The 288,358-nt window shown below is 41.6% G+C and overlaps 3 protein-coding genes across 3 annotated transcripts; 2 read left to right on the top strand and 1 right to left on the bottom strand.

Annotated features, from left to right (window-relative positions):
- Positions 1-37,503: 37,503 nt before the first annotated feature.
- Gpr143 (G protein-coupled receptor 143) lies at positions 37,504-62,878 on the bottom strand. Its single transcript, XM_005085902.4, has 9 exons — positions 62,518-62,878; positions 59,901-60,010; positions 58,840-58,934; positions 52,722-52,814; positions 49,966-50,075; positions 47,774-47,882; positions 45,383-45,500; positions 44,607-44,844; positions 37,504-37,930 (listed from the first exon to the last, which is right to left on the bottom strand). The coding sequence occupies exons 1-9, from the start codon at positions 62,765-62,767 to the stop codon at positions 37,836-37,838; spliced, it is 1,218 nt and encodes a 405-aa protein (XP_005085959.1). The 5' UTR covers positions 62,768-62,878; the 3' UTR covers positions 37,504-37,835.
- A 9,232-nt stretch (positions 62,879-72,110) lies between these two features.
- On the top strand, positions 72,111-223,515 carry LOC101841673 (protein Shroom2). Its single transcript, XM_040744027.1, has 12 exons — positions 72,111-72,441; positions 146,529-146,680; positions 163,406-163,537; positions 164,903-167,366; positions 169,808-169,908; positions 183,157-183,171; positions 193,988-193,994; positions 204,373-204,542; positions 207,391-207,936; positions 209,658-209,820; positions 218,596-218,868; positions 220,658-223,515. The coding sequence occupies exons 1-12, from the start codon at positions 72,277-72,279 to the stop codon at positions 220,922-220,924; spliced, it is 4,455 nt and encodes a 1,484-aa protein (XP_040599961.1). The 5' UTR covers positions 72,111-72,276; the 3' UTR covers positions 220,925-223,515.
- Positions 223,516-239,184: 15,669 nt separating this feature from the next.
- LOC121139949 lies at positions 239,185-278,851 on the top strand. The gene is made up of 3 exons (XM_040744026.1): positions 239,185-241,604; positions 242,013-242,124; positions 278,067-278,851. The coding sequence occupies exons 2-3, from the start codon at positions 242,096-242,098 to the stop codon at positions 278,737-278,739; spliced, it is 702 nt and encodes a 233-aa protein (XP_040599960.1). The 5' UTR covers positions 239,185-241,604; positions 242,013-242,095; the 3' UTR covers positions 278,740-278,851.
- The last annotated feature ends 9,507 nt before the right edge of the window (positions 278,852-288,358 follow it).

Here is a 288,358-nt window from a genome sequence, read left to right as displayed (position 1 = left end):
GGATTAATTTGCATTCTTCTGCATGCAGACAGATGCTTCCTTTTTCCAGTGTGTATTTCTGGCTTCTTTATCAAAAAGCAGGTATCCACATGTGTATGTATTTATGTCTGGGTATTCGATTCCATTCCATTGATCATCATATCTGTTTTATGTCAATACTATGTAGGTTTTGTTGGGCATTTGTTTTTTAATTCTGGACTGATCAAGTTTTGTTTTGGTAAGTATTTTATTTTGTTTTATTTTTCTTTTATTTTAACAGAGGTTCTTGTTATGCATCCTAGACTAGCTTCAAACTTACTCTGGAGCTCTATTTGGTATCAAGCTTCCAACAATTCGTCTGCCTCAACATTCCTGTCATGGAATGGCAAACATGTAGTCGTACATCAAAAATGTACACTACTTTGTTTAAATAAACACAAGATTCATATGGCACTGTCATAGTAGCACCGCCCTAGCTAGTTCCCCTCCTCATGACAGTGGCCCCTATACTGCTTTCATCAGAGCACTGCATCTCTTCATGTTGGCATCTCACAGGACAACAAAATCTGTAGAGGATTTAGTCATTCTGCCTTCTCTTGCTTCAACCTGTTTTGTTTTATTCATCTTTGCTCATAGCTATCCCCCTGTTTTTTCTTTCTTTTTTTCTTTTTTTTAATTTTAATTTTAAATAGCTTGTTTTACATGTCAATCCCAGTTCCCTCTCCCTCCCCTCCTCCCGCACTCCCCTTACCCCCCAGCCTCCCACCCTATTGCCAATTCCTTCCACATAGGGGATATCTAGAGTGTGTCATTTCACTCTGGGTAGGGTCCAGGCACTCCCCTAAGAGTCCAGGCTGAGAGAGAATCCCTCTTTGTGCTATGGGCACACGATGACTGCTTGTATTCCAGGGATAGACACTGATCCACTGCTCAAGGCCCCATAGGTTGCCCAGGCCTTCTCACTGACACTCACATTTGGGGGGTCCAGATCAGTCCCATGTTAGCCTCCCCGCTGTCGGTCTGGGGTCCAAGAGCTCTCCCCTGTTCAGATCAGCTGTCTCTGCTGGTTTTGCCAGCCCATTCTTTGCCAATTTGCTCATCACTCCTCTCTCTCTGCCACTGGGTTCCTTGGGTTCAGTTCAGTGATTAATTGTGTGTTTGCTTCTGCTTTCATCAGTCACTGGATGAAGGCTCCCAGATGGTTATAGACATCAAGTTCATTATCAGGAATGGGCATTCGAGGTGGTCTCTCCACTATTGCTTAGTTTGCCAATTGGTGTTATCCCTTTAGATCACTAGAGATCACTCTGGTGCCTGATCTGTCTTCTAACCTATGATTCCCTCTTCCCCCTATTCTACCCCCACCCCCTCAACTTCCTGTTCCCCCATGACCTACTCTCTCTTTCTCTTCTCCCCCTCTCTTCTTCCCAGCTCCCACTACCCCCACCCCTCACCATGTTCCCCATCTATTCAGAGGATCTGTTTTTTCTTTCATTTCACCATCCATTTAAAAAATGTTGGCCGGGCAGTGGTGGTGCACAACTTTAATCGCAGCACTCAGAAGGAAGAGGCAGGTGGATCCCTGTGAGTTCTAGGCCAGCCTGGTCTACATAGTGAGTTCCAGGATAGGCTCCAAAGCTACACAGAGAAACCTTGTCTTGAAAAACCAAAATGAAAATTGTCAATTACTTTTCTAAAATATAAATTATCTTTGCCCAGAAACTGAAACATGAAATTCATCAATTATATAACATAATATTTTTAAATCCATATGTGACAAAATAAACTAAGTAACATATTGAAAATTGGCAAATGAGAAAGATGTTTTCAGGAACATGACAAAATCAAAATTTAAAAGTACATGAAAGATGAAGATGAAGATACTAATTGAAAACTGAATCAATTTTTCCCAGTATTAGGGATTTCTTTTTTCTCAATATATATTTTTATTTAAATTAGAAACATGAATGTCAATCCCAGCTCCCTTTCCCACCCCTCCTCCCTTGTCCATCCACAAGCCCCCAAACCCCCCACCCAATCCCCACATCATTCCCCAGGGAGGGTGAGGCCCTCCTTGGGGCGATCTCTAAAGTCTGCCATTTCATCCAGGGCAGGACCTAGGCTCTTCCCCATGTGTCCAGGTTGAGAGAGCATCCCTCTATTTGGAATGGGCTCCCAAAGATCGTTCAGACACCATGGTGAATACTGATCTACTACCCAAGGACCCGGTGATTTCTGTGGCCTCCTCACTGGCACTACATTCATGGAGTCTGGATCAGTCCCATTTTGGCCTCTCAGCCATCATTCTGGGATTCAAGAGCTCCCCCTTATCTGGTCAGATGCCTTTGTGGGTTTCACCATCATGGTCTTGACCCCTTTGCTCATTACTCCTCCATCCCTGTCTCTAGGTTCCAGGAATTCAGTTCAGTATTTAGCTGTGAGTATCTGTCTCTTCTTCCATCAGTCACTGGATGAAGGTTCTAGGATGGCATATAGGGTAGTCATCAACCTTATCATCAAGGAGGGGCATTTAATGTAGTCTCTCCACTATTGCTTAGTTTGCCAGTTAGTGTTATCCTTGTAGATCTCTGGAGATCTCACTAGTGTCAGGTCTCTGCTCAAAGCTATAATGACTCCATCTATTATGGTATCTCAAATCCTGCTCTCCTCTATTCTTATCTCGACACAACCTTCCTGCTCCCCCATGCCTTCTTCTATGCTCCTCTTATCCCCCTCTCTTTTTCCTGGTTCCCTCTCCCCTCCCCCAATGTTCCCAATCTGCTCAGGAGATCTTGCTTCTTTCCACTTCTCTGGGAACCTCCTTGTTTCCCAGACTCACTGGCACTGGGATTATAGACTGACACTCCGCTGGTCCATATCTAAAATCCATATATGAGGGAGTACATACCATGTTTGTCTTTTTGTGACTGGGTTACCTAACTCAGGATGGTTTCCTCTAGTGCCTTCCATTTGCCTGCAAATTTCAAGATTCCATTGTTTTTTTCAGGGTTGTTTTGATTTGCATTTCCCTAATGGCTAATGATGTTGAGCACTTTCTCGTGTGTCTCTCAGCCATTTTATACTCCTCTATTGAGAATTCTGTATTTAGTTCAGTCCCCCAATTTTTAATTGGATCCTTTGGTGTTTTGGAGACTTGCTTCTTGAGTTATTTGTAAATTTTGGAGATCAGTCCTCTGTAAGATGTGGTGTTGGTAAATATCTTTTCCCAATCTGTGGGGTGCCTTTTTGTCTTGCTGACTGTGTCCTTTGCCTTACAGAAGCTTCTCAGTTTCAGGAGGTCCCATTTATTAATTGTCGATCTCAGTGTTTGTGCTACTGGTGTTATGTTCAGGAAGCTGTCTCCTGTACCAATTCATTCAAGGGTACCGCCCACTTTCTCTTCTAAGAGATTAGTGTGGCTGGATTTATGTAGGGGACTGAGAAATGAGTACTTATGCGTTGTGGGAACAGTATAAAGTGATGCACCTTTCTAAAGGATTGTGTGACAGCATCTATTAAAGCAAGAACTTACACAGAATTTAATTTATATGGTAGAAATATTTATTCTGCTACTCTACAGAAATAGCAAATATTAAATTCTGTATTTTAATGTCCACATAGCATTCTTTCATTATCCACAGGATGGCAGCAAAAGTACATCAAATGAAATACAATCAAAATAATTTCAGTATTTCTGTCTAGATCATATTCTTCCATTTGTCTACAGGATGGCAGCATAATAAGTCTATCAAATACAATAGAAAAATAATTTCACTATTTCTACAAGAAAGTATTCTTCTACTTCTCTGCATAACAGCAAGCTAAGTCCCAAGTCCAGTTAAAAAATGTTATTTCATGTACATAAAGTGTTGTCCATTTGACCACAAGATGGAAGCCTAAGCTCATCAAATACCAAAGAATATATTTCAGGTTTTTTTACATTGATAAACTGTCCCTTTGAAAGAAAAAAGACCTTGTGACCAAAATGATCTCCTGGCCAAAACTCAAAAGGACAATCAGAAGACAAGACCAGCCTGAGACAGAAGAACCATTTGCCTAAATAGTCAGGAACTGTAAGCCACTCTATAGCTGCTTTCCTCCACTTAAGTAAAATTAAAAGATCCTACTTGTTCCCCCTTCAGGAAACACTCCTTCAAAAGGAATTGGCATGGAGTGAAAATAATGATGGGGAAATTCAAGAATGAATTTTAAAACTTTCTTAGCCAACATTGCAGTAGCTGACAACCCCTGGAGGCATAGGGCCATCCTCTGACCAAACATTCGAATTACTTTTGCAGATATGCTACATGTTCTTAAGAGCCCTATAGTGATCTCCTGTCTTTTGGTGACACCCAGTTCAAAAGGCACTTAAACCCATTAATACTGACATAATTCTTTTTTAAAAAATTTATTTGTTTCTTCCTGCATGTATGCCTGCACTCCAGACAAGGGCGCCAGACTTCATTACAGATGGTTGTAAGCCACCGTGTAGTTGCTGAAAATTGAACTCAGGACCTCTGGAAAGGCAGCCAATGTGCTTAACCTCAGAGCCATCTCTCCAACCCAGTACTGACATAATTCTACTTCAGCACCCATACAGTGTGGCTATTCCAACAATGCCCTCAACCCTTTTTTTTTTACTTTTATTAAACATATATTCTTTTCTCATACAATATAATCTGAGTAGTTTCTCCTCCTTTTACTCTTCCCATGAATTTAATCACTTACCCTATTATCATAATGCATTCCCCATTTATAAAAAGGATGGCAGCTAAAATAATTTCCAATATTCTAAGTTCATACAGTGTTCTTCGATTCGTCCACAGGATGGCAGGATAATCCCATGAAGCACAGAGGCAGCAATATAATAATCTTAGTTATTCTATATCCTTAAATTAAATTCTGGTACTCTACAGAATAACAACAGTACAAGCAAAAAAATGAATTCAGTCTTTCAATGCCCAAGATTACTGACAAAGAAAATGAATCTATCTAGGTAATAAAACTTAATAGTTTTAATTTTGCATTTTAATATTTATTTTCTATTGTATATCATAATTACAGTTTTCTCTCTCCCCACCACCACCCCCAGGCCTATCCATTCCCCCTCCTCTATTTCTATTCAGAAAAGGGCAGGCCTCCCACGGATATCAACCAAACATGCATATCAAGTTGCAGTGAGACTAAGCACCTCCCCTAGTATTAAGGCTGGGCAAGGAAATCCAATATGAGGAATGGGGTCCCAAAAGCCAGCAAAAGAGACAAAGACAACCAGCCCCTGCTCCCACTTTTAGGAGTCTCATAAGAAAAACAAGCTACACAACTGTCATATATGCAGAGGACCTAGGTCAGTCCCATGCAGGCTCCCTGATTGTCAGTTCGGTCTCTGTGAACTCCTGTGAGCTCAGGCTATTTAATTCTGTGGGGTTTCTTGTGATGTTCTTGACCCCTCTGGCTCCTACAATCCTTTCTCCCCTCTTTTGCCAGATCCCCAAGGCTCTGACTAATGTTTGGCTGTGGGTCTACATCTGTTTCCATCAGTTACTGCATGAAGCCTCTCTGATGACAATTGGGGTAGTCACCAATCTATGTATAGCAGAATACCATTAGGCATGATTACATTGACATGTCTTTTCCCTAGTCGTGTTTGGGTCTATCCTAGGTCTCTGGATCCTCAAACCTCTGGGTCCTAGTGCTCCATAAAGTGTCCAGGGTGGGCTTACTCCTGTGTCATGTGTCTCAGGCTGGACCAGTCATTGGTTGGTCACTCCCACAAACTCTGTGCCACCCTTACCCCAGCACATCTTGTAAGCAAGACAGACTGGCTGTAGGTCAAAAGTTATATAGATGGGTTGGTGCCCCAGTCCCGCCACTAAAAGTCTTGCCTGGTTATAAGAGATGGCTGTTTCAGGCTACATATCCGCTATTGATAAGTATCAGCTGGGGTCACACTTGTAGATTTCTGGGAGTTTCCATTGCACTGTGTTTCTACCTCACCCAGAAATGCCCAGTCGTCTCTCCAGGATTCTCCCTTTTCCCCCATGAACCCCCATACCTGATCCATCCCATTCCCATCCACACCTGTCCCCAGTCCATCTATGAAATCTATTCTATTTTCCCTTCCCAGGGAGATCCATGCCCCCCACCCCCTGTTTGTGCCCTCCTTCTTACTTAGCTTCTCTGGATCTGAAGATTGTATAATAATTACCTTTACAGCTAATATCCACTTATGAGTGAGTACAAACCATGTTTGTCTTTCTGAGTCTGTGTTATCTCATTCAGGAAGATCTTTTGTAGGTCCATCCATTTGCCTACAATTTTCATATTGTCATTTTTTTCACTGACTAGTACACCAATGTGTAAATGTACCACATTTTCCTTATCCATTCTTTGGTTGAGGGGCATCTATGTTGTTTCCAGGTTCTGGCTATTATGAACAAGCTGCTATGAGCATAGTTGAGCAAGTGTCTTTGTGGTATAATGAGGCATCCTTTAGGAATATGCCCATTTATAATATAAAAGAAAAGAGCACAGCATAAAATGAGTAGGATATTTGACAAAAGTACTTATTCACAAATCCTTTTAAAATCTTCAAAAAATTAACTAAAACTAATATTCACGTCAGAACCCTCATGATGGTCTGAGAATGGCATCACTACACTCATTTATTCCTCTCAATTTGGTCACATTAAGTAAATGGCCCCTCTGCTTTTTACTATTACTTATCTCTTGAATTGGACTATCAAGGACAGATGACCAAGCCTAGATTGTTAGAGCTGACAGAGTCCAAGCTTTGACCTTAAAAACTCCAGTTACAATTTTAGCAGGTCAAGGCCAAGAGAAAAGACAAGTTGACTTCAAATGAAGACGCAGGATTGAATGGTCCCACAAGACTTTGGCAATCACTTGCATCTCCTCTTCGTCCCACTTCAGTCAGCATCAACTGCTCTCTACCTGTATTGAATAAAGCAGAGAAATGAATATTTAGGCTCTGGTTTGGATTCTCAGTACCTTTGGCACTTTAGGCTTTGCTTTTCTTTTGGTTAGTAAGACCCTTTGAGCTGTTCTTTCCAAACCACTTTGGTAATTTGAAAGCACACGCCTACTTACCAATGTGACTTTAGTTTGAATGGTACATGAAATTCACACAAAACTAACTTCATAGAATTATTGAAAAATAGACAAATTTGATTGGCAAAGTAAAGTTTAAAAACATTTTTATTTTTTAAAATCCTGAATAATGGAGGTGGGCAAAACTCTTGTTACTGGCCAGATCACTGCCTCTTGCAATAATCTCAACAAACCTGTTTTCTTCCATAAAAGAAAAGAATAAGGGCAGAAATTGCTCAGTAGGTATAGTACTTACCACAGACCTGAGTTCAATACCCAGAACTTATGTAAAGATGAAAGCAAAAAACTAACTTCACAAAGTTATTCACTTAGTAGCCTAGTCACAGTCACATGCCATGGCATAACCATGTGCACACAAGCAGCAAACAATAAAATAAAAAATTTATTAAAATTCTGAATGCTGGAAATAATTGGTTCAGTTGAAAGTCAGTTAAGTCAATATAGGCAGGTGGAGCAGTAGAAGAGCACTACCCGAGAACATGCTCCAAACTTATGCTTCAAACTCAACAATACAAACATGCCCAGTGAGTGCAGTTCAATTTAAAATAATGTCTTGATATATCCAAGTTCTCAAATATTAAATGCTACTGAAGTTGAAAGGTATCATACCATCATTGAGGAAGCACTCCACCACTGGGCTACCTCCTCTACTAAGAGGTTACTTTTTATTTGTTTGTTTCTTTGTTTGTTTTTGAGACAGGGTTTCTCTGTGTGACAATCCTGACTGTCCTGGAACTTGCTTTGTAGACCAGGCTGATCTTGAACTTATAGAGATTCGCCTGCCTCTGCCTCCTAAGTGCTGGGATTAAAGGTGTGCGCCACCACCACCTAACAAGAGGTTACTCTTAATCCCTTGCCACATTGGGTAGCTCACAACATAAGGCATTCACTCAATCACAGCCAGATAGAGGGCCAAGAGGTAGATACCTCAGTACTAGAGTACTTATTAGCATGCACAAGTTGCTGCTGGCTTCTGTGGAGTACATCACAGTAATTTTTCACAGCTATCTGATGGGGCAAGGCAACTGTATGGTTCATATTCTACTCCTGTCTAAAAAGTCAGAGAGTGCAAGCTGCCCATGGAGGCAGAAGCTTAGAACCCCAGGCTGAGTTCGAGATGTAACGCCATTGGGGTAGGAAGCCCGGAAACCTCTCCGGTAAGAGACATACTTAGATTAACAATTATGGGGTAATTACTTAAGTCAGAGCTAGCCAGTAAGAAACAAGCAAGGCCAACAGCTTCATAATTAATACAGCCTCCTGTGTGTTTATTTGGGGACTACAAAGCGGCAGAGCCCAGGCAACTGGCGGGAGATAAACCAAAGCAGCTAGCAAAGAAAAAGCTTCTCTTTACACTGATCCTTTAGAGTAGTCCTTACATCCAATCATAAACTAGGTGGTTACTCTATAACATTAGTACCACTGTTGCATATATTGGTAAATATTCCCATATTGTTAATTACTGTAATTGCTTACTGGATAAGACTGCTGTTCTCTTTTCCCCAATAGTGTTATAGTACTTCCCAACACTCTGAGGGCAGATTGCAGGGATTTATCTTCCTATTCAGAACCAATGTGATTGGACATGGTTTCTCTATGTACTATGACCACAGTGTGATATCTTCAGTAAAATGGTATTGACATTTATTACTGGCCAGTAACTAAGTCCAATGACATTAACTTCTATTGCTATATCTACTTAAAATTTTTTCTAGTTTAATTTTCTTTATATATAAATAAAATTCTGTGATGTGTAAGTACCATATTTTCATTGTTTATTCATGAATTAAAGGGCATCTGAGCTGTTCTTATGCCCTAGCATTTAGAAGAGGGCAGAAATCAAGTCAGGTGAGCATATGTCTGTATAGTAAGAAATTTAATTGTCTTTGTACAAGTTGAGCATAGGGCTTATTTTCTATCTCCAATACTTGATGTACAGTTTGTCCAGCACCATTCATTGACATGGTTGTCTCCTATCATTTGAAGTAACTTTTGATGCCATCAATGATAGATAATTCACTGGCTGCAGGAACTTAGGTTCATAACCATGCACTCCATTATATTTTGTCATTCTATAAGACTGAGTTTATGCCTATATAACAGTATCTTATTACTTTGGTGCAGGAACAATTGAAAAACTCAAGAAATATAATTTGAAGTCAGATTGTGATACACCAAGCATTTATCTATTTTTTTGCTCTCAATTATTCTATTTGAGGTCTTTTATGCTTCATGACTTTCATGTTTGTTTTTTTGTGGTAATATGGAAAACTCATGGGTATTTTGATGAGTATTTTATTGAATCTTCAAACAGCTTTTGATAGTATGGCTATCTGAACAACATGACATGAACAGGAGAGCTCTTTCTGTTTTCTGGTGTCTCCATTTTAAAACTATCACTTCAGTGTTTCTTCATCAAATGTGTTTATTTGTATCTCTTATATTTGTTTATCTCTGGATTATTAAATAAAACATTCTTTACATGGGAAAAAAGAACCCCAGGCTGAGGGTCTGTGTAAATACTCCCAGGCTGAGTTCCTGCCATCTGATGGAGTGAAATGTTAACGGGATGAAAAGATGACATGGATGAGTACTGGCAGCACTTTTTGCCCTTGAATCCTGCATTCTGTTTAATTAGCTTAACCTTAACCTTATGGACTACATAAAATGCTAAGGTCCAGCTGCAAAACTTCAGAGGCATGCCAGGTATGGTAGTGGTTTGTACCTTAACATTTAATCCATTTCTCTGCTCCTGGGGAATTTCACAGCTCTGCAAATAAATACGCCATACAAAGAATGGGTTTTAAATGTAGACTTGAAACCCCCAAACCAATGGGTTTTACTTGTTGCACAGTAACTTCACTAATCAAGTATGAACATCATGAATCTCTTAAAAACAAGAATCTATGCATTGAGAAATGATAGATACCTCAGTAATGAGTTCATGAGCTAAAATGATGCAACATGAGAAGATAGTAACAAATAAAAGACAAGAAGGGGAAAGGAGAGAGACAGGTGAGTCCTGAAGAAGGATGGTGACACCATTATGGGGGTACCTTACATCAGAAAGCAACATTTACATCTTCTTGCTCAACTTCCTATTCCTTCCCTTAGCTCCACCTTTGATCCCTATTTTACATAGGAAGCTCCATGGGTGAGATAAGTTGTCCAAGGTAACTAGGTGCTAAAGTTAGGCCAAGTCTAGCACGTTCGGATTATTTCTCAAGAGGGTAGCTGGATATTCATGCCTCTGTCCCCATAGGATCTATAAGCTGTAAGACTGGGAAATGCACCTTCTCATCCACCATCTTAAAGCAACACAGTCCGGTTTTGAGATACATAGGTGGGTTGCAAATGGCTGAATTTGATGTCTCATTGACTATAACTGTTTCCAAGGGAGTGTGCACATGAGTATGTGAGAATGTGTTGTGGGGAACAACTAGGTTAGGTACATACATACACCTATGACATATTTCAAAATCTTGTTCAACCCTTACCTAATGTTTCATTTTGCAGTATGTCATTCAGTGAAATGAATTTGAGAGAGGGCACTTTGGGGGGGGGCTATATGATTAAATGCTACTGTCACCAGACTGTCAAATTTAACCATAAAGTTGGCTAATTTGTATGTTTCTCGATTTACTAATCTTTGGTCATGGAGAATGAGCTCAGAGACTTGAGTGCTTCACAGGCATTCAAATGGCTCAGAGAAGGAAATAGGAAACCCACAAGAACCTTGGCACTCAGGTTGTGGTGTGTGGCTAGTGTGTGGGCAGAAAACATCCTTTTCTTCAGCCCTTAATACACACTGCAGAAGCATTGTTGGAGGCACAGGCTGAAAAGGAAACCAGTACATCTCAGAACTGAGAGGTGCTGATACACAGCATGTGCATAAATTACTCCTCTGTAATTTACTCCTCCTCTAAGGGCCTATCTGTAATGGACCTAAGTGTAGTGAAACCCCCAATGTGTTTTTTCCCTGCTCTGTCCTTGGCCAAGAATTCAGAGTGGAGCAACTATGTAACACACTCAAGACACTTCTGTGGTCTATCTCATGGGCTGGAAAAGTTTTCCTTAAAGGAACCAGATGGTGTCAGATATGGTTGCAATGTCCTAGCACTCCAAACTCAAAGGCAGGCAGATCTCTGTGAGTTACAGGCCAACATGGTCTACATAGCAAGGGGATGGTTCAGATTGTAGTCTTTCCAAGTCACATGGTCTCTGCTGCAACCACCCAATTCTACTGTAGAGATCAGCCTGGGTTACATGAAACCCTGTATAAAAAAAGTCCAAATTTTTACTAAAGACCATCACTTCCTCTTTACAGGAGTTATAAATTCAGGGGTAGACATTAAGAATTTGTGAAGCTAAAGAGATGGCTTGGCTGTTAAAGATCACTGACTGCTCTTCCAGGGGACCTGTGTTCAAATCCCAGCATCCACATAACAGTTCATAACATTCTGTAACTCCAAGATCTGACACAAGATCTCACATAGGCATGCATGCAGGCAAAACATTTAAACACATACACACAGACAAAGGCCCATAAAATAATAAGTTATTTTTTAAAAAATGAACTTGTGGTACAATTCTATGAAAGCCCAAAAGAGTAGGAACTGAATGGAAAGGCTTGCTGAACTATGGCAACAGAAGAAACAAGAAGACACTGTTTTTTAAACTTGCTGCTGCCACATGACAAAAATTGAAAGAGGGTGGGAAGGCCCTCAAATGAAAAGGTCTGGAATCCTTTCCACCAGGAATGAGGACCACCCCACCGTTCTCTCTAGGTTTCTCTGAACACAAAAAACTGTCTCCTCCCCTACCTCAGCTGACTAGGCAATAGCCAGTCTGCATGCCAGGTCTTGGCAAGAGTAAGAGTCTGACCTCCGAGTTCTCGGAGAACTCTCAAAGATTTTGCTGGTCCTGGAGCTGGCCCTTCGCAGCTTGTCCGTGGAGCAGTCAAAGGCATCTGATAGATGAACTCGAAGTAGCAAAACCCCAGTGCACGCTCGACTGTCACACCCCCACCCGAGCACCCCGTCCCAAAACGATTAGCGCATGCCACGCCCCCACTGCGACTCATGCACCGCCCCCTTAGTTTGGTCACAATTTTTCAAGTTGCTTGCAAGAATATGCAAGGCCCTGCTAGCCTTGTGAAGTGATACTGAGAGGTGGCGCCCCTGGGACTTCACTAGGAATGGCCATGAACCTGGCCTTGGTCATCATCAAAGTAAAGTAACCTTGGTATCTGCCTACCCGGTGACCCTGGTATGTCATATGCCTGAGCCACCGGTGGGGATGTGGGCTCTGGACAGGTATAGCTGTGGAGTTGCAATGCCATCCTGACTCCAGGAGACTCTGGCAGTTTAAATAACTCATATTCTTAGGTTCCCTTTCTCTCCTCTCCTTTCTCTTCTCCCCTTTCTCAACCTTCCTAATGCTGTGACCCTTCCATACAGTTCATGTTGTGTGATCTCCAACCATAAAATTTTTTCATTGCTACTTCATAACTGGAATTTTGCTGCTGTTATGAATTGTAATGTAAATATCTGATATGCAGGATATCTAATATACGCTCCCCCAAAGGGGTCATGCCATGCAAGTTGAGAACCTCTGCTCTAGTAGTCTGTCATTCTTGGTTACTTCATCGGGAAATCTACATCAGTCATGCTGCCTGGAGTGAAGGGAAGAAAATTCCTAGGAGCCAGAGATAGACACAGCTGTACCCAATCTGTATGGCTATCTAGAGTCCCTGGTTTTTCAGAGGTGGACCTGTACTTGTTTTCACTCAAATCCAAAGTAGCAGCTGCCAGCAGCCCAGCTTTTCTATTTGGGGAAAAATATGACAAGTGGACACAACAAAAATCAAAAGCCCAGGAGGTGAAACAGAAGCATGACAAATTAGAGGGAAGCCTGGGGTATGCAGGGAGACTCTGTAAAAAATGAACATAGGACCATAGTCAGTGGTATATTGCATGCCCAGTATTGAGGGAACCTGGGCTTGATTCCCCAAGATCACAAAATAATGGTAATAAATTGAAAAAATAAATAATAGAGTTTGATGTAAGTGAATCTCAAAGCAAAGGTATCATTACCTTCATTTTCACTAGTGTTACCACTGACCCTCCCATTGTCCCTTCTTTGTTAGTATAACAGTAACTCACACTTATTAAGCACTTTGTAAATGCCAGGGATGATTTTTAAGTCCTTGACAAATAAAGCTAGTCAAGTAGAAATCACTCCTCTCATTCATAGGTGAGAAACCAAGATATTAAGTATTGACTTGTGCCAGGTGTGGTGGCGCATGTCTTAATCCCAGCACTCAGAAGGCAGAGGCAAGCTGACCTCTGTGAGTTCAAGGCCAGCCTGGTCTACAGAGTGAGTTTCAGGACAGACAAGACTCTTATATAGAGAAACCTTGTCTCAAAAAAATAGATAGATAGATAGATAGATAGATAGATAGATAGATAGATAGATATTATAGAGCCGTTTTCTCAACTGAAGTACTTTTCTCAATTTCTTCAATATCTCAGTTTCAGATATCTCTAGTCCAAGCTGCCATGACAAAGGGAACTGGGATGCATGAAGAGTAGCAGAAATAGCCAGAATCTAAGTTACAGCAGATTGACACCAGTTGAAATGTTGGAACGTGTTCTTGCATTTGTGAAATCTACATCTGGAAGTCTAGTGAGTAAAGGATAACCTATTTACTCAATGAAACTTAATAACAAAAGTGAAAAAACAGACAGCATTGAAGAAAATGCTTATTCTGCATTAGGATTTTTTTTAAATTAGGGGCCCTTAGTATAAAGTATTCTAGGACCATGAGGATTTAGTAAGAGACTTTTCTCACTGCTTTGACAAAATCATCAAAATGGGGGGTATTTTGCCTCATAGTTTCAGAGGTATCTTAGTTACTTTTCTATTTCTGTGAGAAAACACCATAATACCTCCTCCAACAAGGTCTTACCTCCTAATCCTTCCCAAACAGCTCCACCAACAGGAGACCAAATATTCAAGCGTAAGAGCCATGGGGGGACATTCTCATATGAGCCATGGGGGTTATTCTCATTCAAACCACCACATTCTATTCACTGTCCTCCATAGGCTTGTGTCCATGTCATAATACAAAATGCATTTACTCCAACTTCAAAAGTCCTTATAGTCTTCCATAGTCTTAACACCATTTTAAATCCTAAGTCTCTTCTATGACTCAAGGCAATCTCTTAGCTGTAAATCCTTGCAAAATCAAAATGCAAATTACTTATTTCCAATATACAATGGCACAGAATATACATTACCATTCCAAAAGGGAGGAAAGTGGGCATACTGAAGAAATACTGCATCACAACAAGATGGAAACCCCGCAGGGCAAACTCCAAATCCTGTAGCTCTATGTCCTATGTCAATAGAATTAAATAATAGAAGGAAAGACTTTCCACTATAAACACAGATTGACTTTCTTTATTGCAGAGTTTGGGACCACTGGCCTTCTGTAAATCTTTTAGACACAGACACAGATTGGATATTGATAGTTTATAATTGCTGAGACCCTAGGAGGTTTTGTTTTCATAACAAACAAACTCCCCCTTTTCCCTTCTACATTTTATTTTCAACATGACTATCACCAAGTTATGTAGAGGATTGCCAATATATATCATCTGTCTTCCTACTCTGATCAAAATTTGAAATCCCCCTATCCAACATAATAGTTTAAATGAAGCAGAGAAAAAAAGTTACCAGAGAGGTGAAACAAGGGCAGATTCAATATTCAAGTCTCTTCTGAAACTGAAGTCAATCTCTTAATGATAGCCCCTGTAAAATAAAAATGCAAGTTACATATTTCCAACATACAGTGGCACAAATATAAATTACCATTACAAAAGGGGAAAAAAGGGGAACAGTAAGGGAATACTGGATCAAAGCAAGACCAAAACCCAGCAGGGAAACTCGAAATCCTATAGCTCCATGTCTGATGTCAGAGGGCTTAGATGGCTCTACCCTTCCAGATTTGCTGTCTACAAGATACATCTCTCTCTTTGGCAGTTCCAGTCCCTGTGTACAACACCTCTTGGCAGATATCCCATGGTCTTGGTATGTCAAACATCTTGGGGTCTCCAGCACAATCCAGACTTCACTTTCACAACCTCATGCAATAGCCTCTCAAGGTCTCTATGCCACACACTGCCTTACCTCAATGGTTCTCCTTAACCACAGAGAAAGATTCCACAGCCCCTTTAGCTCATGACTAGAAAGCCAGAACCATGTGAACAGCATTGTCAAACTTGGCTGCCCTCTTGGAATGGAGCCTGACCTCCTTGAATCACATTTGCAGAAGCTTTCTTTCATTTGTTGTTTCTTTAGGAACAGGAAATTCCTTGGGCCTTTTCCCTTCACAAGTTGGAAGCTTAGCTATGTGGGGTCTTGTCCTGAGGTCACCCATCCCTTTATTCCATTTTGCATCAAGCCTCTTAATCTCTTTATCTCTTTTCATCACAAGACTTTTTGTTCCAACATTAAATTTCCTATCGCTTTTTTTTTCTTCTCAAACTGTACATTTAGTCATTCTTTTTGCCCTGCTTTGTCATTGGTTATTTTTACTATTTGCTCTTTTTGGGGGCCTGTACCAGATTCCAAATAAATCACACATGGAGGCTTATTCTTTCTTATAAATGCCTGGCCTCAGCTTGGCTTGTTTCTTGTCAGCTTTTCTTAACTTTAAATTACCCCATCTACCATTTGCCTGTGGGCTTTTACCTTCCTCTATTTCTATATATCTTTTCTTTCCTTCCTATTCTGTATTTGGCTGTTTTGCTGGGTAGCTGGCTCCTGGAGTCCTCCTCTCCTCCTTTTCTCATTCCTTGATGTCTTTTCTCTCTCTTTCTCCTATTTATTCTCTCTGCCTGCCAGCACCACCTATCCTGTCTCCTGCTTTGCTATTAGCCATTCAGGTCTTTATTTGACCAATCAGGTATTTTAGGAAGGCAAAGTAACACAGCTTCAAAGAGTTAAAAAAATGCAGCATAAAAGAATGCAACACATATTTGCATGATTCAACAAATGTTATACAGCATAAACAAATGTAACACATCTTAGAATCTACAACACTGCTTGTTCTTTTTCACTGTAGAGCCCCATAGGAGTGATTACTAAGAACCACATGACAGAGTTAATAATAAGCTTTCTTGTAATCTGCTCCACCAAACAAATCAGTTCACTGTTTTTTTTTTATTTATCCTTAGGCTAATTCTTGGGACAAGAGCTGAAGGCAGCCACATTCTTTTTTTTTTCTGTTTCTTTTTTTTTCCACTTTTTTTTTTATTTTATTTTCCAGTTTAAATTTAGATAAGAATCAAGGTTGCTTCACAAGTCAGTTCCAGGTCCCTCTCCCATTCCCTCCCTTCCTCCCGTGCCCTCCCCTCCCCTCCCCCCCCCCGTTATCCTCTCATTTCTGCAGGGAGGGTGAGGCCCTCCATGGGGGTGTCCATAGTGTGTCATTTCATATAGGGCAGGGCCTAGACCCTTTCCCAAGAGTTCTGGGTGAGAGTGCACCTCACATTGTTCTATTGGAGACCAAAGTCCGTGTGTATACTTGGGATGGGTACTGATCTGCTGCCCAAGGCTCAATAGATTCCCTAGGCCTCTTCACTGACACCCAGATTCAGGGGGTCTTGATCAGTCCCATGCTGGCTTCCCAGGCTAATGCCTGGGATTCAAGAGTTAACCTTTGTCTGGTCAGCTGTTTCTGGGGGTTAAACCAGCCCAGTCTTAATCCCTTTGATCATCAGTCCTCCCTCTCTGTTACTGGCTTTCTTGAGTTCAGCTCAGTAGGCAGCCACATTCTTTGTCAAGATGTGAAAATGGTCTCCATCCCAGGTGCTTATATTGTTCCCCTCTTGAGCTTGGCCTCCATAGTCCAAATAATTTTCAACGGTACTGTTTTCCAAGCCCCTGTTAAGATGCCCCCATTAAGTTCCGGTTATATCATTTAACTGTCTTTCTAATCCAAGGTCTCAAAGTCTTCCACATTCCTCCAAAAACACCATGGTCAGGCTTTTCATATCAATAGCCCAACCCAACTTCTGCTTTGTTACTTTTCTGTTGCTATGATAATATACTATGGCCAAGGCAAGCTTTTCTAAAATAAAGGGTTTATTTGAGTTTATGGTTCCAGAGGGTTAAAGATTATGATGATGGAAGGAAGCCAAAGTGACAAGCAGCTGGAGCAGTAGCTGAGAGCTCACATATTTAACTGTAAGAAGGTGTGAACACTGGGAATAGCACTAGTCTTTTAAAACTTCAAAGTGTGTCACCAACAAAGCCACACCTCTCAATCTTCTCAAACAGTTCAACTATCTGGAGTTTAAGTATTCTCAGGGGAAGGGGGATCAATCTCATTCAAGCATTATCAGTTGAGGGCCCAGCATTCCAAATGCCAGCCCATGGAGGCATTTTCATACTCAACTATAACAAAGAATCTTATAATTACACATGAAACTTAATGCAGATACAGGAAAGTGACTTGAGGAAGTTCCCCAGTGTGAAACTGTTTTATTGTGACTTATTCCTTTCATTATCCAAGTTGCCTTTTCTATTATTACCAAAATCACCTTTTAAAAAATTTTGTTTTATTGTTTTCATGCTTATTTGTTTATTTAGAGTTGCATATGCCACAGCATACAAGTGATGGTCAGAGAACAACTTGTGGGTGTTAGTGCTCTCTCTCTTTACAATGTATGTCTCCAGAATTGAGTGCAGATCATCAGGTGGCAAATGCCTTGATCTGCTGAGCCAGGTCCCACGCTAATTATTTGTGTGTGTGTGTGTGTGAGAGAGAGAGAGAGAGAGACAGAGAGACAGAGACAGAGACAGAGACAGAGAGGAGGGGTTTATTGCCAATCTCAAGTTCTACATTCATAACACTATTTTCCAATATCCAGTTTTTTTCCCAAACTTTCAAATATTTGAAGCTACAGGGAAATGCTCTAGTGTGAAATATTAGACTATCTATTCCCTCACTCCTAGGCTGATAAGCAGGGCCTGAGGATTATGCTCACTTTGCCTATGCTAACTTCTCAGTTAGTGCTCCCAGGAAAGTGGTATCCACCTCCCACGTAGCAACCCAAAGTGGCCCCTGTGTGCAGTCTCCTCACCCCAAGCCCATGACTGGTCTAAAAAGAAGTTGTACCCTTAACTTACAGCCTAAGTGATGCTTACTCCTGCTGGATGTTCTCCATGTTTAGAGGATGTTGAATCTTGGCTGTGATATTGGGTCTCGGTCATCAGAATTCATGTGAATCAAGGCCAGACACTTTAGGTATAACCCTATTTTAACAAGATCCTTTTGGTATTTCTTTTGGCTGCTATCCAAGGCAAGTCCATGTTTCACTGCATGCTGTGTTATGCCAGTGCAGGTCACCTGGAACCAGTCTGTACTTCATAAATCCTCTCCTTGCACTTCATTTCTATATCAGGCAAGGGAACTGGGGTGGGAGTTGAGACCTGAACTGTGAGGATTTTTTTTACATGTCCTTATTGAAATGGAAAGCCGTTGTAACCATGTTCCATGATTTATGCTGAAGAATAAAAAATAATTCTCAGCATATTTTGGTACATTTTTATATACTTGGTATAAAACAAGTTTGTGTGTGGTAAGAATTGAGTCTTGAACAGAAAATGCAATCTTCTTGAGAAACTAAATAGAAGTGGGTCAACAGTGAGTGATCCTCCAAAAAGGATAGGATTGCTGTCCCTCGTCTCTGGGCTGCAATTGGATGGTATTATGTGTACATGTGCATGAGTGTGTGTGTGTGCACGCCTGTGGGTCTGTGTTCGTGTGTCTGTGTCTCTGTATATGTGCACGTGTGTGTGTGCATGTGCACACACGCGTGTGTACATATGCATGTATATGCATGTGTGTATGCATGTATTTTTTGGCTTATTTGACATATCTTATACTTGATCAGTCTTTCTCTCGTTCTAGTCTTACTTTGCTCAACGCCCTTCCTCTCCCACCACCTTACATCACCTCTGCCTCTCAGAGGAGAAACCTTGATAAAACAGGAAGAACCAGTGGGGAAAACTGAGGTGACTTCGTTATAACTCTAAATGTTACAGAAATATCAGCACTTGCAGAAAAAAAAGTGTTGCTACACCCCTCTCTTCAGCCTCTTATGTTGTGTGGATGTGTGAAGCAAAGTTGGTTATTTATCCATTGGCCATAGGGTCAGACCAGCAGCCAAAGAAGCTGTCTCAAAAAATGTTTTCCAAAAGTTTACCATGGAGCCCCAGCCATGAACTCTTTATGTCTTGTCTAGTGTGCACTGTCCCCATCTCCTTACTGCCCTTACAACTATCTTTGTAAAATCAAGTTCCAGCTCCCCTCTCTCAGGTCCCTCCCCTATATGTGATGAGATGGGTTTATTTTGTTTGGTTTGGTTTCGGTGGGTGGTTTTTTTTGTTTGGTTTGAAATGTTTTATGGGAGGTTTGGCCTTGCAACTTGGAGTATGGATAAATCTTTTAAGTAGATGACCCTCTTTTTGTCATCACTCAGTCCCACCATATATTAACATCCCTTAGGTTTGAGTGGGATATGGATGTAAGTTTTGTACTTGGTTCTCTCTCTCTCTCTCTCTCTCTCTCTCTCTCTCTCTCTCTCTCTCTCTCTCTCTCTCTCTCTCTCTCTCTGTTTGTTTTATGCCAAACAGGAACAGTTCTGGTTGTCCAGGAACTCGCTCTGTAGACTAGACTGGCCTCGAACTCACAGAGATCCACCTGCCTCTGCCTCCCAAGTGCTGGGATTAAAGACGTGTGGCACTACTTCTGGCTTGGGGATGATTTTTTAATCAACATATAATTTTAGCATTGAAGAATACTTTGTATATGAGTGAATTCCACCTTCCCATTGGTCAGAGGAGTTGAGTAGAGAAACTAATGACAGACCTAGGCTTCAGAACCATAAGCAGACACAACCTGTAGCAAACTCTTCAATTATTGCATCTGCTTTCATTTGTTCCCTGTCTTGGTCACTCTGGTACTGAGGCCAGGGCTCACTCTCTGTCCTAAAAATTAGAAAGAATTGGGTTTCATTATGATAGACATAGTGGCACACACCTGTAATCCCAGAAGACAGAGGCAGAGGGATCTCTGTGAGTTCCAGCTTAGGCAGGTCTATATAGCAAGTTCCAGGCCAGCAAAGGATACATAGTAAGACCTTGAATGGTGATTTGAATGAGAGTGATCTTAGTCCACAATTGAGAGAACTGTTTGAGATCAGGAGGTGTGTCCTCATTTAAGGAGGTGTATCCCTGGGGGAGGACTTACCATTCTCAGTGACCTCTGTCTCTACTTCCTATTTGTGGGTTGAAATGTAAGCTCCTTGCTACTGCTCCAGTGCTGTGCCTGGCTGCCTGCTGCCTTGCCCCCTGCCAAGATGGTCATAGACTCTACTCCTCTGAAACCGTTAGTTTCCAATTAAATGCTTCTTTTATGATTTAATTTTATTTAATTATTTTATATTCTGACCACAGTTTCCCCTCCCTCTTCTCCCATTCCATCCCCCACCTCCCCTCTGCCATCCCTCAATTCATTCCTTCTCTGTTTCTGTTAGAAAAGGGCAGATCTTCTATGTGTATCAACAAAGCATGACATATCAAGTTGCAGTAAGACTAGACACCTCCTCTTGTAGTAAGGCTGGGAAAGGAAATCCAATGTAAGTAATAGATTCCCAAGAGCCAGCCAAAGCATTAACAACAGCCCCTGATCGCACTGTTAGGAGTCCAAGCTACACAACTGTCACAAATATGTAGAGGGCCAAGTCAGTTCCATGTAGGCTCTTTGGGACTGAGCCAGGATAGTTGTTTCTGTAGACTTTCTTGTGATGTCATTGACCCCTCCCCCCCCGTTCATACAGTTCATCCTCCTTCTCTTCCACAGGATTCCCTGTGCTTAGCCTAATGTTTGGCTGTGGCTCTATGAATCTGTTTCCATTACTTACTAGATTAAGCCTCTCTGATGACAACTGGGATAGGCACCAATCTGAACATAGGAGATGGCCAGTTCAAGCTAGGTATACACTGTTAAGAGTCTTAGCTGGGGTCATTCCTGTAGATTCATGGGTATTTCCCTTGCATCAGGTTTCTATCTGACTCTAAAATACCCCCTTTCCAGTCATCCCTTTCAGCACTCTTCCCCCTCCATCCACTCCTCAACCTGATCCCCACCTGCCTTCAATACAACCAGGAGATCTCTTTTATTTCCCCTTTGCAGGAAGATCCATGTGTTCCTCCTTGGGCCCAAATGTTTTATATAAGTTGCCTTGATCTGGTATTTTGTTACAGCATTGAAAAAGTAGCTAAGACACCTTGTCTCAAAGAAAAGAATATAAATAAATATGCTCTGTGTTGGATTATTGTCTCCAACCATAGACCAATATAGGCATTCTATGCTTCTTGGAGAGAGAGCAGGCTAAGCTCTGGTGTTGAGCAGGTTAGGTGTTACATTAGCCTTTTAAGATGACAAAATACCTGAGATAAATGGAAAGAGCAATTTATTTTGGCTGATGGTTTCAAAGGTTTCAGTCCAGGGTCAGCTGGTTCTGTTACTGTGAACCTGTGGGGTTCACACTAGTAGAATGTGGCACAGAAGGCTGCTTACTTCATGGAAACAAGGAAGCAAGAGGTGAAGGATAGGTTTGGAGACAAGCTATACCCTTCAAAGGCCTGTGCCTGCAATGAGCTATTTCCTTTAACTAGATCCTACCTCCTAATATTCCATTCTGCTAGGGACTCATGAACAGATTCATCCATTGAATAGGTTAGTATCCTAATGATCTAATTATCTCTCAATAGCACAACTAACTAGAAACCAGGCACTCAGTTAGGAGCCCATAGGTCTTTTTGTTATTTTATGTTTGTTTTTTGAGACAGGGTCTTTTTGTATAGCCCTGGCTTTCCTAGAACTCACAGTGTAGACCAGACTGGCCTAGAATGAGTTCTGGGATTAAAGTGTGTACCTCTATAACTGGCTGTGTAGGGGACATTTTTACATTAGACCACACCATGAATATTAAATATATGTTAAAGCTGTGATGGGTTTATCGGGATGTGATCCCTTCATTATATGCGGCACATCTGTAATGCTAAAAATACTCTGCCACCTGAGGTTGTTTTGAATCACACACCACCAGTCTTCCCTTGCTTCTCTGTGTCTCCTGTTTTCCCTTTCTTCTCAACCCTAAATCAGAAGTTGAGCTGCTAGTCTTCAGCTTTGCCTAAGTCCATTGACACCCCACAGTGCCATGCTCACATCTCCACACCTTCCTCCCTACTCAGCTTTCGCCCACTTGTGCTGCCCTTCTTATGCAGATTTTTCCTACTTGCCTCCCCCTCACTGCACATGCCCTTCCAGAATCCTGGAGAATGTGTTTGAGTCCAGCACCAAAGTGAGTCTGGCACCAGAGGAAAAGTGAAGGTGACAAGCAAGCCAAAAGCAACAGCAAGCTTTGAGTGCCCCCTTGTGTGAGTTTGCAGATTCGCAAGGTGTTGACTGTTGAAAACACAGACTTTGAACAGCTATGGACCAGCTGCTTGCATGCAAGAACAAACTAGCTTTCTGATTTCCCAGAGCAGGTTGACCAAAGAGAGACCTTATTGTATGCTCATGTAGAATCCACACTTTGTATGAAAGTGACAGAGAATATATATAACCAGGGGGAGATTTGACAGAGAGAGGATGAGCCTTGTGTGGAAGAGGGTGGTAAGCACAGATTTTTATGATTAAACAAATTGTAGAGGGGACAGGAACAAAGATGGAGCAATTACTTGACCAAAATCCTAACCGTTCTCTTATATCCACTCCCATCTTTTAGATGGAGGCACAGTGAGTCCTAGTACCAAGTCTGAGAGTTTGTTACTTGGGTTCTATGTAACTCCTCCATCTTCCTCTGCAGTACCCTCACAATGTTCTCCAAAAACTTCCCTGGGTTTCCTGGGATTCCCACACTCTCTCACCACCTTCCGCTGAAACTGTGTTGTTAATTTTACACTTCTCAGGCCCTTCCTCTCCCAACTTCCTCCTCCTTTGAGACAGGCCTACAACTTTATCCCTGTTCTTGGTCAAGATCCATGCATGACCTGCTCCGTTTCCGACCTGGGCAGGTTCACCCCTCCTTAGGCAACCTGGTGGCCCCCCGCTCCCGGGAGGTCACCATATTGATGCCGAACTTAGTTCGGACACCTGATCGGCATAGCACACTACAGCCCAGAACTCCTGGACTCAGAACTTGGAAGCAACCTAGATGCCCCTCAACCGAAGAGTGGATAGAGAAAATATGGTACATTTACACAATGGAATATTACTCAGCAGAAAAAAACAATGGAATCCTGAGATTTGCAGGTAAATGGATGGCACTAGAAGAAACCATCCTGAGCGAGGTAACCCAGTCATAAAAAGAGAAACATGGCATGTACTCTGTCATATATGGATTTTAGACATAGATCTGGGGAGTGCCAGCCTACAATCCCATGGCTAGAGAGTCTGGGAAACAGAACCTTCATTCAGTGGCTGATGGAAGAAGAGGCAGCCTCCCACGGCTAAGCACTGAGCTGAACTCAAGAAATCCAGTGACAGAGAGGGAGGACTGGTGACCAAAGGGATTAAGACTGGGCTGGTTTAACCCCCAGAAACAGCTGATCTGACAAGGGTTAGCTCTTGAATCCCAGACTGATGCCTGGGAATCCAGCATGGGACTGATAAAGACCCCCTGAATGTGGGTGTCAGTGAGGAGGCCTAGGTAATCTATTGAGCCTTGGATAGTAGATCAGTATTTAACCCGGGTATACAAATGGATTTTGGACTCCCATCCAACAATGAGGGATGCACTCTCACCCTGAACTCTTGGAGGAGGGTCTAGGCCCTTCCCTGGATGAAATGACAGACTATGGACACCCCCATGAGGGCCTCACCCTCCCTGGGGAAATGAGGGGATATTGGGGAGCTGGGGGAGGGCACAGGAGGAGGGGAGGGAAACGGAATTGACATGTGAAGCAACCTTGTTTCTAATTTAAATTTAAATTTAAAAATAAATAATAAAAAAGAAATAAAAAAGATCCATGCATGGCATCTCTTTTCTTTGAAACTGGTCCTGTTCCTACAAACTTTTCTACTTATACTATTTCATACTACTTTCTTTTTAATATTTAACAACAAAAAGCCTTTTAAGAAAATAAAAGTAATTTTCAGTTTATGTGTCTCATTTGCTGTATAATCATACCTTTATGATGTTTCTTCCAGTGCCTCACATTCTTGTGTGTCTAGGAATAAATAAGAGATCATTTCGTTTTCCTAAGTTTCCAGGCATTAAAAAAGAAAAAGAGAGCCAGCTGGTAGTGATGCACACCTTTAAACTCAGCATTCAGGAGGCAGAGGCAAATGGATCTCTACGAGGTTGAAGCCAGCCTGGTCTACAAGGGCTAGTTCCAGACAGGCTCCAAAGCTACACAGAGAAACCCTGTCTGGAAAAATCAAACCAAAAGAAAAATAAGATAACATCCTTTGAGAATTTAAAGGTGGGGTTATTATGTAGTCAGTGACTATGATTTGTCACACAATCTCCCATTTGAGATGGGACTCATATGAAAGTAAGGTGACATGGCAGGATCACGAATGATCAGTCTTGGTCACTCCAGAGCCAAGATAACTAGTGAATGGCATTTATTTCTGTGTATTTTTTCTTATTTCTCACATTGTATTATAATAAAAAATCATCTGGATGGCATGTTGTTTAGATAGTACTCAGATGAAACTTGTGTCTTTATATTCTTCCTCATTTCTAGGGCAATTCAAGTGCAAAGCATGTGAAAATGTCTTTGTTCATCTAGCAGACACGGCCCACAGATATACAGGATTCAAATATTTGGATAGTTTCCTAAGGGAAAAACACTTAAGATCCTCCTCTTGTGTATTTAAAGACATGCGGAAATGTTTTCATGGTAGGTTGAAACAGAATCAAGGGATAATCAAGAGAAAATATGAAACCAGGCATGGTGGCACACACCTTTAATCCCAGTACTCAGGAGACAGAAGTAGTGAGATTTCTGTGAGTTCCAGGCCAGACTACTCTATCTGGTGAGTTCTAGGTCATCCAGAGCTACATAGTGAGACCCTGTCTCAAACACACACACACACACACACACACACACACACACACACACACACACACACACACCAGAATCAAGCAATCCTGTTACCTGTTACATCATGGCTATATTTCATCTCTACACTCAGCACAGGGAGTCAGTACAGAGTACATCCAGTTGTTGTTTTCTTAAATCTTGTGGACATGAATATGATAAACTTCTTTCTGTATTGGAATTAGGCTCCTAAGAAGTTACCCCGACCTTATCAATGGCATGTGTTCGCAGAGATGCCACTCTGGTGGTAGCATCCAGGCAAAGTAGTTCTCAGTCTCAACACTCCAACTTTAGGGTTGAGTAATGAATGATCTGACAAGATATCCAGTGTACCCAAAGATGTTGAGTTGTACATTTGATGTCTATACTCTGTATGGCAGTCTTACCTCACCCTCCCAATGTAACTGAAAATGGCTCTGCACAGTGAGAACTACCCTTCAAGAATCCTGTTCTACTGGTTGGATTATCATTACCATATCAGTAGTAGTTGGTTTTGTCATGAGATAAAGTAGACATGTTCAGATACCCTTAATAGCGAAATTCAGCTTCACATTTATAAAACATCATGTTTCCACTAAAGATAGTCTTCACCCAACTCTTCATGAATAGCCCTCCTCCCTGCCTCACCACAAAAAATCCCTTACATTTCTCTCCTGTTTGGTACTAGCTTCCCCATTGATCCATGCTCCATGGGAGCTGAAATGATAACTGTCATTTGGCTTGCTTTCCTAGGATGTTATCATTTTAATAGCTTCTCCGTGGGGTCCCTGTCCCTATAGATGTTGTGACGGCCAGTGTGGTGTAGACAGTCTTCTGTGAGAAGTTCTCACAGCAAAAACCCAGAGCAATAGCAGCCATGATAACCCTAGCATATAATTCTGTTTCTTTAGAACCACTCCAGTATCACAATCTGTATTAGTCAGGTTTCTCTAAAGGAACAAAACTGACAGAAGACAGTGTGTGCATGTGTCTGTGATGTGTATGGGTATTTATTAAGGTGATTTAAAGGCTGTGGTCCAGGTAGTCCAACAATGCCTATCTCCTGATGGAAAGACCAAGGATTTAGTAGTAGTTGTTCAGTCCTTGAGATGGGATGTCAAAGTAGTCTCAATCTTGCGTTGGAATCTTAGGAAAGTCCTAGACAGCTTCTGGTCTTCAGTCATCAATCTACATTGGAATCCCAGAGAAGTGGGTTCTAATACCAGCAAAGGAATGCCTCAAGAACAAGATAGGTGAACTTTCCACCAAGAGTGATGGCAAGTAAGCAAAAAGCCCCTTTCCTCTTCCATATCCTTTTATTCGGGCTGCCATCAGAAGGTGTGGCCCAGATTTGAGGTGGGTCTTCCCACCTCGAAATAATCTAATCAAGAAAATCCCTCAAAAAAAGGAAAATCCCTCATAGTTTACCCAGTTACTTGGCTTTTAGTTGATTCCAAATGTAGTCAAGTTGACAATCAAGATTAGTTATCACAGTTGCCCAAGGGACAGGAATGAAGACCCTGTAGTTAAGAACACTGGCTGTTCTTCCAGAGGACCCAGGTTGGATTCTCAGCAGACACATGACATCTCAAAGCTGCCTGTAGCTCCAGTCCTAGGTGATCCAATGCCTTCTTCTGGCATCTGCAGACATCAGGCAATAATACAGTACACAGACTTACATGTAGCCAAAACATCTATACACATAAAAATAATAAACATTGATCACAAATTGTTACACGAAATAAAAGTCTATCAAATGGGAAACTAGAAGAGGAGGATTAAATGGAGAGAGGAATAAGAGTGTAAGGTGAATAAAGGAATATGGGGAGAGACAATTAGCACTAAAGGCCATTTGAAGAACCATACTGAAACCTATTACTGTAGAAACTTCCTAAAATATATACATATATGAGAGGAATATAAATGGAGTCATCAAATAATAGGAGAGAGACTGCCCTAACTAGATTTTTAGGCACCAAGTAAAACATGAATGCTAGGAGTAAGTTACATCTTATAGAGTTGTTGGCCAAAGGGGCCCAATGGAAACCCCCAACAACACAGGCAATTGCCAAGGCTACTGGTTACTCTCCACAACCTGATGGTAAGGCCTTCTTGTTGAAGACAGCACTTACATATGTCATCATACACAGAGAAGTTGAACTGGTACCTAACTAGGACCTTCACTCCTAATGACTAGCAGTCAAGGTGCTAGAAGGTACTCTGCACACTCCCAGAGGACAAAGGCAATAACCAAGTCTCCCAGCCACAATCTCTAAGACCTACAGCAGTGACTTGCCTACAAGATATACTGGTACATTACTAGCACAAATGTTTAGGATCAATTTGTTTTTCTGGTTTGATCTTACTGTTGACTTAGAACAAGGATCCTATCATAATACTTTTTACCACTCTAGACCTTCACACAGAATGTCCCCTTACAGCTCAGTGATGGAAGAGGAAAATCTCCAAATAGAGTTTGTCAGCACAGGAAGCAACACATTGGTATGTGGTTTTCTCTGCACTGATTTTCATCAACTGAGAAATTTTAGTCTCAGACTGTTTTTCCTCCGAGGGCTCCACCTTTCCTCATGTGATAAATCACTGCTTCCCATTGTAGATGGCAGAATTCTCTGAAACCTGATACAGGAGTAAACTCCTCTGAAGCTCTTGGAGCTGACTTAGTGTTTGTTTGATCTATACTTTGGATTTAGGGGGTTACGAATGCTCCACACATTCCCCCAACTCACTCAGTGATTAGGGATATTCAGAAATATTCATTTCTGTAGCATTGTCTTTGGGGAAATACCCAAATATCATACAGATATTCTCCGTCAGTGTTCTATTGCTGTGAAGTGACACCATGACCATGGCAACTCATAAAAGAAAACATTTAATTGGGACTTGTCTATACTTTCAGAGGTTTAGTCCATTGTCATCATGGTAAGAAGCATGGTGATAGGAAGGCAGACATGGTGCTGGAGAAGTAGCCAACAGTTCTACACACAGATCTGAAGACAGCCCCAAAAGAGAGACTCTGGGCTTAGAATGGGCTTTTTGAAACTTCAGAGCATACCTCCAGTGACACACTTCCTAGAACAAGGCTACACTTCCTAATCGTTTACTAATAGTGCTACTCCCTGATAATCGAGTATTCAAATCTATAAGCCTATAGGGGCCATTCCTATCCAAAAAAAATCATATTCCACTCCCTGACTCCCATAGACTTATAACCACATCAGAATGCAAAATGCATTTACTCCAACTTCAGACGTTTCTATAGTCTATAACAGCTTCAACACCTCTTAAAAGTCAAAAGTACATAAAAAACACAAGTGACCAAAACTTAAGTCCAAATGGATCAAAGACCTCTTAGAGGAGAAAGCAGGAAGTTCCCTGGAATGAACTGGTACAGGTGACCACTTCCTGAACATAACACCAGTAGCACAGACACTGAGATAGACAATTAATAAATGGGACCTTCTGAAACTGAGAAGTTTCTGTAAGGTAAAGTACAGAGTCAACAAGATAAAATGGCAACCCACAGAATGGGAGAAGATATTCACCAACCCAACATTTGACAGAAGGCTGATCTCCAAAATATACAAAGAACTCAAGAAGCTACTCTCCAAAACAACAAATAATCCAATTAAAAAGTGGGATACAGCACTAAATAGAGAATTCTCAATAGAGGAGTCTAAAATGGCTGATAGACACTTAAGAAACTGCTGAGCATCCTTAGCCATTAGGGAAATGCAAATCAAAACAACTTTGAGATACCATCTCACTCCTAAACTCAAAAACTCAAAAAGAGGATTGGAGAAAGGGGAACACTCCACTGCTGGTGGGAGTGCAAACTTGTACAGCTACCTTGGAAATCAGTATGGCAGATCCTCAGGAAAATGGGAATCAGCCTACCACAAGACCCAGCAATTCCACTCTTCAGCATACACCCAAAAGATGCCCATTCATACAACAAGGACATCTGTTTAATTATGTTCATAGAAGCATTATTTGTAATAGCCAGAACCTAGAAACAACCTAGATGCCCCTCAACTGAAGAGTGGATAGAGAAAATGTGGTATATTTACATAATGGATTACTACACATTTACACAATGGAGTACTACCCAGCAGAAAAAAAAAACAATGGAATCTTGAAATTCGCAGGCAAATGGATGGAACTAGAAGAAACTATACTGAGTGAGGTAATACAGTCACAAAAAGACAAACATGAGCCTTCATCCAGTAGTTGATGGAAGCAGAAGCAGAGACTCACAGCTAAGCACTTAGTCGAATTCCTGGAATCGAGTTGTAAAGAGGGAGGAGTGATGAGCAATGGGGTCAAGACCAGGCTGAGGAAACCCACAGAAATAGCTGACCTGAACAAGGGGGAGCTCGTGGCCCCCAGACTAACAGCTGGGAAAACAGCAAAGGAGAGAACCAGACCCCCTGAACATGGGTGTCAGGAGGCCTGGACAGTCTATGGGGCCTCAGGTAGTGAAACAGTACTTATCCCTACTGTACAAATGGACCTCATAAATGGATACTCTCTCATCCCAGAAGCATGGGGGCAGGAGAGGGTAAGTCCTGTCCCAAATGATATGACAGACTTTGATGATCCCCCATGGAAGGCCTCCTGGGGAGTGGATGGGGGATGGGATGGAGGTTGGTGGGGAGCATGGGAGGATTGGAGGGAGAGGGAACTGGGATTGATATGTAAAATAAGATTTCTAATTTAAATAAAAAATATAGAAAAACAAAACAAAAACACAAGTGCCAACTCGTGCTGGAGAGGATGTGGAGCAAGAGAAACACTCCTCCACTGCTGGTGGGAGTGTAAACTTGTACAGCCACTTTGGAATTCAATATGGCAGTTTCTCAGAAATTTGGGAATAATTTACCTCATTACCAACCTATACTACTACTGGGCATATACCCAAAGGATTCTTCACCACACCACAAGGACACTTGTTCAACTAAGTTCATAGCAGCTTCATTTGTAATAGCCAGAAACTAGAAAAAACTTAAATGTCCCCCAACTGAAGAATGGATAAAGAAGATATGTACATTTACACAATGGAGTATTACTCAGCTGTTAAAAACAATGATATCATGAAATTTGCTGGAAAATGGATGGAACTAGAAAATCATCCCAAGTCCCATACCTAGAAAGACAAATATGGTATGTACTCACTTATAGGTGGACATTAACCATAAAGTAAAGGATAATTGTGCTGCAATCCACAGACCCAGAGAAACTAAGTAACAGAAAGTCTCAAGGGGAATGCATGAATCTCACAGTGAAAGGGAAATAAAATATACATCACTGTTGGATGAGGGAGAGGTCTGGATGGGGAGCGGGGATGGAAACAGGAGTGATCAACTAGGGGGAGGGTGGAGGGAGAGTGCTAGGAGAGACAACTAGAATCTGGGAGCATATTTGGGATGAGCTAGAAACCTAGAACAATTGAAACTCCCAGGAATCTATAAGGGTGACCCTAGCTAAGACTGCTGTCAAAGGGGGATATTGGCGTATGAATTGACCATCTCCTGTAACCAGGTAAGACTTCTAGTGGACAGATTGGAACACCAAACCAGTCACAAAACCTTCAAACTACAATTTTTCCTGCCTACAAGATGTGCTGGGGGTAAAGGTGGTGCAGAAATTGGAGTGACCAACCAATGACTGTTCCAGCTTGAGTCCCATACCATGAGAGGGAGCCCATTCCTGAGGGCCAGGACTCAAAGGCAGGATAACCTGTATGACAGAACCAAATACAACTGGCAAAAGTCAATGAAATGATTCCTAATGATATTCTACTATGCTCATAAATTAGTGCCTATCCCAACTGTCATCAGAGAGGCTTCATTCAACAACTGATGGAAACAGATGCAGAGAGCCACAGCAAAACATTGGGTAGAGCTTGGGGAATCCTGCTGAAGAGAGGAAGAATAGTAGGAGCCAGAAGGGACAAGGGCACCACAAGAAAACCCACAGAACCAACTAAGCTGGGTTCATAGAAGCTCACAAAGACTGAACAAACAACCACGGAGCCTGCATGGGACTGACCAAGACCCTCTGCATATATGCTACAGTTTTGTAAACTTGGTCTTCTTGTGTGATTCCTAACAGTGGGAACAGTATCTGTATCTGACTCAGTTGCCTGCTTTGAGGACCCTTTCCTTCTACTGGGTTGCCTCGTCCAGCCTTAATAGAAGAGGAGGCGCCTATTCTCACAGCAACTTGATATACCATTGTTGGTTGATATCCATGGAAGACCTACCATTTTCTGAAAAGAAACAGAGAAGGAGGAGTGGGGGAGGGTCAAGGGGGGGAGTTGGGGGAAAGAACTGGGGGGGAGAGAAGGGAGGGGAAACATTGGTCAGAATATAAAGGCAAAAGTAAATAAATATGAATAAATGAAGTTCAAAGTCACTTCTTAGACTCAAGGCAATCTCTTAATTGTAACCCCTACAAAATCCAAATCCAAAAGCAGATCACATACTCCCAACATACAATGACACAGAGTGTACATTAGCATTCCAAAAGAGAGGAAAGGGAGAATAGTGTGGAAACATTGGACCAAAGCAAGATCTAAAACCAGCTGGGCAGACTCCAAACTTTGTACCACTATGTATGACGTCAAAGTGCTCTTCACACCTTCAATTCCTTTCAGCTTTGTGCACTGCAGCACATTTTCGCTCCCTTGGACTGGTTCCACTCCCTGTGTACAACTCCTTTAGCAGATATCCCATGGCCCTAGCATGTCAAACATCTTGGGATCTCCAACACAATCCAGTGTTCACTTTCACAGCGTCACACATTGGCCTTTCTGGACTTCCATGCAGGGACACCCTGACACATGCCAGACCTCAGCCACTTTTCTTAGCTGCTGTGGTGGTTTGTATATGAATGGCCCCCAGAGGCTCATAGACTTGAATACTTGGTCACTAGGGAGTGGCACTATTTGAAGACAATAAATGAGTATCAATCCTGAAAAATGAATTATGACCAAGGTAGAATGTAACTAATCTTTTCTACCCTCTTTATAATTTTTCTCACAGGAAACTAGAACAATTTTTTAAATTTTTATTAAAATGAATTATGTCTTACAAACATTCATGCATGCTTCACATGTCAATCCCAGCTCCCTCTCCCACCCCTCCACCCTTGTCCCTCCCCCAGCACCCCACCCATTCCCCACATCATTCCCCAGGGAGGGTGAGGCCCTTCTTGGGGGGGTCTTCAGAGTCTGTCATTTCATCCAGGGCAGGGCCTAGGCCCTTCCCCATGTGTCCATGTTGAGAGAGCATCACTACATGTGGAATGGGCTCCCAAAGTTCATTCGTTCGCCATGGTAAACACTGATCTACTACCCGAGGTCCCAGAGATTTCTGAGGCCTCCTCACTGATGCTACATTCATGGAGTCTGGATCAGTCCCCTGTTGGCCTCTCAGCCGTCAGACTGGGGTTCAAGAGCTCCCCCTTGTCCGGTCAGCTGTTTTTGTGGGTTTCACCAGCACAGTCTTGACCCCTTTGCTCATCACTCCTCCATCTCTGTCACTGGTAAAACAAATATTTTAATAATGACTTTTTATCATTTTAATTAACTAAATAATGCTTTGTGTGCATATCAAGGTATCCATCACCGAATCAGATGGCCTTTGTTTGCATCATGTCATAATTTGATGCTGATCTCTTTTTAAAAATAGCAGTAGAAGAACAAACCAGAAGACAGAGCCTTTTCTTTTGGTTTTCCTACGGGCATAGGAAGACCTGGGAAGTTGGCCATATCTGTGAAGCTGTCAGTGAGTTGGCAATAGGTCTACAGATGAAGGAGGTAGTATTCAAAGAGAGGTGTCTGTCTGCAGAATCAAGTGCTCTGTTGCTGTGTTAAGTGATGTGTACAGGCTCTGACACTAAAACACTTCACAGAGGAAGTTGTGTGAAAACTCCAGCATTACTTTGGTCATAGTAATTTTCCCTGAATAAGTGAATATCAAATTCCTTGCCCATGAGAATGCATTAATTTGGGAATACACTTTTGGAGGGGTCCAGATAAACTCCATCTTTTTCCCCCAAAATAAAAATCTGCTCATCTTTACACAAGATCATTTGTCACAAGTTAGCCGATTGTTGTGGTGTGACATATTTAACAAGTTCCCCATTGCTATGGGGGGTGATGGGTAGTTGAAGCTGATTCATTAGAGAGTGTCTGGATGTCCAGGATCAGGCTGAAGGTTTGGCTGCACCCCCTAGGTGAATCTAAGCCAAATCAGAATTATTATGCAGAATTCAAAGGCTGAAAGGCCAGAACAGAAAGGTTCAATATGCACAAGAGGAAGCCCAAGGAAGACCACACACTTCCTTGGCCTCCCAGACAGCAATGGGCAGGAACTGTGCTGGCCACAAGAATCTCTGCAAGAGAATGCAGCCCACACCCATTAAGCCCATCCGCCCAAAAACAATCCAGTGGACAGCTGTTTCTGGAGCAGCCAGCATTTGCATACCATCATTTGCCCTGGTGCTACAGCAGGTACTTCATCTTTGTGATCAAGGGTTAGCCCATGTGTAATGCTGTTTCTAACATTGTTACAGCTCCTAAAACATTGTGAGGAATGGTTAAGTCTTGTGACTAAATTCAACCTTGAAAGCACTGTAGTCATACAGAAGCCCTTCATGAGATTTTTCCTTGGGTTTGAAGTAACTACACACCCATTCCTAGAACATCCGGGATGCTACTGTAGAGGAACAAAGGGCCAGATGAATATTACAGTGTTCAACTCTGACCCCACTCAACATCTTAGGGCCTTATGTTCTGTCTGGCTAAAGAGCAGATCATGGAGTCAAGTTAAGTGCAGTTTGTCAAATGTTAAAAACTGCTTTGTTCTCTCTCTCTCCATCTTTTCTCTTCATTATATTTCCTGTTGAATGCAAAAAAAATGTCTAGCACAAAACTTGCTGGCTTCTGCAGTTTTTACTGTCGGTGTCAGGTGTAGTTTGTCAACATTGTAAGCAACATTGACCCTCCTATCTGTTCTCTATGCCCCCATTCCCACTCACACATCATACTCTTAAAAAGAAAAATCACCTTCTGTATCTTAGCTCTTTTGTTTCAAAAGAGAATCAATAGGTGATATTCAGTGTATGAAATACAGCTATTTTTTAATATTAGGGAATATGGTGACTTTTTGTTGGTTTTGTTTGGTTTGTTTGCTTTTGTTTTTCTTTTTGTTTGCCTGGGAACTCCTATTGACAAATGAAAAGAGTACTCTATGTATTGAATACTTTTTTCATTGCTATGAGTGAATACCTGACCAGGTGACTTAAGGGAGAAATTATTTATTTTGTCTAAGGGTTTAAGATATGACAGTCTAGCATGGTGAAGAAGACATAGTGACTGAAGCTCCACCTATGATGGCAGGAGTATGAGGCAGCATGCCTATGTCTCTCACACATCAAGATCAGGAAGGGACATAGGCCTGAATCAGGCAGGCAGTAACCAATAAGTTCACCTGAAAAATCTCTCCCCATGTCCCAAAATGTCCCACAACTTCCCAACACAGCATTGCCAGCTAAAGACCAGATGTTCAAACACGTGAGCTTGTGGGGAACACTTCAAACTCTTATAGCACTGTCTCCTCAAGAAGAAAATAATGTAGACACCTCTTTCTAGACTTGCTTTGTTAAATATGGAAAGCAGACAGACTGTCATAATGTGGAGTTATTCACAGTAAAGCATCAGAATAGTCCTCAGGTGCTAAGACAGCAAAGAGTGACAAACAGAGCTAGCATCACACATAATGCCACATGTTGAAGTATGTGATGATAGAAGGGAGGTGCTCAATGGTAGTAAGACCAGTTGGATCTTGCCATTTGGGTCAGAAATGGGTATAAGGGCCAGAACAGAAAATAACATCCCAGTTGGGATGTACATCTTTCACTCTCTGCCATCTCTCTTACTGGTAAAGGGAAACATTTCAGGGTGGAATAGAAACCTGATGCAATGGAAACGTCTACAAGGGCAACTCCAGCTTAGCAAAAGAGGATATGTAGACTGAACTGGCCATCTCCTGAAACCAAGCAAGTCTTCCAGTGGAGGGACTGGGCGCTAACCAATCCACATAACCTTCAACCTACAATCTGCCATGCCTACAAGATGTGCTGTGGTAAAGATGGACCAGAAATTGTGCGAGTGGCCAACCAATGACTGGTCCAGTCTGAGACCCATGACATGAGAGGAAGCCTACCATTGACACTGCCTGGAGTTCCAGGACACAGAGGTTGGATAGTCCAGAAACCTGGGATAGAACCAAACACTACTGGCAAAAAAAAGTCAATGTAATGGTGCCTAATGATATTTTCTATGCTCATAGACTGGTACCTAATCTAATTGTCATCAGAGAGGCTTCATCCAGCAACTGATGGAAACAGATGCAGCAAGCCACAGCCAATCATTAGTCAAAGCTTGGGGAATCCTGTGGGAGAGGGGGCAAATTGATATACCATGTTTGGCTGATATGCATGGAAGGTCTGCCCTTTTCTGAAGGGAAATGGAGGAAGAGTGGATCTGAGAGTGAGGAAAGGTCAGGGAGACAGGGGTTCTCTGCAGAACAGGCTAGAGTTAAACCACACAGAACCAGCTGAAATCAAGTGGCAAGGCAGACCCCATGAAGGCAGCAGACAGCAAGAAGCAGACCCCTTGAAGCACAACCAGTGTTACCCCTCAAAGCATCCCTGTCTGCTGCCAATGTCTTTTGCAGAGGTGCCTCAAAAGCCCATTTCCGGAGAACCAGCTTGCACCTCAAGAATGTGGAGACACCTGAGATTGGTTCTGTTTACATGTGTCTAGCCACAATGGAGGCTGGAACACCAAATACTTACCTCTGTGCTTTTATAACGATGTGGGAGAGAATACCCATACAGCAGGGACTCCTGATGCTGGGAGAGTCAGACAGAATTCTACTGAGATTAAAAATGCAGTTACCCCCTAGGAAATCTCTCTTTGGCATCTCCTCCAGAACACTGAGCAAGGTGAGTGTGGTCTCTCAAGGAAGATGCCTCATTACCGAGAAATCACTAGGTAACAGCTACCAGCACCATGGTTACACTGAGCTGGGAAACTACCTACACTATTGTGACCCCAAAAGGACAAATACCAAAGTTTCACCATATTTTTTATCATTTTTTATTTTAATTTTAAATAGCTTGTTTTACATGTCAATCCCAGTTCCCTCTCCCTCCCCTCCTCCCGCACTCCCCTTTCCCCCCTCCCTCCCACCCTGTTGCCAAATCCTTCCACATAGGGGATATCTAGAGTCTGTCATTTCACTCTGGGTAGGGTTCAGGCACTCCCCTAAGAGTCCAGGCTGAGAGAGCAACTCTCTTTGTGCTATGGGCACACGAATACTGTTTGTATTCCAGGGATAGACACTGATCCACAGCTCAGGGCCCCATAGGTTGCCCAGGCCTTCTCGCTGACACTCACATTTGGGGGGGAGACTGCAAAGGGGACCTAATATAAATAGCATTGGAGATGCTACATGACAGAACTGTCTGTGATGTGCTGAGAAAGTATTTGTTGCTTTTCTATATACATACTGGAGTGGTTTGTAACCCTAGTGCATGCTGCAACATCTCTGCAAAGAACAAAAGAGAAATCGCATATCTGTGTGTGTGTGAGACTGTTGTCTGCATACAGATAGACAGATTATTGGATTTTTTTCCAGATAGATGGATGGCTAGATGTTTTCATCTTTTTTTTTTTGTTTGTTTGCTTATTTGTTGCTTGGTGGTTGTTTTTGGTTTTTTTTTTTTTTTTGCTTTTTTGTTTTTGCCATGAGGTGTTAGTAGCCCAGGGCTGACCTTAAACTCCCTAGGTTGTTCTGAATGTCTGTGAACTCAGGAAATACTCCTGTCTCAACATTTCTAATGTTACATGTATGAATTACTGTGCTCAGCTACATTATCATCTTAACTGATGGAAAGGTGGGCACACGGCAATGATCATAGCTCCAGGGAGTCCTTAGGCTATGTCCCTACTTGACATAGCACAGGAGGGATAGCTATACTGAAGATATGATGCACTCCCATTCTAGTGGGACTAGAGAAAGGCTTGCTTCATACCTCCCAGTGCTTCATTCCCAGTCTGTCTCCTACACTATTCAAACCCCCCCAGGAGACCACTGGCTAGATACTGTTTGGACAGAGTCCATGTCAAAATGGAGTTAGTCACAAAGACTTTATTTAACTACTTTCTCAAGGACATGGATCTGGCACTTAGCATTACAGCTGGCATCAGAAAAAGTCCAAATGGTAATTGAGAGTCAGGAGGTGACCCTGAACATTCTAGAAGGAATTTTCCATTTCCAAGCTCTGGTGTGTTGTTTGTCCTAGCATAGAGCTCATCTTCAGTGAATTCCACTGTGGTGACAAGAATTGGATTTGGAGGATGCTACATTATGGCAGCACTGTGATAGGAAGGTAGGCAGGAATACAATCCAAAATGAAGAGACATAGAGTCTGAAATGTAGGGGTGTCCCTGTCCCACCTCCTCAGAGGTCCCCCTTGGCTTGGGAAATGGAGTCAACTTCCTTTATGTTGCGGGACCCAGTCGCAGTATGGATTTCAATGGTGCTGGCATCAGAACCTGCAGAAGAAAAGAGCAGGCTGTGTTAGAGCTGAGGTCCTAGAAAACTTGTTTTGTTTTGTTGGCACAGGGTCACATGTAGACCATGCTGGCCTCAAACTTCCAATCCTCCTGCTTCCCCTTCCAAAGTGCTAGATAACAGATATGTACCATCATATTACTTTTATATAGTGCTTGGGACTGAACCCAGGACCTCATGATAGCTAGCCAAGCAGTCTACTAACTGAGCAATGTTGCCAGTCCCCTAGAAGATCTTCCTTCAACTTCAGAAAATGCTGGTAGTAATCAACAATAAAATGAGATTCTTGTCTTTCTTTTTCTTTAAAGAAGGAAGGAAGAAGGAAGGAAGGAAGGAAGGAAGGAAGGAAGGAAGGAAGGGAGGGAGGGAGGGAGGGAGGAGGGAGGGAGGAAAACAAGAAAGAAAGAAAGAATCTTAGTCAAATCTTAGCATCTAAGGTCTAGGCTAGCTGTAGTAGTGCACACCTTTAATCCCAGCACTTGGGAGGCAGAGGCAAGCAGATTTCTGAGTTCAAGGACAGTATGGTCTACATAGCAAGCTCCGGGACAGACAATCTGTCTCAGAGAATAATTATCATGTATATTGCCTCCGTGTGTGTGTGTGTGTGTGTGTGTGTGTGTGTGCGTGTGTGTGTAAAAACAAAGGAAAATAACCCTCTATATTATCCCTTACTACATTTAATCCATTCATTAAGAGATAAAATGGAATGAATCCTAAAGAGTCATTTCAGGCAACTGACACATGGTTCCTGAGGAAATGTGACAGTTGAATTAAGGTGGCCCTGGAGCCCTGGATGTGTCCTGTGGGATGTACAAACAAAGGACAGAGTCCATCCACAGGAAACTGTGACACAGAGAGTGGGTCCTCCTGCCTAACTACCTGCACTCGGCTCCAGGAAGCCCCAGAGTGAAGGAATCTATGTCCTTTGTAAAACTCCCTCTTGTTCTCACAAACAGTGTCACCAGCCTTCAGTTTGCAATTCCTGTCCTTCAACACCTAGATGTACCCAAAACAAACCCTCCACCTTTAAAGGACTGGGATTTAAACACACATTAAAACCCAAATACAACAGCACGTGCCCAATAATGCTTTGCCAAGACAGTTTCTTTGTTCTAATCATAAACTGGGGCCCTAGATGCAATGACTAAGTGACAAATGATGCTTCTCATATGGCATAGTGCACACATCCAAATAAGCTCCAAGTTATTTGGTATTCGTTTCATGAGAAGCTGAAGGTAACCTTTCTCGCCGGCTTTCATGTCTGAGACCTGTGAAAGTGTATGCATGAGCTCACATGAAGGCAAGCTAGGTGTATTTTGCTTCTAAGAGTGCTATATTGTCTTCAGAATAATGAATTTTGTAGCGGATAACATTCTCTCTACAGTTATTGGATCTCAGCATTGTTCTATGGTCTGATCTATTTTCTTACTAGTCAATTTTTCCTTTGTTTTAGAATTGTCATGGCTTACAGACAGCAGTTCCAACACATTAAAATGGTGGGGAAGTGAGCTCAACAAGCACGATAAAATGAAACATTCTCATCAAGGGTCACCCTGCAGGTCTACGTAATCACTTGACTAGCACTCCTTCCTTCCGGCTAGTAAAACCCTTTGGAACAAACAGCAGACTTATTCTTTTGCTCCTAAAATACCCAGGAGCACTGGCTCTAAGCCAGGATATAAACCGGGCATGGAGAATTCAAAGACGGAAGTCATGAAGCCAGGAGGCCTTTCCCAGTATGCACGGGACAAGTGACTGCCTTCCAATGGAGCTTGCTTGCTTTCGCAGCCTCAGCTGTCACTCCTATCAACAGTCAGGCATACTAATAATCTACCTATCCTGCCCCTCCTCTTAAAGACGCGGTCCTGCAAAGGGTCTTTCCACAGCTTTTTCTGCCTGCAAAGCATCTCTCAATTTTCTCATGACTCTCTCCTGGATTTTATTTGAGGCCTCAATTCAAATGTTACCTCATCCATAGAGAAACGGTTGGGTTACCCTATTAAAAACCAGTCCCCCTCTTCTTGCCCTGAAAAGTGATTCCTATTCTTAACAAGATGGGTATTGAACTCAGAGCCTTGCACATGTTAAGCAAGCTCTTTGAATCTGAGTTGGATCCCTTACACCCTGATTAGTTCTGGTTCATAGTATTTCTCACTACTTGGATACCATATTACATAAATTACTATGGATTTCTGTAGTTATTTTCTTTTTTCCACTAGAATGGAGTACTCAGTAAACATATTGAGTGGATACAGTTGGGTCAATGCCTCAACAGTAGTGAGATGAGCCCTTGGAAGCTGGAACAGCATTAAGAATGATGACCTGAGGAGGGTAGAAAGAATAACAATTTGAAAAGAGGCAAACACCATACTGTAGGATTACTCTGATGAACACGGGTCTCTCACTGTGGCCTGTTGGGGGAAACAGCAGCCAAACCTTCCCCCAGGGTCAGATACAGATGAATCTGGAAGGTTACAGGAGTGCAGAAGACAGAGCAAATGTGATCCCCTCAGGGAATCTAGAGAAGGGAACAAAGGGATGATGTTTGGCCATAGACCCTACAGCTAGGCCCTGATTTGAGTGTGGGTGCCATCATGGATAATGGAGGACAACCATCTGGCTAGAGTGGCCAGGCACCAGCTGGGAAGGCTTTTACGAGCTTCCAGAATAGCACTGCTGTAGGAGGAGCTGGCTGAAGGCACTTGAAAAAGATTTGGTTCTCACAGGGTCACCCTGGTTATGAACTCATCTTGAGTGCATGAGAACTCATGTGGGATTTTTGTGGTTTTGTTCAAAAAAACCCAGCTGAGTATTATAAGGTGGCTTGTGATCAAGGTCTTTGCTGAGGATACTCCCCCATGACCTCACACTTGAGGACAAACTGTGAGTCCCACAGCTTTGTAGAGTGTCCGGTCTTTCACTCCCTACCCCCATCTCCATGGGGAATAGTGAAGCATAAGAACTCTCTCAAATCCAAAGCTGCAGGAATAAAGAAAGCCACCTGAACCTAGCTGCATCTGCCCTAAGTTGTGGACTCTAACAAGCCTAGCTGGTCTTAGGGCATCAGATGACCATGACCTCATGATATCAAACAACCAACCCCCAGCAATGGTGTTCTGCATCATCACAGACCCAGAGCAATGAGAACAAGCAATGGTGGACATAGTCCTTTTTAAAATGCAATAATGTTTCCAGAAACCTTTAAAACTCAACCAAATTAAACCTTTCCTCTTAAGAGTTGTTTGCCTCGGAATTTTTGTTACTGCACAGAGAAGTAACTCAAACATGGCTAGACCATACAGGACAATAGCAACCAAAAAGATGTGGAAATCTTTTAAAACGCACAATAGTATGCTAAGAAGCAAAACACTTAAGTGACTTAATTCCTGCATACCAGCCCTCTTTGTTCTTTGCAGATACATGTACACAATTTCCTCCACAGAGTCACCATACAAAATGGTGGTGACTATCTTAGGAGTCATTTTAATTTTGCTATTTTCAGTGTCAGGAAGTATAAACTTAAGACTTTCGCTGCACCCCCACCACATACTCTTCTAGGAAATGTGTTTGGTTAAGTCTTCCAACTTACTCTGTATTTGAAGAATGTCTTGCAAAGCTTATCTGACCCAGCAGAGAAGCAAACAATATTATCACTGTGGGTTCTAAACTGACAGCTGTCTTTTATTCCTTTTCTTTTAATTAATTAATTGGAAAGGTTCCATTACTGTTACTTTCTTCTGTATATTTATAGTACTGGCAATGGAACCCGGGGCCCTATACATGCTAGGCAAATGCTCTATTATTTAGCTACACCTCCATCCTGATAACTGGTATTTTTACAGAAAATGTTTTGCTTTCATTTGTTTTCCTTTTCTTCCAATTTTTCTCAAATCAATATGTTCAACTATTGTTCTACTAATTCAAGAAAATAAAATTTTTAACTGTTTTAAATTTGTGTTTATGGTCACTGCTGCAAACCCATGACACCATTTATAATACACAGCCTGGTGGAGTTCTTTACAGTCAACAGTAGTTGCTAACAATAAAAAAATTATAAAATGAGTATTTTCATACTGTGAATTATTACTCAGTTATAAAAGAACTGTGGCTGATCTTTTCTACTGGGTGAACCCTCAAAATTTTAGGCTAAGAAGTCAGACAGGAAAGGACAAATACTGTGTAACATGGTTTATGTGAAATGCACAGAACATTCATATACGTAGATTAATTAGTGGCTGCCAGGAATGGAGAGGGTTGAAGTTGTAGCTCAGTTGGTAAAGTGATTGCCTAGCATGCATAAAGCCCCAGATTCAATCTCAGAGCCATCTAAACTGGGCGTAGTGGGGGTACTCTCCTAATCTCAGCACTCAGAAGGTAGAGGCAGAACGATCAGGAAAAGTCAGCATCAGCTGCATAGTGAGCTTGAAGTCAATTTGTGATGCATGGGACCCAGTCTCAAAAAAAGTGTGTGGGGGGGCATATTCCTAGCCTCCCAGAGATAAGCACATTCTGATTTAGATAGTGGGAATGGCTACACAACTTCATGAATATAGCAAAGTGCACTAAGCCCTTTAAAGGATAAATTCTATGATATTTGGGTTATGTATCACAATGGACTCTCCTTTTTCAGACCATTTAGAGGGGTTCTGGACTTCCTTAACATGCCAGAACCTCTTTCTTTGCTTTGAAAGGAGTTGAGGTAGAACTTGGGGGTGTGGTCCTGTAGAGTGCCAATAATCTGGCATTGGTAACTCACAGGGTACCGTTCGAAGCACTACAGAAAAAGGAAAAAAGATCAGCAAAGAAGGGATTCTTAAAACAGCAGCCATTATGAACAATGGCCCTGTTTATTTTCCTGTTGGACCTTTGTTCATTTTAAAAGACTCAGAAAGCTTTCAGCCTATGAGCAACAGTCCTGGGCAACAGCTGGCTGAAAGGAATAGAAACAAGGAGGGCCTTGTTAATTCTCTTTGAGGTAGGAGAGGTAGGGAGCAGGGACCAAATGCAGTGGGATTTATTGTTTTTGGAAAAATTTTATTATAGCGTCAAAAATGGCTCAGTGGTTTTGAGCCATCAGGATGGGAATTCAAATACACACAACTAATTCTAGATGCAACTTTTTGCCTGCTGCTCTCAGTTGTATCAGTAACTCGACATGATCATAGCAGTTTCAACTTGTATGTCTCTGTCCTTCATGAACTACTGGAGCTATATCAGAATCCTATAGGCTGGGATGTGACTGAGGTTTCAGCAATAGCCCATCATGGATGAGACACTGGGTTCCATTACAGTACTGCCAGAAAAAGAAAAAGTAAGACCCAAATACAAGGTCTTTCCATTTTGCAGGTCCAGCCAGAAGGACTTCTCTGTTTCCTCTAGAGCTCCCCAATACAGCCATACAATACCACATCTGGCCATCACGTTGTAGACTTATCTGCATGTTTTCTCAGTCAGATTTGTCCCAAGAATGATCCTCCCTCCATGTATTTGAATAGCAGGAAAGGAAAAGAAGATACAAATCCATACATCTTTCCTCAAAATAGTACTCTCTCTAGTTTGGTATATACCAAAGTAGTTTTGTGGGACTGTGTGTTGTCTTTGGATGTGTGTGTGTGTGTGTGTGTGTGTGTGTGTGTGTGTGTGTATACAAACATGCAGGTTTCTTTAATCTTTGGCAAAGGAGACATTTTCTGACCCAAGGGACACTATGCCCACAAAAGACACTTGTTGATTCATAAAGAGATTTTATTGTCACACTCTAGTGAGCTGAGATCAGAGAAACTGCTAAACACTCCAAAGTGCACATCACGGCCAGCAGAATGTAGAAGCAGCTAGCCAAGAATAAGGGGTGCTCCTCTGGAAACAGTATGAGATAAGGAGTTTAGTATCTAAACCAGCTGTTTCTACCCATTCTCTATGGATCAGCTGAGAATGGGCAGGATTGTTCTGATGTACCTGAGTAGGTTTGTTATTTACATTTATTTGTATTTATGTGTACCTATGAGTACATGTGTTAAGTGCCCACCCAGACCAGAAGAAGGCATCAGATCCCCTAGACCTTGAGTCAGAGGTGACTGTGTATAACCCAATGTGGGTGCTGGGAACTAAGGCCCTGAGTGTTTTTTAAACCTCTCTCCTTAGACTGCTGGGAAATTATAGAACTCAGTAAGCTGGACATGGGGGTATATTCCTACAATACCAACTAAACAGCTGAGGCAGGAGGATTGAATGTTAGAGACTAACTTTTCTCTCATATGGAGATTCTGCTGTAAAAGAAATGAGGGACTGGAGAACTGGCTTAGTGGTTATGAGGACTGGCTGTTCGAGAAGAATCATGTTCAATTCCCAGCACCCACATAGCAGCTTAAAACCACCTGTAACTCCAGTTCCAGGGGGGAACTGACTCCATCTTTTGGTTTCCATGGGCACCAAGTACTAATGTGGTGCACAGACATACATACAGGCAAAACACCCATACACATGAAATAGATTTCCAAAAGGGGGTGGAAAAATAAATAAAAAATGAAAAGAAGTGGAAGAGGAAATGCAAGAGTGTAGTGACATATAGGTTCCCACCTGCACCTCCCTCCTTAATAAAGGACTCCCAGGGAGCCCTGGGGGCTCTGCAGTTCGCCTCCTTCACCAACAAGGTATTACCTTCAGACAGAATGCTCAGCACCTCATCAGAGGTGTGTCCCCCAACACACACCACCTTCCTGCGGTTTTCATGGGGCACACAGGAGCCCACAGGGGACTGATACGTGCCCTCAGCAGCTGAGGCAGTCATTGCTTCCCACTGAATCACCATCTTGGAAGGATGGACATCCAGGTTGCATCCTGTCCAGCCATAGAAGGCTAGTGACAAGAGAAGTCCTTGAGCTGGATTCAGTATTCCCTGGGAAGAAGGGCAAAATGACACATGGAGGTCAAAGGAAAAGTGACAACCTTTGGTCACCATAATATTAAGTCCCATCCTGGTATGCCTAGTGGGCTGGTCTTCCTCTGAAACACCCATACACATAAAATGTCTAATTTAAAAACAAGCAAAAAGATTAACAGTTTGATACTATAAGTTAACTACAAATGCTTCATACTCTAGGCCAGAGTGACTAAACAGAGATTGTCTCGTTTTTTTATTCGTTAATTTATCCATTCACTTACTCACTCACTCACCCACTCACTCACTCACTCATTTTGCAGTGCTGAAGATCAAACACAGAACCCCCTGAATGCTAGGTTCTGCCACCAGACCACATCCCAGCTCTGAGCCTATTCAATAATAATAATGACTGAATCTAGCTTGGCAGTGCACCAGGATGATGGAGTCAATCCAAAAATCTTGCACTTATTATATATTTATACATTGTACTTTGAATTTTTTCATATTGATTTATTTTTTTACAAGAAGAAAAAATAAATCTAGATTGGCCTACCATAATAAACCATGTGGTCCTGGCTGCATTCTGGATGCGTTTCAGAGAGCCTCCATGGATATCTGGTTGCATTTCAAGGTAGAACAAAAGACTTTCATTGATGATATTGGACAACCAACTGATGGAAAGAAAATGGTCCACAGGTAAAGAAAGCACCCAGTGAAAATTATTGTGATTTTCACCATGGTCAATATGTACCAGTTTTTGGTAGCAACTTAACCACTTTTGTGAGAAGGAATTGAATTGGTATCAAGAGTTTAATTGAAACACAAATTATTCTCTTGATCTAACACAGACCTAATAGTCATCTTGATAGAAACACTACACATCACATCAAGGTGTAAAGTCTAACCCTGTATCAAACCAGAAATCATTTGCCATAAGAGAGATAACCTAACGACGACTTTCTTTTCTTCATTCCTTTTCTTTCTTCCTTTCTTTCCTTCCTTCTCTTTTTTCCTTCCTTCCTTTCTTCCTTCCTTCTTTCTTTCTTATTGAGAAGTAACCTAAACTTTTGATGGAGACCAAAATGCTATTTTGATATTTTATGTGGAATTTGTGTACACCTGAGAGATGGTGCATGTGTGCTAGGGGAGGGGGAGTCAGAGGACATCTCTAGGAGTCAGTTCTCTCCTGCCACCTTGTGGAATGCAGGAATCAATTTCAAGTAGTCAGGCCCGAGCATAAGCACCTTTACTTGCTGAACCATCTCACCAGTTCTGTGGTGGTTTAAATGAGAACGGCTTCTCTAGGCTCAAATGTTTGAATACTTGATCCCCAGTTGGTGGAATTGTTTGGGAAGTGTTAGGAGGTGTGACCTTGTCGGAGGAGGAGTGTCACTGGTGGTGAGCTCTGAAGTTTCGAAAGGCCACAGTGTTCCCAGTGAGACTCTGCTTCCTTTGTGTGGATTGAGAGGTAAACTCTGAGCTGCTGCTCCAGGGCCATGCCGACCTGCCTGCTGCCAGGCTCCCTGTTATGATGGAGACGAACTCCTATCCTTCTGAAACTGTAAGCCCCAGGTAAACCTTTCTTTCTATCAATTGCCTTTGTCATGATGTTTATAATAGCAGTAGACAAATACTTAATACATGTCCTTATGTGGATTTTTAAAATGTCAATCTAGGTGGGTTCCTGGAATGTGAAATAACAAGGCGAATATATGACAAGCAGTAGATAATTTAGGCCTCTCCTAGGAGGGCATTTAAAGAAATATCCTCATGTCAGGGAAATTAATGCCACAAAGAGTTGCCATATTCTGTACGGTACTGATTCATTACTGTTTGGATAGCAATCTTTTTACATAAGCTTTTTCTACATGTTTTCAAAGCATCAACCACAAACACTTGTGCAATGGCAGGCACAAAGGGGGATCTTTGCTCAGTTTCTTCTCTATCCTCCAGTGAGCTGAAGATGTGCTCTGACCCTTTTCCTAAAGACACAGGTATTGTGGGCACAAGAGTAAGACGGATGGGCACACTCATGAAACATGGCCAGGAAAACGACTCATCAGTCAAAAGCACTTGTTCTAGAGGAGGATCCAGGTTCAATTCCCAGAGCCCACAAGACAGTTCACAAATGTCTGTACCTGATGAGCACATTGGCACATATCTTTAATCCCAGCAATCCAGAGGCAGGCATATTTCTGTGAGTTCCAGGCTAACCAGGAAAACTTCATGAGACCCTGTTCCTGTCTTTTAAAATATGGTAACTCCAGGGGGATCTGGGCATCCTCTTCCGGTTTCAATGGGCACCAAACACACACATAGCACATACACTTCCATACAAGCAAAATACTTTTATACATAAAATAAAAACATGACTTTCACTTTATTTTGGTTAGCCTGGCAATGAGACAAAATACCAGGTGCATATGGCTTAAATATTTGAAAACTGAACACATAGCTGGGCATGGCGGTACATGCCTGTAACTCCCACCACCTGTAAAACAGAGGCAGGGGAATCACTGCAAATTCAAGATTACCTGGGTCTACATAACATGTTCTGGGTCAGCCAGGGGTATATATTGAGACATTCTCTCAAAACAATAACAAAGCAGAAAGAGAGAAGAGAGGAGAAAGAAAAGGAAAACTGGTTGAATCTGTCGAATCTGTCTTTGAAAAAAAAAGAAAACAAAAACTTGAATGCTTAGCTTTTTAGTCTTAAGATTTGATACATAACTGTCATAAAGGTTTTACAACAATATATGAGTTCTAGACTTGCTGACATATGTTTTGTTCATTCCTTTAGGGGATATCTTCCATTGTCTCAGGACTTCCCTTCCAGATTCTTTCCTTTGGAACACTCAAGTCACATTTGGAAAAGTAAAGTGACAAGTTGGCATATCCTTCCCACTAGCACAACCAACAACAAAAATACTCGAAGAAAGGTTACCATGCAATTAACACCAGCATTATTTTGAAAAACCGGGTCTTGATCACAGCTCCCATCAGTCTCTCATTCTCTGTGTAAACGCCTTTTCTTCCTTTCAGTAAAGAGGCCACTGTAGGAGTGGAGGGGAATGTCAGACAACATTCATGACTTGCATTAACTCCATACCAGATAAGAAAATCAAAGCAGATATGAACTCTTCCACATTGCCAGAAGGGCATGAGACAACGCCCATTACTGACAATCATTACAGTGTTGCACTTGGAGTCCTCATAGACACCAAGGCATACATACATATACTCACACATGTACAAGTACACATATATACACACATACATAGAAACTTACACTACACACATACATAGAAACTTACACTTCGAAATAACTTTTTATCTGTGTGATACTGGCAATAAAACCTGGGCCTCATGCATGCTAGGCAAGTGCTCTACCACTGAGCTCCATTTCAGCTTAACTTACTGAGCCCAGAAAATTGCTGCGTATCTGCAGCTTCTCCTAGATTCTCCCATTGTTAACATCATGCACAAATGCAGAACTTTTGTCACAACTAAGAAATTAACACTAAGCATTTATTAACTGAACTCTTGATTTTATATTTTATTACTAAATCAATCAAGTACTGTGTTTTAAAGGCTTGTTTATCCATTCTAAAATAATATACACTTATTATTTTAGAATATTGCAAAACTAACAACTCTCTTTACAGACACGTTAGAACATGTGTTTAGAAAAGAATTAACGACCTATGGTACCTCTACACAAATATAACCACTGGAACATTATAGTGTTTGACCAAGGCATTTCCACTGCTTTGACAAAAAGCACTACTTGCATGTAATTTTTAAAACAAAATTCCCATATTTAAATGCAGATAAGAAAAATTCATCCAAAGACAATAAATTCCTATTAATAATAACAGACTTTAAAATTTTTAATTCTAGAATTAAGGTCTGGAAAGATGTGTCAGTGGTTAAAGCACTTCTTGCTCTTGCAGAAGATTGAAGTTTGGTTCCCAGCAAACACATGACAGCTCACAACTATATGTAACTTCAGTTCCAGGGAATCTGATGCCCTCCTTTGGCCTCTGTATGCATGTAATGCACATAAACTCGGGCTAAGCACACACACATATAGTAAATAAATAAATGTTTTTCAGTTAAAGCAACTATTAATACTGTAACATAAAAAGTACAGGACTTAGCTGGGCGTTGGTGGCTCACGCCTTTAATCCGAGCACTGGGGAGGCAGAGGTAGGTGGATCTCTGTGAGTTCGAGGCCAGCCTGGTCTACATAGTGAGTGCCAGGATAGTCTCCAAAGATACACAGAGAAACCCTGTCTTGAAAAGCCAAAAAGAAAATTACAGGATTTAATGTACTATATTTAAAAGCAGGTAGAAGAGATGCATCTTAAGTGTCAATAGTTTATCACTCATGATAGAGACTTTAAACACTCCCTTTAGAAATTTCTACTAACAACTGCTGATCCTTAAATGACCTTTCTGTGAAGATCAATGTGCAAATGCCTTAATTCATATTCTACCCAAGAGATGCACAGAAGCATCAGACAGATGGGCACTCTCTCCAAGTCGTAGCTGCTTGAGGAGTTGGTAGGACTGAGACACAGGTCCGTAGTTCTAGCTGTAAGAGGTATATCCCTCTGCTGACTCACTATCACCCTCTCGTCAAGTTTGTACCATTGCAATGGATTCATTTCCTGTTTTCCACATCCTGTTCCCTGTATATGTGAAAAAATGCATTAGTCAAGTGAGTGCATAGGAATGACTAGACTCTGAGTTCGTACCTCATCCCTTCCCTTATCTGCTCTTGCTCTATCTACTTCTATGTGGCCTCTACAGCTTTACAAAGTCACTTTCAGGCCCTCCATACTAGAGGCTGACTCTGGAGGAGCACAGCACAGAAGTGAAGCCCCAACCAAAACTGTGGTCTTTAGCTAAGCAAATAGCAGCAAAAACTCGGTGTAGTAAATAGGCTTTCACATTTTCACATATTGAACATGGTCAGTTTGTCCTACTGTTCTGCTCACGTCTTTGAAAAACGATAAATAAGGTCAATTGTTATGTATAATTCCAAGAGGAACAGCTGTATTTTTATGTAAGCCCAAGGCATGCAGATGTACAGAGTGTCCATATACCAAGAGTACTTCCCCCCAGATTTACCTGCAGTCACTGTCTTGTGAAACAGGATAGGGTTGGCCACAAGGACAAGCAGTAGTGGCAAGTACGTGGTGACATAATGGGGGATGGCATGGTCCAGGCCCCTCTCACACCTTAAAAGAGGAATATCAAAACATTCTCCTTTAAATAATAGTTTCAGCTCAGTTGGCCCACTTACCTGGAAGCTGAGATAAGAGGATAGAGAAGAAAGGGAAATACATCAATCTGCTCTGGCTGTGTTCAAAGGAAATCTGACTCATTTCTCTTGTCTGAAAATGAGTAATGCATTACAGGATGGTGAAGGAGATGGGTCATGTTCCTGTCTCATATATAAGAGGAGTGATAGAGCATCTCACTGGGGGAACATTTTAAAGGCCTGCTGGGAAAATGTCAGATGGAACAAGCCCTCTGCAGTAGTCAGTTCTCTGCATTGGGTCTCTTCAAGGTGAAACAAAGACACCCATTTAAGTACTGGGCTTCGAATACTTGCTAGATGGCCTTGCAAAGTAACATAAATAGGATCCACTCCCTATCCTTGAGCAACTCAGAATCTCAGAATGAAGAAGTTTAAGATTAAAAATAAACTGCGTATAGTGGTGCATGCCATTAATTCCAGCACTCGGGAAGCAGAGGCAGGCAGATCTCTGAGTTGGAGGCCAGCCTAGTCTACATAACAAGTTCCAAGATAGCCAGAGCTATGTAACAGAGAGACCCTGCCTCAAAAAAGATTTAAAATTAAATACGTTTTCATTATTATGGATACAAAAATCTCAGCAGTTCTTTTCAAGGCAACTAATAAGGATTTCTACAAATTAATCACAGAAATTATTGGTCACCTTAAGATGTAGTGAAAGGCTGTGCACTCATGTTACAAACATAGGAACTGAAGCTGACAGATGGCTCAGAGGCTAAGAGCACATGCTGCCCTCACAGAGGACCTGGGTTCAGTTCCCAGCACCCACACAGCACAATCATCAAAGGATCCTGTGTTCTCTTCAGACCTCTTCTCACACCAGGCATACACATGGTACACGTACATACATGCAGGCAAAATGTTGACATAGATATATGATGTTTTTAATATAAACAAGGTAATAACTATCAGCTAAAACACATGTAATTTGAGACAAGAAAAATGGCTGTGAAGTAAGAAATGAAGGCCAAGTAAGATACAGGACAGCTCAGGCACAAAGAGGCCAACAAACCACTTTAACTACTTCTAACAGAAATAATGTTCTTCTACAGCTTTGAAGGCTAAATGTGATCTAGAAAAAGTCCAGGCCAGTCAGGGAAATAAGAATGCAGAGAAGTAATTCTGACAGAAAGGCAGAAAGAAAATAACAGATGAGAATGAGGATGTACTTAAAGAATGCCCAGGGTTTCAAAACATGGGTAGCACAGGACTAAGACACAACCATGCATCAAAACTTTAAGTCTGGGAGCACTGACTGTTCTTCCAGAGGATCTGGGTTCAATTCCCAGCACCCACATGGCAGCTAACAGCTTTCTGTAACTCCAAGATCTGACACCCTCACAGAAACATACATACAAGCAAAACACAAATGCAAATAAAGTAAAAATAAATAAACATTTTTAAAAAAAGATTTAAATCTTAGCCATCTGCCAAAGGCATTTGAACACCCAGGGACTCCTTGCAAACCCTGAATCAATGGAACTCTCGGGCTCAATTTTTTTCTGGGAATTTCCAGGTCCCAGATGGACATACATAAGAAAAGAAAGGATTTCCATTTAAGAGTATTCTACTATAACAGCTATAATGCTGTTGTCTGTCCTTTATAAGTTCTTCAGAAAGCAGTGGACCTGCACAGAGCTTTGGGAAAATATGCATAGTTGGCAAGGTGTAATGGTTTAAGTAAGAAATGTTCCCAACAGACTCAGGCATTTGAACAGTAGTCCCCAGTTAGTAATGTTGTTTATAAGGTGCTATGCAGCCTTGCTGTAGGAACTATATTACTGGGAGTGGGCTTTGAGAGTTTATAGCCTTGCCCTACATCCAGTTCATTCTCTTTGTTTTGTGTTGTGGTTGAAGATGTGATCTCTCAGCTTTCTGATCCTGCAACCATGGCTCCCACTTGCTGTCATGCCTCCCTGACATGTCTCTGGAAGTGAAAGCCCAAATAAACTCTCTCTTCCTTAAATTCCATTTAGTCACAGTGTTTTATCATAGTTACAGAAAATAATTAATAAGCAAGGCAATACCCAAGTGGAGATAGATATCCAACAAAGAAACTGACAGTAGTCAAAAAAAATTACACTATGGGTCAGCAAACTTATCCTGTACAAAGACAGATGGCTCAAATACTTCAACTTCATATCTGCTGCAACTTCTGAATTCTGTCTCTGTAAAGCAAAGGCAGCTACAGATAGCACAGAAACAAGTATGGTTGTGTTCCAATAAAACGTAGGCAAAGGGTAAGATTTGTCAGGAGAGTTATGCTGTACTGAGCCCTGGTTTACACATTCCTGAAATCACAGAGACACTGCCTTACCTCTGTCTGTTTTCCACTTCAATTTAGAATGTTCATCCATAGGTCTTGAGGTTTTATAACTATCTCCATTTTGCAGGAGGGGATGGTTCTTAAGGCCTTGATCAAGCATGTTGGAAATTTTTCTACCACTAAGTTACCTTCCCTAGGTCCCTCATCTTTTTCCAGTTGGATTTATCTACACAACTTTTCATTCCCTTTTAGAGACATACCAGGGATCTGGGCACTATATTTCTGGGTGACCTGGCTTACCTGGACACAGAAGGGTAGTAAAGCATGACTGCCCCCTCAACACAGAGCAGCACAGCCAGGCCCCAGGCCATGATGTGGTACAGCAGGATGGTGCTAGGAGAAAACAGAAGAGGGGTGGCTACAGTTCAGAGCGTCACAGGCCTGCCCAGTGGAAAAGACCAGATTCACTTCTGTGCTTCGAAGAGATTCCTGTGCTGTTTGTGAGAGGGTTGTTGGGTGGAGGTTTTTGGTTTTCTTTTTTTCAGTTAAAGTGAAATTCAAATCACATAAAATTTGTTCTTTGCACATTCACAGTGTTGCTCAACCATCACAACCACCTAGTTCCAAAACACTTTGATCACCCCAAAAGGCCTCATTCACCTTAGCAGTCACTATCATTCCTTCTTGCCCTGAGAGCCACTAATATGCTTTGTTCTGTGGAATTATCTGTTCTGGATATTCACACAGATGATAACACATTGACTGACTTTAGGTATGGTATTTTTCACTCATCATGGTTTTCATGGCTGTATAATACACCATTGTACTGACAGACCCCATTATGCTCCTTCATATACCCACCAATGGAAATTTAGACTGTTTCTATCTTTTGAATGCTATGAGCAGTACTGTTGTAAACATGTATATAAACTATCTGAGTTTCTGTTTTCAATTCTTTGGTGTGTGTGTGAGAGGGGGGAGAGAGATGGAGGAGGGAGAGAGAGAGAGAGACAGAGAGAGAGAGAGAGAGAGAGAGAGAGAGAGAGAGAGAGAGAGAGAGAAAGAGAGAGAGAGAGATTTTGCTGGGTTAAATGGTATTTTCATGTTAACACTGTGTACATCTTCATCAATGGCAGTCAGTAGCTCTATGACTAAGCTGCACCCCAGCCCCTTAATATTTAATTTTGAAGGAAACAAATTCTCGTTGTCTTTGATAACAGTGAACACTATGGTTTTTTTTCTTTTCTTGGTTTTGGTGTGTGTGTGTGTGTGTGTGTGTGTGTGTTTTAAAAACAAACACAAAGTGGGAGTTCACTATGTTGTTCAGAGTGGCCTTGAACTCCTCAGTTCAAGTAATTGTCTTCCTTTAGCTACAAAGTAGCTGCAACTACAGATACATACCATTATGTAACTCCAGCTCTGATGACAGCCATCCTAATGCCCCCATTCTGAGATTTGTTCTCAACAACAAAAAAAACATAAGAGAAACAATTCCATACGTAGACATTCTCAGACAGCGCCGTCCAGCTCTCACTGTTATGATTTGACTGTCAGCAGGAAATTCTAATGTCAAAGTGACAGTGTTAAGGCATGAAGCCTTAAACAAAAGTGGAGCCTTCTGAAAAGTGTTCAGTTTCGTTGTGTAATTAGTTGGCCCCATTGCTTTGACCCTGTGGTAATATATTATGATGATAGTATATGGCACGGTGAAATCACTCTCTTCATGGACAAGAAGCAAGAGAGAAAGAAGGCAGGGCCACGGGTCCATGATCCCCTTGCAGTGCAGGCCTCAGACGACCTGAAGACTTTTCAACAAGCCACCCCTTACAGGTTCTACCACTTCCAAATTGTACTCCGCTACAACTAAGCCTTAGCACATGAGCTTTGGAAGGACAAACAAGATGTAAACTGCAGCAGTCAACCTCATGCCTGTTTCTCTTGACCCTCCATACCCACACATGTGCAGAACACCATAACATGTCCGTGCAGGTAAGAGGACAACTTGTGGAATTAGGTTCTCTCTTTTCCGGGAATCAAACCCAGGTCATTAAGGCTGATGGCAAATGCCTTTACCCACTTAGCCACCATGCTATCTAAGTCATCTGATGGCATGTATTTCTTCTTTCTAAAGACTTCTTTTTATTCATTTTATTTCATGTGTATGTGTGAGTGCCTGCATATATCTATATCTATATCTATCTATCTATCTATATATATATATATATATATATATATATATATATATACCGCATGCATGTCTGGTGCCCTGCAAGGACTCTAAAGCTAGAGTTATGGGTGGCTGTAAGTTATATGGAACTGTAATAGTATAATGAATTTCAATTTTCAGTGGCCAAATGTTTATGGAGCAAAAGCTGTAGATACAGAAAAATTTAAGGACAAAACAAGTCTTTTTACTGAATAGGTGGCTACAATTTCAAGTAGATGGCATATAACACCCCTCATAAGAATCATACAAGTAATTGCACCCCCTAAACACTAACTAGGGAAACAGGAACAGAGGCTGAGAAATCAAGTTCAAAACTGAGATTTCCAAAGCAGAGACTAAGTTTATAAGTTAAGTAGCTGCACAGTGTGGTAGCCAGAAAAGGTCCCAATGATGTCCATGTCCTGATGTCTAGAAGCTGGAAGTAGTAAGGATTTTTGAGGGCTCTCAGTTTAGATTACCATGGTGGCCCAATATAATCATAGGAATCCATAAAAATACATGTACTTTGGGCTAAAGTACATAAAGCCGTAAACCTGTTTCAAAGATAGATAGACAGATAGATAGATAGATAGATAGATAGATAGATAGATAGATAGATAGACAGACAGATAAGCCAGGCAGTGGTGGCACACACCTTTAACCCCAGCACTCTGGGGGGGCAGAGGCAGGCATATCTCTGTGAGTTTGAGGCCAGCCTGGTCTACAGAGTGAGTTCTAGGACAGCCAGGGATACACAGAGAAATACATTCCTGAAAAGCCCAAATAAATAAATTGTAGAACTAGAGGGATGGCTCAGCATTAACAGCCCTGGCTGCTCTTCCAGAGTACTCAGGCTTGATTCCCAGCACCCACATGGCCACTTCCAACCATCTGTAACTCAAATTCCATGGCATCCAAAACCTTATTCTAGCATCTGCAGGCATATAGTGCACAGACAGACATGCAAGCAAAACATCCATACATAAAAAGAAATAAAGCTGAAAAATTCAAGATACAATAAAGTAAGTGTTAAAATTTAAAACAATAAAATCTAGAAAAGAAAAAAAGGCTCAACTATAAACTGGGGGTGGGAAACTAGAGAGATGCTTCAGTTAAGAGCACTATACTGCTCTTGCAGAGGACCTGAGTTCAGTTCCCAGTACCCTTGTCAGACAGCTTCACAAATGCCTGTAACTCTATCTCCAGTTAATGCCCTCTTCTGACGTTTTCAGGTACCTGCAGTCACATTCATAAGCCCACATACAGATACACAAATATACACATAACTAAAAATAAATAATAAATAAAAGGGGGAAGATAACAGGTGGAAATCAAGCAAAGGGTGCAATCTGAAGGCTCACACAAAAGCTGTGTCTCAGGACCTGGTGGGGATTAGACATCCCAAGTTCTGCAGACAAACCTGAGGGTTTTCTTTTCTTTCTCCCTCCTCTGCACTCCCCATTCCCTGCATAGCTCACATTCCTACCATATCCCTCCTTTATCTTTATGCTTGTACATGCTCACCCAGTTCTACCCTTGTTACCCAATCCCCCAGATTTTAGGACATGGCTTCTCAGATACTGCCAGTAACTCTGTAGAGCCACACAAAGCCAGCTGATCCCATATAGTAGTGGACAGCATCAAATGATGCTTCTTTGTGATTGGGTGGGCATGTTGGGCTCTATCAGTCACACACACACACACACACACACACACACACACTGTCATTCAAGATTCAGCAGGAAACCTAGCAAATGGCACCCCATGTCCGATTGGGATTCTGACTTTGAAGATCGGCCATATGAACAGAAAGCACGCTCCTGCATCAGCTCAGGAAACCAGGACCTACACTAAGCAGGAAAAGAAGCAGAGACTGGTACACAAAGCTTCTAGAGAAAACCACTTTGTGCCAGCTGTCTGGGAGAGCACAAGGAAATGACTCCAGCATTTTTTGCCTCCCCCATTGTAACCAGTTCCTGGAGTATCCTTCCCCTGGCCTCACAGGGGCAGGAAGCTGTGAGGAGCATGTCAATAATGTGAGGATTGCCAGAGGTCTAGGCTACATGGAGGAGATTCAGCTACCCCAGAGCAGCTCTTTCTGCTGGGAGCTGTATTGTCATTGACACCAGAATCTGTTCATTCCACCACACCCTTCTCTCATTTGGGACCACACCGGATGCTTTTACAGAGTGGGGAGTGAGCAGTCCAGGAGGCGAGACCAACCAAGTCCAAGACTGAAAGTCACTGAAGCCTGGACAAGTGTTTCTTCCTCCTATGTATCAACAGCCATATCTGGACCACAGGATACAGGAGGCAGCTGTATTAGTGACCCAGCCAAGTTATGTGCCTGCACCCCAACTCAGTGGCAACTCATGGCAATCAGGCCATAACTGAACCCCCTCGTCTGAATGTTAGATGGTTTCCAACTACAGACATATGTAAGTCCCCACACAAACTTCCTGCAGCTCACATTTTCATTTCTTTTTGCAACAGGTTCTCACTTTTCAGCCAGATAGTTGACCTCCAACTAAAGATCCTCCTGACTCAGTCTCTGGGGTGCTTGAGATTACTCAAGTGTGCTCCATGGAGAACTATACTGTCATTTTCTTACAATAAATTGTAATTTTAGCTCAAGGCCTTTTTCAAGATCTCAAGCCCCATGTGTATTCCACACTGGGAGGGAGATATAGCGAAAGTTGAAATTTAAACTTTACATCTATCTTAATAACCTTTCTTGGGATGGGAATTAAAGGAGAAAATACTTCCCTGCCTGCCAAAGAAAGCAGGTAAGTACTAACCAGATCTCAAAGGACATGTGAGGTTTAGCCAGCCATGTTTGCCAAGTTGGGTCCCTGCCCTAGAATTCAGCAGGATAGCTCCCCCCAGGATCCTCAGTCTCTCAGCTACACCCACTACACAGGAAACCAGCAGCTTCTTCAAAGGGAGAAGTCACACTCCCAGCTCTGGCTCATTCCAGCCAGTGGGGCCACACCCACACTTTCCCAAGGCTCCAAGAAGGAGGCACCAGGGTGAGACTCAGTCTCCATGGAAACTGAGTATTTTGTTAGCTCTGCTGTGTGCCTGGCTTCTCTATGATGGGGAGCCCAGTTCACTCTTCACAAGCACATAACTTTGTTTTCCAAAAAGTCTTATTCTTCTTTGTATTTGTTTGTTTGTTTTGTATTTACACACCTACCATCATTTCCCCTCCCTCCTCTCCTTCCAGTCCCTCCCTACCACCTCCTCACTCCTCCTCTTCCTTTTCTCTTCAGAAAAGGGCAGCTCTCCCATGGATATCAACCAGGCATGGAATATCAAGTTGCAGTGAGACTAGGCACCTCCTCTCCTATTAAGGCTGAATGAGACAACGGGGTAGAAGGAAAGGGTCCCAAAAGCAGGCAGCGGAGTCAGAGACAGCTCCTGCTCCCACTCTTGGAAGTCCCACAAGAAGACCAAGCTACACAAGTGTAACATGCTTGAAACTTGCCCTTGTAAAATTTCTGGGGTGTCATATCCCAAGCATTAACTTTCTACATGATAGCTTATCTTGAGAAGCCACACTCTTCCCAGAACCATCATCCTGCCTGCTAAAATGAATGTTTACTTCATAATTAATACCAAAGCCCCTGAGTAACAGGGGACAGGATGGGAGTCCAGATGATAAACAGAGCATAAATCAGTGTGGGATGACATGGAGTGAGGGGGCTCTCACATAGTGTTCACTTCCAAATCATCTAAATGTCTGTTCCCCTGCCCCCTTTTAGTTTGTTTATTTTGGTTTGGTCACTGGAATTAAACCAAGGATCTTGAGTGCATATGTTCTTCACTTGAACTTGCCAGCAGCCCCTAACTATTTAATTTCCCAACTTACTTATTTGCAAGGTTGCAAGAATCTTGATGTTTTGAATTTGCCATTGGTGTCTTACAGAAATGAGCTGCCATCTGGGAATAGTGGCAAATCCTTTAAATTTGAACACTCAGGAAGCAGAAGCAGGAGGATCCTAGGTTCAAGGGAAACTCCCGTGGTGAGACCGGGTGTCCGAAAGAAATGTTACTATAAAAATGAGCAAGCACAAATATGTCTGGATGGAAATACAATTGGCAGGCTGTGAGCCACACTGCGAAGAACTTTTGAATACCCAATAGCAGGTCCAAATTTTACTCACGGAAGCAGAAAAGGCATCCCTGTTCATGTTCCCAGTCAATAAATACCTCAATCCTGCCGATCGCCTGATCACCAAGTACACATCAACTGCGTAACAGAAAAGCCACCAGAGGCAGGCACTGTACAACAGCTGGATCCACATCTATAATCAAGAGGAGCTCAGCATCAAAGATTCTAGCAGCATGCAACTCACGCCTGAAATGAGGGGAGAGACCCAGGTGTGCCTGACAGCATGGATGAGTTATCCCATGTGGACACATTCTCTGAAACTGGTGGTGGCTGTGACCCAGAGGTATATATGCATGCATTTCTTCTCTGTTTATATAGTTGGATTTGATGTGGCAACTCTGTCTCTGGTGTGCTTACAGAAAAAGCACGTAGAGATCCCTGATGCCAAGTTTACAGTGGTAGAAGGACTACTGTGGTTTAAGGTAGAAGCTCTGTTTCTGAGAAGATGTGGGCCTGAGAGACTCAGAAAGCACTTGAGTGGAAGGGGATGACAATAGCGGAATCTGGGTTGCAGCAGAAAGTCAATGTGTCTTACTAAACTTGGTTGAGACAAGGAAATTTCTGGAATGCAGTTAGGAAACCATAGAGAGTGTAAATGGAAGTAAGCTGGGAACTTTGTAGAGGAACCGAGACTCCACATAGCATTCATGCCTTCTACACATCATCCCTATGAAGGTCAGTGCATTGCAAGAAGCATAGCATGTTTCTCTGTGGGAAATATGAGCATTTACTGAACATTTTATTTATACAAAAATTTCATATGGAATATTAAATGTATATTGAAATATATTTTGTTTAGAAAACCACACCAATCTTCCTTTCTTTCTCTGTAGCTGGCTTTGATTGGAGCTGTGTACTCACTATAGAAAGTGTGTGTGTGTGTGTGTGTGTGTGTGTAAAGCCGAGGCTAAGGCACTGGATGGGGTCATTCTCAGGCTTGTGTGTCCATCTGCACCCCAGGTAGATTTGGCTTCACACTGACTCCTGGTCCTTAGCTCCAGGGCATGACCTGATAATTGCATTCATCGCAATTCCCAGTGTTTGCTTTGCTGACTTGGAAGACCACCACCTGGAGGATGAACAAAGGAAAATAACTTACCGCACTCCCCACACAGAAAGCAGCAGGCCAAATGTCTGTCCCATTCACATTAGAGATGTTTTCGATGAAATCTGGGTATGCTATCCACACTGTGGACCTGATAACGATTCCTGTATGAGATTAGATAGTAAAAATATATTTGATTTTAATTCAAATATGAAACAAGCTGGTTGTTTTGGGGGGTATAAAAAAGAGAAAGAAGATGAAAGAGAAAAACAGACATATTGGTGTGTAGCAATAAAGAGGAAACTGAAGGCTGATTGTTGAGTTGTCCCAGGCACTTCAGTGTGGTGCTATCAGTGTCTAGTCAAACCAAAAGCAGGAACAACATTGTCCCTGTTTTGTTTAATGCCTAGGAATTACAGCCCCGCTAGCAGATCTGTATTTTTCTCTTGCATCTTTTAATATCCCTGTTACTTACTCATCACATAAGGAGCTGGGAAGATGCATATGTACTACTATGTAACACACTACTTCACACACACACTGAGTAATGTGCTACTGAAGGATTAGTGTGGTCCCTAAACTCTTAAGCCATATCTTCTAACTATCAAATCACTGCTAATAAAACATAATAGCTTTTCCGAAAAATACTTTCTAATTGTCAGCAATCCAGCTCTCTGGCTATAAGAGGAGCTAGGGATAGTGGTGCCAACCTGTGAGCACAGCACTCCAGAGGCAGTAGCAGCATTAGCTTCCCATAAGTTCACTGTAGCCACATAATGAGCTTGTCTTCAAAGAACTAAAATTGGGCCACAGGGCCGGTGAGATGATCACTCGTATTTCATAGCTTTCAGAAGGGTCAATCCCTCCCTGGCTTCTGTCTCAAGTCTACAACTTCATCTACCTGATATTTTTTTGATGGATAGTGTTCTTTTGCTAGTCCTCAAAATATTTAGGCCCAATTTTATTTGGAAATATTCAAGTTACAGGACTAAATTACTATTGATACCTATCCTGAGAACATACTTAAGGAATCAAGGAAATCCCAATTTAACTGAGTTATCCTGCACCAAAAATGATTCATCCCTCATGGAAAGGAAATGGGTTTTCCTGTCTTAGTCTCCAAAGGGGAGAAAGTGATTTGGGATTACAGAGTATCTGTGTGAACTCAAACTCTTCAGTATTTCCAATAACATTTTTGTGACTCTTGGCAATGGGGTAAAACAGGTCTGGGCCTTGGCACACTCAGCTACCTGTATCCAGGGACATTCTCAAGGGGAAGCACACGGGAAAATGAACACAGGCCACATAACCCTTAGCTCAAGGACAAACAGCAATGATTGAAAACTGCAGTTACCACGTGGACAACTATATCAGAAAATGGCAAGTCCCAGACAGAATTTTGGGCCTTATTTTAACAGTCCCACTATCATAGAGCATTTAGGAGACAAATGAAAACAATCTGATGATATGGAGAACTTGGTTTCAATTATTTAAAAGCACAAGTTGCATTGGTCTTACCTGCACAAAATTTTTAGTTTTGGGTGATTTGTACTGGAAACTAACAGACAAAAAACACATCAATTCTAGGATTTGCTTCCAATTAATCCAGTCAGGAGGGAGAAAAAAGGGGGGGCTGCAAATGTGGGGGACATCTGGGAATTCAGGATACTTCTTTATAATTACAGACTACCTCCACTCATACTGAACAATTTCCACACTAGGCAGATAAAATAAAAAGTCTATTCAGAGTTCAGCAACCTACATCATACTCTAGTTGAAAGAGGAAATTGGCAAATTCATTCAGTTAAGGGCCAGGTAGTTATTGTTTTGTGGGTCACGGTGTCTATTTCCAACCTTCTACTCCGCCCTAGCAGGGCTAAGACGGTCTCAGATCTGGAGCAAATGCTGGGCAATGCTGTATTCCCACAAAACTATATGTAAATCCATGCAGCACTCACATGCCATTTATCTTCTCTGGGATGTTGAAAACATTTCAAAATGTTGTGTCATTTTCTTAACAAGTGCCACAGAACATGCACCAGATAGAACTTGGTATACCTGAGATTCAAAACCATACCGAGGGGCCCCTAGATAGGGCTGCTTGGTGGAACTTTTTTACCCAGCATGCACAGGGCCTGGTGATTTCAACAACAGCTCAAAAGTTAGGAATTTCAGATTGAAAACAAAACAAACAAACAGCAACAGACACATAGGAAAGAGCATGGGCACAGATGGTGTTGACTGTTTCTCTTTGTTGAATTAACCAAGAACCCACTTTAGTTCTGGTACCTTGTTTCTGGATTTTAACTGCACAGTCTGAGGTTTCCTTAACAAGCTCCACTAACAAACACAACACGATACTTTTGTTAAAAGTTCCACAGACTTTAATTTTACCAACCACTCAGCAGAATTCTCTAGTACTACCCAGTCACCAAGTAAATGAATCCAGCCCTGCTCTGGACACAAGGGCTAGTCACACACCTTAGAACACTTAGCTGTTCCCAAACCTGACCTGGCACCTGGGGCCACACATCCTGGCCAGAGCAGGTCCCAGCCAGTGGATTAGGTACCATCCTCAAGCGACGGCAGATCCCTCTGTGTAGAATCCTGCACATTCCACCCTGTGAACTGCATATTCCAGCTCCAAAAGGAGCTGGCTGCACGCCCTTACCCAGGCAGCCAAGAAAGTCGCAGACAGTGGCAGCACGGAGGATGTGGACTGAGGCCGGTGGGCATGTCGCAGGCGCCCTGTGGCCAACAGACCTGCGCCCTGGTAGGAGCTGAAGGAGGCCAAACACCAGGCGGAGAGCGCCGCTGCCCAGGCACAGGGCATGGAACACCAGCGGTTGGAAGCTCAGCACCAGCTGTGTGGCTGCGTCCCTCGTAGGACAGCAGAAGATTCCCAGGCGTGGGGAGGCCATTACTCTTGCTCAGGAACAGGTCTCCGTTCTGCAGAACTCAAGGCTTTTCCTGGTCAGGTGCTGGGCTGGTGAGGGAGATTGGGCATCATGTGCCTTTGCCTCTCCCCTACCCCAGCCCCTTAGGCTGCAAAGGCGCCTGGCTCCGTGGGGGCGGTGCGCCCTCCTCAAAGGCCACGAGGTCTCACGAGGCTAATGCTGGATCTTCAAAGGGAGGGATGGGGGAGGAGCGCCAGAGGTGGGCAGGGGTCAGCAATTTCCCCATTCAGCAGGCCTTGCCTGTACCCTACCTTCCCAGAACCTACGGCCCCTAACCTGCCATTTTCCTTTAACTGGTCTGCCTGGAAAAATATATTCCACTAATCAGACTGCTCCTATTTCTGACTGTGACATCTTCATGTGATGCCTGACAGTCAGGTTCATCCACTAAGACTCGTTCCTTTGAATACATATCTCCTAAACAGAAACAGTCTCTACAGCCTACTTTCTCTGTGGTCCTGTCCCATGGAAACAAACCCACAGGGACCTTCCTTTCAAATAAAAGACATCTTTAATTCCAGCACTTTGGAGGCAGAGGCAGGCCATCTCTATGAGTTCACATCCACCATAGTCTACATAGTGAATTCCATACCAACCAAAGCTATACCAGTAAGACCCTATCTCAAAAAACAAAAAAACAAACACCAAATAAACAAGCAACCCACCCTCATGCACCAAATAAAACTAAATGAATCACCAGCGCCAACTTCATGGGTTTTGCTTTTATGTTTTTGTGACAGGGTCTGAATGTGTAGATCAGGCTGACCTCAAACCAACAGAGATCCATCTGTCGCTGCCTCCAGAGTAGTGGTATTAACGGATTGTGTTTCCACCCCAGGCCAACTAACACCTATGTTCATAGATGGTAAAACAGGACACAGGTGATTACCAGAGGACTGGGAATTTTCCAATATTTAGAGTTTCAGTCCAGCCAGGTGTAGTGGCCCATGCCTTTAAATCCAGGACTTCTGAGAGGCAGAGGCAGGTAGGCCTCTGTGAATTTGAAGGCAGCCTGGTCTATATAATGAGTTCCTCCACTGATAGGGCTACCGAGAAGTCTTGTCACAATTTTTTTTTAAAAAAGTATTACTCCAGGGTTCCTCCTTAAATCCCACCCTGTACCTGGTAGGCCAGGCACATTTTCAAGCACCACTCCACTTAGGCCTTGTCTCTCTTAAGAACTCTTGCACTCAGGAGGCAGAGGCAGGCAGATCTCTGTGAGTTCGAGACCAGCCTGGTCTACAAGAGCTAGTTCCAGGACAGCCTCCAAAGCCACAGAGCAACCCTGTCTCGAAACACACACACAGACACACACACACATCACACACACACACACACACACACACACACACACACACACACACACACACAAACCTCTTGATATCTATCACTCCAAAATGGCGCAAGGTGTACTAACAATGGTGTTTACTTGTTCTCTTCATACACCCCTTTACACAGCAAGCTCCACAGGACAAGACACATGGCTTTGATCACACCTGTATCCTCTGACTGTGATGGGAAATTCAGCAAATTTCACACTTGAACCATATACAGAGAGGTTTCAGGTAGAAACACTATTGTGCAGAAAATATCCACAGGGTCCAGAACAGTATTTTCAACCTCTTTCATTATGCCAGAGGCAGAGGCAGAGGCAGAGGCAGAGGCAGAGGCAGAGGCAGAGGCAGAGGCAGAGGCAGAGGCAGAGGCAGAGGCAGAGGCAGAGGCAGAGGCAGAGGCAGAGGCAGAGGCAGAGGCAGAGGCAGAGGCAGAGAAGGAAGACCTGAGGTTCCCTGGGTCAAAGATGACTTCAGAACAGTCCAGAAGCAGCCTGGGTGACCAGCAGGCTGGTGAGAAGTCCCCTGCTAGGTTTCCTGCTCAGTCTTCTGCTCAGATGCTCATGTCTGGAAATAAAAGACAGGGCCAGCTTGAAAACAGATGACACAGGATCTCGACACTGTTTGCTCCTTTTGTAGTCTGAGACCTCAATCCATTTCTCTTTTCCTTTAGCACCCCCTTTTTAGCGTGTCTTGGAGCTGGGCAATTAAACAGGCTGTCTGAACTCAGAGAGACAAATATTGGGCCTCTCACAGGCCTCTGGGATCCAAGGAGATCCTTGGCATTCTTTGTGCTGGCTCATGAGCAAAGGTGTACTCCTTGACCAGATCTGTCCTCAGGTATATCTTCTGGGGAAGCCTCAGGAGCTGGTGTCTTCAAGTCAGCCATGCTCTCAGGGCTCTGATGTTAGGAATGTGGATTTATATTCTGAGGACTGCGGACACTGTTGGAGGGGAAATTCCCAAGAACTGACTGATGGCTGGGCTTGGTGCACCAGCAAAGCTATACGAGGCATTCAGAACCTCTGTCCTTGGGTCTCACATGGGCCAGATCCATGCCTGCAGACACAAGGCACAGTGGCAGCCATAAGGACTTCATGCTCTCTGAATAACTTGGATACTTAGCAACTTTTGTTCTCAGGTTGCTCACAGGCTAGGCTCATGCTTGCTGACATAAGGCCATTTATGGGGACAGCAGCATCTGCAGGCGCCCCCATGCAGCATGGAACATAAGGGGTATACAAGAGGACCCTGCGACCTCAGGATCTGCATCAGCAAGGCCCCCAAGTTTTGACACAAGGTTACTATGGATGACAAGGAATTTTCATCCTTTGTCCTTCCCATTGTCTTTCCAGACACAGACAAAAATCAATCTGTCTTCTTTCACATGACAGTGACATAACATGCACAAAATAGAAGTTAGTACATATAGCTGTTGACAGAAGCCGTCAGCTTTCATCATTGTATCAGATGTTTTTAAAGGAAAAATAGCTACTCTTCAGAAAAGATGATTGACATATGTTGCATCTTTGTCAGATGGATGTCCATGACACTTTTCATATTTTTTACACACATTCTGGATATGTAGCCTCGGCTGGCTTGGAACTCTTTAACAACACTCCTGGCTCATCCTCCTGAGGACAGGAATTATAGGCATGTAATCACTTATTAGTATCATGTAATTGTATTATCAATTTTTTGCAATTTAGCATTTAATTAAATAACAATATTATCTAGGGTTTGTTTTAGCACTATTGCTGCTTATGTAATAGGGCTGTCTATAATTCTCAGTCTTTATCTATTCACATGGGTGACTTCCTATGTGGACAACATCAAATTCAAGATTTGATAAAAGACTATGCAGATTATCAAGTCTGAGTGGTAAGGGTGGTAAGAGATTAATGAAAAAGTGACCAAAAGTTATGATTTCATCTGGTCCAGTGTTTTGAGATGCAAGGGAGGTTCGGCATTTGATGTAGAGCAATTAGATCACTGGCACAGCCCACTCTGATAAATTCTACTTAGAAGCTGATTCCTCAATCTAAGGATGGTTCCTAACTAAGAGATTTTGAAAACATATCTTGAAGGGTGTTATCTTTAAGAGATAGTTTCATGATAGAAGGTGCTTTTCACACATAGTGGAGATAGATAACAATGTCACCAAGGGTGAGAAGTCTATTGCCATTGGGTATGGACTTCTTATAGTGTGGTCATGTGTTGCTTTCCCCACAATATCTGTAATGTAAGTTTTTGAACTCTCCAAACTATCCCCCATCTGGCTGGCTCAGATGGAAGTTTCTCCTTTCCTCAGTCAAAAAGCTTGTCATTGCTGGGGCCATGGCGCACACCTTTAATCCCGGTACTTGGGAGGCAGAGGTAGGTGGATCTCTGAGTTTGAGGACAACCCGGTCTACAGAGTGAGTTTCAGGACACCAGGGCTATGCAAAGAGAAACCCTGTCTGCAGAAACAAAACAAAGTGTAATCCCGGACTTTAGTCACTATGTCCAGGCTACACCTTCATCATTGCCACTCCCCAGTTTCAAGGTCTCATCCTCATAGACACTGAATATATTATGGGCCCAGGTCCTACAGATTAGATCTACTATTGTGGCTCTAAAAACTGTTATACCAACAGAGACACTAAAGGAGTCCCTTTACCCACTGGGAATGTGTTCCTATACCCAGGAACCTTCTTGCAAACACAGACACTTCTGGAATATCAATCTATCTGATGATCTTTTCCATACATGAATGTGTATGATAAACTTCAGTTTATAAGGTAGGCATAAGAAGAGATTAACATGCAATCATGACAATGTTAATAATAAAAGTTATGTGATTGAGGTCTCTTGAAATATTGTATATGTGTATTTGAATTTCATGATAGCTGAGACTACATAAATGGAATCCTTACATATGAGTAGACTGCTATTTTTAGAGTATTGTTTGTACATGTGTCTTAGGGTTTGTATTGCTGTGAAGAGACACCATGACCACAGCAACTCTTATAAAAAAGTCAAACATTTAACTGGGGTGGCTCACTTACAGTTTCAGAGGTTCAGTCCATTATAATCAGGGCAGGGAGCACGGCGGCATGCAGGCTGACTTGGTGCTGGAGGAAAAGCTGAGAGTCCTACACCTTGCAGGCAACAAGAAGTCGACTATCACACTGAGTGAAGCCTTAGAAAGAGACCTCAAAGCTCACCCTCAGTCATACACTTCCTTCAGCAAGACCACACCTACTCCAAAAAGGTCACACCTCCTGATAGTGCCATCCCCTTCGGGGGACATTTTCTTTCAAACCACCACAACTTGAATAGTCCTTCATAATCTGACTCTGATATTAGCGGGGAACTTCTATTGTCATTAAAAGATTTCTGTTTTCCGATCCTGGAGCCCCTCTACTATCCCATGAAGGCCATTTTTGTCCGTGTGTAACCTTTATTCCAGACTCCTCACCTGACAAACCCTCTAAGGATCACCTAGTATCCTGTGATATTTTAGGAGTAAACATACCCACCCAGAGAAATCTGTCTAGTGAGACTACCTAATGCTGGCATCATGCAAGGCTTGTTGTGTTCCCTTGATAAAATCATGTCTTTCAGAAGAGGCCTGGTTGCTCTAGCCATGACAAGTTATATTAGCCCTCTGGATCTCAATGTTTTCATGTGTACACTGGGGTGACAGGTATAGTCACATGTTTGCTCAGAGGACTTGTGCATAATGTGCTTGACACAGCATGCATCCTGTGAAATAGAAACAGTTTTTCCTTATGGCTGCTTTCTATTTCAGCACAAAGCTGGGCCTCATATAAACTCAAATGTGAGGTGCTATAATGGTTCCAGTCATGGGCAGGCTACATGGACCCTCTTCAGTTCACTGCACAGTTCTTTACAAACAGAGATCTATAACTATTGCAACTAACATGATTCTGTGTGAAACACTTTCAAAATCTGATTGGGTAGATGAGGGAATATTTAGCATTCTGTTTTATTACTGGTAGATCTGCAGCTAAGTTAATTCTAATGCTTGCAATGATAGCTTATATAACCCTTGAATAAGGTGACAATGATCAAAAAGGATAAGTTCATGTTATTAAAGTCTTCCTTTGCTGGGCGTTGATGGCACACGCCTATAATCCCAGCACTCGGGAGGCAGAGGCAGGCGGATCTCTGTGAGTTCAAGGCCAGCCTGGTCTACAAAGTGAGTTCCAGGACAGCCTCCAAAGCCACAGAGAAACCCTGTCTCGAAAAACCAAAAAAAAAAGTCTTCCTTTAACCACAAGCCCTCTCTTTGATTTTGACAGCTCTCTTGCCACTCTGAATTCATAGGAATAAAATAGTTAATACTGTTTTTTATCTGTTTTTGGTATTGAGGCTTCATGTTTTCTATCACAGAATTACATTTCTAGCCCCCTTGCCTTGTTAGATTTATTTTATGTGCATGAGTGTGTGTCTGCATGTACATATGTCTCCTATGGGCATGGTAGGTGACTGAGGAGGCCAGGAATAGGTATTGGCTCCCCAAAACTGGAGTTACTGATGGTCATGAGCCTCCATGTGAGAAGCCTCCCTTGTCCTTTGGAAAAGCAACAGTGTTGTTAACCACTGAGATATCTCTCCAGCCATTATTTTTGAAAAAAGAATACTTAATTAAAAAGTCTTGCAGATGATGTAGTCACATTCACCAATTTACCACTGATTTGAAGGACTTGTATGAAAATGTGGCACTCTATCCTAAAAAAATTTTATGAGTATAAATATTTTTGGTTAGAAGAAAAACTAAAAAAAACCTGAGCTCTACTTCATAAGGATTAGCTACTTTTAAATCATTAACATTTTATGAATGTATATTAATTATGCAAAATAAATTATGACATTGAAGTACAATAATGGTGTCAGTCACAAACAGACTACATGGGCCCCTCTCTGTTCCCTGGACATCACCGTACAAACAGATATCTACAAATAATGCAACTAACAAGGTCCTGTGTGAAATCCTTCTGAGATCTGATTGGGTAAAAGCAGGTATTTAATATGGTGCTCTATCAATAGTATATCCACAGCTAAATCAATTCCCATGTTCTCAATGGTAGCTTGAAGGAACCCATAGTAACATGACATTTTTTTTTTCAGTGTTGGTAACTGATCCCAATATAGTGCACTTGTTAGGAAAAGACTCTACCACTAAGGTATATTTCAGGTCAATTATCACATTATCTTACAGATTAGCTATCGATTAAAGCCTGAAAGTTGGTTAGGCTACCTTCTATGCAGAATTACTTTCGATTTCACCTCTTTCTTCTCTTACAAAGAAAACAAATGACATATATTATACAAATGAAACAGACACCTGTAGCTCTTGCATTCATGAATGTAGAAGCTCCTAGGTTACCCCTAGCAGTCCAAAGGAATATACACTTGTGCTCACGTTTCTTGAGTGAAGAAGCTGTATATCCAACACAAGGAGCAAGAAACCACAGAGACAAAATGTATCTCTGCCTTTCCAAGAGGAATCAAATACATTCTAACTTTAGGAATCTCAGTGAAATTGTGTGTCCTGGGAGGAAAAAGCTGCCAGGCAGTGGTGGTGGCACACACCTTTATTTTTAGCATTCAGGAGGTAGAGACAGGTGGATGGATCTCTGTGAGTTCCAGGCCAGCCTGGTCTACAGAGTGAGTTCCAGAACAGCCAAGGCTACACAGAGAAACCCTGTCTTGAAAAACAAAAGGAATAAAGAACCGAGGAAAAAGGTATGATCCTTTAAAGTGGCAGATGGGCAACCTGGCAAATAGTATATAATGGACATGGAATGTTAAGGAAACTGGGTGTGGGGGGCATTCTTCTCATCCCAGTACTCCAGAGGTAAAGGCAATTGGATCCAGAGTTGGATGCTAGCTTGGACTGCCCAGCAAGCTCCAAGGCCAGCATGAGCTACAAAATCCTATGTCAAAAGAAGATAAATAGGTGGAAGAGGAGGAGAATGAAGATTTTGGTGTCTTCACACAGTAATGATAGATTTATATAGAAAAAACCCACTGAAATCACTGTGGTGGTTTGGATGAGAATGGCCCCAGAGGCTCAGATATTTGAATACTTGGTCTTGGAGGTGTGGCCTTGTTAGAGGATGTGTGTCACTGGGGACAAGATTTGTGCCTTGGTCATGATGTTTTACAACAATAGAAAAGTAACCAAGACACTCTGTCTCTGTTGTGTGATGCATCTGGTCTTATGAAAAAACTCTGACAGAGTTGAGCTTCCCTATTCAAGCTTCACAGTGGCAGAGTCTAAAGATGCTCTTGGTACAGTGTTCTCCTGGTTGTCCTTGCTGTCACCTCCAGTACCATCATGTGCTAAAAAGTAACAGAATGGAGCTGTCTTGGGGAACAAGTACAGCCTCCAGCTACACATACAAGCACCAATGAAAAAAACTTCTTTTCTACTCTGTAAGACATGTAAATTCCTATCAGTGTATACATTTCTTTCTTTCTTTCTTTTTCTTTCTTTTTTTTTTTTTTTTTTTGGTTTTTCGAGACAGGGTTTCTCTGTATTGTTTTGGAGGCTGTCCTGGAAGTCGCTCTGTAGACCAGGCTGGCCTCGAACTCACAGAGATCCGTCAGCCTCTGCCTCCAGAGTGCTGGGATTAAAGGCGTGCGCCACCAACGCCAGGCCAGTGTATACATTTCTAAGGTGGGCTAGTTTCATGAATATGGAAACCCAGCAAAGTATTAACAGGGATGGTGGCTCACATCCGTAATCCCAGCACTTGGGAGATACAGGCAAGAGGTTAGGAAGGAATTCAGTTATCCTTGGCTACACAGATTTGGAGGATAGATAATTTCTAAAATTAACAATATTAGTTAAACATTTAAAAAGTAGGGAACTTTCGTTAACTTCAGACTAGTTCCTCTTTTAGGAAGGTAAGCACGGAACACACTTTAAGAACTTGCGGCAAGTGGGTGGAGAGGAAGCTCAGCTATGTTCGGTTCCCAGCACCCACATGGTGACGAGTCACAAGGATCTGTAACTTCAGTTCCAGGGGATCAGATGTCTGCTCTTTCTGGCCTTTAGTCTGGCCTCGGCAGGCGGCACACAAATGGTGCTTAGACATACATGAAGGCACCCCCACCCCTGAGAACTTGAGGCACAAGTAAAGGGTAGGAATTGAAAGGCCTACACTGTGACAAAAAGTGCCACCAAGATTCCCAGTGCTACGCCTGCTGGTGCCACAGAGGGGAATTTGCAAAGGAATGGGAAGACCCTCAATGGATCAGGTCCAGCGTCCTTCCGCTGCAAAGAGTTGCCCGGAGCATTAACGGCAGGGCCAGAGCTTTGGGGTGTGCCGGCGCGTAGCCCGGGGTCAGGGCCAGAACTGCATCCCGGTGTACTGATGGCTCTCAGGACAGCTTTTCTAGAGTCCCGGCGCTGGAGCAAAGGTGCGGCCATACAGGACGCCAGGGCTTCGTCTTCACCTGTGTAGTCGCCGGCAGTTCGGTCCACCGGCTCAAAGGAGGAAGCGTTGAGCCGACTCCGCTGCCAATCGGAAGGTGCTGGACTGCCCCTTCTGGTCGCGGTCGCCTCCAGGTCCCGCCTAGTCCGGTATGGACACTTCCGCCGCCTCACCTGTTGCAGCCGGCCTCCGCGGCGGCGCCTAACCCTCTCTCCAAGGCTCTCAGCGCCTCCAGAGCCAGGCGGAGGGACCGTGGGATCTCAAGCCTGACTGAGACCAGTCCGGGCAGGTTACGCTGGTCCCGGAGCGCGCGCCTCAACCACTATTCGCTGAGCGCCCCTGTAGACCTTCAGCGCAGTCAGTGGGAACCCCCCGTCTGCGCGATCTCGCCGGTGCCGGCTCCCGGGTGCGCGCCTGCCCCTCCCCCTCCCCTGCCCATGCCTGCGAGCAGCGCGCCTGCTCCGCCCCCTCCCCGTGCCCCTCCCCGCGCCGTTTTCCGCGCTCCCTCCTGGCCCGGCCCGCGCTGCGCTTTTCCAAGTTGCAAAGCAAGTTCAGTGGTGGCCGGCGGCGGCAGCGGTGGTGGCGGTGGCCTGGACGCCTGGAGGCTCCTTGGTGGTGGGCCAGCTTGTGCTTCCCGGAGTGCATGGGCGTGGGCCTTAGCGGCTGGAGGGGCTGAGCGCCCCGCATCATGGAGGGCGCCGAGCCCCGTGCGCGGCCCGAGCGCCTGGCCGAAGCTGAGACGCGGGCGGCCGACGGCGTCCGCCTGGTGGAGGTGCAGCTAAGCGGAGGCGCCCCTTGGGGCTTCACCCTGAAGGGCGGCCGCGAGCATGGTGAGCCTCTGGTCATCACCAAGGTAAGGCGACCTTGGAGTCTGCCCGGTGACGGTCCTGGGGTGATCCCGACCCAGAAGGATTGTCGGGGTTTCGTGGGGCGCTGGATGTGTGGCATCCTGTTCGCGGCCTCGCTTTCTGGGGCGCATCTGCCCGAGTCACCTGTGGATACTGGGTTCTGGGCAGCCGTAGGTGTGCGGTTCCGGCTCCATCCTGGCCGCCCTCGGGCTGCTCCGAACATTGCTGGTAGTTTCAATGGCTCCTGTTCCGGCTCTCTTTCCCCTCCCCCTCCGAGAAAGGGCCTGGGTAGTCCCCTGAAACCCCTGGCCTGTCCAGCGGTGGACCTACACCTGCGAGGCTGCCATGAGTTGAAGGGAAAAAAGTCATCCAGGGACTGGGCACAGCCTTCCCCACTTTTGTTTGCTTGTTTAGGGCCCATGGTTGTCACCCTTTTGATCTGCACCGGTTTTCAGTCTGTAACCTATACTAGAATCTTCTGCCAGGCAGCTTCACGATTCCCAGGAACTCATCAATATTTGCTGACTTTCGGCTTCCTCTCCTACATCCACGCGCTCTGGATACCTACCAACATTTATTGGAACTTTTCGGCGTGCTTATAAAATAGAATTCCGATAGTAAGAACAGTGAGCGCGTGTGAGGGCTTGCGTGCAAGGCGGCTGTGTGTGTGTGTGTGAGTAGGTTGCTTTAGAATTGGAATTCTCTTAAAGTGCAATCCATCTTGATACTTTCCAACTAAACGAGTATAAACCTGTATAAACACACAACTAGCCAATCTCTCAAGTCTTCTGGTTAAAAGAAACTCGGGGGCCTGTTCTAGGCAGAGTTGAGTCTTACCAGTTCTAAGGGTAAAGACTCTTTTAAAATGCAAATATTCCTGGCTCCTGGAGGTGTTTGGAGGTGTGAAGGTGACTTACAATTTTCCTTATCTTCCCACTCTCATTAAAGCATGAAGAAATGAGGTGACTCTTAATTCACCCCACTGGTCATGAATTTGGAAAATGAAATGGTGGTGGTGTTTGTTGAAACAGCAAATACGACTTCAAATAAATCACCCCCGCCCCGTTACAAATTTAGCCAACATGTAATCCTTTATATCAAGCTGGATTCTTTTTGTTTGATTGTGCCATTCTGGGGAATCAAATCCAGAGCATTGCGCATGCTAATTGTGTTCTGTACCCCTGAACTACATACAGAGTCCTAGTCTGTGTCCTCACCCCCATTTTCTTAGTTCTAGCATTGAACTCAGCATTGCTAATGCCAGGCAAGTGCTCTTCTTCTACTGAGTTACCCACAGCCCCATTTTTATTTTTATTTTTGAGACAAGGTCTTACTAAGTTTCACAAGCTGGCCTTGATCTTACAGTCCCTCAGCCATCTGAGTGCTAGTATTTCAGGAGTATACTACCACAGGGAATTTCATCTGTGGCTTTTTAAAGAACATTATTTTTATTTCGAGTGCATTGCTGTTTTGCCTGTATGTATGTCTGTGTGAGGATGTTCATTCCCCTGGAACTGGAGTTACAGATAGTTGTGAGCTGCCAAGTGGGTGCTGGGAATTGAACCTGGATGCTCTGGAAGAGCAGCCAATGATCTTAACCACTGAACCATCTCTCCAGACCTTCATCCATGCCTTTTAATAAAGGTTTTAGAAGGTATGATATAGTGAATCTCAGTCCTTTTAGCATTTCATGTTTTTTGCTACTTTTTTCAGGCTCTGAGACAGTCTTTTGATGTGTTTATAGGTTGGAACTCTCAATCTTACCTCAGCCTTTCAACTACTGAGGTTTCAGCCATAATGGTGCCATACCTGGCACATCTTTCTTTTCTGCTTTTTTCCTATTTTTCTGATTTTTTTTAGCTACAGTCCCATGTATTCCAAGCATCTGACCTTAAACTTCCAATGCAGCTAAGAGATAACCTTGAACTCCTAAATCTCCTGCCTCTACTTTCCCATTGCCCTACCACATCTGGCATGTACTTTAAAACAACAAAATAGAATTCCACACATCTTTCTCACACTTGTTTGTATAGCAGATGGAATAAGATACACATCATTTAATATGAAGTTTTAGGATTTTTTAAAAAAAAGATTTATTATGTATACAGTGTTCTGTCTGCATGTATGCCTGCAGGCCAGAAGAGGGCACCAGATCTCATTACAGATGGCTGTGAGCCACCATGTGGTTGCTGGGAATTGAACTCAGGACCTCTGGAAGATGAGTCAGTGCTCTTAGCCCCTGAGCCATCTCTCAAGCCCCAAAGTTTTAGGATTTTTAAAGCAATACTTTAAAATGTGTTTATTTTATTTTACATTTGTAAGTATTTTGCCTGTAAGAGCAACAAGTGCTCATGACCACTGAGACATCTCTGTAGCCCATAGAATTTGGTTTTTCACCATGTAAGTTGGAGATTACTTTAAATGGAAAGAGTTTCTACAGAGATTTTCATCCTCCTTTTGTACAAGATAATCCCAGTTTTACAAACTCTACGTGCTTGATGGCTTTCTGACTCTCTATACTTTTTAGAAATGGCAGTAGATGCTGGTTAAACTCAGTCATGTGGAGCTGTACTACTGAGCTGTATTCTTATCCTGCATAATTTTTATACATGATTCAGTATGACTGAAAAAAATTATGGTTTCATTGCTTAGGTTGGATGGGACAAAGAACAACTTGAGGGTTTTTGTATTTTCATGCATACATAGATGTCCATGTGCTGATGCTTCTGTGTTTGTGTACATGTATGTATTTTCACCAGAGTTCTAGTGTATAGAATTAACAGTATTTCAAATATCTGTCAATTCTTTAACATTAAGAATATTAGTGTTCAGTGATGAGAGAAATATAAGAAGACATTACTGTCTAATTTTTATCTTTTTAAATAATTCCTATGTTCAGAAGCATGGTTGATGATATTGTTTAGCCTTCCTTCTGAACTGTGCATTAGCTTGGAATGTTTGCAATTTGCATATATGACAGCAGAAGATAACCCCACACTCTCTGTTGCTACTGTTTGTATGAAATAAATTGGTGGAAAAAATATTAGTGGATGGGGAGAGCAAGATGACTCAACCCTTAAAGACACTTGCCACCAAGCTTGATGACCTGAGTTTGATTTCTGTAACCCACATGGTAGAAGGAGAGAAGTTGTCCGCTGACCTTGACATGAGTGCCTTGGTAGTCACATACATACACATGCAGACTCACAGACCCACACACATACACACTGTAAAATTAAGAACAGCAAACAGATTATCAGTGGCTTTTTCCTAGAACATGACACCTGATAATTAATTGCCACATTATTTACAAATGATTGAGGATTGACTGGAGAGATGTCTCAGTGGTTAAGAACATTGGTTGCTTTTTAAGAGGACTAAGGTTACATTCCTAGCACTCACAAGGTGGATCACAACTTCTGCAACTCCAGTCCTAGGAGATCTGACACCTTCTTCTGGCCTCCACACGCTCTGTCTGCATACCTTACGCAGACATGCATTTAGATGAACATTCATAAATGTGTAATAAAAATAAGTAAAATTTCAAAAATGGAAATATGTTTACAGGTACTTAAAAGGTAGAAATCAAATGTTCTGGTAGATACTAGGGAAAATTGTTCTTCAACTCGAATTCACTTTAAATTTACTCTTCCAATAGGTACTGAATTGTCATTGAAATTTGTTAAATATTTTATCTAATAGTTCTTTTTCCATTAAAGAAATCTATGCAATATTTATATGTTGGATTCTTGGTATAACACAAGGATTGGATGTTTAATTTTCTATTATAATTATTCTATTTCATATTTATATTATACATTATTAATTATAATTATATTAATACTTTTCTGTCTAGTTGATACTGATTTGGGTGTAGCTTGACCCAATTTAAGAGGACACATTCTTTTGATAATAATGTGACTATAATTTAAAGATCTCATATGAACACATCTATTAGAACTGGGAGGGTCTGGAGATGTAGCTAGTTGGGAGTGCGTGCTTCACCTACACAAGATGCTGAGTATCATCTTCAACATCACAGGACAAAACAAAACCAGAACAGATGACAAGAATCAGGCTGATTCAGTCCTGGTCTTCAACTGGAGAGGTATTACTGGCCCATTTTGTAGAGGTAACAGCTATCACCAAGTGAGGGTAAAATGATATACTCTGAGGTCATGGACCTGGCACGTCCTAGGCAGGGTCTTGAAAGTCAGACTCTGATGGTGAATGTCAGTCTTGCTTCCTATCCAGTAAATACTATCTGCTTTTGACTGAACTCTCTTTGCCATATTATTTCTATTGAGTAACTCGATGCTATCTGTAAGGTGACAGTTTTTCCATCTTGGCACCATTGACCATTCTGTTGTGGGGTCTATTCTGTGTACTGTAGTCCATTTAGCTGCTTCCTTGACTTCTACCCACTGAAGGCCATTGGCACCTGTCTCTAGGTATGATAATCCGAAGGCCCCCAGACATTGCCAAATGCCCCCAGCCCAGTTATGAATCACTTTGTTAGGCTAATGATGTGTCACCTTTGCTTTTAAGGCTTGTATTTTGTTCTTTTTGAAAACAGTGGCCTTTAGGGTGGTGTGTTTGGAGGCCCTTGGCATTCCCAGTGTTTTCCTGTAGGTCTGTTTTTCTTTTTGAGATGAACTTTTGGCTCTGAGAAGAGGCTTTATTTACACAGTAAAATGCAAACAAGTACTTGCTTCATCTGCATTTTTGTAGTTGGAGAAAGGAAATTGAGAGCAGAGACTCCCCAGTACTGTGCTTTATGTGCAATTAGAGTAGAAGCTGGGGAAGGTCTGACTGTTTTCTAGATCTGGTTTGAAGTTAAAGAACATTAACTTCCCAAAAAAGTAGAATTCATAGAATTGCAGATGCATGCCCAAACCTCTTCAAGACTTCTGCTGAAAGATGACATTAGGAGTCATAAAATAACTACTGAGTATATTTATAACAATTTGCAACTTAAAGTCTTGCTACCATTAACAAAGACACACACACACACACACACACACACACACACACACAAACACAAAACTGAAAAGCATAAAAACACACTAAAGTCTATTTTCTCATGCCGATGTTGCAGAAAGAACAGGAACGATCTGCAGGTTCTAAGAGGTCTCATGATTTGGTGACATCCTTTGCTCAGAGTACACATGGGTTCAGGAACTCTCAGGGCCCTGAAATACTACACTCTAGCTGAGTTGGATTTGCAGGTAGTTTGAACCAACGTGGCTTGCTGGGTTTTTCTTGTTTTCTCCCCCCCTCCCCACTTTGTGCTGTGGTCATTATGGAAACAGAGCTTTGCAAGTGCTCTACCACTGAGTGACATTCCTAGCCAAGTCTTCCTGGTGTTACTTGAGAATTTCAGTGGGGGAGGGGACCAAGCTCATTTCTATGATGTCACTCACTGGAAAATTGCATCTACCAGCTGGGTATCAGGAGGCCCCCTGCTACCTCAGGAATGTTTATCAAGGGAGAGGAATGGAGCCTTGGTCCTGGCTATTCATAATTTATTAAAGCCCATTCCCCCATGCCAGAAACGGCTAAAAACACATTCATCCGGGTCTGGCCTAGCTTGTCCTTGCTGACAAGCTCCTTTGAGAACCCACTTTTCAAGTTGTCTTTGGGAATACAACCCTCTTGATGTGAGCATTTGTGTATGTGCACTCCTGTGATATGGATACTTGTAAGGGTTTTATAGACAGCCTCCACCTTGCCACCATTTCAGGGGCTCCTAACTATTACAGCATTTATTCTGTGGTTATGAGACAGCACTCAAAATTATATATGTATAATTTTAAAATTTAAATTAGAAATAAGGTTGCTTCACATGTCAATTCCCTCCCCTCCTCCCGTGCCCTCCCACCAACCCCCCCAATATCCCCTCATTTTCCCAGGGAGGATGAGGCCCTCCATGGGGGAATCCATAGTCGAGACAGCACTCATTCTGATTCTGTGAACACTGAAGGCAAAATAGGACAATTTGGATGTGGGTATGTACTATGCTGCTAATGTCATATGTTAATTGTTGACTTATAGTCAAAGAAGCAGAGGGCATAGGGACGGGGACAAGCAGTTTGTGATGGGTGGGTGGGTGAGTCCCTAAGCACACTATATAATAATAATACCTTAGCGATTGAAAAAGGAGTCTCCAGTTTAGAGGCTGTGTGGAGTTAAGGTCTTGGTGGCCAGGGAACAGTAGCCCAATGGTTGTCTCTTGTACCCTTTTGTTTGTTTTTTTTTTAAAAATTTTATTTGCATGATCATTTTGCCTGCACATAAGTGCACCATGTAAGTATAATATCTGCAGAGGCCAGAAGATAGGTTGGATTGGGAATTACAAAAGGTTGTGAGCTGCTGTGTGGGTGTTGGGGACTGAACCTGGGTCCTCTTCAAGAGCAGCCAGTGCTCTTACCAACTGAGTTATCTTTCCAGCCCTTGTTTGTTTTTGAGACAGTCTCCATTTAGTTCAGTGGGCCTCAAACTTGGTATGTAGGGAAGGATGACCTTGAATTTCTTGTCCTCCTAGGATTACAGGTCTGTGCCAACACAGCTGTGAGATATGATGCTGGGTATTGTGAGAGAAAGGCAGGTCTTTACCAGATGAGCTCCATCCCTATCCCCTTTGTTTGGTTTTGAGACAGGGTCTCGCCAAGCTGGCCTGGAAATCTATGTCAAGTTGCTTGAGTCTTCTAAGTGCTGAGATTGTAGGTGTGTGCTACTATGCCTGCCTGGCTTAAGAGTGTGTGTGTGTGTGTGTGTGTGTGTGTGTGTGTGTGTGTGTGTGTGTGTATGGGTGGGGGCAGGAAGTGGAACCCAGAGCTGTCTACAAGCTAGGCAAGAAGTTCTAATTGAAGTTTTGAAAAGGGGAATCATTGACTTTAGTGGTGGAAAGATAGATGTGAACTTCTGTCTGGACTTTGGTTCACTTCTGTGTGTCACATAGTTCACAGCAGGCCAAACTTTGATAGTGTCTGGGAGTGCTTGGGTCTTGTCCCGACCCCCACCCCTACCTCCTCTCACAAGAATGCTAAGGTCATATAAGTCCTCAGAATTGTAAAACCCTGTCCCTTTGCAATGGCAGTCACAGCAGGATTTGAAGTTACTAGGGTGAGTATAATTCTAAAGATACATTTGTAATGAGAATTTGTAGTCTGGTTAAAAACCACTAGGTAAGTTTTCTTTCCTGTGCTGAAAGGCCTTTTCACTTGGGAGACCTGTCTTGCCAACTGGCTTTCAAATATATCTTTATTACCCCTTCCAGCTTGCAAATTAACTTGGCCTTGTGGAATTCTAATCCTTGTTCCTTCAGAGATGTTTCAGGCATAGGGGGTGGGGAGCCAGGCACAGTGCCTAAAGTTGTAGTCCTAGGTCTTATAGCTGGAGGCTTTCAGGTTCCAGCCTTGGAGGATTCTCCCTATGGGAGGCACGAGAGTATGTGACTCACACCTATAAATCCAGAGGCTTCCACCATTACAAAAGGCTATAAACCTGAGCTATGCCTCACACTTCTGTGCTTTGCGGAATTCAGTCTTCCTGGCTGAGTTAGGAGTATTGCTTAACATGTCCTAACATTTATCTCTTGGAAAAATTAAAGTAGAATGCTAGTTTGCCCAAGAGCTACATGTTGAATAACAAATAGTTTTCACTTGCTCATAATGAGATGGGGTTTCTTTGTATTTTGCATATTTCATAGCTCTTTACTTGGTAGGAATTTTTAAATTATTATTTATTTACATATACATGTGTGTATGTTTGTATATGTGCTTGTACCTGAAGTTAGGGCCATTCTCTGTAGCAGGAGTTACAAGGAATTGTAAGCTGCCTAATGTGGGTGCTGGGAATTGAACTGGACCCTCTCTCCAGTCCCTAGGACTTTTTTTTTTCATTTTATTAAAATTTAAATTAGAAACAAGCTTGCTTCACATGTCAATCCGAGCTCCCTCTCCCTCAAAGTGCATTTTGGAGTTATCTCCTTGCTGAAGTTGTTTTGTGTCTTCATACAAATAGGCTTGGATTTATTTGGCTAAACTCATAGAAGCAAAGGAGGAAAAGTCCTGGGGTCTGTGGAACTTTTTGCATGCCAGGCAAGGCAGAAACATTCAGTAAGATAATTTTAGGGTATAAAGATTGAATGGACTTTTTATTCAGGTTGTCTTTTATATTCAGTAACTAGAAAGGTGTGGGGCCAGGCTTTATAGGAAAAGTTGTACAGAAATTTGGAAGCTTAGTCTCTTTTGATATGTGTGCTGAGAATTTTAACCCATAGGAGGATTCTAAAAGAGTTCTAGTAGGACTTTAAAACATACAGTTGGATGGGGAGGGAGGGGAGTTGGTGCTGCATGGAGATATAGCTCAGCTTTCTATATTGAAAAATATTTTTCATACAGTATATTTTGATTATGTTTTCTCCTTCCCCAATCCCCAATTCTTACCAGATCCTCCCCATCTCCCTACCAACCCAACTTTGTTTTCTAGCTTAAACAAACAAAAACAAAACAAAAATACCAAATATACACAAAGCACACACAAAAACAAAAATCAAAATAAACAAGCAAAACATCAATAAGTAAAAAAAAGCCCAAACAAAGCAAAATGAGACAAAAAAAGTCTATAACAATACCATTGAGTTCGTTTTGTGTTGGATATTGGGGCCTTCCTGAGTTTTCTTTTGCCAGTGGTTATCACTTGTAGATAGCTTCTTGGTTTGGGGTGGGAGATTGTGTCCACTTACCACTCAGGGTCACAGTGCTGTGACCTGTGCAGACCTTGTGCTCCCTGTCACAGTCTCTGAGTTCATTTGTGCATTGGTCCAAAAAAACATGGAGGAATGAATGGCTATTAGCATACCAAAGCTCATGCTGACCCCCAGGCTCTCAGAATCACAACTACCTGTTGCAGAGCATGCTGGCTCTTCTCACCCTACCTTAAATGTGTCTGCCTCATGGCTATCCCTTTTCCCACCTTCTCATTCCTTTATAACCCTGTGCAATTTCAGTCATGTGCCCTCTTGCCCCCCTTGCCCCTCTCTCCTGGTCTTCCTCTGTTTTGTCTCTCCTTATTTCTCTTCCTCTCTCACTCTTCCCATTCCCCCATGGCCTTGTTTGGTCTACTACTTTCTTCCCCCACTCTGGACTCTTACCTCTGGCTGTATTCTTCCTTCTATCTACAATCAAAACTTTCCCTTCAACCATGCCTTGGAGCAGTCATGTCCTCAATATATCTGGTGTCAAAACTTCCCCTTTATACATGTGTCAGTCCTGTTTTGTCTGGAAGACACTGTTTCCATGGAGTCTTCATCATCTCTGGCTCTTACTGTCTTTCTGCCTACTCTTACATATAGATTCTTGAGCCTTGAGGAGAGGGATTTGTTGAAGATACCCTGTTTAGGACTGAGGGCTGCAAAGTCTCACTCTCTGCTCATAGTCCAGTTGTGGGTCTCCGTGTTAGTTCCTGTCTACTGCAAGAATAAACTTCTCTGATGAGGGATGAGCAAGACACTGATCTATGGGAATAGCAGTGTGCTATCAGGAGCCTTTAGTAGAAGAATAATATTAGGTTTCCCCCTAGACCCATGACCTATTTAGTCTTAAGTTTTCAGTCACTTGAACAGTGTCAGCTATGGTTTCCATTACATGGAGTAGACCTTAAATCCTACCAGAAAGTGATTGACTGTTTCTATAATATGTGTGTCACTATTGTACCAGTATATCTAACCAGCGGGTCACTATTGTGGATCACAGAGTTTTTAGCTAGGAGATACTGATGATTGCCTTTCTCTTCCAGTAGCATGCATAGTACCTTCCAGTACCATGAACACTAATTAGTAAGGATGAAACTTCTACTTAGGCACCAAGCTTGACTTCTCCATATCCAATGACATATATGTATTCAGCAATAGGGCCTTATGTTCAGGTTGCAGGGTTCAGCTTTGATTTGGGTTCCAGCTCTCAGCATCCATTTGAGGCAGCTCACAACTGCCTGCAACTTTAGTTCCAATTACTCCCATGTCCTTTTCTGGAGTCCATGGGCAACTGCTCTCACACATGCACACAAACCCCCATATACACATGATTAAAAATAATACAAATAAATCTATGCCAGCTGGGGGCTGACATGTGGTTTAGTCAGTAGAGCATTGCCTTTGGTTCAAAGAAAAACAAAACAATATAAAAACAAAGCTAATACTGAATTCAAGGAAGGTCTATTTAGACTTCTTGGGAAAATGTGTTTTAGTGGAGAGAATATAGTGTATCTATCATTTAAAAACCAAAGCCAGATAGTGGTGTATGTGGATAATCCCAGCACTGGGGAGGCTGGAGTAGGAGAGTGGTAAATTCTACTCTAGCTTTGGCTACGTAGTGAGAACCTGTACAAATTGGGAGGTGGGAGTTTAGTCAGTGGTAGAGTACTTATCCACAGGTATGAGACCCTGGGTTTGATCCCTAGCTTCATTTTAAGTGGGAATAAAAGAAAGGAAAGTAATTGAAGAATATGAATTGCAGAGCAAAGATAGCTCCCCTCCCCTTGCCTGGATGAGGAGACCCTGGACTGTTGCATTTTTAATTCCGAGAGAATTAAGTTGGAGGCAATAATGATTGCCTGTGTGGGAGAAGGAAGAAAAACAGTGTATTAGACTGGCTCTGGGCAGCTGTGATTATCTTTTGGCCATAGGTGATTTTTAAGATTTTCAGATCATGGAGGTCATGGAGAACCCAGGCAGAAGAAAGGGAGCAGAGTGCTTGTGGGCTTTTTTGTTTGCTTGTTTTTGAGTTGGGATCTAGCTATGTAGTCCAAGCTGATGCAAAACTAAGTATGTTGCCCAAGCTGCTTTGGAACACAGGCAATCCTTTTGCCTTGCCTCATAAGTGCTAGGAGAAAGAGAGAGAGGGAGAAAATATTCCTACCCAGGGCTTGTTGTTATGTTTATCGAAATGGCTCTTTGGCATCAAAGTTTAAGTAATCAAATAGTTGTTTTTATGTACTGTCGATTAGGCTATTCAAACTTTTCTCCTGTGTTGGAGGCAGAATCTAGGGCTTTTTTGTATGCTAGGCAAGGCTTTAGTGTGGGGTCTCCATGACCTCCAGTGAGGTACAGCACCAACTATTGAAACTCACTTATTTCTTTTGGCACATGGATCTTTATCCTTAAATAGTCCATTTATAATTTAGATAGCTGTCACTCTTTTTAAAATATAGACTAGAATTTAGTCTTGCCTCTACAAAAACTCCTCTGCTAATCTTCCTTCTCTCAGCTCCTCGGGCACATTTCTTGCCTTTCCTTCCATATCCAGCAGCTCTCATTCCATAACTTGGGCTACAAGAATATTTTTTTCAACTTTGACATATTTGTGGCGGAGTGATTCTTTGTAGTGGGGCCATCTGTGCAAGGTAGGATGTTCAACAGTGTCCCTAGCCTTTTAGGCCAGTCTCTCTTCAATATGACTGGTGACAGCCAAACAAACTCCCAGACACTGGTAGATATTCTCTAAGGGCCAAAATTATATGCTGGTTAGTTTTGTTTTGTTTTGTTTTGTTTTTGTCAACTTCACACCAGCTAGGGTCACCTGGGAAGAGAGAACCTCAGCTCAGCAAATGCCTTTATCAGAATGACCTGTAGGCAAGCCTGTGGTATATTTTCTTGATTGATTATTTGTGTGGGAGGGCCCAGTCCACTGTAGGTGGTACCACCCCACAGCAGGTGGGGGGGGGGTTGTACCAGAAAGCAGATTGAGCCAGTCATAGGGAGCAAGCCAGTAAGGAAGGCTCCTTCCTACTTCACTCGAGGAGCTAATACCTGTAAGATGAAATAAACCCTTTTCTCTCCAAGTTGCTTTTGGTCATGCTTATCACAGCAACAAAAACCAAACTAGAACACTGTGAGGACTAGGTTAACAATTTGGAATGCTTATATTGTTTTATGTTTTGTTTTCTTTGTGGTGGTGGAGATAGAACCTAAAGCTTCATGTGTTCTAGGTTAATAGTTCTCACATAGAATTATATCCTCAGTTGCAAAGATTTATATACTTGTTTTCGATATTTACTTTGAATATTTCGTGGTGCTGAGGATCCACTTAGGCGGCAGTGTTCCCTTACGGAGCCACTGCTCCCCAAATGGTGTTACTGCTAGCTAGGCCTGTGGGAAGGAGAGAGTACAGGCATATTGTACTAATTTTTCTTGTATAATATTTTGTGGTCATTAGTGTTAATGATGTTCCATTTCATTGTTTTAATTTCCTCTGCAGTTATCATTGATAAAAAAATCCCTAATTATGACACACCCCTTCATATATATTCTTATATACACCAAAGTAGCTTTTCTTCACATTGCAATATTATGGTTTATCTCGACATTCTGATGGTGGTTGCCATTCTTCATTTTCTTGCAGTTCATAATATTGCAGAAGTGAGGTCAAACCTTTCTGATTCATGGTTCATTAGACTTTCTCTAATTTTTTCCTCTTATTTTTCATTTATTTATGGTTTTGACCTTGGGAGATTTTGTTTAACCTTAATCTTCCAATTCTTCCATTGGGTTTCAAATTTGTGGCCTGATTTTTTTCAAATTCTAAATTTTGTTTTGTGGTTTGTTTTTCTTTTTAAATATCATACTGATCTTGTTTAATGGCCAATTCTCTTGTCTAATAACACCCAGCTAGTTTCCAAACCTGCCCATTTTCCACGAAGGTTTTCTTTCTACAGTTGGCTTTTATTATTTGTTGGGCTTCTTTCTTCCATGACAGAAGTTTCTTCAGTGTCTAGTGCTATTTGACTATCTACTGGTATTAAACAGCAGATTGCTTTGAATAATAACGTATCAGCCCTGTGCATGTGGATGAGTGACTCAGTGAGGCTGTTTTTCTGGGAACTCGTGGAAGCTAACACCTCAGGTATCTTTTGGTATTTTCTATATCCTTATCTTATAGCAACTTCTGCACATATTTTTGTATAAGCCCACCAATAGAAGGGATCCTTCCCATGCTCAGCTGAGTGAACAACACAGAGGAGTCATTTGTCTTCCCTACTCTGGCCATAGCAATTTCAGCTTGAAGGATGTCATCTATTAGTAATGAATTGTCAATGCCTGTTTGCATTCAGAGCTACTTCCCCCACATGGTCCTTAACCTTTTTAGCCCTCTATCCTCCAGTTTGTTAAGCCAGAATCATTTCTATTTTACTGTATTATTGTGGGGATTAAATGAGACAGCATGTAAAGCTGGTTCGAATAAACTTGAATTCATTCTCTTCCTCCTTTCCCCTCTCAATTCTGAGTCATTATAAAGCTGAGAAATTATAAAAATGTTTATCAAAGTACTTGTTTACTGTAGGCAGAATTTGAGCTGGATTTTGCATGATAGAAATTTAATATGTTTTAAGGTGATTTTGTTACTGCTTAGTATGAGGCACATATGCATGCATTTAAGTTAAAGATACATTTAATTTGGGGATGTTCTCAGTGGCAGTGTGCTTAATGTGTTCAAGGCCCTGGGTTTGAGCCAAAGCGATGCAAATTATAGCTACATAAATAAATTAAAGTAAAAACTACATTTAATATTAGCTTCAGTCTATTGTTTGTATTTTATGTAGCCCCATAAGTGATTGTTTTCTTCTATCCCTCCAAAACTTAAGTTATTTTTAAATAGTTTAGCAAAATGCTTTAAGGATAATTCATAGTTTATACAAATTATATTATCCTTTTGCTAATTTTGTAATAATGTGAATGGTCTTGCAGAGCAACAGGAGTTGTCAAAGTTAATTTTTTTCAAAGGTGAATGAAACTAGTGGGAAGGATAAAGGTTAAACATGCTTGTGACATCAGGCTCCATTTTATCTCACTCCTTGTAATAGAAAATATTTCAAGGAGTTAGATCTACATGTGTGGTGTGGATGTGCCTTGTGAAAAAAGATATCCATGTAGCTGCTTCCTAGTGCCGGGTTATGTTTCCTCAGCTCCCCATGTGAAGTCCAAACAGAAGTAATGTCTGTGATTTTATAGCCCCCCCCCCCCCCCGCCCTGCAATAGATTCTCCCTCTGCCTGGTTGGGATGAAGATAGTCTCTGAGCAGAGCTTTAACAACATAAGTCCTTGAATAGCTAATGAGGTGGTTTCCCAGGGCAGGGTCATTTGCCTTGTACCTGCATTGTGTTTTCTTTCTTGGATTGCTTAAAAAGTCAGATTGTTCTAACAAACGAAATCCTGGCAGTAATGAAAAGTTTTTCTTTTAACAACTGTGTTCAAGGGACAAATATATAACACTTGATACCTGTGTAGGAGGACATGATATTTACTTTGTTGGAAGAATCACAGTGGTTGTCCAGGTAGCACACAGCTTATTCCCCACATACTTATTATGTAATATGAGACTCCACACCTGTGGCCTCTTCAACTCTAGCCTTTCCTTTTAGTCGGTAATTTAATTTTCACCTAGTCTTGCTTTTCCTCCTGGTCTGTAGAGCTTACTTGGGAATTTTGGAGAGGAAGGGCAGGAAGCTGGGAGAATGCCTCCTGTAGATAATTAGCCCTCCGCTAGGGCTGGGCGATGTAATAATGTTAGAGTTTGTACCTTTGACCTGTCAGTGCTGTCCTTTTCTTAACCACATGGCTTTAAGTGGGGAACATGTTACCTGGGAAGGTTGCACGTTAAGTGGTTATTAACAAAGCTGCCTTCATCAGATTAGCTAATTATAATCTTGAATGGCAGACTTTTTCTTCCCTTGAGGAATAATTGCACCACGTAGACACATGAATTGGTTCAGCAATGAGAAGGTAGGTGAAGATGAGGGTCCTAGGTATCTGGGGGGAGATGTGGGGAGATGCCAGGGAAGTAGCAGAAAGACCTTCCTGCACCTGTGAAATAGATAAAGGTAGTTCTCTGTCTATAGTTCAGATTCTGTATCTGATGAAGTTTTACCTGTATTTTAATTGTGCATATGTTTGTAAATTTGTAAACACTGATATTTATCAGGGTTAATTGTACCATAAGTTTCTTCAAGTTGTTTCACAGTGGCATGGCGGTATTTTGAAGTTGCCTGGAGCTGTGGTTCATTGATAGAGCACTTGCAAAGTCTTGTGTTTGAGCTGCAGTCAGCACACATAGACACAGAAAATACATTGATTAGCAGCTTAAACATAATATGATCCTTGTAAAAGTATAGCTGTATTTTTTCTCAACTCAGGAATTCTGTGCTGGAAACAGAGCACTTAATTATTAAATGCTTGAAGATAGTTATTTAAGAATCTCATTATCAAGCTGGGCGTAGTGGCACAGAAACTGTAACTCTCAGTCTTTGGAAAGTGGAGGCAGGAGGATCAGGAATACAATGTTAACTTTTCTGCTATTATATAATTAATTTCAGGCTACATAAGGCCATATATCAAAAAAGAAAAGAAACAAAGAAGAATTATACTGCCAAATCTTTGGAATCAGAAGACAGACCAAAGGAAGTTTAATTTGTTCATTTTCAAATGTTAAGAAATGAGATTTGGGCTGGAGGGAGAGCTCACTGGTTAGGAGCACTGGCTGCTCTTCTTTAGTACCTCCCTGAGTTTGGTTCCCAGCATCCACCTCAGATGGTTCACAGCAGCCCGTAACTCCACCTCCAGAGGATCTGATGCTGTTGGCTTCCTCAGGCACCCACACACATGTGGCATACATATATACACGCAGAAGCATAAGTAAAAATTAAAAATCTTTAGAAACAAATAAATGATATTTGGGGCTAGAGATGTAGCTCTTTGTTAGAACATTTGCCTAGCATACTCAATCAGTCCCCAGCCCTAAGGCTTGGGAGGGTTTGCAGTGGGGGGCAGAATATTTTGTTTTTGTGGAATATATTTATCCTTACAATTTTCTATTTAAAAAGAAATCCCTAACTTCTAGAAAACAGTTCTTTAAGTTGATCAAATATATGTCAGTCTTTAAAACAGTTTTATTTTCTTTTTTGTTGTTTGCTTTCTTTTGCTTGTGATGTTTTTCTTAACATTTTCATTGTGTGTAAAGGGCCTGAACTTGAATGAAAGTTTGGAAAGAAAACATCTGGACTTGAAAAGACTGACTTACTGCTGTGCCAGTCATATTTATTTTATCTTGACTTAACAACAAAGGTTTTATACAGCTGATCCCATTTAGGGGATAGGAGCTGGGAGTGAAGGGGTTGTTTCTGACCCCCCCAACCCATTTTCTGTGACTGTTTTGGAGAAAAGTAATTAAAACCACATACCACTCTGTGTAACTGTGAAATTTCTACCACAGAAATGTATTTTGTATTTTGGCTCCTGGGGATGCAAGCCTCTATGTGCCCTGATGAACAGCCGGAACTTGCTTTGTTTTTACAAGAGTTTCATTCTCAAATTACCCATGGTATAATTGCAGTTCTGAAGATTTCTACTTCACATGAAAACTCATTGTTTCTGTTTCTTTCCAACTATTTTCTCAGTGGCCTCTCACTGCCTCATTTCCTTTGTACCCTTCTGGAATGTTGGTTTCTCTTGAAGGTCTCATTGCTTATGTAGGTGGTCTCACTCATGTGCTCTCCCCCACCCCTTGTCTTTCTTTTTCTGTGTAGTCTTTACTGGTCTGGGACTCGCTATGCAGATCAGGCTGGCCTCAAACTTACAGAATTCCTCCTACTTCTGCATTTGGAATGTCAGGAATACAGGTGTGCTGTGCCACCATACACAGGGCTTTAGAAAAATATTTGTTAAAATAGCTATCAAATCTACATGGGTAGCCTCTCTTTGTCTTCTGAGCTCTAGGGTGGTACTTGGTGTTGCTGAGGCTTCACATGCAGTGTGAGCCAGACTGAAATCATTATTATTTTACCTTTTCTACTCTCCTGGATTTATTTCTAATCTTGACCATAGGCTTATTCCTAAAGTTAGAAATCATCTTTGATATTTCTCTCTCATTAACCTTCTGTAACTAGTTGATCATGAAGTAATTTGATATCTATATATTTATCATACGATTTTCCCTGGGGATGTGGGGGGGATGTTAAGAAGCATCTATTCATTGACCCAGGTGGAAGGGCCTGGACACAACACAGAAAGGATTACATTCAAGTTCCCCTTGATGAACTGGTGAGTTTAATGGTATTATTTCCATGTTTTAGCTGCTTCTGAAGTCACCATCTGTTTTGGGGTGTGTAATTGAAAAGAGGTGTGGCCCAGGGTAAGGCTTTGAGAAGCTTGTGGCCAAGGGTAGGTCATGTAACAGCAGGCAGAATCCAGCAAATATAGAGGTAGGGAGGCTGATTATGAGGTACATCTGAGCACAGGGAACTGCACTTTTGCCCTGGACACACCCAGGAGGGGCTTTTTGGGGACAGTTATTTTGAGGATTTTAAACATTTTCCCACTTCTTCCTAACCTTGTAGTCCCGAGAGTATTCTGATCTTGGGTTGTGGGGGTTTCCTTTAATCCAGTGGTTCTCAACCTTCCCAATGTGTCAGCCCTTTAATACAGTTCCTCATGTTGTAGTGACTCCCAACCATAAAATTATTTTGTTGCTACTTCATAACTGTAATTTTGCTACTGTTGTGAATTGTGATGTAAATACACGATATACAGGATATCTGATATGAAACCCCCTTGAAAGGGGTCACAACCCACAGTTTGAGAGCCCTGTTTAGTGATTACACTAAATTATAGTTTAGTAATTATGGCCATTCTGTACCATCTCCAACTGAAGATGCACCATATGGTATCTAAATTTCTTTCATTCAGGTAACTAGGAAAGGAAGGTCTTGAAAAATGTTTCTTGTTTTTTTGTTTTGTTGAGACAGTTTTGCATAGTTTAGGCTAGCCTTGAATTTCTGATCATCCTACCTGTAAATCTCAAGTGCTAGGCTTACAAGTATGTGCCACTATACCCAGTTTTCCTCTTGCTTTTGTTTTGAAAAGCTGATATTATATACTTCATAATCCCTCCTCCTACCACCCTTTAAAAGTTTTTTTATTTTTATGTGTATGGGTGTTTTTGCTTACATGTATGTCTGTGTAGCACTTGTGTGCTTGATGCCCATGTAGAGGGCTTTGGATCTCTTGGAGCCAGAGTTACAGATGGTTGTGAGTCACTGTGTAGGTGCTGGAAATCAAACACAGGTCCTCTGGAAGAACAGCCTTAAACACTCAACCATCTCTAGGCCTTCCCCTTTTAATTTTTTTTCTCATATGGTATATTAGTTACTTGTAAGGTTGCTACTGCAACCTGACACAAACAGTATAACAAAAGGTTTATTTTGGCTCATAATTCAAAGAATCAGTGCACCATGGCAGGGAGCTTATGGTTATAGGAACATGCTGCATCTGTAGTCAAGAAACATAGAGTGATGAATCTTTGTGCTTAGCTTGCATTCTCTTTTTAATTCAGTCCAGGATCTAAGCACATGGAATGGTGCTACCCATGTTCAGGTTGAATGTTCCCATTTCAGTTAACCTAATGTAGATAATTCTTTATGGGCATACCCAGAAGCTTGTCTCCTAGCTTATTATAGATCCTGTCAGTTTGATAATCAACATTAACTACCACAGATGGAATTATGCTATATTTGTTTTCCAGGTTAGCTTTCAGTTACTTTGTTCAAGAGATCCTCCTGCCTTAGTCTTCCTAGTAACTGGAGTTATATGTGTCAGCTACTGTGTTCAGCTAAAATTCACCCTTTTATGGTGTAGGCTTAATTGTTTTTTTTTTTTGCTTTTTTTTATTATTCACTGAGCTGTGTAGTTATCACTTTAATGCCAGAATACTATCCCAAAATAAATCCTGAATCTCCATTAGCAGTTCCCTTTTACCCCTAACTCCATCTGTAACATCTACTAAATGATTTTATTTCTCTCACTTTGTATGGGTTTGTCTACTTCAGGTATTTCATAAAAACCGAATCATGCTATGTGTTCATTTGGGTCTGGTTTTTTTTTTCACAAAGCATAACGTTCATGAGGCTCATGCATGTTGTAGTATGTATCAATACATCATTTCTTTTTGTGATCCACTACTATTACACTTTATGAATGGACCACATTTTGTTTTTCCATTCAGATGCTGATGGGTATTGACTACTTTCTACTTTTGAAGTATTATGAATGATGCTGCTCTGAACATTTATTTATTGACTTTGTCTAGACATTTTCATTTGGAGTGTTTTTCTTGTGTTTCAAGCTTGTTATATTCTTCCCTACCCCCATCCACCAGGCATGATACCTGTGAGCTCTGTGTATAGGGACCTTGTGCCCCATAAAGGAATGGAATTGGTCATTCTGAATCTGAGGCTGTTTAAACTATCAATTAAAAAAATGTTGGGGCTAACAACATGACTTAGTAGGCTAAAAGACATTTGCTGCTTGAGTTTTGCAACCTGAGTTCAATTCCTGCAATCTTTCTTTTGTGGAGACAGGATTTCTCCATGAAACAGTCCTGGCTGACCTGGAACTCCCTCTGTAGACTAGACTGCCCTTGAACTCAAGGAGATCCACCTGCCTCTGCCTCCCAAGTGCTGGGATTAAAGGAGAACATTACCACTGCCAGGCCAATTCCTGGAATCTTGGCAAAGGTGGAAGGAGAGAACTACTCCACAGAGTTGTCCTCTGGCTTTCAGATGTGTGCTATTGCATGCCCCTCCCTCCTACAAGTTTTCAAAAGCTATAGAATTGGGGTATGAGCCCCTGATTAGACAGCCATAAATAGTATCTCATAAGAGCCATCAGGGTCCTCTCAAACAGATGTATTTCAGTCATCACAATCATTTTGTGCTTCAGATTGCTGTGATAGCCTCTTTCGGTCCTATGAAGTACAGTGTGATTTTATAAGAAGACAAATTTGTTCTAAGGAGAGACTGCCCTCACTCATAGGGCCATCATCAGATGGGGACAGGAAGCAGTCTATATGTTTACTGTTCAGGAGACAGAAAAGTAGACTTACCTTCTTGTAAGGTGGAAATCTTTCTTCATCAACGTTGTGTGTCAATATCCATTTGTTGGTTGGCCTAGTAGGAGAGAGCCCCCTTGTCACTGTGAAGTGATCCCGGGATCCCATTTGGGGAATGAATAGCTCTCTCTTATCCCTTCCCAGTCTTTCCACTTTAGAGCACCAGCAACAGCTGCAAAAGAAAATGCAAAGCATGTTTCTTGAGTTTCTGATTATATTTCATGTGTCTACATCAGAGGGGAACCACTCCAATAAACTTGTTCTTTCTAGAATTAGAGGTCATTGAGTACACTGTAGGGTTTGTAGTTTTCCTTTTGACTGTTTCATTTGTGTTTGTTTTGACTTTCTGTCTGCTGGGATCTCATTTGTGTGCCACTATGCCTGTCTTGATTATTTCATCTGCCTGCCTGCCTGCCTGTCTGTCTGTCTGTCTATCGATGTATCTATCTGTATGTGTGCTTCTTATAGAACCTAGAGCTTTGTGAATGCTAGGTGTTAGGCAAGCATTCTAATGTTAAACTTTTATCTCTAGCCCCTTCCCTTTCCCTTATATATTTATTATATGTAGTGTATGTGTGTGTGTACATGTGTATACTCTTCTGTGTATGCTCATGTGGAGGCTAGGGGTTGACTTTGGGTATCATACTGGGATTCATCTGTCTTTGACACTTGAACCCCCATTGCTGGGGTTACAGCTGTGTGCCATTATATCCGGCTTCTTATGTGGGTGTGGACGATTTCAACTCAAGTCCTCATGTTTGTGCAGCAAGCAGTTCACTCACTGAGATATCTTCTCAGGCCCTCATTTCTTTCAACTCTGATTTTGCAATAATTCTGCCAGGAGATTTGACTGAGGTTGTTTATGTTTAATAGGTATGAGCACAGGCTCCAGTGTCCTGGCAAAGGTCGTCCTAGGTGGTCAAAAGAACAGTGTTCCATTGAGCACATTAATGTGTAACTCTTCCTTCTCTGTGACTTAAAAATACAGTCTTTTTAAAGGCCAGCTTCCAGGGTGCAAAAAAGATCCTCAGGATTTTATGAAATGTCATGCTCTCTCCCATTCTTAGCTCTGTAAGAAGTACCAGAAGTCTGATTCTAGTAATAGATGTTTGGAATGTTTCTAATATCCAGATGGCCCTCTAGAAATTAAGAGCCAGAAAGCATCTTATCTGAAGGTTCACAGACTAAATAATTTTGGGTTTGTGGGTCAGTTCCTCATCTGTGTCTTTACAGCCAGAAATAATGTATAAATGAGAGGACCCTGTACCAATTAAACTTTATTCATAAAAGTAGGCAGGTGAAACTCGGCAGTGGTAGTGCACACCTTTAATCCTAACACTTGAGAGGCAGAAGCAGGTGGATCTCTGTGGGTTTGAGGCTCCAAAGCTACACAGAGAAACCGTGTCTCAAACAAACAAACAAAAAAGTAGGCAATTGAGGGTGGAACTGGAGAGACCTCAGTCCCTGTTCCAGGAAGGTGGGTTTACTTACCTAGCACCTCACATGTATCCTGAAATGCTGGAGAGGCTGGAATTTTCATATGTGAAATTAAGATGAGTTGAGGAATGCTGTGCAGTACTATTCACACACAAAGACATGAATAGGGAATGCGTGGAGCAGATTGCTGGCTGCAAGAGAAAATAGAGGCAGTAGGATCATGAGTGAAAGGATCTGGAGAAGGAGAGGCCGTAGAAGATAATATCAGGTGAGGTAGGAGGAGCAACATTCTTTCTGAAAGGCTGTGTGGGCCACGGTAGTCTTTTTTTCCTGCTGGCAATTGAATCTAGTGTGCTAGGCACATATTCTAGGCATATACTCTGCCACTGGGCCCTAGTATCATGGACAGTTTTAAACAAAGATGTGGGGTCCAGGACCACTGGCACCAGGTGTGTTAATAGATGCAGGGATGATGTGCAGATCATTAGGAAACCTTGGGCTTCTGGACAGGAGAAGTGTCCAGGGATGCAAGTGTTACTCCTGAGGCACTATTAGGAACACCTGACACTTGGTTGGAGGCTGATCTATGGCTTTAGGGTCTGTTCCTTCCGTTTCATTGGTTCATTTCTCCTATATCCCAGGCCTAGTGGAGTTCAGGGCTGAGTAGGGTTGGATACTGGAGTCCTGGCTACTAGATCTGCACCATGCACTAGACAGGCGGCAGCTCTGAAAGCTCTGGATGTTTTGGTGCATGCTGTATAGGCCATTAGCTTTCTCTGTTTCTTGGTGTATACCTGTAACAGGTGTTCTCAGGTGCCTCCACTGGGGGCTAAGCCCTAGGGCATTGTCCCTCCCCAAAGGTTCCAATCAAACAGGCAGTGTGCATTTTCTGTGCTCAGTTGCAACAGCTACTGAGAGGGATGAAACAGGTCCTTTCAGACTCCTGAGTGCTGAAGTGACAGGTGTCTGCCATCAGTCCTTCTGACAAGAATAGCTTTCTAGGTAACACATTTGGGTCACTTTGATATAAAATTTCCAATTTACTGTCTCCAGTGTTTTACTTATTTATTTACCTCATTTTAGCTTATTTTTGAGACAGCCTTGCTGTGTAGCTCAGGCTGGCTAGAACTGGAGATACTCGTCTTCCTCTCCCAAATGAAGGGATTAAATTTCCTCCTTTTTTAGGTCACAAATAAGAAAGCAACATACATGGGTGCTATCTGTTAGGTTTTCCTGGAAGAGGTTAGAGCCTTATCTGTTTTTCTTTTTGAAAATAACATGCAGCCAGCTAGGTACCCCAGGTGGAAGATTGAATGTCATAATTATAATTTTAGCAGCACAAGAAGCAACAAGATGGATAGAGAAGTTTCCTGTCACTAACAGTTAATAAGTGTTATCAGCCAGGAGTAGTCACTTGAGGCAGAGGTAGGCAGATATTTGCTGGTTCAGGGAGTTCCAGGCTAGCCAGGCTACAAAGTGTAACTTTTTTTTAAAATTTTGTTTTTTTCTTGTGGTGGGGATGGAAGCCAAGCCCTTGTACATAATTAGCATACCCCCTATCGCTGAGCTATATTTGTAGGTATACGTAACTCTGACAGATGTTTTTTATGTGGAAATGTGTGTGCTGTTTTAAGGGATTATAGAACATGACAGAAGAGACCTATGTGTTGAGCAGAGAAAAGTAATTCAGTGAGTCTGCTTGGGAGAAACCTTGGCTATTAAAGCCACCAACTGCATTCAACTGTCAGTGCTTTGAGGACCCAATCCCAGTACTAATGCTTTAAGCTAATTTGCTATGGTAATTCACACAGCCCAGTGTGAATATTAATCACCATGGAATAACCATTCATCTGATAAACCACCTAATTTTGCAAAGATCAGTAACTACTTTATTATATATGGCCATTGCCAAATTACTTGCACTTTGGAATGAAAGCCCATTATTTTATGACCAAATAAATTTTTCAGTGTTTTGTTCTCAGGAATTTCCTTTATTCTTTTTCATTATGACAGGGTCTCATGTAGCTCAAGTTGGCCTCAAACTTGCAATGTAACTGAGAACGAGCTGATCCTCCTTCTTCCATGTCCTCATTCTTAGGGTTGCAAGCATGTGCCAACATGTCTAGTTTATGTGATACTGGAAATTAAGTCAATGCCAGGCAAGCTTGCCAGGCAAGCACTCTATGAACTCATCTGCCTTTCTAGCCTTCTTCTTGTTATTCTTTTTCTCTTTTTGAGACAGGGTTTCCCTGTATTGTTTTGGAGGCTGTCCTGAACCTCGCTCTGTAGACCAGGCTGGCCTCAAACCCACAGAGATCCGCCTGCCTCTCTTGTTTTTCTTAACAATATCACAAGAAATAGAGTTCTTACATGCATTGCTTGTTTTGCTTTCCATTAGTGTAGCCTTATGCCATGAAAACCTAATTTGTAGCAATTACTTTTCCTACCATCAGGCTGGATCTATATAGTGATGTTGTAATTATGTGCCAGATGTAAGTGGAGAAATAGCTTAAGGTTTTATATTTTATTTTTGCAGTGCTAGGATGGAACCAGGGTCTTGCACTTGCTAGCCAAAGAACTCTACCATTCATCCTCATCACTAGCTCCAACATTAAGGTTTTTTATTTTTAGGCAAGAGTCTCATGCTGGCCTTGAAAACTCACTATCCTCCCTGCCTAGTGCTGGAATTACAAAAGTCAGTCTTGATGCCCAGGTATAATACTTAGGTTTTAAATGAATGAAGGTTATTTACATTCTGAGTTCTCTCTCATCTTTTAAGTTTACACAACAATATAGAAAGTAAATTTGCAGCAAGAGCAGGGGTATGTAACATACAAAAACCTAGAAATCCTCCATAGATTTTTTTCCTTCCTTTTCCCTCCTTACCCTTTTCCTTTCCTCCCCTGCCCCTTCTTTCACATCCCCCCATCCCCCCAAAAATTTTTACTGAGACAAAGGTAATTTCATGAAACTTTGTAGCTGGTTTCTATAGCTCCTCTTAAGGAACAGGAAGGAAGGCAGGGAAACAGTCTGGGTATTGGAATGTGGCTGCATGGATCAGCAGTTCTGCTGTGCTTCTGTGATCCCAGCACATAAGAATCTGCCCTTTTGAACTGCGCAGGGTCTTAGCTAGGCTAGGCTGAACTGAGTCTGGCAGTTTGGCTGTTTTCTCCTATCAGGGGTGTTCAGTTACTGCTCAATACATAAAAAATAGTGAGGAAAGCTCTAAGACAAGTGTTCTGTGAGACAAATGTTCCCCTAAAGTCTCCTGTGGAGTGGTACTTAGCAGTCTGTTTCTGGGACCCCAGACTTTCAGGTATTCTCAGGACTGAGTAAATTAGTAAATGAATGTGTGTGTTTGTGAGGGCATTTTTAGGAAAGGGGGAAGGCAGTTTCACATTTTTGAACGCAGTATCTCATTTTCACATGCAAATAATATAAAAGCAGTAAAGGTTTTTTCCTAACTGAAAGTTCACTATGCTTGCAATACATTTGGGTAAGTCTTCTTAAATATTAAACTACAGAGCTTGTGGGATAATTTGTGCTTGGAATGACTTTCAAGGTATCTATCTAGAAAACTTGTTCCTGGGTGGGCTGCAGCAGGGCAGAGAGGTAGTACAGGTAAAAGCATAAACTGAGTTTGATTCCTGGATCCCATGGTAGAAGGAGAGAAGTAATTCCTGAAAGTTCCCAATGACCTCTGCACATGTGGCATGGTGTACACTTACCCATTGTGCGTATCGTGCACATATAAATAAATGTAATATCCCTACCCTTTGTGGTGCAATATTTAAATAAAGAAAATGAGTGACTCTGGAATGAAAGGACTCAGGAATAAAGAAAATGAGTGACTCTTGAATGAAAGGACTCATGAAGGTGTATGTTGTTGCCGGGGCTGGAGTTCTCATACCTTTAGGCAAGCTTTCTACTGCTGCTCTATCCCTATCCCTGTGAGAATACTACCAGCTTCCTTGCCTGGGGCTCCTTACTGTTCTCCCTGTTCATCCTGTTGTGACTTCTGCCTTGCCGAGGGAGAGGAGCTATACTAATCATCCCATGACAGGCTGAAAATTTAATTGTGGCAAAAACCTGTTTTGGTTCATATAGCATAGAGAGAATCTTCTGGGATTTTGTTTTCAGAAGCTCTACTGGGAGTGAGAAAATTAATGAGTGGACATTTAAGAGACAATTACATTATAACCTCTCCACTGCTTCCTGTGTTTACCTCCAAAGCCGATAAAAAGTCAACCTTGTATAGTTTATATGCCCAGGAATTTGTGTGTCAGGGACAATGTGGCACCCCCAAGGAAAAGGGCATTTCCTAGCCATTATTTTTTATTGGACATTGGTTGCTCAAGATGTATTTTTGGTACCATGAGAGGGGTGTGTGAACGTGTTTCAGCAAAGAAGATAAGTTCAGAGTGGCTTCCGTTTTTTAGTGAGCACTCAGCCATCACTCATCAGACTCTTGAATGTTTCAGACACTTGGATAATTTTTTTTCCGTTTGTGTGTTTGGTTGGCTGCATTCACACACTAGGTAGGCACTGTGGGGGACAAAAGATCCTGATCCCAGTATTTTAACCTTGTTTGAGGCAAGGTTTCCTGTTCACAACAGCATATACCAAGCTAGTTGGTACATGGGCTTCTGGAGAGTAAGCATACTGGGATTATTGATATGTTCTTTCTGCATCTGACTTTGCATGAGTTCTAGGGATCTGAATTCCAGTCTCTGTGGTTGCATGCAAAGTGTTTTATCCACTAAGCCATCTTCTTAGCCCTTGTTGGTCTCAAGCCTATAGTGTGATTTGAAGGTGATGGGATCTTTAAGAAGTGGGGCCTCAGAAAGAAAGGTAGATCATTAGGGATGTGCTATTGAAGGGGATATTGGGACCCCAGTCACTTCTCTCTCTTTGCTTCCTAACAGCTTTGAGGTGAGCATCTTGCTTTGGCATGGGCACTGGCACCTTGATGTGTTATGCTGCCAACAAAGATAATGGGGCTTAGTGATCAGAGGCTGGAATCTAAAACTATTAATGAAAAGAAAACTTTCCTCTTTATAAACTGATAAACTCAGGTATTTTGTTGCAGTAAAACAAAACTGACCAACTTACCAGGGTCCAACATGTGGGACACATAAAGAATTCTTAATTCTCTATTTATGGTACTTTACTAGGTAGAGACTTGAACATGCTAAACAAGTGTTGTAAAACTGAGGTACAGTGTTCTGTATTGCCACACTGGACTGGAATTTACCAGGTAGCCCAGGCTGGCCTTGAATTTGCAGCAATCATCCTGGGTACTGGGATTCTAAGATGGGTAGCTTTAATTTTCTCTATGTACTCAAACCCAGGACCTTGCACATAGTAAACAAGCATTCTGCCACTGAACTGTATGTCCCTAAGCCCCCTTTTTTGTTGTTCTGAGACAGGGTCTCTTAAACTACCCTTGAACTCCTGATCCCCTGTCTCCACCTTCAAGTGCTGGGGTGACTCATATGTATCACACATAGATGTGCATTGTGCACAACCGTGCATCTCACATGCAGCCTTAATTCTTTATATGTAAAGATTCAAAAATTTATTTTATGTGTATGAGTATTTTGCAAGCCTATATGTATAGGTACCGCATGTGTAAAGTGCCTGTGGAGACCAGAAGAGACTGACAGAACCCTTGGAATTGTAGTTAGCGATGGTTGTGAGCTGCCATGTGGGTTTGCAGAACCAAACATGGGTTCTCTAAAAGAACTCTAACTACTGAGCCATCTCTCCATCCCCGAGTAGCTTTAATTCTTGATCACAGGTTAACAGCCAAGCACCAAGTATTCCTTCCAAAACTTAATAGAAAATTATGCCCACCTGACTGTTGGCCCATCTGGAGCCTGAATATGTGTTTTCTATGCCTGGAGACCATGTTCTCTTTGTGCTTGGCATGGTGTTAGAGTGAAACTTTGGCTGGATTCTAGTGACCAAGAGGTCACAGGGAGGGAAGAAGGCAGTCTCTGCGGTGACTGGAGCTGACCCGTTTAAAAAAAAAAAAGGTTTGAAGGTAACGGGGCAAAGGAGAGAACTGCAGGTCTAGGAAGTGGATGGTCATGCTGAGATGAAAAGTAAAGGGCCAGTGAGGCCACATTCTGCTAAATGCTAGCTGCACCATAGAGGCCTGCCTGCTCTAGGAAAACATCAGGCATGGAGCATCTCAGCCACAACCCAGGGTTGCCCAGTCTGAAACCGAAGGTTGAGAAAGCCAGCTGCTTGCTTACTTGTGAATTCTAGGCTAGACTTTGGGAACGCCAACTTTGATGATTTGTTCCATATATCCAGATGATGTTGGAAACTGATATGCCTCCACTGTTCTACTTTCTCCAGTTAAGGTACCACCCTCTAAAGTTTACAGCATTTCCCAAAATAGCACCACCAGTTAGGAACCAAGGGTTTAACACTTAAACCTATGGGAAATAGTTTATATTCAAACCATGGCAACATTCACTCCCTATACCTGGGTATACATTTGTATATATGTATGTATATGTTTGGAATTAACACATTCTTACTGTCTTGCCTAGGCTGGACTTTGAACTTGAGAGCTCAAATGATCCAGTCATTTCAGCCTTTAAAATAGCTAGGACTATAGACACAGCTGCCGTGCCTGACTTTTATGTTTTATGCATCACTGGTACTTTAGTAGTTTAAGCATTCATATGTGTTTATTTCAATCTGTCAGTCAATTCAATCTGTCTGTCAGTTCACCTTTACATACAGTTTTAGAAATGACAATGTAATAGCCATTATTTTTAACAGGCAAAAACTAATCTGTATGTTTGTTTTTTTTTTTACTTTAAGCATTTTTGGGGCCCACCACCCACCTCCCAAATAAATCACACATGGAAGCTTATTCTTCCTAATAAATGTATGTCCGGCCATAGCTTAACTTATTTTTAGCTAGCCTTTCTTTACTTAAATTATCCCATCTACCTTTTGTCTTTGGGCTTTTACCTTTCTCTTCTGTATATCTGACTTTCACTCTTACTCAGTGGCTGGCTGTGTGGCTGGCCCCTAGCTTCCTCCTCTCTTTGTTCTGCTCATCCTCTTGTTTATTCTCTTTGTCTGCCAGTCTCTCCTATCCTTTCTCCAGTCTTGCTATTGCCTGTTCGGCTCTTTATTAGACCAATCAGGTGTTCTAGACAGGCAAAGTAACACAGCTTCACAGAGTTAAACAAATGCAACCTAAAAGGATGCAACACATCTTTGCATGATTAAATAAATGTTCCACAGCATAAGCAAATGTAACACATCATTAATATTAATATTCTACAACGCAAATCCTTAGTCACGTATGGCATAAAGATGATCATAGCATTAGATACGGGATAGAGAGCAACACAGGAACATTTCTCCTTGATCAATCTTAAAATCATTCTGTCTAGTTAAAATCTTCCAGTCTGTTTGCATCCACTGCCACTAGGAACCTTTTCTTGTGACTTTAGCTCCATCTCTTTCCTTGGTACCGGACAGGCACTTTGTATCTCCTGTTGTCTGGTTTCCTGCAATTTCTTTGTGTTGTGTACTCCTAACTGTGCCTCACTGGGGTAGCTGTCTACAGAGTGTTGCATACTTTATGTAAAATGCATGTGATGTCTAGAATCTGTTATATCCTTTCCTATTTGTATCTGGGGTTGTATCTGTGGCAGGACCCACCTTCTTGGGAATGCAGGTTTCTCTTTGTTAAGGGGCCATGTTTGAAGATGCTAGATTGGAGGTTACCCAGGGAGGGATGGGGAAAAGGGCAGGGAGTAGATGGAGGGAGGAGAAAACAGGAACCATCCAGGAGGATGGAAGGAGGATAGGCAGAGGGAGCAAGTGAAGAGGAGAGAATGAGTGGTGTAGCTCTCCAGTGGCAGGACATACAAACCACTAGAGTCCCTTCTGAGGGAAGCTTATTGTCCCAGCTCCCTTGTGCCTCAATCACTTGTGCCCATTTCTGTAAATGCCCTGGCATTGCAGAAAGTTTCCTTTATGCCTTTTTGGGAACAAGGATGTGAGACTTTTGAGATGGAGACTAAGCAGAAAGAGTTCTCAATGCTTGAAAGCAATCAGTACACAAATTGAGCATTGCATTTCTTAGAAATATGCAAAGCCTGTCCTGCGACTTTCCTTGTTAGAGAGCTCCTCTGCGGAGAGGCAGAGGAGGAGCTGTTATCAAGCGGCCCTGTCTGTGCCTGGTGCTGTTTGATTCCCTTTGTACTGACTGGATTTGTTCTGAAACTCCACCCAGCACCTGCTGTGGGCAGCTTCCTTCATTGGGAGGTGGGTGCTGATGTTTCTGGCTCAGCCAGCCAAGGTCATGACTTAATCCCTAGAGTCCAGCAGGTCTTTCAGAGAATGATTGTATCCTTAATGGAAAGAAGGTTTTATTATGGCAACTTGACAGAAGCTCAGTGAAGGAGAAAAATGCAGCTGACAGTATTTAAATATAGTGATATATTTTCATTTCCTAACTGGGTAGCAGGAAGTTGGACCCCAAGATTCTATGCCTTGTGATTGCTTCTGAAGGCTAGAAGTCCATAGGAGAAAGGGTGGGGGTGTATGGGTTCACAGACCCCTTCTTAATTCTTTGAGCTTGTTGTTCTAAGGGAGTGAGACCCACAGGAACTTCACTTTGTTCCCTTGGTAATATATGAGGAATGCAGAATATAGTTGAATAAGGCATATGACCTGCTAAGTTTTAGCCAAATATTGTTAACTGTACCTGGTAGAAGGCTTGTGGCTTTTAGCAAAAGCATGCAAGAATTTTGGATTTTAGAAACCAGGTCTCTGGAAGGTCCCCCAGGCCTGCCCTGGGAACTGGATGAACAAGCTCACACTGTTCCCGCTTTCCTCTGGCTCCCTCCCACATGAGTGGTTTCTGCTTGGAGGATAAACAATATTCAGAGTTTAGCTGGTAGGAGTTGGAGTTCCCTACAGTCTCAGGTATGAGGAGAGCCTTGCTCTGGAGCCCATTCTGGAAGCCTTGTTGCATGGTGGGGGCAAATTTTCCAGAGCTACTGCAATTTATGGAGGTATTTGTCTGGAGGACCTGGGAAGGGCAGCACGTAAGCACAGATGAGGCCAGAAGCCCCCTGCCAGCCATTTCAAGACTTGAGACCCAAGGCAGCTTGCTTGGTGGCAGAGTCCTGAGTTCCTTCATCCAAGTACCTGTTTTGTAAGGACAAGTGACTGCAGGTGAAATAGGAACCACATCTACCTGGTCTCCTCTTTAACGGGATGAAACTTTTGCAGCATCGTTTCCATATTCTGTAGGGCTTAATGCATTGCCCAACTGACAGAAGCAGATCAACAGATTGGAAGTAGAAACTGTTAAGACTATTTCAGACCATTACTTTGTGTCTTTTTGGAATCTGTCTCCCCTCTGTAGCTGCCCTTTGTAGTCTCAAGTGACATTTCTTTCTTCTCCTCACCCCTTCCTCTCACCCCCCCACATTGGGACAGGATTTTCCTACAGTCTGCTTATCCTGGATCCCAGATACTAAAATCCCCATGTTCAGTGTCCTTCCTTTCTTTCAGAACTTTATGGAGGTGTGTAATTTTCACCTGTTCTCTTTTTGTTCACACTACTAGTTCTTACACACTGCTAGTACTTGAACCCAACCCAGGTCCTCTTGCATGAGATAGATTCCCTAGTCCTCATTTTGACTTTTGATACAGAACATCACTAAGTTGCCCAGGCTGGCTCAAACTCAATCTGTAACTCAGACAATCTTTGAATTTGCAGTCTCAGGTAAGAGGATTCATACCTGCCAAGCCTCCCAAATAGCTGGAGCTAGGAGCCTGTGCTTCCAGACCCACTAGTTTACTAGCTTGTGGGTTTGTTTGCTTGTTTGTTTGTTTTTTAGTTTTTTTTTTGAGACAGGGTTGCTCTGTGTAGCCTTGACTGTCCTAGAAGTCTCTGTAGATTAGGCTGACCTCAAATTCAGAGATGGCCTCTCAAATGCTTGGATTAAAGGTGTGAGCCACCATGCCGGGCTTAAGCTCAGTGACTTAGTAGATTCAGAGTTTGTGTATCCATCACAATACAATTTTAGAACATTTTCATCCCAAGCCCCCAAAATGATGGTTTATACTTGTTCTTAATCTCAGACAGCCAAGGGGTTGCTCTCTATCTCTCTGCTTGGGTCTGCCATGGATATTTCCTATAAGTAGAATTATGTAACATTGACTTTTTGTGTCTGGCTTTTGTATAGCACTGCACAGACTTGTCTTTTGTTTCGATAAAACACCATGATCAAAAAGGAAGTTGGGGAGGAAAGGGTGTATACAGTTTACACCTCCACATTGCTGTTCATCACCAGAAGAAGTTGGGACAGGACCTCAAACAGGGCAGAATCCCAGAGGCAGGAGGTGATGTAGAGGCCATGGAGGGGTGCTGCTTACTGGCTTGCTTCCCCTCTCTTGCTCAGCCCACATAAAGAATGCAGGACCACCAGCCCAGGGATGGCACTACTCACAATGGGCTGGGCCCTTCCCCGTCAATCACTAATTGAGAAAATGCCTTACAGCTGGATCTCATGGAGGCAGTTCCTCAACTGAGGCTCCTTCCTCTCTGGTGACTCTAGCTTCTATCAAGTTGACACAAAACCAGCCAGTCCAACTGTCAAGGTTCATGTATACTGCAGAAGGCCTGGCAGTTCATTTCCGGCTGGTGCTGTGTATGTATTCCTCGTGTGGATAGACCACTTTGGGTGGTCTTCCTTCACCAGCTGATGGGCATTTTATTTGCTTCACTGGATCCTGAATTGTCTGTTCATGTGAGCAGTTTTCCAGTCCCCATGGGTACACTCTGGGGAGACGGTCCAGGCTCTGGGAATGAGTAAGTTCTGTAGCTTGTGGGAGTCAGGTCATGAAAGTCTTTTGAATATAAACTTTATCCCTTGTGATCAGGAATGGCTCTTTTTTATATATGTATTCTAGGATGGTTAGGGAAATCTAATAAACCAAATATTTGAAAAATGTGTTTCATGTTGCCTCTCTCTGACCTCAGGAAGTAGCTCTCAATTTTTGTCATATGGAGAAAAATCTGTAACATCATTAATCTGACAACAGAATGGATAAAGCCTTCTGCATATTCCGAGTGGTTTCTTGGGAGATAAAACACATTGTACACACGTCCTGTCCTGTTCTGCCCTTCTGATGCTGTAGAATGTGGAACAGGCTTAGGCAAAAAGGCCTTGCTTCAACAGCAGCAATTTCACTCTAGTGTGGCAGTAGACTTTGCTGTGAAGTTGAGATCATTAGTTTTACAGTTTTCTTTGATGAAGTGACAACACTAACAGGTAGTTAGGCACGTGCTGGACCTGGTCACATGCCCTGTGCTTTCTCTGTTTTCTCCAGTAGGATGCTGTTTGGTGCCCCTGTGCACAGGCTTGTCTCAGCTGCCTGGACACCTTTTTATTTTGTCCCAACCCCATTCCCAGTGTCTCAGTTATGAACAGCAGCCTTCTCATGACATTTCCTGGGCTGGTCAAAATGCCTTCAATGGGACACTGCAGTTGCTTCTTCCAGCCCTAAACAGTGGATGACCCTTGTCTCTGCCTATATATTGGGCCTTTGCTCCTGGAGGGACTCAGATAAATGAGCCGAAAAGCTGGGATTGGATGGTCTCAAACATCACTGTAGGGAATTGAAGCACTCAGGATTTAAATATGGGCAGCTGTTTGGAGTTGGGTCAGTGCTGACATCCAGGAAAGCTGCAAATGGTATATATAAAAAGGCTTGTTGTATGTGTAGTTTATTATTGTATGTTTTAATAGGAGTGAGCCTAGGGGTGCACAAACTCAGATACATAGATCAAGTCATAACAACTAAGGAAGAATTTGAGGTAGTCTGCAGGAAAGAATCTATGTAGGAAGCAACTATACTTAGTTTTTGTTTTCCTTGAAGAATGTTTTGAGAGTAGAGTGGTTTAATATATAAACCAGGTTCTGGAGTGTAATTCTTCCTCAGTCTTGGATTAGCGTGAACTACTGGTATACATATTACTGTTCTCCAGGCTTCCATAGGAAGTTCAGTGCAGACCTATGTGCTCCAGCAAGGTAAATGAAAACAAAAGACAAAAATTATAAAGAAGAGAATTTTAGAATCACTCCCACATTGTTCCTCAGTAGAAAAACATTTTATTTTGTAGTCTAAGAGGGCTACCTGGTTCTCTACAACAGCATCACAAAGTCACAAATGAGACCTACTGAAATATAGAGTCTAGCTAGCTTGTGATGTACACTTGCCCCATCACTCTGGAGGTATAATTAGGAGGATCATGAATTCATGGCCAGTCTGGGTCACAGTGATTCCAAGCCTGCATGGGTTACATAATGAGACCCTGTCTCAACACACACACACACACACGCACACACACACGCACGCACGCACGCACGCACACATGCGAGTGTTCAACTCACCTTTTAGCTTGTGATCTGCTAAGACTTTCACTTTTAGTCTAATGAGAAGAAATCAGAAACCAAATGAGAACCAGATGCATGAAAAGAGCCTTGTCTTTTTCCTGACTGAAATTTCACCAGTGCCTTTTGGAGTAGAGATACACATCACTGAACAATATTGAGTTACACTGAGTATTAATTATTTCTGTCATTTTCTAATTGGTGCCTAAGACAGCAGCAGCTGATGTGTGTGCCCTATAAGCAAGTCTGAATGGGTGATGGCAGTGGCTTAGATGGATGGGAGCAGTTTTCCATGGGTTTCTTTCTGGGGTTTGGGTGCAAAATAGCCTAGGAATTAGCCATTTTCTTGCCATTCACATTTCCTAACCAGATGTGGAATCTGGCCAGAGAGTAAGAAATCTTGTTGTTGGTTTTTTTTGTCCAGCTTGTCTAAGGGGCATAGAACTTACCTCCCCCACCCCTGTGAGACCACTGGAATTATCTTCCTTCTGCCTGATCATTCACCCCCCAATATGAATGTGTCCTGCCATGATAGGTTAGTGTGCATTTTTCAGAATGTTATATAAAATACTGTTTTCTGTCTTAGAGACAGTGTCACTAAACAGGGTAGTCTCAAATTTACTATGTAGTTGAGGCTGGCCTTGAACTCTCTTTCCTAGTTCCTCAGTGTGTGCTAGGAATACAGGCCTGTGCTACTACATTCTGCTCAGTTTTATGCAAATGTATTCCTATAGGAGGTCTTCTTTTCTGCCTGGCAATCTTCACTCAGTTATTACTTAGAGCTCTTCTCAACCTATGAATCTCTACCTCTCTGAGGTCGCATTTCAGATATCCTGAATATCAGATATTTACATTATGGTTCATAACAGTAGCAAAATTACAGTTATGAACTAGCAGTGAAATAATTTTATGGTTGGGGGTCACCACAATATAAGGAACTGTATTAAAGGGTGGCAGCATTAGGAAGGTTGAGAACCTACTTTTTTGAAATACTAGATGTTAGTTTTTAAAGATTTGCTTTAATTATTTTAAATTATGTTTAGGTGTTTGTGTGCCTGTCTGTGTATGTGGGTATGTGAATGTGAGTGCAGGTAGGTGCCCAAGAGGCTGGAGGTATTGGATTCCCTCTATCTGGAGTTATCCTTCCTTCCTTCCTTCCTTCCTTCCTTCCTTCCTTCCTTCCTCCCTCCCTCCCTCCCTCCCTCCCTTCCTTTTTTCCTCCCTCCCTCCCTTCCTTCCTGATTAAACCCAGGGCCTTATAATGGCAGGCAAGTAATGTATCACTGAGTTATTTGACCCCAGCTGTTTAGAGCTCTAGTTGGTGGTGTGAACCTGCGAGAGCAGGGCCTAAAAATGAGGCAGACTGAAGTCTCATGCAATAGGCAACTTCATTCAGAGCTTCAGACAATTTATATTCCGAGAATTACGAAGAGTCACCTTCATAAAGTGTCCAATTACAAGAACAAGCTGCACAGGGCAAAAACATGAATAACAGCACCTATGGTAACTCAGTTCTATCCACTACACCTGGGAGGAGCACAGAAGACATTCCAAGAACAATTCCATGTTTTTGAAGCAACTCAGATCACAAGACTCTTGTTTTCTTGGAGTTTTCTCACAAGCCCTTAGAATTTCCCTGGCATGATTCTGTTCTTGAATTGTATTCCAACACCCAGCCTTGCTTTTCCTAGCCTTTCTTTTATTTTCCTTGATTGATTCCTGCATTCATTTGAAATGTCATGTAACAGTGACTGGAACTTTGACTTCCCTTTCCAAGTTCACATAAGATTTATATTTTATCTGGAAAGTGATTAGAGACAAGGTCTTCTTCACTTTAGCACCCACAGAAGGACAATTGAGTTTTGGGGCAGTTAAGTTGGTGCAAAGTTAGGGTATATATCAGTGATACTGTGCTTACCTATCATACCAAAGCCCTGGGTTCCATTGCAACACTACCAAAGGGGGGGGGGATATTTAAAAAGAGGTGAAAAGGTAACTTGGAGAATACAGGGTTGCATTCTTACTTTCAGTAGGCATCATTTCTCCCATCCAAGTACTAGCTAGACCAGACTCTGCTTAGCTTCTTAGATTGGGTTCTGTCGGAGTGATGGCCCTAGGCAATAGTGTAGTACTTCTAAGTAAGGCCGTCTTTATATTACTGTCTTTTAAAAGTTGAAAAATTGTTAAGCAGGGTGTTGGTGGTGCATGCCTTTAATCCCAGCACTCAGGAGGCAGAGGCAGGTGGATCTCAGTGAGTTCAAGGCCAGCCTGGTCTACAGAGTGAGTACCAGGACAACCTCCAAAGCTACAGAGAAACCCTGTCTCGAAAAAAAGTTGAAAGATTGTTATATATACTAAGAGAAAGACATTTCATTGTAAGAAAACATTTATCATTAAACTAAAATACAGAGTAGATTCTTTTTTCAAATTCCTGTGAATGCATGACAGAAAATAAAATGTTTGATCTCAGGATTCTGATCTCTTATTGCTGCTGCTTTCACTGTTGCTAAGGGAAAATAGACTCAGAGGACTGGAGAACTGGATTGACAGTTAAGAGCACTTAACTGTTCTTGCAGAGGCCCCGGGATTGATTCCTAGTACCCACATGATGGCTCACAATCATCCTCAATTACAGTTCCAGGACAACTCTTCTGACCTCCTTGGACATCAGGCACCAGTATGGTATATATACATACATGTAGGCAAACACTCAATACACATAAAAGAAATGAATCTAAAAATATATAAAGTTAGAGTACAGAGTTTTATGAAATCATTCAGACCAAAGATTATTCTGTCACAGATCAAGATGCTGTTCTTATGTGAACTTATAGTAGAATAGTTGCTTCTAGTTGCATGTAAAACTACATGTACTACAGGAAAGAGAAGGAAGAATTGAGAGAGTATACTAAAATTGCCTAATGTTGGTTTTAAAGTTGTTAAATATGGGTACTCGCCTCGTATGCTTCGTTATACTTTTATATAATTTAGCTCTCTGAAGTAGCTGATATTTATGTTAAAACAAATACATTCTTGATTTACAAAACCTTTTTTTTTCTTTTGGGATTAAAAACCAAAAGATTTGTCTCCCCCATGCTCCTCCTACTCTTTCACAATCTTGTTTCTTCATGTTACATAGTATATGTCTTGCTATATAACTCAGGCTGTGGCCTGGGTTATTTTTTAACTTAGGATTTTTCCGTTTCAGCCTCCTGAGCACTAGAGGATTACAGGTGTGCACTGCCATGCTGGGCTTAGATTTTCTTCATGAAAAAAAATGTTTGTGAGCCATCAAGATGGCTCATCTGGTAAAGATGCTTTCTGGCTGCCCAGCGTGACAACTTGAACTCAGCCCCCCAAACCCACATAGTAGATAGAACTGACACCCCCTGAAGTTGTTTTCTGATATTCACATGTATTAAATAAATATAATGCTGTTTTGTAGATAAATGGATTTTTAGACAATTAGATACTTTGTCTATGGCAATGAAAAATAAGTATGTATGTATTTTCATAATGTATAAAATTCATGTTATTATAAATCCCCTTCTTTTTTATGGTATTGGGCACAAAACCCAGAACATGTACATGCTATATCAATAAGTTATACCCTTGTCTGTTCCCTTCCCTTTATTGTGACTTATTTACCTTGTCCATTTGGGTCATGTTTTGGTTATATATTTGTTGTTTACTTTCTTAAAGTCACAGTCTTACTATATAGCCTAGGCAGACTTGAAACTCACTATATAGACAGGTCTGGCCTGGAACTCAAGGTCTTTCTGCCTGGCTGTATCTTTGATGTTTAAGTTTCATTTTCTAATCTGACAATTTATGTAGCAAACATGGTGAATTATGATTTTTTTCAATGATGACTTTGACATGTTTCTTTTTAGTCATTTTATTACATTTATTGTGTGTGTGAGAGAGAGAGACGGGGGGGGGGAGAGAACAAGAACGAATGCATATCTTTCAGGAGCTGGTTTTCTCTTACATTGTGGGTGCTGAGGATTGAAATCAGGTTGTCAGGCTTGTAGGGAGGTGCCATAACCTGCCAAAGTATTTCACCATTCCTCTTTTTATTCTTTAAGCAACAAAAATTTACAGCTTGTACAATTTTTCTTTCACTTTTTCCTTGTTCACGATCCATTTGTATTGTTTGTTTTCCGTTTGCTGAGAATGGAACATAGGGTCTTGTGCATAGCAGACTAGAAGCTTTCTTCCATTAAGCCACACACCAAGCTTTCTCCCCTGACCCCTACTTTCTCTTTTGAGATGGTGTCTTGCTTTGTAGTTCAGGTTGATTCCAAACTCTAGGATCTCCTGCTTCAGCCACAGACTGTACCTGGCTGAATGATTGTGGCTGTCATTAAATAAGCCTTTATTTACAAACATAAGAGACTGCATTTTACCTCACATAATAGTTTGTCTACCCTTGTTCTGTTGCAAAAATATTTGCTCCAGTGACGTTATTTTCTTGTTTTGGTTTTTCTAGAAGTCTGCTTCCTTTGCTCATTATGTAATTATCTAGTAGGGATACTTGCACTGATTTTTAGGGAGCTAAGGATTGTGATCACTGAGGAATGTTGTTGTATGGCTTTTACTGGGGAATCTGTTTCTAATCATCCAAGATAGACAAGGCAATATCAGATCAACAATACTGTTTCATCTAAGTCTACCCTGATGAACCATTGATGTTTCTCACAAGAGCATGGGTAGCTTCAGCACCAACAGTCCCCACACCCATCGTGAATGATGACTCACAGAAGCTGTAGCACGGTGGTTTCCTGTACAATATGCAGACAACCACATCAGCTGAAGTATGCTCCCTCCCCAGAAATTGTTTACTGCTTTTTAATCTTGGGAAAGGTCCTATTGAGTCTTCTGAATTCCTTGTGTGTATCATGAGCTTCTTCTCTCTCCTTGGAAAAATGTTTCAATTCTAAAAAAAAAACAGGACACAACAAATTGTTTTGGGGATATTTACAGTCATGCAGTCAATCTGATCAAGTAGCAAAACAGTGATTGACTGGATCACCTTTCTCTGTAGCAGCCACCCTGACTCATACAGCTTTTGAAATTGTATGTGTGGAGGGGGTGGGGTGGGGTGGCTGTTCTTGGAAAAGAGGCAGAGGCCTTTATTGTTAAGAAGGACGATGGAGAAGGTGGCAGGGTTAGAACCGATGTCAGCCATAATCTATGTTCAGACATACCAGTTCTTCCTTGTATATATAGCAGCTCTGCTGGGATCTTTCTCGTTTCCTTTTCTTTTTCAGGTCCTCTTGACTCTTAGTCTCATCAGCTCTGCTAATGATAGGCCTTCTTGGGGGGTGGGTAGCAAGATGGCTCTGTGGATATAGGTGCTTGTGCAGAGAATTGCCCAGAAACTTTTGCATCAGGTACCAGGACAATGCTATAGAAACAGCAAGAGAGACCCTACCTCACCAAGTTGGAAGTACAGAACTGACTCCTGAAAGTTGTCCTCTAATCTCTAATCATACCACATGAGTGCCCATGCTCATGTACACATGACAGTAATGATAACAATAATAATAAATTAAAAAAAATCTTTGAAGATAGGGCCAAGCATGGTGGGATACACCTTTAATGTTAGCACTCAGGAGGCAGAGGCAGGTGAATCTCTGTGAGTTCAAGGTTGTTCTGTTATACATTGTTCCAGGACAGCCAAAGCTACATAGTGAGACCATGCCTCCAAAAGTCAGTAAACAAACAAACAAATGAACAAACAAAACCACCAAGGCCCAGTGATTAAGAGCACTTACTCTTAGAGATAGCTTGAGTTGGTTCCCAGAACCCACATGATAACTCAAAACTACCTCTAACTTCATTGCTGGGAGATCCAACAGCCTCTTTGACCTGGATACAACATGGTACACATACATACATGCAGGCAAAATAGTCATACACATAAATAAATCCAAAAGAAAAATATAGGCCCCCTTGAACAAATGGCAAATGTTATTCCTGGCAAACCTTTCTCTACATTTTGAAGAATAAACATAGCCATGTAACCTACCCAGATTCAGGACTGGAGATGTGGCTTAGTGGTTAGCATGCTTACTTAATATGCAGAAAATTCTGGGTTCCATCCCCACTGCTTCTCCCTCCACAAAAAGAAAGAAAGCACTTGTATTAATGTTCTATAAGGGCTTAGTGCCCTGATCTTAGGGCCACCTCCCCAAAGATACAGCTGTCTTGAATTTTCACATAATGACTATTTTATATTTATATATAAATAAGATTGTATTTTGTGTCTAGCTTTTTTCTGTTGATATTATTTTTGTGAAATTCATGCATATTATTGCTGCTGGAAGAATTTTTATTGCTGTGAATCATTCTTATGAATACCTTTGTTTCTCTGGTTTTGTTTCTTTGAGATAGGATATTACTGTATAGTCCAGGATGGCCTGGTACCCATTATTGTTGCTCAAGTTGGCTTTTATTCAAGTCATGAATCCCCTGGTTTAGCCTCCTAAGTGCAAGGGATGCAAATATGTGCCACCTTGGGCACTTCCTAAAGGGTACTTTTTAAAGTCTTTAGGGTTGTATTAGTTACTTTTTTGTGGTTGTGCTAAAACACAACTAAAACAACTTGCAGAAGTAAGTTGATTTTGGATTATGAATCCAGAGAGATAATAATCCATCATGGTGGGGCTGCATGGCAGAATACTATGTGTAGGTATGTGTACAAGTTACCATGGAGGCCAGAGTTGTTGGATACCACTCGAACTGGAATTACAGGTGGTTCTAAGTCACCAGGTCCTGTGGAAGAACAGTATGAGCTCTTAACCACTATCTCTCTAGCCTCTGGGACATTTTTAAAATGGCAGTCTTATCTCCAGAACATTGACTTTCATCTGCGTTTCATTTTGTTTTCTCTCATTTTGGTTGCTTAATGCTGTTAAGCATTTGTATTGTTCTGTACTTGAGTACTCTCACTCAGTAACTATGAAACTAAACAAATTGACTAGAACCAGTCTAGATAAACAAGCTAATAACCAGCCCCTATGAAAAGGAATTAGGTCTTGAAATTGTCCTTTTCATGGCATTGGGGTTTGTTTTGTTACAACATAGGTTTCTATATTCTGAGTTGTGAAATAAGCATTTGTTTAGGGTCTGTAAAAGGCCCAGTGCGTGAGATTGGAGTTGTGTTTTTTTTTCCTTTTGGGGGGGTGTTTTTTGAGACAGGGCTTCTCTGTCTAACAGTCCTGGATGTCCTGGAACTCACTTTGTAAACCACACTGACCTTGACTCAGAGATCCACCTGCTTTTGCCTCCACAATGCTGGGATTAAAGACTTGTACCACCATTGTCCAGCAAGGAATGTTGTTCCTGTCTGTCTGTCTGTCTGTCTGTCTGTCTGTCTGTCTGATTTCCTGAATACAGGTTTCCATCTCTCCTCTCTTCACAGTTCCTCTCCTCCACCCCACCTATGTCCCCACCCCCAATCCACTCCTCATCCATTTCTGTTCAGGAAAGGACAGGCCACCCATGGATATCAACATAACATGGCATACCAGATTTCAGTAAGATTAAGCATCTCCCCATGTATGATAAGAAGGGTTCCAAAAGCCAGTAAAAGAGTTGGAGACAGGCCCTGTTACCACTGTTAGGAGTCACACAAGAGGACCAAGCTACACAACTGTCACATATATACTGAGGGCCTAGGTCAGTCCCATGCAGCCACCCTGATTGTTGGTCCAGTCTCTGTGACCTCCTATGAGCCCAGGTTAGTTGATTCTGTGGATTTTCTTGTGATGTCCTCGACTCCTCTGGCTCCTTGCTATAAGCCTTCCTTCCTTTCTTCAGCAGGATTCTCAGAGCTCCGTCTAATGTTTAGCTGTGGGTCTCTCTATCTGTTTCCATCAGTTGCTGGATGAAGCCTCTCTGATGACAATTGGGGTAGGCACCAATCTGTGAGTATAGCAGAATATCATTAGGTATCACTACACTGATACTTTTTTCTGCTGTCATTCCTACGTCTCTGAATCATCCAGCCTCTGGGTACTGGTACTTTAGGCAGTGTCAGGGATAGGTTTACTCCCCTGCATGAGTTTTAGGCTATATCAGTCATTGGTTGGCCACTCCATGACCTGACCATCTACTGTGACCAGGCAAGGCTTCACATGGAGGAATTGGGACACCAGCCCAACCACATAACTTGGGTTGAGGGTGACCTAGAGATTGAAGGTTATGGTTTTCTAAATAACCTTATTGAATGTCCCTGGTATGTTAGAATGTGTTGTACATTCTATGTTGTTGTCATAATAGCTGTATGACTTTAGATATGGCGGGTGAGAAATATCAGCATACTTCTGAGGTATGGAGGATGTTATGGAGATAACTAATGTTATCTGATGGTCACATATACAGTGCCGCATTCCAATACCATATTCTAAAGCTCCTTGGGATTTACAGTGCTGGCTGATTATTTTCTAAGAATGCCATCCATTTCATTTACTCATGCATGTCCCAATGAATGCTCATTTTTGACCATTGTTTTTTAATCATTTGCAGTTATAGCCACTTTTCTTCTCACCTGTAGTGCTCAGGAAAGGAGTGGGAAGAGGGATTTAGCACCTTGAGGACTGTTTAGCAATATCCTACAAAGCATGTGCTACAGGGGGAAGAACACATTACAGAGATCTACAAATCTACGTTGATAGCTTGTTTCACCCATATATGGCTTTCTCAAGGATATTTATGTTGTTGAAGTTGGATATCTTTTGAGAAGCTTGTTCTGTGTGTCTAAAGTATTTAAGTGCTAAAACATCTATTTTACGATAAAAACATTACTTTGTGGCTTTGTGGATGTAGCTCAATGGTAGAGTGTTTGTGTGGTATGTGCAGGGCTCTAGGGTTCAATTCCCAGCACAGCCCAAAGAAAAAACAAACTCCCTTTGCCACAGGGATATCAGGAGAGGAAATATGAGGTTTTGTGGTATTTATGCTTTACCACCAATCAGTTATGTAACCTCGAGTGAGTTACTGTGTATCCCTGACCCCTAAAATCTGTTCTTTGGTTGTATTTGTGTGTGCTTGCAATAGTACTGACTTAAATAGAAATCAAAGTTTATCTAAAAAGACTGCAGAGAAAGGGGTGCTGCTTTTGATGCCACTTGATCGCTGTAATTTTTCGTTGGTTTTTTTCCATCTTCTAACCTGTTGAGTATATGGTAACAAATGACAAGCCACACACACTACCACACTACTATTTATCTATTTATTTAGTCATTTCTCTCCCGCTCCCTCTCCCTCTCCCTCCTCCTCTCCCTCTCCCTCCTCCTCTCCCTCTCCCCCTCCCCCTCTCCCTCTCCCTCCTCCCCCTCTACTTCTCCCTCCTCCTCTCCCTCTCCCCCTCTCCCTCTCTCCCTCTCTCTCCCCCTCCCCCTCCCCCTTTCCCTCTTCCTCTTCCTCTCCCTCTCCCTCCTCATCTATCTATGTGAATGGGTGATTTGCCTGTATGTTTGTCTGTGCACTATATTGTGTGCTTGGTACCTGTGAAGGTCAGAAAAGGGTGTGAGAACCCTTTGATCTAGACTCACAGATATTTATGAGGCACCATGCAGGTTCTGGGAACCAAATCCAGGTCCTTTGTAAAATCAAGTACTCAGATCTTGACGTAGTTATAATTTGAGTGGTTTTTTAAAAGGTTTTGTTTTGAGACAGGATCTCTCTATGTAGTTCAGACTGCCCTATGTAGCCCAGGCTGACCTCAAACTCATCATCTTCCTGACTTTGCCAGGATTAGAGGGATATCCACTATTTCTGTAATCTTAAAAAGGGTAATAAATTTGTTTTAGAAGCTGGTTGTGAAGTAAGTTTGTAGCCTGCTTCTGGGAGGTTCTACAGGGGTCTATCATCTTTAGAGCAGACAGTGAGGGCTGGGGTATGGCTCAGTGTTAGAGAGCTCACTTGATTAACATAGAAAAAATCCCTGGATCCTCCCCTCCCCATCCCAGTACCACAGCAAAAAAAATGTGGAGGGAGTTAGGGTTGTAGAAGGCTGGTGCACATGGGCACATGCAGTGTTTGTAGTGCAAACCTGGGTTAGATCACTAGCACTTGCATGAACTGGATGTATAACTGTAATCCCAACATGTCGAATGTGCAGGCAGAAGGCTCAAATGTTCAAGGTTATCTTTGGCTGCTTAGTTCAAGGCTGGCCTGAACTACATGATAGGTCAGGAGTATGCCAGTGTTGATTGACAATTGGCTTATCTATCTCCATTCTCCTTACTACCCCATTTTTTTCCTGAAGGAGATGTTTCATTGGTGGATCTAGGGTTAGCCTTCCCTTCTAGAGACTGGTTGATTTCTTTCTTTCTTTAGTTGTCTTTTTTTTGTCAATTTAAGACAGATTTATTATTTTTAACACCAATAATTAGAGTTTCTAAAAACAACCAATAATAAAAACTTTTTTCTGGGGTAAATAGAATCATACTACAGGTTCTAAGAGGTTTTATACATAAGGATAACGTTTATATTATTTATCATACAATTTCTATTTAAGAATTCCAAGTCTAGCTGGGCAGTGGTGGCTCACGCCTTAAATCCCAGCACTTGGGAGGCAGAGGCAGGCAGATCTCTGTGAGTTCAAGGCCAGCTGGTCTATAGAGCAAGTTCCAGGACAGCCTGCAAAACAATACAGAGAAACCCTGTCTTGAAAACCCAAAAAAAAAAATTCCAAGACTATTTGATTATGAATTCAAAAATTTTTTTCTTAAAATACTCTTTTCTTTTTTTGGTGGCTCACGCCTTTAATCCCAGCACTCGGGAGGCAGGGGCAGGCAGATCTCTGTGAGTTCGAGGCCAGCCTGGTCTACAAGAGCGAGTTCCAGGACAGCCTCCGAAACAATACAGAGAAACCCTGTCTCGAAAAACCAAAAAAAAAAAATACTCTTTTCTTGGCATCTTCTTAACCCTGTATACATAAAATTACAAATTTAATTTCTTGAAAAATAAAGAATTAATGCATAACAAACTATGATTTTATTTTTTAATTTTAAACAAATTCCCTTGTTTAAAACCTGGGAGAGTTTATTCAGATCCTCTGTGCCTCCTCACCCACCCAACTTTCTCAAAACAAACAAACAAGCAAAAAAAAAAAACCAACCAAAAAGCCAATACAACAGCAAAACTCCCAAGACCTAGGAAAACACATACACACACTAAAATCCCATGGAGTACATTATTTCTTGGTTAACTAACAACTCCTGCACATGAGATCTGCCCTGGAATGGTTGATATATGTAGTATCATTCCATTATAGAAAACTAATTTCCCTTTCCCGGCAGGTATAAATGACAGTTACATTGTTAACCTTTGCTCCAGTGACTAGGTTTACACTAATTCATTCATTCACAAAATGAAAAAATAATAAGGTAAGTTTTACAGAATATCATTAAGAGTCACTTTATCACTATTTTTCTTTCTTCCTTTTTTTAAATGTGCATTGATGTTTTGCCTCAGAAGTGGAGTTACAGACAGTTGTGAGCTGCCATGTGGGTGCTGGGAAACAAACCCAGGCCCTCTGGAACAGCATTCAGTGCTCTCAACCACTGAGCCATCTCTTTAGCCCCCTTCCTTTTTTTAAGATCAGTATTATTTGATTTTATCTTAGGTCCCTGGGTTATCTAGTCTCGGGATCTTGGTCACTCTAGCAGTATCGGGTATGGGTTCCATTTCATGGAGTGGGTCTTAAGTCAAATCAGAGACTGCACGGTCACTCCCACAAGCTTTGCACCACCAATGCCCTAGCAACCCTGTACACCACTGTGAATAATGGGATTATGGGATTATGGTTGACTTGGTGTTGATATTTCCCTTTTGGTAGTTTGCAGAGTACTTTCCTGTACCGAAGGTGCTGGAACATAGTAAAGGTTCTATGAAGGTACCAGCTCGACCTGTCCATGTTCAGAGTTGTGTAGGTATTGTCTTAAGTAACAGAGCCTTGCTTTGTGGAGAGCAACCTATAATATTGACAATAACCTGGGTTGTTTGGGGATGACAAGAGATAGCCCCCACTATTTGGCAAATTCATCTAGATTGCCTTCATATACATATGTATTTTAGGAGATTTCTCCCGTATTCGGTTTCCATATTACCCCTCAATATACCTTAATTTTAGCTGTCTCTTCTCATACCCCATCCCACTACCCCCTCTCCCTTTCCCATTCCCACTTGATCCTCTGATGGCAGACCTCCTACCCATCTCTAGATATCTATTCTATTGGCCTTTCCTATGAGATCTGTTTCCTCTAGTGGCTTTCTGTATACATACCCTCGGTGGTTCTATGGATTGTAGCTTGGTTATAATGGACTTAAGAGCTAATACCCACATAAAAGTGAATATGTACCATGTTTGTCTTTCTGGTTCTGGTATACCTAACTAAGGATGATTTTTATTTCTAGTTCCATCCTTTTACCTGCAAATTTCACGGTGTCATTTTTAACAGCTGAGCAATACATTGTGTAACTATTTTATTTAATGTTTTATTTAAAATTTTATTCAAAAATTTATTTTTCTTTTCACATACCAACTCCAGTTCCCCCTCCCCTTCCTCCCATCCCCCATATGTCCCCTTCCCATCTCCATCCACTCCTCAGAGGGGTAAGGCCTTCCTTGGGGAGTCAACAAAGTCTGGTATACCAAGTTGAGGCAGGACCAAGCTTCTCCCCACTGTATCAAGGTTGAACAACTTATCCCACCATAGGAAATGGGCTCCAAAAAGCCAGTTCATGTCCCTGGGATAGGTCCTGGTCCTATTGCCAGGGACTCCACCCCCTAAAAGATGAACTTATATAACTTTCCACCCACATTCAGAAGGTCTAGTTTGGTCCCATGCAGTTTCCCCAGTTGTCAGTCCATAGTCTGTGAGCTCCCACAAGCCACATTTTCTTTATCTGTTCTTCTGTTGAGGGACATCTAGGTTGTTTCCTATTTCTAGCTATTATGAATAGGGCAGCAATCAACATGTCTAAGCAAGTGTCTCTGTGATAACATGAAGTGTTCATTGGGCATATGCCTAAGAGTAGTATTGCTGGATCTTGTAGATCAATTCCCATCTTACTGAGGAACTGCCACACTGATTTCCATAGTGGCTGTACAAGTTTGCACTCCCACCAACAAAGTATAAATGCTCCACTTATTCAACGTCCTCAAAAACTGGGCTTGTCACTTGTTTTGTTGAATTTAGCCATTCTGAAATTTGTAACATGAGATCTCAAAGTTATTTTGATTTGCATTTCCCTAACGGCTAAGGATGTTGAACATTTCTTTAAGAGTTTCTTAGCCATTTGATTTTCTTCTATTGAAAATTCTCTGTTTAGTTCTGTTTTCCCTTTTGAAACGGTTTTCTTGATATCTAATTTCTTTAGTTTTTTGGATATTAGCCCTATATTGTATGTGGAGTTGGTAAAAATATTTTCCCTTTCTGTAGGCTGATATTTTATTGTATTGATGGTGTCCTTTGCTTTCATGAGGTCCCATTTATTAATTGTTGATCTTAGTGTCTGTGCTATCAGTGTTCTGTTCAAAACTGTACCAATGAATTCAAGCATATTCCCCTTTTTCTCTTCTATCAGGTTCAGCATATCTGGTTTTATGTTGAGGTCTTTAATCAATTTGGAATTGAGTTTTGTGTTGGGTGATAAGTAGGGATCTATTCAGATTCTTCTCCATGCAGTCATCAAGTTTACCAGCACTATTTGTTGAAGGTTGTTTCCAGTGTGTATTTCTGGCCTTTTTATAAAAAAAACCAGGTGTCCATAGTATATGGATTTATGTCTGGGACTTCACTTTGATTCCATTGATCAACACGCATGTTTTTGTACCAGTACCATGCTGTTTCTGTTATAGTAGCTTTAGAGTACAACTTGAAATTGGGCATGGTGATACCTCCAGCAGTTCTTTTATTATTTAGGGTTGTTTTCTTAGCTATCTTGGGTTTTTGTATTTCCACATGAAGCTGAAAATTGGCCTTTAAAGATCTGTGGATAATTGTGTTGGAATTTTGATGGAGATTTCATTGAATCTGTAGATTGCTTTTGGTAGGATGGCCAGTTTTACTGTGCTAATCCTATTGATCCATGAGCATAGGAGATCTTTCCATCTTCTGATACCTTCAATTTCTTTCTTCATTGACACGAAGCTTTTATTATACAAGTCTTTCACTTGCTTGCTTAGCCCTCTGGCTGGTTTTGTGTGTCAACTTGACACACATTAGGGTCTTCAGAGGAAGGAGCCTCAGTTGAGGAAATGCCTTGATGAAATCCAGCTGTAGTTGTAATGCATTTTCTCATTTAGTGGTCAGTGGGGGAGGGCCCAGCCCATGGTGGATGGTGCCCTCCCTGGGCTGGTGGTCCTTGATTCTATAACAAAGCAGGTTGAGCAAGACATGGGAAGCAATCCAGTAAGCAGTATTCCTCCATGGTCTTTGCATCAGCTCCTGCCTCCTGCTCTGTTTGAGTTCCTGCCCTGACTTCCTTCAGGGATGAACAGCAATGCTGAAGTGTAAGCCTAATAAACCTTTTCCTCCACAACTTGATTTGATCATGGTGTTTCCTCACAGCAATTGAAACCCTAAATAAGACAAATTGGTGACAGAACTGTCCATGTTTTGGGGAGGATTGTGGAAGGACTTTGGAACTTTGGGCTAGAAGAGCCATTGAGTGTTAAGAGTTCTATGGGATGTTCTGTAGGAACTTGGAAGATAATGTTAAGAGCAGTATAGAAGATAGAGGCCTGGCAGGGCCATTTGTTATTTTGAATTAAGATTCAAAATAGCTGGGGCTGAAGAATAAGCTGTGATCAACAAGATACCAGAACTTCTAAAGGAAAAATTTGCTTTGCTGGGGTACTCGATGCTGGTCGGCTGGAGCTAAGAAATAAATGGTGATTAAGAAGAGACCAGAATCACTGAAATCTTCTGGGAAGTGTTTCCTGAGAGCACAGAGAAGCTGTGTTCCGGAGGCAGCCAAGGCTGTACTTCTTACTGGCAGCCAGACTTGATAATGTGTAAGCATCACCCAGGTGGTACTAGTTTTGAAGGCATGAAGGGGCCATGGAGAGCAGCTGAGGCTTGGCACTTTGAAGAGAGCCCCTGAGAGGCTGAAAGTGCAGCACAGTTGAAGCAAGGGGCCCCAGCATTTCGGAGATGGCAATACCATGGGAAGACCATCAAGAACAGGTAGCATCAGTGACTTGTTGCCAGCCGGAAGCTAGAAGATAAACTGTGTGCTGCAGAGGGCAGAGCTGGAAAAATGACCAGAAGTCCATAACTGGATCCCAGATAATTGGGCATGGAGTTATTTATGCTGTTGGAGTTTGGTCTTGCTTGATTCAGATTGTGATGATGCCCTGGTTCTTCCCTTTTGAAGAAGGTATTTAATTTTGATTTTTAAAGGAACCCGCATCTGAAAGACTTGAACTTTTAAAAGGCATTGGATATTTTAAAGAGACTGAAAGTTAATGCATTTGCATTGGTAAATACTGCAGAACTTTAAAAACTATGATTTTAATGTGAGATCTTAGGGATGAATAAGAAAGGAAGGGATGTGGCTTAATAGTGATGTGTTTGCTTGTTAGATTGACAAGGGGTCAGCTGTACTGGCTGGTTTTGTGTGTCAACTTCACTATTTCTGTGTTTAGTTGTTGTCTGGATGACTGATCCATTGGTGAGAGTGCAGTACTGAAATCTCCCACTATCAGTATGTGAGAGTCAATATGTGATTTAAGTTGTAGTAGTGTTTCTTTTACAAATTTGGTTGCATTTGTGTTGGGGCATAGATGTTAAGAATTGAAATGTCCTCTTGATGGATTTTTTTCCTTTGAGTATGTATATTTTGTCAGGTATTAACATAGCTAGCTATACCAGCTGGCTTCTGTCCAGTTCTGTATCCTGAGGTGACATCTATTTTTGATGTTAAGGTTTGTTTCATGGATCCTGTTTTCACATCCATTTTGTTAGTCTTGTGTCCATTGTTGGGGAATTGAGTCTGTTGATGCTGAGGCATATCAATAACCAGTGAGTGCTAGTTGACTCCTGTTAGAGAGAGAGAGAGAGAGAGAGAGAGAGAGAGAGAGAGAGAGGGAGGGAGGGAGGGAGGGAGGGAGGGAGGGAGGGAGGGAGGGAGGGAGGGAGGGAGGGAGGGAGGGAGGGAGGGAGGGAGGGAGGGAGGGAGGGAGGGAGGGAGAGAGAGAATGCTCATGCAATTCCCTTCTGAGATTATCTATTGTGTTTTCTTTTACATAGTTAAATTCTTTAGATTGGAGTTTTCCTTCTAGCACCTTCTTCTGTAGGGTTGGATTTATAGAAAGATATTGCTTAAATTTTGTTTCATCGTGGAATATTTTATTTTCACACGACTACTGAAAGTTTTGCTGGGTACAGCAGTCTGGGCTGGTGTCTGCAGCACATGTGTCCAGGCCCTTCTGGCTTTTAGAGCCTCCAATGAGAAGTCAGGTGTAATTCTAATAGGTTTGCCTTTATATGTTACTTGATCTTTATCTCTTGCAGCTTTTAGTATTCTTTCTTTTTTTCTGCATGTTTATGGGCCAAGGGGACTTTTTTCTGACACAATCTATTTGTATGTTCTGTATGATTCTTGTACCTTGATATTCATCTCCTTCTTTAGGCTGAAGAAATTTTCTCCTATGATTTTGTTGAAAATATGTGCTGGGATTCTTCTCCTTCCTCTATTACTATTTTTAGATTTGGACTTTTCATAATGTCCCAGATTTCCTGGATGTTTTGTGTCAGCTTATTCAGTTTAATATTTTCTTTGACCAATGTACCTATTTTTGCTATAGTGTCTTCAATGCCTCTGATTCTCTCTTCCATCTCCTGTATTCTGTTGGTGAAGCTTATCTGAGTTTCCTGATTGAGTCTCTAAATGTTTTATTTTCAGATTTCCCTCAATTTGGGTTTCCTTAATTGATTCTATTTCTACTTTCAGGTCTTAAATGATTTTATTCATTTCCTTCCACTGTTTGTATTTTCGTATATTTCTTCAAGGGATCTACTCATTTCCTCTTTAAAGACCTCTATCATATTTGTAAAAGCTGTCTTAAGGTAGTTTTTCTTGGACTTCAGCTATGTAGGATTGCTGGGCTCTAGTGAAGACATTGACATATTGTTGTGCCTGTTGGTGATTGTGTTTTTATGCTGGTGTCTTGGTATCTAGCCTTCTGAGACAGTGCTGTGGACTGTGACTTTAGTAGAGTCTGCCTTCCTTTTGAAAAGTGAGGGTTTTTTTTGGGCTCTTCTCTGTTGGCATTTTCAATATCAAGAAGACAAAACCCTGAACAGCTAGGTAGCATAATGGGTACCTGGTATTTAGATAGAAACTAGTCAGGACTGGCTCCTAAGATGATTGGGTTCCTTTGCCATTCTTACAATTACTTTTCATGTGTAATGTATCTGTGTGGTAACCAGAAGTACACAGGCACCTAGAAAGTTAACACTATGCACTCTGTAGATTGTGTTATTTTAGCTTCTGTCTGATGACACTACTTCTATCTTCCTTTTGAATAGATAGAAAATTCAACACTTTATGAGATCATAAAACTGTTAATCAATTATCAAACATTTAGATTAGCATTTAACTGCAGAGGGTGTTCCCTGAGTGAAGTCTGTTTTAACCTTTTCAGCTTCTAGTTTTCGGTTGAGAATGGTGGATTCTGTCCCTTTAATGAGTTATGGTCTGAGGGCTGGGGTATAGGTCAGTGGTAACATGCTTGCTTAAATGTGTGAAGGCATTTAAGGAGTTCTAATGCCCAACCCCACCGCCTCCTCAAAAAAAATGTTATTGTCCAGAAGAAAGGGCTGGCTCATTAAAAGCAGTGTTTCATGAAGCTGATCAAGATATATTGGAATGCAAAGCATGACTAGTATCTGGATGAACAATTCAAAAAACTTTGGAGCAGGTTAGTGCCCATGAAAAGTTTATGAAGGTTGTCAGAAAAAAATAAATAAAAACCTCCAAGTAACCTCCCAGCAACACATCAGCTAAAGCTGTGAATGGAACATTTAATGAGCTATGTTTTTCTCTTCTCTGATTTTAAGAACTATCTTTTAGAGCTGTGAATATAGTGCAATAGCCTTGTCAGTCCTGTTGGGACTGGCCTAGCATGTACTTACTCCTGGAATCAAATCTAGTCCCTGGAATCGATTCTCAGAACTTCAGTAAAGTGAATGAATCCATGGATGAAGAAGGCTTATCACTCTTCTTTGCATTTTGACTGGACAGTGGGTACAATGTACTACTTTCTGATTCCCAAACCACCTATGGGAACTTTCTATCTGGGTTCTGTCTAGCTCCTTGCTGATTCTGCACAGTATGTGAGGGTTCATTGATTTTTATTGCCGTCACTTTGAAGGCTTGCCTTAAGCAGGGTGTGCAGATAAAACTTTTTCTCTTGTTATACAGCTATCTCATCACTTGTTGAATTTGACCCACAAAAGACAGCAATTATAGTTTCAGAATCTTAAAACCAAAGGTCTTGAAAACAGTCTAGGTTGAACTTATCACTTTTGAGATAAGGAAACTAAGGTTCAGGAAGGGCCATGAGTTTTATAACGTTGATAAAAGTCGAAATTTGCTTGCTTTTCAGTCTGTGGCAGGATGCCTGTGCAAGGGCTTTGCTTTTGTTTTGTGGGAACAAGCTTTCAGATTTGCAGTTTGTGCTGTCTGTCCTCCAGTTTGTCATCTTGTCTCAGTCTCTGGGATGCTGGGATTACAGGGCTGTGCATTCAGCAACTTTTTGACAGTAGATGATACAGACCTACCATTTGATTCACTTTGTATGTTTGACATGGAAGTTAAAATAATCTAACACGATTTAGTATCTAAGCTTGGCAGGTGGTACACACCTGTAGTCCTAGTACTTGGTTGGGAATTTGAGGCCATCCTGAGTGACAGCGTGAGTTCAAGGCCAACTTGGGCTACTACATCTATCTCAAAAGAAAAAGAAAAAACTTAAGCGTACTTCTCAGTGAGACTGTAGATTTTTTCTTAAAATAAGACTTGATTTGTGCATTTCTTGAGTACAACAAACTCAGCTGGTAAGAGGGTGCCAGTCATTCCTGCTGGAGGCAGGAGAATCCTATGTGGGAGGGTCATGAACACTAAATTATCTGCCAGGCAGTGGGAGGGGTAACCAAGTACCACAATAGAGTTAGCAGTAAACAGAAATCTTTTTGAAAACAAATGTTTACAGTGCTAGTGATAGAACGTAGGCCTTCCCACAGGTAAGGCAAGTACTCTACACTAAGCCCCATCCCTGCCCAGTAGAGGTTTATTGTCTCACAATAAATACACAGTCAAAATTCTGGAAGCTAGTTACCCCAAATCAGTGTCAACAGAGCTACACCCTTTCTGGCTGCCTGGACAGAAGTCCTTTCTGCCTCTTTCAGCTCCTTGTAGACCTAGGCATCCTTTAGTTTGTGGCTCCTTTAGTCTCTACCTCCTTCATGCACCTACCATGCATTTATGTCTGAGTTCCCCCTCTTATAGCAATTTAGGATGACCTCATCTTAGCTAATTACATCTATAATCCTGTGTCCAAATTAGGCTACCTTCACATGTTTTGTGGCAGAGGCTTCAACATACCTCCCTCCCTTTTTATTCTACAACATATCCTTTTTTCAGCGACATAATTAAACTTATAGCAGAATAATAAATTTTCTTTTTTCTTGAGATAAAAATCACCATCCAGAAAAATGTTTGCAACATGAACATAGATCTTGATGAATTTGTACAGAGTGAACACACTTGTAATCTCCACCCATATGGAGGAGATGATCTATTAACCCCTTGTTCTGATTCTACCTAGCACCTTTTAAGGAATTCGTCTGTTAGCATATTGTGTCTCAATGTTCTTCTAGATTGGTGCTTTTTAGATTTTTCGCGGATATGTAAGCATGAGGGTGCATTGGTTCCTCTTTTTGTCTTGCTCTGCAAACTTGTGCCTATCATAAATTAAACTGAATCTTAATTCAGTTACAGACTGACTGATGAATAATTCAGGTGTTAACTAATGTATGAGGAAGTAGGGTGCAAGTTATGCCAGTTACACTAGTACTCAATGATGAAGGTGTCATACTGTGAACCAGAATCAGCATTTTCACTTGTAACCTTGATGGCTTCCTGGGAAATCTACTCATTGTAAATAATATTGTTACAGAACAAATTGCATTTAGAGTATGAATAATTAGATTGACACTAGAGACCCTGTAGTATGTTTTTTAATCAAATCAATCTCCACAGTAAGACCATTTATACACTAAATTAGAAACAGTCACTCGTATCTGTCATTGTGATTCTGATATACCTTTCTTATGCTTCTGTTGTGGCTGCCTTCTCTCTAAAATGGATACATTATGTGGATGACAGGAGCTCATATTCAGTCTTATCCTCATGTCACACAGTCTGAGACCTGAGTTTAGATGAGAAAGAGTCTGACTTACTGGTAGAGATTTGTTGCTCTGCATTTGCTTCCATTTGAAAGGCATATATTCTTGTTCTTTTCTTGTGGAAGTCTCATATGCATATTAATTGTCATAATAAGTCACTTATCTTTATGACCCTCATTTTATTTTGCTATAGAATTGAGAGAAAAATTCTTAGTCGAGTGTCATATTTAAGATTTTGAGGTGAGTTTTTTTTAAGACAGTGTCTTACTATGTAGCCCATGCTGGCCTTGAACTTTTTCTTGTCTCAGCCTCCGGAGAAGCTCAGACTATTGGTGCTGGTGTAAGCCACCACACTGGGCTGAAAGAAAATGTATGGTCTATCATGAAAACAATCTGTATTCCATTTTGAACAATGATATAAATATCCCCCAAATATTTCCATATTAATCCTAGCAGATGAATGTATAGTTTTGCATGAAAATTTTGTTCATAAAAGGACACAGGATAAGATAAGGCTGTTTCCAGATTAGAAAAAAAAATGAAAAGAACCAGAAATAGCTTTGAAGCTTCAGCTTTGTTATGTCAAGAGTTTTAAGCCTGAAAGAAATGATGGTTCTATTCTTGATTCACATAAGCGTGAGGTAGGTGTGTATGTGTGTGTGTGTGTGTGTGTTGATGAAGTTTTCTCTTTGCTTTGCAAATTTATGACCATTATAACTCAAGTATATCCCACTTAAGTATTATAACGCAGACTGTAACATTTGAGGAAATAGAGGTAGGGTACACAGCAAGTTCTGCCATCCCAGTGGAAGGAAGGTCATCTGCTTCCTCGAAGCACAGCTGAAACTTCAAATTGTTTATCTTTGTTTAGCTGAGACTGACATGATATCTATCAGAGAATAAAGTCATTTTAAATTTAAAGTCGTTTTACACACACACACACACACACACACACACACACACACACACACACACACACGCACGCATGGGGGGAGGGTTGCTCACAGAGACCAGAAGAGGATGTTGGATTCTCTGGAGCTGGAATTACAGGCATTTGTGAGCCACTTGCAGTAGGTGTTGGGAATCAAATTCTATACCTCTGCAAGAGCAATAAGCACTCTTCAACGCTGAGCCATCTCTTTAACCCCAGTTTTCATTTTGTATCTACCCAAACTGTGGATGAACTTAGAAGAAATAAACATATCATTAAGGAATTAAGATTTTTCCGTAGGAGAGTTGGCTGCTGAACAAGTCAGCGTAGGATGTCTGGTTTTTGTTTAGTCTTGGTTAGTGTGGCATAAATTTTAAGTACCTTGCTGTGTTTTAAGTGATAGAGAAGAGTTATAGCTTAGATAATGCTTAGGATATTTTGGTTTGATTCTTGTATCATTGTGGTCTGGATAAATAATACTATTGAGATGAGAACTGTGTTAGCTTTCTTAAACAAACCCTGCCTTCATGTATTCCCATTGCTCTTTGTTTTGTTTTGTTTTGTTTTTTGTTTTACGAGACAGGGTTTCTCTGTTTTGGAGGCTGTCAGTCCAGCCTGGCCTCGAACTCACAGAGATCCACCTGCCTCTGCCTCCCAAGTGCTGGGATATTCCCATTGCTCTTAAAGCAACTGAACTCAAACCTGTTAACTCTTACTACCTATGTCCATGATATTTTTTAAGTTCATTATGATTATTATGATTGACCCCCCGTATTCCATAGTCACTGGTTGTAACCAAACATGAATCACAAATATTTTGGAGGGAAAAATTGTGTTGGACATGTACAGACTTTTCCCTCTTGTTATTAGTCCTTAGACAGCATCGTATAACATGGCACTTGTATTGTATTGGATATTATTGATGGATTCACAGATAAGATAAAGTATTTGATAAGACATGAATAGATTGTATGTATGCATTGTGCCATAGAATACAAGGGACATGATGATCCTCAGACAATGGGATCCACAGAGGAGCCTGGGAACACTGCCCCCTGCATTGAATACCAGAGACAACTGTACATTTCCTTATTAGCAGGAAATACAGGCAAGGATGAAAATAGAAATGTAATAACTGTTGTAGTTTAAGAAAAGCAGCTGACCAGGTGATAGTGGTGCACGCCTTTAATCCCAACACTCGTGAGGCAGAGGCAAGTGAATCTCTGTGAGTTCGAGGCCAGCCTGGTTTACTGAGTGAGTTCCAGGACAGGCTCCAAAGCTACAGAGAAACTGTCTTAAAAAACCAAAAAAGAAAAAGAAAGCAGGGAGCTAGAGAAAGACACCATGTGACCGGGTTCAAGCAGAGGGTTTTTTATTATTATGGAAAGGGATCATAAAAAGGTTAAGGGGAAGGGGAGGCCAGCCTCAGACGACAGGAGCAGCAGCAGAGAGGAAAAGGGGGCTAGGCTCACAACCAAAAATATGAGAGGGAGAGGAAGAGAGAGAGAAAGAAGGCTGGGAGGTAGGCAGGGCCGTTTTAAAAGGGAACATAGTGAATGTGTACAGGTGGTGGGTGCTCTTAGTGGCTACAGCTGAGGGTGTATCCTGTCAGAACCCCCAGGACAAGCCAGTACAGATGCCTGAATACTAACAATAATGCCATTGTAGGTAGTGGGTGTAGGGTAAATGTCTTCTTTTTTTTCTCCTCGGCCATAATAATAGGTTTTGCTCTTTCACAGTTCTCCCTATTTATAAAAGCAAGCAAAGTTTTACCATATAGAACTATTCTCATTGGTGTTGGGTTTATTTAAAAAGATATTTAAGCCAGGTTTGGTGGTGCATGCCTTTAATTTCAGCTCTCTGGAGGTCAAGGCAGGAGATTCAGAAATTCAAAGTCAACCTCAGCAACACTATCAGCCTGGACTACATGAGATCCTGTCTCTAATAAATAAAAAAATAAAAGGTCAAAAAATGAACATATAAGCTGCACATCGTATAATATCAGCACTTCATAGACTAAGGTGAGAGGATCAGGAGTTTGAAGCCAGCATGGGCTACAGAGTGATACCATGACCCCAAACAAACAAACATCCATCCATAAGTAAATGAAGTTGAGAACCATTTGAAAAATCAGTCTTTTCTGGGAATAGCTATTTTTTACTACCTCATTTCAGGTTCTTCAGGCAGAGACTGGGAATCATGGATCAGAGAGTTTCCTGGAGTCTCAGAGTTTTCCCTGCTGCTTTGTCTAGACTGATGACTATGCCACATCTGGACCTATAGCCCTTCACACCTTCCAAGTAGTTGCTGCATCCATGGACATCCTGTCTTAGTTCAAGGCCAATGCAAAGAGATGGCTCTTCTCTGTCTAGTAGACACTTTCTCCCTGTAAGGGATTCAGACACTGGAAAGACCAGAGCTGGGAGCTACCACAGAGAATTTAATATTAGTGATAAGGGAGGGAAAGGGAAGACTTCCAAAAGACACAATCAAGTATCACAGGGAAGGAACTTGGACATGAATCAAGCTCCAGGGAAAGGTCAACTGTGGAGAATCATGAACCTTTGAATGGTAAATCCAGAACAAAGAAAATTGAAAGGGAAGGTGAGGCACACCTTTTTTTCCTTTATAACCATTCTATTACGGGGCTTGAGCACCTTGGGGTGCTGGGTTCCTGCGTGAATGTTAACAAAACCCTATGGGTATTTATAGCTGAGAATAAGTTGGGCATGATTTTATGGTTCTTTAACTTTTGTTTTTTGATTTTGTATTACTGGGATTGAAAGTAAAGTAAGGTTTCTAGCAGTGAGCTATGACCCTAGCCATCACCTCCTTTTAAGGTAATGCCTTTCTGTGTACCCATGCTGGCCTCAAGCTCATGATCTTCCTGTCTCAGTATCCCAAGTGTGGAATGACAGATGTATGTCACCATGCCCAGCAACATGATACTGTTTTTACAGGGTGGGATAGAATGGAGGAACCACTTCTTTTGAAAAGCAATGTAAACATTTGAGAACAGAGTGTACCCCCTAAAATCTAGATTGTTAGTTGGAGACACCTGATACCCCTAAGGAGAAGATCATGCCATTGCCCTGTGGTTGTGTGTTATACTCCCAACCCCATAAACACTTGCATTGCAAGAACTTTTTCTTTTATGTTTGTTTTTGACAGAAAGCATCAACAAAAAGTTTCCCCAATAAAAGATAGCCTTTGTGATTAGCAAGAACATCATACTGTATTCAAGAGTAAGAGGACGGTTGGGGGGGTGAATTCACCATAGCTCAGTTCCCCCTCCCTCTTTCCTTTTTACGTGCACAGCCACAGTGCATTCAATTGTTTAAGAGCAACACATCCTTTGAACTAGCCCTAGAATGGGAATGTCTATTAAAAATAAACAGCCATGTGTCCCGAGCAGCTGGGACTCTGTGTTCTAACACCCAGCAGTTCCGTTTCCTGTCTCTTGATTGTGTATCTGTTCTTCCAGATTGCCTTTGTGCTTTGAAAACTGCAAATTTCAGTAATCCTAGCAATCTCCACGCAAGCGTTTAAAAGACCCGACTCCTCTTTACCCAGAGATCTGTGGGAACTGCCTAAGAGCAAGATAAGCATTGTTCCTAGATGGGTGGGAAGCCTGTTTGGTGTCTAGATGTTTGGAAAACCTACTTGAACAGTTATGATTGTGAGGGGTGTGTGTGTGTGTGTGTGTGTGTGTCTGTCTGTCTGTCTGTGTCTGTGTCCGTGTCCGTGTCCTGCCCTCCCCCCACCCACAATTCATAAGATGAATGCTGGGCCATAGTCAGGAACTTTGCATATCTTTGCTGATTCTTTTCCTCTTTCTTCAGCCTTTCCAGAAATGGTGTCTATTGTATGGTGAGAACCATCTGTACAAGAGGGGGAGAAAGCAAAATATAAAATTTGGTCTTTGTCCTTAAAAAGAGTCTGGTTGTGTTTTGTCACTGTGACAGTGGTAAAAATAACTCAGTGGAGGAGAAGATTGATTTTGGCTCCTAGTTTTAGAGGTTACAGTCCATGGTTTTGGTTTTCTGTTCCACACGAACCATTCTGGTTAGCTCTAATATATCATTTAACATAGTGGTTCTTCACTGAGAGTGATTGTGTCCTTCAGGAGGCACGTGACAATGTCTGGAAAGCACTATATAGTATCTAGCTGGTGAAGACTTGTGATTCTGCTAAACAGCCTACAAAATATCCACTCTGCACAAATCAAAGAATGCCCAGGCCCCAAGTGTTATCAGTGCTTAGGTAGAGAAATTTGTTTTAAGGAAAAGTATTCTGTTTGACTATCCAAATTTTCCACCAATTTTTTTTACTAACCAAATATTTGGACAAAATAGCCTGTGTCATTATAGGCAATATTTGTTAAGGCATTCTTCTGAGTGTCTTTAGTTAACATAGTGTTATAGTTTGGATATTAAAGTCCTCTGGTGGCCCCTATTAAATGTTGCTGATTTCTGGTGCTGTTAGGAAATGATTGAACCTCTAGGAAGTGGCACCTCTTAATAGGAAGATAGGCCATTGAGGGTGTGCCCTTTAAGGGAATATTGTTAACCTAGGCTCTGCCTCATTCACTTACTTCTTCACTGCCTTGAAGTGAACAGATGGGATCTGCTAAGTTCTGCTGCTGCTCTCTTTACTGCATTGTCACATGCTCAGAAGCAGCCTTTCAAGTGACCATAAGGTCGATGCATTTTTTTCTTTAAGTTGGTTCTCCTAGGCAATCTGTCATAGTTTGAGAAAGCTGACTAACATGCATCTGTATACATAGCTCCAGTTATTTGCTGTTCTCCTGTGCATTGTATATCAGTCTGTTGACCTGTATATGTCAAACTGGTTTTGTTTCTTCAAAGAGTTGCATGTACTTTTGTCCCTGTAGACACCATGGCCCTAGCACCATTCTGAAGTTGGCACTTGCCCCATATTGCTGACTGCACAGGCTGCCACTGCACAGCTGAGCACCTAAGGACAGGACCTTTTTCTTTCTGGGTTTGGCCAGGGAGCAGAGGCACTGAGTGAGGGTTCTGTGACAAGGGGATTTTTAAAAAGCATTAGAAACTTATGTGACTGAGAAGGGTCACAGGCAAATGGAAGGTCTTGGGCTGGTTATTCCTTAACTAATTTGGACTGCTGATGGTTCTTAACATAGCCCTGTTTGTCAAGGTGAAGACAGAGCACTGGAGCGTGAAAACAGGTTTGCACCTTCTGGGACCCTCTTCACATCTATCCATTGTCCCATGTGACTGTGACATGACCTCTCCCATCTGTTGTATCACCTCTACCTTTAATCTTTAGCAGCTTCCTCTTTTGACCTAATGAGTGGAGATCCTTGAAAACAGTTTTCCTGATCCATGCATAGTCTCTACCTTCAGAGGGCCAACTAGTGAGATGTGCATGTATTCTTTTCTGTTCCTTGCTTGATTGTAAATACAGGATATTTAGACCATGACCTACTAGCAGATCCCCTCCACCAGCATAGCCTTTCTGTGTAGCTCAGGCTGGCCTTAAACTTGCTATGTAGCCTATAACTCAGCTGTCCTCTAACTCCAAATCCTCTGGCCTCAACATTTTCAATGTCGGGATTACAAGTGATCTCCATCACACCCAACAAAATCAGACAAGATACATAGAAGATAGTTTCGTTTTCTTACGTCACTAAGTATGGAACCCAGGTCCTTACCTATGCTAAGCATGTGTTCTACCACTGATCCACCCCCATCCCCCAACTATTAGGTACCATTTAATTCATGGGGAAAATGTGATCTGGTTTATACACAGTTCACTTAGGCTAAACTTTTTATTCACCCTACTTACAAATTGAAACTTTCTGTGTTTTCTATAATGATATATATATATATATATATATATATAAATTACCATGTTTAAACAATAGAATGTAATGGATAACTTGAGTTTTTCTTTCAAATTTTCTTTCTTACATTCAAGGGCTTAGAAAGCATTTTACCTAAGTAATTTTGGAGTAAATGCCTAGTGGAAAGGTCTTCCACTAAGCTGTCAGTGTTCTTGTATTATCATCAAGATCTGTGTAAGTTGCCACTGAACCTGAGAGTGGGAATATCTGAACTTCATTTAAGTCCCCCTCTTTTCTTTTTCTTCTTACTCTCTCTTCACACCCCTCTTTCTGGTTATGGATATAGGGTCCTGAAACTCACTAGCTGAGGATTACTTTGAACTGCTGGTACCTCTACCTCCCAAGTGTTGGAATTGTGGACATACTCCATGAAGCCCAGCTCCCAGTCCCAATCAACCATAAATAGATTGTAGCAATAATAGTGATTTCTGAATAAATTTATATTATAGCTGGAGTTTATAACATGTTTCCATCTTTATCTCACATGTATTTTTGTAGTTGACCTAGGGTGTTTTTGTTTTTGGAGGCAGGGTCTTTGTATCCCATACTTGTGTAAGATGACTTTGAATTTATCCTTCTGCGTTCACCTCCCAAGTGCTGGGACTACAGGAGTATGCCACTACACCTGGCTTTAATCCCAGTCTGACATAAACAGATTGTAACAATAACTGTGGTCTGTGAATATACTTGTATTATGAGTTGGCAACACATCTTCATTTTATCTCACTTTTTTCTTCCTGGTTGTCTTAGGGTGGTTTTTTTTTCCTTCTCTTCTCTTTCCTTCCCTTTCCTCTTTCCCTTTCTTTATCATTTCCCCTTTCCCTTAATTTTGCTTCCCTTTCCCTTTTCTTTATTTTTCTTTTCCTTCCTCTTCCCCTTCCTTTCTTTTTAAAGATAGAATCTGTGTAGCTCAGGTTGGTCTTGAATACAATAATGTAGTTGATGATGACCTTGGATTGTGGAGTCTTTTGCATACAACCTCCCCAGGTTGGGATTATGGGTATTTGCTACCATGTCTAGCTGTCCTGTGGTATTTTGTTTGTTTGCTTTTATGGTTTCGCCTTGTTGAAAGTGTGTTTCACTGTAGCCTAGGCTGACCTGGAGCTCCCAGTTCTCCTAAGTCACAGTCCCAAGTGGCTGAGATCACAGCAGTCCATCACCAAACCCTATTTAGACAACCAGACTGTCAGTTTTTAAATGACCAAACTGAGACTGAGAAAAAATAAGTAATTTTTTTCCAAATCCTATACAGACAAGTCTTAAGTTCCTTATCTCTCCTCAATGTTTTGTAAACCTTCCATGACACAAACATTTTCCCTCCTTGCTACCTGGTTTTTCCTCCTCTGTGCTGTCAGGGCTGTGGATCTGGTAGTGCATTTGTTTTACAGCATTTTCAATCAGTTTTGGGTAACAAACCACACAGTAATTAGAATAAAGGATTGCTTAATATAAATCAGAATTTAGTCAATTGGCTATTGTTTTTTGTCTTGCCTCTTTATAAAAACAAGCTAGAGTAGTTGCCATGAAGACCAGAGGTCTTACAAAGCAAGATTTATTTACTCTATGCCTGTGACTCTTGATGAAAAAAATTCTCATGCTCATGCACCTATAGTCACAGCTTCTCAGGATGCTGAAGCAGGAGACTATGATAGTTTGGTGCCAGTCTTAATACCATGGGAGGACTCATCACTTAAAAACTTCATCATTAGCAACAGGGTATTGTTTATTTTTTACTTGGAATGAACTACTACAGGTAAAAAGAACTTATATGTGAATAGTATATAAAGAAAGCACTATCTTCTGGTGGGGAGAGAGAGAGAGAGAAGAGGGAGAGGGAGGGAGAGAGAGAGAGAGAGAGAGAGAGAGAGAGAGAGAGAGAGAGAGAGACAGAGAGAGAGAGAGACAGAGAGAGAGAGAGACAGAGACAGAGACAGAGACAGACACTGTGTTTATGTGTGACTGTTTGTCTCCCCTCTAGATAAGGAAAACATTCAGTAAGGGCTACAGGCCCAGTGGCAATCAGGAAACTGCCCCTTGAGGTGTCCTTGAAACTAGGAAACTGGTGTTGGTATGCCCATGAAACTCACTAGAAAGCCATTTGAAAGTTGTTGCTAAAACAACTCTGAGATACCATCTCACACCTGTCAGAATGGCTAAAATCAAAAACACCAATGACAGCTTATGATGGAGAGGATGTGGAGTAAGGGGAATGCTCCTTCATTGCTGGTGGGAGTGCAAACTTGTACAACCACTTTGGAAATCAGTTTGGTGGTTTCTCAGAACATTGGGAATCAATCTACCACAAGATCTAGCAATACTACTTTTGGGCATATACATAAAGGATTCATACTCACATCACAAGGACATCTGTTCAACTGTGTTCATAGCAGCATTATTGTAATAGCCAGGACCTGGAAAACACCTAGATGCCCTTCAACCAAATAATGGATAAAGAAAATGTGGTACATATACACAGTGCAATACTATTCATCGTTAAAAAAATGATGACATCTTGAAATTCACAGGCAAATGGATAGAACTGGAAAAAACTATCTTGAGTAAGGTAACCCAAACCCAGAAAGACAAATACAATATGTACTCACTTATAAGTGAGTATAAGACATAAAACAAAGGATAACCAGCCATAGAACACAACCCCAGAGATCCTATATTGCTACATGAGAATCCAAGAAAGCCGAGAACCAAAGGTCTGCTTGCTGCTCTCCGAGACTCGACCAGAACCCAAAGAGAGTGAGTCTCCTTCCCCCAGCTCTTTTATCCCCTGTATATTCTATGCACCTGTGACCAAATGGGTGTGGTCAGTGCTACCGGAATGTAAGATCTCTCCCTACAATCCTAGGCAACAAAGAAGACCCTAAGAAGAAGAATGGGAAAAAGACAATATCTCCTGAGTAAATTTGGAGCATGGGGGGCATGGGGGAGGAAGGAAGGGGAATGAGGAAAAGATTATAGCTTAATAAAAACAAGGTTTACAAAAAGGAAACTCTGTGTGTGTGTGTGTATGCGTGCGTGCGTGCGTGCGTGCGTGCGTGCGTGCGTGCGTGCGTGCGTGCGTGCGTGTGTGTGTGTGTGTGTGTGTGTGTGTGTGTGTGTGTTGAAGCTAATAATGGCAGCTTTGAGGCTACTGTGTACCACAGGACCACCGTGTCCTACAGGACAGGCTGAGAGGAAAGTATGTGGGGTGAGAAAGGGAGACCAGTCTTCCCTTTGTGTTCCTCTGCTGCCCTCTGCTGACAGTACTGAACAAGTGCTAGCTGTGGCTTTAGGAGCTCTGTTCCCAGGGTGGGGTGCTGTTTCAGAGTGCGTGCCTTACTATCATTGAGATTTGTGATTGGTTTTGGGACTTTGGAGGGTCAGGTCAGGATGGTGTATGGTTCAAGATTTCTTCCTTTTTCAAGCACTGCCTCACCCAGTAGATAAGCTATTTTTTTTAATCTTTTGCTACTTTCTTAGGTTTGCCGTTGAGGCAATGGATTGCTAACTTGTACTTTGCTAACTGGCAGTGTTTGGGATATGCTGTATTCAAATCACTGCAGAAATATAACTTTATTGAGCAAATTTTCTGGGCTCATTAGTTGTCTTCATGGGTGTCTCTTAGGCAGATTGTAGCTGGCACTGTCTGGTCTTGATAGAGATTTGCCAGGTACCAGTCTCCAGTCCTTCCCCCATCTGGAGAAGAGGCCCACAGTGCTGGGCTTTATGCCCATTACCATGAAAGCTGTGAGCCCTTGCCACTGAATGTAAATGGTTCCCTGGCTCTCAATCTATCTGACCTGGCTGCTGAGGCTGCTTCTCTCTGCCTTACAAAAATTTGACCCAATTCCTGGTTCTCGTAGTCAGAGGAGCAGTCAGCTCCCCTTTTGTTCACTAGTAACTGCACAACTCCTGTGCTTGCCTTGGGAGACTGGGGCCCCATGGGCACCTCCCCTTCACATTTTGGTGGCTACATTCCCCTGCTCTTACATCAGAGCTTGTCACCAACCCATCATCTTCCTTATAAACATTTCCTTTACCTGTCTCTGTCACTCCATCCAGACCATGTCTGCCTTTCTGTGTCTTAGGGCCAAGTGCAACCTGGTCCACATTTCAGGGAGGATAAAAGGATTGCTAGGCCTCTATATTCTTTTTCCCCCGAAGTCCCACCTTAATGGCATTCCCCAACCAGTTAAACACCCCACCCCCGACCTGAGTCAGCCTTCTTTTCTGAAGGAACTGAGACCAGACACAATGAGTAAGGGACTTAAGAAGACTGGGGAGAAGTCATACTTCTCCCGTCTAACAAAAGGCATGGTCTAGTCATGCATTTTAGGTTATTCACTGGAAGGTGAAATATAATTACAGCTGATAACCTGCAGGTGTGACTCATATTTTGAAGAATGAGCTCATGCTTGTAAAAGTTGCTCTTCCCTGTTTCGTTCTGATGACTGGTCATGGGGCATGTTCTGTTTCCCAAGCTCAGAATTTTACTTCAACAGGAACTGCAGAGCTACGTTTTCTTCCTTCCACCACCACAGAGTCCTGCTTACCTTAGTTGTTTTCACAGCTTGCCCTCTGTCAGGAGCACTGAAAATGCTTTAGGGATGAATATCAGGGCTGCACTGGCTTCTTATACCCCATTTAACACAAAGTCTCATATAGACTAGGTTGTCCTCAAACTTGCAATTCTCCGTCTTCAGCCACACAGCCCCCCAAGTGGCAGCATTTGAGGTGTCCGCCACCATTCCTGCATCTTGCTGTTTTATTCTTTTTGCTGAAGAAATCTAATCATCCTGAAGCAGTTGTCTTCATCCTAAGTTCACACTTGACTTCTTTGCCCCCCCCTTCCCCACCTCCACTACCTGAAGAACAGTGCTCACATTCTGCTTCAAGGTCAAGTTCTCAGTCTTCTCACTTTCTGCCCTTATCCTCCCACACTCCAGAGGATTCTTTACACTCTTTTCCCTGACTCATCCCTCTGGCATGCCTCCATTTCCTGCCTGCATGTTTCTTCATGTTAAGACTTCCATGGAATGTCCTCCCTAATCCTGCCGCCTTCCTTTCAAGTTGCCCTACACAATACTTTGTTTGTAGTGCCTTTACATTTCCACTCTAAAGCTAAGGTGGACATGGCCCTTCATATTTCCATTGTACTAGACTGTTTTGTCTACAGTGCACCTGGTACCCTGTAGAATTCATACTTTTTAACCTTCTCAAGACTTCATTCTTGAGTGTAAGGGTCTATAGTATTGACATTGGTAGTTACAACACACAGTCTGACTTTACCTTACAAACATAAGACTACAGTATAATAAGCATCATCTAGCAATTCTGTGTTTTCTTTTTTGTTGTTGTTTTTTGTTTTTCAAGACAGAGTTGCTCTGAAGTCCTGGCTGTCCTGGAACTCGCTTTATAGATCACGGTGGCCTTGAACTCACTGAGATCTACCTGCCCCTGCTTCATAAGTGCTGGGATTAAAGATGTGCGCCACCATTGTCCAGCAATTCTGTGTTTTCCATGTTTATTTGTTTGAGACCCTTGTCTCACTGTGTACCTTAAGCTGGCCACAAACTCATAATCGTTCAATCTCAAACTCCTGAGTGCTAGAATCACAGATGTGTACCACCCCTTCCTGGCTCACTATTAGCCACAGTCATTATTCTTTGAAAATTGGTGCCAAGTTTAGGTTTGTTCTCTATTGCAAGCCTGAATAATTAAGCTCAACTTGAGATAGCATATAGTTCCATATAGAATGGAAATTGACAAAGCATTCACTTTTTTAAAATGTTATCTCTCTCTTTTATTATACTGCTTTGGAAAAAGATGTCAGTCTATTATGTGCAAAGTGAATATCAGTACTCAACATGGCAGGGCCAAGCAACCGAACCTAATTTATGAGTCATGGTGAAATATTGTGTTCTTATATGTTATCAAGTGACATTTCACACTGTTCCATAACAAGGCAGAAGATACACAACAGGAGGCACTCCTGGTCCTTTAAGTCAAGGAATTTATCCCAATTTGGTGTGGGGAGTGGTTTATTTTTTCTCTTGACCAAATGTCATACTATTTCAGCTATCACTAGAAATCTCAGAAGGGGTTTGTGTACTATTAACAATAGCATATAAGTGTGATTCAGGAGTGAGTCCACTCTTCTGGAGCCAGCTCCTCTAGGAGCAGGGAGGGAATTGTTTTTCAAAAATCACTATTCAGGACACATTCATCTTCCATTGGAATGACCACAGTTCCTAGTTACCCAAATGCAGTAGAACATAGTGAATGAAAAATAAGGACGTTGAAGAACTGATTCAGCAGTTAAGAGCACTGACTTCTTTTCCAGGGGACCTGGGTTCAATTCCCAGCACCCACATGGCAGTTCACATCTGTCTGTAACTCCAGTTCCGGGGGGATCCAATACCCTCATACAGACATACATGTAGGCAAAACAATGTCTATAAAATAGTGAATAAATCTTTAAAAAAAAGAAAAATAAGAACATGATGGTTCCAAGGTATGGTTGAGAAGGTTTATTGTAGATAGGAGGAGAACAGCCAGAGGGCATCTGGAAGAGTCCATACTGAACATGGTCAGCAGATTGAAGCAGGCCATGAGTGAGAGGAAGAGAGGAGGGGAGGGGGCCAAGAGAGGGACCCAGGACCCAAGCCAGTGTGTGGGAACCAAGAGGGCTCATAGCCAAAATGGCTTGGTTTCATAGGAAAAGAGAAACTGAGGAAAGGGAAGTAACACTCAGGGACTGGAGAGGTTTAGGGAAGGAGTTGGCCTATGCCAGCCAGGGTGACTTTGTAACAGGTATATGCAGAGAGATGCTGGGAGAACCTGGCAGCCAGTATCCACTTTGATATGTTAAATAGACACCCCAGCCATTTGTTCAGGCTTTCTTTCAGTCTTAAAGGACAGGCTCCAGGGACAAAAATAGGCTCTGGTTTCTCTCTGGGCATGCCCCATCATGGTTCTTCTCTGTCCTTTTTCCAGGCAGCTGCTTAGTAAACATTACACTAAGACAAATTATAATTACTACTTCTTGATTCTCCTGGATAAGAGGAGTGTTTCCTGGGTTTGGACAAAAGACTTGCACCCTAGAGGTGCTTTTCTGACGAATTCTTTCAGGGGAGTGGGTTCATGGGACAAAATACTAAAATAAAAATGGGAGCCACTTACTCACTTTTAAAAATACCACTTAATATCCTGAAGAGGTAATCAGTGTGACAGGTGTTGGAGAAAGGTATAGGAGCTATGAATACGAGGAGAGTGTGTTTTGAGGTAGTAGTGTGTCTTACTTCTTGGCCTTGCCCCAGGTAGCCACAATTTTCACAGCTTCACACATAGGTCTCTTCATCCCTCAGGGACTGCATATGCGGATGACCTTAAGCTATTGTGTAATTTTCCCACTTTGAAGAAATCTCTCAGATCAAAGAGGGGAAAAGTTGTCCTTGTTACAGCTCATGGCAGCAGCCATTAGGGTATCATCAAGTGTCTGGTGGGTCTCTTTCAAGAGGCCATCACAGAGCTAAACCTTCCAGCTAGTATTGCTACTATCTATAAATCAGGTAAAGAGCTTAAAGTTCTGACAATAGTATCCTTCAGAGTCTCATAAGAGGGTAACTGATCCTCAGTGAGGTCTGAATACCTGTGGTCCTTACTGCTGTTGTGGAAGGGATGACCATGCACCATTGGTGGTGGTGTGTGGCAGCAGTTTCTGCTTTATTAAGGCCAGTCAGACCCTCATAGTGCTACTCATTGAGATGCTAGGTTCTCTCTACTGGCAGCCACCCTGTTCAGAGGATTAGATTGCTCTTTTCTGCACTGAGGTGAAACATGTCAAATTCATTGCCAGCATCTCCCAATGCTTGCCCACGCAGTCGGTGCTTAAGTTGTTCTCCAGGTTCTGGGCACTCTGATCATGCTGGATTAGTACTAGATTGTAGGCTCTAGTGGCAGCAGGCTGAGGACATAGCGGCCAGATTTTTGTTTTCGGATTACGTTCCTCCTTCATACATAAAATATCTCTTGTCAAGGGAGAAATGGAAAGGAAAATACCATGGTATCTCCCAAATGTAAACATATTTTCCCTGGAAAATATAGATGGGGTGTAGCTGAAGAAGGCAGATGGGTGTTGTGTTTGTAAATGAGGGTCTTTATTTACTTCTTGTGGACAAGAAATAATAGGTGTTATCATCTTTCTTTGAGAAGGTGGAAGGACTCAAATGAGGTTGCTTTGATAAAATGTCCCAGAACTTCTTATATAAGCATTTATGGGAACAGTATGAAAAACCTACTCTTAAAATCCACTCACTGTAGCTGAGTCAGACATGGGTAATATGTCATTCTGAGGAAGTAATGCTCCAAAAACTGTCTTGGCAAGCATACATAATGATTCCAACTCTTGGGGTTTGTCTTAGTTAAGGTTTCTGTTGCTGCAACAAAACACTATGACCAAATGAACTTGAGGAAGTGCTGTTCATCACTGAAGGAAGTCAGTGCAGGAACTCAAACAGGGAAGGAACCTGGAGGCAGGAGCTGATGCAGAGTCCATGGAAGGTGCTGCTCACTGGCTTGCTCCTCATGGCTTGTTCAGCCTGCTTCTTATAGAACCCAGGACCACCAGCCCAGGAGCATCCCACCCACAGTGGGCTGGTCCCTCCCACATTAGTCACTAATTAAGAAAATGCCTTCCAGCCCCATCTTATGGAGGCATTTTCTCGATTAGGATTCCCTCTTTTCAATGTGTCAAGTTGATATAAGATTGGCCAGCACAGGAGTTCAAGGGCAGTGCGGTATACATTGTGAGACCCAGTTTCAGAAAAACTGTGGCTGGAGATATTTATAGAGCACTTGGCTTGCATACATAAAACCTTGGGTTTAATTCCTAGCACAATAACCTTGTCACCATGACTTTCCTAAAGATTTTCTTAATGTCAGTAGAATAAAAATTCTTTAGGGTCAGTGATGTATTTTAAAGTTTAGCCCCTATCAATTTTACACTGGGACAGAATAGTTTTCTTCCTTTTACATATTGAAAAACACACAACTTTTTATTGTGGGAAAATGTATCCAACATAAAACTGAGCATTTTAAAAGCACATTGGAATGTGGATTCAGGGGCATTAGGTGTATTTCCCACTGTTGTACAACCGGCACCAGTGTCTGTATGTTGACAGCCTTCCATCCTCTCATTCTCAAATGCTGGCCCCATTAAGCTATTAAATGCTAACTCTCCATTCTTCCTCTTCCCATCCCTTGGGAACCACCATTCTGCTTCTTGTTTCTATGGGTTTGAGTACTTAGGTACCTTATATAAATGGAGTTACATGCCTTTTTTAAAAATCTGCTATATGTCATATAGTATAATATCAAAACTCATCCTTATTATAACATGACAGAGCATCTTTTGGGGGCCATTTTAGTGGGACTGGGACCTCAGATCTTATGCATGCCATGCAGGTACCCTACTTCTAAGCTATATCTTAACCCCACTTTTTGAAATAAGCTGGATAGCATGTCATTGGGTATGTGTACATTTTATTTATATATTCATCTGTTAATGGATATTTGGATTGTTTGCATCTGGAATACATAATTATTTAGTAGCAAGGTCCAAATTAGTTTCTGTTTCTCAGCCTACCAACCAGGGACCTAGATTTCTACCAGAATGAACAATCTGATGTTGAGATTCCACCAGCCAGCTTCAGGGGAGTGATCCCAGCTATAGTGTTGCATTCCTGGGTTTTGGCTTGTCTTCTCTTCCACCACTGTCCAGGATCTGTTCTTGGTGTTCAGTCTTCCTCGTTGTCCATTCTTCCTCCATGGTTGGTATTATATCTAAGTTGCCTCTGTTGGTTACCCCAACCTCACCTCCAGGCTTTAAATACTTCCTGTTTCTAGTAACTCCACATGTCAGGTGCTTTTCCTTAGATCTTGCCATTAGGCAGCCAGTTTCCCACATGCTTCTCCGCCTGGGCACTCCTAAGCCTTGCACTTTGACTGTGTGTATATGACTGAGTGTGTGGCCTTGAGTCAGGTATAGATTATGTATGTTATGACTCTGAGATAAAATCGTCTACACTTGATGGATACAGTGGCACATGAGAGGCAGAGGCAGGTGGATCTCTGAGTTTGAAGCCAGCCTTGTCTATACAGCAAGGCCAGTCAGAGCTACACAGTAAGATACTGTCTCAAAAAGAAAAAAAAGTTGTTGTGACTTTTGAAGTGAGTTATAATTGGATGGACTACTTTCTGGTTTTGTTAGGAGTGTTTGCTTGAACCTGGAGCCTCATGCATGAAGACAAGTGCTTCACCACTAAACTATATCCCCAACCCATTTTTAAAAAAATCATGTGTTATTTCATTCATTCATGTCTCTGTTTCTCTCTTGTGCTCTCTCTTGTGCTCTCTCTTGTGCTCTCTCTTGTGCGCGCTCTCTCTCTCTCCCTCCCTCCCTCCCTCCCTCTTTCTCTCCCTCCCTCCCTCTCCCTCTCTGTCTCTCTCTCTCCCTCCCTCCTCCCCCCTCTCTCAGTGTGTGTGTGTGTGTGTGTGTGTGTGTGTGTGTGTGTGTGTGTGTGTGTGTGTGTATGTAAATACCCTGAGCAACTTGCAGCAGTAAGTTCTCTCCTTGCACTGAGTGGAGTTGCTTCTCTCTTTTTACTATATGGGTCCTGAGTTTCAAAATCTGTTCATCAAGCACCTTTGTCTGTTGAGCTATCTTGCTGGCCCCAGCCCAGTTTCTGTTTTTTGTTTGGGAGCAAGGGCTCCTAAGTTACTTCGTAAGCTGCCTGAGTAACTGAAATTATAGGCTTGCTCCTTTAGGACAAGCTAGGAGTACTGTTTTAATTTTGTGTATGATACTGACCTACAGTGGATAATTGCCTTTTTAGCATAAGGCTTCAGTTCTCCTGGGAACTTGGTAGAGATTTTAGTAAAATGTGTTGATATGTTTATTGATCTAAGTATTTAGAGACAGGTTCTCATTTTGTAGCTCAGGCTGGTCTAAAACTTGTAGCAGTATCTTGTTTCAGTCTCTTGAGTGCTGTTATAAAAGGCGTGCACCACCACAAAGCATGAGACAAATGGATCCCGAGTTTGAGACCAGCTTAGGGTCTATAATGAGACTTTTGCTCAAAACAAACAAGTCAGCGAGCAGATTGTGTACTGAGTACCACCAGTCATTTGTTTGATGGTGTAAAGAACACTGGGGTTCTTTGTAGCTTCTTTGTCTCTTTGCAGGAGTTTTCAGGGAGGAGGCACTGTGTAATAAGCAAAGTAGAAAATATATTTGACTTTATGGGCATAAAAGTCAAAGGTGCTTTGTGGCACTATCTAAACGCGTATTTGTGTTCTGGTAAGTTTTATTAATAATTAACCGGGACAGTAAAGTCCCCTAGCTGTATTTTGTTTGACCAATGACTATTTGCTAGCCAACCACTAGTGCAGAAGGTTAGTATATACATGGATCCATAGTTAATTGCTGGCCTAACTAGGGTTTAGTAACTACAAAGTGGTATGAGTAATAGATCTGATAAACTGGCTAAGGGTTCAGTGATCTTTTGTTATTAAGGTAGGAGCTATAAAAGGTGATATTCAAGCTTTGTGTCTTTGTTCCTTTTTTCCTGTACTGATGATGCAACCAATGCCCCTGAATGTGCCAGGCAAGAGCTCCACTACTGAGCCCACACCACCTCAATGCAGGATATTCTTAGGACTGATTAATGAATCTCTTAATCTACATAGCATGCCATAATCTGTTTAGGACTGTAGTAAAGATATAGGTATTAACAAGTATATAGAGAGTACAGAATCTTTTTGAACTGCCTCTGAGAAGTGGAATGTTATGGTTACTTTGGAAAAGAACTGTTAGTTTCTCAAAATAGGGTTATGATTTCTTCTTATAGATATATAGAAGAGAAATGAAAGTATGACCAACTATAATCTTGTATACCAATATTTATAGAAGCATTATTCCTAATCACTAAAATAAAAACTTAAATGACTATCAAATGATAAATCTATGAACAAAATGTGCTTTGTTCATACCATAAATTATTATTTAACCATTCAATTTAATGAAGTAGTGACATGCTATAACACAGATGCACACTGAAAATATGCTAAGTTACAGAAACTAAACATTAAAACGTCACATATATTAAATGACTCCTTTTATGTGAACTTTCCAAAGCAGGGAAATCTGTAGACCTAGAGAGTAGATATCATGGTGGCAGTGCAGTCCTGAAATCCCAGCTACTCTGGAATCTGAGGCAGAGGATCTTAAGTTCAAGGCCTGCCTGGTCTATAAAAGTAAACCCAAGGCTACCCTGGGCTGCATAGTGAGATCCTTTCTCAGTGAATGAATGAGTGATTAGTGGATAGAACTGAGGACATAGCTCAGTGGGTCTGGGTTCATTTCCTTATACTGGAAGAAAGAAAAGAAAAGAAGGTGATTAGGAATATTAGAACCATCCTGCTTAATGAGCAGTGGTTTCTCTTGGGATCAAGGAAATGTTCTCCAATTGATGGTGACTACGCAACTCTGAATTGAAAGCTGTACAAATGTATGGCTTTTATGAGTGGATGTATGGCATTTGAATTATATCTCAAAAATGTTATTAAAGCAAGATACAGGATTAATGTATAAAAAATAATTAGCAAATAGTAAGGATGATCCAAAATGTTATTCAGATAAAGGAATTCCAGAGTATGAATCTGGTTTTGTTTCCTTTGTTTTTGGTTATATGGGTTCCTGAGTCTTAACATTCCTTCAGTAAGCGTGTGTCCTGGGAGACTGACCAGGATGAGGGATGATGATTAAAAAGCATTGTATTAGTGTGACCCTGGTCTTGCAGTGGGAATGAAGTCAGCTTCTAGGGCCTGTTTGCCCCAGGTTTCCTAGGGAATCCTAAAACTGTGACCTGCGTTAACCCTGTACGTGTTATATTCCCAGCTGCATTGGGGGTACTTGCTATGGCTCAGGGATGTTCATGGAACCCCCATCTGTGTTACAGATCGAAGAAGGAAGCAAAGCTGCAGCAGTTGACAAGCTACTAGCTGGAGATGAGATCGTGGGTATCAATGATGTGAATCTCTCAGGGTTCAGACAAGAAGCAATTTGCCTGGTGAAAGGCTCCCACAAGACCCTGAAGCTTGTGGTCAAAAGGTGAGATATGTACCTCTGTTTTGTTCACCAAGACAAACAAGGAGTAGGATGTTGAAATGCCAAGCCTGTGTGGCTTGTCTATGTGTTAGAAATCACCATAGGCATGTGAACTTACAACCTGAGTTTTCTCACACAAGCTTCTGGAGACAGTTCCAGGATCCCCTTTTCACACCAGAATCGGCATATGCTTGAGGCCTTGCTCAAAAATGCCATTGTATTTGTGTATAATCTAGGCACATTCTCTCACATGCTTTAAATACTCTCTAATTGGCTTAAACTTCTAAGTCACCTTGACAAAACTACCTGATGGGAACAACCTAAAGGGAGAAAGATTTCTTTTTGACTCATGGTCTCAAGAGATTTGTACCCATCACAGTAGAGAAGGAATGGGTTTTATAATGATGGAAGTATTTTGCAGATTCCCCCTTCACATTTTTGCTGAAGAGATGAACCAGAACTAAAGCTGAGCTAAAACTCTCAAAGACTTGTTGTCTTCAGTAACCTTACAATAGCCAGACCCCACCTCCCAAAGGTGTCACTGCCTTCATAACCTAGGCCTATGGGAGACATTCTGATCACAATGAGGAGATTTGTTGCCTAGTGCTCATAGAATGTGGTGGGCTGCTTGTTTTGAATCTTATGCATGAAAGACAGAGTGGTTGCATCACAGATGCAGATAAACTTGAGAACAAACTGCCTGTTACTATAAATTAAATTGAGGGTAGGAGGTTAGATGATTCTAAAAAATTAAATTAGGAACATGATGCCTTAATGTATAGGATAAAACAGCACTCCTGGGCTGGAGTAATGGGTCAGCAGTAAAGAGCACTCACTGCTCTTCCAGAGGTCCTGAGTTCAAGTCCACAAACTACATGGTGCCTCACAGCCATCTGTGATAAGATCTGGCACCCTTTTCTGGCCTGCACGCATAGATGCAGGCAGAACACTGTATATATAATTAATAAATAAATCTTTTTTAAAAAGCACCCCCAGGTACCATGAGAAAGATTGTACTCTTATTATTTTCAGAAATTACAGGCATGTGCCTCTGAGCCTGGCTACATGTCTTTTTTGATGGAATCAGTGATTTAATTAAAAAGTTAAGTTGAGTATGGTAGTGCATGCCTTCAGTCCCAGTATGTGAGAAGCAGAAGCAGGTGAATTGTTGCGAGTTCAAGGCCAATTATACATATAATCCTGTATAATCAGGGCCTGTCTCAAAAAGCATTAAGTCAAACAGTTACTTCAGGTTTTAGCACACACTGAAAAACCTACCTCTAAGGAACAGCTCTCCATTCTCCTTTCTCTTTCCCTCTCCCCATTTTGTTTTTAATCTATGGGCAGCATCCACAATGGAGGTTTAGAGATGAAAGCGGGCCTAGAGAGGTGTTTCAGTGGACGAAGCACACACGTGTGGGAACTGGGGTTCATATCACCAGCACTTGAGACAGGGATCCCTGAAGCAATCTGCTTAGCTAGATTAGCCAAATTACTGCACTCTGGGTTCAACTAGAACATCCCCTGTCTCAATATGTAAGGTAGACAGTGATGAGTAAGATGCCAGACATCAAACTCTAACTTCCACATACCGCATGTGCAATCCAACACATGTCAGCACTTGCACACATGCAAAAAAAGAAACAAGGAGAGAAAACTGTTCTTTGTATATTCTTTTTCAACTCATTTCTAAGCAACATATGCTTTTGAATACCTTTTGTTTATGTTTTGGCAGTGCTGGGGATCAAACCCAGATCCTACTATGTGCTAAGCAAGTGCTCTACCAGTGAACTGCAGCACTTCCCAGTCCTAGACACTAAAAGACGATCTCACACTGATGGCTTCTGATCTATTTGAGGAAATTGGGATGAGTTATCATCAATCAGTCCTGCATTGCTTCATGATCCCTCAGAAGGAAGCTACCTTAGTTATGATTACTATTTCTGTGATGAAACACCATGACCAAAGCAACTGAGGGAGGACAGGGTTTATTTGGCTTCCACTTCCCCATCACTGTTCACCATAGTTAAAGGAAGTCAGGACAGAAATTAAAAAAGGGCAAGATCCCAGAGGCAGGAGCTGATACGGAGGGGAATGTGCTCACTGGCTTACTTCTCATGACTTGCTCAGCCTGCTTTCTTATAGAACTCAGGAGCACCAGCCCAGGAATGGCATCACCCACAGTGGTCTGGGTCCTCCCCCATTAATCACTAATTAAGAAAATGCCCTGCAGCCAGAATTTTAGGGATTTATTTTCTCAGTTGAGGTTCCCTCCTTTCAGATAACTCTAGTTTGTATCAAATTGACATAAAACTAGACAGTACAGAAGTCCTTTTTTGTCTTGAGATGCAGTTAGACTTAGTTAAATGATAGTCATGAGAAAATATGAATTCTAAAGGTATGACAAGTCATACATTGCCTCTGAGAATTGTCACTTTCTGCTAAACCTCACTCCCTGATTATGATGAGCTAGAATTCTCACTCTTTGACTAACTTGACTTTTGAATGAAGAAGATACAAATTTCAAATCCCTGCAACTTTGAGCAGCTGAATTTTGAGCAGAAAATTTTTGTTTATTTTTCCTTGAGACAGAGTCTCCCTGTGTAACCCTGGCTAGCTTTCAACTTATGGTGTAGACCAGAATGACCTTGACCTCAAAGAGATCCATCTGTCAATGCCTTCAGTGTGCTGGGATTAAAGGCACACCACCATCACACAAAGCCTAGCAAGGGTGTATTTTAGAAAGAAGGTAGGTGCAGCAATGTGGAACAGATTTCTCAGTCCACTTCTTTTTGGTGTCAAATCTAGTGTAGGGTGTTTTTTATTAGTTAGTTTGGGGTGTGTGTGTTTCTGTTTCTGTCCATGGGTTTAGTGGGAGGAAAATAGTTTTGTTGTTTAGTTTGCATTTCTGTAGTTATGAGGTAAAGTGAACATTGCTATGTATATATAAAACCTGTTTAAAATGTCATTGCCATGTAGGAAGCAAAGAGAGGAGGCCATAGAACATTTACTGGCTGGTGTAGCTAAAAAGATACATAAAACATTTGAGTGAGAAGAATTAAACTTTTGTCCTGAAGGACTGATAGAAGCCAGTATGGATAACTCCCGTTTTGTATTCTGCGTACTGTTTCCTTTAAATGAGGAGTAGAGACAGTTACCTGCTTTAAATAAAATGGAATAGTTTAAGTAGCAAGATTTTAAAACAAGACAGTTTATTCAAGCATTTATTTGAAACATGCTTTTGGTTTTTCAGATTTTTGAGATTGTTTTGGTTTCTCTGTATAACTCGCTTGGCAGTCCTGGAACTCGTTCTATAGACCAGGCTGGCCTTGAACTCACAAAGATCCAACTCCTGTCTCTGCCTCCTGAGTGCTAGGATTAAAGGTGTGCACCACCACCACCACCACCACCACCCAGATAGAAATGTACTTTTAATAACATAGTGTTTTAAATATTTTGTAAATAATTTTATATGAATTGTAGGTAATAGAGGGTTCAAGTTTGACCTGATGCTGTTTAGAGATGTGAGGGAAGTTTTCCAAGCTGTTAAATTAGTTAATATTAGAACTTATGACTCTTACTCAGTGCATGGTGAATAAGTGCTGTTAATCTTACAGGTATGTATAGTAATTCCTTTTAACACTCCAGAGTAACAGGTCTTTATTACAAATGTACCATTGTTCTTAGAACTCTAGCATATATTCTCTAAGTTTGAATGTCCCCACTCATTGTTTTCTTCACATTCCAGGCAACCACTCAGTCTTCTTTCTGTCTGCGTGGATTAATTAGCACTTACTAGTACTTTAATTAAACTCCAAGATGGAGCATGCCTTCTCACAAAAACTTCAAATCCTGGGGTATGGTTCCATTGTAAAGCTCAGCACCTGAGGCCCAGGTTTGCTTCTGAGTGCCCAAGGAAGAGTTTAGCTCACAAATAGTCACTCTGAAGGTGACTCATAGCCTAAGCTGCAAACACATAAGTATATGTTGCCCTACTTAAGATTATGACCAACTAATAGACTATGTTGATCCATCTTTTGCCTATCTTGGGTGAGAGGTGGTGACAACACACACTGGCTGTTAACATTTGAATAGTAGTCCCCGCATAGACTCCCCTCCCCTTAATGACAGCTGCTCCCTGCTTTTATTTCCTGTGCTCCTTTTATCTTAGTGTGTGGGACCAACCAACTGGGATGAGATTTCAATAAGCCAGCTTCACAAAGCAGTGGGATTTTGTTTCACAAGGCCCCAGTAATCTTGTCCTTGTTGAGAAGCAGTGTCCAAACAGTGATGCCCGAAGGGGCATGGTGATATCTGATCCCGAGTGAAGATTCTTCCACAGACAAAAGAGAATGCCTACTTTTCTCAGGGGCAACTGGGGAACAAAAAGAACTTTAGCTATCATCTCCAGCAAGAGCACGTTTTCTTCTTCATGATGTCCAGGTGGCATTCGAGCTCATGAGCGTTAGGATGGGGACTCTATAGGAGCCAGATCAGTGGGTCTGTGACAGGTTGGGTCTAGCATGCCTACCTGTTCTTTGGTTTCTAAGGTGTTTGGTGTTTCAGTGTGTCCCTTGCAATGTTATGTAGCCTTTCAATATGTATTTAATTGTCTCTATATAGTAGTCATCCACTCTGCTCTCCTCTGTGTACAATTTTGCAACTGGAGTTCTCATGGGTAGGGCTGACATGGATCCGGGCTCTAGGATTTTCACAGAAGACTACTGACTGTTTCATTGGGTGGCCGTATTGCTTTGGCCACTCAGTTGGAGGAAAACGCTGAGGGACACAGAGACACAAGGATTTAGAGAGATCAGCCTGGGCAATAGAGTGAGTTTAATGGCAGCTAGGGTAGTTTATTGGCATGCTCTCAAAATAAACACAAAGAAGGACTGGGGTTATAGCTCAGCAATTGTGCTTATCAAGCATATGTGAAGCCCTGGGTTCAATTTCTAGTAATACAAAAACAAATCAAAGTATACCCATGAACCCTGGGGAACATTTCTTTTAAATATTACACTATAAGGATATTTTCAATCTTTTCCCAGATTTACATTATGGCATTAGTTTTCTGTACACTTGCCACTTTATTATTAATCTCACTCTGGTAGTTTCTGGTGATACTGTCTTGGATTGCAAGTCATTTTGTTGGGGACAAGGCAGGATAGGGTTGATTCATGTTACCTGTCTCTTTGCTGGTAGCCACAAGCCATCTTGTGAATCTAATTATATCTGCTAAGCTTACAATCAGGAGCAGATTAACACCAAAGAGGAGGCTTTTCTTTTGCTGCAGGCTGAGTTAGTTAGGCAGCCTGTATTAGATGGTTGCACATTTTACAGAAAGTGGGCTTCAGATGCTGGACACTGGTGGTGTTTGCTGGGAACAAGTTTCATGTGACATGCATCCCTTCTCAGATGTTGCAGAGTTTCATTGTCTTCAACTTCAGACTGGTATCCTGTAGTGATCTCCTCTGCACTGGCCTCATGGAAGTGGCCTTAAGTGGATGGCCAGAGGGTCCCAGTGATTAGCACAGATGCTCCTGTGAGTAACTATGTATAGTGGTATGGCAGGAGTGATGGTTTTGAGACAGCAACTGGTTGTGTCCTTTGTCTCCTTCCTCCCTTTTCCTTCCTCTTCTCTTTCCTACTTTCTAAAGAACCACAGAATTCTCCCAGAATAGGGATTCTTGGTGTGTGTGGGGCTGTCCAAGAAGGGTTTCTGGGGGTGTCAAATAAAATCCATGCTTTAGGGTACTTGCTATTGTTTGCTCATGGTTGAGAACATTATTTCTATTTGGGGGCATACTACTATGCTTATTTCCTTGTTGAACCAGAGATGTTGAAGTTTATGCCCTGATTTCTTTGTGCCCCTTTCAGCATTTTCTTTATTAAAGTCAGGAAAAGAAGCAGCCAAATAGTTCTGGACCTGTATGTAGTTTAAGTAATTTAATTGGATGAATCTTTGTGAGACGTTCCATTTTTCTAGGTCAAAGTTAAGACTTTTGTTTTTCATTCTTTATTCATTAGAAAAAGGAAGTGGATCTTTATGAAGGCTGTATCCATACTGTAATTAAGGCATCAAATGATGTTTATAAAGTTCAGTTTGTCATAATTACAGAGTAATGATCTCTAGTGAGTAAAAGAAAAAAACATTACTTTAAAAACATTGATAGCTTTTAATTTTTTTAGTCATACAAAAATAAATGGTTCAGATTATGACATTTTCTTGCATATAATTGACATTGTACTTTGTATTTTGTTTTCTTCCAGTATTGGGGACTGAACCCAGGGCTTTGCTGATGCTAGGCAAGCATTTTACTATCTTATTTTTAATGTATTAAGAGACACATATTTTCCATATTAAGAAACACATTAAGAGAAACTGATAATTTTATTAGTTCAGGTTTCCAAAGGAACTGGGAATTTATCTTTCTTTTTTTGAGACAAGGGTTCAGAAGGCTAGTCTCAAACATAAGATTTTTCTACTTCAGCTTTTCAAGTCTGGGATTACAGATGTGTGCCATGCTACAGATTATGTTCATTTTGAGATCTGAGGAATTAAGATGTAAACTTAGCAATTCAGTAAATGTTTTTCTTTGTGGTGCTAGCCAAGTACTGTACAATAGAATCGTACCCTCAACTATATTCTTTTTAAAAGGGGTCCCAGTGATAATGTCTACCTAACATGAAAGACTTGACATTAGGAAGATTTCTCCTTGTGCAGTTGAACTGAAAAGAGAAATATGCTGATAAAATTATAAAGTGTTTCAGAATATCCTCTCTTGATACATGGGAATACCAGGACCTGCAGATACCAGGAGATCTGCCAACCTCTCAGTGGGCTTCCCTTGGCAGAAGGCCCATGTTTTGGTTATGTCCAACAGGTTATCTTCGTTATTGCTTGTAGTAGCCCTGTGACTCTCAGAGGTCTCTGCCGTGCCCTTGGCTTTAGTCATAGCCATGCTTGGAGAATGCCCTGTTTCTCTGGGCTGACTGCTTGCTGTAGGAAAATACACTTTTGGTTTTCTACCAAGGGGTAGAGAGGTGATATTGGCAGAGCTGTGAGCAGATGACTACCCAGTAGGTCACAGAAACTGAATAAATATTACCTCCTCTTACACATGTCCTGTAAAGTTTGCTACGAGTACCCCTAGATTGTTTGGGGAAAGGAACTAAACACACATTATCATGCAGAATGGGCATTTTCTAAAAAGAATTGCACTTTACATCTTTTTGCCTATGTTTTTGAATTGTCAGCTTCATTTATGCAAGGAAAATACTCATGTTATAATAACTTCGTTGTCTTCCTCTTTCCCTCTCAAATACTTACTCCCCACACCACTGTTATAACCCAACCCTTACAAAAGCCATTTAGAATAGTGCCAAGGAAATGGATTTTATAGCCTGCTTATGGTAGTTCAATCCAAAACACTTTTAATTTGATAAAGTTGTATTGCTAGTGTTTGTATTATTTTTTTATTTATGAAATGTCTGACTAAATAACTGTTATGCTGGGCACAAGCCTGTAATCCCAGTACTCAGAAGGCCAAGGCAGGAAGTTCCAGGCTAGCCTAGGGTATATAAGGAAATGCTGTCTCAAAAAACTAACTAAACCAAAACTAAAGGCAGGTCCTTTTGACTTTGAGACTGCTAGTGTTCTTTTGGTGGAGTAGCTGTTACCATGGATGGGATAAAGGGATCACAAGTATCTGGCCTTCACTTTGGAAAGTGGCTATATTGCTTTGTCTGTTGGTGTAGGTTTGTTTGTCTGTAGCTGTAACAAAATGACAGAAACAAACAACAGAAAACAACAACAACAACAAAAAAGAACAAATAGCATGCAGTTATTTCTTGAGCATCTTCTCTAGCTTCAGTTTCTAAACTTAACACTGTTCATTTATTGTTGTTATTATTATTTTTAGTGCTGTGGATGAAATTTGGGGCCTTCTGAATGCCAGTCAATCACTGTACTCCCAAGCCACACCCTCAGGCAGGTCTTGGGATTCATTTAATTTAAGGATACAGAGGGTGTTCTATGGCTTGGTGCTTTTCCATTGATCTGATATATGGCAATTTCCCCATAGCTTCTTATGGATGTAGAGTGACCATACATGTGAGGTATTGTTTAGTAGTTCTCCAACTGTGGAAAGCATTGTGAAGTGTGTAAATTAACACATTCCTTTGGAAAAAATGTTCCTGATTTTTTTTTCTTCTTGAGACAGGGTGGTATGTATCTCAGGTTGGCTCAGAAACTCAATACGTACAACCTGAGGATGACCTTGAACTCCTATTCCTCCTGTCTCTACTTGTGTTGAACTTGCACATTTGTGCCACCAGACCTGATTGAGAAATATTATTTACTCAGCATAGCATTGAACTACTCATATTCATCCTGCAGCGGTTGGCTGGTTCCTCCCTTCCCCCTCCAGAAAGGGTCTTGCTTTATTCTTCAGGCTTCCCTTAAACTTGCAGCCCTCCTGCCTTAGCCTTTCAGATACAGCAATTACAGATGTATACCACCACAGATAGTAGGCCCATTCTTGGCATTCAGCAGACGTGGTGGTAAACGTCAAGGAAGTGATTTGTTTTATTTATAATGGAGTTCTGTCAAGGTCAAGGTTCAGCATTTCTTTGCCACATGGTGAGCATAACCACAAGTTCTAAGAAGGGGATTTTTTTGAGACAGGCAAGAGAGCCAGGACCCACTGTATGCTTGTATGAAGACATTCTATTTCTTGTGAAGAATTAGGGATTCATGTACAATTGCCAAAGGCTAGCTTACATCCATTCCCTCCATTCTAGGCCTTCCAGAAACATCCTACTCAACTGTGCCTTCTGTGGGATTTGCCCTTTTATACATTCCTGCCCCAGACCATAGCATCTCCAACTGGCACTTTTATAGTCACTGAGATCCCCAGGGTATTTCCAGTGCATTTTGATCTGGCCCTTTATAGCAGGGATTTTCAAACATCTGCCTCCTTTTATCTCTGATGATTCTCTCAAAGACATGAACTAGGTGACATGCCTTTATAGAACTCCTAAGTGAGGGGATCTCAGTTTCCCTGAGACTTCTTACCTATATCCTTGGAGGACACACTACACATCCATCCTCAGCTGAGCTCTGACATAGATTCTGTGGCTACCTTTTTTTTAGAAGAAAGGGTCTTATTGTGTAAAACAGACTGGCCTCAAACTTGTGGGAATGCTTCTGCTTCTGCTACCCAAGGGCTAGGATTATAGGTGTGAGTCACCATACCCAGTTTTGTGTCTTTGTTGTTATATATAAGACTCATCAGCTCCGCTGTTAATCCTTAGGGCTATTTATAATAGGTACATTATTGACTACACATTTGGATGTCTTTTGTTTCTTGGCCAACATTGTCTGTTCTGTTGAAGTGAAGCCAGGGAGTTGTACTAGAGTCCTTTCAAATGTTGCTTGATGTGCTAGGTAGCTGGAAATCATGTGTTATTGATCACAAGTGGCTTGAATATGGAATGGAGAGGATAGAAAGCCAGCCTTTCTTTTTCTTTACTTTCCATCATTAGTAAATATATAGAAGAGTATTGATAAAGGGTAAGAAAAGGTACCTTTTATTTTACTGTACTCCAGTACTGAGTATGGTGTGAGTTCATTTTGTGACATTCTTTGCAGTGGGGAGTGTGACAGGGACAGGATGGAGGGCACTAGAAGAAGGTTCCTTGCTGTAGCCAGGGCAGAGATAAGGGGACGGTAGCGTCTGGGAGAAGAGGAACTGTGAAGCTTTCATCCTTTGACTGCTGCTGTTACTGCTGAAGATTGGCCTTTGTTGGCTTGTATCAGTTTCATATCCTGAGTTCTTCTAATGAATAAAGGCAGGAACTGTTCCACTCCTGTCCCATAGGAGCAGATCTTATCGGACAGGATGCCCCTCTCCACAGCATGTCATTCTCTGCAGCACTGCCGAGGAAAGAATGTGCTGTTCTGTGACTCTCACATCTCACAGTGCCATTAAGCAGCCAGCATTTCTTTCTTCTCCTTTGTTCTATTTGTTGTTTCATTGCACTGTTTTTCTTTTTGATTTTTTTAAGACAGGACCCAGGTTGGCTCTTGGAACTTGCCATGCAGCCCAGGCTGACTACAAATTCTAGGTCCTCCAGAGTTCCTGGGTTACATTCCTGCACTTTCAGACCTAGCTACTTTTTTCTTACGGTAGATACAGTGTTATCATTAAGAGTGCTCTGACAAATACTTGATATGTTCACTTAACTTGCAAGTAACATACTTGCCAAGTGATTAACATCGTTCCAGTAGGTCCTGCCATCTGGAATGCTCAGTTGAATGGGCTGATAAGCCATGGGTCGCAGATGCTGTAACTAGTGGGTGATAACTCCAGGAGGAAAGAGGGTTTCGGGGCTGAAGACAAAGCCGCGGAGCTGAACCATGTGCTAGATAAAAATATAAAAACCTAAGTCAGTCATACCAAGTGCACCTGAGATGAACCGCACAGGTGTGAGTGCTAGAGTAGCAGGGGCAAAGCAAGTAGAAAGTTTACAAGGTGACAGCCAGGGTCCACTCTTGTTTGAAGAACTCGAAGTGTGGGCAAGTGCTAGGACCCCCCTAAATTCTACTTCCTGTACCTTGGACCTTTTGAAAGTATGCTTCCTTCTGGGGGGGCGCGGCTTTGTATATCCCTCCAGACTATGGTCTCTCCACCAGTGCTTTTTAGGTCACTGAAGCCCGAGTATTCCTAACACATTTCTACACTGCCCTTTTTATGAAGTAAGGTCTTTCTAAGTTCTGCCTCTTATATCTTAGACTCTCTAAAACACCAAGAATTCTTCCTTCACTCTCAGTATGTAGAAACAGCTCCTAGCCTGCCCTGTTCACAATTTCCAGGTAGAGTAGTGTGCTGAGCTGTTTTTTCAGGCTTCCAGAAGTCTGAACAGCCAGGTCTCCTGTGTGTACTTACCACCTTCAGAACTAACTAGGACAGGAAACCCAGACACAGACTGTATTTGGGGAGGAGGTACAGTCCACTATAGTCTAAATAGCTATAAAATATTCAACTCATATGTGATTGTTTATTTGTTGAGGAAAGGAAAGAGATTCTGCATTTCTTTTTGAATAACAAAAATTTTATTTAAATAGTTATGCTAATAATTAGCAGAATGAAATAGCTGGATTTGTGGTGTTGAATCATAATTTGGAGGCTACTGTAGGCTGCAAAGCAAGTTTTAAATTAGCCCAGGACACACAATAAGAAACTGTCTGAAAATAACAAAAGAAAACAGGAGAAGAAACAGAATTTTTATCGCTCTGTGCCAGATTTTGTACTGAAAAACTGTACACAGTTGTTTCCAAATAAAATGCATCCAAATACCGCGCTGGGAGATGGTTTAGTGTGTAATATACTTGTCATACAAGCATGAGGACCTGAGCTTGGATCTCCATAATCCATTTAAAGCCAGATGTAATAGCACATACCTATAATACAAATGATCCTATGGCAAAATGGGAGGTTGAAACAGGAAAATCCTCAGAAACTCATGGGCCAATTAGCATAGTTTGCGGGGAGGCAAACAAGAGACCCTTTCTCAAACAAGGTAGAAAGTAAGCTCTGATATCCAACATTATTTCTGAACTATACGCATGCACTATAGCATGGGTGCCTGCTCTCAAATGCACACACGCACACGCAAACACACACACATACACACACACACTCACTAAAGACCATATCCAAGTCAGACTATATTTTAAAAATGAAGTAAAACCAGTTTGTCATACATTTATGGCAAGTGATTTCAAGAAAAGGTATTAGAGTATCAACAGTGAAATCCTGCTTTTTGCTTGACCTATCGACTGGGTACAAACTCAGTGCTATTAGGGGCTCCACCTCAAGGCTGTTTGTCTCCTCAGCTGTGCCATACACTGAGGTATGTCTATGTCCTGTTCGCTGTACCCATGTTACTAAGGACCGATGGTTTAAAGCCCCATCTGACTTTCTGTCCTGCAGTGGAGGAAACAGGAGAGCCTTATTTATAAGTAGATTTCAAATCCGTTCTTACCACCGAGAATGGGTGGAACTAGTCAAAGAGATGGTGAATGTGGGTGTGCCATTAGGTGGCATCAGAGGACACAAAAACTCCTCAGAATTGTGAATGGCTGGCCAGCTAGGCCCTAAATGTTTCTGTTTATTAACACAATCTCAGTTGTTTCCCAACATCTGGAGCGCTAACTTGCCTGATGCACTTGATTCCCAAATGTGTTCAGGCTTTACCAGGATATTTAGAGGGTATGGAAACAATCACATGCATTTTAGGAAAGTTTCATTGCCTGTGGTAGGTGTTGGAACCTTCGGTGATTTCAGATAAGAGTATAACTGTTTTCATTTGTTTATCTTTTTAAAAAATAGTTCCAATAAGTCTTCTTAAAATCCCCACTATTCTTGCAATCTTCAGTTACACCTTTTTTACTGTTTGACATTCTGTTTTCTTAAAGAGTCTCAGTAGGTATCTCAACTCCTGACTATATATTGAAATTGACACATCTATCTGGTGCTGTCTTTTAAACATCAATAGTGCTATTATCAGTGTGTGTGCGTGTGTGCGTGCGTGCGCGCGTGCGTGTGTGTGTGTGTGTGTGTATGTGTGTGTGTGTGTGTGTGTGTGTGTGCGTGCATGCATGCATGCATGATGTGTATATGCCACTGGTAGTTGTGGAGGCCAGAGGACAACTCTGTAAAGTCAGTATTTTCCTTCCATGTTTATGTGAGTTCTAGGGGCCAAACTCAGGTTCTCAGGCTTGTGTGGCAAGTGCCTTTTCCAGTTGAGCATTTTGCTAGCCCTGTGTATTGTCCTTTTAAGGGTCTTCTGGATTATTTTTCATTTCTTCATAGCCTCACAGAGCATAGTACATTCCTCATACATACTTCACAAAGATGTAAGCCAAGAGATTCATTTTGTCTTTTCTTAGTTTAGTCCCTCTAGCCTTGGAGAAATTCTCCTAGCTAGCTTGCACATAAACATACTCGTAGGTGCTGTGGGGAACCCTCTTCCATAGCATCAGGATCTGATTCTGACATGTTAATTAATGACTCTTACATGGCTTTCATCAGAGAAAACATCCTAAGACAGCCAGGAATAAGTTACAGGCGTCCTTCAACCATGCTCAAATTCTCTAGAATGTTAGTATTTCCCATTTATTAAAAGAAAGGAATGAAGGAATGTAGGAAAGGGGGTCTTATGCAATGAGCACAGGCTTTCTGGGAACTTTACTATGTAGTCCAAACTAGGCTCCAACTTGCAGCAGACCTCCTGCTTCAGCTTCCTGAATACTAGGATTACAGAATTTGACTTGGTTTCATTCTGTTACTTGAGTTGATCACTTTAAATGAGCTCACACTGAAGGGGAATGGACACAGATCCAACAATGGGAGGGTAGCAAAGATGTCACAGACATTTTAAATCTATTACACGTTTTGTAAAAAACAAATTTGTTGCTACTGTTTTAGAATTTGCTTACTAATAGCAGTTTTCCTGGACATTGCTCTCTCATAGCCTCAACTAGTATTTCAGGCCATCCTAGTGTGGAGTACAAATAACATCATCATAGGTGAGCCATTTTGTTACTTAGCCATATTTTCTCTCACCAGTTAATCAAAAAAGAAAGATGAAACAAGTTATAGATAATCTAATGTGAAAAACCAGCAGACAATGGAGTGCATGTGGTTAGAGCCATCCTTGTGAAAATTTTGAGGAACTCTATGAGGTACATTTCTGCTTTTATAATTCCTCACTTTTGAGGTATAATGAATTTGTCCATTTGATTCTTTTCCTAGTTCCTGGAAAATAATTATAAATTCAACATATTTTAGTTTTTGTCCCTTGCATACTTATCAAAATTATACAAGTCATTCAAAATTTGTATTATAATACAAGTCATTCAAAATTTGTATTATAATGTCACATCATGCACCCCAATCCCACTCATCTCCCCATCTCTCCGTATCTCCCCTCTGCCCTTACAACCTCCTTCCAAAAGAAAATAAATTAACTAACAAAAAATCTTGCTATGAAAGCTGCAGTGTGTCACACAGTCTACCCTTTTGCCCAGACAGCCTTACTTGCAAGTGTTCATTGCAATGAGTCATTGGATTGGTTCAAGACCTCTGGCTTCTGCTACACCATTAATACTGGATCCTCACAGGACACCTCTTGGATATCCTGTTGTCATCCTGTGTCACAGATCCTGCAGCTTTGGTGATTCTGCAGCTTTAGTTGTGCAGGACTGACTCTGCCAGCAGGTCTTAGTTGGAGCAGATGTTAGGGTGGACCAAGTCAAGGCCCTGGATCTGGGTCTAGGTGGTATCTGAGTTGTTCACACTGCCCGCTCTCCTGCATCATGCCACTAGGACCAGCTTTTCTGCCTGTGACAAGGGGCAAGGGGCAGGCCTGTGGCAGCTGGCAAGGAGTGGGACTGGCTCTTCTGTGCTCATGCTTTTGGGGCTACCTCTCCCTCACCCATGCCGCCAGGGCTAGCTCCTCAGCACAGCCCCAGGGAGGGGATGGGCCAGGTCACTCCCAATGCCCATGCCACAAAAGCCAGCTCTACTGTGCTGCCTTGGTGAAGTATGGGGTCCACTCCTCCAAGTGCCGTGGCCAACAAGGGGCTGGGCCAGCAGGACCAGCTCACAGACTCTAATCTTCAGAGCCAGCTCTCCTACCTGCTGTGGGGTGGGGGAAGCATCTTTCTGGAGCTCAAGCCAACAAGGGGCTTGGTCAGATCTCCTGAGTGCTGCAGCTAGTGACTGGCAGGTCCAGATAAGCACAGAGCTCAGACATCAATGTGGCTTCAGGATGTAGACCAGACCATGACATCCACTTGGCCTTTGGTGTTAACACTGGCCACAGACATCAACACAGACCCTGGCTGCAGTAGGATCATGGGTCCAGACATGACCGTTGGTGAGAGCCCAGGCCCAGATAATCCCCGTGGCCTCAGATGGTAGCCCAGACCATGGACATCTAAATGGCCCTAGCTGGCAATCCAGGCCATGGTCGTGGCTACTGAGTGCATACTTTGGTGTCATTTTTCAGGCTGCCCTAACCCACAGGCTAGGACAGGCTGAAAATATTCTTCATTGTATAGCATTCTTTAATATTTTTACATGTCTAGTTTATTATTTACCTAAAAGTATTCAATAGGTTCTTTTTCCATTGTTTACTGTCTCAAAAACTGTCTACTGTGAGGTCATTTCTGTCTTAAACTGGAACACTGAGAAGGAAAGGTACCTTCATGCAGTGACTTTGGAGTTGAAGGGATCTTGGGTGGGTCTTCATGTTTGTGGTATTCCCCTGAAGGTGTTTTGTTGTTGGTGTTTTGGAGGTACTGGGGATCAGTCCCAAGGCCTCATACATATTAAAGCAGGACAAAATAAGAGATAGGGATATAGCTCAGTTGGAAGAGTACTTGCCTAGTATGTATAAAACTTTTCAATCCCTAGCACTACATAAAATTGCATGAGGGAAGGGACAGGAACTCCTGAGCAAATTGGGAGCATGGGGGGGGGCGGCAGGGGGATGGGGAGTAGGAAAAAGAGAATGGGAGGTGAACAAGAGGGATCAGGAAGACTGAGACGGGAGAAATAGAGGAGAACAAGAAAGAGATACCTTAATAGAGGGAGCCAGTATAGGTTTAAGGAGAAATCTGGCACTAGGGAAATGTCCAGAGATCCGCAAAGATGACCCTAACTAAGAATCTAGGCAGTAGTGGAGAGGCTGCCTTTGATGCCCTTCCCCTATAATGAGATTGATGACTACCTTAATTGCCATCCTAGAGCCTTCATCCAGTAGCTGATGGGAACAGAAGCAAGCACCCACAGCTAAGCACTGAGCCAAACTCCTGGAATCCAGTTGTAGAGAAGAAGGAGGGATGAGCAAAGGGGTCAAGACCATGCTGGGGAAACCCACAGAAACAGTTGACCTGACCCAGTGAGCGCACAGAGACCCTAGTCATAAATCTGGGAAACCAGCACTAGACTGAATCAAGCCCTCTGAATGTGGGTGTTAGCTAGGCAGTCAGGGCAGTCTATGGGACCTCTAACAGTGGAGCCAGTGTTTATTCCTAGTGCACAAATGAACTTTGGGAGCCCATTGCCTATGGAGGGATACTATTTCAGCCCAGATACACAGAAGAGGTCCTAGGCCCTTCCCCAAATGATGTGACAGACTTTAATGATCCCCCATGGAAGGCCTCACCGTCCTTGGGGAGAAGGTTGGGGTGGGTTGGTAAGGGGCATGGGAGGATGGGAGAGAATGTGGGGATTGATACGTAAAATGGTTGTTTCTAAATAAAAAAAAAACTGCATGGGGGTATACCTGAAGACTCAGGAGATGGAGACTGGAAGATCAGATATTCGAGGCTAGCCAGGGGTATGTCAGATATTTTCTCAAAGAAAAGCTTATTAAATTTCTAACTGACAAATACTAATCTTATTTATTTATGGAAGAATAAATTAGAAAGATTAAGGGTTGCTTTAGAGCCTATGATTTCCACTCTACATTTGGCAAGTTAGTCATTAACAACCGTATGAAATAATAATGCCTATATACAATGGAAAGTTACTGTAAACCATGCTGTGTATTGGGTGCCAGAAGATGCCACTAGTTTCCTTTGTTGGGTTCCTGCTGATGTCCCACACAAGAAGGTGTCTAGTTTGTGAAGTCCCTCACTGTATTCTTTTCCAGGAAAAGTGATACAAGTTGGAGGCCTCACTCCTGGCATGCCACCAAGTTCTTTGATACCCACCATGAGCCAGCAGCCTCACTGTTTCTGAGCACCAGTGGTTCCCCTTCCTGGAAGAGCCAACACCAGGCTAGGTAGGTATTCTTTCCCTGAGACCAGACACCATGTGTAATCTGTATAACTGTAACATTCTGTGAATACTCAGAAATTCCCATGAATGGCTTCACTTCAGAATAGGTAAGGCCACCTATGCTCAATTAAGGTTAGAACTGAGTATTTTACTGAAGACAGAAACATCTAACAATAGAAAACAAAATTAAATGGCTAGACAAAAAAGAATAAGCTTGTTTTCTCATGTAGGTGTTTCTTGTAGAGTCCTTTGGGACTATCAAGTGGGATATCAAGGAGTTGGTGGTTCTGAATCTACCAGGGTGGGTTTCCATAGCACCCCTGTGTGATCAGCCACCACCCTCTTTTGGTGTGGGGAATGGCTTAAAGTTTTAGAGGTTTAGTCCATTATAGATTATGTTCATTAATGTATGAATGTTGAGCTATCCCTGAATCTTTAGAATGAAGGCAACTTGGTAATGGTGGATAATATTTTGATGTTTTTTTTTTGGAATTTGGTTTGCAAGTATTTGAGAACTTTTGAATCCATGCTCTTTGAGAAATAATTTCCTTTTTTTTGTTGGGTCTATCCTGTTTTAGTATCAGTAATATTGGCTTCATGAAAAGAATTTGGAAATGTCCTTGCTTTGATATTTTATGGAATATTTGAGGAATGTTGATGTTACTTCTTTGACACTGAATCCACCTGGCCCTGGCCCTGGGCTTTTATAAGTTGTAAGATTTGGTGGGGGGATGGAGGGGTATCTCAAGACAGCGACTTACAGCATAGTCCTTGCTCTCCTGGAACTAGCTCTATAGACCAGGCTGGCTTTGAACGCTCAGAGATCCTCCTACTGCTTCCTCCTAAGTACTGGGATTAAAAGTTTGTGCCACCACGCCCAGCTAAATTGGAAGATTTTAATTGTTGTTTCAATCTCATTGGATGTTATGAGTATATTTAAATTATTTTGTGAGAAGGCTCAGTGGTAGCAGTCTTGCAGTGCAAGATGATTTGTTCAATCCCTGAAACCCATAAATTAAAAAAATGTTAAAAAGCTAAGAACCATTCTTAGGTCATGAGCTATCATTTTCTAGTCCCTGCTCTTAACCAATGAAGGACCATAGAAATGTTAATTCAGGCACTGCCTGCATCAGTGTGGGTATTAGATTGAGACAATGTAATAAATAGCATTGAAAATGATTTTTAAAAAGCACTCAGGAGGTTAACAGTCTTTTCAGCGTGCTCTCAGAAATGCCTTTTCCCCCAGTTTCCTAGCCAGTTACTGTTGAGTATCCTTGTCCTCTTCAGTGGAGGACCAGCTACACTCACAATGCTGTTTTCCTCTGACCTTTCTGTTACAAACCTTTCTTTGTGCTTTTTCTTATTGTAGTTCTTCCTCCCATGATTTGTCTGGCTCATGGGAGCACCCAAGCCTACAGCGCACTTCTGACCACTTCAGCTCTGTGGGCAGCATAGACAGCCTGGACCACAGTTCCCAGCTCTACCCATCTGGACACCTGTTATCTGCCAAGTCCAACAGCAGCATTGACCACCTGGGTGGCCACAGCAAGCGAGATTCGGCTTATGGCTCCTTTTCCACCTGTTCCAGCACCCCCGACCACACCTTGCCCAAGGCCGATGCGTCTTCTACTGAAAACATCCTCTACAAAGTTGGCCTCTGGGAGGCCTCCAGGCCAGGCAGCAGCCGACAAAGTCAGTCTGCAAGTGATCCTCAGGACAGGCCACCATGTTTCACACCCAGAGTTCTTGGTAATAGCAGTAAAAGCCCAAGACCAGAGGATAATGTTGAACCCAAAACAACCAATTCTGGAAGATCCAACTTTGGGCCGGTCTGGTATGTCCCTGACAAGAAAAAAGCACCTTCCTCTCCTCCCCCTCTTGCACCTCCTTCGCGCACTGATAGCTTTGCTGTGGCAGCCAGGAGCCATGAAAAGGGACAGGGCCCTCCATTTTCAGACCTGGCCAGTATGCAGCACTTTACCACCCTGCCCCAAGTGCCAGCCCGGGGGGAGCGCAGACTGGAAACTACTGATCGACAGTGGAAGCTGGCACACCCAAGCAGTAGCAAAGAAATAGGAAGTTTGGGCTGCCAGCAAGAAGGCCACCTGGATTGCCGTTGGCTGTCCTCTGATGATAGAGCAGGTGGACCCTCAGGGCCTCCAGGCAGGCACCACTTCTCACTGTCCAGCACAGATGTGCACTTCCTGAAGTCTTACCATGGGAGCCACCACCCACGGCAGTGCAGTGACGAGAACCCAAGGGTCCCCATATCGTCAAGGGAGTTGCCTCGTGTGACTCCTGGTGGAGGTCTGCAGGATCCTCTCACACCATCCCAGGATGACAACCCTGCTCAGGTGAGGTGGTCCGGTTCTGCCAACCAGAAGCTGGATGACAGAGGGCGGAGTCATTTTTCTGTGCCTCCCAGGCAGCCTGTGCAGGGGAGTGCCCAGGCTGTGATACCCCAAGGTGACTATTGGCATTCAGACACAACTCCTGTGGACCTTGACTTTCCTGTCTTGCGCCCAGTGGGCCAGAGGTGCTACCTACAACAGCATGAGGAGACCATGACCTCTCATGAAAGAGAGGGCCATCACCAACTGGAGGCAGGGGTTAAAGGCTACTGCTCAGGAATTCAAGAGCCTCCTAAAGCTAGCCACACTGTGAAAGCTGGACTACAGTGTGGTCCTGATGACGACTTCAAGTTGCTAGATGGAGAGGGTGGAAGAATTTCTCGTCAAAGGACACCCATGCTGCACTCTTTGACCCAAGATGGGGCCTGGAGACCTGAGAACAACAAGAATTGTGGAAACGAGAAGCCACCACTGCTTGATGCCCAGATGAGTAAACCCACAAGAAGGAGTGACCGTTTTGCCACAACCCTGAGGAATGAGATCCAGATGCGCAGAGCTAAGCTGCAGAAGAGTAAGAGCACTGTGACACTGGCTGGAGACAGTGAGGCTGAAGACTGTGCTGGAGACTGGAGAGCTGATGTGGGGGCTGTCCCAGAAGGTTCCTTCCCCAGCACCTATAAAGAACACCTGAAGGAGGCCCAGACACGCGTCCTGAAGGCCACCTCCTTCCAACGCCGTGATTTAGATCCCACTCCGGCAGATCAGTATCCAGGACAGTCAGAGCACAGGACTTGTGACCATACTGCATCATCTTCATTATATTCTTACCCTGGGGAGTTAGAATCTGTCCCCCGCCTCTGTGAGGCAGGTGTGGCCAAGCCACCCTCTTCTGGAGGTGGTGTGCCCCACATTCTTCGAATTGGAGGCCGGAAACGGTTCACAGCAGAGCAGAAACTAAAGTCCTATTCTGAGCCAGAGAAAATGAATGAAGTGGGACTCTCAGGAGACCACAGTCCTCATCCTAATGTCAGGACACCTGAGGATGCTGTTGGTACATTTGCTGACAGATGGAAGTTTTTTGAGGAAACAAGCAAGCCTCTTCTCCAGAGGCCAAACTACAGGCAAGCTCTCTGTGGCCCCTCAAGAGAGAAAGCTGAGAGGCCACAGACAGGCAGCCGTGAGATTGAGAGTACAGAGTCCTGGTTCCAGAAGAGGTCACGGGCCACATCCTGTGGAGAGATCCTCAGTGTTGAAAAAAAAGTAGAAAAGGCCTCTGAGAAATTGAACCCACCCAAAAGGCTTGGGACCTTTGCAGAATATCAGGCATCTTGGAAGGAACAGAGGAAACCTCTGGAAGCCAGGAGTTCTGGGCGTTACCATTCAGCAGATGATATTCTGGATGCTGGTCTAGATCAGCAGCAGAGGCCACAGTACATTCATGAACGGTCCAGGTCATCACCATCCACAGATCACTACTCACAGGTAAGCAGTATACCATAAACCACGACCTAGCTTGCACTGAGCACTGCCTTAAGATACTTGGGGCACACCCAACATATATGATGGCTCACTGAGGTGCAAGAGTGTCATTTCTAGTTTGAAAGATAAGGGAATGAAATTGCTTCCAGCACCATCATTTTAAGTGCCACGTTTGTGCAAACACGTCCCTTTCATCCCCAGCCCCTTCTTCCTTTCACTTCACTATCATTGTAATTAGCAGCTTGTATCTACTCTCTTCCTAAGCAAAGAACTCTGGGTGCTGGGAGACTATAGGAAGCATTCACTTTAATGAAGTGAAAATGGATACTTTGTTTAAAGGCTTAACATAAACTTTCCATTTCTTTAAGAATTTTATTTTCTTGTATATCTATATCTATGTGTGTATGCTACATGTATGCTAGTGCCCATGGAGGCCAGATGGATCCCCTGGAGCTGGAGTCACAGGAGATCGTAAGCTGCCCAATGTGGATGCTGGGAACTGAACTCCAGTCCTCTCAAAGAGAGGCAGAGGCCAGGACTCCATTGAACCATTTCTCCAACACACCCCACCCAGGCAGTTTTTAAATATTTCTGTGGGGGCAGGGTTAAAAACAATAAAATTTGAAAACCGATGTTATTTGCTATTTATTTTTTCTACTTATATTCTCTCTGTCTCTCTCTCCCCCTACCCAACCAGTACCTAGGATTGAACTTTGCATATTCTAGGCAAGCAGTCTATCATGGAGCTATATTCACAGTCCTCTTTTTACCTTTTTTCTTTTTTGTAGGAGAATCACTTTGTAGTTCAGACAGACCTTGAACTTGTGATCTTCTTGCCTCAGCTCCTGAGTAGTTAAGATTCTAGAATTACTCTGGTAAAATGCACTTAGTGATACATTAAACTAATGTACTCTTCCCCCACCTGTGAGTTGCTAGGATTAGAACCTAGGGCCTTATTGTTTTTAGGCTATCATCTTACTTGAACTATGCCCTCAGCCATCTTCTGGCTATTTTTTATTGTTTTATTTTCTGTTTTTTTTTTTTTGTTTTTGTTTTTGAAACATGATTTCACTATATAATTCAGGCTGACCTAGAACTCACTTTATAGATCAGGCTAGCCCTAAACTTGTAATCTTCCTGCTTCTACCTCCCAAGTGATAGAATTACAGGTGTGTACCACCATACCTGGCCCTCTTGCATTATTTTATTTTCAGATTTTTTAAAATGTATATTAGAAACACACTTGTTTTACATGTCAATCCCAGTTCCCTCTCCCTCCACTCCTCCCCTGCCCCCCACCAACCACCTATCCCATCCCCTTTCTGCTCCCCAGGGAGGGTGAGGCCTTCCATGGGGGATCTTCAAAGTCTGTCATATCATTTGGAGCAGGACTTAGGTCCTCCCCCGTGTGTCTAGGCAGACAGAGTATCCCTCTATGTGGAGTGGGCTCCCAAAGTCCATTCGTGTACTAGGGATAAATACTGATCCATCACCAGAGGCCCCATAGATTGCCCAGGCCTCCTCACTGACACCCACGTTCAAGGGGTCTGGATCAGACCCATGCTGGTCTCTCAGTCATCAGTCTGGGGTCCATGAGCTCCCCCTTGTTCAGGTCAGCAGTTTCTGTGGGTTTCACCAGCCTGGTCTTGACCCCTTTGCTCATCACTCCTCTTGCATTATTTTAAAGTGACAGTTTTGATATTTGAGTTAATTTTGAGCTTTCTAGAAAACTATAGATTCTTATCAGTGCTTTAATGTCCACTGTCAATCACTTTCCCTGTCTTTCTCTTCTTTCCCTGTCACTTTCTGTGCTTTTTTCTGTGTATCTATCTGCTCTGTGGGGGGAAATGCATTATAACAATCTCATTTTATCATTTAAAAAAACCCTACTAGTTTTCTTAGAAGTTACCCACAATGTTGTGCATGGAAGAATAGTTGTTTGTTTGCTTTTGGCATTTGGTACTGAAACAGACCTGGAGAGAGCTCACTTTTGCTGTCGCTACGCTCTGACTTATCCACGAATGATTCGGTGTAACCTCTGAGAATTCCATGCCTTCTCAGTCAGGAGTAAGAATCCCAGCCCCCACACGTCCTAGAGTGTGAGGTTTCACAGTAATGACTTGGGGCCAGCTGTCTTTTATTGTGTTTCTTTTAGCCAATTGTGTCACATGGTAACAGCCCTCACACAGGAGTTCTGTTTCCTGATTAGAACTGAAGTGGATGCAGGGGTCCTACCTAGGTCAGTGGTCTCAATAAAGTGTCTTATGGAAATGAACAGCCATGCCCAGTGACCAGGTCTCAAGTCTGAGACAACAGGCCTTGCCATAAGCATTGTGGGACAGGCACACAAAGCAAACCCACAAATGAGGGGTTTCATAATAACAGCCGTCTCAGGCATGCAGGCAGCTTGATGACTCCGTGTCTCATGGTGTTGCTCTTCACAGGAAGTGCCTGTTGAGCCAAATAGGCAGGCAGAGGACTCTGGTGGACACAGAGAAGCGCTTCAATGTACACTGCAGGCTGAGGAGGGATGCTCTGCTCTAAGGTGGGTGAATTATGGATTTGGGTTTGCTGAAAAGTTGTGTTGAGGGTGAGCATATTTATAGTAGGCAAATGCTAGGTTAATAGGACAAGGCTGGGTTTTGCAAATTGAGTGTGATTTCCACCATCACTAAGATCCTAGAGTTGGGAGGAGAGAGAGCCCATGGGTTCTGAAGCCCTGTTCAGAGAAGCAGGGCAGTAATGGCCTTTAGTGTTCTTATAATGACTGTTGTGTTTTTCTTATAGTAAAATGCTTTATGGGGACAAAATAAATGTCCAGTCCGGTTTATATCCTTGAGCAAAGTATTTAACTGAAGAGATCCTTTTTACCATCTGGCACACAGCTGTGTTTGTAGGCCATGGTCTCAGAATTGTCAGAAAGGATTTTGGTGAAACTTTCTAAATTGGGCTTATTTAATGAGTTAACTTGAAGCTTTAAATAGAAGTCACTTGACTCCCCAGAGAGAGAGAGAGAGACAGAGGCAAAAATCTGTGCTCTTACAGTGTTGCCTGCAGTGATCAATTCCAGATTGTTTGGGGGAGGCATATAACTGTTATGCTGTGTAAAAGATGTATTTGATTAGATGTATACACAGTGTGATCTTACCCTTCCTGTGGAAGTGCAAAGTGAAGATGGGGTATAGCCCTATGTTACGAGAGCTGGTGGAGGATGGAAGTCAGCATGCAGCTGTCTTTCTTGAGTGAAGATTTTCCTAATGTCTCCTACATCATATGTGGTTTGCATAATATGCAAATGAACACTGACTTCAAAGCTCAAGGTTGCATTGCTGAAATAACCAATTTAGATGTGTGCTTTCAAGAACTTTATGTAATGGTGTCTTGTTTCATGCGGTCTTTTTACACTAACTGTTGTTATTCCTGTTCAGAAGTATCACATGTTTATGTGACTCTGAGGTGACCAGATTGATACTTTGTGTGCCCACCTAAGAATTTCCTGCAATTGCTAAACAGTCTGCGTAGCTAAACTGATGTACTCAGGGGTGAGAAAGGCTGGTGAATAATCCGCCTACAGAATTTAGCAGTGTCTGAAGAGGACAATTAGAGCTTTATTCCTGGGTTCAGAGTCAGTCACGTGCTGAGCACCAGCTGTGCAGGGTAGGGGGGTGCAGCATGATGCTATGTATAGAGAATGTCACCATGGACAGCTATAATGTGCTTGTGCTGTGTGCGCACATGTAGAGTATGTGTGCCAACGGCTCTATCAGAGCTCGCAGGAATAGCAGGGAGGAGGGGCCCTCTGCTTTCTTTATCATGGTTGTGTCTTTCAGCTGACTGCTTAACTACTCTGAAGAAATGAGTTCCAGAAGCAATCTGCTTTTGAACTAAAACCCAGCAATTTTCAGAATTGGGGGAGGGCTCAGGCCATTGAAATTTTGGAATAGGAATGTTAAAAAGTCATTTTCAGCTTTTTCTAGAGTTTTTTATAAGTTTCTAGAAGATTAGTGATAAATAATATGCTTAAGAAATTAAAGAATAAAAATAATAGTCTATAATGCAGAGGTATAAAGATACCTAGTATCCTTACACAGCTTTAAAGTGACAAAAATATGTCACTATGAGAAATGAATTATTGATATACTATTTAATACTTGGAAATAATTGCATTCTGTTGAGATAACACAAAAAATGTCGACATAAGAATTATTTTTGTTTGCTGGTTGTTCACCAAAATCAAATGGAAAAAATTGTAACTTTTTATTTTATAGTTTTAAAATTTTCTTAGTTTTGAGGTACAGTCTCACTTTCCACACAGAAACTCCCCCATGCAGTACTTATTGGCATCAAACTTGTGCTGATCCTCCTACCTCAACACTTTCTGGGATTACAGGGGTGAGATAGCACATCCCACTAGTAACATGGTTTTTTTTTTTTTTGTATATGTGTGAGGTACAAGATTCTGTGGGACCTTACCATGTAGTAGGGAAAGAACTGCAACAAATATTTGTAGCTGAAAGAAAAGTACATAATGGTCTATCTTTTTCATTACGCGGTAACTGAATATATGACATATGCCTGTAATCCCAGCACTCAGGAGGCTAACTAAGAAGGGAGCTCATAAATTCAAGACCAGCTCTAGGCTATAGAGAAGACCTTGTCTCAAAATAAACAAAAATGATGGTATGTGGAACGTCAGAAATCATTAGAGTCCCTGGGGGAATGAGGGGATAACGGGGGGGGGGGGGTTGGGTTTGCGGGGAGGGCACGGGAGGAGGGGAGGGAATGGGAGAGGGACCTGGAACTGACTTGTGAAGCAACCTCGTTTCTTATCGAAATTTAAACTGGAAAATAAAATAAAAAAAAAAAGAAATCATTAGAGTCTGCTGAGTTAAGGGGAAAACACAGGGTAGCTGGGGAGCCAGACCACAAGGTAGCAGACACAGTGGCTCTCTTTCTCCTCCATCTCATCTCATCTCTCTTGTTCCCTCCCGTCTTTCCTCTTGCGAAGAGACTTTCCTAGAGGTTCCAACTGCTCTCAAAGATCTCATGTTGAATCCTCAAGCTTATTACAACTGGCAGGGTATGTTTCTTGCAAATGCATTCCATCACTGATTTGGGAGTTCCTTAACAGCTCAGTCTCTGATTTCTCAACGGCTGTCATCAAAAAAATGTTCTCACTGAGGCTGGTGAGATGGTTCAGTTGGGAAAAGCCTCTGCCACCAAGTCTGCAGACCTGAGTTTCATCCTTGGAATACATATAGTGAAAGGAGAAAAACAATTCCCGTAAGTTGTCCTCTGGGGTATATATGTGTGTGTAAGTTGTCCTCTGGTGTGTGTGTGTGTACGTGTGTATGTGTGTACGTGTGTACGTGTGCGCTCACACAAACAAAAATGCAATAGAGACATTTTTTAATCTTCTATTTCCTGGATAGCTTAAATAGTAAGCATTGATCCCTTCCCAGGCCTGGAGGCTAAAAGATCTAGCCAGATCAAAGGAAGGCCTGGTTCCTCCCAGTGCCTCTCTCCTTAACTTGTATGGAGATTCCATCTCCTCACTCTGTCTTCATTTGCTTGCATTATGTGTCTCTGTTTCCTAATCTCCAGTTCTGACAAGGATACCAGACAGATTAGTTTTGAGTCATCCTAGTGACCTCATTTCTCCTTAACCACCACTTTAAATGTCTTGTTTGCCTACATAGTTATAGTCTGAGATACTGAAGATAGGGCTTCAACACATTAATTTCAGAGGCGGTCTCAATTCAATTCCTAACACTAGGAAAGATCCCCCTGCTTATTTCGTATGCCTTTATACTAGGTTCTGTTCCCATGTCAGCTTTCTCTCATGTACAAGTGATGGGAAAGCACTGATAAAAATAAGAAAGGAGTCTGTGTGGTTAATGGGATGGGGTGGGGCTTCAGATCACTGAATAACTGCCACCTTGTTGGATAATTTCCACCTCCGTTCAATAATTTTGCTTTTCAGAGTTTGACTTTTAGTCATTTCTCTTCTTATCAACAGGTTTAATGGCTGTTTCCTTTTCTGGCCTCTCCTACACCAGAGTCCCTTTTGTCAGTCCTTTGTTGGCTAATCTTGTTTGATCAGATGTAATTGGCTTCCTGGAATTCCTAAAATACTTATATTTCTAAACATTGTTAATTCTACCTTCTCTCTCTATTTTCTCTTTTCATACTGCTTTCTAAATAAGCCAATCAGTAGTAGACAGTAAGGTTGGAACCTTCGCCAGTGAGGAACAGGCAACCTCCCTATTGTGTTAGGGATAAAAGACAGAGGTAATCCAGGCAATGTGTACTGCTATTCACTAACTTTATCCCGGGGCACCATGTGCCCTTTTTGCAAAAAGAAATTGCCATGCTTAGTTACTTTCGCTTTGTTCATATGTTCCTTTTTGTGACACCAAAATTAGTCTTTCCTAAAACCCTCAAAATAGATAGATACTGTGAACAGTGATGTCCTCTGCACACTTGGGTATTGAGAACCAGGAATGATGACTCTTGGATTCAATATCATGTATGTATTTCCATACCATTGTCCTGTTATCTGGACTCCCCCTCCTCATTCCTGGTGGACTCTTTGGAAGAACAGGATTTTAATTTTTCACTACTGTTTATCATTCATAGTTCATACATAGATTGGGTACCAAATAAGTGGTTGGTGGATGAGTGGACTGATGAATGGATAGATGGGTGAAGAAGCAGGTAAATATGCCAGTCCTTGGGTAGGTGAATGAATGGATGGATGGATGGGTACTTGAATGGATGATTGAGCATATGGACAGAAGAATGAATGAGTTGATTATGGATGGGTATGATGTTATGATATAGTCTAAAGCTTTTTAATCGTGTTCATTATCTCCACATGTTAAAGAAGTAAAAGACAAGAAAAATCTTGAGCATGACAGGTAGCAGTGGAGAAATCTTCACTACAACAAGCAAGCACAGACAGAATCAGTAGTTTACATGCATTTATTGGGAATGAGGAAACATATATATGCAGCAGACACACAGAGAAAATAATCCTCTCTAAAGCCTAGTGGGGATTCAGGAAACTAAAAATCCAGTATGTTCTCAAGGACTGAGGATTTTTAAGTCTCTGAAGAATCAGTTTCCCCTGATTTAGGATTGATCAGTTTGAAGAAAGATAAGATGGCTGATTGGCCCACAGCTCTTGTATAATATGTCCTGATCCTGCATGAACTTGTTGAGCAAGTCTCTCAGCAAGAGAAAAAGCCTCCAAGGCCTTTGTTTTCAGCTGTCAAACTTTTGTGTCAGGTCAGGAGGGTGAGGAAGAAGCAAGCTATCTTGGAATCTCACCAAGATAGTTCCTACCTAACTATGGCGTTTCTCCCTATATGTTGACTTGCTGGGGAGTCTGTCTAACGCCCAGCCTTTTAGTTAGATAAATGGTTATTTATATGGATAAATGAGTAGATAGATGGAAAATTGAGTGGATGGATGGGTATATGGATGGATGGATGAATGGATGAAGGGTTTATAGAAGGGCAGATTGAGTGGGTAAGTGCATGGATGAATGAATGGAAGGACAGATGATAAACGGATGTTTGGGTTGGTAGATGAGGGGATGGTTTCCTGCTCAACCTTCTTTGAGTCCTTGATCATCATTCCATGGTAGTAGTACATCTCTGTGTTGAAATTTTGCCAAGGATTTTAGTTAAATGCTAGTAAGTGAAATGGGCTTTAGTATCTACACTTGATCCAGAGTTAAGAAGACATACGGGTCTCAGAAGAAATCATGAAACTGACTTGTTTTCCATGATCATACCTAAACCCTGTAAGAAAATTAACATATATTATTTTTTATTGTTGTTCCTCGCATTTTAGTTTCTTCAATAAAGATATTATGTCTTGAGACACTCTAGGAATTGGGACTGAGATGAGGTACTGGGTTGAACACCACAGCTGGGTTGCCACAGACCTCAAGATTATATTTTATTGGAATGAGGGGAAGGAAAGAATAAAAATATGTTCTTACTCTCAGTAGAGCTATAAAACTGAATGCATGTGGAGGAGAATTATTTAGAGAATTTTTGCACTAACATAAATACATTAAGCAACAAAGCAAACCCAATAGACACCACTTGGGTGTTTTCACTGAGAGCGAACTTGGTGTGTAGAAATTATTGTGAAGGCCAATTTCCTCTTTAGAAAACCAGCTTCTGCCAATTTAATTTCGGAAGGAACAGAGATTGATTACTGGAGAGCTCTACCCTATGTTCATGGCTTTAGGGCAGATGTTATTGTCCCTGGCCTTCAATTAGCTGTCCAGCAATTGCAGCCTGCTTTTCTAAAGGACTGTGCTAGGTAATTATGCATCCGGTGCTGGGTGTGTCAGACTAAGGGGAAACTTGAACTTGGAAGTGGAGGGATTGGGAGTTGGGGGTGGACAGTGATATGGGCAGAGCTTTCTATTTCACAAGGCCAGGTAGAGTCCAGAACTGAAATACTCTTTTTGTATATGCAAACACAGGACCATCATCCCAGAAATGGAAAACAATAACTGCCAGAAAAAGACAGAGACATAAGACTATTTGATTGGTTGGTTGTTTTTTGTTTTGTTGTTTTGTTGTTTGGGGGGGTTGGAACAGAGTTTCTCTGTGTAACAGCTCTGGCTGTCCTGGAACTAGCCCTGTAGACCAGACTGTCCTCCAACTCAAAGAGATCTGCACATCTCTGCCTACTAAGGCATGTACCACCACTGTCAGGGTGTTTTTGTTTTGTTTTTGGAGACGGAGTCTCTCCTTGTAGCCCTGGCTGTCCTGGAACTCACTATATAGACCAGACTGGACGGGAACTCACCTAGATCTTCCTGACTCTGCCTTCTGAGTGATGGGATTAATGGCCTCTGCCACCACACTCGGCTAGAATTTGTTTTTATGTCTATTATTAGTTTCTGTTCTCATTGCTGTGACAAAATACTTGAGAAAGCAACTTAAAAAGGGGTGCATTTTGGCTTGCAGTTGGAGGGTATTGTCCTCCATAGTGGTGAAGTCATGACAGCAGTAGTGTGAGGCAACTGTTCACTTTGCATCCATAATCAGGAACCAGGAGGAATGAATGCTGGTACTGAGCTCACTTTCTCCTTTTATTCAGCCCATGGGATGGTGCTGCCCATACATGGGGTCAGTTTTCTCACCTCAATTAACCTAGTCTAGAAACACCCTTATAGACATGCCCAAAGAATTTTCTCCTAGGCGAATCTAGATCTTGTCAAGTTGACAGTCATTGATAACTATCATAATATCTTCATTTGCAATATGAATCAGACTGGTTTGGAGTTTGAGGCAGTCATCCTGCCCCAGCCTCTCAAGTACTGGGATTACACACACGAGTCACCATACTTAGCTGCCTTCTGCTTTCTCCCCCATCTGTATTGCTTCATTGTGTTCTGACACAGATGGGACAGAGGGGTACAGGAACCCATTGGAAGTGCTATACAGATCTAAGTCAGCATTAAGTAAGTCAGCAATACTGGCAGCGCCATCATGGGCTCCCCTTCCATTTCATAGCTTCTTTCAGTTTGGTATTGACGTGAGACACTTTGTTTGATTCTAGAACCATATTGTGAAATGCCAGGCCTTGGGTTCCTATTTCTTCTAAAGGGCCCTCTGGTGGCACCCTGTTTTGTACCTGTGTCCTTGACTTTCCTACTCTTAATGCATGAAGTCAAACTCCTTCCTCAAAGGTATAGAATTACTGTGTTAGAGTTATAAGCACACCGCATCTCTCAATTATGAATGTTGGCTCTGTGATTCCAATCTGTAGAACAAACAGCATATAGGAGTACATTGAGCATTCTTGACTGTGGTAATAATGTGAGCACAGGTTCTCATAGAGCATACCTTATAAAACCAGGGAGCAAGGTAAAGGGCAAATAGAGCTACACAGCTGATTGCCAACAATGATCCTGGATCAGTCACCATGTTTTTCATTCTACATTTCTCTACTGCAGAGCTCTAATGCATCATTTGCATTTCAGAGCACTTGAGAAGCAGGCTCTAGAAGCAGGCATCCTCTTATGATTATAGGCAAGGAAGCTTGACTGAGTTTTTCCTTTACTACTTTCTCTTTATGCTAGCACCTGTATATTGGAGCTATGAAACCATTGGATCTGTGGCCAATCTTTGGGAAAACAAAGGCCTGTTGAGTTAAACCATCTCATAAGACAGCTACAGGAATTGGAACTCCTGACTTCCCTTGAATAGGCTTTGTAGGTACATACCTGGGGGGGGCATCTTGGCTATTGTTTGTTTGTGAAGTTACCTTAAGTTCCCAGCTTCTTAAACTATGAGTCATAATCTCAGGTTGTGTCACCTAATTGAATGTGACTGAGTCACAAAAAGCTTGACAAAAATAAAAGATTTCTTAACATACAAGAACCAAAAACATTAAAACTCAAGTAATGAATCTGGAGTGTTTCTGGCGGTGCTCACACTGATGGTGTTCGTAGCTCATTCATGACTTACTGCAGCCTTGGTTCTAAAAACAAAGCAAAGTACACTTTTCATTGCATATGCTATAGCCGTGTGTATTGCCAGCAGGCTTTGCCTGAAATACCTTGATACAGATTTAAGGATTTTTTTTTCTTGTTGTTAGCAGCTGTTATTTCTTGATGATAGCTCCTTGCTTGTAACTTTCCTTGACAGGTATCCCACAGCTTTGGCATCTCCAAAATATTTAGGTCTCCAAGGCGATCTAGGTTTCACCTTCAAGGTTCACACAATGACTTCTCCTGTACCCTCCTGCCCCATGCCTGACCTCAAGAGCTATGGAGGGAGATTCTATGATCCCTTTCTCCTATCCTTAACTCTAAAGCCAGAACCATGTGGATGAAGCTGCCGAGTTCTGCTGCTTGCTGGGGCCAGAACATATTTCCCCTCATTAAATTACTTCTCGGATAACTTTGTGTTTTCACTGGTTTCCTTCTCTGCCCAAGCTTGGCTATCCTGGAACTCAGCTCTGTAGACCGAGCTGGCTTCTTTAGAGATCCATCTGCCTCTGCCTCCTGGAGTGCTAGGATTAAAGGCATCACACCTGACCATAAGCTTTTCTTTAATTCCTTTTCACAAGTTGGAAATTTAACTGGATGGGGTCTTGTACTGAGGTCACCACTCCCTTTATTCCATTTAACATCAGGTTTTTCTTTAATCTGTTTATCTGCTTGAACACAGAATTTAGCTCCTTTCTACTTCCTGGTGCATCTTTTCTGTCCAAACTGTACATTTTAGATTCTTCTTTGTTCAGCTTGCTCCTTTTCATTATAGATCTTCATAAGAGTGAACACTAATAACCACACCAGAGCCTATACTAGGCTGTTTTAATATTTCCTCTGCCAACACAACTAATCCAAACCTTCACTTTAGTCTCAGGAAGACTCTTTGGACAAGAGCAAAAGGCAGCCATATTTGTGCACCAAAATATCACAAAATCTCTAGGCCACATATTAATCTTTTTCTCGTGAAACGTCTTGTGCCAGGACCCCACAGTTCAAATCACCCTCAGCACCACTGTCTTCTGTGTTCTTACTATGATGGCCCTTTAAGCCCTACATTCAACTGCTTTCATAATCCACAGTCTCAAAGGCCACATTCCTCCAGACAAAAGCACAGTCAGGGCTATCACAGCAATACACCAGTTCCTGGTTCTGTCTTACTTGGGTTTTATTGCAGTGAAGAGACACCTTGACCACAGCAACTCTTATACAGGAAACTATTTAATTGAGACTGGCTTATAATTCAGAGAATTGTCATATTATCAGCATGGTGGGAAACATGGCAACACATAGGCAGATATGGTACTAGAGAAGGAGCCGAGAGTTCTCTATCTGGATCCACAGGTAGCAGGAAGAGAACGCCACACTGGATGTGGCTTGAGCATCTAAGACCTCAAAACCTGCCCCCAGTGGCACACCTCCTGCAACAAGGTCACACCTCCTAATAGTGCCTCTCCCTGTGGGTTTATGGGGACCATTTTTATTCATACCACCACAGGGTGTTTCTTTTTCTTTGTTTTTGGTGGTGCCAAAGGTCTAACCAAGCTGTTGCCCATGTTGGACAAATGTTCTACCCATGAGTTATATCCCCTGCCTATTTCTCTTTTATTTCTGGAATTTGTGTTTTATGTTTATTAAGCAAAAATTTGGATCTTAGTGTGTAGAATATAGCTAAAAGCCCAGCACTTGAGAGGCAGGAAGATAATGAGTTCAAAACCAACCTGGGATGTAGAGTGAGATCTTCTCTCAAAAAATAAATGTAGATTTATTTACAGTCAATCAAGAGGACTTTTAAAGATCTTAACACTGTTAATACTGCATAGTCTGTGAAAGAGTTTAAGCATCTTATCAATCCTAATAATTATGCCTTACTGGAAGAGGTGTGGTTATATGGAAACCCAAATTATAAACTTCTATATCATAAGTGCTTTCTCTTTAGAAATAATTCACAATGAGTTTCCTTTAAGAATTCATTTGTGTCTTCTTTTTTAATAGCCTACCAGTTCTGATTTGTGCTACCTATACTTCTGTCTTAAGAGTTTCTATTACTGCATTGAAACACCATGACCAAAAAGCAAGTTGTGGATGAAAGAATTTATTAAGCTTACACTTCCATACTGCTGTTCATAACTGAAGAAAATCAGCACAGGAACTCAAACAGAGCAGAAGCTGATGGAGAGGCCATGGAGGGGTTCTGCTTACTGGTTTGCTCCCCATGCCTTGCTCAGCCTGCTTTCTTATAGAACTCAGGACCACCAGCCCAGCAATGGCACCACCACAATGGGCTGGGCCCTACCCCATCAATCACTAACTAAGAAAATGCCTTACAGCTGGATCTCATGGAGGCAGTTCCTCAACTAAGGCCCCTTCCTCTCTCTGTTGACTCTAGCTATGTCAAATTGACACAAAACCAGCCAGGTCAACATTCATGGATGTGAGACTGTCCATTGACATAAAGCTGAGAGTGTGGAATGAAGTGGAAATAGATCTGTGAGAAGTTAAGAGTAGGGAAACAGGAGGTGAATATGACCAACATATATTGTAGGCATATATAAAGTTCTCAAAAATAATAAAAATATTGTAGTTTTTTTAAAAATGTGGTTTAAAATGTTAGCAGTTAGACCTGGGAAATAGCTCAGTGTGTAAAGATACTTGCCGCTAAGCTTGGTGACTCAGTTTGGCTCCCAGTACCTATGCAGTTAAAGGAAAGAACCAACTCCTACAAGTTTTCCTTTGACAACCATGCTTTGGTATGTATGCCTGTATGTACACACACACAAAGAGTTATCAGCTAAAATGGGAGGTAGGGAATACAATAAAATGGCCACAAATTTTTCCTCAGTTTTTCTTCTTAACCCAAGAAATAATATTGTTTATGGTATACAAAAATTACTCGAGTCTAGAATTCTTTTTAAATTCCTTCTAGATTATTTAATTAAAATTAGCAATAAAAGGTAGATGTACAATGATGCTAGTTTAAGAACATCTGTTCATTTATCTGGTCCATCAAATCTGTCTTCCTACATAATATTTACAGCTATGTGAATTGATACTGTGATATTTATCTAATACTAACAATTCAAACATCTACAAATGGGAGGGGGAATATGACTATGCATTTCTAAAGCATGGCTGCACATACAAATCTTGGTCCCATAGAAAGAACCAGGGCCACCTTGAAGACTAGTTAGTGAATATCAAAGGAGGGGCCAACCTGGAAGAGATTGGAAATAAAGGACAAGATCAAACACACGTACAAATAAACCCAGAACCCACAATGAGAGGTTTATTTAGGGGATTATTTATTTACATATAGGCCCCTGAAGTCTACAATAAACAAAGCTGGAACATTCAAATCAACAAAATAAAGTAGTGGTAGATATCAGCCAAAATGTAGAATAAATCTATACTGTTTATAAAAATGAATGAATGAATAACACATGGACAATAGACAAGTCTATCATGTAGACAAAGTCCAGGTACATGCTGCTATTATGATTTTGATCTAAAGTGTTCCTCAAAGTCCCTATGCTAAACTCTTTGTGTCAAGCTGATGACTTTTGGGAAGTGACTAGATCATGAGAGCTTTGACCAACTGAATAGAGTACTGAGAGGTGGTAGAGCCTTTTGGAGCTGGGGTATGAATGGGGGAAATGGGTCACTTGAATGTGCCCTTGGCTATTTCATTCTAAGCCCCCATCCTCCTTCCTCAATGCTATGTAGTGATATCACCGTGGTTACTAGAGATGCTGTGATATTTTTACCTCTCCTTGGGTAATTGACCACGGTGATACCTTGCCTCACTCAGGTTCAAAGCAATGAACTGGGTACCCAGATCTCGGATTAAATATTTGAAGCCATGAACCAAAATAAATCCTTGATCCTTTAAGTTGTTTTTCTCAGATATTTTGTTGTAGCAGTGAAAAAGTTGAGTATGATTACCCTTAAGGAGGTGGAACATAACTTTGGGCTTTCAGTGATGGTAACATCCTACAGAAGAATGCAGACTGAAGAGTATGGAGAAAGCTTACATTCACCAGCTGCACCACCATGATTGGACTGATGCCACAGAGATAAGACATGCAGTATGTACCCTTTGTATGATGAAGACAAATGGTACTACACCTCTGTAGTTCTTAAATTCATAGACCCAATCTAACTATAAAAAGGGGGAAAAATCAGATGAGGAACATGTTACAGATGCCTGAAAATTTTTCCTCAGAAGTGTCAAGAATACCAAAACAAAGGGGAGTCTAATTATCTATCCATCCTACTCTAGTCAGGCTGCTGGAAAAAAATATCTTAGACTAGGTGTTCAAATTGCTCACCTCATAGCATCCGAGAAGCCAAAAGGGAAGAAGCGGACTAAGGACAAGATATCCCCTTCAAGGGTACACACCCCAGTGACTTAACTTCAGTCACATACTGGCTCCAAAAGGCTCTACTAGCAGGTGTTTGTATTGTTATTTGTTACATGGTTTCACTATATAGGCCAGGCTGACCTCACTCACAGAGATCCTCCTGCCTCTGTATCCTGAGTGCTAGGATTAAAGATGTTCGCCACCATGCCTGGCACTACCAGGTATTTCTAACCATTCTGGAGGCTAAAGTCCAAGGTTAAGGCACTAGCAGATTTGGTGTCTGCTGAGGCCTCATTTTCTGGCCCAAAGATGAAAGCGTTTTCTCTGTGTCCCAACATAACAACACTAATCCCATTAGTGAAATATTCATTCTATTTACCCCCATATACTCTACCTCCTAATTCTTAAGAGGTTAAAGTCGGTCGATTGGTTGGTTTTTGAGAAAGGGCTTCACTATAGCTCAGCTTATCTATGAACTCATTATCTTCCTGCCTCACCCTCTGCTATGTGACACTGTTCCTTGAGAGTTGTGATCAAATGTCTACTCATCCCAGATGGGATCTGATGACAAACCAAAGTACAGATAGTGCCAAAGTGCATCTTGGTGAACCAGTGAGTTTTTCAGGAATATGGGTGAGAGGTTATTTCCAGGAGCAGCAAAGACTCAAAGACAGCTGTATCACCAAAGCCCACCCCAGCATGGGGGACAACTCATAAAAGCTGGAAACCTGGAGCACCCTACAACTTACAGGCAACATGTTGAAAAGTGTCCTTTCAAGGTAGTTTTGTTAGAATGAGCTTCTAAGCAACTCAGTTTGTCGAAGTTTTCTCGGCAACTCAACTGCTCTCTGCTTCTTGTCTGAATCTTGTCAGCAGAATTTACTGCTTGTATACCCTTAGGAAGGGAAGAGCCCCAGGAGTGTGGTCAGTTCCAGGGACTTTCTAAAACTAATGAGGTTTTTTTTTCCTTTTTTTCTTTTTTTTTTTTTTTTTTGCATCCTGTTTTACAAGCTTCCCTACAGGATAGAGGGTTTCACTTCCCCTTAGAACATCCTATGTTTCACCTCCTCTTTTCCATTCTGTGTCTTACGGAGTTTCCTACCAAGATGATAGGTTTTTACCTAGTAAACTGTTACACAACATTTTCATCCCCAATTCTGAGATTATAGGAACATATCTCCATGTCTAACGTAGTCGTGCTTTTTACATACACATTTGAGGGGAAGGGCAAGCTTTCCATTTTGTGTCAGTCTCAATGCAAGAGGCTTAAAAAATGTAAGTACTAGATACAATGTGACACCTGGCTGGGATCCTAGGCCAGGAAAGGAACAATAAATAATAGATAATTATTAGTAAAATATAAAATAATACATAAAGTATAAAAACATAAAAATATTAGAATGATATATGACCTTTAGTTAATGTTGATGTACTGATATTGGAGTGCCTTGTTAGTGCAACAGGTAGTACATCAGTCTAAAAATATACCAATATTGATTCATTAGCTGGAATAAATTATATTAGACTGTTTTCCATCACTACAACAAAATATCTGAGATGTTCAACTTACAAAGGAAAAAGGTTGTTTTGACTTATTGCTTTAGTCTGAAGTTGCTTACATTGCTTTTAGGCCTATGATGAAGTAGCACGTGATGGTAGGAGCACATGGTAGAAGAAACCATTTATCTCATGGTGGCAGAGAAGGAGGGGGGAAGAGGGAACTGATAAAGTCCAGTCTCCTTCAAGTACATATTCTTAGTGACTTAACTTCCTCCCTCTTGACCCTACCACCTAAAGGTTCTTTGATTTCACAATAGTGGCCTTTAGGGAACCAAGCCTTTAAAACATAGGACTATGAGAGATACTTTGAGATTCAAATGACAGCACACTATGCCATACAAATCTCAGGTTTAATAGTAAACTGGGTTTGTTGTATGAAAACTCCTTCATTTATTTACATTTTCTATAATTAATTTTTTTTCATTTGAAAATTGTTTGTAGTAAGGTACATATTTCAGTTGGTATAACGCTTGCTTAGCATGTACAAACCCCTTGGAAAGGAAGGTAGGGATGGGGGTGGCAGGGAGGTGACATCGCTGTATATTTGATGAATAGACATGAAAAAATCACTGGAAAGAATATTAACTTTGCAATCAAAAATACATGTTCAGTTCCTCACTGTGTTTGTATCAGGCTACCCAGGGTTAATAATCCCTCATTACCCTGTCTCTTAGATTTAAGCATTTAGTGGAGTCCAAGTTAGTATACCCCAGAGACACCTACATTTCAGTGTCCACTGAAGCACTTTTCCCAATAGCCAAATTATTAAATTGGCCTAGGTGTCCCATCAACAGAATAGTAAGGGAAAATGTAGGGTGGGATGTGAGTGTGTTTTATTTGGCCACAAAGAAAACTGAAATCATCATTTGTAGGAAAGTAGATGAAACTGGAGATCATTGTGTTAAGTACAATAAGCTAAATCAGAACAAATATGTTTTCTCTCGTGTGGAATCTAGATTAAACACATATCCACATGTATAGGCATATAACATGCAGGTAGTAGAAAAGTTAGTATTTGGGAAGAGGAAGGACAAGAAGGGACCAAAGGGAGGGAATAGAGTGTGAATATGAGCAAACTATGTGATCTAAATGTATGAAAATATAAGGATTAAACCCATAATGCTATAAAAGCAAGCATATGCTAATAAAAAAGTAAATGCTTAATGGATATAATGATAACATATTAGCAGTGTACTACATTGGAGGCTGACTATTATAACATGTTACTTGGTGAAATGAACAGGAATCTGAAATAATTACTGTCCATCAAGAAGAGCTTTATAGAAAGAAGCTGGAAAGAGAAAACTCTGGTGGCAAAGCCCAGAACTCAGAGGTTGGGGGTTGTCTAGGTGGGAAGGAGCTGTGAGGGAAGCAATTTCTGTTCAGGACCATGGCACTGAGGTTGGGGGTGGGGGCTGTGCTCAGGGTGGAGGTGGGGCACGGGGTCTTTAAATGCAAGTCATTGTGATGTGATGAATTGGGTGAGTGGGGGTCAGCCTGGTTGCTTTGTCTTCTTGCCCCAGCGCCCTTGCACACAGGAAAAGTTCTGAAACACTTGGTTTGTTAGTTGATGGATTACATTCCTAATGAGTGTGTAATCAGTGTAAGAATACCCACAGACATAAAATAGGCTATTGAATGTCATCTTTAACTCCATTGTGCTTGTAGTGTTAGACTGTGTATTGCCTGTGATAGCATTGCTGAGAGTTCTTAAGTGGAATTCATGAAGGATATTCTGGCAGTAGATTCTTCTATATTTTCCATTTTTGAAAAATACAAAAAGAAGGACCTCCCTCCATGCCTGATAGGGATTTTAAAATAAGAAGCCTCTTACAGTTTCATCATGGGAAGTGTTAGGAACATTCCCCGAGGTCAGATATACTGGGTTCTGGAGTTGACAGAGCCTGCATAAACTTGTACATCATAAGGCAGGAGGCTCTGATATTCCAGCTGTTGCCAGCATGCCTTCGTGACTCCTCGATGTTGTAGGCAGCAGGATTCTGCGGTGGCAGAGGCAGGCTCTGGGTCCCTGAAGCACTTAGCTGCCTTTGCAGACTGAGTGAGCCACAGTCTACAGCAGCGAGCAGGGATGCAGGTAAGAGACTCCAGAGCTCCTTCTCAGGGCGTCTTATCCCCAAAGGATAAAATAAAAATAAAAATCACTTGTGCTATTTAGAGGGGTATAGTTTCCAATGCTTCTTTTGTTCTACTGTCATAAAGGGCAGGTTGTTTGTCAGCTCACAATGGCGTGGGTCTGATCTGGCAAGATCTGCAAACATTCTCATTGTTTATTGTTCTTTCTAAAGATGAAAAATCATGCAAATCAGGGTGCAGATTCTGGCTGGAGCTCTGCAAGCATGCACACATGTGGGAGGGGACATGTTTCTCCATACTGCATGCATGTCTAAGGATACATGCAGTTTTTGCAGCCTTGGTTTTTACAGCTGGCTGAAAGCACATTGGAACTGAAAGCTGTTGTCTTTACTGGTGGGTCTGATAGCCCTTGCTGTGTAGAAAAATTGCTCTGTGTGAGTTCTGCACATGGGTGACCCGAGTATGCTAGCACTAGGATGCTGGAATCTGTGAAGACCTGTCTGCATTGCCGTTTCTTCTTCAGTAGCTATAAGATGCAGGCACTCTCACTCCCAAGACACTGAATGTAGACACTGAAAGAAAATGGTGAGTTAGCCACATCTAAATGGGGGTGGGTGGGTAAAATCAGATGTGCATGCTTGGTCATTTGAACAGTCCATGGGTATATTCATATAGCTTGCTAACTGCAGTGAAAAAAAATACCTACAAGGAGAAAAATGGAATCTCTGTGGCTTTTAACATTTTTAGCTCTTGTAATTTCTTATTTATTTTGATTATGATGATAGTGTTCTTTCTTTAAATGTGTTGTTATACATTATGCTTGCATTTTTTTATTCTGCCTCTTACATTGTGATTAAAAATGCAGGTTATTGTTTTTGGCCATGTTGCTAAATGATGAATTGCCTTTGCTACAGGCAAGGAAGCTTTCGTATGTGTGGAAGGAATGCCATTTTCACAGGGAAATTGCTGCAAAGCTATCTCTGAACACACATACGCACACTATCTGAGTCTGTATCCACTGACTCATGGGAGTAGGTGTCATCTTGAATCATACATTTAGGCATTGATTGTGCCAGTGCAGAAGCAAAAAAATAAATAAAAAATAAAAAGAAAAGGCAAATTAAGGAAAGGCTTTTTGAAATCTGATAGCATTACAACTAAACAGCTTGCTTCCTACCAACTTCATTTATAAAATGAATGGAAAATAATTTTAAGCAAAAAAATACTGGTATAAATTTGATGAATGGTTGACATATTTTCTAAGCAAAGTGTGTGTGTGTGTTTTATGATACAATAGGAAAATACTGCATTTGTAGTAGAAAAGGGGGCATGTCTATATACTTTATTATACAGTAAAAAACATTCTTATGCATACATACGCACACGCATACCTACCTCTGTCTTAAGGAGGAACTTTGCGGGAGCATTATCATTCATTCAAGCATTCACAAAGGCATTTTTTCAAAGTTCTGGAAATAATCACAAGTATGTGTTAAGCAAATGGGTTGTAGAAGACTTCTGCTACTCAGCTGCAGTGACAAATGACCTAGTAAATGCCTGTTAACTGCTGCATGCTTTTCACAGACTGGCCACTCCCCCAAAGTCTAACTTTTAGATGCTGGAGGTTGGAGAAGGTAATAATTTATATGGCCTTTTAGAATACTTTTGTATGGCTCTTTACTACTTTAGATTTTTCGTGTGTGTGTGTGTGTGTGTGTGTGTGTGTGTGTGTGTGTGTGTGTGTGTGTGTTCGTATGTGTTTATGTGATGATCATATTTGGGGAGTCATAGAAAGAAGCTGACATTTTATGTCTTCTTTGAGCTACCCATCTTTCCCTTTCCTTGGACACTAGAGGTTTTAGTTGTTTTTTGCTAGAGCAACTTAGATGCCAGATCATTGGAAGGCATCTCTGGATGTCCAAAGAGATTCAGCATTTATTTAATTATTTACACACACCTCCCCTTTAAAAAATAAAGTCTAAAATTACTTATTTTCATGATTTAAGAAAAGAACTTCACCAAGAGTTCAAAAGCTTGGGAATTCAGAAAATCAAAGAAAAATATGTTATTGTATTTACAACTCTTTTCCCATGTACTGTTCCTATCATTATTGCAGAATTGTATTATATAAATTACTCCTAAAGTTAAAGATATTCATTCAAACTAGATTTACCATGCGATCCAGCTACCCAATTTATGGGTCTGTAGTCAATGGAATAAAATCAGAATGGCTAAAATCTACTTGACCTCTTGTTATTATTGCAGACCTGTTCATGATTGCTAAGATGTGGACTGAGCTCTCCTACTTGTTAATAGAAATTTAAATATGGATACAGAAATTTTTGTTTATATAAAATAAATATATTGCTTTAATAAAGAAAATTTCCAATAAAAAATAAAGTCTTAGATGGGTGGAAGAGATAGCTCTCAAATTAATGGTAATATTTTAAAATTTAAAACTACCCTTAATCTCTTCACCCGATGATTCCACTACAGAACATGGAAATGTGTTTGCTTTGAAGTCTAGTTTCATTGCAAATATATATTTTACATGAGCAGTCATTCTCCACATAGTGTATATAAACTGACCTTTAATACAAAAACCTTTTATATGTACTATGTCTGGTGTTCTAAGATGTGAGAAATCTGTCTTATACTGTAGACATTTAAAGCTGCTTCTAGCCATTCACAGTTACAAATAATACTTTAGTAAGCATATTTACTAAGAGAATCATACATTTCCATGTGGATTATCTTAAAACATGGTAGATAGATATTTAGGAGGTTATTACTTTGTGGACCTATGAAGTGTATCCTTGCTATTTATGCTTTAATCATCAGCAGCCTAGGAAGTCCTGTTCCTCTCACAACTTTGCTAATATTTTTTGTTTGATTGATTTTTTTTTTCAAAACAGGGTTTCTGTGTAGCTTTGGAGCCTGTCCTGGCATTAGCTCTGTAGAGCATGCTGACCTTGAACTCATGGAGATCCGCCTACCTCTGTCTCCCAAGTGCTGGGATTAAAGGCATGCGCCACCACTGCCTGGTAACTTTGCCAATATTAAACATTAATTTTAGAATTCTGTGGTTTATTATGTAACTACCACTTTAAACATGTGTTTTGGGGGCTGGAGAAAGAATCTTTTTGTATATCTATTGGCCATTTTCTTTTTGTTCATTACTGTTCATATTCCTATTAAAAGTGGGCTTTTAAAATCATTGTCATTTAGGTAAAATACATCCATGAAGTATGGAGTGTACTTTTCAAACATTTACTATTGGTTAGGGCGAGATTATTTCTGTAGCACTTAAGTTGAATCCTCTTCTTATGGCCCACACTTGGTCACTCTGTATTACCTACCAGTTCTGTATTTTGGTGGCCACCAGCTCCTAGCAACTATGTGTTTGTTGCTGGTATGTTGTTACTGTTTGTATGCCATTATATGCAACCACCCACAGTTTGGTTGATTATGAAATAGTCTACAATACTTTGCAAAGATTACAAACTGACTAAGAATGAAAATAGACCCAGTTTTCAGAGTGATGTGTTATTGTAGTTGGAAATCGTAGCTTAGAGAAGCTTAGTCATCACCGACATGGTTGACACTAAGTAACCATGGTCTGTTTCCTTCACATAGTTTCCCAATATATTACAAATAAGCAAAACAGACCCTGTGTCTTAGTTAGGGTGTCTGTTGCTGTGAAGAAACACCGTGACCACAGCAGCTCTTATAAAGGAAAACTTTTAGCTGGGGCTGGCTTACAGTTTCCGAGGTTTAGTCCATTATCATCATGACAGGACATGGTGGCATACAGGCAGACATGGTGCTGAAGAAGGAACTGAGACTCCCACATCTTGATTGGTAGGTAACAGGAAGTGAACTGAACTAGGTGTAGTTTGAGCATGGGAACCTCAAAGTCCACTCCCACAGTGACACACTTCCTCCATCAAGGCCACAACTAATCAACAAGGTCACACCTCCTAATAGTGTCACTCCCTATGAACTTATGGGAGCCAATTATATTCAAAGTATCATACCCTGTCTCCAGGGATGTGCTTGATTCTTTGATCTTAAATAAACAGGTACATTACATGCAGGATATATATATATATATATACTTCTTTCTGACTCAAATGGTAGGTCTCCAACTGGTCTTGTTACAACCTGTGACCACATTTCTATTAGTAAATCTCCCAACAAGTTGCATTCTATGCAATTTTAGATTTGTCTGCCTCTCCTTTTTCTTAAAAAAAATACGATTTTTAAATTTTATATATATGAATTTTTGCTATGTGACACCATGTGTGTTCCTGTTTGATCCCTTGAAACTGATTACAGATGTTTGTTAACCATCATGTAGGGTCTGGGAATTGAATCTGGGACTTCTGCAAAAGTAACAACTGCTCTTAACCACTGAGCCATCTTTCCAGCCTGTCCATCCCTCATTCATACGTCTTACACTATCTTGAGGAAGGTTTTTATACAGTAGGACCAAATTGTTCTAGAAAAGTATATTATGATAAAACTTGGTTTATAAACCATGTAGCACACCAGTGATTTAATACCCATACCTTTTCCTAATGAAAGGGACATGACAAACCAAGGATTAAAATGTCTAGTTTGCTAAACCCTGCTCTGCATAGCAAGACATATACTAAATTTTTTAAATCATGAATGGCTTGGTCTGGTGTTAACTAAGCTTTTAAGCTCAACTACTTGGGAGACTAAGGCAGGAAGATCCAAGTTCAAGTCCAGGTTAGCCAATTTATGTGAAAATAAAGAGCAGATTGGAATTATAGCTCAGTGGTAAAGAGCTTGTTGTATAGGCCTGAGGCCCTGGGTACTTGCGATTCCTGGTGTTGTCAAAGGGGAAATAGTAACACCAAAGTATGTATAATGTTCATTTAATAAACACTGAGCAGGATACAAGGACAATGTTAGGCTAGTGATATACCCCAATTGGTAAAGTACTTGTCTAGCCTCCAGGAAGCCCCAGTATTGCATAAAGTGGGCATTCTGGTACACACCTGAGTTCTAGCATTTAGGAGGTGAAAGCAGGAGGTTCAGAAGTCCAGGGTTATCATTGGCTATATAGTTAGCTCAAGACCAGCCTGAGACACATGAGATCCTTCCTCAAGTAAAAGAAAGAAGAAAAGAAGGAAGGAAGAGTAGGACATGCAGAGAGAGTAATGGGGAGAGAGAACGAATATGCATACGAGAATGCTAGGAAGAGCTTATGTGGTGAAGAGTGTGATGAGGCTTGGAAAACTATTTTTAAAAACAAACACACTTTCCTGACTTCTTTTCAGTTTTATCTGGGGCAATGTTGTTTTAGCCAAGTAGAGTACTACAGACTTCATTTTGAAGGCATAGCATTTTGAAGATAGTCTCGCCCAGGGCTCAGGAAGTTGTTCTGACTGGAGGGACATAGGTAGATTTCCCCTAGACCTGGAGTCGGGGAATATTCAGTGTTACCATTTTTACAGAAATGATTATTTCCTTTGGAAGGGACATACAGAGCCAAAGATTAAAATACCAGGGATATAGCTTTTGATACCTACATGTTGTGAGTAGAAAAGTGGGAGAGGAGGAATTTGGAAGGAGAGGTTTTGTAAAACAGATTTCCTAATGTTTTCTTGACATCCAAATTGCTTGGAGGGCTGGTTTTGAAATAGACTTGGAGGCATGTCATCCTTCACCATTCAGTGCTTTTCCTGGCCTTCTTACTAAGATTGAGCAGAGCCCACTTCCTTGCTGATTCAAATTTTGGAACCAAATATGAAGTGAGGGAGCCACAGAAATGAGAAAGGCCTTGCCACAGATTCCCAGAATATCATAGCTAGTTCACTGAGATACTTGAGTAGCACTTATGCTAGATCATTATAATTTCCAGGTCCAAGCCGCTCTGTGTGTGTGTGTTCACATGTGCGTGCCCCGTGCATGTAGAGCCAAAAGTCTGTGTTAGTGTCTTTATCCTTTTCTGTCTTCTTCTTTTGTTCTGCTTTTGTTCTTTGAGACAGGGTTTCACTGTGTATCCCTAGCTATAGACAGCTGTAGATTCATTCTGTAGACCAGGCCACATCTTTTTGAGACAGTATCTAACTTTACCTATAGCTCATCAGTATGGCTAGTCTGACTGGCCAGTGAGCTTTGGAGATCCTGTTTTCTCCAACCCCCCCTCCAGCACTGGGGTTACACACACCACCACCATACCCAGCTTCTTTTACATAGATGCTGGTGATCCAAACTCAAGTTTCATGCTTGCACAGAAGGCATTTGCCAGCCTACTCTTCCCTTTACAAATAATGGATGGTTTTAAAAACCAGTGCCTGTTCATTTGAGTTTGGGTCATCTGTGAGTAGAATTTCTCTTCCAATCTCCCTTACCCATTTAACCACAAATGACTTATCATTTTGTCTAAATCAATTTCATTACTACTTGTCATCTGAGTTTCTGTAAGTTAAAATGAAATCCCAAGGAAACTGGAAACCTTTTTAATCCATCTGTGAAGACATTGGAGAAATAAAACTCATCCAGTTTTCTAAAGTAATTGCTTTTCCCACATGGCCTGTAAAACCCAAACTGGAACAGAGATAAAAGCTTTAGCCAGGAGGCATTGTAGTAAACACATGACCAAAGCCATGATGCTCCTGGGCTTGTGTTTTCCCCAAAGGACATCCAACAAGACACAAAAGTTGGAATACTGATCATGTTTGTGTACATCTGCTATCTAACTACTCAGGAAGTTCAGGTAGGTTTGCCTGGGCTATATTGCAAGTTTGAGACCAGTCTTGGCTGCATAGTGAGACCCTGTCTTAAAGCTACTTCCCCAAATCCCCAAACAAAGAAAATTGCTAAATGGAAAGATTCAAGAGTTTGAACATAACTTGCAGAAAGGTTCTTTTCCTTGTCATCATTAGCATAATTTGTCTGTTAATTTGGCAATTACAGGTTGATCATCCCTAGTTAAATATAAAATTCTCTCGAATCAGAAACTGTGCCCGCATAATGCCACAAGAGACGAATTTGTACACTTGACATTATACATTATACTTTGATAACTTACAGTCAAAATGCAGGTGAACTAAAAATAGTATACTAAAATTATCTTTCAGCTATGTATATGTATATGAAACATGTAAAATGTAAATGTGTATCTATAAATACAAGTACTTGCCATGAGTTAGCATTATTGTATTCATATTTGTAATTAAGTTCCATTCCATAGGTATTTCATTTTTCATGTGTGTTTGTATATGCAAATAGTCCAAAAATCTTTTAATTCCAAGTTCAAATATGTCTTCCTCCAAACATTTGCGATCGATAAGAGATGCTCAGCCATCTTGTTTCTCTGCCTGAAAATTTGGCATTCAGAGGATAATCAGACCTTATTCTACAGCTGCTTGTGCTCTGGGAAGTCTGATTGATTGATTAATTGGCATTTCTAAGAATTTAACTGATACCATATTTTAAATGTTTCTGATGAGGTCTGTGCCTTTGTTGATTGGTCAGTTGGTTAATTGATTGCCTCTTTGGGTCTCTGGTGCCATATCCCCCCTGTCTTATTTCCCACTTCACTTGTCAGTTATGGGATGCTGTATTGATGCAAGAGCCTCCCACTTGTATTTGAACAAGGAATGTATGTGACTGCTAAGAATTATCAGGAATGTGGGAAGGGTGATGGAGAATACCAGGGGCTCACCTGGCAGACCTTTCTGTAGAATGTCTTGGGTGTCCTGTCTCCTAGCTTCCTGATGTTTACACAAAGATCTGACTAATACATCCCTCTAAGCTACAGGGCAGACTAGCTATCTGGAATTGATGATGAATATGTCTCCCCTTTCCCAGATCACTTTTGTTTATACCTGTAGCCAGTGCAGATGTACTCCTGGATGCCACATTCAAACCGTGAATGTGAAACTAAAGAGAACATGGCACTTATGGGATGTTGACATTTCCCCTTCCTAGAAACACAGCTCTGTTTCCAAGTCAGGGACCCTGGGTTCCACCCTGGAAGTTCTGAGTTAATTGGGCACTTTATAAACAAATTGGGCAGCTATTTCTCAATATATTCTCAATAGTTCTCAAGTGTGATTTTTAGACCACAGTATAGAACTGCTCCTGTTCAGTGTGTGTGTGTGTGTGTGTGTGTGTGTGTGTGTGTGTGTGTGTGTGTGTGTTGGATATGTATGCCATTTCATGCATGTGAAGGTCAGAAAAAACCCTCAGATACTGGTTCTTACCTTCTACCTTGTTTGAAGCGAGGTCTATTTATTTTTCCCCCACTGTTGCATATACCAGGCTACTCACATACAAACTTCTAGGGATTCTCCTGCCTTTGCCTCCCACCTTAATGTACTTAACATAGGAGCAGTGGGATCACTGGTCTTCACACTAACACAGCAATTGCCTTAGCCACTGAGCTACCTCTCCAGTCCGTGTTTCTATTCTTGACAGTGTGCTGTGGATAATAAGTTTGTGTGAGGCATGTTAGAATTTTCCATCATGCTTAAGTGAAAGGAAGAAGCAATTGAGTGTCTTAATTACTTTTTTATTGTAACAAAACACCATAAACAAGGCCATTTATAGAAGTGTTTAAGCCGAGCAGTGGTGGCACACGCCTTTAATCCCAGAACTCAGGAGGCAGAGACAGGTGTATCTCTGTGAGTTCAAGGCCAGCCTGCTCTACAGAGCAAATTCCAGGATAGCCAGGACTGTTACAAAGAGAAACCCTGTCTTGAAATTTTTTTAAAAAAAATGTTTAATTAGGCTTATGATTTCAGATGCAGCAGGAATATCTCAAAACTCACATCTTCACCTGCAAGTAAGAGTCAGAGACAGGACACACTGGGAATGACACAGGTCTTGGGAAATCTCAAAGCCTGCCCCCACTCACACTAATCCTTCCCAAACAGTTCCACCAACTGAGAAACAAGTATTCAAATATATGAGCCTGTGGGGCCATCCTCACTCAAACCACCACACTCAGGCTCATTGTCTGTTGAAAACTTGTTAGTTCTATCATAACCTAGAGTTTTATAGGTGGCCTTGACACCTAGTAATCACTGAGTGTCCTTCCTAACTCAGAAGTCTAGACTATTCTGCATGAGCTGTGTGTATTGTGTCTTAGAAAGTAGTTGTATGGTAACTTTTATCATGGAGAACCATGAATGGCTCCCTTCATCTGCAGACCAGCTGTTAGATCTGTGTTAGATGCATGGCTCAGAGGAACTCCACACAAACCCTCTATTATACCATGGGATCTCCGTGCCTCTGATAACTTACAGCTACTCACTTACAGTTTGATCTGAAATGTCTCACATAGGCTTGTCTTCTGTTCACTGCTCATTCATACAGCACAATATTGATGGCTAGGGACCTAGCTGGTACAAAAGGGGCATGAGCCTTTGAAAGTTATTTCTGCCCCTTATAGATCCTTTTTCTTCTGCTTATTGTTCCACTAGGATATGAAAAAGCCTCCCTTATATGTTCCCACTGCCATCGAATGTCTTTACCATGCCATCCCCAGCCAGGTATGATGGAATGAAATCCCTCTGAAACAAAAAAAAAGTTTTCCCCCATATTTTATCACACATTTTATTACAGTAACAAGAAAAATGACTAATACACTCCTGTGTGATACAGTATGGTCTGACACCATGTATCTGAAAGGATATGAAGCTTCCTCAGGCTTGTTTCCTGGTTAGATGACTTAAGGCTGCATACCATGAATCATGATTAGAAGTGCCTTCCAGTGAAACTTCAGATTAGATGGGACTCATATTTTACTAAGGCCTTAGACACCATGTCATTGCTAGAGCAATAACTGATGATGAATCAGAGTCCTGTTCTTGTCATTGACACCAAAAGCCAAGAATGGATGGAAAAGAAGACCCTGTAGTGTTTGCTCATTAACGAATCCAAAAGATTCAGAAATTTTCCCCATCACCTTGATAAAGATAGCTATAAACTGTTAGCAAACAATACTGAACTAATTAGTGATAGCAGCTGTTATTTCATCAAGGACTCAGCTATTTGCATCTTGAAAAAGTACCCTCCACACACACACACACATACACACACACACACACACACACACACACACACACACCTGTGTATAACATTCTTTACAGTGACTGAAAGTGAGTGGCAGAAGCAAGAGTATTTACATACCTTTTCTTTTTCTTTTTTGGTTTTTCAAGACAAGGTTTCTCTGTTTAGTTTCTGTGTAGACCCCGAACTCAGAGATCCGCCTGCCTCTGTCTCCCAAGTGCTGGGACTAAAGGTGTGCGCTGCCACTGCCCAGCTGGTATGTGTGTGTATAAATAAATATACATATATATATACATACATACATAAATACATACATACATGCTGGGTTGCCTTTTAGGCACTGAAGAAAAAAGCTTCTGGGTCATTTGTTGAGGTGCTTTGTGCTGGGTTGTGAGCAGAGTCTGAATAGAAATGAACTGTAAGACCACTTCAGAGTCCCATGCTAGGGTGGGACATGAAGATTAGAATAGGGTTAGCATGTCTAAGGGCCCATGTGGTAAGGAGACATGTGTGCTTAAGATATGGCTGCAGGGAGCAGAAAACAGAAATTGAAAACATTGAAAGCAGATTTCTCAGCTGCTCTAGTGAGCAGATGGAGTCTGGAAATAAAACCGCTATTCCTCATGTGCAGAAACTTCACATTGAGTTCTGGGACTGACTGTCTGCACAGGAGGATCGGATATGTCAATTTAAATAATAGTGAGGTTAATAGGATTTCTAGAGCACTTGTCTGTTTTCCCCCATTGATGATGTGAGCATGCTATACCAGAATAGACATGTTTGTGCCTTCCTATAATGCCAGCACTTATTGAAAACAATAAATTCACAAAGTATGTCATCAGTTTCCTTGGCAGGAATTTACCAAGTAGTCCCATCATCAATGAAGAGTCTGTGGGAATGAGTATGATAGGATGAACACTGTTGAGGGTTTGTTGTGAGCCACGCTATAGAATTGGGCTTGAGTTAAGCCTCAGGGTGGAATTGAGCTGCAAATGTGAGGAGTGGTACTATGGAAACCAAAGAAGTAGGTTAAGAAGAAGAGTAGATACACAAATGGACAGCAGACAAACAAGTAGAGTGACAGCAGATCAAGTGAATCATCTCAACAGGAGGGACTGAGTCTCAATGAAGCTTCTGGGACACTCAAGAATGCTCTGCTTATTGAGTCTCTGATGCATATACTGGGTAATCAGATAATAGGAGAGTAGGGGCCATTAGGTGTCCTTTGAGAGCGTCTCCATTTTACCTCCATCTGGTGTGCCCAATAAGTTCTTGGACCAGATTTTCCTATGTGATTTGAAAAATGGGTTGTTATTGTTTTTTCTTTAGATTTGAAAATATTTTAATTGTATGTCATTATGTGTGTGTGGTGTGGGGGTGTGGAAGGTGTATTATGTGCACATTAGTGTAGTGCCCACGGGCCCAGAAGCAACGGGTCTATCGAGAGCCGTACTTACAGGTAGCTGTGATCTACCATACATTGGTGCTGAGAATAGAACCTGGATCCTCTGTAAAAGCAGTATGCAGCATTCTTAACCACACAGCTGTCTCTCAGTCCATTTCTGATTGTTTTAAGATGACCGTGTGTTCCTATAGTCCCAGTTCACTGTGATAAATCTATATGGTGACATGCATTTTACTTTTAGAAATACATTATTGTCTTAAACTTTTTATTATGTTTGTGTCTTTCACACCATGCATCTCAATCCCATTCATCTCCCTGTCCCTTGATATCCACCCTCTGTCCTTGCCACCCCCCCACAAGTAAAGTAAAATAAAGTTTAAGGGAAAATAAGAAGAAAAAGACGGAAAAGTCCTGTTGCGTAGGCTGTGTGTGACACAGTGAATCACATAGTTTACCCCTTTGTCCACATATCTACTTAGAAGTGTTCATTGATCTGATTTGAGGTCTCTGGCTTCTGCCACACTATTGATGCTGTGCCCTCAGTGGTGTTCCTCTCGGATATCCTGTTGTTGTCCTATGTCATGGAGACCCTGCATCGAGTCAGCTCCATTGTGCTGCCTAGGTGAGGTGTAGGATACTTTCTCCTGAGTACTTCGGCTGGTGACGGGCAAGAACATTTCTTCTAGTGTTGCAGCCATTGAGAGGCAGGGCCAACTCTGCACTGCCCTGTCCTCTCATCCTTCAGTGATTTCAGTGATATCAGGAGCCATGGACATCAACACAGACCCTGGTTACAACAGGGCCATGAAACCAGACGTGGGCCACGGCAGCAGCCCAGGCCCAGACATCAATCACCATGACCTTGGGTGACAGTCAAGCCACCTCACCGCTTTCCTCTTCAGATATGCCTCTGTCCACAGGACATAAACCATTCTCTCCGTCTCTGTCTGTCTCTGTCTCTGTCTCCTCTCTCTCCCTCCCTCTCTCCTTCCCTCCCCCTTCCCTCCATACATTTGCTTACCATAATAGTGCCTGGCTGCCTGGAGCCACAAGGGGCTGGGCAGGAACATGCTTTCTCCTCAGAACCTGGGACAGTCTGCCCTGGGCATGTGTGTGAGTCTCCTTTTCCTGCTCAGTCCATCATGGCACTCATCAGGACCATGCTTTCTCCTAGAAATACATTCTTATCAGGAGTGGTGCTGGACAAATGATGGTGTAGACCAAGGTACAGAGTCATCCTCCATCCTCCAAATTGAATCGGAAGCTGCTTTTAAAATAGAGTCTCTTCAGATAAAACACAGCCTGAAAAACCATTGTATATAGAATACAGACCAACTAGAGCAGGGCACAGCTTGATCTCCACAATCGGTTTCTACCACATGGCAATATGGTAGGCCCTTGCCATGTGCTTGTCCTCTTCAGGTGAATTTTGTTTGACCCTGTAATTCTGTACTAGACCATTAACCACCTCAGTTGTATGGTGATGTCCAGTGAGAACTGCATGCCTGGTTGCAGGTCTCTGGGACCTCTGCTTAGAGCCCCCTTCCCACCTTAGAACTGATGCATTCTTTTCTAACCAGTTATTGGTGTTACTCATTTTAGATGAAAACTAACCACATATTCAGCCTAAGCATCAGTTTCCAGGACACTGGAATGCGGTTGTCTTTGCAACCTTCCTTTGTATGGCTTGCTTTCTGCTCCAGTATTAGTCTCAGGGTAACATACTGACAAAGGGAAACAAAGTCCTTAAGTCATCTTATTATGTGGACATCCATTCTTTCCTCCTACCTCTGTCTCTCTGCCTTCCCTTTCTTAGAATCTCCATATTGCCCAACCTGTACTTGAACTCACTATGGAATCAAAGAATGACCCTGAATTCCTGACCTCCTGATGCTATCTCTGCCACCCCCCCCGAAAGTGCCAGCATTGTAGGCCTGTTGTCATTTGGGTTTTATTTCAAATGAATGAAAAATGGATAAGCCTGGCTACTCAACAGGCTGAAACAGAAAGATCACAGGTGCAGTGCCTACTTGGGCTAAGAATGAATTCAAGAACGAGTTGAACCACTTACTGAGACCTCTGTCTTAAAACAAAAAAGGGGCTAAGGATACAGCTCTGTAGTAGGGCGCATGCTAGCATGCTCCTTCAGGTTCAATTCCTGCCCCAACAAAAGCCAGATAAGGTGGTACATGTGTAATACACTTGGGAGACTGAGGCAGAAGGATGGTACGTTTGAGGACAATATAGTATCACCAATTCCTGGAAAGAGGCTGTGTTTGTAGAGGCTTGTTGGCTGATTAAATCTATAGTGATATGAAAATTTTGGAATGCTTCACTTGGACTAGCTTTAGCCCCATGAATAACCATTCCTTGTCCACCTCTGTATTGGAACATCTTGTGACTGATAGATTAAAACCTTTTAGAATCTATTAATTAGTAGGTCATTAGCTTCCACCATTCCAAAACTAAGAATGTCATCAGATAAGATTTCAGACCAATGGGAGAATTCCCCCCATCTTTCTGTAACCATCTCTCTGGTGTACACATCAAGTGTATTTTAAACTTGCCTTGTATGGCTTTGTTTGGTAAAACTATTAAACTTCTTAAGCCTGGAGGTGTTAGCATACATCTTTAATCCCAGTACACAGAAGACAGAGGCAAACGGATCTCTGTGAGTTCAAGGCCAGTCTGGTCCTCAGAATGAGTTCCAGGACAGGCTTTAAAGCTACACAGAGAAGCCCTGCCTCAAAAAAAAAACCAAACAAACAAACAAAAAACCTTCTTGAAACTTCTTCCATATTGGAACATGGAATTTGGGGTAACCTAAACCTGTGTCCCCAGGCTACACTCACTCAAATATGGCCCTGAATAAATTATCTCTTATTCCTTTTAAGGTGAGAATTAGGTTTTTGTGTCAACAGTTAGGTACTGTATGAGACCCTGCCTCAGAGTAATAGTATAAATCAGAGAGTATATGTACATGGCATAGCCACATATACACAGCCACACATCTACATATACAACATAGCACAGATACATAGTCCACACACACACACACACACATATACACCACAGGCACACATGTACATTTACATAAACATCCACACAGCATACATAGCATATGTAGTATACATCTATTTATAAATATATGCCCACATTAAAACATAGCACAAGCATGTCACACTAGACTCTGTCTGCAGTATACATCTCTTGAACACCATTAAAAACACAGATTTGAATAAGGTCCCAAAAGAACTCAAATTATTATATTTTGACCCTTTTTTAATTAATGCATATCTGTGACCTGATTTACTGGATTCTTATTAACTGGGACAGTTAATATCAGTTGGTGATTTTATAGTGTAGACTTCGCAAGCTTGGAGTTGGAAAGAGCCAAGGAAAATAGAGAAAGCAGGGAAGGCACATTAAATTGCTATGTCTATGGTAGTGTGAATAAGGATAAATTTCTCGATGGATCATTGCATACTAAGCTTCTATCTTCTGTCATTGTTATGCCAAGTTCGTGAGACTCCAAAAGACCACCAATGAGCCAACTCACTGATGCAAACGCGTAAGGTTTAATGTTAAGTTACGATCCTCAGCAGGGACCCAGTCCTACAAACTGGCACAGCAGCTGCAGGAAACGGGTGCCTGGCCGCAATTGCAAGGGGTTTATAAAGGAAGAAAACCTCAAGCAGGTTGGCACGTGCCTTAGCTGTTCAGGATTGGGTAAGAGTAGGTGACCTTTGGATTCATTGACATGGGGGCTAGGGGAATTTCAAAATTGTTACTAATGGTTGCCCACAAGGACAGTTGTGACGAGAAGATGTTAGAAAAGATGATATTTACCAAAATTAGTCATTGCCTGACCACCCGGATGGGGTCGTTTTGACTGGGGTGGGCACAGTTTGGGAGATCCTTGGAACTGTTTATGGTTCCTTGGCTGAAGCTGAATCAGCCTTGTAACACGAAGGGAGTTTCTCAAGGTGGCTTTTTCAGTTTACCTTGCTCTTACAAGCATATGTGAACTCTGCCATGCAATGCTCTGCCAAATACAGAGCCCTCAAATGCTACATGGGATGTTTCTAAATAAGCCATGAAGGAACCTAGGGAGTCTTCTAGCCAGGAGAGAAGCCCAGTCTGGTTCAAGGCGTGTTTTCTCAGCATTTCTTTTACCCTGAATCATTATTTACAGACCCCATCTTTGCAAGTGAAGCTGACTCTGGTGTGTGAGTTCTCTTCAGTTTTCTGAGTAAGTCTCAGACAATTCAATCTGAGATCAGAGATCAGAAATCAGGGATTGCTTACTGCTCATATAGTTTAGCAGTACAGTGCTTGCTTAGCTTGTGTGAAACCATGCATTCAACCCTCCCAGCCAGTGTCATTTTGCATCCATTTTAACTCATGCATGTGAGTGACTAACAATACTTAGATTTTAGCAATAAATTGCAGGTCATTTGATTTTGGTTCTAAAACACAGTGGCTTTTTACCAAATAATACTAATTAAGTACCAGGATGTTTTAGCTGGGTACTACATGGCTACTACATTTCAGGAAGTTAAATATTAGGGAAGACAGTTCATGAGGACCTGATGTGGACCTAAGTTGTTTTGTTTTGTTGGTGATACCAGGGAAATTGTGGTCCCTTCATGAGTAAAGGTTTTCAGAATGGACTCAAATAAAAGCTTGAGAACAATTTCATTAGAGTTTAAAAGGAGAACCTGGGGACAAGCAAGTTGTAAACCTAAGCAGCTGCGCAGGAGAGACTGGAGAAGAGAGGAAAGTGCTATGCTGATTGACTTAAGCCAGTTTGGAGGTCAGCCACATGATGTGGAGAAGAATGTTATAGAGAGTGAAGAGGCGGGAAGGGTGGGATGTAGCTTAGTTGGTAGAGCCTAGGAAGAATGAAAATGTCCCCAGTACTAGAGAAAGAAGACAAACAACAATGAAAGGGAAAGTTACACTTTTCTAAGGCAGACAAGCCCTACCGAACAGCAGCTTGTAGGGACTACACTAGGCAGCAGGAATGCAAGAAAGGAAACGTTCATTGTCTAAGTGAAAGGCTATTCCTTCTGTATTTTTTAGCATAGGTTAAGATGAACCTACCCTCTTGCAGTCCTTAGCATGTGAATAACCAGTCCAGAAATGTCAAATCTCTGCACAGGCCAGAGATTTCATCTTCTCTGCAAGAGGAAATAATTTTGCTTAATGAGTCTTTCCTGCTGCTATGTCAATAGGATGTCAGTTTCTAGCTGCATGCTAGTGTTGTTTGGCTCCCTATGTTTTGGGGGATGTAGGGCAGCAGGAGGACATTGACTGTAAACTCTGCTCTACTCTGGAGTATCTATTAACTAAGGAAGGGACCTTCCCATCTCTGCTCCTCAGAACACAGCAAGGTTAGCATCCACAAGGCAGGGCACTGGTATGATAGTCCTGCAGATCCCGCCTGTAGAACCCAGGTATTATGCATCATGTCTATGATGTAACAAGAGGCAGAAGCAAGTGCATCTTAAGTACTCTGGATATGAAACAGGGATGGGTCTGCATTCCTTTTGTCAGTAATTAGGTTCTGTCATTTCATTGCTACTTATACATGCTGTCGTGTTTTGGGTCAGTCGCAAAGTTTTCTTCGTAGTGTGCTCCCCCATCCCAACTTATGGATCAAACTTAAGGCCTTACACTTATTAGGTAAGTGTTCAGCCACTGAGCTATATACTGTATTCCTCAAAACTGATAGTGTTTCAGACAACTCACTTTGTAGCCCAGTCTGGTTTTTAACTAGATGGATGCAATCCTCCTACTTTGGCCTCCCAAATACTAGGATTACATGAAGTACAATGCCCAGCCCAAACGTCAGTTTTAGACTGAGAACAGCTCTTTTCCATAAATCAAAGGTTTGTTTTCTACTTGGGATTGGTTTGGTGTGGTATGTTGGCAGTCTACACACTTAATTGTTGCAAGTTTGCTAGTCAACCCATAAGCGTTTGGCATGAATAATCATATATCCAGACCAGCTTCTATATGGACGCCATGAGCATGCCTATGAATATATATGCATGCTCATGTGAAATGATAGTGTAAGGGGAAACTCTGTAAGTCATAGCTGCTTCCAAGATAAGCAGGTGTTGTTTTCCTCGTTTGACATGTCTAATTTTAAAGATTTTTATGACTGAATTGATTCTTGGCTCATCTTGAAAGGTCTATCCCTGTGTATATAAGTGTTTCCCATATGCTATGTAAAAGCATTACAATGTGAATCAAATGATCCCAAACATATTTGTATCTGGCAATTTTCACAAAAACATGATTTTTTTCTTTGGGGGAGGTATTTCTTTCAATTAAAGAAATGTAGTTTACATATACATGTATGTCTATACCAGGTCTATATATGTGTGTTATACATGCTTAATATGCCATATAGAACATGTTTCACAAATAGCCTAATATGTATAGCATGTGTTATGAATTTTTACCACATCACAAGCGGCAGTAGGCATGGGTGCTGGAAAATGGGTAGTCCTTAAAGTGATCTAAGAGAGAAGATCCTAATAAGAATTTTTGCCTAATTATTATTGCATCTTCCTTTAGACAAGCAGATGCCCAGTGTTAGGAAGTCGGTTTGAGAACATTGCAGGACCTACTGAATGAGAACCCACAGACCAATTCCACATTGCCTGAATTATCCCACTCCCAGGAAGACCCAGAGCCTCCACAGGAGAGCCTGGACCAAGCCAGTAGTCTACCTTGAGAATATACATACTCAGGGTAGAACACACTGTCAGACATGGGACCCCAAGTCCAGGGTCCCCCTTTACCCCTACCTGTTCAGAAGCACACTTTGTGGTCAGTAAGCACAGCCCTGTACCCTAAGAAGGCAGCCCCACCTCAGAGGCTGTACGCCTACAGACTCTTACCTAGCTGTCCCCAACAAGTCCTTACCAGCACCACTTACTGAGTCCTTGGATGTGCATGTGCGATTCACCTACCCTTCTCTCACAATACGGCCAGCATGTGAATGAGGATACAACTGTCTCTCAACCACAAGTCCAACTCTCTTCCAAGTGTCAACAACTACAGACATCAGCAATGGAAACCTCTCGCTCCCCTTCACCCCAGTTTGCCCCACAGAAGCTGACAGACAAGCCTCCCATGCTTATCCAAGAAGACAACTCAGCAAGGTATTTTCCTGTGACAGCATGCTACATATTCATTCTGTCATCCAGTGTTTGTTGCTGGAGCCTTGATGCAGCTTCAAACACTGGGGTAAATTTGGTCATGAAAAATGGTGTGGAGAATGAGTCACAGCTCAAATGACCATTTGTAATTTAATGACATGATCCCCTTTGTCTGCAATGAATGCATTTCCATTTGCCTTACTTCTTGGCACATGCAGACTAAGCATGTTTTGCCAGTGGTCAAAATCAGATTTAACCTAAGAAAAAGATCTTTAGGTAAAGTTGAGCAATGTCCAATATTTGCATACTTTTAAAATTTCTCCCTCTTCCCTCTTTTTTGTTGGAGACAATCTTGGTGTATAATCTGGATTGGTCTTGAACTCACTGTGTAGCCTAGACTGTCTATGTAACCTAAACTGTCTTTGAACTTCTCATCCTATTGCCTCTAACCTCCGAAGTGGTAAGATAGCCAAGGACTCTATCAACTGTGCTATATCCTTAGTTCTTCAACCTACTCCCCTTTAAACTTCTGAATAACTCAGATGAAAAGCCTAGCGCCATGGGTTGCCTCTTTTCAAGTTATTAGACATTGAAGTCTCATAGACCCCAACCATCATAGGTTATTGCCATTGCTGTTGTTTACCTTCCAGAACTTCATGGTAGGATCCTATTGCTGAAGAGACCATGTACTTGAATCATAAAACATGAAAACAAGCTGGTAATGACCTAAATGCTTCATTCCCACTGGCTAGCTTTCATAGTGCTAGAAGGTGTTATTGACAATACTAGGGGAGTAAGCTATAAACAATCTCACCCAGCTGTGAACTCTGGGAATTATAATAATGAATGGCCTGGAAAAAATCTACTGATGCAATAGTGACAGGAATATTATGGAGTAACCAGCTACTTTCTGATTGGATTTTAAGACCTGCTTGACAAAACCAAACTTATGTCTGATACTGTTAACAGTGCCAAGAACTCATAACTGGGCAGGTTCATAGACCCTAGGAGAGAACCAACTCATTCTGCTAAGTGGACATAGCATTAAACCCTCCCTTAAATACTTGTCTTTATACCCATAAGTTGGTACATCTTAACCCTCATCAGAGAACCTTCTTTTACAATAGAAGGCAACTAAAATAGATATCCATTAACTCCTGCAGATAATATGAAATTTCTAAGTTTTCAACCCTAAATGGGATATAATATCACACCTTCTCCCAAAGTTGAGAGATCATTGAGTGGCTGGAAGCTTGTAAGAGGCAGAGGCAGTTAATGACTAGAATGAAACTGTTTTCGAGACGGGACAGGACAGCTGCACATATGAGCTCACAGTGTCTTTGACTGCATGCACAAGATTAAGCTAGACACATCCCAGCACAGATAGAGGAGAGCTTCACTAAGTCCCACTCCCTACTGAGGCTGCTGGGAGGGAGTCAGTTTTCTTTCAAGATGTGGCCCCTGGGAGGCTACCCACACTCCAATAGACAGATCTACACCCATGTACATTCTAATAACATTAAGTGGACTCAAAGGTTTTAAAAGACAAAGTAAAACAAAAAGTACCATGAAATCTGGAAGGAATAGTGGAGGAATATGGGTGGATTTGATGAAAACATAAGCATGTATGGAATTCTCGTAATAGAAAATCATTTTAGAAAGGATATCATTGGCGTTGTAATTACATCTCTGTCCCAGTTAGGTTTCTACTGCTGTGATAAGGACCATGACCAAATGCGACTTGGGGAGGAGAGGATCTCTTTCACCTTACAGCTTACAGGCCCCAAGAAAGAAAGTCAGGGCAAGAACTGAAGCAGAGACCTTGGAGAAACACTGCTTATTGGCTTGTTCCCCATGGCCTGCTCAACCTGCTTTCTTATAGAACCCGGGACCACCTGCCACAGTGGGCCAGACTCTCCCACATCAAACACTACTCAAGAAAATGCCCCAACAGACTTGCCTATATGCCAGTCTGATGGAGGTACTTTACACTTGAGGTTCTCTCTTCCCAGAGGACTTTTAACTTGTATGACCTAACAAAACAAACAAAAGACCAAGCACAGTCTCCAGTGATGGTGTTGAATTCACAGCTTTATATGTGTGCGTCAGCTGTGTTTTATGTCTTATATGGTATCATTTCAGCATCTTTCAGTTGGTAGTATTGTTAGGGATCTGGAGAGAAGGTGTCCTTGTCTCATACTGACATCTGAAGCTGCCCTGACAAAGACGAAGTGTGAGTCGGGATGAGACGTGGGACATGGGATGCAGTGCACATGACAAAGCACCTGAGTGGAACCCATGGGTGCGGGCACTCATCAAAGATTCCCAGCACAGCCACTCCCAACAGAAGTCTTCTAAGGACAAGGAGGGCTACCCAGGCACCTGCTGGTATGCAGCAACCTACTTGTAGACTTGTGGTAATTCTGTCCACTGATGATTTTTCCTACAAAGGGAGATTTAACAAATGAGGTTTGATGCATTTGCATTACCCTCAGAATAAAAACACTAAATCAGGGAGTGCAGCCATAGCTCATGTGATAGAGCATTTGTCTTAACCTAAGACCCTGGGTGCAATGCCCACTTTTACAAGAAAACAAAAATGAATATTGAACAGGTTTCACATCACTCAGGATCTCTTTCTCCAATGCCTATAGGTATGTGACAAAATTTGAGTTGGACTGCTAGGCATCCAGAGACCATGTGAAGGGTCAGTTGAGGACAATTTTCAACCTCTGCCTTGTCTTTTTATTTGTCTGGTCGACAGTGGGTCTTTGTGTTGGGGTCTCTGTGTGAATCGTGGGTAGGAATCTGTGCATGTCAAGATTTCAGAGGACAACCCTTGTCCTTGCAGAATCGAGCGGGTGATGGACAACAACACCACCGTGAAGATGGTGCCCATAAAAATTGTGCACTCAGAAAGCCATCCCAAGAAGGAGAGCCGACAGAGTCTCACATACGCAACTGAGCTTCCCACACTGCCCAGTGGGCTGGAGAGGGACCAGATAAAGTCATTGAGCACATCGGAGCAGTGCTATTCTCGCTTCTGTGTGTATACACGACAGGAGGTTGAAACCCCTCAGACAGCCCGCCCTCCAGAGCCCCGGCCACCCAGCACCCCTGCACCTCCTGTCAGAGATAGCTGTTCCTCCCCTCCCTCGCTCAACTATGGGAAGGCCAAAGAGAAGACCGTGGATGACTTGAAGTCTGAAGAATTAGCCAGAGAGATTGTGGGAAAGGACAAGTCATTGGCTGACATCCTGGACCCCAGCGTGAAGATCAAAACAACCATGGATCTGATGGAGGGAATTTTCCCCAAAGATGAGTACCTCCTGGAGGAAGCTCAGCAGCGAAGGAAGCTGCTTCCCAAAGTCCCCTCACCCAGAGTCACAGAGGACAAGTGAGTAGATGACACACACCATGGGATGTTTGTTCCTCAGTCCCTGTCTCTTGTGGGCTTAGGAGTAAAAGAAGGGACTTTGGAGTGTATTGATATTCATGACTGCTTCTGCAGAGAGGTGATGGTTTTTCCTTTGGGTCCCCAGTACTTAGCAGTTTTTGCTAAGTTTTAAATTATCATACCTGGATTTGATTGCATGGAATGTAGCAGAGGCATGGTGAGATCACTGGAGCTGCTGCTTCTGTCCTTAGTTTACAACAGGAATAGTTATAGCAGTATCCACATGTCCTCTCCAGGAACCTTTAGGAATGTCATTCGGTAATTTCATCTGTTACACTGGAGAATGAAGCACTCCTGACATCTAGTGGAAAGGACTGTAGTAGGATACTCCTACAGATCTTATAGTTTATGATGCAGCCCTCAGATATTGTTAGTGCTGGCCCTGAGAATAGCTCTGTTGGTATGAGGCTAATCGTCCACCCCCTCACCTGTGTTGTGTCCATCATCTAATCTCTGTATTCAATATGTGTATCACGTGCCTGCCCATCCATCTATTTGCTTTTGAAGTAGGGTCTCTATGAAGCTTGGGCTCCCTTGGACTTGATCCTTCTACTTCAACTTCCTAAATGCTAGGGTTATAGGAATATATCCCCACACCTGCTTATCTCTCTCCTACCTACTTGAAAATGTTGAACTAGAACCCAGGTCCTCATATATATTAGGCAAGTTTGTCATCACTAAGCTATAAACCTTACCCATGTTGTTTTGTTTTGAGAGAAGTTACCTCAACTGGTTTTGAACACAGGGTCTTCCCACCTTAGATTCCTAAGACCTGGTATTGTACATGTGTCCTACAGTTATCATGTAATCTTTACAAGTATTTAATCTATGTATCTTTTGTCTGCCTGCCTTACAACTACTTTTGAATCACATTACAAGGCCAACCTAAGGATGTTATATTGAGCAGCATTTTCTTTCATTAGAGATGTTGTTTGTTTACATTTCAGTTACCTAGGGGCAAGGATGCCTCTCAGAGGTAAAGTACTCACCTACCATGTGTAAGGACTTGGATTTAATCTGAGTCACTGATGGGATGGGAAGGGCAATTATGCTTCTATGAGAGACATGTGACCATGTGGCAGTGTCCAGACACATTTTTGTTTTTTACATCTGGGGTTATAGAGTTGGTATCTAGTATATGTTCAAGATTCAACAGAACATACACACACTTTTAAAAACTCAAACATTGGGCAGGCTGTGGTGGCACACATCTTTAATTCCAGTACTTGGGAGGCAGAGGCAGGTGGATCCCAGTGAGTTCGAGGCCAGCCTGGTCTACAAAGGGGAGTTCCAAGACAGACTCCATAGCTACAGAGAAACCCTGTCTTGAAAAACCAAAAAAAAAAGAAAAAGAAAAAATTAAAGCACTGTGGTCCTGGGTTGGGGACACAACTGGGTATGAGAGCACTTGCCTAGCATAGCAAGACCCATACTTCCAGCCTACTACTGAAAAAATGGCAGCAATGAATAACAGTCTGTGACCCTTGTATTAGTGGGGTTTTTATTTTGTTTTGTTGTTGTTGTTAATATTTTGGGTTTAGCTTTTTTCTCACCTCCCTGGCTCTTGTCCTTCTGTCAGTGCCATTTGTCACAGCCCAGGTGCTCTGTTCAAAGAGGATGCATGTGCTGCAGCTGATTAAAATTTTGGCCTCTTTACACAGGAAACAGGACCCAGGTGTGCCAGGGGTCGTGTCCTTGGCCACCAATTCTACCTATTACAGCACGTCAGCCCCCAAGGCAGAACTGCTTATCAAGATGAAGGACTTACAGGAGCCTGAGGAGTATTCAGGGGGTGACTTGGACCATGACCTATCAGTTAAGAAGGTAAGAAGGAGAAGCACAAATCTGACCCCAACCCAGTACCTCTAACTCACCCCCACTAAGGAGACTGAGGCAAGAGAATCATGAAAGGCCAGGAATTCTGGCCAGTCTGGGAGAAACAGCAAGACCTTCCTTTATGCAAACAAAATCCCCTATCTGCTGAGCATGGTGATACCATGCCTGGAAAGAGGAAGAGAAGATTGAATCTGTGCTGCACATTATATTCAAGGCCAACCTAAACTTCACAGTGTGATCCTTCCTCAAAAAGATAAAATAAAAACAAATAACACCCTTGCTCAGCCTAGACACTGGGGTGAGGGGGAGGTGCCTTTGTCCTGCCTCATCAAGATGATGGGAGAGACTTAGTAGACTTTCTAGGAGAGGCCTTACCCTCTCCCGGGAGCAGATTGGAGATGGAGTGTGGGGGGGGTGGAATTTGAATGTAAAAATAAATTTAAAAAATACACATTACTAAAAAGAACGAGCAACCCTCCTCTCAGAATTGGATGCCGAGTCAGTGAAAGGTAACAGGACCACTCACTTGTCACCCCAGCAGATACCTTACATAGCATCTCTGAGGTCATTTGTGCTTGCTTTTCTTGCAAGACATGGTTCAGCATGAATAAGCCCTTCATGCTTAATTATGTTCCAGCTTTTCTGCAAAGCTTAAGGATCCAACTATAGGCAGACTTGAGAAAGAAGTCCCTCTGTAAGGACCTTGTGTTCTCATTGGAATTATGTATGGCCACCACCCCCAAAAAAATAAATACATGTTTAACATAGGCTTGGTAAACCTGACCCTCTACTTGCTTTTGGAAATAAGTTTTACTGTCACAGACCATGCAGCCTACAAGGAGTAAAGTGTCTACTACTCTCTAGCACCTAATGGGACAAGTTTGCCAACCCTTGTTATACTGCATCAGGTATTAGACAGTTGAAATAGAGTGAATGGCTAGAAAAAGACAAGGGTGAGTGATTGCAGAAATCCAGAGCGATGCCAGGCTCAAGCCCTAAAAATACATACTATGTAAGGGAACAGTGAAGCAGGTACAGATGCCCTTAGTGGGAGCTTGGTGGTCTTTGGAAGAAGCAGCAGGAAGCAGGGCTTCAGCTTCGAGAACAAGGATGGAAGTTTGGAAATTACCTCAGGGTCATGTTATGTAGCACCATGACAATCACTGCAAAGGACAGTGTTACCTATTGCTCCCAACCTGGTGATTTGAAAGATAGCACAGATTGATGTTTTATGTTAGAAATATTTGGGAGGTAGTATCTTGACCTGTTTGTATGTTTTTAAAAGTCTTTCAGTGTAGAAAATGGTAACCTTTTGGATTCTGGGAATTAAGTAGGTAGATGGGGGTTTGGTCTCTTAGAGACTTTGAATTACAGAACTATGTTCTTTAGTCACATGACCATATTTTTCAAAAAAAATCAGCATTTTCAGTTTTTCCTCATAAAACAGAAGTCATAGAATTTGAAGCATTTTAATTTAGGCTACTCTGTACACATGGGGAACCGCCTTTTTTTTACAGTTAGCACAGTACATTTAGAAGTGCATACCTTGGCCAAGAACATAGCTCGTTGGCAGAATGCTTACCTAGCATGTGTTAGGCCCTAGATTCATTCTCTAGCACCCTACCCCACAAAGTATTCCAAAATATCTTTAAAATCCAGGTGTGGTGGCACATACCTGTAATCCTAGCTTTCAGGATGAAGAGGGAAGAGGATTAACACAAGTTCAGAGTCACTCTGGGATACTTAGCCAGCTGGATACCAGCCAGAGCTACATAGCAAGTCCCTGTCTCAGAAATGCCACCCCCCAAAAATCAATTTTAAAAAATCTGTCACCCACCTTTGTCTGTATGGTGCTCTACCTATTTGTTCTGAAAGGAACAAGGTGCTGGGATACTGTGTCAGTAGAGGCAACTGCTTCAGGTCTGAGTGAATTACAGAGCCTGAACAGTTTTACTGTCTTTGATTTATTTATTTTTGGACACAGAGTCCTGTATCCCAGGCTGACCTACAACTTGATGTGTAGTTCAGGGTGGGTTCTAACTTGTCTTCTTGCTTCAGCCTCCTAAGTTCTGGGATTACATAACTGCAACTACATGCCCAGGCAGGCTTACATTTTTAGATAGTAAATATTGATTTGCCCATCTCCTCCCCCCTCCTGTTCTTGGGATGAAAGCTAAGGTCTAAATCATCATGGTTAAGCACTCTTATCTCTAAGCTGCATCCCAATCCCCCTTTCATTTAAAACATAAAAGGGGGGGTTCCTCTGTATGTGGTGTACACATGTGTGTATTTGATATACTTTGTTTTTGAGACAGAGTCCTGCTATGTAGCCTTGTCTGGCCTGGTACTCCATACGTAGCCTAGGCTGGTCTTAAATCTCTTACAATCCTATCTCAGCTACCTCCTTGCTGGATAGGCATGGACCATGATATCCAGCTGCACATTGTATTTTTACTTTTGCTCTTTGAAAATCAGTGCTTTAGGACTAGGGAGATGGCTCTGTGGGTAAAATGCTCTCCGTGGAAGCCAGGAAGGCTGGAGTCCAGATCCCTAGAACCCACATAAATATTTAGTGGGTGTGGCAGCCTGTCTGTAATTCCAGTTCTTAGGAGACAGAGACAGGGGGCCCACAGAGCAAGCCAACTAGCTAAAGTAGCCAATTCGCCATGATCTGTGTTTAAATGAGAGATCCTGCCTCAGTATAGAAGGTGGAGAACAATCCCTTGATTGTTAACACTCATGTCAACCTCTGGCCTTCACATGCATGCTAAGATCTATACACTTACATACATGCATACCACATACACATGCAATTCGGGGAGGGTGCACCCATGATCCTAGCGCTGAGGTAGAATCAGAAAGACGACAAGTTTTAGGTCAGGCAGGAATACACAGAAAGTCTGTCTTAACAACAGCAAGACCAGAAAAATAATTAGTGCTTTAGGACTAGGGATATAGCATAGTGACAGAGTGCATGCCTAACATGTACGAGGTCCTGGGTTTGATCCTCAGGACCACATAAAAATAATAAATTAAAGTTATCCTTTAAATAGTGGTTCTCTACATTCTTGGTGCTGCAACTCTTTAATATAGTTGGAGTTCCTCATGTTGTGATGATCCCCCAACCATAAAAACTATTTTTATTTCTACTTCATAACTGTAATTTTGTTACTGTCATGAATCACAGTGTAAATATCTATCTTCTAATGGTCTTATGTGACTCCCGTGAAAGGGTCATTTGACTCCAAAGGATTGCAACCCACTGGTTGAGAACCACTGCTTTACATGGTTTGTACAGGGGTAGGTTATAGTGTTAATGTTTCTTGGTCTGTATGAGGAACATGGGGGTTCTAGAAACAAATGCCTAATAGTAACTAGCTGTACAGAAGCATGAATGTGATAAATTCCATTGTAAAGAGAAGCTTTTTCTTTGCTAGCCATTTTGGTTTATCCCCCGCCAGCCGCCTGGGCTCTGCCGCATTGTAGTCCCCAAATAAACACACAAGACGCTGTATTAATTATGAAGTTGTTGGCCTTGCTTGTCTCTTACTGGCTAGCTCTGCTTTAAGTAATTACCCCATAATTGTTAATCTAAGTGTGTCTCTTACCGGAGAATAGTTCCGGGCTCCTACCCCATGACGGCTACATGTTGACTCTCCCTGTGTTTCTCCTTCCCAGAGTCCTCCTGGACTCCTAGTCCCACCTATCTAGATTCCTATTGGCCAGACAGTCTTTATTGACAAATGCACAGGACTTCCCCCAACATCTCCTCTTTTCTGTTTAAACAAAAAGGAAAGTCTTAACTTTAATATAGTCAAATTGTATATAACAGAACAGTTATCAAGTAAGAACATAGTTCCAATATTTTAGCAAGATTTAAAGAAAATATCATCCATCCCATCTTTGTGAGTCCAAAGTTCTATATGTAGCTTATCTTTTATCATAACTAAGGAAAAATTTAATTATAAATATCTATCTTCAACTCCATCAAAGACCACAGAAGGATAATATATAAACACTAGGATTGACAGAGACATCTTACTGCCTGGACAGTCACCCGAAGTTCCTCTGTATTGTCAGAGCATCCATCTTCCGCCCATAGGCCACAATGTGTCCAGAAGATTTCTCAGCAAAGCAGGAAATTTCGAACTGTCCATCTGCATCAGCAGTCTGTCAGTCATTTTTCTGTGTCTTGCAGAAAGTCTGGTAGACTCTTCCATGAAGCAGGAACCCTGTAAGACTGAGTTCAGCAGTCACTTTTCTGTGGGTCCTGCATGTCCAGATTATACAACAACAGTCAAGCAGTCTAGGCAAGAGCAGTTTCTTTCCCAAATGGCTAATCTTGCCATGTTGAAAATAAACTCCATAACGAGTTTCTTCGATGTCCATCTCAGACGTAATTGGTGCTGCCAGGAGCAGACATTTCTCATTGTCAAGAAAAACCCTAAACCATTTTAAATGCCATTTTCTGAAGGTCTTTGACAGGTTTGAAGACTGTTTATGTGAAATATATTTCTGTATATCTAGAAAACCTAACTTACCTAACTATAAACTCTGACTATTATAAGTACCTATAATCTGTATTCAATTATGCATTACGTTTTAAAAGATCAGTATAAGCACAATATTTAATCAAGAGGAGAAATATACACATCACAAAATTGACCTTGAATTTGTATCAATAAATGAAAAACAATACCCATAATTCCCCTTTTTTACCTTTAACAAGAGATCGGCTGTGATCATTAGCCAATTATAAACAACCCATTTAAATGAAAACAAAGATTTATAAACAAGATGGGAATTAGGACGTCGCTCATTCCAAACTACTTCCTGTTGGAAGGGGGCGCTGTTCACACCATGGGGATCATGACAAAACTCAGAAACCTATATAAGTCCTTATTTTCATGGTCTGTAAAGCTCCATCATCTTAGCTGTCTCAATTGTTGAAACGCCTGGCCCACTGCTTCCGGGGGTCTTGGTTCATCAAACCACAGAAGCCTGGAAGGAATCCTCAGCTTTTCATTTTCTGTGGAAACATAAACTAAAAGTCCTTTTCCGAGTAACATATCCTTATACTTAAATTTTGAAGTCAAGGCATTTTCAAAAGATATAAGTTGAATTAATTCAGCAGCATTTATAATCAAGTGTACTTCAGTAGCTGTTCCTTCCTTAGCAATGAAAAAACTGAAAAACACAATAGCATACAGTATCCAGACTCTCTGTGTATTTTCCATCTTTACGTGGCTTATTTATTTGTCTATTATTACTTTATTTATTTTTCTCTGGGACAGGGTTTCTCTTTGGAAATCTGCCTGCCTCTGCCTCTAGAGTAAATCCTACCGGCATGCGCCACCACAACGCCGGCTTTTGTATTTATATACCACTTTGCTGTCTCATTTTCTCTCTCAATCTCACGTATATTTTTAAACACACTGTAAACCTTTAGAAGTTTTGTTCATCCAAGTCTGACTTTACTGTAAATCTTTATGTTTTTCTGGCCACGTGTCTTATCTGTAAAACCGTGGCTGTTTTAAACTGCTGCCTTCCAAGATGGCAGGCGAAAGCGTGATTTCAGCTTACCGCCTCAGTCCATGCTGACATCCAGCAAAAGCTGCCACTTCCAGCTGTACGTACACACCTTTCAATCGTTAGCAGAGTCTCTTAAAACAACCTTGTTTTTTTTTTCTTTTTTCTTTTTATGCCGAGTCAGGAAGACTCCGGTAAGCGAGCCGCGTGAATCTCGGCTTGTTGATAGCAAAACAGAGCCCACCTGAGAAAATGCTGCTACCAAAAATCTGTGCTTCTCTCTGTTCTTCTGTTTCTAAAATTCCTTTAAATCTTTTGTTATTTTGCGTGGAAATTCAATCCCGCTCCTGACAACCATTCTGTTAAGAGAAGCTTTTTCCTTGAGAGGAGCCATTCCGCCAGCCTGGTTCTTGATCCGCATCAGTCCCAAATAAACACACAGGAGGCTATATTAATTATGAAGCTGTTGGCCTTGCTTGTCTCTTACTGGCTAGCTCTGCTTTAAGTAATTACCCCATAATTGTTAATCTAAGTGTGTCTCTTACCGGAGAATAGTTCCGGGCTCCTACCCCATGGCGGCTACATGTTGACTCTCCCTGTGTTTCTCCTTCCCAGAGTCCTCCTGGACTCCTAGTCCCACCTATCTAGATTCCTATTGGCCAGACAGTCTTTATTGACAAATGCACAGGACTTCCCCCAACAAACTAGCTGTACAGAAGCATGAATGTGATAAATTCCATATTGCCATATGCTTAAAAATAGTCAAAATATGAGTCTGTGTAGCTCAGTGTTACAGTGAATGCCTAGAATGAACAAGGCCCAGAGTTATATCCCCCGCACTGTAAAAAAGTGAAAGTTGAAATGTTAAATCATTTATGGTACATATATATTTCCCATAGAAATTATTTGTGAGATTGAAGGCAGTAGATTTTACTGAACGATGTCTCAGAAGGTTGTTGACATTCCTTTACATATGTAACTTTTACTTCTCTCTGATGAGACATTTGACAACATTAGAGAAGGAAGATTTGTATTAATCATGGTATCATAGTCTGAGTTCTCCAATAGTGGGTATGGCATGGTGGGGCGTATCTTTTCAACTCATCACAGCCAGGATATAGAGCAAAGTAGCAACAGGAAGGGCAAGATGCAGCTCTTCAGAGCAAGGGCGAGATGCAGCTTTTCAGAGCAAGGGCGAGATGCAGCTCTGCAGAGCAAGGGCAAGATGCAGCTCTTCAGATTATGCCCAGTGTCTCAGTCCTCCCACCAGACTCCACCTTCCACAGTTACACCACCTCCCAACATTTTTTCAAATTCTGAAACCATAGATGGATAAAGCCATTAATTATGTCAGAGTTCCAAGATGTAATTGTCTCTGGAAACATCTTTCTATACATGCCCAGAGCTGTGCTTCACTACTCTGCTAACAAGTTTTCAGTCCAGTCACGTTGACAATCGAGATTAACTATCAGACGTAGTGTTCTTATTGCTAATTATTTGTGAAGAGTACTTTTGAATCATGGTATTCAGTTATTTGTTAACTTCTGGGAAGATGAGAACAAACCATCTGCTTACCCCAGATAGGGTACCAAGGATCTCTTCAGTATTCTCTTATTGAAAGAAGGAATTCAGTCAAGAGCCAGACAGATTAAGCAAAAGGTTACATGGCAAAACTAAGCAAAGCAAACATTTCAAAGATAAATTGGGTAGACTTTCCAAAGCACAGAACAGCCCATGGTTCTTCATTGAGTTTTTTGAAGGGATTTTGATGAGTATTTGTGAGGTGGGTGGCATATTCATGGAATAAGGCAACTCTTTTTGCTTCTGAAACCATGGTGCACCAGCTCTCCCTTTTTAAGGGATATTATTCACATGATCCTCTTAAAAAGCTCACAAAAGGAAGAGTGTCAACCATAATGCAATGTTGATTTCAGGTCTGTTGAGGGTGTAGACTCTTTGTTAGCACTCATGTGTGGGAGAATGCCCTGGCTCCTTAGTTTCTGATAAAGTAGAAACAGCCTACCTGCAGCTTCAAGGATGTCTAACCACAAGGGTGCGTTCTGTCAGGAGACGTAGTGCCTAAGACACATAACTGCAGTCATCCTCATTTGCCTCATATCTAACTCCTCGCCTAACTGGCATCAAAAAGACTAGTTCTACCCATTTGTAGCTTGATGAATCAATGAATTTACTGGATTTACTGAAAGAAGTGAGAGTGACCCAAAAACAATCCCATCACTGGAAAAGTCTCACCCTAGCTTAGATGACAACTTCCCTGAAGCTACATAGGTGAAGCCCTCTCCCACTTCAGTTAAACATTCATAGTCTATATACCATTTCCCAACTCCCAAAGACACATGCATTGGGGGCAATATTACATGCTAATAGAAAATGTACAGGAGGAACTGACTGGATTCTCAGGAGAGGGTCTTATGACATTTCCTATTCTCCCCTTCTCTGGGGGAGAGTTAACAAGCTGACATTGTGGGTGGTCTCTTCTGCTTTTGGGTAATGACAGGCCTGGGAGATAGCTAGATAGGTAGAGGCACTTTTACACAGGTCTAAAGATCTGAGTTTAATCCCAAGATCTCACAGAACAGAACCATGTCTTCAGCGTTTTCCTCTAAGCGCTATATGTGTTGTGGCATATATGTACTTGCATGCATACACATGCACACACACTAAACAAATAATTTTTAATAAAAATATGTGATAGCAGTTTTGCTCAAAGACGGATCAACAACAGCACTAGACACAAGAATCAAAATGTCTCTGTATGTAAGTCTGTAATTTGTATACTTAAAAAGACAGAGGTCAAGGTATCATATAGAGTCTATGAATCCTTGCAGACATAGAGATTGAAGTTGTTATCTACTATGATTCAAACTGAGGTAGCTGTAGTGTAACAGAACATTCATCAAGTGAAAATTTGTTTTATTTAAATTTTGTTCTTATGTATGGTTGTAGAAATGGAACTCAGGTCCTCAGACTTGGCAGCAAGTACCTTTCTCAGTTGAGCTTCCTCTTTGCTCATACAAACAAAGAAGCTCATATTAACCAGGAGGCCTTCCTCTCACTGATTTGATAAATCCCCCATTATTTGATGGTACAAAGACTAACACACCTAATCTGACTGAATTCTTCCCAGGCTGTGTGTGATGTGGCTACGCTAACTTAGGGCACTAGCTTGGGATCATTCTAACAAATGTCCCCCTGCCTCCTTGTGTCCTACAGCAAGAGCTCATCGACAGTATCAGCCGCAAGCTGCAGGTACTCCGGGAAGCCCGTGAGAGCCTGCTGGAGGACATCCAAGCTAATAATGCTCTGGGGGATGAGGTGGAAGCCATTGTGAAAGATGTCTGCAAACCCAATGAGTTTGACAAGTTCCGGATGTTCATTGGAGACCTGGACAAAGTGGTGAACCTCCTGCTGTCTCTGTCAGGCCGCCTGGCCCGTGTGGAAAATGCCCTCAATAATTTGGATGACAGTCCTTCTCCTGGAGATCGGGTAATTGCAAACACATCTGACTGGGAAATGGGAAGTGGTGAGGATCTGTAGAAAGGCTGTCCTGGGGTGCTCAGAAAGTCAGCTCTCAGAAGCCTCATACTGCCTATGCATGGGCCTGTATAGTGTCTAGAGCATGGAGCTCTGGTTCATCCGAGGTCCACTCTCTTGGTTTCCTTTCAGTTGACAGGCAGAGCAAGCTAATGAGATGTAGGGGTAGGGGCCATCACAGGCATGGACCACCATGTTTATCCTCAGTTTTCTTGTACTCAAAAGAGGAGAAATATCTTACTTGCTGGGTTTGTTTCATAGGTTACGTTTCAGTCAACATCTTTCTGTGTTCCTTGCATATTATGGGACTTCAAAATGAATCTCTTTATTAATCAAACATCTACTGGACTCCCCCACCACTATCTCAGTACCTTTCAGGCATCCATCGGATTTTCACAATCTGAACTACTTTTGTAGAACAAGTTGGTGTCTGCTTATTTTCTGATTGGAATACAATGGCCTTACATGGCCTCTATCCAGAAAATATCTTATCTCTTTGTTTGTCTCGGGTCTGACAAGGCAAGATGCTCTCTAAACCTTATATGGTCATGGGAATACCAAAGACAGTTTCTTGTTCAGGCCACATTTAGTAACAGGTAACATCCCCTCTTTCCTGACTTCTTTGTGTTAGTCTCCAGGTGAAGACAATGAATGCATCTATCTTTCTTTTTTATCTTCTTTCATCTTGGACTTGGTAGGGTTTCCATTGGATGTGTATATTTTATAAATTGAAAGCAGTGATTGTAATCTTTATGTGTTAGAGACAGGATTTCCGAAGCAGGACACTGTATACCCTACCCCAAATAGGACGCTGTTAGGAGTTAAGGGCTATTCCTTACTGTTCCATACACGCCTCCTAGCAACTCGACCCTCTGTGGCTCAGGGTTATAATGTCAGCTACTCAGGAGGCTGGGGAAGAAAACCCATAAATGAAAGGTACGTCCTAGCTATGAAGTAAGATGCAATCTAGCCCAGACAAACTTACTGACACATGGCTTCAAAATAAAAAGCAAAAGTAGCATTGCACTATAGTTCTGTGGTAGAGTGTTTTCCTAGTATGAATGAGCTTATGGGTTCAGTCTCTAGTATAAGAGGGACAGGAGGAGAGGGAGAAGGATGGATGAACACACACACACACACACACACACACACACACACACACACACACAGACTGAGACTCTTTCATTCTAGGGCAGGATTAAACTCTTCAACAGGAGGTGGTATGAAGACAAACAAGAAAGACCAGAAAAGCAAGACACAGAGAGTAGAGTTGCTGGGAGATGTGTATGGAACAGTATGGAATAGCCCTTAACTCCTAACAGTGTCCTGTTTGGTGGCTCAGGCTCAACCTGATTATAGTATTTCCCTTTTACAATTTTGGGACAAACAGAATCATCAAGTCATTTGTCCCTTTGAAACATATCAGAACTCTGTAGCTTCTGGTCCCTGATTTAAGGCAAATGGCAGAGAAGTAGGCACAGACAGAGAGGAAACCCAGTGGGGCCTATGAGTGACTTCTGGAAGGGTGAGGAAAGGAGGAACTGTAGAGAAGCTAACCATAGTTAGAAATACATGTAGACTCCATCGTGATCATTCCAATGGGGATCGAATGTGGCTTCAAGGTTTCCACGGACAGTTATGAGACCAGTATCCCAAAGCTGCAGGGCTTTAAAGGGGTTGGCCAGAGTCTTTATTTTGGCCTTGCCTCAACAGAACTTTCTGTTTCCCTCCCTCTCAACAGCAGTCACTGTTGGAGAAACAGAGAATTCTAACCCAGCAGCATGAGGACGCCAAAGAGCTTAAAGAGAACCTAGACCGTCGTGAGCGCATTGTGTTTGACATCCTGGCCACCTACCTCAGCGAGGAGAACCTGGCTGACTATGAGCACTTCGTGAAGATGAAGTCAGCCCTCATCATTGAGCAGAGAGAGCTGGAAGATAAAATCCACCTGGGTGAAGAGCAGCTCAAGTGCTTGTTCGACAGCCTGCAGCCTGAGAGAAGCAAATGAGAGGTGCATCCCTGCGGAAGTTGGACGCTGAGCCTTGGAGGTTAATGCCTGGGAATACAAGAGTGAACCCAAGTCTATTTGCCCATCTCTGGAGAGACATACTCTGGAGCCACAAGGCTAGTAAAAAAGCAATAATGCCCTGTTAGTATGTGATGATTTATTTATGTTTTTCATTTCTGTTGGTTTGCTGAGCAGTTTCGTATTACATGTAACTTCACAGAATGCCAGGCTTTGCTGGTCAGCAGGGTCCCCTAGGATGCCCAGTGGCTGAGCCGACAATATATGCAAACACTCCCTTGCAGCAGCAGTGGCACCATTGTTCCTCCCTTGTGTAGATGCCAAATACGTCCCTATGGTGCATGAGAGGAAAGACCCTGGTGAGTTAGCCAGGCATGGGCTGCTGTATGTTCGGTCCTTGTTCATTCAACAATGCAAGCATTCACTGGGCTATCATCACAACGTTATCTGACCCAGTAAAAATCAGTGATGATGATAATTTATTGATGTGTGAGAAACATGAAGTTTCCTAGTGGTTAAAAACCAACTATGAAATGAACAACCTACATATTGGATACACTCATGCCTAGAGTAAAATCATCACATACCTTGTGCGCATGCTTTGAAATACCCCAAACAAACAGATAGCTAGTGTCCTTCTTGTTGCATCTTAAATAATTTGTAGCCAAGTGACATTATTTGGTTAGAAGAGTGTCTACTAATAATGGTATTGCTTGCTTTTTATTTCCTGAGACCAATGAAATATTTTGAAGTTTCCTTCCCCCAAAACACTAATTTGTTTGTGTATGTGATCCTTAATGATAATCGGTGGCTTGTCTCTTGTTACTTTTCTGTCTGTTACCATGGGCCACATGTCATGTACCTTAAGACTTAAGATTCCATCTTCTGGTTTGTCAGAGGTCCTGTGGAGTGACTAGTGCTTACATTTGAAACAGAGTTTCAAGGTTCCTTGTCCCTAGCAGTAAAAATGGAAAAGTGACAAATAGAATGTTATTCATTAAAGCAACACTGTCATTCTATTGGTTTCCAGTTAACAGGACAGAGATTGGGAAACAATATTTGTAAATCATGTGTCTGATTTGTACTCATTTTGTTTTTATTATTATTTGTTTGTTTTAGAAGAGTCTCATGTAACCCAGATTGGCTTCAGTCTCCCTATGTAGTCCAGATGATCTTGAACTCCTGATCCTCCTGTCTCCACTTCCTGAGTTCTAGGTTTACCATCACACCCCACTTCCATGGCTTCTATATCTGATAAAAGATTTGTATAAAGAATTCCCAACACCTAACAATAGAAAACAAACTGTTTGAAAAAAGTAGGCAAAAGACTTGACTAGACACTTCACCAAAGAAGATGTGTGTATGGCAGGTAAACACATGAAAAAGGTTCAGCCACCAGTGGTGCGTGTAACTTACTTAATGTTAAATGTGTGTACATTTGGTGTAGTTCAAAAGATGCTTATATATCTAAATGCATGGTGAAAGATGAGCAAGTTCCTCTAGTGACTTGATGTTTAGGCATCATTAGTCTTTGTACTACCAAGGGATTGTTTTTTCTCTTGTTTTCCCCTGAGATTGCAGCAGATGCAAAGATTTCCCTCTCTCAGCAGTAACCACACCCTTTCCAGAAGACACATGTACACTTAGATCCATGTGTACATGCATGTGTTCACACTCTCACACGTAGTTGTCTTAAAGGACCAGAATCTGTGCTTCCTGAACCAGAGGAATAGAAGGTAACACCCTAAGCTCTGGTGAAGATGATAGTGCCCTTGTACAGCTGAGTCAAAATGGGCAAGCTTCTGTACTGCAGACCACAGATGGCCTTGTTGACAGCCTACCACTGTCAGTTGGAAGAAAACCTTTGCAAAAGTGTTGACTCCTATTAAACAAAGCTACTTCTACTTTTCAAAGTCCCTGATCTTCCAGTGAAGTCTCTTCCTTCTTCCACTTGGTCATCCCTTGCTGTGAACGTGGGTCATGTCAGAAAATGTGATGCTGGCTGTCCACAAACTTTTTAAGGGATTGCAGACTGTTTTATTTTTATTTGTCACCAAACTATTTACCTGTGGTTCTTTATCCCCAAATACAGTGTTGTGAGCATTTTAATGATGTGTGTAAAATGTGAATAATGGAATTTTGTTTGTCTGTAACCTGCCTTTTCATGTTGTTCTAGGATTGTCTGTTATGGAGAACAATATGTAGTGTTCTAGCATGCTCGTACTGAATCACGTAACAATTGTGACCTTCCTGTCTATTCCCTGCTTGCCTGTTCCAAGTCTGATTAGCAGGGACCCTAGAATTCCAGAGAGTCCATGTATATATGTCTGTGAATAGTGATACTGTTGCATAAGAAACAATATGGTGCTAATGGTTGGTCCTTGGCATGCATAGGCATGGGCATAGCTATGGAACTCTCTGTATACACACTGACCTTGCTTGTGGTCAGTTCTTGTGGCTTTACCCTGAACTCTGCCCTGGCAAAAATGCACAATTGTGCTTGATACTTACCACTTACCAACAGATCCTCTCGCTTGACTTTAACAAAATAAATAGTGTCTCTTAAAATGAAAGAAAAATGTCTTTACTTCCTACATTACAGCTTTGCACAAAAATAAAAATACCAGTGTTGGGCATGTAGCCCCAAGGAAAAGCGTATGAGCATGGTGCCCTGAGTTCAAATACCAGCAGTATCCTCCACAAAAAAAATCCTAGGCTAGGCACAGTAGCAAACTTTTGCAATCCCAGTCCTTGATGGTGAATGGCTGGACCCACAGCGTAGTTGTTCCTTCTGTATACAGGTGCGAAACGCATCCCTAAGGGGCACGGTAGGCAACATTCTTGTGATTTCAAGCTGCTGTGTGTTTTGTCCTTGGTAGGTCAACAGGGTGACCATTCATCACATCTATCATAATTCTCTGACTCAGGCAAAAATCAGTAGCAATAATTAATGTGTGGGAACGTGTATGGTTTCTTGGTGGTTAAAAAAGAAGTGAACGACATATGTTGAATGTACTGAATCAAAGATTAAAATCCTAAGTGCATTAGCATACCCACAATAACGCTTTGTATCAGTTCATGGCATTGTCCTTTTTACTACCACTTTCTAAGCAGCCTTTCTGATCCATCCCCTTTTGGCCATGGCCTATCCATTCTACCAATCTCTTACAGTCTGACTTACTTCTCACGCCTTTGTCTCTCATCTGGCTGGGCACATGAAGCTAGAAACATGGGTTCTCTGGGAGGTTGTAGCAGAAGCAGGTCTGGGTTACATAGTTTTTCTGTTGAAGCTGATGTCTGCTGAGCGTAAAGTGCCTTGTCTGATGGAAGCTCTGTCTGAGTCTACATGGCTCGTCTTGGGACCTCAGAAGCAACCCATCACTTCAAGGGTTAATGTTCATTCTTTTCAAAGCATTGTTCTTACAAATGCATCATGACAGCTGTTTGCCAATAGGCAGAGGCGGGATGGACACCAGTTCAAGGCTAGTCTTGATTGCACAATGAGTATGAGGACAGAGTGGCCTACATGAGACCTTGTCCCAGATGAAATAGCAGCAAAGACGGTACACGTTGTCAAGCCTGGTTATCTAGCTTGCCTGATACCCTGGGCAACAAAGGGCATTGACTTTCAGTTGTATGCCTGCTGAGGACACGTCTAGCCCACTTTCATTACTTAAATTTCTGTCTTCAGCCACGGTTTAATTATGTTATTCATGTAGCTGCTTGTTGCCAAGCCTGTGATGGGACAGGCATTTAGAAGAAGCATACACATTCAGTTATTCTCATTCAACTCCACTCTCAACTTTTCTAACCATCTGCTGCTTAAAGTATCTGTCCTGGTGGTTTTGGTGTTTTGGTTTTGGTTTGGTTTGTGTGTGTGTGTGTGTGTGTGTGTGTGTGTGTGTGTGTGTGTGTGTGTTGTTTTGGTCAACTTGATACAAGCTGGAGTTATCTGGGAAGAAGAATCTCAGTTGAGCCTCCATCAGATGGCCTGTAGACAAGTCTATAAGACATTGTCCTGTTTAATAATGTGGGAGGGTTCAGCCCACTGCAGGGTGGTCCTGGGTTCTATAAGAAATCAGTCTGAGCAAGTCATGAGAAGCAAGCCAGTAAGCAGCACCCTCCCTGGTTCTGCTTCAGCTCCTGCCCTGACTTCCTGAATGATGAACTACAGCTGTAAGTGGGAATAAACCTTTTACCAACTTGCTTTTTGTTATGGTGTTTTACCACAACAATAGAAACCCTAACTAAGAGGACTTCTTTTCAAAAACATTTTTTGTCCATGCTTTATGGTAAATGCTTGTAATCCTAGCCACTCTGCAGGCTAAGAAGGATTGCAAGGTTAGGGCCTCCCTGAGCTAGTTTGGTCGTAGACTTCTTTCCTAGCATGCAAGCTAGCCGAGCTTCAATTTCTACAACTAGACAAAAATAATTTGTTCAGGATTAATCAGTCAAAGAGGATGGTTATAAATATTTTCCTCCCCAGATTGCTCAAGCATTAGAAGGGATTTCTACAACCAGCCTGCAACAGCCCCTCACTCTGCCTGTCCAGGGTAGTTCCATTAGGAACTCCACAGCCCTCAATGTTCTCCTATCTCAGCTTTCATTCCTTTGCATCCGAATCCGCCATTTGTAGGAGAAAGCCTGTATGCCGCCATTAACCATGTGTGACTTACTAGAGGTGCATACAGATGAGGTAATAAAAGGGCGGTTTACCACACCGCTAACCACACCCACTTTAGGCATGACTAAAGACGAATACGGCCGGACATAAAGACGTATACGTACGTAGGCGGTGAACTACGTCACTAGCCAGGCCCACTTTTGGGCATGGCTAGGGGGCGTTACGGGGGAAGGCATAAAAGACAGCACACAGGAAGTCTTGGTCTCTTTTCCCGGAGTTCGGCTTCCGGTTCGGCAGTGGGAAAACTGCTTGGCTCATCTGGGTTACTTGTTTGGTAACTTGTGAGTAATTTCTACAATAAATACTTAGGTTTTTTTTGTTTTTTATCATTTTTTATTTTAATTTTAATTTTAAATAGCTTGTTTTACATGTCAATCCCAGTTCCCTCTCCCTCCCCTCCTCCCGCACTCCCCTTTCCCCCCACCCTCCAAACCTATTGCCAAATCCTCCCACATAGGGGATATCTAGAGTCTGTCATTTTACTCTGGGTAGGGTCCAGGCACTCCCCTAAGAGTCCAGGCTGAGAGAGCATCCCTCTTTGTGCTATAGGCACACGAAGACTGTTTGTATACCAGGGATAGACACTGATCCACAGCTCAGGGCCCCATAGGTTGCCCAGGCCTTCTCGCTGACACTCACATTTGGGGGGTCCAGATCAGTCCCATGCTGGTCTCCCCACTGTCAGTCTGGGGTCCAAGAGCTCTCCCCTGTTCAGATCAGCTGTCTCTGCTGGTTTTGCCAGCCCATTATTTGCCAATTTGTTCATCACTCCTCTCTCTCTGTCACTGGGTTTCTTGGGTTCAGTTCAGTGATTAATTGTGTGTTTGCCTCTGCTTCCATCAGTCACGGGATGAAGGCTCCCGGATGGTTATAGACATCAAGTTATCAGGAATGGGCATTCGAGGTGGTCTCTCCACTATTGATTAGCTTGCCAGTTGGTGTTATCCCTTTAGATCACTCAAGGTCGCTCTGGTGCCTGATCTGTATTCGGTCCTATGATTCCCTCTTCCCCCTATTCTACCCCCACCCCCTCAACTTCCTGTTCCCCCATGACCAACTCTCTTCCTCTTCACCCCTCTCTTCTTCCCAGGTCCCACTCCCCCCACCCCTCGCCGTGTTCCCCATCCATTCAGGGGATCTTGTCTCCATCCTCTTCTCTTGGGTACTATGCATATATGCCTATCTTTTAGGTTCTTTCCTGTTTCCCAGACTCTATCATTGGAAGTGCAGACTGGCACTATCCTGATCCATGTCTAAAATCCATATATGAGTGAGTACATACCATGTTTGTCTTTTTGCGACTGGGTTACCTCACTCAGGATGGTTTCTTCCAGTGCTATCCATTTCCCTGTGAATTTCAAGATTCCATTGTTTTTTTCTGCTGAGTAATACTCCATTGTGTAAATGTACCACATTTTCTCTATCCACTCTTCAGTTGAGGGGCATCTAGGTTGCTTCCAGGTTCTGGCTATTACAAATAATGTTGCTATGAACATAGTGGAGCAGATGCCCTTGTTGTATGAACTTGCCTCATTTGGATATATGCCTAAGAGTGGAATTGCTGGGTCTAGTGGTATATTAATTCCCATTTTCCTGAGGAATCTCCATACTGACTTCCAAAGAGGCTGTATGAGTTGGCACACCCACCAGCAGTGGATGAGTGTTCCTCTCTCTCCACATCCTCTCCAGCATAAATTGTCTTCGGTGTTTTTGATTTTAGCCATTCTGACAGGAGTAAGATGGTATCTCAGAGTTATTTTGATTTGCATTTCCCTGATGGCTAAGGATGTTGAGCACTTTCTTAAGTGTCTCTTGGCCATTTTAGCCTCCTCTACTGAGAATTCTCTATTTAGCTCTGTACCCCACCTTTTAATTGAATCCTTTGGTGTTTTGGAGACTTGTTTCTTGAGTTCTTTGTAAATTTTGGAGATTAGCCCTCTGTCAGATGTAGGGTTAGTGAATATCTTTTCCCATTCTGTGGCCTGCCTTTTGGTCTTTTGACTGTGTCCTTTGCCTTACAGAAGCTTTCTAGTTTCATGAGGTACCATTTGTTAATTGTTGATCTCAGTGCCTGTGCCACTGGTGTTATGTTTAGGAAGTGGTCTCTTGTACCAACTCGTTGAAGAGTATCTCCCACTTTCTCTTCTAAAAGTTTCAGTGTGGCTGGATTTATGTTGAGATCTTTGATCCATTTGGACTTAAGTTTTGTACAAGGCGATAAACATGGATCTATCTGCAGTCTTCTGCATACCAGTACCCAGTTATGCCAGCACCATTTGTTGAAGATGCTTTCTTTTTTCCTTTGTACAGTTTTAGCTTCTTTGTCAAAAATAAAGTGTTCATAGGTGTGTGAGTTAAAATTAGAGCTTTCGATTCGGTTCCATTGGTCTACCTGCCTATTTTTGTGCCAATGCCAAGCTGTTTTCAGGACTATAGCTCTATACTAGAGCTTGAAGTCAGGTATGGTGATGCCTCCTGAAGTTCCTTTATTGTATAGGGATGTTTTAGCTATCCTGGGCCTTTTGTTTTTGCATATATAGTTGCTTAATGTTCTTTCCAGGTCCTGGAAGAATTGTGATGGAATTTTGATAGGGATTGCATTGAATCTGTAGACTGCTTTTGGCAAGATTGCCATTTTTATTATGTTGATCCTACCAATCCAAGAGCATGGGAGATCTTTCCATTTTCTGGTATCTTCTTTGATTTCTTTCTTTAAAGACACAAAGTTCTTGATATACAGGTCTTTAATTTCCTTGGTTAACATTATCCCCAGATATTTGATGCTGTTTTTGGCTATTGTAAAGGGTGAGGTTTCTCTGATTTCTTTCTCAGTCACTTCATCATCTGTATATAATAGGGCCACTGATTTTTTTGAGTTTACCTTGTATCCTGCCACATTGCTGAAGGTGTTTATCAGCTCTAGGAGTAACCTTGCGGAGTTTTTTGGGTCACTTATGTAGACTATCATATCATCTGCAAATAGTGAAAGTTTGACTTCTTCTTTTCCTATTTGTATCCCCTTTATCTCCTTTTGTTGTCTTATTGCTGTAGCTAGAACTTCAAGGACAATATTGAAGAGATATGGAGAGAGTGGACAGCCTTGTCTTGTTTCTGATTTTAGAGGAATTGCGTTGAGTTTCAATTCATTTAGTTTGATGTTAGCTGTTGGTTTACTGTATATAGCATTTATTATATTCAGGTACATTCCTGTTATCCCTGATCTCTCTAGGACCTTTATCATGAAGGGGTGCTGGATTTTGTCAAAGGCTTTTTCAGCATCTAGTGAGATGATCATGTGGTTTTTCTTTTACAGTTTGTTTATATAGTGGATTACGTTGATAGATTTTCTAATGTTGAACCATCCCTGCATTCCTGGGATGAAGCCTACTTGATCATGGTGTATGATTTTTCTGATGTGTTCTTGAATCCGGTTTGCTAGTATTTTATTGAGTATTTTTGCTTCAATGTTCATGAGGGAAATTGGTCTATAGTTCTCTTTCTTAGTTGTGTCTTTGTGTGGCTTGGGTATCAAGGTAATTGTAGTCTCGTAGAAAGAGTTTGGCAGTGAGCCTCCTGCTTCTATTGTGTGGAATACTTTGAGGAGTATTGGAATTAGCTCTTCTTTGAATTTCTGGTAGAATTCTGCACTGAAGCCATCCGGGCCTGGGCTTTTTTTATTTGTGAGACTTTTGATGACTGTTTCTATTTCATTATGGGTTATAGGTCTGTTTAGATTGTTTATCTGTTCTTGATTTAGTTTTGGCAAGTGATATCTATCCAGGAAATTGTCCATTTCCTTTAAATTTTCAAATTTTGTGGAGTACAGATTTTCAAAGTATGCCCTGATGATTCTCTGGATTTCCTCGGAGTCTGTTGTTATGTCCCCTTTTTCATCCCTGATTTTGTTAATTAGCATGCTCTCCCTCTGTCTTTTGGTTAGTTTGGACAGAGGTTTATCTATTTTGTTGATTTTCTCAAAGAACCAACTCTTTGTTTCATTGATTCTTCTCAGTGTTTTTCTGGTTTCTACTTGATTGATTTCAGCCCTCAATTTGATTATTTCCTGGCGTCTGCTCCTCCTAGGGGGAGTTTGCTTCTTTTTGTTCTAGAACATTCAGCTGTGCTATTAATTCTCTAGTATGACTGTTCTCCAGTTTTTTCATGTGGGCACTTAGTGCTATAAACTTTCCTCTCAGCACTGCTTTCAAAGTGTCCCATAAGTTTGTGTATGTTGTGTCTTCATTCTCATTGAAATCAAGGAAGTCTTTAATTTCTTTTTTTATTTGTTCCTTTACCCAGGGATGGTGCAATTGTGCATTGTTCTATCTCCAAGAGTTTGTAGGGTTTCTGCGATTTGTGTTATTGTTGAATTCTAATGTTAATGCATGGTGGTCTGATAAGATGCAGGGGGTTATTCCAATTTTTTTGTATCTGTGGAGATTTGCTATGTTTCCTATTATGTGGTCAATTTTAGAGAAGGTTCCATGTGGTGCCGAGAAGAAGGTATATCCCTTTGTATTTGGGTGGAATGTTCTATAGATGTCTGTTAAACCCAGTTGGGTCATAACTTCTATTAGTTCTTTTGTTTCTTTGTTAAGTTTCTGTCTAGAGGTCCTGTCTAGCGGTGAGAGCGGAGTGTTAAAGTCTCCTACTATTAGTGTGTGAGATTTTATGTGCATTTTGAGCTTTAGTAATGTTTCTTTCACGAATGTAGGTGCCTTTGTATTTGGGGCGTAGATGTTTAAAATTGAGACTTCGTCTTGTTGTATTTTTCCTTTGATGAATATGAAGTGTCCTTTTTCATCTCTTTTGATTGATTTTAATTTGAAGTCTAATTTGTTAGATACTAGGATTGCTACACCCGCTTGTTTCTTGGGACCGTTTGATTGGAAGATCTTTTCCCAACCCTTTACTCTGAGATAACATCTGTCTTTGATGTTGAGATGTGTTTCTTGTATGCAGCAGAAGGAAGGGTTCTGTCTTCGTATCCATTCTGCTAGTCTGTGTCTTTTTATAGGCAAGTTGAGGCCGTTGACATTGAGGGATATTAATGACCATTGATTGGTGATCCTTGCTTGTGCTTGATTTATTGTTAGTGAAGTTATTTTGTGTAGTTTCTTCTCCCTTTTTCTTTTGGTGTTTTGCAAAGTGGGATTATATATTACCTGTGTCTTTGTGAATGTAGTTATCTTCCTTGGCTCTAGGTTTTCCTTCTAACATTTTCTGTAGAGCTGGATTCATGGATACGTATTGTTTAAATCTGGCTTTGTCATGGAATATTTTGTTTTCTCCATCTATGGTAATTGAGAGCTTTGCTGGATATAGTAGTCTGGGCTGGCATCCTTGTTCCCTTAGCGTTTTTAGGACATCTGTCCAGGATCTTCTGGCTTTCATCGTTTCCATTGAGAAGTCAGGTGTAACTCGGATAGGTCTACCTTTGTATGTTACTTGGCCTTTTTCTTTAGCTGCTCTTAATATTTTCTCTTTACTCTGTAGGTTTGATGTTTTGATTATTATATGGCGAGGTGACTTCTTTTTCTGGTCGAGCCTATTTGGTGTTCTGTAAGATTCTTGTACTTTCATAGGCATATCTTTCTTTAGGTTAGGGAAGTTTTCTTCTATGATTTTGTTGAATATGTTTTCTGTACCTTTAAGTTGAATATCTTCACCTTCTTCTATACCTGTTATTCTCAGGTTTGGCTTCTTCACGGTGTCCCATATTTCCTGGATATTTTGTGTTAAGGATTTGTTGGTTTTGAGATTTTCTTTGGTTGACGACTCTATATCCTCTAATGAGTCTTCAACACCTGAGATTCTCTCTTCTATCTCTTGTATTCTATTGGTGATACTTGCATCTGTAGTTCCTGATCGTTTACCCAGCTTTTCTATTTCCAGCATCCCTTCATTGTGTGTTTTCTTTATCGTTTCTATTTCAGCTTTCAATCCTTCAACTGTTTGAGTTGTTTCCTTCATTTTTTTCGTTGTTCTTTCTTGGTGCTCTTTAGATTCTTTGAGAGATTTGTTTATTTCTTGAATTTTTCCCCCATTTCATGGATTTTTTTGTTTGTTTTTTCTTCTATTTCTTTAAGGGATTTCCTCGTTTCTTCTTTGAGGGTCTCCATCATCTTCATGAAATAATTTTTAAGGTCTGTCTCCTCTTCTTCGTCTATGTAGTGCTTTTCGGGTCTTGCTGGTGTTGGATCCCTGGATTCTGGTGGGGTCATGTTGGTGTTTCTATTGCTGAGTGATCTCTTATTCTGTCTTCTTCCCATCTCTTCTTTCAGTGGGTACTGGTGGGGTCTTTCCGTCTCCACTGGTCTCCTTCCTTCCTGCCGCTGAAGCTGGGGATGCTGACACGGAGTTTGGGTCCTGGTAGGGCTGATGTCTTTCCTAAAGCTGGTCTCACTGGGGTTGGGGTCTTGGAAGGGCTGATGTCTTTCCTGAAGCTGGACTCGCTGGGGTTGGGGTCTTGGAGGGGCTGATGTCATTCCTGTGTGGGCGGGTCTTCTGGATGCCGGGAACGGCCCCGAAGATCAAGGGGGATGGGGGAAGGGCGAGCGGTCCCCGCCGGAGACCCAATCTCACCTGAAGCTGGACTCGCTGGGGTTGGGGTCTTGGAGGGGCTGATGTCTTTCCTGTGTGGGCGGGTCTTCTCAAAATACTTAGTTTTACTTTCAGTAAGTGTGTCGCTTATCGTTACAGCGTCATTTGGAGCATCATTCACCTATGTCCTGGTGCATGCTGACCTTGCAGTTCAAGGCAGGCCTTAGGCATGCGTTGGCATCCTATCCTGGTGCATGCTGACCTTGCAGTTCAAGGCAGGTCTTAGGCATGCGTTGGCATCCTATCCTGGTGCATGCTGACCTTGCAGTTCAAGGCAGGTCTTAGGCATGTTTTGGCATCCTATCCTGGTACATGCTGACCTTGCAGTTCAAGGCAGGTCTTAGGCATGCGTTGGCATCCTATCCTGGTGCGTGCTGACCTTGCAGTTCAAGGCAGGTCTTAGGCATGTTTTGGCATCCTATCCTGGTGCATGCTGACCTTGCAGTTCAAGGCAGGTCTTAGGCATGCGTTGGCATCCTATCCTGGTGCGTGCTGACCTTGCAGTTCAAGGCAGGTCTTAGGCATGTGTTGGCATCCTATCTCCTCACTTCTAACACTTAGACACTTGGAAGAAATGTCAAACAACTTCTACCTCCATGGCTTCCTCTGTTCATCTTCTCCCCTGTAGCATGTATTAGTTGTGACTCACAGGGCCTGTCTCATCCTCTCTCCTGGCATGGCACCTGAAAGAGTCTGTGTCCTTCTGGAGTGCAAGTTCCTTGATTTAAGGTATATGTGCTGTTCCTCTGTGCAGCTTTGAACTTTATTTTAATGTTATCTTATGTGTATGGGTAATGTTTACCCTGCATGTATGTCTCTGTGCCACATACAAGCCTGCTACCTACAGAGACCAGCAGAGAGTGTTGGATGCCCCGGAACTTGAGTTACAGACAGCTGTGAGCTACCCTTTGGGTGTTGGGAATTGAACATTGATCTTTTAGAACAGCAGCTCTTGACACTGAGTCACCCCTCCAGTCCCTTTGCAGTTATTGTCTTCATTTAAGGGTATCAGCTACATTGAATGATACCCTACTCAGTACCCTCATTTAACTTATCTCTGTAAAAAAGTGTAGTATCACGTCACACTGTAGTGCTCTAAACATTATCATATTGGCATATTTGGGGAGGACATCATTCAATTCATAATGCTGAGATATAAGGCCTAGTCAGAATGGCTAAAATCAAAAACACCAATGACAATTTATGCTGGAGAGGATGTGGTGAAAGGGGGACACTCCTCCATTGCTGGTGGGAGTGCCAACTGGTTCAGCCACTTTGGAAAGCAGTATGGAGATTCCTCAGAAAAATGGGAATAAACCTACCACAAGACCCAGCAACTGCACTCTTAGGCATATATCCAAAAGATGCCCATTCATACAACAAAGATGTCTGTTCCACTATGTTCATAGCAGCTTTATTTGTAATAGCCAGAACTTGGAAGCAACCTAGATGTCCCTCACCCGAAGAATGGATAGAGAAAATGTGGTACATCTACACAATGGAGTACTATTCAGCAGAAAAAAATAATGGAATCATGAGATTCGCAGGCAAATGGATGACACTAGAAGAAACCATCCTGAGTGAGGTAACCCAGTCACAAAAAGAGAAACATGGCATGTACTCTCTCATATATGGATTTTAGACATAGATCTGGGGAGTGCCAGCCTACAATCCTATTGCCAGAGAGTCTGGGAAACAGAAACTTCATTTACTGGCTGGTTAAGTACTGAGCTGAACTCAAGAAAGCCAGTATCAGAGAGGGAGGACTGATGATCAAAGGGATTAAGACTGGGCTGGTTGAACCCCCAGAAACAGCTGACCTGACAAAGGTTAACTCTTGAATCCCAGGCATCAGCCTGGGAATCCAGCATGGGACTGATCAAGACCCCCCGAATCTGGGTGTCAGTGAGGAGGCCTAGGTAATCTATTGAGCCTTGGACAGCAGATCAGTACCCATCCCAAGTATACACACGGACTTTGGACTCCCATTGAACAATGTGAGGTGCACTCTCACCCTGAACTCTTGGGGAAGGGTCTAGGCCCTGCCCTATATGAAATGACAGACTATGGACACCCCCATGGAGGGCCTCACCCTCCCTGGGGGAATGAGGGGATAACGGGGGGGGGGATGGGGGGAGGGCACGGGAGGAGGGGAGGGAAAGGGAGAGGGACCTCGTACTGACTTGTGAAGCAACCTTGTTTCTTATCTAAATTTAAAATGGAAAATAAAAAAAATATTAATAAAAAAAAAGAGAAAAATAAATAAATAAACTGGGTTTTAAAATGAAAAAAAAAAAAAGAAACACAGCAGGAAGGAAGGTTATGTAATAGGAAGGGGTTCATATAACCTACTCTGGGATGTCTATACTTCTCAAAGAATCACATGGGACAAAGAAAAGCACCCAGACACCTTCAATGCCAGAGGGGTGCTTTGTTTATAATAAGAAGCAACATGAAATTTGAGTGTTCTAAGCTGAAGAATCATGGGCTTACCACTTCCTGAAGCTAGAAGCAAATGAAATAAGCAGGCAGGTGCTGTTCACCTCATTTGATTGTGTAGATAGGATAAAGTGCTACGTAAGAGCTCTTCAGAAGGCACAGAAATTCAGGGGAAGAATTTTTGCCTGCACAATGTGGGCTTTTAAATTTTTGTTACATTTGTGTGTGTAGATGCACATATGTCACAGCACATGTGTCAGAGAACAACTTGTGGGAATTGGTTCTCCTGCCACCATGTGAATCCTGAGTATAAATTTAGGTTGCCAGGCTTCATGACAGGTGCCTTTGCCCACAAGGACATCTCACGAACCCTGTATGTGCTTTTTATTTTGAAAATTATCTTTTATTTTTGAGATCATAATATAATTAATTATGTAATCCCTCCTCTCCTCCTTCTAAACCCTCCCATTCCAGTTCTCTTTCAAATTCATGGTCTCTTTTTTCCTTAGTTGTTGTTATATGCATATATGTAAGTGTATGTACATATATTTATGTTTATAAATACCCCCTTTTCAGTCTGAATAATGTTTCTTGTATGTATGTTTTCAGGGCTGACCATTTGGTATTGGATAGCAAGTTGATGTGCCCTTCTCTAGGGAAGACGATTTCTCCCTCTCTCAGCATTCCTTGGTTGCCTGTAGTTCTTTGTGTCAGTCAGGTTGAGAATTCAAGAGTCTCCACCGTCTATGGTAACACATCTACTGTTGTCCTTGCTCAGCTCACATTTAGGCAGTCAGGTTGATGAGACTTTATGGATGTCGCTTCTGACATTTCTAGGAGACACAGTCTCACAGCAAACTCCCTGGTCCTCTGGCTCTTCCAGTCTTTTTTCCTCTTCTGCAGTTATCACTGAGCCTTAGGTGCAGGGATTGACTTGTAGATGTGTCAATTGGGGCTGAGCTCCACAGCTCTATATTTTGATTGAGTGTGGTTTTCTGTAATGATCTGGATCTGTTGCAAAGACAAGTTTCCTTGATGAAGGATGAGACATACATTTGTCTCTGAGTATAAGGGCAAATAGAGTGTAGTTAGGGATTATGCTGTTTTAGTAAAGTGGTGGTTGTAGGTTCTCCTCTAAGGTCTATGTTTTACTAATGCTGGGTAGTTGACTGGGTTCCTAGTACCAGGTATGATTTCCCTCTTATTGATCGTGTTATTTTTTGAAATTGTACTTATTTTATTTGTGTGTGTGTAAAACCTGCTTGGTCCATATAATGTTATTTGTATGTATATGCTTTCGAGGGTAACCATTTGGTGTAATGTGGTTTTCATTTTCAAAAGTGAATGCTAGTGGATCTTGGAGTGATGGCATATTCCTTTAATCTCAGCACTTGGGAGGCAGAGGCAGGTAGTTCTGTGTGAGTTTGAGGCCAGCCTGGTCTTCATGGTAAGTTCCAGGATTGCATGATGAGACCATGTCTCAAAAAAAAAGTAAATGCTAGTGATACAGTTTGGCAGTGACTGTTTTGCTTCATGATAATTGCATCCTGAGTATTAAACTGTATGTATATACAACTATTTTGTTCTTTTGAGACAGGGACTCCCTGTATTTCATGCATATGTCATTTAAAAGGCTTCAGCAGGAAGCAAATACTAAGTCCTTTAAATTTCCAAAGGTCTCTGAACATTTCAGTATCCCAGTAAGGCTTAAGCAGTTAGCTGTGTCTTCCAGACGAACCTTCACCGGGCAAGCTGTTTTACAACTCGCTAGTTACCTACATGTCCATAATTTCAGGTTTACATTGGTTAGAATTTTCTCAGGCCACCTGACTGGAGACTAGTTTTAGAACTAGCTTCCAGACATGATCCAGAGAAATCTGTAGGTGGAGTTGTTGGTGTACTGGAAAATAAATACTCTGTGCCTGACTCATGGTTAGCAGGTCACTACTTAAGATGGAGTATCAGACAACCGAGATATAGAAGAATTTGTTTTGTTGTTGTTGTTGCCAAATAATTGTTTTATTTATTTTTTCTTTTAAAAGTATTTCATTGAAAATCCAGGAAGCCTACCTGCAGACCTTCTCCACTTTCTCTGCTTCCCTAGACCAGTTCTCAGCCTTCCTAATGCTGTGACCCTTTAATACAGTGCCTCATGTTGTCGTGACGGCCCAGCTAAAAAATTGTTTCATTGCTACTCCTTAACTGTAATTTTGCTACTGTTATGAATCATAATGTAAATATCTGTATTTTGTGGTGATTTGAGGTGACACCCGTGAAAGGGTTGGTCTACTCTCAGAGGGGTCACAACCCACAGGTTGAGAACCACTGCCCTAGATCCAGTCTCTCAGGCTATTCCCTAGTGCTACAACAGAACAACAGTTACAACCCCCCCCACACACACACACAACACCACCCACAATTCCGGTGAATCCCATAGACCGTCCCCTCCAAGCCTCTCTCCCCCAATTCATTGCTGTATCCCCACCCCCAGCTCAGGCAGACTCCCCCTGTTCAGCCACAGGCTGGGCTACCCATAGACCTTCTCCACGCTCTATTCCTCTAGACCCAATCCCTCAGTCTCCTCCCTTGTGCTACAACAGATCACCAGCCTTCCTTACCCTTGCACATGTCACCTCCTGACCTCCCTCACCCCACTTGTTGCTGCATCCCAGCCTCCAACACCAGCAGGCACTCCCTGCGAGCATACCAGCCAAGAAGTGTAGTGAAACAGGCAACACACAGCCATCACACTCTCTGAAAATACAGAGCGGAAACAGAAACCAAGGAACAAAACACCCACCCAATAAAAACGAACCCAAAAATCCTCACCTAGACCTATAATCGCCCCAAGCCCAGATGCGTGGAAGCCAGCCTAAGAACACAATCAATAACAACCGGGGCATGTTTCCACCAGAACCCAGCTACCCTATTGTAGCAGCCCCTGCATAACTGAAGCCCAAGAAAAAGACCTTCAGTACAAATATATGGATATGGTAGAAGTCCTTAAAGAGGAAATGAATAAATAAATTCCTTAAAGAAATCTAGAAAAAACACAAACAATAGGAGGAAATGAATGAACCCCTTAAAGAGAGACAGGAAAGCACAAACAATTGAAGGAAATGAACAAAACTGTTCAATACCTGAAAATGGAAAGAGAAGCAATAAAGAAAACACACATTGAGGGAATCCTGGAAATGAAAAATGTAGAAATTCAAAAAGGAACTACAGAGGCAAGCTTCACTAACAGAATACAGGATATGGAAGAATGAATCTGGGGCATTGAAGATACGACACAAGAAATGGATACATTGGTCAAAAAATGTTCAGTCCAAAAAGTCCATCTGGCAGGAGAGTCACTCATCTGCTCTTAGCTGATCATTTAACAGTTCATTGTTTATTTTGTTTTTATATCATTTTGTGTGTGTGTGTACACATGTGTGTACATGCCTGTGTGCAAACGTGTGTGTGTGTGTGTGAGTCTGTGCCATTGCCTGCATATGGAAGTCAGAGGACAACTTTCAGAAGAAAATTTTCTTCTTTCAATCTTCTGTGTCCCAGTATTGAACTTAGTTCATCAGACTTGCTGGCAAGTGCCTTTACCCACTCACTGAGCCATTTCCCTTTTACTAGAGTTCATTCTTGTCCCTCTGGTCAGATTGCCAGTATCATCCTTAGGATTCCTGCTATTTGTGCCCTTCTCCTTATCAACTTTACTCTCCGTAACTGCTATCTATGTGAACTTCTGGACTCATCCAAAGGGTGCTGAAGTTGCTTAGTGTCTGCTGTTATCAATCTGCATTCTTACAGGTGAAGCTGCAGGTTAACTTAGACCAAAAAAACTGTTAACTGTGTATTTGCAGATTATGACAAAATGAATTACTTATGTACTGTTATAATACAGAATATAAAACCTATCAACTACTCCACTGAAATATCACAAAACACTCTAGACTTTTGGCTTTGAGATCTGAGTTGTGAGTGAAAGTCTGCCTTGGTGGAGATTTTAGAAATACAGTGTTCTTCCATAAGTGTACTTGTTTTAGAAATACAGTGTTCTTCCATAAGTGTACTTGTTTTCTTGCATATAGTCTGCAGTCCTCAGTTCACAAACATGAATAACTGGAAAAAACAGATCCCTCTTTAAAAATTCCTTACTTATTTCTCGAGTGCTAAAAAGTATCTGTGCCTTGTTTCTGAACATCATTCAGTCCCTCTGATCTAAATTTAGGACCATTCCTTTGGCTTCCCTATGAAGCTACACACAGGACTTCTAGAACAGCTCATAGGAAAATAGTTGTGTGTGGTAGGGTTTTTCCTTGTTTTGTAGTTGGTATTGTTTAGTTTGACTGTTAGGGATTGAACTTAAGGACTTGTGAATGAAGGGTTCTATCAGTTAGCAATACCTCCAACTGTAACAGAGCCACAGACCTCAGAAGGCCCCCAAGACCTTAGCACAACTGACTCCATGATGAAAGTGTCATTCAGGCTGCAAAACTCAGCACATAGACAGCACCACTTGCCAGAACTAAAACAAAGGCCTAACCCATCAAAGTCCATGGTTCTGGCACAGTCTCTAACTGTACTAACTTTGCTTTTTAGCTTCTATAGTTCTGCTTCTGGCTAATTGTTATTGTTAACTGAAGTATGTCAACCCAGAACATTTTTTTTCTGTTTAAAAGCTCACCCTGAGAAAGGCTTGGGATAAACTGGGATCTTGAAAACCCACTAGCTGACTGATAAAGATTTTCTATTGACTTAAATCTAGCTCCAAGCAGTCTTCTTGAGTGAATACTCCACAACACAACCACTAACAGAAATATTTTACGTCTTGACCTCCATGTAGATTACAGGGGTGCATGAATTTGTGTTAATTCATTGAGTTATGTGCTTCAAACATATGGATTTTCTTCTTTGGAAATTATACCACACATGAAATATGAAGGGTAAAGAAGGAAACTGTAAAATAGGAAGCCACATTTTCTATAACGTCTATGCTCACTTATATCTCTGGTTTATTTTGAATATGTTCTTATGGTATGGGGTTCCTTGCCACCTTCACAGGCCTTTGGGAAGCAAGCAGGCAGTTCAGGTCAACGTGATCTCAGTATTAAGTGTTGGTTCAAACTTCTGGAGTCTGACTCTTAGTTTTAGACATATTTAAGCACAACATAATTTGGTGAACATTGTTCTGGTGACAATTAACTCTATCACATGTGAAGAACAAAGCATACATAAATCTCCTTGAGGAACAAAGTAAGCTAAATACAGGTCAGATGTGACTATATCCATAAAGATAGATTCTACGAGTTGACTGAGAAAAACAAATTTATGATGAGAGTCTGAGGGGGGGTATATAGTGCTGGGAAAGTCACTACCCACAAAACTGATAGAGCATAGGTCACCAGGCTAATGAGTATTGCCTTTCCTAGACATCTGGGAAGATAATGTATTACATTCCTTTCCTTGAAGTAACAACTCTGTGTGCTTAACATTCCAGGTTCCCCTAGGGCTTATATGTGAGCACAAAGACCTTTGTACCTCTTATACTGTGGGAGTTTCTCACATACATATTTTGTATGTAGGAAGAACCAAAATAGTATGTATATACAACATTTAACATAACCAGGTCACAGCCACATTGAAAGTAAAATACAGAAAGGAGAAGAAATAGACTTACGTTTGCAGCAACAAAACCAAAAAATCCCTACAACAGGTTAGGAACTGTAAACCATCATTATCTAACCATGGTTCCGTGTCTCAAAGAATTCAGGGTGGCCAGGTTACCCTAATTTTTGCACTTTTATAGCAGGGCATCTTTCTATCCACTGTGGGTTTTTTCTTTTTAAACATTAATCATTGTGCATGGGCATGCGCATGCCACAGATTGCATGTGGAGGTCGAAGACAAATTCTTAAAGTTGATTCTCTTTCCACTTTTATGTAGAGTCTGGGGATAACACTCAGGTCATCAAGCTTTGAGAAACACATGCACATGCTGAAAAATCTTAACAACCAAGTATGGGAGCCAAAATTACATTTTAAGTTTCAATTACTATGCTTAAGAGATCCACCCATGAAACAAAAATGTCTGATCTGTAAGCCTCTTGCTCAACAACAGATAGTTCCTGAGATTCTGGAGGCTGTTGTTTATGGCAGATAACAAGCCGCATGTTTTTGACTCCCCTTAAAAATTTTATTTGATCAATCTGCACTGGATGTGCTTGCTCACATTGTGGGCAGGAGCCTCACAGGCAGGAAATACGTTAGAATGTATGCTTACCCCTGACTGGGTTTAAGATGGAGGTACATCAGGAGGTATGCATGCCCTTGGTTGGACCTGCTGCAAACTTGAATTAGGCCCATCATTTGGAAACCCAGAAATGAACCTGGCCAGAGCCCATCCACCTAGCCAGTGTTTAATTAAAGCTTACTTCAAATTTGGCTTTAAATTGTGGTAGTGGTCTTACTCTCAATCAGTGAGATTAACACAGGGACATGGGGATTTCTTTTTAAACAGCTTCTTTGTTTTCTTTTTCACACACACCAAGACACACACATGAAGTCAGAGGACAACTCTGTAGAGTCTATTCAACTTTTCACCATGTGAGTTCCTGATTATCAAAATTTTAGGCAGGTGCTTTTATCCACTCAGTCATTTAATCTGCCCAGGGTATGTTTTTAAACATTCGTTATGGATTTCATAAATGATAGTAGCTATTTGATTTATGACTTCGAAAATAAATTTCATTTCTGCAAAGACTTATCAACGTGTTAAAGAGATACTGTACAGTACATTCTTGTATTTCAGAATGTGTTCATTGTTCCGAGTCTGCCAGCTAAGCCCTGGTATCCATGGAAACATGAGAATGTTTACAGTTATTATCTTTCTTATGGTTGGAAGTCACTAACATTTAGACTTAATAGAAAAGATAAAGAGGTAAGTCTTTTATATCTTCTAGGTGGTTTTTATTAATCACATTCAGTTTTACAGGACATAGAATGCCAGAGAAGGCCATTGACTTGTGATTAAGTGTGTGTAAGTCCTGCTGAATATCATAACTGTCTGGAAGGCACATGTGTGACTACAGGAAATCAGGGAGCTGCACTGCCGTCCGTGTAGCTCCTTGAAGATGACTGTGTGAATTTGCCTCTCTGTGTTTTTTCCTTATCTACAGAATGGGTATAATGATTGGATGGGTATTTTTGGAGGGACAGGAATATCAAATGGGCTAATACTCCTCCAGTGTATAAATGACTCTCCAGATAATCCAAAGTTTGTGAGAGCCTATCAGCCAGCCTTGTTCTGAACTGAAATATCTGCTTAATAGTATTTCTTTTATCCAAGGTACTTCCCTCTTCATGTGATGACCTCTATGGTCAACATTTCCTGCTGCTTTGTAGTGCGTTTATAATTCTGCCATCTTCCAAATGGATAACTTCACCCAGGAAACAATAAGGTAAAAATTTAAATGAAGTTGTAAGGAGGCTTTCCAATTGGGTCTTTAAGAAATAAATACCTCCTCTTTTTGGATTTCAGATCCAAGCATAAAAGTCTGCCCAGCTATCTTATTTGTTTGACACAACAGCATTTTCCACTGCTTTCGTTCTGTTTCAAAGCACATTGTTTGTGCAGTCCACTGCCTCAGACCTGCCTTGTCAAGGAAGACGGGATGGACAGGGTTTTTCCCAAGCCACCATCTATTTAAAACCTATCTTGCTGATGAAACTGCCCTAGTAGAGCAGCTATACTGCCTCCACCCAGTTAGAAAGTACATTCCACAGAGACTGTGGAACAGTGGATAGCTGGTAGGGAAGGTTTCCTGGCAAGGAGATCCAGGGTCCCTCAAACCTTCTGCATGGACAATGGCAATGGCAATGTCATTATCTATGTGTCTAATGACTGGAGGACTTTGCCTTCCTTTTTACTAAATGAATCAGTGGGATCCCTCAGTGTGAATTTCTCATTTTCGCTATTGCTACATCCAAAGATTTGAGTTGTCAATAGATCTAAATAAGATGCTTCATAGTGCTAATGTGAAGTGTAAGCTTTGTCTCAAAGAAGATATTTGTTCACCAAAAATACGTCAGTATACATTATATGTTGCACATCATTGTCTCAAGGTGGAATATAGAGTAAGGACTAGCTACAAAATGGACATATCCATTGTTCTTCATCTTCTACATACAGATATTTTGTGGTAGTGGGGAGTGAGCTCAGTGCCTCACACATGTTAATTAATTACACCACCACCAAGCTATATCTCCTTCCAGTTACAAATAGTTGTTTAAGGTTTGCGTTCACGCTGTCTTTAATTATAAAATGTCATGCATAGGTTTCTTTAGAAATGTGCACATTCTAGGAAACCGTGAAAATAGGAATGACAGTTTCTATTCCACCAATTGATTTGCTTAGATTTTCTATTTTTTGTAATGTTTTTATTTAAATTAGAAACATAAATGCTTCACATGTCAATCCAAGCTCCCTCTCCCACCCCTCCTCCTCTGTACCTGCACAAGCTCCCCAGCCCCCCACCCAATCCCCACATCATTCCCCAGGGAGGGTGAGGCCCTCCTTGGGGGGATCTCTAACGTCTGTCATTTCATCCAGGGCAGGACCTAGGCCCTTCCCCTGTTTCCAGACTGAGAGAGCATCGCTCTATTTGGAATGGGTTCCCAAAGATCATCCATAAACCATGGTAAACACTGATCTACTATCCAAGGCCCCAGTGATTTCTGTGGCCTCCTCACTACACTACATTCATGGAGTCTGGATCAGTCCCCTGTTGGCCTCTCAACCATAAGTCTGGGATTCAAGAGCTCCCCCTTATCTGGTCAGCTGTCTTTGTGGGTTTCACCATCATGGTCTTGACCCCTTTGCTCATCACTCCTCCATCTCTGTCACTAGGTTCCAGGAGTTCAGTTCAGTGTTTAGCTGTGGGTATCTGTCTCTGCTTCCATCAGTCACTGGATGAAGGTTCTAGGATGGCATATAAGGTAGTCATCAGCCTTACCATCAAGGAGGGGCATTTAATGTAGTCTCTCCACTATTGCTTAGTTTGCCAGTTGGTGTTATCCTTGTAGATCTCTGGAGATCTCACTAGTGTCATCTCTCTTCTCAAGCCTATAATGACTCAATCTATTATGGTATCTCTCAGCCTGCTCTCTTTTATTCTTACCTCGATTCAACCTTCCTGATCCCCCATACCTTCTTCTCCTCTCCTCTTATCCCCCTCACCCCTCCCCCGATGTTCCCAATCTGCTCAGGAGATCTTGCCTAATTCCACTTCTCTGGGGTATCATGCATCTCTCTTGGGAACCTCCCTGTCTCCAAGACTCACTGGCACTGGGATTGTAGGCTGAAACTCCCCTAATCCATATCTAAAATCCATATATGAGTGAGTACATACAATGTTTGTCTTTTTGTGTCTGGGTTACCTCACTCAGGATGGTTTCCTCTAGTGCCTTCCATTTGCCTGCAAATTTCAAGCTTCCATTTTTTTTCTGCTGAGTAGTAGTACTCCATTGTGTAAATGTACCACATTTTCTCTATCCACTCTTCAGTTGTGGGGCATCTAGGTAGCTTCCATGATCTCTAGATATTACATATAATCTTGCTATGAACATAGTGGAACATACATACTTGTTGTGTGAATGGGTGTCTTTTGGGTATATGCCTAAGAGTGGAATTGCTGGGTCTTGTGGAAGAATAAGTCCCATTTTCCTGAGGAATCTCCATACTGATTTCCATAGTGGCTGTACAAATTGGCACTCCCACCAGCAGTGAAGGAGTGTTCCCCTTTCTCCACATCCTCTCCAGCATAAACTGTCATTGGTGTTTTTGACTTTAGCCATTCTGACAGGAGTAAGATGATATCTCAGAGTTGCTTTGATTTGCATTTCCATAATGGCTAATGATGTTGAATACTTTCTCAAGTGTCTCTCAGCCATTTTAAACTCCTCTATTGAGAATTCTCTATTTAGTTCTGTAACCCACTTTTCAATTGGATCCTTTGGTGTTTTGGAGACTTGCTTCTGGAGTTCTTTGTAAATTTTGGAGATCAGTCCTCTGTCAGATGTGGGGTTAGTGAATATCTTTTTTTTAAGCATGCAATTTTATTTTATTTTATTTTTGCAGTTTGAACAATATGCTCTTTATTGAATGCTGTGGCAGACATGTTGTTCTTTTTTATTTATATATGTTTTTTATTTTAATTTTAAATGCCTGTTTTACATGTCAATCCCAGTTCCCTCTCCCTCCCCTTCTCCCGCACCCCTCACCATCCTCCCACCCTATTGCCAATTCCTTCCACATAGGGGATATCTAGAGTCTGTCATTTCACTCAGGGTAGGGTCCAGGCACTCCCCTAAGAGTCCAGGCTGAGAGAGCATCCCTCTTTGTCTTATGGACACACAATGTCTGTTATTATTCGAGGGATAAATACTGATCCACTGCTCAGAACCCCATAGGATGCCCAAGCCTCCTCACTGACTCTCACATTCAGGGATGCAGATCAGTCCCATGCTGGCCACCACGCTGTCGGTCTGGGGTCCAAGAGCTCTCCACTGTTTGGATCAGCTGTCTCTGCTGGTTTTGCCAACCCATTCGTTGCCAATTTGCTCATTGCTTCTCTCTCTCTGTCGCTGGGTTCCTTGGGTTCAGTTCAGTGTTTAACTGTGGGTGTTTGCCTCTGCTTCCATCAGTCACTGGATGAAGGCTCCAGGATGGTTATAGACATCAAGTTTGTTATCAGGAATGGGCATTCGGGGTGGTCTCTCCACTATTGCTTAGCTTGCCAATTGGTGTCATCCCTTTAAATCACTAGAGGTCACAATAGTGCCTGATCTGTCTTCTAAACTATGATTCCCTTGTCCCCCTCTCATACCTCCTTAGTCAACCTTCCTGTTCCCCCATGACCTACTCTCTCTTCCTCTTCTCCCCCTCTCTATTTCCCAGGTACCCCTCCTCCCCCCACCCCTCGCTGTGTTCCCCATCTTTTCAGAGGATCTTACCTCATTTCTCTTCTCTTGGGTACCATGCATATCTTTTATGTTCTTTCCTGTTTCCCAGACTCTCTGTCATTGGAAGTGCAGACTGGCACTCTCCTGATCCATGTCTAAAATCCATATATGAGTGAGTACATACCATGTTTGTCTTTTTGTGACTGGGTTACCTCACTCAGGATGGTTTCTTCCAGTGCTACCCATTTACCTTCGAATTTCAAGATTCCATTGTTTTTTTCTACTGAGTAATACTCCATTGTGTAAATGTACCACATTTTCTCTATCCACTCTTCAGGTGAGGGGCATCTAGGTTGCTTCCAGGTTCTGGCTATTACAAATAATGCTGCTATGGACATAGTGGAGCAGATGCCCTTGTTGTATGAATTTGCCTCTTTTGGATACATGCCTAAGAGTGGAATTGCTGGGTCTTGTGGTAGATTGATTCCCATTTTCCTGAGGAATCTCCATACTGAATTCCAAAGTGGCTGTACGAGTTGGCACTCCCACCAGCAGTGGAGGAGTGTTCCCCTCTCTCCACATCCTCTCCAGCATAAATTGTCTTCGGTGTTTTTGATTTTAGCCATTCTGACAGGAGTAAGATGGTATCTCAAAGTTTTGTACAAGGCGATAAACATGGATCTATCTGCAGTCTTCTGCATATGCCAGCACCATTTGTTGAAGATGCTTTCTTTTTTCCATTGTATAGTTTCAGCTTCTTTGTCAAAAATAAAGTGTTCATAGGTGTGTGGGTTAAAATCAGGGTTTTCAATTGGGTACCATTGGTCTACCTGCCTATTTTTGTGTCAATACCAAGCTGTTTTCAGGACTATAGCTCTATAATAGAACTTGAAGTCAGGTATGGTGATGCCTCCTGAAGTTCCTTTATTGTATAGGATTGTTTTGGGTATCCTGGGCCTTTTATTTTTCCATATAAAGTTGATTAATGTTCTTTCCAGGTCCTTGAAGAATTGTGATGGAATTTTGATAGGGATTACATTGAATCTCTAGACTGCTTTTGGCAAGATTGCCTTTTTTCATTATGTTGATCCTACCAATCCAACAGCATGGGAGATTTTTCCATTTTCTGGTATCCTCTTTGATTTCTTTCTTTAAAGACTCAAATTTCTTGATATATAGGTCTTTCACTTCTTTGGTTAACATTATCCCCAGATATTTGATGCTGTTTATGGCAATTGTAAACGGTGAGGTTTCTCTGACTTCTTTCTCAGTCACTTCATCATCTGTATATAATAGGGCCACTGATTTTTTTTAGTTTACCTTGTATCCTGCCACTTTACTGAAGGTGTTCATCGGCTCTAGGAGTTCCCTTGTGGAGTTTTTTGGGTCACGTATGTAAAATATGTCATCTGCAAATAGTGAAAGCTTGACTTCTTCTTTTCCTATTTGTATCCCTTTGATCTCCTCTTGTTGTCTTATTGCTCTAGCTCGAACTTAAAGTACAATATTGAAGAGATATGGAGAGAGTGGACAGCCTTGTCTTGTTTCTGATTTTAGAGGAATTGCGTTGAGTTTCAATTCATTTAGTTTGATGTTAGCTGTTGGTTAACTGTATATTGCTTTTATTATATTCAGGTATGTTCCTGTTATCCCTGATCTCTCTAGGACCTTTATCATGTAGGGGTGCTGGATTTTGTCAAAGGCTTTTTCAGCATCTAGTGAGATGATCATGTGGTTTTTCTTTTATAGTTTGTTTATATGGTGGATTACGTTGATAGATTTTCTAATGTTGAACCATCCCTGCATTTCTGGGATGAAGCCTACTTGATCATGGTGGATGATTTTTCTGATGTGTTCTTGAATCCGGTTTGTTAGTATTTTATTGAGTATTTTTGCATTGATATTCATGAGGGAAATTGGTCTATAGTTTTCTTTCTTAGTTGTGTCTTTGTGTGGCTTGGGTATCAAGGTAATTGTAGCCTCATAAAAAGAGTTTGGCAGTGAGCCTCCTGCTTCTATTGTGTGGAATACTTTGAGGAGTATTGGAATTAGCTCTTCTTTGAATTTCTGGTAGAATTCTGTACTGAAGCCATCTGGGCCTGGGCTTTTTTTGTTTGGGAGACTTTGATGACTGCTTCTATTTCATTAAGGCTTATATGTCTGTTTAGATTGTTTATCTGTTCTTGATTTAGTTTTGGCAAGTGATATCTATCCAGGAAATTGTCCATTTCCTTTAAATTTTCAAATTTTGTGGAGTACAGATTTTCACAGTATGCCCTGATGATTCTCTGAATTTCCTTAGAGTCTGTTGTTATGTCCCCTTTTTCATTTCTGATTTTGTTAATTAGCATGCTCTCTATCTTTTGCTTAGTTTGGACAGAGGTTTGTCTATCTTGTTGATTTTCTCAAAGAACCAACTCTTTGTTTCATTTATTCTTCTCAATGTTTTCCTGGTTTCTACTTGATTGATTTCAGCCCTCAATTTGATTATTTCCTGGCGTCCGCTCCTCCTGGGTAAGTTTGATTCTTTTTATTCTAGAACGTTCAGCTGTGCTATTAATTCTCTAGTATGACTGTTCTCCAGTTTCTTCATGTGGGCACTTAGTGCTATGAACTTTCGTCTCAGCACTGCTTTCAATGTGTCCCATAAGTTTGCGTATGTTGTGTCTTCATTTTCATTGAATTCCAAGAAGTCTTTCATTTTTTTTTATTTCTTCCTTTACCCAGGGATGGTGCAATTGAGCATTGTCCAATTTCCATGAGTTTGTGGGGTTTCTGCGAATTGTGTTATTGTTGAATTCTAATTTTAATGCACGGTGGTCTGATAAGATGCAGGGGGTTATTCCAATTTTTTTGTATCTGTGGAGATTTGCTATGTTTCCTATTATGTGGTCAATTTTAGAGAAGGTTCCATGTGGTGCTGAGAAGAAGGTATATCCTTTGTGTTTGGGTGGAATGTTCTATAGATGTCTGTTAAACCCAGTTGTGTTATAACTTATATTAGTTCTTTTGTTTCTTTGTTAAATTTCTGTCTGGAGGTCCTGTCTAGCGGTGAGAGCGGAGTGTTGAAGTCTCCTACTATTAGTGTGTGAGATTTTATGTGCAATTTGAGCTTTAGTAATGTTTCTTTCACAAATGTAGGTGCCTTTTGATTTGGGGCATAGATGTTTAAAATTGAGACTTCATCTTGATGGACTTTTCCTTTGATGAATATGAAATGTCCTTCTTCATCTCTTTTGACTGATTTTAATTTGAAGTCTAGTTTGTTAGATATTAGGATTGCAACACCCGTTTGTTTCTTGGGTCCATTTGATTGGAAAATCTCTTCCCAACCCTTTACTTTGAGATACTGTCTGTCTTTGATGTTGAGATGTGTTTCTTGTATGGAGCAGAAGTATGGGTTCTGTCTTTGTATCCATTCTGCTAGTCTGTGTCTTATTATAGGCAAGTTGAGGCCATTGACATTGAGGGATATCAATAACCAGTGATTGATGATTCTTGTTTGTGCTTGATTTATTGGTAGTGAAGTTATTTCGTGTAGTTTCTCCTCCCTTTTGCTTTTGGTGTTTTGTAAAATGGGATTATATATTGCCTGTGTCTTTGTGAATGTAGTTATCTTCCTTGGATCTAGGTTTTCCTTCTAGCACTTTCTGTAGAGCTGGATTCATGGATACGTATTGTTTAAATCTGGCTTTGTCATGGAATATTTTGTTTTCTCCATCTATGGTAATTGAAAGCTTTGCTGGATATAGTAGTCTGGGCTGGCATCCTTGTTCCCTTACCATTTGTAGGACATCTGTCCAGGATCTTCTGGCTTTCATCATTTCCATTGAGAAGTCAGGTGTAATTCGGATAGGTCTGCCTTTATATGTTACTTGGCCTTTTTCTTTAGCTGCTCTTAATATTTTCTCTTTATTCTGTAGGTTTGATGTTTTGATTATTATATGGCGAGGTGACTTCTTTTTCTGGTCCAGCCTATTTGGTGTTCTGTAAGATTCTTGTATTTTCATAGGCATATCCTTCTTTAGGTTAGGAAAGTTTTCTTCTATGATTTTGTTGAGTATGTTTTCTGTGGGGTTAGTGAATATCTTATCCCAATCTGTGGGTTGCCTTTTTGTCTTGCTGACTGTGTCATTTGTCTTACAGAAGCTCCTCAGTTTCAGGAGTTCCCATTTATTAATTGTCAATCTCAGTGTTTGTGCAACTGGTGTTATGTTCTGGAAGTGGTCTCCTGTACCAATTCGTTCAAAGGTACCAACCACTTTCTCTTCTAACAGGCTCAGTGTGGCTGGATTTATGTTGAGGTCTTTGATCCATTTGGACTTAAGTTTTGTGCATGGCAATAGACATGGATCTATCTGCAATCTTCTACATGCCAATATTCAATTATGCCAGCACCATTTGTTAAAGATACTCTCTTTTTTCCATTGTATAATTTTAGCTTCTTTGTCAAAGACCAGGTGTTCATAGGTTTGTGGCTTAATCTCAGGGCTTTCTATTCAATTCCATTGGTCTACATGTCTATTTTTGTGCCAATACCAAGCTGTTTTCAGGACTATAGCTCTATGATAGAGCTTGGTGATGCCTCCTGATGTTGCTTTGTTGAGCAGGGTTGTCATGGCAATTCTGGTTTTTTCCCATATAAAGTTGAGAATTGTTCTTTCAAGGTCTGTGAAGAGTTGTGCTGGGATTTTGATGGGGATTGCATTGAGTTTGTAGATTGCTTTTGTAGGATTGCCATTTTTACTACATTGATCCTACCTATCCAAAAGCATGGGAGATCTTTCCATTTCCTGGTGTCTTCTTTAATTTCTTTCTTTAAAGACTCAAAGTTCTTTCGATACAGGTCTTTCACTTGTTTGGTTAGCGTTACCCCCAGGTATTTTATGTTGTTTGTGACAATTGTAAAGGGCGATGTTTCTCTGATTTCTTTCTCAGCCCTTTTATCATCTGTATATAGAAGGGCTACTGATTTTTCTGGAGTTGATCTTGTATCCTGCCACTTTGCTGAAGGTGTCATCAGCTGTAGGAGTTCCCAGGTAGAGTTTTTGGGTCCCTTATGCAAACTAGCATATCATCTGCAAATAATGAAAGTTTTACTTCTTCCTTTCCAATTTGTAACCCCTTGATCTCCTTTTGTTGTCTTATTTCCCTAGCTAGATCTTCCAGTACAATATTTAAGAGGTATGGGGAGAGAGGACATCATTTCCTTGTTCCTGATCTTAGAAGAATTGCCTTGAGTTTCTGTCTATTCAGTTTGATGTTGGCTGTTGGTTTGCTGTATATAGCTTTTATGATGCTTAAGTATGTTCCTGTTATCCCAGATCTCTCCAAGACATTTATCATGAAGGGGTGTTGGATATTATCAAAGGCTTTTTCAGCATCTAGTGAGATGATCATGTGATTTTTGTTTCTCAGCTTGTTTATATGGTGGATTACGTTGATGGATTTTCATGTGTTGAACCATCCCTGCATCCCTGGAATGAAGCCTACTTGATCATGGTGGATGAGTTTTCTGATGTGTTCTTGGATCCGATTTGCCAGTATTTTATTGAGTATTTTTGCATCAATGTTCATGAGGGATATTGGTCTGAAGTTCTCTTTCTTAGTTGTGTCTTGGATATCAATGTTATTGAAGCCTCATAAAAAGAGTTCGGCAAAGACCCTTCTGCTTCTATTGCATGGAATACTTTGAGGAGAATTGGTATATGCTGTTCTTTGAATTACTGGTAAAATTCTGCACTGAAGCCATCTGGCCCTGGGCTTTTTTTTTGTTGGGAGACTTTTGATGACTACTTCTATTTCCTTAGGTGTTATAGGATAATTTGGATTGCTTATCTGTTCTTGATTTAATTTTGGTAAATGATATTCTTCCAGAAAATTGTCCATTTCCTATAAATTTTCAAATTTTGTGGAGTACAGCTTTTCAAAACATCACCTGATAATTCTCTGGATTTCCTCACTGTCAGTTGTTATGTCTCCCTTTTCATTTCTGATTTTGTTAATTTGCATGTTCATACTCTGCTGTTTGGTAAGTTTTGATGAAGGTTTTTCTATCTTGTTGATTTTCTCAAATAACCAACTCTTTGTTACATTGATTCTTTGTATGGTTTTCCTAGTTTCTACTTTGTTGATTTTTAGCCCTCAATTTAATTATTTCTTGGCATCTGCTCCTCTGGGGTGAGTTTGCTTCCTTTTGTTCTAGAGCTTTCAGCTGTGCTCTTAATTCTCTAGTGTGACTATTCTCCAGGTTCTTCATGTGGGCACTTACTCTTAGTACTGCTTTCAAAGTGTCTCATAAGTTTAGGTATGTTGTGTCTTCATTCTCATTGAATTCTAGGAAGTCTTTAATTTCATTTTTATTTCTTCTTTGACCCAGGAATGGTGCACTTGTGCATTATTCAATTTCCATGAGTTTGTAGGTTTTCTGCAATTTGTGTTGTTGTTGAATTCTAATTTTAAAGCATGGTGCTCTGATAAGATGCATGGAGTTATTCCAATTTTTTGAAGCTGCTGAGGTTGGATATGTTGCCAAGTATGTGGTCGATTTTTGAGAAGGTTCCATGTGGTGGTGAGAAGAAGGTATATTCTTTTTTATGTGAATGAAATGTTCTATAGATGTCTGTTAATACCAGTTGGGTCATTACTTCCATTAGACCCTTTGCTTCTTTGCATTGGAATGTTGGAGTCTTGCTGGTATGGAGTCTGTAGAATCTGGCAGTGTCATATTTGTTTTTCTGTTGCTGAGTGTGTTTTTGTATTGTCTCTTTCCCAGCTCTTCTTCTAGTGGGTGCAGAAAGAGCCCCTTACTGGTCTGGTGGTTAGGAGACTAGAGTTTCCTTTTGGTGGGTGCTAGCAAGTCCAATAATCTGATAGTTCTTCTATTCCTTGTCCTCGTTCTGGTCCCTTGGGTGGAGAATACCAGGAATCCGGGGTGCTTAACCTCCCACCTGGTCCCCTGGTCCTTTGCTGGATATGCTGGTTTCCTGGTCTCGTTGGTGGGAGAGAAGATCTGGAATCTGGGGTGCATGCCCCCCCCACCGGGTTTGGAAGCTCTGTGCAGTTCCCACGCAATCCCCAGGCACTGGAACCTCCAGTAATTCTTTTATTATTAAGTATTGTTTTTGTTATCCTAGGTCTTTTTATAACATGTTTTTAATTCATTTTTATTTATTTTTCAGTTTAAATTTAGATAAGAAACAAGGTTACTTCACAAGTCAGTTCCAGGTCCCGCTCCTTTTCCCTCCCCTCCTCCCATGCCCTCCCCCCAACCCCCCCCATTATCCCCTCATTTCCCCAGGGAGGGTGAGGCCCTCCATGGGGGTGTCCATAGTCTGTCATTTCATATAGGGCAGGGCCTAGACCCTTCCCCAAGTGTTCAGGGTGAGAGTGCACCTCACATTGTTGGATGGGAGTCCAAAGTCCGTGTGTATACTCGGGATGGGTACTGATCTGCTGCCCAAGGCCCAATAGATTACCTAGGCCTCCGCACTGACACCCACATTCAGGGGGTCTTGATCAGTCCCATGCTGGATTCCCAGGCTGATGCCTGGGATTCAAGAGTTAACCTTTGTCATGTCAGCTGTTTCTGGGGGTTAAACCAGCCCAGTCTTAATCCCTTTGGTCATCAGTCCTCCCTCTCTGTTACTGGCTTTCTTGAGTTCAGCTCAGTACTTAACCGAGGGAGTCTGCCTCTTCTTCCATCAGCCACTGAATGAAGTTTCTGTTTCCCAGACTCTCTGGCCATGGGATTGTAGGCTGGCACTCCCCAGATCTATGTCTAAAATCCATGTATGAGAGAGTGCATGCCATATTTCTCTTTTTGTGACTGGGTTACCTCACTCAGGATGGTTTCTTCTAGTGTCATCCATTTGCCTGCGAATCTCAGGATTCCATTGTTTTTTTCTGCTGAATAGTACTCCATTGTGTAAATGTACCACATTTTCTCTCTCTACTCTTCAGTTGAGGGGCATCTAGGTTGCTTCCAAGTTCTGGCTATTACAAATAATGCTGCTATGAACATAGTGGAACAGACATCCTTATTGTATGAATGGGCATCTTTTGGATATATGCCTAAGAGTGGAGTTGCTGGGTCTTGTGGTAGGTTTATTCCCATTTTTCTGAGGAATCTCCATACTGATTTCCAAAGTGGCTGAACCAGTTGGCACTCCCACCAGCAATGGAGGAGTGTCCCCCTTTCACCACATCTCCAGCATAAATTGTCATTGGTGTTTTTGATTTTAGCCATTCTGACAGGAGTGAGATGATATCTCAGAGTTGTTTTGATTTGCATTTCCCGGATGGCTAAGGATGTTGAGCACTTTCTCAAGTGCCTCTCAGCCATTTTAGACTCCTCTATTGAAAATTCTCTATTTAGTTCTGCAGCCCACTTTTTAATTGGGTCCTTTGATGTTTTGGAGACTTGCTTCTTGAGTTCTTTGTAAATTTTGGAGATCAACCCTCTGTCAGATGTGGGATTAGTGAATATTTTTTCCCATTCTGTGGGCTGCCTTTTTGTCTTGCTGACTGTGTCCTTTGCCTTACAGAAGCTTCTCAGTTTCAGGAGGTCCCATTTATTAATTGTTGATCTCACTGTCTGTGCTAGTGGTGTTATGTTCAGGAAGCTGTCTCCTATACCAATTCATTCAAGAGTACCACCCACTTTCTCTTCTAAGAGGTTCAGTGTGGCTGGATTTATGTTGAGGTCTTTGATCCATTTGGACTTAAGTTTTGTGCATGGCAATAAGCATGGATTGATCTGCATTCTTCTACATGCCAGCCTCCAGGTATGCCAGCACCATTTGTTGAAGATGCTTTCTTTATTCCATTGTATATTTTTAGCTTCTTTGTCAAAGATCAGATGTTCATACGTCTGACACCCACATTCAGGGTGTCTGGATCAGTCCCATGCTGGCCTCTCAACTATCAGTCAGGTCCATGAACTCCCCTTTGTTCAGGTCAGCTGTTTCTGTGTGTTTCACCTGCCAAGTCTTAACCCCTTTGCTCATCACTCCTCCGTCTTTGCAACTTGGTTGCTGGAGTTCAGTTCAGTGTCCAGCTGTGGGTGTCTGCCTCTGCTTCCTTCAGCCACTGGATGGAGGCTCTATGACGGCATACAAAGAAGTCATCAATCACATTATCGGGGCATGGCATTTAAGGTAGCCTCTCCGCTATTGGTTAGATTGTCAGTTGGTGTCATCCTTGTAGGTCTCTGGACATCTCACTAGTGCTAGATCTCTCTTCAAACCTATAATGGCTCCTTCTATTATGGTATCTCTCATCATGCTCTCCTCTATTCTTTCCCCGACTCAACCTTCCTGCTCCCCCATGTCCTTCTCTCCCCTCCTCTTCAACCCCTCTCTTTCTCCCAGCTTCCTCTTCCTTCCCTGCCCCATGCTCCCAATCCCCTCAGAAGATTCTGTCCTGTTCCCCTTCTCTGGGGTACTGTGCATATCTCTCTTCGGTTCCTCACTGTTTCCCAGATTCTCTGGCAATGGGATTATAGGCTGGCACTCCCCTGCTTCATGTCTAAAATCCATATATGAGTGAGTACATACCATGCCTGTCTTTTTGTGACTGAGTTACTCTAGGGGTGAGCCCACAAAACTATCTGCCCAAAAGGGCAGAGATAGGGAGATTAGCACAGGTGAGGATAAAAGGAAGAAAGCCCTCTTTGGAAGCCTGCCACGTTTCTGACCTTTCATCTTGTGTGTAATTTCTTTCTCTGGTAAATAAATATATTATATTCCATATTGCATTGACCACCCTTGTTAGGTTACCTTACTCAGGATGGTTTCTTCTAGGGCCATCCATTTGCCAGCAAATTTCAAGATCCCACTGTTTTTTCCCCCGCTGAGTAATACTCCATTGTGTAAATGTACTACATTTTTTCTATTCACTCTTCAATTGAGGAGCATCTAGGTCTGTTTCCATGTGAAGTTAAGAATTGCCCTTTTAAGATTTGTGAAGAAATCTGTTGAAATTTTGATGGGGATTTCACTGAGTCTATAGATTGCTTTTGCTAGAATGACCATTTTTACTATGTTAATACTATGATACATGACCATGGGAAACCGTTTTATCTTCTGATATCTTGTTAAATTTCTTTTTTCAGTGACTCGAGGTTTTTGTCACACAAGTCTTTCACTTTTTTGGTTAGAGTTACCCAAGATATTTTATATTATTTGAGGCTATTATGAAACGTGTTGTTTCCCTGATTTGTTTCTCAGTCTGATTTTCATTTGTACACAGGAGAACTACTAGTTTTGTGAGTTAATTTTGTATCCTGCCAATTTACAGTTTATCAGCTGTAGGAGTTCCCCAGAGGTGTTTTTAGGGTAACATATATACTGTCATACCATCTGCAAGTAAAGTTATTTTGACTTATTCCTTTCCAGTTTGTATCTTCTTTATCTCCTTCTGTTGTCTTTTTACTATAGCTAAGACTTCAAGTACTGTATTGAATAGATGTGGAAAAAGTAGACCTCCCTGTCTTGCTCCTGATTTTAGTGGAATTGCTTTGAGTTTCTCTCTGTTTAGGTTGATGTTGGCTGTGGAGTTGCTGTAAACTGCCTTTATTATGTTGAAATGTGTCCCTTATATCCCTAATCTCTACAAGTATTTTAATTGATAAATAAATTGTATTTATCAATTTATATATGTTGGATCATCCCTGAATCTCTGGCATGAAGTCTACGTGATCATGGTAGATAATCACTTTGATGTGTTCTTGGACTTCGATGTTATGTTGGCTATGGGCTTCCTGTAAATTGTCTTTATTATGTTGAAGTGTGTCTCTTATATCCCTAATCTCTCTGGGTCTTTTATTTAAATTAATAAATTATTTATAATTGAAGATATTTATCAATTTATATATGTTGAGCATCTCTGGTGTGAAGCCTACTTGATCATGGAGAATGATCTTTTTGATGTGTTTTTGGATTCTATTTGAATTTATTTTATTGAGAATTTTTGCATCTATGTTCATAAGGAAAATTGGTTTATAATTTCTTTCCCCATTGGATCTTTATGTGGGTTAGGCGTCAAGGTAATTGTGGCCTCTTAAAAAGAATTAGGCAATGTCCCTTTTGTTTCAATTTTGTGAAATAATTTAAGGAGTACTGGTACTAATTTTTCTTTGAATGTTTGGTAAAACTCTGTGTTGAATCCATCTTGCCCTGGGTTCTCTTTGGTTGGGAGACTAATTGCCACTTCTCTAGGTTTTTCATCTGGTGTTATGAGTCTGTTTAACTTGCTTATGTGTTCTTGGTTTTACTTTGGCAAGAGGTATACATTGAAAATAATCTCCACATATTCTAATTTGGTGAAGTACATGTTTCTAAAGTATATCCTTATAATCCTCTGGATTTTTTTTGCTATATTTTGTTAGGTTCCCCATTTTCATTTCTAATTTTGTTAATTTGGATATTAACCCTTTAGTTGATGGGGATAAGGGTTTATCAATCTTACTGATTTTCTTAAAGAGCCAACTCTGTTTTATTAATTCTTGTAATTGTTTTGTTTGTATTTTGTTGATTTTCAGTCCTGAGTTTGATTATTTCTCATCAACTACTCCTTTTGGGTGTAGTTTCTTATTTTTGTTCTGGAGCTTTTCAGGTGTGGTGTTAAGTTGCTAGTATGAGATCGCTCAAATTATTTTTATGTAGGCACTTAGTGTTATGAACTTGCCTCCTCGAGGAGTCTTCATTGTGTCCCATAAGTTTGGGTATGATGTCCATTCATTTCCATTCATTTCTAGAAAGTCTTTAATTTCTGTCTTGACCCATTTTCCATTCAGTAGAGTTGTTTAGTTTCCATGAGTTCGTAAGCCTTCTGTTGTTGATGTTGTTGTTTTAATCTATGGTATTCTGATAGGATGCAGGTAGTTATTTCAATTTTCTTGTGTCTGTTGAGTCTTGCTTTATGAAAGAGTATGTGGTCAACTTTAGAGAAAGTTCCATGAAGTGGTGAGTAGAAGATATATTCTTTTGTGTTTGGGTAAAATGTTCTGTAAATATCTGTTAGGTCCATTTGGTTTATAACAGCATTTTCTTCAGCATTTCTCTGTTTAGTTTTTGTCTCCATGACTTGTCTATTGGCAATAGCAGGGTATTAAAGTCTCCCACTATCATTGTGTGAGGGTCAATATGTGATTTAAACTATAGTAGTTTCTTTTATGAACTTGACTGCTCTTGTGTTTGGGTACAGATGTTCACAACTGCAGTGTCTTCTTGGTGGGTTTTTCCTTTGATGAGTATGTAGTGTTCTTCCATGTCTCTTCTGATTAGTTTTGGTTTGAAATCTATTTTTTCAGATAATAAAATTCCTAACCCAGCTTGTTCCCTGGGGTCATTTGTTTGGAATATCTTTTTCCAATCCTTGACCCTGAGGTGATGTCTATCCTTGATGTTAAGGTGTGTTTCTTGGATACAACAGAATTGTGGATACTGTTTTCCTATCCATTCTGTTAATCTGTGTCTTTTTTATTGGGAAAGTGAGACTATTGGTATCAATGAATAGTGTTTTATTGATTATTTTGGTAATGGTGGTGGTGCTACTGGTGGTGGTGTGTGCATGCGTGCATGTGTCCTTTCCTTTGATTTGCTGGTCTGGAGTTATTTATTCCTGTGTTTTCTTGGATGTGGTTATCTTCTTTAGATTGGAGTTTTTCTTCCATTGCCTTCTGTAGGGCTGAACTTTGTAGATAGATATTGCTTAATGTTGTTATTTCCATCTATTGTGACTGAAACTTTTTCTGGACCTAGGAGTCTGGGCTGGTATTTGTGGTCTCTTAGAATCTGGAACGCATCTGTCCAGTTCTTCTGGCTTTCTGATTCTCCATGGAGAAGTCAGGTGTAATCTAATACATCTGCCTTTATGTGTTAGTTGATCTTTTCCCCTTGCAACTCTTAATATTCTTTCTTTCTGTATCATGCTTTGATTGTCATGTGCTAAGGGAACTTTCTGTTTTGATTCAGTCTATTTGGCACCTCCTTCTTTATGTTAGGAAAATTTTCTTTTACATTTGTTGAAAACTTTTTCTGGGCCTTTGACCTGGGTCTCTTAAATTCAGTCTTTTCAGAGTGTCCCAGATTTCCTGTATGTTTTCCCTAGTGTGTGTGTGTGTGTGTGTGTGTGTGTGTGTGTGTGTGTGTGTGTGTGTATGTATGTATATATATGTATATATATAATATTTTCTTTGACTGAAGTATCCATATCTTCTATCATGTCTTCAATGCCTGAGATTCTCTCTGCCATCTCTTGTATTCTGCTGGGAAAGATTACCTCTGTGGTTCCTGTTCAAGTTCCTAATTTTTTCATTTCCAGATTTCCCTCATTTTAGATTTTCTTTGTTGGGTCTATTTCCACTTTCAGATCTTGAATAGTTTTATTCATTTTCTCCCAGTGTTTGTTTGTATTTTTATAGATTTTAAGGGGTTCATTTATTTCTTCTTTAAGGACCTCTATAATATTCACAAAAAGTATTTTAATGTCTTTGTCTCATGCTTCAGCTATGTTGGAATACTCAGAGCCTGCTGAGGTAGGGTTTCTGGACTCTAGTAAAGACATTGTGCCCAGATGTTATTGATTGTGTTTATATGCTGGCATCTAGGAATCTGGGTTTGGGAACATTGTGATTCTAGGTGCTGATATCTATCTTGTCTTTGTTAGGTGGATCTTTTGTTTCTTGGTTTCTGTTTCCTCTCTGGTTCTTAGGAGTGTGTGGTGGCTGTGTGTTACCTGGTTACCTGGTAGGGAATTTATCTGGGATCCTGACAGGTGTGGCTACTGGGGGTTCCTGGAAAATGTGTTTCTAGGTTTTAAGAGCTGATGCTTAGAAATGGGGATAGGCTTTGAGGGGATGGGTGAGGGAGTCCATAGGAAGGAGTAAAGCAGGGTGCTCCACCAGTATCTGCTTCATCCCCTGGGAATGGGAGCAGACTGTGAGGAGAAGGAATAACAGGTAGTCTGCTATAGAACTTGGGATAAAACTGGAGGGTTGGATATGGAGGAGAGGAGGAAAAATTGAGATCTGAAACTTGCCTGCCTGCTTCACTGACCTACTTGCTTCTCTGGCAGGCTTGGCTGGAGGGTTCCTAAAGAATGCCTGGTGGCGTTGTAAGGATAAAGCAATGAGTGGGGTAAAGTGTGTTTGGAAGGGAAGATCTATATGATCCACTGGAGATAAGCACAGGGGTGTGAACGGAGGATGCTCTAGGTTTTCTGCTACAAAACTGGGGATAGGACCGGGGGATTGTATTTGAGGAGCAGAAGGAAGGTGAAGATCTGCAATTAGCCTACCTGCTTCTCTGGCTGGAGTGGCCTACGGGTTCCTAGGGAATGCCATGCCTATATCTTGAAGTGTTTCCCTGTTTTACTTGTTTTAATCTAGCAGTTTCACTGTTTGGGCTTTTATTTTAAGGTCTTTGATTCCATTTTAGTTGAGATATGGGGATGCAGCTTCTTTGTTTGGAATGTAAATAGACAGTTCTGTCACCAGCATTTGGTGATGTTGTCTTTTTCCAGCATGCATTTTTGACACCTGTACTGGGTAGTTTTATGTCAACTTGGCACAATCTAGAGTCATCAGAGAGGAGGGTGCCTCAGTTATGAAAATGCCTCTAAATGACAGAAATGTTGGCAAGCCCAAGGACATTTTCTTAATTGGTGATTGATGTGGGAAAGTCCAGACCATTATGGGTGGTGCCAGCCCTGGGCTGGTAATCCTGGGTTCTATAAGAAAGCAGGCTGAGCATTGATTGTTGATTCTTGTTTGTTTTGGATTCGTTTTGGTAGTGGTATTGTGTGTGAGTTTTTCCCCTATTTCTGGCTTTTGGTAAAGTGAGATTATCTATTGCCTTTGTTATTGTGAGTGAAGAGGAGGACATGGGGGAGCAGGAAGGTTGATTCAGTGGAAGAATAGAGGACAGCAGGATGAGAGATACCATAATAGAGGGAGCCATTATAGGATTGAGGATCGATCAGGCACTAGTGAGATTTTCAGAGATCTGCAAGGATGACACCAACTGACTACAAGCCTACCTTAAATGCCCTCCCCCAATAATGAGATTGATAACTACCTTATATGCCATCCTAGAGCCTTTATCCAGTGGCTGATGGAAGCAGACAAAGACACCCACAGCTAAACACTGAACTGAATTCCTGGAACCAAGTTGCAAAGAGGGAGGAGTGATGAGCAAAAGGGTTAAGACTTGGCAGGTGAAACACACAGAAACAGCTGACCTGAACAGGAGGGAGCTCATGGACCCCAGACTGAGAGTTGACTGGCCAGCATGGGACTGATCCAGATCCCCTAAATATGGGTGTCAGTGAGGAGTCCTCGGCATTCTTTGTGGCCTTGGGCAATAGGTCAGCATTTATCCCTGGTATCCAGATAGAATTTGGGAGCCCATTCCATATAGAGGGATGCTGTCTCAGCCTGAACACATGGGGGAGGGCCTAGGCCCTGCCTGCCCTGGATGATATGACAGACTTTGAAGATCCCCCATGGAAGGCCTCACCCTCCAGCAGAGCAGAGGGAGCATGGGGTGGGGTGTTGGTGGGGAGCAGGAGAGGAGGGGAGGTAGATGGAGCTGGGATTGACATGTGAAGCAAGCTTGTTTCTAATTTAAATTAAAAAATAATAATAATTTAAAAAAGAAAGCAGGCTGAGAAAGCCATGATAAGTAAGCCAGTAAACAGCAACCCTTCATGGCCTCTTCATTGGCTCCTACCTCCAGGTTCCTGTCCTGTTTGTGTTTCTGTCTTGGCTTCCTTTGAAGATGAACTGTGATGTGAAAACATAAGCTAAATTACCCCCACCCGCCCTCGAGTGTCTTTAGTCATGTTGTTTTATCACAGCAGTATAACCCTAACTAAGGCAACACCTTTATTAAAAATTGGAAAGCTGTAGCTGTGTGCACTTATTTCTAGGTCTCCTATTTCTGTTTAACCTGACTGTGTATTCTTGTGCCAGTACCATGGTGTTGTTGTTTCTATGGATCGGTAGTTTTATTTAAACTTAGATATTGTGATACCTCTAGCATTGTTCTTTCTGATTACTTTGGGTATTTGTTGTCTTTGGGGTTTACATATGAATTTAGAATTTTTTCTTGTTCTGACAGTATGTCACTGGAATTTTGTAAGGATTGTATCAAATCTGTAGACTGCTATTGTTAGCCTTTGTAGTTGTTTTCTCAATCATGTACCTAAGTTACAAAACATAGATATTGAAAATTGTTACAGAATTCATCTCTAATTTAGAGACCCATTTTATTTTCATTTAACCTATTCACAAATTGTCCTACATTTACTAGGAAGTTTTACACACATATAATAAAAGTTATTTGATACATACCAATTTTCTTCTTGGCTGTGTAAGCTGAATAAACAGCTATATGACAATATAATTATGTTAGTTTGTTGAGCTTCAAGAGCAGACTTAGTATTATTTATACATTACAATACCATTAGAAGCAAGGGTTGAGCCCCCTCTTCTAGTTGTATTAGTCCAGTGTTGTTATTACAGTTTGTAGAGTATACAGGAAAGAGAGTCAGTCATGAATCCTAAAGGTTCTCCTAAATAATATGTGCTAACTTTGCTCTGGAAGCTTTTAAACATCCTTTTGAAGATTACATAATCTACTAGACAGACAATAAGCTTAGATATTTAAGAGAATCTACACTCTTCTGAATATGGAAAGTAAGTTAGGGTTCATAGACAAGTATATGTTTATATGCCTATATAAGAAATAGTATCCCCATGCCTATGAAGATACAATCAGTTTACAGAACACCAAATAGACTGGATCAAGAAAAAAAAGTTCCCTCAATACATAATATTCATAACACTAGACATACAGAAAGAATACCAAGAGATGCAAAGGAAAAAGGCCAAGTAACATATAAAGACAGACCTCTCAGAATTTCACCCAATTTCTCAATGGAGACTATGAAAGCCAGAAGGTCCTGGGCAGACATTTTGCAGACACTAAGAGATCACGGATGCCATCCCAGACTACTATATCCAGCAAAACTTTCAATCAACATAGATGGAGAGAACAAAATATTTCATGATAAAACCAGGTTTAAACGCCTTTAATCCCAGCACTCGGGAGGCAGAGGCAGGCAGATCTCTGTGAGTTTGAGGCCAGCCTGGTCTACAGAGCGAGTTCCAGGACAGCATCCAAAGCCACAGAGAAACCCTGTCTCAAAAAACCAAAAAAAAAAACGGGTTTAAACAATACCTATCTACAAATCCAAACATACAGAAAGTACAAGAAGGAAAAATACAACCCAAGGAAATTAGCTACTCTCATGAAAACACCGGTAATAGATAATCCCACACCAGCAAATCCTAAAGAAGGGAAGCACACACAAATTACTACCAACAACAAAACAAAACAAATAGCAGGAACTAACAATAACTGGTCATGAATATCTCTTTTTTATTTAGAAACAATCATTTTACATATCACCCCCTTCCCTCTCCCTCCCATGACCTCCAACCCCCCCAACACATCTCCCCAAGGATGGTGAGGCCTTCCATGGGGGATCATCGAAGTCTGTCACATCTTTTGAGGGAGGGCCTAGGCCCTCTTCCGTGTATCTGGGTTGAAAGAGTAACCCTCATAGGGAATGCTCCCAAAGTCCATTTGTGCACTAGGGTTAAATAATGGTTCCACTGTTCGAGGTGCCATAACCTGCCAAGATCTCTTAACTGGCACCTACATTCAGAGGGTTTGGGTCAGTCCAATGCTGGTTCCCCAGATTTACAAATGGGGTCCATGTGCTCTAACTAGGTCAGGTCAACTGTTTCTATGGGTTTCTCCAGCATGGTGTGGACTGTTTTGCTCATCCCTCCACCCTCACTACAACTGGATTCCGGGAGTATGGCTCACTGCTTAGCTGTGGGTATCTGCTCCTGCTTCCATCAGTTACTGGATAAAGGCTGTTCATGGGGCCTAGTATGATCCCCTGTTGGTTCCCCAACTGTCAGAATGGGATCCATGAGCTCTCACTTACTCAGGTCAGCTGTTCCTGCAGGTTTTCCCAGCATGGTCTCGGCCCCTTTGTTGGTCACTCCTCTCTCTCTGAAACTGGATTCCAGGAGTTGGGCTCAGTACTTAACTGTGCATCTCTGCTTCTGCTTCCATCAGCTATGGGATGAAGGCTCTATGATGGCATTTAAGGTAGTCATCATTCTCATAATAGAGTCTCATGCCCTACCGACTGAGCTAGCTGGGCACCTTCATTCTCATAATAGAGAAAGGGCACTTAAGGTATCCTCTCTACTATTGCTTAGGTCCCTAGTTGGAGTCATCCCTGTAGATCTCTGTACAATTCCCTAGTGCCAGATTTCTCTTTAAAACTATGGTGGCTCCCTCTATTGATGTGTCTCTTTTGTTGTTCTCCTCTCTTCCTCTCCCCACACACTGTTCCCGACCACTCATGTTCTCCTCCCCCCTTCTCTTCTCCCCTCCTCTTACTCCTAACTCTATTCCCCCTTCCCCCATGCTCCCAATTTGTTCAGAGGCTCTTGTCTTTTCCACTTCACTGGGGGACCATGTGTGTCTTTCTTATGATCCTCCTTGTTTCCTAGCTTCTCTGGAGGTGTGGATTGTAGGCTGGTATTCCTTTGCTCTATGTCTAATATCCATATATGAGTGAATACATACCATGTTTGTTTTTCTATGACTGGGTTACCTAACTTAGGATGTTTTTTTCTACTTCCATCCATTTGCCTACAAATGTCAATATTCCATTGTTTTTCTACTGAGTAGTACTCCATTGTGAAAATGTACCACATTTTCTTTATTCACTCTTCAGTTCAAGGGATCTAGATTGCTATGTACATAGTGGAACAAATGTCCTTGTATGAATGTGCATCCTTTGGGGATATGCCTAAGAGTGGAATTGCTGCATCTTGAGGTAGACTAATTCCCATTTTCCTGAGAAACCACCATACTGATTTCCAAAGTGGCTGTACATGTTTGTACTCCCACCAGCAATGGAGAAGGGTTCCCCTTTCTCCACATCCTCTCCGGCATAAACTGTCCTTGATGTTTTTGATTTTAGTGATTTTAGCCATTCTAGCAGGTGTGAGATGGTATCTCAGAGTTATTTTGATTTGCATTTCTCTGATGGCTAAGGATGTTTAGCAATTTCTTAAGTGTCTTTCTGTCATTTTAGATTCCTCTACTGAGAAATCTGTATTTAGTTCCACAACCAACTTTTTAATGGGATTATTTGGTGTTTTGGTGACTAGCTTCTTGAGTTCTTTGTACATTTTGGAAATCAGCCATATGTCAGGTGTGGGGTTGGTGAAGATCTTTTCCCATCTGTGGCTGCCATTTTGTCTTATTGACTATGTACTTTGCCATATAGAAGCTTCTCAATTGCAGGAGGTCCCATTTATTGTCAATCTCCGTATCTGTGCTACTGGTATTATGATCAGGAAGCAGACATCTGTACCAATTCATTCAAGGGTACCTCCCATTTTCTCTTTTAAGTGGTTCAGTGTGGCTGGATTTATGTTGAGGTCTTTGATCCATTTGGACTTATGTTTTGTGAATGGAGATAGAAATGGATTCTTCTGCAGTCTTCTACATGTCAGCATCCAGTTATGCCAGAACCATTTGATGAAGATGCTTTCTTTCTTCCATTGTATAATTTTAGTTTCTTTGTCAAAAATAAAGTGTTTGTATGTGTGTGTATTAATATAGGGCTTTCAATTAGATTCCACTGGTCTGCCTGTCTTTTTTCGTGAATACCTAGCTGCTTTCATTACTATAGCTCTAAAATAGAGCTTGAAGTCTGGAACGGTGATGCCACCGGAAGTTCCTTTGTTGCACAGGGTTATTTTGGTTATCCTGAGTTTTTTTCATATAAAGTTGAGTACTGTTCTTTCAAGGTCTGTGAAGAATTGTGCTGGGATTTTTAAAGTGGATTTCATTGAATCTGTACATTGTTTTTGACAAGATAGACATTTTTACTATGTTGATCCTACCTATGCAAGACCATGGGAGATCTTTCCATTTTCTGATCTTCTTTAATTTCTTTCTTTAAAGACTCAAAGTTTTTGTCATACAGGTCTTTTACTTGTTCAGTTAGTGTTACCCCAAGGTATGTCATGTTGTTTGTGGCTATTGTAAAGAGTGATATTTCTCTGATTTCTTTATCAGTGCATTTACCATCGATATATAGTAGGGCTACTGATTTTTTGAGTTAATCTTATATCCTGCCACTTTGCTGAAGGTGTTTATCAGCTGTAGTAGTTCCCTGGTAGGATTTTTCAGGTCACTTATGTAAACTATCATATCATCTGGAAATAGTAACGGTTTGATTTCTTCCTTTCCAATTTGTATCCCCGTGATCTTCTTTTGTTGTCTTATTGCTCTAGCTATAATTTCAAGTACCATATTGAAGAGATATGGAGAGAGTGGACAACCTTGTCTTGTTCCTTATTTTAGAGGAATCACATTGAGTTTCTCTCCATTTAGTTTGATGTTGGCTGTTGACTTGCTGTATATTGCCTTTATCATGTTTAGATATGCTCCTCGTATCACAGATCCCTCCAAGACCTTTAACATGAAGGGGTGTTGGATTTTGTCTAAGGATTTTTCAGCATCTAGTGAGATAATCATGTGGGTTTTCTTTTTCAGTTTTTTATATGGTGGATTACAATGATGGATTTTCATAGGTTGAACCCTCCCTGCATCCCTGGGATGAAGCCTACTTGATCATGGTGGATGATATCTCTGATATGTTCTTAGATTCGATTTGCCAGTATTGTATTGAGTATTTTTGCATCAATATCCATGAGGGATGTTGGTCTGTAGTTCTCTTTCTTAGGTGTGTCTTGTGTGGTTTGGGTACTAAGATAATTGTAGCCTCATAAAAAGAGTTTGGCAATGACCCTTCTGCTTCTATTCTGTGGAACAATTTGAAGAGTATTGGTATTAACTCTTCTTTGCGTTTCTGGTAGAATTATGCACTGAACTGAAACCATCAAGAATATTCCTTATTCTCAGCAACACAAGGAAGCTTCTTCTAATATTGACCACATACTCTGCAGCAAAGCAAACCTCAACATATAAAAAGAAATTGGAATAACCCCCTGTATCTTATCAGATCACCATGGTTTACAGTTAGAATTCAACAGCACAAATTGTAGAAACCCTACAAACTCATAGAGATTGAACAATGCTCAATTGCATCCCTCCTGGGTCAAGGAAGAAATAAAGAGAGAAATTAAATACTTCCTAGAAATCAATGAAAATGAAGACACAACATACCCAAACTTATGGGACACTTTGAAAGCACTGTTAAGAGAAAAGTTCATAGTACTAAGTGCCCACATGAAGAAAGTGGAGAATAGTCATACTACAGAATTAAGAGCACAACTGAAAGCTCTAGAACAAAAAGAAGCAAACTCACCCAAGAGAAATAGACACCAGGTAATAGTCAAATTGAGGGCTTAAATCAATGGAGTAGAAAAAAGAAAACAATACAAAGAGTCAATGAAACAAAGAGTTGGTTCTTCAAGAAAATCAACACGATAGGTAAACTCTTATCCAAACTAACCAAAAGGCAGAAAGAGAACATAAAAATTAAGCAAAATCAGAAATGAAAAGGGGGACATAAAAACGGGCCCTGAGGAAATCCAGAGAAACTTTAAAAACCTACACTCCACAAAATTGGAAAATCTATGGGCAATGGACAATTTTCTGGATAGATATCACCTATGAAAATTAAATGAAGAACAGATAAGAAATTTAAACAGACCTATAACCCCTAATAAAATAGAAGCAGTCATCAAAAGTCTCCCAACCAAAAAAAGCCCAGGGCCACAGGGATTTTTTTTTCTTAATTAAGTCTTTTGAAGGGGGAAGAGCCATGTTTAATTCATACCTATTGAGGTGGGAAGATACACCTTTAATCCAAATGTTTTTGAGACTGTTTCTCTATGTAACAGTCCTGGCTGTCCTGGAACTTACTTTGTAGACCATGCTGGCCTCGAGCTCACAGAGATCCACCTGCCTCTACCTTCCAAGTGCTGGGATTAAATGTGAGTGTCAACACCACCCGGCTGTAATCCCACTACTTAGCAACTTATTAAAAATGTAAGATAAATAACAGAAATTTGAACAGATGTCATTTGTTGTTTTGTATTCTTTGCCCTTTTGGGGGACCTGCCACCCAACTCCCAAATAAACACATTCTGGATGTTAATATTATATGTGAATTTCTGGCCTTAATTGACTTGCTATTTACAATTTTTCTTTACTTGAATTATCCTGTCTGTCTTTTGCCTCTGGGCTATTACCTTTCCCTATTTCTGTATATTTTTATTTCATTCTATTTTACGATTTATTTTTTCAAAACAGGATTTCTCTGTGTAGTCTTGTAGCCTGTACTGGCAGTAGATCTGCAGATCAGGCTGGCCTCAAACCCATAGAAATCCACCTGCCTTTACCTCCTAAATTCAGTGATTAAAGATATGGGTCACCACCACCCAGCCTTTTTTGTCTTACTCCATGTTTTTCTGTGTAGCTGGCCACTTCTTTTCTTGCTCCTCAATCTTTCCTTCTCTCTTTTTCTTCTTCTGTTCATTCTCCCTGCCTACCAGCCCTGCCTGTCATTTCTCCTTATTTGCTATTTGCCATTTTACTCTTTATTACAACAATCAGGTGTGTTATACAGGCAGAGCAACACACCTTTAAAAAGTTAAACAAATGCAACATAAATATGCATGACAAAAATGCATCTTTAAAGAAATGTTCCACACGATAAACTAATATAACAAAGCTTAAAGAGAATATTCCACAACACAGAGATACCCTGCCTGGATGATCAGTGCTACTTATAAAAGATAAACGTTAAGAAAAGAAAATTTAGGCGCCAATCACCAGCTGCTTCCTTGTGTGGCTGGTGACAGAGGCTTTAAAGCAAAAAAAAAAAAAACTAACAGCGCCTCTTGCCATTGCTTTTGACTGCCTACCAAAGCATAAATAGATGGCAAGAGGTTAATGATGAAGACATCACATACTTTGATTGCAGGATACACAAATCAATCATTAACTGACCAAAAAATTCCCTCCCTACTGGATAATGTCCTTAGCTCTGGAAGTCTATGCAGGCTGCTGGGGGAGACAACAGGTTGGCTATTCTATCACTGGACTCTGCATGTTGCAATACTGAACTTCCAGGCAAGATGTGCCCGTTGGGGAAATAATAGTGGTAACCAACTGCTCTCTTGATAGGACCTGAGGTCTGATGTGCAGGAGTGTATTCATGCCAGTTAGTAGACATATGACCAAAAACCATGGGTAAGGAAATCACAGACTCCAGGGGAGAATCTTTTGATGGTGTTGACAAGTGGCCATGTTGTCAAACTGTCTTCTAGGTGTTTATATTTATTTCAATTCATTTCTTCTCATCCCAGTCTTGGACAGAGAATCTTCTTATTGCAATGTGTCACAGTTAATCTAGTTACTGTTCAAGATCTGTGAATCCTCAGTCACAGATAGGGCCCGTACAGCATCCCCCTCCTCAAAGTGAAGGAATTATGGTAGCAGAGAGGACACAAAGTGTTCAAAACTTGCTCTTGGGAGGCTGGGATTTGTGTGAGAAAGGATTCAGGAAGACAGCCTAGCCAGAAACAAAGCCCAACCAATGCCAAATCCTTAGGAAAATACTTTCAATGGCAAAGTGCATTTGATGAGTAGTCCATTTGATAGCTAGCCTAGTTATTCTACCACAGAATAATAAATTTGTTGTTTTCATTGTTGTTTTATAGGAACCCAAACTTGAAGGACTGGAAATCTTTTAGAGACACTTCTGTATTTCTGAGAAACTTTAAACTCTGAATAAGACTTTGGATGTTTAAAGTAACTAAACTTTAACGTGTTGAAATTTTGAACACTGGGGAACTTACAAAGCTGTACTGCATTTCATTTTGACATTAGCATACCATCTAGTGGAAAATGATAAAGGAAGGGTTGTAGTTGGATTGTGTTGTGATTGTGCATTAAATTAACCAGAGTCAGTTGATACATGCTATAGTCATTTAGGAAGATGGATTCTCTCCTTTTTTAGTGTTTTACAATCTATATTCCTTTTTACTATTTTATGATATTTTAAACAATTTTAAAATTTAACTATTTTGGTCATATTCTTCCCTTCTACCTAGTCCTTCCAGATCCCTCCACATCCCTACACATTCAAATTTAGGTTATTTCTCAAAAAAGTAAAAATCAGAAAACACAATTTGAAAAGAAAATTCTGCCAAAACAAGAAAACAAATACCTCCCCCCAAAAACCACTGAAGTGTAACCAAATAAAAACACACACAGAAAATAACTGGGAAGTTCAACTAAATGCTGGGCATGAGGCCTGTCCTGGAGTGGTTGGTATATCCAGTGTATGGGGAAAACTTAGTTTTGCATTTTGCAGCAGGTATAAGTGTAAGGGACAGCTCTGTTGCTAAATTTTATCCTGGTGGCTAGGTTTTCTTTCACTTACTCACTCACTCATTCATTCATTTATTCATTCATTTGTAAAACAATTTAAGAAAATGATATATAAAACACAAACTATGAACAAGAAAAACCAACAACCAGGAAAGAGTTCAAGAGAAGCAGGTCTGTAGATTGAGAAAATCTGTAGGTGTGATTAATGGGCCTATAGGCAAGATTGTAGTGTATTTTCTTTTTTGTTTGTTTGTTTGTTTTTGGTTTTATGAGACAGGGTTTCTCTGTATTGTTTTGGAGGCTGTCATTCCAGCCCGGCCTCGAACTCACAGAGTTCCACCTGCCTCTGCCTCCTGAGTGCTGGGATTAAAGGCGTGTGCCACCACTGCCTGGCTTTGTAGTGTATTTTCTTAATTAGTGATTGGCCTGGGAGGTCACAAGCCATTGCAGGTGTTGCCGTCCTCTGGACGGGTGGCACAGTTTACTATAAGAAAGCAGGTTGAGAAGACAGGAAGGAGCAAGCCAGCAAGCAGCACACCTCTATGGACACTGCATCAGCTCCTGGCTCCAGGTTCCTCTGCTGTTTGAGTTCCTGTCCTGAATTCCCCGAGCAATGTACTATGCTGTGGAACTGTAAGGTAAAATGAACTCTTCCCTCCACATTGTTTATAATCATGGCAGTTTGTCCCAGCAATTGAAACGGAAACACACCAGTTTAGTCTTCCAGTGACAACTCTATCCTTATGAGTTTCATGTCCATCCTTCTTCTTATGTTTGTTTTTGATGAAACCAGTAATGTTATAAAGCATTGAAGAGACCCTTATCAGAGGATTTTCCATCTGCTTTTAAAGATAAGAAACTTTGGGAAACACTCAAAGTAAGGATTTTTTAGGGCAGGTGAGTACTTTTAAAACCCCCTGTCGACCATACCCCAGCTTTATGACCTGCACTACAATCAGAAAACATACACTGCCCTTCCAAACACCAAATCTGATAAGGATTAGGCAAATCAATGCTGTATTTATTATGTTTTGAAATCACCCTTTTCTTGGGGTGTTACTGGTGTTTTTTTTAGTAAGGTGATATCTTGGGCTCTCTTGAATCCTGTAAGTGGATTATGTCACAAAGGGAGATGTAACAAACACTGGGAGGAGGCTGGCATCCAGGATGTTCAGCGGAGGCTGGTACTGCTGTCCCCATATCTCTCACCATGTAGCATCTCATACCTGCACCCTATAAACCATTCCCACCCACCTGTGCCCCTTCCAAATACACAAGGATACACAAGCCCTTTCTACCCCCACATCCTGTCCCATGAAATAAAGCATCAGGAACAAGTTGAACTTCTGCATGGTTGCTAACAGTGCATATCCGTCATCTCCAGGCTGTAGGTAGACCAGTTGTCAGGCTTCCAGACCTGTACAAACCAATGCCCCTCTCTAACCAGTCCATCTACCACCCTTTCTCCCAAGAGCCCACCACAGACCACAGGAAACTCATCTGCTCACGTTTGTTTGCTTTTATTTACGGTACCACAGGAGGATTCTGTGGTAACTGTCAGTGGACTTGCCACTGACCATGACTGGCCGTGACCGAGAATCAAGACCTCTGAGGAGGTGAGGGGTCTTGATCACGCTGAGTCTCAGGGATGGTCATGTCTCCAGTAGATTCTCTGGTGCTTGGTGAGGACTCTTCTTGTTGAGGATCATTCTTGCACAGTTCCACGTTAAGCTGATGGTTTTGATCAGACGGCATTCCCCCACCTCTCACAACTTTTTTCAAATACCTCTCAATGAGTCTTTTCTTTGGTATTCCGTGCCGCCGGTGTCTTCTTTGCCGCTTATAAAACCTTTGAACCTGCAAAGACAGCACAATGATGATAAGCATGTGAAGGGAACACTGTGAGGAAAAGGTGTGGGTTGAGAAGGAAATCCATGCCAAGCCATGGAAAGACAAGAGTCCCAGGGAAGGGAAACCGCTAAATGAAGAAGAAAGGATACTTTGCTCTAGTGGTCTCACATTTCCACGTCTTGCCGAAATCGGCTGACCTGCAGCTGTGCCAGGTGCGCAGGGAGAATTCTGACTGGAAGTCACGGCATTCCTTTGCTGTTCTTGTGATGTTGAAGGTTCTAAATCTTTATTAGTCTCCACTGTCTCCTCACTAACATCCATAACTGAGCCCATCAGAGAGAGGACTGACTCACAGCTCTCTGCACCCCACTGATCTAGGCTGCCAAACAATGCAGGGCCACACCCTTCAGCCCTGATTGGTCAGCACAGCCTCACCAGCCATTATGAACCTTTCCAGAATCATATATCACCACCTCTGACCTCTCTGGGCACTGGGCACAGGGTTGAGGGGTGGGCTTCCAGAGAAACCAGGATGTACCTGAGAAGTCAGAATGCACCACCTTGATGCCTCGCGGGGGGGGGGGGCACTGCAATTGTAAAGGAAGAGAGTCTGTCAGGAGACAGGAGGCTCTTGGTGAGCTTCTTCAAGAGCTACTTCCCAAACCACTTTTCTTTCTTCAGTCAATGCTCATTACAGAGGAAGAGTTCTCCAAACTCTTCCCTGTGTCACCCCTACTCAGTGGATCATTCTGGTTTGTCTTTCCCTTATCCCTTAGGGAGCGTTATATTGTCATTCTGAAAATATTTCCAAAAGTGATTTGATCAAATTTAGGACTCCTTAGCTGATGAATCTCCTACAAACAAACAAAACTAGGTCGTTATGAATACGTACTCCCCAACCTGTTAAATTTGTCATGAGAAGTGACTGATTTTCATTAGAACATTTTTCTGTTTATTGTTGGAAATTTTTATATAAGCGTATGATGGATTTTTATTAAATCCCTCCCCCCAATTCCTCCCCTCCACAGCCTCCTACGTTCAAAAACTTTAGAGTATGTTTCTGGCTGCCCTTTTCTTATCAACAGAGTTTGGGATAAATTGGAAGCTTTTGTTGACTATTGTATGTCTACTTTTATTCAGCAGTTGAACACTGACCTGTCTGGTTTTTTTTTTTTACTTTTTTTAAAGGTTTTTTTTCTTTTGTTCGTGTGTGTGTGTGTGTGTGTGTGTGTGTGTGTGTGTGTGTGTGTGTGTTGTACTTCTGGCATACATTTCCTTCCCTGTAACATATCTTATATTCTGGTGTTTTCGAATCATGTGTTTTTGAGAAATAAATGCTGCTGCTTTAACTCATTTGTTGGTCTGAAATATAAGTCATCATGATAATTGCTCAAACTCCCAGAGTTCTGCCTGTCTCTCCCTCCTGAGTGGTGGGCATAAAGGCATGTACCACCACTGCCTGGCTGCTCTTTAGTTCCAATGGAGTAGCAATATCCCTTTAGAATGTACACACCAGTTTTCTCATCCAATATATTCCTGATTTCAAGGACATCTATGTTTGGTGGGCATGACAGTGCCACAAACAGTGATGTTCTGAGCATCCTCACTTATGTCCTCTTGGGAAATTCTGCATTGAGACAATCACAGGAAAATGAAGCCCAAGGCTTTGGTACCATTGATTGTCTCCCTTGAGGCTCCTGTACCACAACACTTAACCTTATAAGATTTAAACACCACACATTTATTTCTCAAAAAGTAGACACTAGAACCACATTTAGAGGGCCATGACAGTCAATTTCTGTTGATCATATTTTCCTGGTTGTGTCTTTTTATATGTTTTTATTTAAATTAGAAACATGCTTGCTTCACATGTTAATCCCAGCTCCCTTCTCCCACCTTCCTCCCTTTTCCCTCCACCAGCCCCCCTCCAGCCTTCCCAACCTCCCACCGAATTCCCACACCATTCCACAGGGAGGGAAAGGCCCTCCATGGGGGGATCTCCAAAGTCTGTCATTTCATCCAGGACAGGACCTAGGCCCTCCCCCATGTTTCCAGGCTGAGAGAGCATCTCTCCATGTGAAATGGGCTCCCAAATTTCATTCGTAAGCCTTGGTAATCACTGGTCTATTATCCAAGGCCCCAGAGATTTGTGAGGCCTCCTCACTGACTCCATTCATGGAGTCTAGATCAGCCCATGTTGGCCTCTCAGCCATCATTCTGGGTTTCAAGACTTCCCCTTGTCTGGTCAGATGTCTTTGTGGGTTTCACCATCATGGTCTTGACCCCTTTTCTCATCATTCCTCCCGCTCTGCAAATTGGTTCCAGGAGTTCAGTTCAGTGTTTAGCTGTGGGTGTCTTCCTCTGCTTCTATCAGCCACTGGATAAAGGCTCTAGGATGGTATATAAGGTAGTCATCAATCTTATCATCAGGGAGGGGCTATTAAGGTAGTCTCTCTGATATTGCTTAGTTTGCCAGTTGGTGTTATCCTTGTAAGATCTCTGGAAATCTCCTGGTTATGTCTTTATGTGGTCCTTGGTTTGGGATAATCAATGACACAGAGAGCGAATTTTAACTTTATTAAAAATTATACAGTCTATTTTGATCTTATTTCCCCTGCCCCAACTCCTCTCATATCTCCAAATCCCTACACACTCAGCTTCATAGTTCTTCTCTAGAGAGATTTTATATGAGGTGAAGGGAAGTACTGTATCTGCCTGCTCTCAAGGAGGTAGGATGTGCCAGTGATAGGTTAGGTTGTAGTCCACTGTCCCCCTTCCTTTTTCCTGAATTCAGCTAATCCTAAGTGGGAAACAAGGTAGCTCAGCAGGTGAAGACTCTTGCCACCAATCCAGAGGTCCTGAAATCTATGCCTGGGTCACACTTGGTGGAAAGACCAGACTCCCAAAATTCTCTTCTGACCTCCATACATGTGCCATGGCATGCGTGCACACACATGCATAAACACACAATATAATATGTGATATATTTTTGAAAACAGCAAAATAGTTGTTATTAATATTGGCGATTATAAATCTGAACCTTTAAAGAAAAACGTGCTAAATGTGGTTATCAAAGGAAACAACAGACTTAAGACAGATGAAAGAGATCTCTTTAATTAAATGGAGAGAATGACACAAACAAGGATAATGACAGGGAAATGGAAAGATCCCACATTCCTATCAGCAGTGTCTCAGAGGAAATGAGACAAGAGATGAAAACAATATTCAGTGAAATTTCAGATAAATTACAAATGTATAGAAAAACTGGAACCCAAGATGTACGTGTCTTAAGGGGATAACACATGGAGAAATGCATGGTAGTATATCATAACTCATTTATCAAATTCAGAAAACTTGTTTTAAATGGTGTAATCAATGAATTAAATATTTTTCAGAGGCTATTCCATCTTCTCGAGTGTCACTCATGGTAAGGTCTGGTGATCATAGATGGCGAGAATATTACGTTGTTGTGTCAGATTTACTGATTGACCAGTATTCCTGAATCAGTTCCTTAAGAAGGTCTAGAAATTCTGATGACCAGTAGTTTGAAAAAGATATCCTGCTGGGCCGTGTTAGTAAATTCTGGCTTAATCAAAAATCAACTTTCTTTCTTTTTCCAGAGCAATGAAGTGAAGAAAGAATTTAAAAGGCCAACACTCAGGGTGTGGATTTATCTGGGATCAGGAAGTTCAGTTCCACCTACATTCCAAGACAGATGCTAGACTAAGCTAAAACCCCGTGACCATAAGTTAGTTACAAGAGAACAATTTTAAAAGAAGATATGTTTATGTCCATAGTGAAATCTCTGCTTTCTGGTCATATTGATTAAAGACATATTCTAGACTAGTACAAGAAGAAACCAACCACTAATCCCACATTGGGTGGAAGAGGAGGCCCTGAGTCCCCCACCTTAGCTGAGATCTATTGGCAGATGTTCTCTTTTCGGTCATCTGCACTTCAGTGGATAGTGGTGTGGGACCAGGGTTCCCTTCTGGTGCGGGTAGGCAAGTTCACTGTTGTGGTAGCTGTCCACTTCCTGGTCTCGTGGGTGGAGAAATTGACTAGGATGCTGGAATGCTTTGGATCCTACTGGGGTGGATTGGAGCCCCAGTGGTATACCCCAGGAACAGGAGCATGCCTGGAGACAGGCCCTGATAGTCTTAGTCACGTTGGTGGAGCAGGAGACTAGGGTGCTGGGGTGAGTTTGTTCCTGCCTCTGGGATGGAAGCTGCAGTGGCAGTCCCCAAGCACCTGCAGCCGGTCTAGTCCTAGTTCTGTGGGTTGAGCAGAAAACTACCGTAGCCTCCGGGATGGAAGCCTCAGTGGCAGAGCCTAGGTCCAGGCAGGCGGCCCGGAAATGGGACCTGGTTTACCTGGTTTACCTGGTCCCGTGAGTGGGAGCAGGGGACTATGGTGCCTTGGTTCCCAACACTGGGATGGAAGCCACAGTGGTAGGCTCCAAGCACAGGCAGCCGGTCTAGTCCTAGCTCTGTGGGTGGTGCAGGAAACTATGGCTCCTGCGGTCTTTACTGGGATGGAAGCCTCAGTGGCAGACGCCAGATCCAGGCAGGCCAGATTTTCTATTTTTTTGTGCAATTTTGCATTCCTATCTTCTTGGATGTTTGAAGAAGTCAAGTATGTTTTTTTTGGACACAAATGGGCATTCCATGTATATTATTTTTCATTTTGCTTGTTTCTTCTAAAATCATAAACATTAATCCACTCTTGGTAATTGCCATGTGATAGTCCACTACACTATTGCAGAAGTCACAATTAAACTGAGCAGTCCTCTGCCTTCTACACTCATTTAAGTTATTAATATTTATTTTTCTGTTTTGAAAGCAGTAATAAAATAAATATCACTTTATATATGATATTGTAACCTCTTATGCTACTATTAATTGCAGGAAATGAAATTCCTAGTAAAAAATGCGAACATTTCAACTTGTGAAAGATTGTGAGCATGTCCTACCATACAGCTAGAGCACAATACCTGATTATTATATGGGCAGCAGGGGGTGAGCATCTGCAGGGATCTGTGTCAAAGGTCATGCTTGAGATAGGTCATGCAACCAGGCTTAGGGACAGCTTCCAGATAAGATCAGGCAGAGAGCACGAAGCCCTGCTTGGGGAGGGGAGCCTCCATTGGACACTGAGCTCAGAGAGCTGTTGGGACTTGGTGGACTGCAACCTTAAGTGCCGGGTACTCTAACAAAAGATAATTGCCATATTGTTTTCTAAAATGTCTTATATTTGGCTGGTGATGAAGAACTCTGACTGTTCTTCCAGAGGACACCTATTCCGTTCTCACCACCTATATGACAGCTTAAACTATCTAGAACTCCAGTTCCAAGGGATACAATGTCCTCTTCTGACCTCCACAGAGAAGGATGCACCAAGCATGTATGTGGTGCACAGACATACATGCAGGCAAATAATAAAATAATCTTCAAACCTTATAATGGGTACTCTTGTCATCATCATGGATTTCTAGGTACTTTTTATTCTTTTATTATGATTGATTTTATTTCAGATTATGTGTCTATGTCTGTGGTTGGATATGTGCATGCAAGTGCAGGTTCTTGTAAGAGGGCATAAGATCCCTTAGAGTTATAAGCAATTGTAAGCCACCCAAACTGAGTGCTGGGAACTGAAATTGGGTCCTAAGCAAGAACAGTACACTCTTAACCACTGCATTGTCTCTCCAGTCCTTCCTTTTTTCTTACCTACAGTATTTTGATTATTTAAACACAATTTTGAGATGCAAAGGCAAGGTGTGACTACTTAGTGATCGGTAAACCATATCCCGTCCTATTTTTTCAATTTCCCTTCTGTTCCTGATTTGACTCTATTCTTGGTCAACAAACAGCATTTGAAGGACACTGTGAAATTATCCAAAATATCTTGAGATGGGACTCCTGCCACAGTCATAGATTTCAAGATTTCTTATACATAACTTTTGCGTAGAGTAAGTATATGGACTACTTTAATACAAGTATGGGGCAACAGGGACAAGGTGTGAGAACTTACTGCTCTGTAAATCATGACTTATTCTGTTTTTCACTTTTCCTTCATACGTGTAGCTTGACTCTACATTTGTTCAATCTCATTTCTAGATTTAGTGAGGCGAAGGAATGGATCTTCAAACTGATTGGCTTCCTTTGCAGTCTCTTATCTTTGGTATTTGGAGTAATCCTTGTAAGCAGCCAATACTGGCGCCTCTGGGAATTCAACAACAAGTCCGTTCAGCTTGTGTACATCGGACTCTGGGAAGCTTACTACAATCAAGAGTTTAACATCTCTAGCTCTGTGATCAGGATTCCGGTGCACAGCCCTGTCAACTCAAGCTGGACCATTTCACCTGAATTTCAGTATGCGCAGAACCTGATATTACTGGCGACTTTGATAAAACCTGTTGTCCTGGTTTTCAACTCAGTGATCATTAGACTCACCATCATCAAAGCCTCAGACCTTGAGATTCAGATGCTCTGCTACAAGTGCTGTGTCTACATTCTTGTTCTCAGCAGCTTTTGCACGGTTCTTTCTGTCACCTGGAACCACGTAGTAGATCTTTATGGCGAAACCACCTTTGACTTTCCACCCAATTTTCCTGTTAGGAAAGAAGACCTGATAAAGAAACACCACACTCATGTGTTCCCCATAGGGGTCATGACAACGATTCTTTCACTCCTTGCTGTGATTACGTTCCTCTTCGAGATCAGGTCATTGAAACTAGAGAGTAACCTCAAGGCCTTGAATGCTTCCAAACAGGTGGATCAAATAGTCTGAAGTATGAACTCTGGCATTTCCAATATCAGCCAGGAGAATCCTTGAAGATATTTCCCATTTGCACACAATAATTATGAGTCATCAACTGGCTCCAAATAAACCATCAACCTGGTTTCTGAGTGTCTGTCCAAAATATGTATCTGTGTTGTGGAATAATCTTTTGGTACACTGTGAAGATGTGTCATTCTGATTGGTTTAATAAAAAGCCAAATGCCCAATAGCTAGGCAGGATTTTCAGGCACACAGAAGCAGAAGCAGCATGGCCATCAAAAAGTAAAAGTAACTGAGCCACATATAAGAACATAGATTAAAAGATATGGGTTAATTTAAGTTATAAGAGCTAATTAGAAACAAGCCTAAGCCATCAATAGACAAAGGTTTCATAATTAATAATAAGTCTCTGTGTCATTATTGGGGAGCCAGATGTCCCAATGAAAAGGTCTGACTATAAATGGTGTCAAATGTGGAGCATGTGTTTCCACACAAGACCTGAAAAAGCTTTTTAAAAAGATTTCAAAAACACAAAACCGGAGCCAAACATGGCTTCCTAGTACCACAGTCTCTCCTGTGGTCCATGGTACAAAGATGTGTCTCTCAGCTGCAGCCTGCAGACATAGAGTCACCAGCACTCCATGAGCTAAGCTGAACAGTGGTTTGAGTTCCACTCATGCAGACAGAAAAGATTTCAGATACACTGGAAAGCGGGTTCAGATGAAAAAATCCTCTAAACAGTGTTTAACAATGTGTGTAGGCGTAAGAAAAAAGAAAGAAAGGGGGTATAGACAATCATAAATAAATAAGTTGCTTAAAGTCTTTAGCCAGGCATTGGTGGCACACGCCTTTAATCCCAGCACCCACCTCAACCAGCAAGGAAGACGCAACGCCCAGACTCTTCTTTAAGCAGTTTATTCAGGAAACCTTGAACAATCTTCTTTTCCCGGGGAGCTCTAGGGAGCCCCAACCCACAGCTTAAAAGCCCTTGGGCAGCCAACCCCAGTATGCCACATGGAACATGCAGAAAGGTCCACGTACGCGGAAGCAAGCCTGATATCCAGCCTTAACCAAATACAGGTGTTGTTTATCATAGAGAACACCTGCTGTCAGGCTAGCAGAAGGCGGAAGCCAGCACCATCTTAAGGGTGCGGCACTTCGCAGCTCTTTACACAGAGGCAGGCAGATCTCTGTGAGTTCAAGGCCAGCCTGGTCTACAGAGCGAGTTCCAGGACAGCCTCCAAAACAGAGAAACCCTGTCTCGAAAAAAAAATTAAGTCTTTAAAGAAGGTAAAATAGTAACAAAAAATAAGCCATGTAGAGATGTGTAGTGATATCCACCTCTACACCTGTAGCACTGAACAAGACCTTTTGGTGACAAGGTTTAGGTTTGGGGCTCAAATGCTCCCTCTTGCTTCCTGCTCAGGTCACGGAGAGCATCCAGGTGGCAGGGTGTGCATGCTTGGAGCGGGAGCCCGCGACCCTCATTTGTTTCTTGTGTAAGTTATTTTCTCCTAATAAAGTTCACTTCATCTTACTGGTCAAGCATCCTGATTTCCACGTGCAATAGATGGCAAATACACAGAGAGTCTGGATCCTGTATGTTATTGTGTAGTCTTTGATTTTTCTGTATTGCTGATAAGTAAACAACAGCTACTAGGAGACATGGGATTATTAAAGAGACTGCTGAAATAAACCAGCCTAGAAACTTTAAGAATATGTTAATTTCAAAATACAAGTTAAAAATATGCTACATTGGGGAAGAGGTTATGCTTTTGTTTCCACAGAAAATGAATGGCTGTGGATTCATTCAAGGTTAATAGAGATTGGATTTGATCAGGAAAGGCCCTCTAAAATGCTGGCTACAGACAAGAAGGAGGACAAAGGAAGAGGAGGAAGAAGAAGGAGAAGCAGGAGAAGGAGGAGGAGTCACTATCAGACACAGAGGAAGCAGGAAAGCAGCATGGGTAGAACATAGTAAAGGTAATAAAGCCACAAGGCAAAAGTAAATTAATGGAAATGGGTTAAGAGCTAGTAGAAACAATCGTAACCTATTGGCCAAGCTTTCATAATTAATAAGAAGTCTCCGTGTGGTTATTTGGGAGCTGGAAGGCAGGACAAAAAAATCCATCTACACTTCTGCCTGTCAGTTGCATTCCTTTCTTTAAATGTTTTCACATCCTAAAGTATGCAGGTCATTATCATGTCTTCAGATACTGACAACATGCATTAGCAGGCAAGATTACTGCTGAAATGCAAATTGCTTAAATAAACAAGACAAATACAGGGTTTGCAAATACACTGGCACCTCAACACACAAAAGTCACCAGATTCCTGGGTGAAAACACTTAAGTGTTCATATCTCTGGAGGGTAGAGCTGGACGTCTTAGCCTAGTGCCCATGGATGTCAGAAGGGGATGTCAGGTCCTCTGAAACTGCAGTTACAAATGGTTGTTAGCCACCATATCAGTGCTGGGAACTGATACACAGTCCTATGCAAGAACAAGTGCTCTTAATTGTTGAACTGTCTCTCCAACCCCGTTTCTTTTTTCTCTTCCTTCTTTTCTTCCTTCCTCTCATTTTTCCTTCCTTCTTTCTTCCCACCTCTCTTTCTTTTTTTCTTTTTTGAGACAGAGTCTCACTATGTAGCTTTGGCTGTTCTGAAACTTGCTATGTAGACAAAATTGACCTCCAATTCATCTACACCCATCTGCCTATGCCTCCTGAATACTGTGATTAAAAATGTGCATCGCCATGCCTGACAGCCAGCCTGGTTTCTTTTCTTTTTTATTTTATCACTTATTTATTTATTTCTTTGGTAAATTGTTCTTTGGTTTCTACAGTGGGGAGGTCTGTGAACCCACTAAGATATAGGAAGTCATATAATTTTTCATATGGAGATAAATCTGCTCTCCTTCTTGGAGCTGATCTAATTCTAAGCAAATCTATAGACCATAGTAATTTTGTTTTAAGAGTAAGTTTAGCTACACATTTCATAAACATTTGATTCATTCTGTCTTCCCAGATGGTGAGGAGGAGGCATGGGGTATGGTAGTTCCACCTTAACATGGAAACTTTTGACATAATCCTTTGCTTCTACAAATTTGATTGGCTTTTGCTGCCATCTGGTGGATTGAGCGCTTTATGGATGTAGACAATTTGAAATTATTTTTCTTTTGTTTTTGATATTAATATAATTACAGCATTCCTCTATTCCATTTCCTCCATTTAAACCCTCCCATACAATCCTACTTGTTTTCTTTCAAATTCATGACCTCTTTTTTCATTAGTTGTTGTTACCCATACACATACAGATATATGGATATATACATATATTCCTAAATACATAAATACAGCCTGTTTGGTCTATATAAGACTTCTTGTACATATGATTTCAGGGCTGACAATTTGGTATTAAATAACCAATTGGTATGTTTTTCCCTAGACTATTTCTCCTGCTCTAAGTATCCCTTAGTTGTCTGTAGTTCTTTGTGTAGGGTTGAGCCCTTGTGGGCTTTTCCCATCCTCTTTGGAAAAACAAAAAACCTAGAATAGCCATGACAACCCTGTTCAACAAGGCAACATCCAGAGGCATCACAATCCCTGACTTCAAGCTGTATTACAGAGCTATAGTCCTGAAAACAGCTTGGTATTGGCACAAAAATAGACAGGTAGACCAACAGAATCAAATTGATGACCCTGATATTAACCCATACACCTATGAATACTTGATTTTTGACAAAGAAGCTAAAATTATACAATGGAGAAAAGAAAGCATCTTCAACAAATTGTGCTGGCATAACTGGGTGCTTGCACGTAGAAGACTACAGATGTCTATCGTCATGCACAAAACTTAAGGCCAAATGAGTCAAAGACCTCAACATAAATTCACCCACACTGAACTTCTTAGAAGAGAAAGTGGGAGCTGGGTGGTGGTGGTGCATGCCTTTAGTACCAGAAACTCGGGAGGCAGAGGCAGGCGGATCTCTGTGAGTTCGATGCCGGGCTGGACCGACAACCTCCAAAACAATACAGAGAAACCCTGTCTCGTAAAAAAAAAAAAGAAGAAGAGAAAGTGGGGGTACCCTTGAATTATTTGTTACAGGAGGCTGCTTCCTGGGCATAACACCATTAGCACAGATACTGAGATTTACAATTAATAAATGGGACCTCCTGAAACTGAGAAGCTTCTGTAAGGCATAAGACACAGTCAACAAGACAAAAAGGCAGTCCACAGAATGGGAAAAAGATATTCACTAACCCCACATCTGACAGAGGGCTGGTCTCCAACATTTACAAAGAACTCAAGAAGCAAGTCTCCAAAACACCAAAGAATTCAATTAAAAAGTGGGGTACAGAACTAAATAGAGAATTCTCAGTAGAGGAGTCTAAAATGGCTGATAGACACTCATGAAAGTGCTCAAATCCTCAGCCATCAGGGGAATGCATTTCAAAACAACTCTGAGATACCATCTTAGTTCTGTAAGAATGGCTAAAATAAAAAACACCACTGACAGTTTATGCTGGAGAGGATGTGGAAAACGGGGAACACTCCTCCACTGCTGGTGGGAGTGCTAACTCATACAGCCACTTTGGAAATCAGTGTGGAGATTCCTCAAGAAAATGGAAATCAGTCTAGCACAAGATCCAGCAATTCTACTCTTAGGTATATATCCAAAAGATATACATTCATACTGGGGCATCTGTTCCACTATGTTTATAGCTGCATTATTTGTTATAGTCAGAACCTGGAAGCAACCTAGATGCCCCTCAACTGAAGAGTGGATAGAGAAAATGTGGTACATTTACACAATGGAGTACTACTCAGTGGAAAAAATAAAGGAATCTTGAAGTTTGCAGGCAAATTGATGGAACTAGAAGAAACCACCCTGAGTGAGGTAACCCAGTCACAAAAAGACAAGCATATATGGATTTTAGACATGGATCATTGGAGTGCCAGCCTACAATTCCACCACCAGAGTCTGGGAAACAGGGAGGACCCTAAGAGAGATAAGCATGGTATCCCAGAGAAGGGAAATGGGATAGGATCTCCTGATCAGATTGGAATCGTGGGGGAGGAGAGAGGGAGCTGGGAGAAAGAGAGGGGGAGAAGAGGAGGGGAGAGGAGGACATGGGGGAGCAGGAAGTTTGAGTTGGGGGAAGAATAGAGGAGAGCAGAATGAGAGATACCATAATAGAGGGAGTCATTATAGGTTTGAGGAGAGATCTGGCACTAATGAGATTGCCAGAGATCTACAAGGATGACACCAACTCGCAATCTAAGCAATAGTGGAGAGGCTACCTTAAATGCCCTTCCCTGATAATGAGATTGATGACTACCTCATATGGCATCCTAGAACCTCCATCCAGTGGATGGTGGAAGCAGAGGCAGACACCCACAACTAAACCCTCAACTGATCTCCTGGAAGCCAGCTGCAGAGAGGGAGGAGTGATGAGCAAAGGGGTCAAGACCGGGCTGGTGAAACCCACAGAAACAGCTGACCTAAACAAGGGAGAACTCATGCACCCCAGACTGATGGCTGAGAGGTCAGCATGTGACTGATTCAGACCCCCTAAATTTGGGTGTCAGTGAGGAGGCCTAGGCAATCTATGGGGCCTCAGGTAGTATATCAGTATTTATTCCTAGCTTATGAATGGACTTTGGGAGCCCATTCCACATGGAGGGATGCTCTCTCAGCTGGACACATGAAGGAGGGCCTAGGTCCTGCCCTGGATGATATGACAGACTTTGGAGATCCCCCATGAAGTGCTTCACCCTCCCTGGGGGAACAGAGTGGAGTTTGGTGGGTGGTTGGGGTGGTTGGTGGGGTCGGGGAACCAGGGGAGGGAGAGGGAGCTGGGACTGACATATGAAGCAAGCTGAAATCAACTAGGAAGGGATCCTTTCTGGTACTGTTAACAATTGACACTATGGTTCATATGGCTGACAGAGTTTGGACACTGTGCTAGTTGGTTTTACCAGCTTGACACAAACTAGTCATGTAGGAAAATGGTCCCTCAACTGAGTAATTGTTTTCATTGACCTGTGCGAACGTCTGTGGTGTATTTTCTTAATTGCTAATTGATGTAAGTGGGGTCACATTGGGCAGCAGCATACCTAGGCAGGTACGCCACATCAAAACACTGACTGCTGTGATGAGGGAATGAAGAAAAATGGGTACATGAACACATGAAATGGGCGCAGGAAATCTGAGATCAGGTAGACTGGGATCTCTAATGGAGATACCACAGCGGTCTTGAAACTCAGCATACTCATTTTATGGAGTTGAACAGAGAGGAGGGGTTATTGCATACAACTGAACAAGGAGGTGGAGTTATTACAAGCAGATAAACATGAAGGTGGGATTTATGTTATGTAGCTAGATCAATGACACAGGTTTAGTTAATATCTGTAGAAATGGTCTCTGTAGGGAACAGTGTTATAAGTATCTGAGGAGGGAAAGCTATGAGGAACACTTTTATACACACTGTCAACACTCAAAGAAGGACATGTGAAGCATGCTATTTAAAATTAAAGTAATTAAAAAAAGAAGGCTTTCCCATCAAATAAGGCTTTCCCATTCTTCTGAGCCTGAGGCTTTCGAGGTTCTTTACATGTTAGAACCCATGTCTAACATTCTTTCACAACACTTAGGGCTTTCTTCTCTCCCCACACATGGATCTGGGCTGTAAAAGAAAATTATTAGCTGAACAAGGCAGAGGAATCGCATCTCTAAGCAGCACTCCTTCAAGGTCTCTGCTTCGGGTCCTACTTACAGGCTCCTACTTAATTCCTTGCTCTGAGTATGCTCCATGACGGGCTATAATGTGGAAGTGTAAACCAAGTAAGGCCTTCCCTTCCCAAGTTGCTTCTGGTCATGAAGTACATCACAGCAATGCAAAGCAAACTAGAACAGACGCATTACACTCAAATAAAAGAAGGCTGCTGACAACAGTGCCTGGGAGGAAGTAGGCAATCATACCACAAGGAGATCTTTGAAATTAAGATTTTAAAAGATCCATTTAGTCTGTTTACTAGGGGGGAAGGTAATGGGAAATTTGGTTATGAATGCCACTCCAACAAACTCTCTACGAACTGTTCGGTTTGATGCATGTCTAGTCTTTTTACCCCGTGGAGACTTGAAAAACCAGAAATTCCCAGGGGATACAAATAGAAACTTAATATTTAAGACATACTATGGCAACTGAAACTGGGTGTGGGGAAATGAATGCATGGATTCATGTATGGATGGATTAAATATTCTGTTAAAATATCAAATAAGGATGACTGTTACACTTGAGTTGTAGGGAAGCCAGAAGGTTGAGATGTCCATTCCCATCAGATGGACCTCAGATACCTAGGGATGGGATGTGGTCTCCTTTTCCAAGATGATATGGTCTGGAGGAGTGTGTCTTGTCAGTTCTTATACTTTCTGTTCCCAGCCACCTAGGGACTGAGGCAAAGGACCTCTCCTTTCAATTGTGTGGCTTCCTTTAATGGGAACCAATTACACCTCCTATCTGAAAAGGAGGGTGAAGAATTAGGAATTCTTGGGAACTGTGTCTGGATGACAGGGCCTCCATGCCTTTGAGGAGATGAACATAGTTTTCTAACTGAGCATGGCCAGGGCAGATGTCTGCTGGTATTGTGATGGATTATTGCTTGAAATATTATTGTCTATTGCGAACCTATGTAAGGTTGCCTTCATTTGTCTAATAGAAAAAGGGAGTTTCTAATTCCTAGAGGGTCATTTGAACCTCATATTTACATAAATTCCATCAGAGTGCTTAAAGGAATCCCTTACAAGTTTTAGAAGAGGAGTCAAATAGCAGCAGAATTTGAGTCAGTGCTGTTTTGGTGGACTATCATAAGTAAAAGTGTAGACTGAACAAATAATATATGCTAAAATCAACTATTTGTAAATTTGCCCAGTTATGTTTTCAAGGGTACAGTATATCATTTAGATGTTACCAGTAGAATGGCATGGGAAAATAGACTAGCCCTAGACATATGCTCATAAAAAGAGGGCTCTATGTCATGAAAGTTCACCAGCATTGCACTTTCATTCCTGTTTATACAGTTTCTGATGGCACCACTGCAAGGTCTTTTCAGGGACTAACTACTTTCCCAATAACTCATCTCATTTTATTTTATTTATTCCTGAATAAATTTATTTAGGAATAAGTGCTCCCTTTTCTAATCTTATTGAATGGCAGTTTGGAAAGGAAAAAGGGGAAATGATATCAGTTCTAGAAGTTATGAATATGTGTGGGAAATGTAAACAAAATGTACTGTATTTTCTGTCAAAAATGTTGACTAAGAAAAAAACCACTAAAATTATAAATTGCAAAATTTTGAATTCTTCCAGGATCAGCCCTCTTCCACTTCTCCCTAGAAACTGCATTGGTCTTATACCATTGATGCTGAGCTCTGACTACTCAGAATGAGTGTGGCACAGGATCCCTTTGCAGAGAGAGTCAAAATACCACTGGGTAGGGTTGCTTGCTTGGTCAACTTAGCATGACCTTCTGCAGAAGTAAAACTTTTGACTTTCCAAAATGCGTTGGTCATGTTCTTCAGACTACAGACGCATTTTCAGGCCTTCTCTTCCCTCCTCCTCAGACACACACCTTTTTACATTCTGTCCAGCATAGGAACACTAGTCTGGAGGAAAACTGACAAATCAGTTCCTATGTCCATATGCAAGGGACTCTGTATCTGCTAGTTCTAGTGGTTATAGATGGGAGCATTTCCTACTAAAACATAAAGGGCATGACAGGTAGCCATTGTCTTCATAGAGACAGGTAGCCATTGTCTTCATTGAATCCATTATTTTCCCTTTGGACTCCCCTAGTCCCTTCATTTCTAATATTAGAGAATAAGTGTAGTTCTCAAATTAACTATTATCTCCATGCAGCCTATAAGAAATGTGTTTTGCATCAACTGTTTTGAGTGTCCAATGAGGAACTCCAAGGACAACCTATTTTAACTTGTGTTGTTACTTGAATTAGCACCAGTTACTCCCATCTGCTCTTTGTGGCCAAACATCTGGCCTTGCTTTCCCAATTGGTATGGAGAGTTTTGAAGGGTTCAGATTTCCCTTGAACAGTTGGAACAGTACTTTGACCTAACATAAATTTTCTCAGCCTGTAGATAGATAAACCATCCATGTACTGAGGGAGGTTACTCCCAGAGAGAAATTTATCAAGGAACAGATAGCTTAGTTTCATTTTGTTATGGCAATAAAACCTGACCAAAAGCAGTTTGGGAAGAGAATAGCTTGTTTGGTTTATATGTCTAAGTCACAACCCATCATCAAGGGAAACTAGGGCATGAAGTCAAGCCAGGAACTCAAGGTTGAAAACGGGAAGCAAGAACAATGGAGGAACATGGAGTACTGCTTGCTGTCTCATTCTGCTAGCTTTCTCATACAGCCCAGGTCCACTTGCTTAGGGACAGTGCCATCCACAGAAGTCTAGGATGTCCTGCATCAGTTAATACGATAACCCCCTACAGACATGTCCACAGGACAATCTGATCTAAGTAGTTACTAACTGCAAGCTTTCCTCTCTGATGACTCTAGGTTCTGTCAAGTTGACAAAGTTAACTAAGAAAAGTATTTGCGTA

Source organism: Mesocricetus auratus, unplaced genomic scaffold, assembly GCF_017639785.1.
Source record: "Mesocricetus auratus isolate SY011 unplaced genomic scaffold, BCM_Maur_2.0 Super-Scaffold_100003, whole genome shotgun sequence".
NCBI lineage: Eukaryota > Metazoa > Chordata > Mammalia > Rodentia > Cricetidae > Mesocricetus > Mesocricetus auratus.
This window is presented reverse-complemented; position numbering and strand designations above follow the sequence as displayed.

Bases quoted from the DNA above. Each gene is read 5' to 3' on its own strand.
- Gpr143 (XM_005085902.4), bottom strand. From the start codon at position 62,767: ATGGCCTCCCCACGCCTGGGAATCTTCTGCTGTCCTACGAGGGACGCA. The intron at 47,883-49,965 runs GTAAATCTGGGG...CCACTCCTACAG, and splicing joins TCACAAGACAGTGACTGCAG to TGGCCTCTTTACTGAAAGGA. The intron at 44,845-45,382 runs GTAGGCCAATCT...CCTTCTTCCCAG, and splicing joins GGACCACATGGTTTATTATG to GGAATACTGAATCCAGCTCA.
- LOC101841673 (XM_040744027.1), top strand. From the start codon at position 72,277: ATGGAGGGCGCCGAGCCCCGTGCGCGGCCCGAGCGCCTGGCCGAAGCT. The intron at 72,442-146,528 runs GTAAGGCGACCT...TCTGTGTTACAG, and splicing joins AGCCTCTGGTCATCACCAAG to ATCGAAGAAGGAAGCAAAGC. The intron at 218,869-220,657 runs GTAATTGCAAAC...CCCTCTCAACAG, and splicing joins GTCCTTCTCCTGGAGATCGG to CAGTCACTGTTGGAGAAACA.
- LOC121139949 (XM_040744026.1), top strand. From the start codon at position 242,096: ATGGATAACTTCACCCAGGAAACAATAAG. The intron at 242,125-278,066 runs GTAAAAATTTAA...TCTCATTTCTAG, and splicing joins TTCACCCAGGAAACAATAAG to ATTTAGTGAGGCGAAGGAAT.